This window comes from Rhinopithecus roxellana, chromosome 5 (assembly GCF_007565055.1).
Source record: "Rhinopithecus roxellana isolate Shanxi Qingling chromosome 5, ASM756505v1, whole genome shotgun sequence".
Lineage (NCBI taxonomy): Eukaryota > Metazoa > Chordata > Mammalia > Primates > Cercopithecidae > Rhinopithecus > Rhinopithecus roxellana.
The window spans coordinates 82,809,279-83,097,636 of NC_044553.1; the positions used below are offsets into that span (position 1 = coordinate 82,809,279).

Below are 288,358 nucleotides of genomic sequence, written 5' to 3' on the forward strand. Positions count from 1 at the left end.
TCAGGCTCCTCCCAGTGCCAACACTCACTGATGATAAAAAGGAGGAGGAGGAGGAGGAAGATGACTGACAGATAGTGAGCTGCAGCTTTGTACCAGGCACGGCGCTGAGTACATTACCCTCATCTCACTGCTGTGTTGCAGCAGTGAGAAAAACACCTTTCTGATTTGAGCCAGAGGTTGGGAAGGGTGTATTTACTGTGGCTTATACTGGTCTCTCCTGACTGAGTCTTATAAGCAGTTGAGCAACGTGTCCATCATCGTGTGGAGAGACCACATCCAAGTATGCAGTGTATGTGACCATCAAGTGTGTGAATTCTCAGGGTTGCCCTGAACTTGTAGACAGGTCTGGTCTGGGGTGCCACATACAGGACCATCGACCAGTAGCTAGAGTTAGTGCTCTGGCTAGGAGGATACGGGCAAGACAGCCTTCACAGAGTGCATCCTGACAGAGGAAAAAGGGACAGTGCAGAGCGGGAGAGGGAGCAGCCATCTACAGGTGGCGTAGAAGAATAGAAGGACTTGGCCAGAGCGCCCCACCAAGACTTGACAAAAAATGACAAGAGAGACTTGTGTCCCATAAGTAGCACAGACACTTGCAGGAGTAGGCAGGCATGGAACCAAGGTAATGGCCCTTATCCTTATCAACTCATGAAAGGCACACAAAGTGGAATGTTGATCCAGATCCTAGGGTTGAGAGCTTGATTCGGCAGAGCTGCATGAAAAGATCAAGCTTCACCTATTTCCACCTGTGTAGTAGAAAAAGGCCTAACGCCACAGACCAGAAGGTCAGGGTGCCTGGGAAGTCTTCAGCCTCCTCGGTGGGCACAACCGTGGCCTTGCAGGTCATTCAGGAACTTGGGAGTAAATGGCCAGATGAACAGCCTGGCGATCTAGGTATTTTTTTGTTTTAGTTTTTGTTTGGTTTTTTAGTTTTTGGTTTTGTTGTTGTTTTGCTTTTTTTATTTTTTGGTGTTTTGTTGTTGTTGTTAATCTACAAGGAGGTTGGTGCTACCAGCTTCCCATCCCACTTGGATCCTTTTGGGGACCAGGAATAAGGATGGGCCTGGGGCCCCTTTTTTGTTGGCATCACAGCACCCCTGAAAAGATGCCCGGCCCCAGCGGAAATTACTTCTCAGCATCCTGACTAAAAATGTCCCCAGTCTTCCCCACCCCACAGAGGCTAAGCATAGCTCACGAATCTCCAGGTGGAGGAAGAAACAGGATAGATCTATTTTGCACTTTTCCTTGACTCTTGGTCCTACTGTCCTTGTGAATGCAGGGGAAGGCAGAAGGGGCCTGCAGCTTGCCCTGCAGTCAAGTGTGAGCTCAGACCTGCCCCTTCCCATGCCAGGCTGGTGATCTCTGCTGGAGGCAAGGTCAACCCCAAAGCTCCCAGTGAGGGATAAGTACCTCCCTGCAGGAACAAGTGCCTGCCTTATTTCTCTTCCCCAAATCCCCAAAGCCTGTACAGGCTTCAGCAAAGTGGTGGCTTTTAATAAGACCTTAACTGTTCTGGGGAAAAAATGCACTTACTGCTGGATGGAACTCCCACCAGGGCCCAAGCTGGACAGGAAGGAGACGGTTGCAGTTCTAACCCTTCAAGGAAGGTAGCCGAGGAGTAGGCAGAGCTCCAGGCCTGGAGTCAGAAAATCTAAGCATAATTCCCGCTCCGCCTTTCCAGTTGGGTGACCCCAGCAAGTCACTGAACTCTTGAGTCTGGGTCCACACTTGAGAAACAGGAACAAGAGTCACTGGGTTGTGGTATTACACACATATGACAGGGCCTGTATATGCAGCAGGCAATGTCTGGCACATGGTAAGCGTGCCGTGAACCACCTGTCCTCTTTTCTGAGCTGCAACAAAGGACCAGCCCTGGACGAGGAGGGGCCTGTGTGACCACATTCAGGGCGTAGACTCTGTCCCAAGAAAGCTTAACTAGAGAAAAGGCTGGAGGAGAGTTTTACAAGGGGAATTGTCTTCTGTTCACCTGCAAAGACAAGGGGGCAGAGTGTGGCACAAGGTATCTGGAGAAGGTTCTCAAAGGGGTGGTTAAGGAGGTCATTTCCAGGGACAACTGTGTGTCCAGAGAGGGAAAAAGGCAAAGAGGCTGGTCATGCAGGAGAAAACCTAGAGCCTCCACCCCTGCTGCCAATCCTTGTTCGGGAGTTCTCCAGCTCTGCAAACCAGACCTGCAGCCTCAGCCAGAACAGATACCCCACAAAACTGGGGCACAGACTGAAAAACTCCACTGGGAGTCTGCTCGCCATCTATGGCTACCTCTCAGTCTGGGGTCTTGTCTTCTGAATGATGGCAATGCACTCACTTTCAACAGCCTGAAGCCATGGAATAGGCTCCTCCCCCAGCCCTGCCCCCAAAGTTCTGCCAGCAACATTCCCTACATTCCAGTGAGAAGAAGGGAATGGCAGTCAGAGAGGGGCATCCCATGAGGGTGGAGGTAAGAGGAACAATTACAGAGAGTGCACAAACACTGTCAGCAAGGGAGTCCCCTCTCTAAGTGCAGTACCGCCCAGTGGCCACTTCCGGGTCCCCTCCTAGGTTCATCATTGGCAGCACCTCACTCAGATGTCCTTGGATGGAAGTGGAGAGCACCCAGGCCAGGGAAATGAACTCAGCTTTCTAGGAAGTAAAACCTTTTCATTAAAGGAAGCCACCCAAAGAAAGAGGCAACAGCCACCAAGGTTTATCCATTTTTATTTTTTATAAAACAAGCTACAAATAGTTTCCCTCTCTCCTTCACAAAGGAAAACCACACAACACTGCCTACACACATGATCCTGTGGGAGACAAGATGCCTGGGGAGATCTCGAAGATCCAAACATCTACAGGCAGGCACCGTCTCCACGTGCACATGCTTCCTCCAGGCCTGAAAGTGGGGCCAGGGTCTCATGCAAGGCCCACTCAGCTCCAGCAGGTTGAGTTCTCTCACTGGGGCTAACGGGAGAAGACTTCCTTCCCACCTTTCCACATTGGGATGGGGCCACCAGTCATTCCTGAGACAACCTCTAGGACTGTCTCCAGGACAGCAGGGACCTCCTTTAGCCCAAGACCCCATCAGATCCTGTCCCGAGAAAGTTCCTCCCACAGGGACAGTGGCTTGTGGTGCCAATGCCTTCCAGACCTGGAACGGGATACACTGTCTGCCAAGGTGGAGGTACTTATAGGGATGTTGGGTTGAAATACAAGATGAGGCCAGATTTGCAAGGGTGATCCGAGGAGGGCACCAGTCCAGGGCTACCCAACCTTCCTCACTGCCACCACAGCTGCTTATGGGAAGGGGCACTAAGGGTCACTTGCTGCTCTGCCTGAAGGCCACACGAATAGGCACAGCACCTGGGCAGAGGGAGCTGCGCCTCGGACCAGAAGGCTGGGCAGCCCATCCTGCAATCCCGGGAAGATGCCTGCGATGCCTGTGGAAAGCTGGGCCAGGATTTCCCCGTAGCCGGGTTATCACCCCGGCCCTTCTGAGGGAGGCAGAATAGGACACCCAACATCAGTTTTACTTCTGGAATTAGCTTAAAGCCTGGAAGCCCGTAAGAAAACTTGAAGGAACAGGAAGAACCTCAGTACTGGGTTTTTAAAAAACCAACAAAACAACTTTAGTGTTACCAACAAGGTGACTGGCACCTCCCCCAACCCACCCACCCAGGCCTGTGACAGTCACTGGGACAACAGCAGGAGATGGAGGAGAGGAGAGGTCATACCCAATCTGCCCCTAGCACTGAGACAGCTGCGTCTCTGGGAGCCTCACTGGTAGGTCTGCAGGGAGGTGAAGAGTTTCCCTGTTGGTGCCACATCCCTCAGTGTAGGCATTCTGTCCTGTCCCCTCCCCTGCTTAGATATTAAACACTTACTTTTTAAAAGGTCCTGTTGTGTGTCTTTTTCTTCTTTGCCTCCCCTCTTATGCTTTATACAGAGTAGATGCTAAGCATGGATGAAAACGTTTTGAGTGGCGTAATGCCAATTCTTTGTGGATAATTTGCTCAGAGGGTCAGTAAGATACTGGTGTATCCACCAACGCTGGGCCCTCTGGGGATCTGGAGAGCAGGAACGTATGGACTCTGTGAGAGTCGGTACCTGTGTGGGCTATCCATGGGATCTGGACTCCCTTCCTCTCCAAGGGCAGTTTCCATCTCTCCTTAGCCCAACCTCCCTGGACAAGGCCCAGAGACAAGTGACTTGTCAATTTTGACAACTAATGGCACGGGGCAATATAGTCCTCCCACCAGAAGAGAACTCGTGGAGTCCACAGTACGATTGCAGGACTCCCGTCTTTATACACAAAGGTCAGTCTCCAAACAGAAGTTTAGTAGGCCCAGGATAGATTCCTGGGTTTTAGAAAGCTGGACTATGTGTCCAGAGCGCCCACCACCCCCAGCAGGGAGAGGAAGAGAAATAAACAAACAGCAATGCCAATGCCTGTACAAAAGAACTGTACAATTTACATATATATTTATATACAGCACATAAATCTCTTTCTTCTCAGCCCCAACACCACCCTCCCCCACCCCCCCAAAACCCCTAAAAGTTGTCAGTAGCAGATCCAAAAACTTACAATAAGAGAGAGAATAAAGTCTTTCTTCCCTTTCCTTTTCCCACTGTGGTATTAGATATTGGTGTTTTAAAATGAAACCAAAAACACAACACGCAAATAAGAGTTATTAAAAGTGCAAACATGGTGGGCACCACTTATGTTACATGGGATGTGGCCAGGCCATGGGCAATGCTGAAGGTTAGGTGTCTGGTGGTCCATCCTGCCTCCCTGGACTCTCCACCTGCTCTTGGGCTTTCTGCTCCTTAGACCAGGCGTCCTACTGAGAGGAGGAAGGAGAATGCAAAAAACAAAAACATTGTGAGAAATCCAACTATGTCCATCAATTTCCCCACAAGTGCAGCTTCTCCACCTGCTGTCAGCTCTGAGGCTAGGTAGGGCACAGGTCACCTGGACTTGCAGATGAGCATCTTTTACCAGCCTGTCCTTTGCCACTTTGAGGTACCACCATGGCAACCGAAATAAGTCTGGCATTGGAGAGAACGAGGCTTTGTCTAGGAAGTGTGGGTTGCAGGGTGTGCACTCTGTTCAAATCACACTACTCTCACATGCCAGACTTTCAGCCTGGGGCTGGGGTGGAAACGGCAGGGGTTTGTTTACAGGTGGGGATGGCAGAATCCCCTGGGCACTGACCCAATATTTCTCCCGTGTCCTCAGCAAACAACTTGAAAATGGGAGCCTAAATCACCTGGCCAATCCCTCCACCCCTGGCGAGCCCAGAAAGGGGCAACTTACTGAGCGGGTTCATGCCTGCTCGTTCTCCCTGGGGGAAACTGTACCAAGGCTACCATCTGCAACAAACCAGGAACATGTGACACTGAGTGGCCTTGACCCAGAGAACTGGCACCTTCTCCCGTATCCTGGCTCCCTGTCCCCTCTGGCCCCCAGAATAAAGAGCAAACTTGGGAAAGAGCAAAGAGTTTGTTTGGCCCTGCTTTTTGCTCTGTGGGTGTCTATGGCCCAGGTGAACTTATTACTGGCCAACGCCTTCAGGCAATGTCCCTTTCCCATAAGGCCTGGCTCCTGCTGGGCACCTCTTTGCAATCCCTCAGCTATCCACTAAGAAGGGCTCTGGTGCTGATGCACCTGGGCAGAACCGTCCCAGGTCTTGGTTCCCCAAGTCACAGAATGTCGGAGGTAGAAGGAATCCAGCATTGGCTCGGAGCAGATGAGTGACTTACACAAAGTCCCAGGCTCATTCTGCTGACACCCACCTCTCCCCACGGGGGGCTGAGCCATTGTGGAAACTTCCATGCCTGCTCCAGCAGGACCTGGTTTCCTGTAGAGGAGCAGGGAGATGGGGCAAGCACATCAAGAGCTGGGCCCGCCCTGAGATGCTTAGGGCCACGTGACTCTGTGTACGCCCCTAAACCTCTCTGGATTGGTCTAGAACTTGGGAGCTAGAACCACAGCTGCACGGCTTCTGCTCTGCCTCCCTCACAGAATTGCCTGGAGGATCCACTGAATTCATGGAGGAGGAGAAAGGACTTTGAGGAGTGTACAGTGCTGCAGAACCCAAGCCCACCCACTGGTCATGTGAGCCACAGCTCCACATCCCCTGGGTTACGCCAATATTCCTTACAACTAGAGAAAGAGAGCGTGGACATGGGGTGGAGTGGGCGTGGGGTAGATACCGGGGTGGATAGCGGTTTATCCAATTTTACAGAGGAGGACACAAACTCTGAAAGAAGGTGACAGCCCCAAGGCAGGCAGGTTGGAAGTGGCAGAACCAGGCTGCTGACTTCAAATCCCACCTTTCCTCCGCTCCCTCCAGCAGCCGCTTCTCTCCTTGCTGAGTAGAAAAGTCAGCACATCTAAAAAGGAAGTGCACAGCACTCCTGCTCACCAGGCTGAGACGTGTGAAGCAAAATGGACAGCTAGCTGTAACCAGCTCTTCTTCATGGAGGCTCACGTGCTAATCCTGTTACTTAAGTCCTATCAGTTAATCCTCAGAACGACTTTATTTGAGAGTGATACAATTATCTCCATCTTAGGATGATGAAACTGAGGCTTGGAGATATGAAGCAACCCACCCAGGATGGCACAGCTTCCACGTGGCAAAGCGAATTCCAACCTAGCTAGCCACCTCCAGAATGATGCTCTGAGCCACCAGGGAGGATGAGAGAGAAGAAGCCTGAGCCCCAGGCAGGTGGCATCCTCAGACAAGGCAAAAGAAGAACTGATAGTTCTGAGAAAAGGAGGCACTAGACCCCACCCCACCTGCCTCACAGGGCGGTGACAATGATCCCAGTGAAGGTGCTTTATAAATTGGGAAAGTGAAGAAAGAGGCATGTTATCAGAGAATTCAGCTCTCAGCGAGGAGTCTGGTTGGTAAAATATCTGTGTTCAAGTGGAATTTCCAAAAATTCAGTCCCTTGGACCCAAAACTCTAGTGGTCCTCAAACTCTGCATCCTTCCCCCAGCCAGCTTCTGCCCTCACCTAGCATGCAAGCCCCTCAGAGCCCACCAGAGGGCACCGCACAACACGGGATGGATGACCAATGCATAGGCTCTGCTCCTGAGCCGCTGCACACCATCGACCACAGGGGCTTTTCTGCCACCCAACGGAGCAGAGGGATGGAGGGGGCAGTTCTGAAAGTCACGTCTTCACTCCCTGGACATGTTCCTCTACCGCTACCAATTTCTTTTGTGCCTTCGCTATGTACCAGGTATCGCGCTAAGTTCTTCACACGCATTATCTGGTTACATCCTCACCAAATCGTTGTGGTAGGTACTATCATCTCCACTTTGCAAATGGGGAAAAGGAGGCTTAGAGAGTTTAGGTAACTTGCCAAGGATTACAGATCCGGTAAGTGGCAGAGCTGGGATTAAAATCAAGCCAGGCCCATCTGACTTCAGGGCCTCTGCTCTTACTCCAGCCCCAACTTGTGCCAGTCATGGTATCCCACACGGCTCCTGGGCCTCTCAGTAGTGTCATCCCACAGGCACTGCCTGCCTGGAAACTGGGCTTCCCAGCTCAGGTTGTTGGTGGCACCCTCATCCCCTGCAACACCTCTACTCCTGCCCACACTGCCCCCAGGCTGGTCTGCTCCCCCACTTCCCCAGACTCCCCCACTGGCCACTCCCTTGGCTTCACCAGGCAACCAAGACTGGCCTGCTAACACAAGGCAACATCTTCAAACACACTGGGGTCCTTCTCCTGGAGGGGACAGCAGTCTGGCCCAGGAATCCTGAGGATGGACTAAGCTCCAGCAGTGGTGGTACCTCACATGTACCCTTGAGCAAACTGCTACCCCTCTCTGGGCTAACCTTAACTCCTAGACTGAAAAATTGACTAGAGGACCCATAGAGCCTTCTAGCTCTGGGCTACATGACTCCAGAGCAGTGTGTCCTGTGGTGTGTGTTGAAATGGAGAGTGGGGACACAGGAATCCTTTCTGCCTCTGCATAGGCTTTAAGTCTACTCAGCCTCCACTTCACCCCACCCCATTGATTAATCCTACATACCCTCTTCCTCTTATCTCAATGTTCTACTCTCCCTCACTCCATCACACACAAACACACACATATGCAGACACATGCACATACACAGACATATACACAATGCATGCACACATATGTACAGACATACACACATAGCCATACTTAAAGACATAAGTGTAGACCTCGTACAGACACGGACATGCACACTCAGGCCTACCCACGGAGACATGCACAAAGAGGCATGTGCATATACATGCAGAGACATGTCACAGACACGGGCTTTCTGGCCAGACTTTCAATCAGGCAGTGTGTTTAGGGGTGAACAGTAATTCCAAAGCTCTCTGGTCTCCACAGTCCTACCTTTGCAGTGGGGGGTTCAAGAGGGTGCATTGGGCCAAGAAGAATGACAGTTGCACTCCAAAGCACCGTAGGGGCCTCTGTGGGCAAAGCTATGAGAATAACTGAAACTAACACTTGTCCGCAGCTGAGTCTGGGTTGAGGAGGAACATCCAGGTGATCAGGGATCCCTAAATCTATATTTTACTTCACAGTGTTCTCTGGATACTTCTGTCAGGTCCTGTATGTCAGCTGGAAAGGCTTCAGAGGAAGGCTAGGAGGGGTCCCTGAGCTCAGTGAACCTGAGCTCACCACACTCAGCCATTGCTTGGCTTCTGTGTGCTGTGCAGACCAGAACTACCAGCCCAGGAAGGGGGCCGAAGGCAGGGTCAGTACAGAGCATCATCGCTCAGCCCAGGAGTGCCCCTGGTATATCTGGGGTCTACATTAACACTGGATGATCTTTTCCTAATATTGGCCATCTGCCTGTGCTCTGCGAAAGGACCACAAACTCCAAGTGTGTCAGAGCATAATGTCACTGGAAGGGGTAACCCCCTCATCCATTCATTCCTTCACTTATTCATTCATTTAACAAGGACTTAATGAACTACCAGGTGCCATGTACTGTGCTAGAGGTTAGGAATTGAGAGAGAGAATCCTTTGGCTTCAAGGGGTAATCGGAAGAGTAAACTGCAACACAGTGTGGTAAGTGCTACTGAGAGAGGCAATCATCTTATGAAGAAGAATAGTAATATTGAACTTCTATTGAGTTATACTTCAATTTCTCAGGCACTATAGGAAATGCTTTCACTCACTGTCCATTTTATCAGCACAACAGTCCTACGAGATAGACTCTAGCATTATTCCCATTAAGCAGGTGAAGAAACTGAAATGCAGAATGGTTCAGTAATTTGTACTGAACTGAAATCCAAAATGCTCCAAAATCCAAAACCTTTTAAGTGCTGACATGATGTTCAAAGGAAATGCTCACTGGAGCATATCGTACTTCAAATTTTGTGGATTTGGGATGCTCAACCAGTAAGTGCAATGCAAATTTTACAAAATCTCAAAAAGTTCTAAACACTTCTGGTCCCAAGCATTTCGGATAAGGGACACTCAAGCCGCATGTGGTGAAAGAGCGAGACCGGGGCAGAGGCAGGGTTTGAACCATAACATTGCTGAGTCCTGGAGACTCAGAGTACTATGGGAACAGAGAAGCATCCGTATCAGACAGCCATGCCCAGAGTGATGAAGTCACACACCAGTAAGCCTCAGAACCAAGGCCAGAAACCGGCCATGGAGAAGGTGGGTCCCAAGCCCTGGTTCCTATAGGAACCCATCCATTTCCCATGCTACTCTTTGGGTTTACTCTGACAACTGAGGAACAAGGAAAATGCCTTTTTGTCTTCTGCTAAACTCTTTCCCTAGGAAATCTCAGCTTTTCCAAAGCTTCCATTTCAGATAAGTCAGCATCACCTAAATCTGCATCTTCAAACCCTTCACAGGCATTACAGAGTCACTCATCCTTCACATGCATCCAACTCAACGTGTCCAAACCATACTTGGGCTCCCTCTACATCCCTCTACACCTAACCTGCTCTTCCTTCCATGTTGCCCATCTCAGTAAGCAGCCCTGCCTGCAGCTGAACAAACCTACCTCTGCCCCATAAACCAGCTTGATCTCCAATCACCCACTTCTCTCCATCCCCCTTACCCTGCTGCATTTTCATAACTTGGCCCTCCATCACACTAGCCTGGACTGTGCCACGCCTCCTATTGGGTGACCCTGTCTTGCTCATTTCCAATACATGTCCCACCCTGAAACCAGAATAATTTTTTAAGAAAAACCAATACTATCAATTATCTGATTGAACCCCTTCAACAGCTTTCCACTACCCTTATAAAGTCTAAACTCTTTCACCTGAATTTAAAAACTCTCCAACTTCACCTTGCTTCTTGTCACCATCCCTGCTCTTCCTATCACTGTTAAAATATTCATTTCGGTCACACAAACATCCTTCAGCTCATTGAAAACTGTTTCCTTGCCTCCAGAGCTTCACTCCTCGTTTGCCTCGGCTTAGAACACTCTTCCCACTCCTGACTTCTCTGCTTGGCCATCTCCTACTCATGTTTCCAGTAATGGGTTAGACCATGGGTTGGCAAATTTATCTGCAAGAGACTAGATAGTAAATATTTTAGGCTTTGTGGGCCATGTACAGTCCCTGTTATATATTCTTCTTTCAAAAAAACGTATAGCTCTTTACAAATGCAAAAATCATTCTTAGTTCACAGGCTGTACAAAAACAGGCCACAGACTAGATTGAGCATTTAGGCCATTGTTTGCTGAGCCCTGGTTTAGGCATTGCTTCCTTCACAAATTTTTCCAAGGCTGTCTGTCCCTTAGTGTCTTGGGTGCTCCTATATATGTTGCTACAATGCTCTGCACTTGCCCTGCTGTGACAGAGCTTATTAGTGCTCACTAGAATTCACGCTGTCCTCTTCCTGGGTTCCCTTCCCTAGTGACTGAGTTCCGGCCAACGAATTATGAACAGGAATGTGTGTCATTTCCAGGGCTGGCCCATACAACTCCCTCACACGCACCGCTTCACGTCTACTCCATCTGGTTGACTGAGGATGGAGATGATCCCCAGAGTAACCTCGGAAACCACATGATGAAGACGGCAGAGTCACTCTCAGCCTGGATGCCAGAGTGAGTGCACAGAGCAATCCCTGCCCCACTCCTTCCCCTACACACACACACACACACACACACACACACACACACACTACAACCTGCGACCATGCTGAACTATTACATGGGAAAGAAAAATTTTCCACTGTGTCGGACAATGATGTATGGATCTACTTGTGACTGTAGCCTGGCCCACCCTAGCACACTCTCACAGCACTTAATCACACAATCACAGCTCATGTGAGTGCTTATTTAAGCTCTGTTTTCTGTGCAAGAATAGGGACCTTATCAGTCAATTCCACCATTGTCTCAAACATCTAGCATGAAGCATAGCACACTCCCAGCAAATAATTGTTGAACAGAGGAGTACCTGGGATCTCATTTATCAGAGAGCCCTTGGTCCCATGCCTGGGTGGGGGCAAGTATTGAAAGGCCAGGAGCACAGGGGAGAGCACTCACCTTCTTTGCTAACACCCAGGCAGCCCTTCAGCTCGGGCAGTGAAATGACCTTGTCTTTGTTCAGGTCACAGTAGTCGGTGAAACGCCGGGCACATTTCTTGGGCTTGGCTTTCTTCTTCACATAGCGCTTGAAGGGCTTCATCTCCCGCTTGTTAATGTCGTTGCTGCTATTGCTGTCCAGCTGGCTGAAATACCAGTGCACCACCCGCTCCTCCAGGGTGTGGCTGGGGTCGGGCTCTGAGAACCTGGGCCATGGACAAACACCCCCACCCCAGAGACCACCACTCAGGATCTTGCAGGAAGCATCAGCCCTGGTACGACTGCCCCCGAGAAAGTCAGGTAGAAATGGCTCCTCCAAGCCGAAGTCCACCCAGAGCGGCTCAGCCTGTGATGGTATCAAGCCATCCTCTCCGACTCAAATCCCAAGATAGGACCATTCTTTTCTCAGGGCTCCCCAAGTAGGTAATCCTTATTACACAAACATGCCTCACCTTCTACCAAAGCCAAAAATGTTCTTGTACACAATGGGTGCTCAAGACAAATTGGCTTGATCTAATTCGCTGAATAAACCAGAGCTGGAATCCAAACTGTCCTTCCCCTTGCCTAGCACTCACTGCAGACCAGCTGCTCATCACACGTAAACATGTGCCCTGGGGTGGATGTAACTGTAGGGAAGGGGCTGTGAGCACCCACTGTACACCCAGTGCCAGTCCAGGGCCTGGAGGGTGCACCCCTGGCCTCAGGTGGCTCACTGTCTCTAGTAGACAGAGCCAAAAAGGTGAAAACAGTCATGACAACTAAATGTGGGGTGTGAGGTTCATGGGATCCTCATGGTCCATCACTGCTGGACACCCCGTGCAGTGGGAACTGAGAGAAGAAAGCAACTGGGACAGACACAAACAAAAGTTCTAAAACTGGAAAAGCCTGGACCTACTGGGGATGAGTCTCTCTAGCTGCAAGTTTTAGTCAGGGGGTCTGGGGTGGACCCAGGAAACCACATATTCACCAGCATCACCAGGTGATTCTGCTGAGAAACGCTGGACTGGAGTCACCAAGAACACTTCCTGGTGTCCAGATGCAGAGTCACAAGCACGTCTAACACAGCCCCTCATCAGGTTACAAGACCAACATCTACATCTACATGTGTAACTGCATGCAATGGCCTACCTATCTATGTTATTTACTTAACTGTGTCCTATTTTCTCCCCAAAAGGAGTCAGGGTGATAACTACTATTTACAATTTTTAAAGCCAACAATGGGTCTATGATAGAGGGGCTTCCTGGGATCACTAACCAGGAGAATGGAAGCCCATGAGCCCCATGGCTCCTGTTCCCAGAGTTTGACATTGAGTGTATGTGATCTAGTGTATGTGATCAGATGCAGCTTCCCTGGGGAAGGAGAATAAGGCTGAGGTCGGGAGTCCCACACATTCACATCCTCAGTGTGCAGGGCACTGGGACAGAGTGCATGACTACCAGAGGTCAAAAGACGGGCAGAGGGCTCACTGTTCCACACGGATCCTAGACCAGGGTCCAAGGCCTGTCTGCACATTCTGAAGCTGTTCCTGGTGGGAAAGCTATCAAGGCACTTGTCATGCCACCCTCTCTTCTCTGGGCTTTGCTGAGTTTTCCAGAAGGGAGATCATCTCTGACCCCTCCCCTGTGAACAAGCCAGCAAACTCCCTCCTCTTCCATCCCCCCAAGTAACCTCCAAGTTCAGCGAAAAAGAAGTTCCATTATTGGGGGGGGAAGCCAGTCATCCATCCTTGTTAGATGCCTATTCCTAATTAGGTGAATTTCAGTCTTGGGCAGGTACTCCGGGCATCCTGGACTGATTCCAGGAGGACGCAATTAGTGGATCTGCCAAGGGGACCTCATCCTGATAGATTTAACTCAGAGAGTACCTGGCGGAAGGTGTGAGGGAGCCATGGAGAGCTGCCAGCTGCCTCTAACTCTTAGGAAATCTGCTTAGTCTGTCATGGAAACCAGGCTCAGGAGGTCTTTGAAACAGACATGAAGTTATTCACTGCAAAACTCAGATTTTGTCTCCACCAGCATACACAGTATTCTGGGGTTTTCCATCTTTCCCTATTTTACCTGCAATATTCACTCTTAAGATGGCCCCTGCAGTGTATACCAGTTGCAAAGGCAGAAAATTCTGTTGGAATGCTGTTGGTGCAGGCAGGGGAGTGACCTGCCTGTCTCTGCCTTTCCCCAAATAGCAGGGAAGACACAGGCTGCGGGGAAGAGACAGAAGGCCCCTAAGGAAGGAACTCAGTTCTCTCAGGCAATAGGGGAGGCAGTCAGGGACCTTCCTGCTCAGCCCCTCGCCAGGAGCCATGAGAGTTCCAAGGCAAAGGCAGCTCTTCCTCTAACCTTTAGGCTCAGTATAGCGTAATGTCTACCTAGAGGCTGGAATAATAAAGCCTCAGTCACTGAGACGGGAAGGGATGAGGTCATCCCACCCAGAGGCCCTGCCAGGGGAGGCGCGCTCCCTCCAACACGTGTTTCTGGGGCTCCCGCCTGTCCAGCTTTCAGCAACTCCACTGATAGAGCTCTGCCACCCTCCTTTGCGCTGTTTTGCAGCAAGAAGCAGTTCTTCTTCTGACTTTACAACCTCCAAGAGTTTCCTTACATGCTTGAGAGTGACCATCATCTGGCTCCTGCCACTTTCCCTGCCTTTCTTCTGATTTTCCCTTCTTGACATCTCCTTGCCAGAAGAACAACATTTTGACTCTCTTCACTCCCACCAAGACCTCCCAGTGCAGGGCAGCCACAACTTCTGATTGCTGCCCCCCACCCTGCCTGGCTCCCAGCCAGGGTGGAGATGTGCAGCGTTCACTTCCTCAGGAGAGATCCTCTGAGCCCCTCCAAGGAGTGCCTCTGGGCTCCATCTAACACTGCCGTGACCCACAGCCTGCCCTGTGAGGCCCAAGAGTCCTGCTGCCTTCCTCCCTCCTTCCCAGCTAGCATGATATTCTCTGCTTCTGAACTCCTTTGGCTGCCAAAACAACCCCCAAACTCCCAAGTAAAGAGAGCCCTACCTCTACCTGTAAGCTGGGTAGCCCTAGGGTCATCTTTGGAATTCAACACTTTGGCCAGGCCAAACTCCAAGTACAGTAATAGCAGAAATTTTCAGCTTTGAGTCCATGAGGGATTGTGAACCGTCTGAGAGCCTACACGAAGATACAAGCTCTCTCTCTAGAGAAATGGACATACACAGAGAAGTCTGCAGATTTTAGATTAATGGACTCCCTAAATCCCATTCAAAGTCCATGGATTCAGGTTAAAAAAAAAAAAAAAGACAACAAACAAACAAAACCCTTGATCTAGAGGAATGGAGGCTCTAGCCATGGCCCAAGAAGAAGATGCTTAAAGAAGATGGAGTGAGACAAAAGACAGCAGCTGGAGAGATTTGGGGATAGTTTCCCTACTTCCAACAAAACTATTGAAGGCAATGGATTTAAAAACTCTGTAAATCAAGTTTCTGACCTGGCAGCAGCCTTCAGTCACAGATGAGGTTGACAGCAGGTACCCCCTATGCTTTGTACAAGCTCTTGGCTAAGACTGAGATCCAGCAGGAGTCCTAACATAGCAGTAAGTGTGTGCAAAAGAAGATCCAAGAGGCCTCTGTTAACTGAACAGAATCTGAGATTTTTCCTGGGGGAGTGCTGGATAGACACGGAGCAGGGAGGCCTCCCCCAGAGCTTCAGGAATCTCTCAAGCAGTCTTTGCTGGAGACTTTCCATCACAGTTAGACCCCCTCAACCACAAAGCCATAGCCCAAGAAAGCCCAAAGCCTTGCCCCTTCCCCTCCCAGCTCCAGGCTTACACTGGCCTCAGGCTCCCAACCTGTCTCACGTGAGCACACATATATTCCTGGAGGTTAGGACTGCTGGATTCAAAGCTGCTCATCAGGCAAAGGCTGGGGACCTAAGTGAGAGGGAGCAAGGGCTCCGCAGGATCAGCGTAACAGCATTCACTTGTCCACATTGCAGACTTCTCCACGGGTAAAGTTCTACTTCTACTAAAAGGGCTCACTGGGTAGGTGAAATATCCAAGTTTCCTTGCATATGGTATGAAAAGACACACCCAAATGATACCAAATTCCAGATTTTAGAAGAATATGGTTCAGACAACATGAGCCAGACAATGCTAGTGTCTGCCCTACCTCTGGGCTGTTTTTGTGGCTGTCCTGTTGACTTCTGCCTCCAGGATGAGGAAATCCACTAGAGCCAAGTTCCTCCCCAAACTGGCCCCACGGAGCGTTCTCCCAGTTTCAGAGGTGACATAGGCCACCCTTCTCCCACAGCACTTTCAGTTTTGCTTCTGCAGCCTCAGCCACGCCAGGCCTTGGCTGCAACGCACAGCTGGAGAGCCAGCTCTGCTTACCACAAGGAAACCTGCTTTGGCCAAGATCTCGGGCCCAGTTCTGCTGTCCTAAGCAGTTTTAGAGAAGGTAAGGCGGGACTGCCTGGAGGCACTAGCCAAGCCAAGCAGACCAACTGAGCCCTGTCTGGAGTTGGGTCCAGGCCCCGCCAGCTGTGCGGGTGCGGCTGGGAAATGCCAAGTCAGCCACATTCCAGCCTCTTCCTTGCAAAGCCATCAACGGGCAACCACACTGGGCAGGAAGGAGGAAGCCACAGTACGGTCTCCCCTCGGGGGACCACGTGAAGGGCCAAGAGGCTCACACAGCCCTTTCCACCTCCCCTCAAAGTTGACTTTCCCTAGGGGAGGGTGGAGCCAGGAGAGGGTTCCCCTGCTCTAGAAGACTCTGCTGGCTGAGATCTCAAAAATCTTCCTTTGGGACTGATAAATGCTAATGGGTGCCGTGGGAAGGCTGATCTAACGGGAGCACTGCCTCCTGGAGCCCTGGCCAGAGGGGCCAAAGGGATAACTCAGTCACCCAGAAAACATTCACCGTGAGGGACTATCATCCAATGATATTTGCAAGGCACCCCCTCCCATGCACCTGCCATAGAATTTTCGCAGACACCCCATTCTACTCTGCCTATTTTTAGATATTTGTGGCACTGCTTTTTGCTACTAAATCAGGCCAGAAAAGGGAGTAGATGCTTCCCACTCTTCCACTCCCCACATCTAGCAAGTCTTGAAATCCTATTGATTTCTTTATAAAAGCTTCAGCAAATAATCCTTTTCCCATGGTCCATGCCCTCATCACCTTTCACGTTGGCACTTGCTATCATCTTCCTGCCTACCTTGCTCCCCTTCAATCCCGCTTCCATAGTGCCATCAGGATGACTCTGCAAAAATGTCCACCTAACCCTGCAGCTCCCTTCTGCCCTGCATCTTGAATCCCAGGGCCTGGCACCAGCTGGGCTCTGCCCAGCTCTGCAGCCTCATCTCCCCAACCCGACTTCCAAATGTAAACCATACTACTTCTTACAATTCCCTCCACACTCCCTACCCTGTTCAATGTTCACACCTCACTACCCACATGGTCCCCTCTGCTGGAAAGCCCTTACCTCTGGTCCATCTAGGTCAGGCATTTTCCCATTCATAAGTGAAGATGGGGCTCCACGGTCGCTCCCATGGAAAGCCTTTCCTCGCACGCCCTGGCTTCCCAGGGTCCCTAAAACAATTTCTCAGCCTCTGTTATCCCACTGACTTTGTACTGCAGTCACGTGATTGTTCTGTATCTCCCCTCCAGGCCAGAAACTATCCCCTTTTCTTCAGATGCCCCAGAACCTAGCATGGAGCTCATACCAGGGGCAGGTTGAAATGTGAGAGTTGATGCAAAGCCAACATCTCCATGCCTGACAGGAAGTAGACTGGAAGGAAGACACCTTTTTTCTGTACTGTCCAAACATCTTCTATCCCTTTTTCCCACTGTCCCCAAGTGGGACTATTTCCCTGGCCTCAGCTGATGTCCAGCTTTAACTACTAGAGTCTGAGAGGATAAAGGAGGGATCAGATGTGGCTTCCTTAACCTCATGCCTGCAGCCCCAACTCTGCCTGAACTCCACAGTCAAAGCCAAAACCCAGGATGCCTGGATTTCCTCATTGTCTTCGTCAGTCCTGTTCCAGACATGCTACCTGACCTCTAGCTGCCCCATGCCTCTGCTCCTCCATCAAACAAGAGGGACAACTGGCCAAGGTCTGTCTGCATGGCGCTCCAAGTCCCTGGGTCCTGGCCAGGGTGCCCTCAGGCCCTGGTTACAAAATAGCACCACAGTAAACTTGACAGCTGGTTCCAGCCTTATACTTGGTCTTGTGGTGGTCGGTAGACCCTCTGATGTGTGCCAGAAAGAGGTCTTACCAAAACAGGGATCCATCCATCTATCCCTGTCCCTCTAGCTATTTATTCATTTAACATATTTTATTGGGCACCTACTATGTTCCAGGCACTAGTCTAAGCTCTGGGAATACAGGAGGGAAGAAGACAGAAAATATTTCTTCTCTCATAGAACTTAAATTCTCACTGGGTTTGGGGAGACAGATAATAGATCAACAAGCCAGCAAAATATCAGACCGTTATATATGCTAGGCTGAGAGTTAAAAAGGGGTGCTGAGGTATAGGGTAAACAGGCAGTTCTTGCAGATTGAGTGGTCCTGGAGAAGGTGACATTTAAATAGATAAGCAGGGGCCAGTCATTGGAAGATGGGGAACTGAATTCTAGGAGCAACTGACATAGAGGTCCTGGAACAGGCAAGAGCTTGACTTGTTCGAGGAACCAGAACTGAGGAGAACCAGGAGAACCAATGCCTGGAACACAATGGTGGGAAGGAAAGGAATATGTGAGGAGAGGTGGGGCCAGCTAGGTTGTCCTGAAGGGGCAGCCCAGGTCAGAGTTAGGGCTTATGCTGAATACAGTGGGAAGATCTGGGACGGCCTTAAACCCTGTTACTACGCTGGTGACCCTGGCAGCTACCTTCCTGGATAGCAGTTTCTCTCTTTCTTCTCCCTTTCCCCACCCACTTCCTTGATTTCTAAACTATTTCTTGGAGCATCTGGTCTGTCTTTTGACTAAAGTCCAGCCTCTAGGTAACATAACTACCAAAGGCAGTTCAAATCTTTCATTCCCATCAAAACCAAGTATGGTCAAGCTAATATGAGCTTAAAATGAAAAACATGTTTTGAAAACAATTATTTTTTTGAAAAATCTCTTCCAACTCTAAATTACACCTAAAATAGAATGGAAAAAATATCCTCTTCCCTAAGGACACACTGATATTAAAATATCATAAATTTCTTAGCTTTCATTGCCTATAAAAATCCCTTCTGTCTGTCATTTGAGGATAAGGCACAAACCTACCTTCCCCTGGCAGCAGGGCCCATCTGCGTCCCCCACCTGCAGCGGAGACCACGCAGTGCTCTTGGGAAAGCAGCCAGGGGGAGCTTGAAGTCCTGCCTCCTTAGGACTCAGGCAGAACTGCAGGTGGGCCCCCTGAGCTGGGGGGCAGTGCCAGGAGCCTGCAGGAAGGTGTAAGTGGGAAGCCCCCAGACCAGAAATTTTTAAGCCCATGGACCTCCTTTTTTTTCTTTTTCCCTCTCTTCTAAACATAATTATAAACATAAAATATAAATCTTTCATGCCTGTTTTTGCATGAAACAACAGGTTTTTTTTCATATTCTAAACACAAATAACATAAAGGCCAACAATACTGAACGTGCCTTTTCAAAATTCACCTCTTCCCTCTTCTTGGAGATCTGAATGCCATCCTCTCTATCTTGGAGACTGAGCAGCAGAGTGCCACGGGCCGCCTCCAGCAGCTGTGTGTCTGTTGCCTCCCGTCTGTGTGTCTGTTGAACTCTGTCTTCATCTTTCTCAGGCATAGTGCTGTGCTCCTCTTGGAGGAAGCCGGACCCCCACCCACAGGTTGGCAGAAACAGAGCCATAGCCAGAAACTAGCCTCAGAGCTCAGAGGACCATGGGGATGCTCAGGGCAAGCTCCCCAACAAGCAGTTTCCAAGATGGGCAACCACTGCATTCACTTTTTTTCTCCTTTCATTTTTTTGTTGTTGCTGTTGATGATTTTATGTGGTAAGAACACTAGACAGGAGATCTAGCCTGTTAACAAACATCTAAGTGTATAGCACCGTACTGTTAACCATAAGGACAATGTTGGATAGCACATCCCTGGGAATCATTCATCTTGCTTTGCTGAAACTTGACACCCATTGGTTAGCAACTCCCCACACCCCTGGCAACTGCCATTCTACTCTCTGCTTCTATGCATCTGACTGTTTCAGATACCTCATGTACGTGGAATCATGCAGCTTTTGTGCTTGTGACTGGCTCATTTCACTTAGCATAATGTCCCCAATAAAACAGGATTTCTCTCTCTTTTAAGACTGAATATTACCCCACTGTATACATATACCACATGTTCTTTATTCATCCATTGATGGGCACTGAGGTTGTTTCCATATCTCGGCTATTGTGTGCACTCACTTTGTTTTGATATAAAATTGGATTTTCAAAATGGCTGCCTTTGTCTGCCTCAGGATGCAGAACTGTCAACAGCTCTGCTTGGGGCCCTAAATTCCTACCCTAAACACATACCACACAGTCCTGCCAATCACCACTGAGGGAGCCATGCTGGGGTCCTTCCGAGGCCTAGGCTTTTTCTCTTGGTTGCATTTCCTGCCTTATGGATAACAGCTCTGCCTCTGGGCAGATGCCGGGGAACTAGTGCTCCCTCCTCAGTGAGCCATATAGGTTCAGAGGCAGGCTTCCCATCTCTGCCAAGCCTAGGGTACCTCCCTTGCTGCTGTAAGGAGCCTAAACACTCCCCCGCTTGTCTCCGCCAGCCCCTGCTGTGCTTCCCCAACTGGCTTCATAAGCAGAAGTCTTACTCAGCATGTCTCACAGGCCTTTTGGGATCTGAGTCCTGCCCATCTCTTCCATCTCACAATTACCACTCTTACCTCCTCCGCTTCCTCCTCCTCTGCCTATCCATCCCAGCCCAACCTAACGGAACCACAGACATGCACTTTCTTGGATCCACAATATCCTTTCATTCTCTCTGGAATGGCTTTCTCTTTTCTTTGACCGGCTAAGTCCTACCTATCCTTCAAAACTCAGCTCAGATACCACCTCCTCCAGGAAGCCTTTTCTGACTCCTTCAGACTGAGTTAGACAACCATTCTCCATTCTTCCACCTCTGTCCTAGCACTCACCTCAGATTTTGTAAGTATCTATCTATGGTGTAGTATCCCCACTAAGCTGCATCCTTTGAAGGTGGGACATGCCTCTATCCCCAGATACCTTGTCCTTAGCCCCGTATTTGCTGTGTCTTCCATGTTCAAAAGGTGGTAAGCAGATGGAGGAATGCACGCATGCATCTTCAACTGACCGGCCTAAGGGGCCAAACTCACGAGTGCCAGCAATGCTGGTTACTGGGGAGCATGTTCATTTCAGTCTCATGTCAAGACTGCCTCAGCTACCACCTCAATTCCTGACCTAAGCTGGATTTGGCTATATGAGTGTCCAATTCCATTGCCAAGAGCTCCTTGGAATTCTCAGGATGCCAAAAAGGCATTTGGTTCCTGCCCTCTAGGAGAGAAGAAAATCACAAAGTGCTTTGTGCTTCCTCTCTGTCCTCCCTGTCCCCATGATATGCCCATCACCGTTCTTGCCATTCAGAACTCTCACTCCAACCATCCCCTTCTGAGATTAAACAGCTGGAAGTCCCAGACAGCCCTGGACTTTCCTATAAAGCAGGTAACTAAAAGCTAGGGACAAGCAGCTCCCAAAGAATAGGGAAGGTAGACGGGCAGGAAGATTTTTGGCAGAAGGCAGGTCAAAGCTATGGGGACATGGTTTCAGGAAAAAGATCACCTTCTAGCCCTTGCCCTCCGCAAACCCTGCCCACTCTCCCACCCTCCCTCAGCATCTGAAAAGTCAGGGGCCCCACATTTTTCTCCTGGGCCTGATTCCTGCTCACATTCTCACCTCCCACCTCCAGTGGGCGCTGCTGAGTTAATGGCCTGAACCATGTCAGTGGTGAGAGCATCCAGTAGGCTGGTGATAAACTCCATTTTCTTCCCTTCTGGACAGCCTAAAAGATAAAATGAGATTTGAAGGTAGATGCCAGGTTATAATCAAGTCAACAGCTTTCTCAACTACCACCCTTTCCTGAACTTCTCAAAGCCCTTCTTGTCCAGTCAAATCCACTTTAGGGATTTGTTTACTGATCAAATGAGTCTCATAAACTTCCATAGTTCCTTTACCCATACCCCACAAAGGACCATCAGACCAAATAATGCTTTCAATTTTCTTCCATTCCACACATTTTTGCTAGACATCAACTCAGGCACCATGTTAAATGCTAGAGATACAGCAGTGAACAATACAGAAGGTCCTTATCCTCGTAAAGTTCACATCTACAGGGGAACCCAAGCTAATAGCCAAGCAGTCATCCTAAAGCGAGAAAAATACTGTGTTATGGGTAAGAACTAGGGGCTGTGGGAGCACAAGACAGGGAGATAACCCCCAGTGGTCAAAGTTGACTTAAGTACACCTTACCACCAGATCCACCCAAGAGTGTCCTCCTTTTTTCACTTCCCTCCTCATCCATCTTAGATTATAACTACAGCATCTCTCTTGCCAGTACTCTCAAGTCCTTTGTTCCTTTTTTCTCCTTGTACTATTCCAGCAAAACACAGTAAAGCACAGATGAACCTTCTATAGATACGCCTTTTCCATGTCTACACCACATAGCTGGGGAAAACACCACACAATTGGATAGATGGGTGTTCTATAAAGCCACAATCACCAGCACCAGATGGGCCTTCTACACTACTCCCAATGCTCCTCTCCACAGTAACTCCACACAGAAATGAGCAACTAGCTCATTCTCTTCTGTCCCCAAATCCTCCAGGTTTCAGGTTCAACACTTGCTTCTCAGAGAAGCTGTGGAATCTAAAGCAAGTTCTCCCTGCCATTCTCACAGCACATTCTGCTTTTCCTTCAGAGTACCCACCATGACTATCTATAAATGCCCAGTATTCATTTATTCGTATCCTATCTGTCTCCTTCACTCTGTCTCATGTCAACTTTGACCACTAGATTATACCCAGTGCCTGGCACATAGTAGAATCTCAATTCACATTTGTTGAGGGGTTGGCTAAAAGGGATACCCTGGCCACCATGACTCCATTCTTGTGATGGGGTGATTTCTGCAAACCTCGTGGAAACTCCCTGACTTTTGGAACTTTCTGCTTTCAGTTCTCACTTGGAGTCCTGATATGTCATGGAAAGGTGGCCCATTTCCCACCAGCACTAATCTGACTTCGTGCTGTGTAAGGAACTAATCTGACTTTGTGCTGTGTAAAGAAAACAAGATTCCAAGACACTAACATTTAGTAATTTTACTGTAACCTGCAGGCAGAGATCACTATAAATAAGGGGAAACCCACAAAGCATCCGTCTGGAGGTCCCAGGGCCCTGCCTATGTGTCTTGTGTCACACTCCATGATGGTCCTGTGTCACCAGAGGTCATCTGCCTCTTCAAAGCAGGCAACAGACACTGTCTGCATCGCTCAGGACAGCCCCTCCCTGTAAGCTATCTTATCCTCACAGCCCTGGAAAAAATAACTCACAGTGCTCAACACATTGTCCTCATGGACCTCAGATGGACAACGCATTGTGGAATTGCAGACACAGGATTTTAACCCGATGACTACATTATAAAGACGAAGAGGCACAAGGAAGAGAAGCAACGTGCACAAGAGCACAGAGCTAATTAGGGATAAATCCCCGACCGGGATGCAGATCCCACGGCTCCTGGCTCCATCTTACATATGGGGAAACAGACAAAGAGGAAGCAGCTTCTTCTGCATGATGAGAGGGTAGAGGAACAGAAGGAGGTGACGGTGCCAGCAGGGCCAGCATCGTCTCCCACCTGGTAGCTCCCTGTCCTTGAAGGGGTCATCCACCTCTGTACTCTTGGCCCTGGCGTCGCTCTCACAACTGGGCATCACGTAGCTGGGAAAAGAGAGATATGGGGGGGTTGGGAGGGGCTGGCAACCGAGCCTTCTTCAGTCACTACTGCCCAGCAACGATCTATGTTGTCACCAAGCCTAAACCACTGAAGGTGGGCAGCACGATATCCCTTGTACTGTCTGGCAGCTGCAAGGCAATCTTAGCATCAATGTTCCCATTGCGACATGTTCAGGCATGTCATTTCAACTACTCAAGCATAATAACAATGATACTTGAGCTGCACGCAGTATCTTTTTTGATCCATGGAACCTAGTGGCTTAGAAAGGGCAATCATCTCATCAGGAAACTGACGTTCAGAGAGGTTAAGTACCGTTCCAAGGTCTTAAGTTAGAAAGAGACAGGCCTGTGACCAGAATCCAGGTCCCAGAGTCTTTCTACCTGAAAGTCTTCTACTCGTTGAAAACATTGCTCTCCCAGGCACTCCCACCAAACCAGGGCAGGAACGCTGGGAGATGCCAGCATGCCTAACAGCCAGCAGGTCCCTTTTCCCAGGACCCCGCCTGGGGGGCTTACCGTGTGGAGGTCCCAGGCAGCGGGCGCCCTGTGTCCACCAGCACACACCAGCAGTAGCCAGTGGACTGGTGGCACTGCACTGGCTTATAGAGTCCCCCAGGGGCACACTCAGGGATGACAATACCCTCACGGGGATTTTGCCGGGCCTCTTCCAGGGCACTCTGCCTCTCCTGGTCACACGAGTAGACCTTCTCTGCAAGAGAACACACAGCCTGTGGTGACTATCACTCCTGTGATTTAACATTCCTGGCTTCTGTGTCCATCACCCAAAGTAAGTAGCAAGGACCAGGCCTGGACCCAAGGAACTGATGAGCTGCCCCATTGATGAATTACCACGGAGAGCTGTCTCCCATGTCAGCACACGCTGAGGGGGCTGGAGGTTCAGAAACTCCCTGTGGCCATCTCTGCTGCCAGCATTCATTAGCATTCCCACCAAATAGGTTCAACTGCAGCAACAAGCCAGCCAGGGACTCCAGGGATGCCCCTTCTCAGAGTGGCAGCTTGTACGGAAGGTGGAATATCTTACTGTTTTCAGAGTGGCTCCTACGGATGCTGTCTATGGGCTGCAGGAGAGGTGGGTGCAGGAGCCTGGCTACCCTGCAAGCTGATACAGGAATGCCTGTGCACGTAGACCCTTCCAAGCCCAGACACAGCAGGATGGAGCCATCGCCATCAGCCTCATGTGGAGTGATGCTCGGCACCCAGGAGGAGCAGAAACAAGGTCCAGCCTTGGCTCCTCCCTACCCTCCAACGCTGCTGGGCAAAGCAGGCCAAGTGAATTTCAGTGAATTACACAAAGCTGCTTCCATCCAATGGGAGAGAAAACAGGCCCAGCCAGATGGCGTCTGCACTCAGCAGCCTCAGGAACACATGAGCATGTCTGAACAGTCAAACCTGGTTTCCCCCGAGCCAGTCCCCGGCTGAGACAGTGCATGGTACCCTGTGTCCAGCATGGCCAGCTCCAGGGCGTCTCACATCTGCACAGCCGCTTACCTGAAAATTCTTCCCAATCAACCACTTAGCCTGCCTGGCTTCCCTTTTTTTTTTTTTTTCTGGTTTTGTTTTTGTTTTAATTATTAAAATAAATAGTGTTGAGTTTCTTATTATAAAGAAGTTTAAAAAAAGAAACTTGGGAAAAACCTATAATCTTGCCAAAGTTAAACACTGTACCTTCCCTAGATTTTATGTACATACACACATGGAAATACAGGTGCACACATCTTCTTTTTTGGTAACAAAAGAATCACATCATAAACCTGTACTATTACTTTATTTTTCATTTAGTTGTTTATTTACCCACTGTATTTTTTTTTCATACCACTATTCTACAACTCTTCTCCTGAAGAAGTTGACAGGAATGTAGTCTTGGGCATCCCACTGAATATTTACAGATTGTTACAAAAATACCCTTCTTAAGAGCAAGGAACTTGGTATCAGCAACCTGGAGAACCATGCTGTGCACTGAACAACAGCACAAACAATCAAAAACAGACACTCAACTCCACTCGAAAGAAGCCAAGTTCCTTGAAATAATGGCTCTGTTAATGACACACATATAGGTAAAGCGTGCATGTTTAAACAAACCATGGGAGTACACAGAGACACAAAGTAGCTCAATGCAGTTTTACAGATAAGTCAGATGATAGAAAAACAATGCTATGTCTCACTGCTAGGAAAATGCTCGAAAATAATAGCCTGGTGATTCTCGTTGCAGGGTAAAAATATTTCCTTAGGGGCATAAAAATATCTAAGGGCCAGGAGGCAGGCACATATAGCATATTCACTATTAAAATAGAAAATGTAATTTTGAATTTGGGAAGTGAAAAAAAAAAAACTACTGTTTTCATAATGCAAATATAGAAAAGCTAAACAGAATCTCCTTGGCTAGAGGAAGAGGAGTTTAAAACAGCTGACAGACATCAGACTTGGGATTCTGCCTCCAACTATGACTACCACCAGAACAGCATCTAGAAGCAGGAAAGAGAGAGAAACTGAGCAGGGAGGGAGGCCTTGGGAAACCTGGCTTAAAGACCCAGCATTTTGACTTCAGCCCCTGGCTGGGAAGGTGCCATGGCAACTTCAAGAGGATTATGCAAGAATTTTTCAATAGCTCCCCCAACCCCAATTTGGTAGCCTTATTTTCCTACGTCGTATTTCATGCCATGAAAGAGGCAACAGAGGAGCAAAACCAAAGGAAAACAGCTTTTTACTGGCACCACGTTCATGTAACAACCTCTGACAGAGGCTTTAAATTAAGACTCTCCAGGCCAACCTTCTAAAGCCATAAATCAGACTGAAAGCAAGAGGCAAAGAGAGAAGGGGGATCTTCCCCAGGGGCAGAGCAAATAATGAACCTGACTTCACACCACTGGGGGTCCCAAGACCCTAGGAAATGTGGACAGGAGCCATCTAAGAATAGGCACAGATCCGTAATTAGGGCCCTGTTGATGGATTTCTGGAAGTCCTTGAAGGCTGTTCTGAGCTGTTTATAGTCAGTGTCTATGAAGTTCCATGGAGAATAAAATCATTAAAATGCCAGGCTCAGTGGCTCATACTTATAATCCCAGTATTTGGGAAGGCTGAGGCAGGCAGACTGCTTACCCCAGGAGTTTGAGACCAGCCTGGGTAACATAGCAAGATTCTGTCTCTACAAAAAAAAAAAAAAAAAAAAATACAAAAAGTGGCCAGTGTGGTGGCGCATGCTTGTAGTCCCAGCTACCCAGGAGGCTGAGGTGGGAGGGTCACCTGAGTCCAGGAGGTTGAGGCTGCAGTGAGCCATGATCATGCCACTGCACTACAGCCTGGGCCACAGAGTAAAACCCTGTCTCAATAAAACAAAATAATAAAAATGATAAAGCTCACTAATTTGGAAAAATGGGGTATGGCAAAGAAGTTTTTAAAAAGCCTGAATGCAGGCTTTATTTTATTATTTTTATTATTGATTTATTACTTCATTACAGTATCTGCAAGTCCAGGTGCCTCTAAGAAAGAGACAGGAGTGATATAATAGCACTAACCCTCTGTGAAGAATACACAGAGAGTTTGTCTCACAGCAAAGAGAAAATCTCCCTTAAAATCATCTTTACAATAATAACAATAGAAACAAACATTCATTGAGTGATACGTGCCAGGCAATAGACTAAGGGCTTTACCTGATTAATCCTTTGCCCATATGAGGTAGGCACTATTATTATGCCCATTTTGTAGACAAGGAAACTGAACGTTGGAGAGATTAATGGATTTTCCCAAGTTCACTCAGCCAGGAGAGAGAAGGGCCAGGGATCCTGACAGTCAGGCTTGACTTGCTAACCTCTAGACAGTGTTGCCTCTAACCATTTGCTCTAGGAAACAAATTTATTTTTACAGTGAGCTCTTCTATGTCAGTGTCTTTGCAGACTATCCCAAATCCGCTGCATTCAAAACCAAATGTGCTGGACACAGCACAGCTTCTTCTGACCAATGATGTCTTCTCGACCTATGCACACTACAGATCTTGTACCTGGATATTTTTCTCTCTTTGCCTCAGAAGCAGAAAACTTAATACCAAATTTAACTCACCCACCATTGCAGAACTATAAAATGAATAACAATAGCTAACATCTGTTTGAGTATTTACCATGGGCCAGACTTGGTATTAGGTGCATTATTTGTATTAACTCACTTCAAATTCATTACAAACCTTTAAAGTCAGTGTTGTTATTCTCATTGAACAGAAAAGGATGCAGAAACACAGACTGGCTGAGAAACTGGATCAAGATCATAGAACTAGGAAGTGGTAGAGCTGACATTTTAACACTGGCTAGGTGCTTCACCTCTCTGCAAGATCATCTTGACACAGGATAATCTGATTTTTATTCTAACCTATGTTTTTCTTTTACTCAGTATAGTTCATCTCATTACAAAACAGTCCCCACTGAACTGTGCCTCCCTGTGATCATGCCCTTATGTGGACCCCTCACGTGGACTCTGGTTTGCTTTGGCCAATAGAATGTTGGAGGCAATGCTGACGCTGTGTGTCAGGCCGAGGCCTCAAGAAGACTTGCAGCTCTGGCTTTCACTTTTGTGAAAGCTGCCCTGAGATCACCACGAGGAAGCTGGTCTCGCCTACTGGAGAACAAGAGGCCACAGAGAGGAAAGGGAAGCAACTCAGCGAGTAGATGTGAGAGGGAGGTCACCTTGTACATTCCAGCCCAGCTGATCCTCCCCTACCTGGATGAGTCTGGGAGTAAATTCAGATAAAACAAGCACCCGGCCAACCCACAGACACATTAGAAAGAATAAATTATTTTTATGGTAAGCCAGTACATTTTGGAGCAGTCTGTTACACAACAACAGATAACTGAAACATCTAGACCTCCTCAACTATTCATCAACTTACCTTATACATATTTTTGTAGCCCTGTAAGTCCTTCAATCAACCAATCAATTATTCTTGAAGGGCTTCTCTAGAGGTTATGGGTCATGCAGACGCTAATCAATAAGTACCACAGGTCATAAGCTTATTCCATATCTGAGGACCCAAATTTGTAACTCACCCACCTTTGCAGAACTCTAAAATGAATAACAATAGCTAACATTTATTTGAGTATTTGCCATGCGCCAGACTTGGTACTGGGCAGTTTGCTTGTATTAACTCACTTCAAACTCAAACAAGCCTCTAAAATAGTGTTCTTCTTATCCTCACTGAATAGAGGAAGATGCAGAAACACAGACTGGCAGAGTCACTGGATCAAGATCACAGAACTAGGAAGTGGCAGACCCAAAAAGCCAGCCCACCCATGGGGCCACTGCCATCCTCTGTCCTTCTCGTTACCTGGATCCCAAATGCATCTTAAAATTCACATCTATCAGTTTTCTTAGGTACCAAGAAGTCCCCTTCCAGAATGCAAGACAGGGGACCAATTTCATGGGCCTCTTTGTGATCCTGAGTTCAGAGAGGGAGCTCCCCAGAAGTAGACACACACTGTTCTAAAATAATCTCTGCTCAGGAACATTCAGGGAGAGATGATAAGATTAGGAGGTCTGGCCAGGTATCTATGAGAATGGGCCAGGACCATCTGTAAACATCTGGAAGCCATAAACAGCAGGGGAAAGGGAAAAATCAGGGCTGGGGGGCATGGAAACACATAACCACACATGCACACTCACATGCCTGCCCCTATAATCCTGTCCCTCAGATGGTGCAGAGAAGTGAGAGTCAGGTCATTCCGCACTTGGCAATGAGTGGTTAAAACGTCAGTGACAAACCTCTGACTGCCTAGGAGAAGAAACACAAGAGAAAAAACATCCAAGCAAACTGCCCAGTACCAAGTCTGGCACATGGTAAATACTCAAATAGAAGTGAAACCATGTCCACTCCTTGTCACCAGAAAGCACACAACCCTGTCCACCACTAATTGCACATAGCGAAGAAGGACCAAAGTCCAGCAGGAGTGGGCAGGGCAGGAGACAGGAGAGGAAAAAAGAGGTTGGACCAGATAAACATGAACCCTGTCTCCAGGCTCAGGACACGGGTTCTTTCACATCCCACCAAGATGGGATAAGCCTAGAGCACAGCTCTATCAGCCCTATCAGCTAGGATCAGCCCAGGCCTCTGTGCCTCTCAATTACTCGTGGTGATTGGGAACAAAGGAAAGCATGGATAACCTAAATCCCCACTCTTGATTTTAGCCCAGAGTTTAGTCTTTTATCCCGGAAATCTTTTCTTCTTCATCGTCTTTTTCCTTTCTCTTCTTTTTTTGTTTAAACCAAAAATGGCCAAAAAACATAAACATTACAAGATTTGAGTTTCAGCTCTTTGGGCTGGCCTTTCTTTGTAGACACTGCCTTCCAGAGGAGGAACTGCTGAAGAAAGCAGCAGACAGAAAAGCTGAGATCCAACACCAAAGCACCGTCTGCACATGTAGTCAGTAGTTATTGGCTGGCCAGTTATGCTATAAACATTTTGGAGAAAGAACATGGGAACCTCATGGTGATGGAGGAAGGTGGGGGTAAAGGGGGAGATGGGTGGAGAGAGAAGATGGTAGGCAGAGAAAGTCTGTGTCACTCAGGGTTCTGAAGAGAAAGAGAACCAATGGAAAATAGAGACAGGTGTGTATGTGTGTGTGTGTGTGTATCTATGTATCTATTTGTTTTGGAAGGGCTAGCACAGGGACAAGCGCTTGATATCTATAGATTATAGATACACACATATATACATAAAGAGAGAGAGAGTGATATTTTAAGGAATTGGCTATGTAATTATAGGGGCTGGCAAGTCTAAAATGTGTTGGGCAGGCCAGTAGGCTAGAAATTCAGGTAAGAGTGATGGGGCAGTCTTGAGTCCAAAATCAATAGGTCAGGTTAGCAGACTGGAAACTCAAGCAGGATTTCCATGTTACAGTCTGGAGGCAGAATTCCTTCTTTTTGGGGGAAACCTCAGTCTTTGCTCTTAAGCCCTTCCACTGATTGGATGGGACCCACCCACATTATGAAGGGGAATCTGTTTTATTTGAAGTCAATTGACTGTAAATGTTGACCACATCCACAAAATACCTTCACACCAATATCTAGGTAAGTGTTTGACCAAACAACTGGGCAGGATGGCCTAGCCAAATTGACCTATGACATGAAGCATCGTAAAGTCCATCTGAAAAATGAGTGCAAGAAAAAAGGCTAATCTTACAGAGAACCATATGCAGAAGAACTGAAGAAGAGTCACAAGCCACAAAAACGTGGACTGGGAAGATGCCTTGTTGAATGATGCGGTCCTCCCAGAAAAAGAACCAGAGGCTCTCCCAGTGGAGGCTCGATTGATAACCAAGGTACCTACTCTGGCCATCCAGACAGGGAGTTCCTTAGACTACAGAAAGAGTAAACTGACATTGTCCTGAGAGAGGAGGACCTAAAGCAGGATCCTGAGTAGCAAATAAGATTAGGGCCCAGGAAGAGGACACAAAAAAGGACTGGGACCTTGTAGACCCAGGTTATCACCCAGGATGTTACTGGTTGTATATGTACTGGGTGCTGGCATCATGTCAGGTGCTGGAGAGGCCAGAAAAATGCTCTAAGGCATAGCAAGCAGAAAGAATAAACCATGAGATCTTAGCCTACCCTCATTCAAGGCCATCCTCCGTCCCCGAAGCTTTCCCTGAGGCCCCGCCCAGAACAAGGCTAGAAGCAGTGTGGCCTTTGTGCAGGATCTGCCCTCATGGGCCCCTTGTCCTCGGTGCCCTGATTTCACTGGATGCAAGTTCCTGGAAACTAGGACTCTGCACATCCTTCCTGAGCCTTCACCACACCCACCTCTGGTAGCTATAGGAGAGCCAAGGAACCTCTGGTGTACAAAATTCATAAAGGGTACTTGGTCCAAGAACCCTTCTATTGCTTGAGTCCCCATTATGTCACCCCTCCCACAGAATTCTAGTCTGACACTTCAGAGACAAGGCTGCCCACTGTTGAATAAACCACGGGGATGAGCCCACAGAGGCTGCAAAAAGAACATTTATCCCTTTGACACATCCTGGGAAATGCAACACACAACCCTCAGACCATCAAGCACTGGATTTTCTTAGGGGAAAAATAAATTAAAATGTTACCCAGACTGAAAAATGAGAGGCACTTACTCAGGTTTCATTGCAAAAGGAGTTGTCCCACTGAGCCAAGAATATTAAAGAAAAAATTAGCATTGTGTCACCTACAGTGACCCTGAAACCCCTTCAAACACTTCACACCCACCTAGTCTCTTATCAAAAATGAATGAAATGCTGAAAGATAACCCAAAATATCAAACTGTGGGTTGAAAACAACCTTTCTAAATTACAATATGAAATTCCAGAGGCATAAGAAACCGCATGGCTCCAGTCTCAGGATTCTCTAGGTCAGCATGTGAGCATGTGAGAGTGTGGTGTCGGGAGCATTCCAGAACTGTCGGGTGGCTGAGAATTTGGCAGAGGAAGGCATTGCAGGAGTAAAAGAGAGAAAGATAGGACCAGGTTGTAAGGAACTGACTTTGCTGTTTCAGAAGGGCTAGCACACGGACGAGATGCGGTGCCCCGGGGAAGGGCTGCTGGACTCAGTGATTTATGGGACATCACTGAGCAGGCCCTTGCTGTTTATTTAGCCACATGGGGTTTTAGCACCTATGGTTTCAAGCCAACTATGTGAACAGGTTATTTTTCTTACTTGTGGACTTTGCACTTTTTCACAGGATGGGCTAAGTGGCCCCCAGAGGATCATTTTTCCAAGTACCATTTGCTGGGCCGACTCTGCCCTGCTACCTTGGCTTTCCATCACGCACACCACTCTGTGGCACTTGGTCATTGCCAATTCCCAATTTCTCAACATTTATGTGACTTAGAGTTATGCAGGGGCTCTGGGAGCCCCTGAAGAAGGGGGGAGCCCACAGAACCATTGCTCAGGGCTCCTTTCCAAACACAGGGCAGACAACTGACCCAGAAAAGGAAAGGCCCTACCAGGTCAAGAAAAAGCAAATGTCACTGGCAAACAGAACAGTCAGCCTCTGAAATTGTGCTCAGGTTTGTATCAGGTAGAGGGTGGGTATGGAGAGAATAGAAACAGAATTTGCACAAATTAAAGTCACACTTCTGTTGACATGAGTTTTTCCATCTCCTTTAAGCTAAAAAGTCCTTTCCCCCACAGAATAGGCAGCAAAAGAAAGCAAAAAACATAACATCATCCCTCAATTGTAACCTACAAAGGGACCTGGGAGAACCCCCTGGAGGGAGCACCCTTCTGATTAACTCACTGGCCAAAAGAACTGTCTGCAGCTCCAGCCCAAATGGAGATGTGAGAATGGTCTAAAAGCTCAATTGGAGGACTGCTCCCACATGCCAGAGAGACTTCAGGGCAGTCAGAGGGAACTAGAGATAGTGAGGGAATACTTGGGCTTCCTTGGCAAGGCTGAAAGCAGTAGTAAGTGCCTATCACTCCTCCTGCACACTCCTATCCAAGGGTCTGGCATGTCAGAAGGTTCTGAAGTCAGCAACAGTTGGAATAGAGGCAAAATAGGCAGTCAAGAGCATGGGCTTTGTGGTCAGTGATTCAGGCTCTACCCCTTGTTCGCTCTGCGACCTTGGCCAGTTAAAGTTCTCAAAATTCCAGGTTCCTTACATGTAAAAGTAAGGTAACTCTTGCACATGTCTCATATGGTCATTGTGAAGATTAAATGCAATCATATGTGAAAAACATTAAACCTGGTGGCATAGTAAGTTGCTAAATGGTAGCTACTATTCCTATTAGCTGGTCTAAGGTAGCAGTGTGGGGTAAACATGGTCTTCCTGCCTTATCCCTATGAATGACCAGTCTCCTTAACAGGACTCCAGTAGCTGACCAAGGGCAAAGGTAATGGAGCAGTATGCTCCAGGGGCAGGCAATAAAGGGGTATTAGGTCTGCCGGTAAATTAAAAAAAAAAAAAAAATGCACATATAGCTTACAGTTTATCTGCTTTTTATAATCACTATGCCAGCAATTTGAAACAATGTCAGTGATAAAATACTCCTCCCCACTGGGGTGGACCTCACCATCACCCCCCATCCCTTTGGTGCACCACTGCCCAATGGTCAGCTCCTGCCTTAAATGTTCCTTGTATTTCATCCTTTGACCCCTCAGAGTCAAACAGAGGCCTCAGCACATGATAGTTCTTGATGGATCTATGACCTTGAACAAGGCCCTTAGCAAGTCTGGGCTCCTGTTTTCTCATTTAAAATTAAGTGGCAATGCTAGATGATTCTCAGGCCCTTCTCACTCTAATGGCCCACAGTCTTACAATTAGACAAAATCATGTGCACTTCCCCATGACTCAGGGGCCAGATCCAAACTTAGCTTCCCAAGTCCCAGTGGAACTCTGAGCACCAGGAAGGGGCTGGATTAAAGGGAAGGCCGTTCGGTGCTCTCAGGTTCTCCCTTGTACCTCATACCTCTTTCCACAACCCTGCTATGTAGCCTGTGAGCCACACCTAACCTGCTGTGTCTTGGAGATCCCATCTTCAGCACAAAAGTAACACCATCCACCCCATATCCCCGACATTGGCCGAGGGCACCTCGTCACAGGGATGTTTACAGTTGGCACTGTAAGTAGGGCGTGCTGCTGGGATGAAGTGTCATGGGTGAGGAGGTGTAAGGGAAAATTACAAACCAACCAGCCTGTCTAAATAGTTTCTCTCTGTGTAACCCAAAATGGTCATGCATGTCTCACCATGGTCTGAAGTGGTGACCGCTTCCTTCCCACACAGAGACTGAGTTCCTACGGGGCAGGGAAGAACAAGATCGAAATTCTACAGAGGATATTTCATCCAGGATGGATTGTCCCAATATAGCATGCAGGCATTTTTCTTTTTAACTTTTCCCCCAAGGCATCACTGACTCGCATCCGCTCAAATTTTAGAAAAGTTCCCATCTCTATTGACTCATAGCATTGAGTGAGCAGACGTGACCCTTCCACCAAAAAGAATATGAAATACCTCACAGTATTTTTGCAGTGACAAGTACTGAGAGATAGCAAGCTGCCTTTTTTCCAGTTTTTCTCAGTAACTCCATTGGCCTTAACCTGACAGTCTCTGTACTTTCATTGGCCTTAACCTGACAGTCTCTGTACTTTCAAGAGCAAGTTCTAGCAAATAAAAATTTAGACAGAAAGGGAGGAGAAGGCACAGACAAAGATGGAAGATGAAAGAGCTATTTAAGTTTATCAAAATAAAGTATCACAACTTCACTCTCTGCAAAACATGAGTGTTGCATGTGTGAGTGTGTTTATGAGATGTAGACCCCATCTACTTCCAAAGCCACTTTACAAATAAACACAGAACAAGGACCCTCAGATCTAAGCAGAGACTGAGGTTGACTTCCAGAAAATTGGAATGAGCCAATGACAATACCTGGGCAAGATCTTTCATTTCAGTGTCTTAGCAGCAGAGGCCAAAAGAAAATACCAGGGCACGTAGTCTTGCTATCAAACATTAAAAAGCAGACACACTCACCTCCAGAAACAGAAACAGAACCCTTGCTGGTGCAGCACGTCATCCCAGTGCTGGGTCCTGCAGCACATCCCTTCACCCTCCCACACCTTTGTGTTCCAAGCAGACAACATGGGGCGAAGGAGCAAGGCAACCAGGAAAGCTAATTTTAAAACAAGGTAAAAATCGACTGTGCGGCTAGGCTCCCTGGGGCCTCCAAGTGTGTTTATTGCTTCTCTCTGCAAAGGGAAATTTTAAGAAAGAACAAGGCCTTTGTTGCCATGGAGAAAGCCATAGGGATGACCACCCATCCCCTATCCCCAGCTCAATTCTACTGGCCATGATTGACCAAGGCACCTGCATCAGAGAGATGGGCAGACATCCAGAAGGCCAGTTATGGAAATAAATATCCAGTGTGTGTTTTTATATAGATATTTTAAATGCACACAAGCCCAGACCCATCCTCGGCTGCTAACGTTAGTGGATTACTCATTCTTCCTTCCAATCACGTCATGTGCGAGATTCCAGGTGGCCGTGGGGTATTTGCTTACAATGGCTACCGCTGGTTTCCCTGTGAGCTGTTTATTTTTCCAGGCCTCAAGTCATTACATCAGTCAGTGGTTTCTAGGCGGGCCAAGAGTGCTGGCTTGGGGGGTGGAGGAATCCAGCCAGGGGGTGCAGATGCCTCAGTGACCCCAAGTCCCAGTCATAGCAGCTATCCCAGCAGGAACTTCCTGGGTGAGGAAGGAGCAATCCAAGACATGGTCAAGGGGCCTGAAGCAGGCCTAGAAGAGCAGCACTCTGACACTGTGAACAGCTTACCTGTGACAGGTAAGGTGACTTGAGCAAACACAGTCACAGTCATGCACGAGGAGGCCAGGGTGTCACTTTCATGGTAAAACTTAAAAGAAATGCATTTCCACCTTGTGTCTGTGCTGATGGCTGTGTCTCCAGGCAGCAGAGTCACCATGAGCTGCTCCCTTCAATGATGTAGAAAAGGAAGCGCTGTGGGTCTAAGAGGCAGGGGAGGAAAGGCATGGCCCTTTTGGATTTAACTCACAGGGCCAGGGTCTAGGGCCTCCTTGAAGTGCTTGATCAGATCATGGAAGAAGTTAACTGGAAAAAAACAGGGACAAAGGAAAGAAAGAGATGACAAAACAAAGAGGGAAGTCACACCACTCCACTCCACTTGAGGCCACAGAGTCAAGCCCCCAGGGCAGAAGGAAATGAGTGGTGGGCCTTGGAAACATTACTATGCTGCACAGAGAAGAGCTGCATGACCATATTTCCTGGGAGATTATACTTGCCCAGAGGAGAAAGGGTGGAAGTTTTTCATATAGAAACAAAGATGTAAATCAGAGCCATAGGAAAGTGCCTGCACATAGTCAAATTAGAAACATGAGAAGATGAGATGAAGAATTAGATGAAACCTAATTCTTGTCACTTATTTCATATCTTTATCATCTGTAACACGTAGATGGTAAAAAAATATTTTAAACACCAGGTATATTAAGAAATGCCTTGGTAACCAACCCCTGATTTAAAAAAAAAAAACTTAGCAAGAGTTCATATTTCCTTATAAAAGCAGAATAGAGGCTCCATCCAACATTCATTTATGGGAAGATGCGGCTCTCGAGTTCTAGGTTATTAGCTGACCAGGTACATTGTCTTCCTGAATGCGAAAGGAATTCCTGGTGCGCTGGAGATGCAATGGAGGAGAGGTTCAATGGAGGTGAGAACTGAAGAGAAGAGCAAAGAAGCAAATCTGTCAATGCTGAACCTGCCAAGTACTCAAAAGGTGACACGGACCATAGTGAACACATGACAAAGCCTTAAAAACAAGAGCCAACACTTCCAGGAGCAGAGAAGGAGACTAAGAGAGTCTGCAGGCATATGTGTCATGTTATTGCAAAACTTCAGCTGCCCAGTGGAACCTTTCCAATGTCAACAGTCCCCAGGCCAGAAAACAAACCTGGCGTCACAGGGTCTGAATGTGAAAAAAGGATGTGTGGGGTGTAAAAGAAACTGGGATAGCCTTTTTGCCTCTGAGAGACAGCTGAGAAGAAGAGCTCTCAACCCAATGGGCTTTACGGAGTCCCATGGCAACCTCCCCGGGGGAATGCAGGCTGAAGCACACCTGAACCCAGGATAGTCCATCAAACTCAATGAAAAACTTTCTCAGGTGTTTGGCCAAGAGGTTCAGTTCCTACTAGAGCCAAATATCCAGATATAAGTTATCATTAAGGTATATTTGACTTCTCATTAAACCAAATATGATAACATGTGACAAGTGGCTAGCAGAAGACATAAAGATATTCCACCAAGAGTCACCAGTGTTTTGTCGGGTTTAAAAAATCATTTATGGTGTACCTACTATGTGTCAGGCATTATACAGATGCTCTTGAGTCCTCACAAAAAAAATCCTGCAAGGCACTAAAACTTTGTTTTACATATAAGGAAATCAAGACTCAGGGAAGTTAATTAACTTTCCCAAGCTCACGAAGCCTCTCAGTGGGAAGCTAGCAGTGGAAACCAGGTTATAGGTTTGTCTGACACCAAAGTCCATGATTTTGCCATTACATGGTTTATCTCCACTACACGCAAAACTTTAGCTGCCCAGTGGAACCAGTTGTGTAGCAGAGATAAACCATGCCTAAGAAAGCCAAACCTCAAGGTGCTTTTTTGGCAACCCGTTCGTGGCAGCATACACCAGACCTGGACATTAAAGCTTGGAAAAGGTTTGTGTGAGATGGTGAAGAGCCTTGTGAGCTGCCTCAGAGCTCCTGTGCTGATGCAGGCTTACCTGGGCATGTCAGGAAGCATCCTCCTGCCTGGTCTATGAGAGGGGCCAGAAAACTTAAGTAAGACATCCCCAGACATCCCCATACACACGCTCCCATCCAAATGCTTCTATTTCAATCATATATGCCAGAAGCCAGAAAGCTTTTCTATAAAGGTTCAGATGATAAATATTTTAGGCTTTGCAGGCCATACAGGGTCTGTCACAACTATTCCACTCTACTATTTAGATGAAAATGTTCACAGACACTACACAAATATATGGCTGTGGCTGTGATCCAACCCAACTTTATTTTCAAAAACAGGCAAGTGACCATTTGACAACCCCTGTTACAGGTCTTTGTGGCACCATATATTTAATATATAATTATATCAAAGAGATTGATAGGCATTCAGTTAATATTACCAGTTGATCATGATGGAAAAAGTCCCAGTTTAGTAGGAGATTCTTAAGTCATCAATCTCTAACAGTTATCCCTGATCTCAGTTTCTCCCAGGGAACTGTTAGGCCTCTCCCAACTATCCTATCATATACACTAACCTTACAGATATAACTGGGGTCAGCCAGAGAAAAATAAAGGTGGCCAGGCCACCCCAGCAAAAGGAAGGTGGATGGACCTGCCCAGAATCCTTTTCTCAACATGACCCTATTCTCATCCAAATGGAGAGTAGGAATGAAAGCAGAAGAACTTCAGCAGAAGTAAAGATTATCAACTGACTTCGACCTCACCAGTTTACTACATGCATAGAATACAACCAAAGAAGACAGACATTCTATTTCCAAGGATAACTAGTTTTCTCCAGCCCAACCACTCCCTAGCTGTGACTCAGGACAAGTTACTTCCTCTGTCTCAGCCTCTGACTCTTCATCTGCAAGATGAAGACAAGAATAATAGCTATCTCAAAGGGTTATGGTGAAGCTCAAGTGAGATGACAAATGTAAAGTTCCACAGGATCTGACACAAAGTAGTTATTATGGCAGTGCTATTCTAATTTTACTGATAATGATGATGATCTTTTCTCCTCCATCATTCCCCAAAGCAATCAAATGCATGGGTAAGTGAAAAAGAAATTCAAAGAAGCAACTATTAAATGCCAAATGAGTGTTTCAGGTAAAAAAAAAGTGCTGTATATTACAACTCAGAGAGCTCACCTTCACATCTTCCATTTGGTCACAGAATGAGAATTAACTCATGGGGGCCTTGCAGACCTTTCAGGGCCTCAGGGACTACGAGACCAGTTGCAAATGTTACTTCCACCTTCAGGCACTACAGGCACCAAAGTCACTTCTATTTGATTTATATTTGCCTAACAGGGAAAGGGGAATGGAGGGGGTCCTAAGAAGAAGCCTAATAGATGCCTTTGCTTAAGGTGACAATCATAAATTCTTTCTGATTGAAGAATTTTCAAAATAAGCACCATCATTACTATTCCCATTATTCATACCAATAACAATGATAATAATAAATACATGTACTTACAATTTATCAGTTAACCAGGCATCAATTGAGTGCCATATAGACACTAACTTAGTCAACTTTTAACCATAGTCCTTTGAGGGAGAGATTGTGATCCCATTTTACAAATGAGAATTGAGGCTCAAAGAAATTATATAACTTGACTGGGGTCACTAAATGTTGGAGCTAGAATATGAACCCAGGTTTCACTAATTTCAAAGCCTGTGCTTTAACCACTGCACTCTTCCGTCAAAGACTGACTCAAGGGAGTTCACAGTCTGCTTTCACTCCACCATCCCATATCTCCAACTTTTATGAGTGAACAGACACATGAAAAGGCACTGACAAGCCCAAGTCACAGAGGAACTCAACTGATGGCATTTGAATTCACCTCGTGGTCTATATCATTCCTTGCATTCTAATGCCACATTGCCACCATTAGGACAGAGCTGGTGAACAGGTCAACTTAAAGGGGACCAATGACAGGACACTCATTAATTGATGGTCATGTAAAATTCTGCCTGCTGGTTCAAAGTCATATATCTTTTATCCATAGTCTTGCCACCTATAAGGAAAAGATGATATGGCTAAATTCAACAACCAGGCATAAATTACACAGAATGGTATTTCTCATAATGAAGTATTTGGTTGAAAAGATGATCCTCCTTGATAGAGATACAGATTTGGCTTGTGAACACATTTTCCTGTTGATGAACATTTAGTCTTTATTGATAGTAAATGGACTTTACTGACTCTGGTCTTTACTGATATTAAATAGAGTCTACAAAATAATCCTACAAATATGATCACCCTTCAAAAATTATCACCTTTCTACAACGGGTTTGGCCAGTGCTCAAACTTGACCACTCACAAGACCCCCTAAAAGATCAGACCAGAGAAGATCAGACCAGAGAAGACATGACTGTAAGCAGCTATTTAGAGCCTAAAACACACAGAATCGACTCCCTCCAGGCTTGAAGTCCAACTTCTTTATGTCCAGTCATTCTTCTTTCAAATTCCTCTGCATGGCATATGGAAAGTTAATCAAAATATTACAATATATAGTCAAAAAAATTGTTAAGAGGATCGACAACCTAAGAAAGATGATCCCTGAGATGATAACTGAATAAAATTAAAGTTGGAAGGGATTAACACATCCAATCTCTTTATTTTATAGCTATAGAAATTGACAACCAGGCAGATTAAATGACTTTCCCAAATCCACACAATAAGAAGTCACAGAACCATGGGGCAAAGAAGGATGGATTGGGTACGTATATAATCCAAGGAAGGTTATTTACCTGAATTTCTTATGTTGGTGTTGTTCAGTTTGGAGTCCTTGATCACCAAGTGTTTAATCCATAGAGTTGGAGCTGTGATTTCTAGGGGTGGGGAAAAAGAGAGAGAAAAAGTCTGGGCAAAGAGACCATGTGAGTGGAAGTGTAACCTCAGACTTCTTAATAGCCATTTTTCAAAGTCTGAGGCATTGAGGCTTCAGCTGTCTCCCACATCCACTCCTCCCAGTTCCCCTTCCTTCCTCACAACGGAAGCTCCTCTCCCCAACAGCTCATAAGAGCTGATCAGGGCATCCTGTGCTGGGAAGCAGAGTGGTCAGAATGCAGAGGTGCTGAGCACTCCATCCAGGAATAAAAATATTATCCCAGGAGGTAAGGAACATGGGCCAAGCCAAGTCCCTCTCAGCTGCTTCCCTGGGAGAAGATTTAAAGGGGATAAATCAACAAACGAACGCCAAACAAACCACAGAGACCATTCTAGAGGAAACGGCTGAGCCGAGACTGCTCCAGATGGGGAAGAAAGGAGTGCATCTCATGTATGCTTCAATCCCCTTTCTAATGGCTTCTCATGCACAGAGGCTGGATTCCTCCATCCAGAGAGTGCCAGGGTGCCTCCAGGCTCTCCAGGACTTGGTCACTCAGTGGACAGCTGGGAATCTTAAGTGACCCTGAGTATACTGTGGAGTGACCTTCAATGAGGGTACTGGGGAGGTCTCCCAAGATGAGACAGTCTCTATCCCTCACCTGAACCCCCAGGGTCCCAGACTTGTCAATGATCCGGGACCTTTGTGGATCACAGAGACATCTACATCTAAACTTTTAGACATGAGCATACAAACCTTCCCATAAGTGAGCTGATTGTAAAGGATATTGTACATTTCAATCCTCCTCAGAGCTGAGCTTGTGCTAGGGACATCCATAGCCACAGTGTGAACCCGTGGCATGATTTATTTTTATTCTTCTGTCTCTCTGTCCAGTCTCATGATCCAGGACTGGATACGCTTAGATAGGAGCTGCTCAAAGTTTGCTACATATTGCACTAAAATCCCAATCTTATTGTCATATTTTAGAGACTTTACTCTGCCAAACTTCCAGTTCCTCATCAGGGGAATATGGAGTACTCAGTACAGTACACTGAAGAGTACAGGCCCTGAGCACCTCCAACTTAAACTTTCTGCACCCCGCACTCCTATCCTCTCTCTATGCCTCCAGAGACTTCCAGCCTCTCTTTTGCCACCAGCCACAATTTCTCTTGACCTAGAATTTCTCTTCTCCAAAATGTCCTGCCTCAACTCTCAACGTCCCTACAACCTACACAAATCAGTCCCACTGGCCAATCTCCTTCCTGCGACTTTCCTCACTGTATCCCATCCCTACCTCATTCCCCTCTTGTCCATGCCAGCCCCTTGCTTGGAACACCCAGACTCCTCCCCTCCACTTTCAAGATCCAGCTCAAGTCCTGGCTCTTCACGAAAGCTTTTCACAGACCATGGTGATCTCTTTCTTCTGTAAATGTCTATGACGATAAGAACGGAGACCACGTAATTTAACACATAAAGCACTCTAAGAGTTGCAGCTGTCTTGAGAGCAAAGGTTTACATCTCCAAACCTCCTTTTCATCCCCCAGAGGGGCTCACACAGTGCCAGACACAGAGTGGACACTTGTAAGTGCCAATTAATTTACTGAAGGGACACTGCCGGCCTATCTTTCTCAGCTGTGATTCCTGGGTCTTGGCAGCTCCAAGGGTCTGTCCAGGCTGTATTATTGTTGGACACCAGGAGACAGGCAGGAAGCCTGAGAGAACAGAGGGCCCTTCCAGAAGTGGAGAGTGTACCAGCTCCTGGGAGGATTTGCATTTTTTAAAAAGGTTAAAACAACCCAGCTTACACTGGGAAAAATTGAAATTAAAAAAGAAAATAATAATAATAAAACTTAAACAAACATCCAGCATTAAGACCTTTCCCAAACCTGAAAATGAGTGGGAGAATGAACATCCAAAGTAATGCAAGAGCTTACCATCTCCATCGAACACCGGCTGGGTCTCCATCGTGGGTGTCGGCTTAGATCCGTCATCTGAATTGAGGGTTAAAAAGAATCGAAAGGAGACTACCATTATTGAGGTAAATACTATCTACTCTCCAGCACTGTTGAATGGTTGGGGTTTGTACAAGGCCCGGCCAAGTCCCAGTGAAGAGACCAAAGATAAAGAAACAAAAGAAGAAAAGGGCAAGAAGGAAAAGAGAACCACAGAGAGACAAAAGAGCAAAACAAATCCAGGTTTGTGTTCACCACCCCACGGCATGGACGAGAGGCGCTAAAGCTTCATGGCTTTGGGGAACCGTTTCTCACAAATCTGAGGATACCAGTATGACTCTGCTGGCCCTTGTTCCCACAGGAAAACTGGGAGGCAGTATCTCTCCCTCAGCCCTGAGTTATGGCCAAGCATGTTAGGATAAGGTTGGCAATCCTTATGGCATCAAATTCTGGTGTCCCCAGCTCCTTTCCTGCCCTAAAGCTACCAGCTCAGTGGCCCTGATTAAAGAGTTCAAGGAAAACAAGAGACCTGTGTGCTACTCCCTTCCAATCTCCTCGCTGTTTCTCCACTCTCACCTAAAAAAGATAAGAAGGCAGGAAGAACCACTCTCTCTCCAGCACACTGAATTGAAGAGAATCAGGAATCATTAGAATACTTCTAACTGTGAAAGAGCAAACACCCCAATTCCCAATAAGAGGAAGGGCAAGCAAAATGGGAGAGGACATAAGACTTTGCAGAAATCACCCTACGCTTGCTTTGAAATTTCTAACATAGATGATTGGAGCAGGGAGCTCCCAGTAACAAAGTCCTAATGCTTATCATTCTAATAGTGTTGGCAGTCCTCTCTGCACAGCAAGAACCTCTGCAGGTCAGGAGTTAGTGCAGACTTTGTTTATTTACCTTCCAGGACTCTGAGTTCTTTCATCAGGGCCCCGAAAACCTTAACTTAGAGCCATGTTTCTCAACCTTTTTTCCATTATCACTCATCTAAGGAGCATTTTTAGGTAATTTTTTCCGAATCATCTCCCTAATGAAATTTTAGTAATGCAAATAAACTGTATATGTATTTTTACTTCATATGTAAAATAAGTAAGTGTTTTTCAACCCCTAAGAAATAATTTTACCCTCTTAGAGAAGGCTGGGAGAGGGTATCTTTGTCCCTCTTAAGGATACATAGTTTAAGAGATTTCTCTCCATGTGGGGAGGGAAGGAGAGCACTGTTGTCTCAGGTGGTTTGATGGTTACACCATCCCTCTCTTCTCAAGGCCCCTTAGAGGTCTTTTAGGATGGAACACTATATTCTCTGAGCATTAACTATTTATGCAGAATGCACATTCTTAGATAGTCTCTGTGACGCCAGTCAGATCATCAATAATAACAACCCTCTACCATTTGGAGCTCTCAGTACCTTTGGCTGACTTTCCTGCATCTTATTGGGGGAAGGAGAGAGAATACAGAATCCTGATCTCTTTTTTCCATCAACATCTCACCCTTGGGAGCTTAAGATTCAAGAGCTATGGAGACTCTAACCCTTGCTAGAGGCTGAGGCCAGCAGCTGAGCTGACAGTCGTGTGACACTTAACCCTGCTATTATTCTCATATACTGACACCAAGACCCAACTCTTGCAGGGGCCAAAGTGATCCTGAATTATCTGACAATCATCCCAAGAAATAAGATGTAGCAGGAAGAGAAGAGTATCTATGCTGGATATGTTATTTGCCTCAAACTGGAGTCCAAAACAGGCATCTTTTGATGCCAAACTGTGTGAGTTTGATCTGGAAGTCATTGAGGGAGAATAAACACAGAACAGAGCCATACAATGTCATTTTTTTAATAGCATCACTTCCCCTGACTCTATTAACACCTCTTTCCATTGAATTCAATGAGCCACTGAATTGAGTCTTTTGGCAGCTGCAGTGCACATTTGGTTGTGCCTGCCGGATACAGAGTTCATAGTCTAAATAGTCCAGCACAGTGTGCTCAGCCCTTCCACACAGGGTGGCTTCATTTTAGGAGTCTTACAGGCTAACAAAGGGAAAGTGAAAAATCAAACATTCCAAGAGGGATGATAGTGAGAACTCAAGTGTATATGGCTTATGTAATATTTTAATACTCAATGTAGGTATTAAAATCCTCCCATATCACAAGAGCTGTATCTCTTCTCTGGAGCAAGATAACTGAAAACATTCTGTTTATTTCTCCCATCATCCAGATGAAAATCTTGGACTGCCTATCCGGCCCAGCCATCAGCAAAGAAGGTCTGCACTCAAGGAGGGCAAAGAAAGTTTTCTGGGGAAGCTTTGCCCTTTTGCAGGTCAAGGAGTTCCACAGATTTCCCAGATGCAGTCAGAGAAGCCCATGAGGTGTAAAGCCACGTGCAGGGAAGGAATCTTCCTGCAGGGTAGGGTCACTGAGGGTGAAAAGATACAGCTGGTCTGCCACAGGGAGGTCCTAAATGGAAATCTTTATGAAGTGAGAAAAGACAAGGTGTTCTGCTGCCAGGAACCACCTGTGAAATCCAGCATTCTCAAAGGCTGGGAAGCCAAGCCAAAGCGAACAGCACCCTCTAACCATCATCTCCGGGCACCTGGGCTCCTGGCTTCTGACCCAGCAAATAAGAGCACCTCTCCTACCAAACACAAGTCCAAGGCCTAGATCCAAGGTCTACATCAGTTCTGCTTCCAGGCAAGCCCTGGAGCAACACCAGGCCTCACACTGGGTCCTGGGGAGAGAGCAAAGTTTCTATGTGTGCTCCTGCCTCCCAGTCTCAAGGGGAGTCACACTCCAATTCCCCCTTTATATTTAACAGTTTACATTGAATACATCTAATACTCTGGATAAGTTGAGCCCCTCCTTCTACTTCTCTGGATAGCAATATCCTCTTCTGAAACTGAAGGATACTTGCCCACAAAAGGGACACTTTTTTGTGTAGGTATAAAACACTTTAAAGGCCTACTAAAGGGTATCTATAATTCCATGAGTGCAAACCATCTTATTCAACTGCTTACTTTTAAAATTGGGTTTACAAAATTAAAATCCTATCAAAGTTTTCAAATTGAAAATAAGGTAAACTTGACAACTCAATAACAAGCAACCTTATTTAAATATGGACAATATACTTTAACAGACATTTCACCAAAGAAGAGATACAGATGGCTAATAAATGCATGAGAAGATACCCAACATCATTAATCATTAGGAAGGCACAAATTAAAACCATAACAAGATACTTCTAAACAGCCACTAGAATGGCTAAAATAAAAAGATAGACAATACTAAGTGTTGGTAAGGATGTGGAGGAAATGGAACCCTTGTTCATTACTGGTGAAAATGTACAACTGGGCATCCACTTTGGAAAGGAGTTTGACAGTCTCTTTAAAAAGCTAAACATAAACTTTTCAACCCCAAAATTCCACTCCTAAAACCCATCTGGGAGAATAAAAACATGTCCACACAAAGACATGTATAGAAATAGTCACTGCAGCATTATTCATTAAATCTTCAAAATGAAGGCCGGGCACGGTGGCTCAAGTCTGTAATCCCAGCACTTTGGGAGGCTGAGATGGGCAGATCACGAGGTCAGGAGATCGAGACCATCCTGGCTAACATGGTGAAACCCCGTCTCTACCAAAAAATACAAAAAACTAGCCCGGTGAGGTGGCGGGCATCTGTAGTCCCGGCTACTCGGGAGGCTGAGGCAGGAGAATGGTGTGAACCCGGGAGGCGGAGCTTGCAGTGAGCTGAGATTCGGCCACTGCACTCCAGCCTGGGCGACAGAGCGAGACTCCGTCTCAAAAAACAAACAAACAAAAAAAGCTTCAAAATGAAAACAATCCAAATGTCTGTTAACTGGTGAATAGATAAATTGTGATATATCCATATGGTAGAATACTATTCAGCAATTAAAAAGGAATGAATAAGTAATACATGTGACAATATACATGAAGAATCTCAAAGACATTATGCTAAGTGTAAAACTCCAGATGTAAATACCACATGATTCCATTTATATGAAATATCTAGTAAGGCTAAATCTATAGACACAGAAAACAGACCCGGGGGTGCCTAGGGCTACAGGTAGGAGTAGAAAATACCTGTGAATGGGTTCAAGGTTGCTTTTGGGGGTGATGGAGATGTTCTCTGGTGACAGTTGTGCAACACTATGAATTTATTAAACTCATTGGGTTGTACATTTACAATGAGTGAATTTTATGGTACGTAAACTATACTTCAAAAAAGCTGTTAAAACAAAAAGGGACGGGGGCGGAGCAAGATGGCCGAATAGGAACAGCTCCAGTCTCCAACTCCCAGCGCAAGCGACACAGAAGACCGGTGATTTCTGCATTTTCAACTGAGGTACTGGGGTGATCTCACTAGGGAGTGCCGGACAATCGGTGCTGGTCAGCTGCTGCAGCCCGATCAGCGAGAGCTGAAGCAGGGCGAGGCATCGCCTCACCTGGGAAGCGCAAGCGGGAAGGGAATCCCTTTTCCTAGCCAGGGGAACTGAGACACACAACACCTGGAAAATTGGGTAACTCCCACCCCAATACTGCGCTTTAAGCAAACGGGCACACCAGGAGATTATGCCCACACCTGGCCGGGAGGGTCCCACGGCCACGGAGCCTCCCTCATTGCTAGCACAGCAGTTTGCGATCTAACCGCCAGGCAGCAGCAAGGCTGGGGGAGGGGCGCCCACCATTGCTGAGGCTTAAGTAGGTAAACAAAGCCGCTGGGAAGCTCGAGCTAGGTGGAGCTCACAGCAACTCAAGGAAACCTGCCTGTCTCTGTAGACTCCACCTCTGGGGACAGGGCACAGCTAAACAACAACAACAAAAAAAAGCAGCAGAACCCTGTGCAGACACAAACGACTCTGTCTGACAGCTTTGAAGAGAGCAGTGGATCTCCCAACACAGAGGTTGAGAGCTGAGAACGGACAGACTGCCTGCTCAAGTGGGTCCCTGACCCCTGAGTAGCCTAACTGGGAGACATCCCCTACTAGGGGCAGTCTGACACCCCACACCTCACAGGGTGGAGTACACCCCTGAGAGGAAGCTTCCAAAGTAAGAATCAGACAGGTACACTCGCTGTTCAGCAATATTCTATCTTCTGCAACCTCTGCTGCTGATACCCAGGCAAACAGGGTCTGGAGTGGACCTCGAGCAATCTCCAACAGACCTACAGCTGAGGGTCCTGACTATTAGAAGGAAAACTATCAAACAGGAAGGACACCTATACCAAAACCCCATCAGTATGTCACCATCATCAAAGACCAGAGGCAGATAAAACCACAAAGATGGGGAAAAAGCAGGGCAGACAAGCTGGAAATTCAAAAAATAAGAGCGCATCTCCCCCTGCAAAGGAACGCAGCCCATCGCCAGCAACGGATCAAAGCTGGTCAGAGAATGACTTTGACGAGATGAGAGAAGAAGGCTTCAGTCCATCAAACTTCTCAGAGCTAAAGGAGGAATTACGTACCCAGCACAAAGAAACTGAAAATCTTGAAAAAAGGGTGGAAGAATTGACAGCTAGACTAATTAATGCAGAGAAGGTCATAAACGAAATGACAGAGATGAAAACCATGACACGAGAAATACGTGACAAATGCACAAGCTTCAGTAACCGACTCGATCAACTGGAAGAAAGAGTATCAGCGATTGAGGATCAAATGAATGAAATGAAGTGAGAAGAGAAACCAAAAGAAAAAAGAAGAAAAAGAAATGAACAAAGCCTGCAAGAAGTATGGGATTATGTAAAAAGACCAAATCTACCTCTGATTGGGGTGCCTGAAAGTGAGGGGGAAAATGGAACCAAGTTGGAAAACACTCTTCAGGATATCATCCAGGAGAACTTCCCCAACCTAGTAGGGCAGGCCAACATTCAAATTCAGGAAATACAGAGAATGCCACAAAGATACTCCTTGAGAAGAGCAACTCCAAGACACATAATTGCCAGATTCACCAAACTTGAAATGAAGGAAAGAATCTTAAGGGCAGCCAGAGAGAAAGGTCGGGTTACCCACAAAGGGAAGCCCATCAGACTAACAGCAGATCTCTCGGCAGAAACTCTACAAGCCAGAAGAGAATGGGGGCCAATATTCAACGTTCTTAAAGAAAAGAATTTTAAACCCAGAATTTCAGATCCAGCCAAACTAAGTTTCATAAGTGAAGGAGAAATAAAATCCTTTACAGATAAGCAAATGCTTAGAGATTTTGTCACCACTAGGCCTGCCTTACAAGAGACCCTGAAGGAAGTCCTAAACATGGAAAGGAACAACCAGTACCAGCCATTGCAAAAACATGCCAAAATGTTAAGACCATCGATGCTAGGAAGAAACTGCATCAACTAACGAGCAAAGTAACCAGTTAATATCATAATGGCAGGATCAAGTTCACACATAACAATATTAACCTTAAATGTAAATGGACTAAATGCTCCAATTAAAAGACACAGACTGGCAAACTGGATAAAGAGTCAAGACCCATCAGTCTGCTGTATTCAGGAGACCCATCTCACATGCAGAGACATCCATAGGCTCAAAATAAAGGGATGGAGGAAGATCTACCAAGCAAATGGAGAACCAAAAAAAGCAGGGGTTGCAATCCTAGTCTCTGATAAAATAGACTTTAAACCATCAAAGATCAAAAGAGACAAAGAAGGCCATTACATAATGGTAAAGGGATCAATTCAACAGGAAGAGCTAACTATCCTAAATATATACGCACCCAATACAGGAGCCCCCAAATTCATAAAGCAAGTCCTTAGAGACTTACAAAGAGACTTAGACTCCCATACAATAATAATGGAAGACTTCAACACTCCACTGTCAACATTAGACAGATCAACGAGACAGAAAGTTAACAAGGATATCCAGGAATTGAACTCATCTCTGCACCAAGCAGACCTAATAGACATCTATAGAACTCTCCACCCCAAATCAACAGAATATACATTCTTCTCAGCACCACATCGCACTTATTCCAAAATTGACCACATAATTGGAAGTAAAGCATTCCTTAGCAAATGTAAAAGAACAGAAATTATAACAAACTGTCTCTCTGACCACAGTGCAATCAAACTAGAACTCAGGACTAAGAAACTCAATCAAAACCGCTCAACTACATGGAAACTGAACAACCTGCTCCTGAATGACTACTGGGTACATAACAAAATGAAGGCAGAAATAAAGATGTTCTTTGAAACCAATGAGAACAAAGATACAACATACCAGAATCTCTGGGACACATTTAAAGCAGTGTGTAGAGGGAAATTTATAGCACTAAATGCCCACAAGAGAAAGCTGGAAAGGTCTAAAATTGACACTCTAACATCACAATTAAAAGAACTGGAGAAGCAAGAGCAAACACACTCAAAAGCTAGCAGAAGGCAAGAAATGACTAAGATCAGAGAAGAACTGAAGGAGATAGAGACACAAAAAACCCTCCAAAAAATCAATGAATCCAGGAGTTGGTTTTTTGAAAAGATCAACAAAATTGACAGACGGCTAGCAAGACTAATAAAGAAGAAAAGAGAGAAGAATCAAATAGACGCAATAAAAAATGATAAAGGGGATATCACCACGGACCCCACAGAAATACAAACTACCATCAGAGAATACTATAAACACCTCTACGCAAATCAACTAGAAAATCTAGAAGAAATGGATAATTTCCTGGACACTTACACTCTCCCAAGACTAAACCAGGAAGAAGTTGGATCCCTGAATAGACCAATAGCAGGCTCTGAAATTGAGGCAATAATTAATAGCCTACCAACCAAAAAAAGTCCAGGACCAGATGGATTCACAGCTGAATTCTACCAGAGGTACAAGGAGGAGCTGGTGCTATTCCTTCTGAAACTATTCCAATCAATAGAAAAAGAGGGAATCCTCCCTAACTCATTTTATGAGGCCAACATCATCCTGATACCAAAGCCTGGCAGAGACACAACAAAAAAAGAAAATTTTAGACCAATATCCCTGATGAACATCGATGCAAAACTCCTCAATAAAATACTGGCAAACCGGATTCAGCAGCACATCAAAAAGCTTATCCACCATGATCAAGTGGGCTTCATCCCTAGGATGCAAGGCTGGTTCAACATTTGCAAACCAATAAACGTAATCCAGCATATAAACAGAATCAAAGACAAGAACCACATGATTATCTCAATAGATGTAGAAAAGGCTTTTGACAAAATTCAACAGCCCTTCATGCTAAAAATGCTCAATAAATTCGGTATTGATGGAACGTACCTCAAAATAATAAGAGCTATTTATGACAAACCCACAGCCAATATCATACTGAATGGGCAAAAACTGGAAAAATTCCCTTTGAAAACTGGCACAAGACTGGGATGCCCTCTCTCACCACTCCTATTCAACATAGTGTTGGAAGTTCTGGCTAGGGCAATCAGGCAAGAGAAAGAAATCAAGGGTATTCAGTTAGGAAAATAAGAAGTCAAATTGTCCCTGTTTGCAGATGACATGATTGTCTATTTAGAAAACCCCATTGACTCAGCCCAAAACCTCCTTAAGCTGATAAGCAACTTCAGCAAAGTCTCAGGATACAAAATTAATGTGCAAAAATCACAAGCATTCTTATACACCAGTAGCAGACAAACAGAGAGCCAAATCATGAATGAACTTCCATTCACAATTGCTTCAAAGAGAATAAAATACCTAGGAATCCAACTTACAAGGGATGTAAAGGACCTCTTCAAGGAGAACTACAAACCACTGCTCAGTGAAATAAAAGAGGACACAAACAAATGGAAGAACATACCATGCTCATGGATAGGAAGAATCAATATTGTGAAAATGGCCATACTGCCCAAGGTTATTTATAGATTCAATGCCATCCCCATCAAGCTAGCAATGAGTTTCTTCACAGAATTGGAAAAAACTGCTTTAAAGTTCATATGGAACCAAAAAAGAGCCCGCATTGCCAAGACAATCGTATGTCAAAAGAACAAAGCTGGAGGCATCACGCTACCTGACTTCAAACTATACTACAAGGCTACAGTAACCAAAACAGCATGGTATTGGTACCAAAACAGAGATATAGACCAATGGAACAGAACAGAGTCCTCAGAAATAATACCACACATCTACAGCCATCTGATCTTTGACAAACCTGAGAGGAACAAGAAATGGGGAAAGGATTCCCTATTTAATAAATGGTGCTGGGAAAATTAGCTAGCCATAAGTAGAAAGCTGAAACTGGATCCTTTCCTTACTCCTTATATGAAAATTAATTCAAGATGTATTAGAGACTTAAATGTTAGATCTAATACCATAAAAACCCTAGAAGAAAACCTAGGTAGTACCATTCAGGACATAGGCATGGGCAAGGACTTCATGTCTAAAACACCAAAAGCAACGGCAGCAAAAGCCAAAATTGACAAATGGGATCAAATTAAACTAAAGAGCTTCTGCACAGCAAAAGAAACTACCATCAGAGTGATCAGGCAACCTACAGAATGGGAGAAAATTTTTGCAATCTACTCATCTGACAAAGGGCTAATATCCAGAACCTACAAAGAACTCAAACACATTTACAAGAAAAAAACAAACAACCCCATCAAAAAGTGGGCAAAGGATATGAACAGACATTTCTCAAAAGAAGACATTCATACAGCCAACAGACACATGAAAAAATGCTCATCATCACTCGCCATCAGAGAAATGCAAATCAAAACCACAATGAGATACCATCTCACACCAGTTAGAATGGCAATCATTAAAAAGTCAGGAAACAACAGGTGCTGGAGAGGATGTGGAGAAATAGGAACACTTGTACACTGTTGGTGGGATTGTAAACTAGTTCAACCATTATGGAAAACAGTATGGCAATTCCTCAAGGATCTAGAACTAGATGTACCATATGACCCAGCCATCCCACTACTGGGTATATACCCAAAGGATTATAAATCATGCTGCTATAAAGACACATGCACACGTATGTTTATTGCGGCACTATTCACAATAGCAAAGACTTGGAATCAACCCAAATGTCCATCTGTGACAGACTGGATTAAGAAAATGTGGCACATATATACCATGGAATATTATGCAGCCATAAAAAAGGATGAGTTTGCATCCTTTGTAGGGACATGGATGCAGCTGGAAACCATCATTCTTAGCAAACTATCACAAGAACAGAAAACCAAACACCGCATGTTCTCACTCATAGGTGGGAACTGAACAATGAGATCACTTGGACTCGGGAAGGGGAACATCACACATCGGGGCCTATCATGGGGAGGGGGGAGGGGGGAGGGATTGCATTGGGAGTTATACCTGATATAAATGACGAATTGATGGGTGCTGACGAGATGATGGGTGCAGCACACCAACATGGCACAAGTATACATATGTAACAAACCTGCACGTTATGCACATGTACCCTAGAACTTAAAGTATAATAATAATAAAAAAAAAAAAAAAAAAAGGGAGGTGTGCCCAAGTCATCACAAATAAATCATCAGGCAGCAGCAGCTAGATTGAGTGGTCCTTAATTTGGGGGAAGATTCTTCCATCTGTTTTAAAGAAAAATATATCTGAATCTGTATATGCATGTGATGATGTTTGGTGCATATTCTTCGCGATTCTTTTGGACCTCAGAGAGTATTTCTCTTTAATACTATAATAATTTTTCAGATTTAGAAGAAGAGGATAAACACTGAAAAAAAAAAAAAAGCCAATTCAAAGATTATCCTTTTTCTTACAGGGAGGGAGAAAAAAGGCAAATTTGGAAACATGAAAACAAACAAATAAATAAGGCAAACTGAAAGAATTCTCATGGAGGATGTCAAGAGCAACAGTAATAATAGTATTACCACATTTTGCAACACTCAGTTCCTGGCAGGTAGCTTTCCTCATCTATTCTTACCACTAGCCAGGGCGGAGGGAGAAGCCAGGCAGATAAAATGAGAATTGAGTAATAATGCAAGTAAGTGATTTGATCAAGGTCCCAGAGGCAGCAAGCAGCTTTGGAAACTGTCTGGTCCCAGAGCCCTGGCATTTGGCCTCTGGAGACTCCCCAACCCCCAGTCACGCCTTGTCCTTGCAGGTGCAGCCCCAGAAAGTTGCAGCCCCCGCATGGGCTCTGTGAGCCTATACAGACAGTGGGTTTGTGTGACAGCACAATTCCTTGCCCTGGGAGAAGGCCTGGCCCACGCACAGACAGCTGGAAGTCACTTCAACCCCCGATGACACCGTTCAAAGCCTCCTCTGTTTGGCTTTTTGATTCCTGATTGACATTCGCTGGCGAGGAGAGATAAATGCGGGCTGAGGACAATGTTGATCCGCTCGGACTATTCTCAGGGAAAGACTTTTCAGAATAACAAACAAAATAAAACAAAAACCCAAAAACATTGGTGTGCTTAAGGGACTGAATAGAGCCCAAGAGGTCCAGGGACGCAGGGCCAGGCCTTTCAAGGGGCTGGCAAGTCCATTGAGAAGTTAATTGTTTGGGTGTACAATGAGTTTATTCTGGCCACATACAAAGAGCTTTCTCTTCCAGGTCCTTCAAAAGCAAATGTCTCAAAGGGGCCAGAGGAGGAATCTGTATTAATGGCATCTCTTGGGGTCTCTGAGACTGAGAAGCCTTGGAGAATGAGGAAAAAAGAAACCACTTCCCCCATCCTGAGATGTGGAAGGACTCTTAACAATCCCAAGTCCCCTTCAATTCTTGGGCTCTCCCCAAACCATGTCCATCACTGGTGACCCTCCCTCATATTCTTTCAGGCTGCCATTGTCCATCTTTGAAAAATACATGGAGATAAACTTCAGCTTGGTAGAAGTGCTGGAAGGTTCTTGCTTTGAAGGGACCACATTTATGCCAGAGCCACCATCCCTCTCCTCATGTGAGTCTGAGGCTCAGTGTGGAAGTGGAGACGACTCATTCTGGGCATCGTAAGGAGACAACCATATCTGTTTGCAAAAGTCCCTCAAGAGCCTGCCCTGAATCAGACCCGGAGGAGGATGGAATGCTAGGCCACCTCAACATTTCCTGAGATGCATGCGCCATGACCAGCGAGGCTCAGAAATGGATGGTGAACTTTCCTGATTCTGAACTGTAAGAGCAGAAGTGGTGGGGCATGTCAGGTTCTTTCCAAAGCAGGAGGTCATTGTTTTATATTCCATGTACCTACCTGCATGTTCCCTCCCAAAAGAAGTGAAAACAAGCTGAAAGCTGCCTTTTTGCAGGCAGTTCCCACATCCTCGAGCTCTATAGTCCCCTGAATAAGAGCAAAAACAGAAGGCTGGGGAAAAGGCAAACCAGGGATGGAAGAGGAAGAGGAAGCACCGGCAGCAGAGGAGTCTGATCAGGGCTGGGTTCACACAGAAGACTCGGCTAATGTTTTTTTAACTTTTTATTTTTAAATGATTATAGATTCACAAGAAGTTGCAAAGATAATACAGAGAGGTCCTGTGTACCCCTCGCCCAGTTTTCCCCAATGGTAACAGCTTTACAGTTAACATGATGATATGGGTAAGCCCTTTAATTATCTACGTGGCATAATTAGTACAAAATCAAAATCAGGACACTGGTATTTGTATAATCCATGGGCCTCACTCAGATTCTACCAGTTTTAAATGTACTCATTTGTGTGTATTGTTCTCTGCAATTGTATCCATGTGTAGACTCGGGTAACCACCACCACCATCAGCCTAGAACTATTCCATCAGCACAAAGATCTCCTTTGTGCCACCTTTACTGTTACGCTTTCCCTCCTCCACCCCATTCCTCACACCTGGCAACCACTAATCTGCTCTCCATCTCTATAATGCTGCCATTTCTAGACTGTTATATAAATGGAATCATGCAATATATGACCTTTTGAAACGGGCTTTTTTCATGTGCATAATGCCCTTGAGATCCATTCAAGTTGTGGTTGCATATATCAACAATTCATTCCTTTTTATTGATGAGTATTTTTCCATGGTATAGATGGATAGGGGATCCCACCTTACTCACAGCAGTTACCTTCCAAGACCCCCAGTGGATGCCTTCAACTGTGGATAGTACCGAACCCTACACATTCTGTTTTTTCCCATACATACTTATGATAAAGATTTATTTGTAAATTAGGCACAGTATAGATAAACAATAATAATATAATAAAACAGAACAATTATAACAACATACTTTCATAAGTTATATGAATACTGTCTCTCACTCAGGATATCTGATTGTATTGTACTCATCCTTCTTCATTTTGCAATCTATCCACTTGGTAACAGAGCCAGCCCCAAGTGACAAGGATGGTACACAGCATGGGTATGTTGGACAAAGTCATGATTCATATCCCAGGTGGGAGGGAGCAGGACAGTGTGAGATTGCATCACACTATTCAGAACAGCTCACAACTTAAAACTTACAAATTGTTTATTTCTGAAATTTTCCATTGAATATTTTCAGCCCATGATTGACCATGGGTAGGGCAGTACTACTGTGCCACAGTTTGTTTCACCCACTGAAGGACATTTGGGTTTTTTTTTTTTCTACTTTCAGCTATTACAGATAAAGTTGCTTCTTGTTCGTGTATAGGTTTTCTTGTGTGGCCATACATTTTCATTTCTCTGGAATAAATGCTCAGGAGTGCAACTGCTGGATTATATGGTAAATGTATGTTTAGTTATTTTTCAGAAACTTCCAAAGTATTTTTGCAGTGTGGCTATACCATGTTACATTCTTGCCAGTGATGTATGAAAGGTCCAGTTTCTCGGCAGCCTCACTATCATTTGGTGTTGGCACTACTTTTTCTTTCAGCTGTTCTAATAGATATGTAGTGACATCCTGCCATGGACTTATTTTGCATTTCCTGTGGCTAATGATGCTGAGCCTCTTCTTTTGTGTGTATTTGCCCTCTGTTTGTCTGCCTTGGTGAAATGTCTATTTGTGCATTTGGCCAATTTTTACTTTTTCTTTTTGAGACAGGGTCTCACTCTGTCACCAAGGCTGGAGGGATGATCTCGCTCGCTGCAACCTCCACCTCCTGGGTTCCAGGGATTCTTCTGCCTCAGCCCCCTGAGTAGCTGGGATTACAGGCGCATTCCACCATGCCTGGCTAATTTTTTGTTTTGTTTGTTTGTTTGTTTGTTTGTTTGAGACGGAGTCTCGCTCTGTTGTCCAGGCTGGAGTGCCGTGGCGCGATCTTGGCTCACTGCAACCTCTACCCCCTGGGTTCAAGCGATTCTCCTGCCTTGGCCTCCTGAGTAGCTGGGATTACAGGCACGTGCCACCATGCCTGGCTAATTTTTGTGTGTTTGTTTGTTTTTTTTTTTTTTTTTAGTAGAGATAGGGTTTCACCATGTTGAGTAGGCTGGTCTTAAACTCCTGGCCTCAAGTGACTCGTCCACCTTAGCCTCCCGAAGTGCTGGGATTACAGGTGTGAGCCACCATGCCAGGCCACCATTTTCTAATTAAACTGTTTTTTAACTGCTGAGCTTTAAGAGTTGTTTATATATTCTAGATATGAGTCCTATGTTAGATAAACGGTTTGTAAATATTTTTTCCCAGGCTGTAGTTTTTTGTTGTTGTTGTTGCTCTTGTTAATTATCTAACAGCACTTTTTGCAGAGCAAATTTTAAAGTTCAATTTATATACACTATTTTATCATGCTTTTGGTGGTGAAGATTTTCTCTTGTTTTTTCTAAAAGTTTTAATAGCTTCACATTTTACATTTAAATTGGTGATCCATTTTGAATTAATTTTCGTATCAGGCCTGAGGTTTAGGTTGAGGCTTTGGGGCTGATTTGTTGATTTCATTTGTTTGGTGGATGTCCAACTGCTACAGCACCGTTTGTTTGTGGGTCTGTTTCCGGGTCCTCTATTCTGTTTCATTGATTTATGCATCTGTTCCTCCACAAATACCACACTATCTTTAGAACTCTAGCTTTATTCATCTTAAAATCAGGTAAAATGATTCCTCCCACTTTATTTTTCTTTTTAAAAATGTTTCAGCTATTCTAGTTCCATTGCCTTTCCAAAGAAACTTGAGAATAAACAGCCCTTGAAACTCACATGTTTCTGTAAGCACAGGATCACTGCAATGGAACCTGAGAGCGACAGACAGTCCCTCGGCCTTTACCACACGCACTCTGTGGCCCTCCGAGCTGGAGACCAGGGGTCAGAAGCAGGCCCAAGGCCTGTCCACCTGTGTGCCCATATCCCTGCCTCTCTGCAAGCTGCTGTGCCACACTGGAACTTACGCAGGGAGCAGGGAGCAAACGAACATATTCTCATTGGCCTGACAAGCTCTGAGCCCTCTCACCTGGACTTCAGAGGCCCCACAAAGGCACTAGTCAGAGGGCTCAGGAACCTGGCAGAGGGCTTTGCTCAGCTCAGGCCACCCCCTCCAAGGGGCTTTCCTTAGAGGCTCTGGCTACAGGAGCTACCACACAGGGCTGTTTGGAGGGGCCACCTGCCTTCCCTCCCCTGCAGAGGTGGCAACTTCCCCGAGCTTAGAGAAGCCTGGTGCTCCCCTGGGAGGATTTTCCTACACCTGAAGATGAATAACCTCCATCATAAAAGGCTAAGAACCATTAGAATGAGAGCTCCAGGAGGTGAGGCCTGGACTCGTACTGTTATACTCATCCCTGGGTCCTTAGTGACGATAACAAGCCTGACATTTAGTAAATTCTCCATAAATATTTGCTGAGTAAGAGCACCAAGCATAAAATATCAATGGTTACTAATACCACCAGGGATTCAAAGGAATCTATTCTAAGAGGCTTTTTCCAGATCCCTAAATCTTATTTTCTCTCAATCCTTGGAGATGAGGATATGGCAGGAAATCAAACTCTCAGTCTAGTGCTGTTCATGCATAAACTTTTCTTCAGAGACCCTGGAATATGGGCCAAAATGGAGGGGGTTGAGTAGCTGGAGCCAAGCTGGCGGAGCAGTTAGCTGTGGGAAGGAGGGAGACATGGTACATGTGTGAGCATGCAAGCACACCCCTTCTGAAACTGACCTCTGCGAAGCTGGTATATGAACATTCCAGGCTTGGTGGAGGCAGCTCAGAGAACGAGAAAGCAAAAGAGCTGCCTCTCTCTGGCTTGGAGCTGCTCAGGCGCAGTTCTGTTTCAGTAGGCAAAGAATCAGAGTGAATCCTTCTTCAGGAAAAGCCATGTGAGCAGAAGCCAACAGCATGGAGGTCGTCAGCTGCCCATCTCCATCCAAACCCAGCCCAGCCCAGCCCATCTGATGGCAATGCTAAGAGATCAGCTACAGATTCAGCCTCCCACACCCCCGTGGGTGCTAGGGGAAGAGAAAAAAGAGGTAGTAGGGAAGAGATTTAAGTCACGTGAGCAGGAGTGATGTTTCACATGTGGAATGTCCCTCGACAGCCAGCCCAACACAGCTCTGCGAGGCTCAGGGCAATGAAGCTCCCCTCCTTCAGGTGTGCTAACACCTCATGAGGGCTGAGGCTGGGGGCCACCCAGTGCCCTGCGTCTGGGATGTTTGCCAGCCATTGTCCCTGTCCTAAGCCTGCCCCTCAGAGCTGCTCCATCCATTGCTTGAGTGACAAGTTCTCCAAGTTGGCAACAACCTGTAGACCCAGCTCCAAAAATAGAGACACAGACAGGGACCTTGGAGAAATAAATATGACTCACTCTTTACTTGGAGCATATACTATGGAACAGCCAGTGGGAGATTTTCTTTTTAAGCTCTGCAAATTAAAGGTGGTTTGGATTTTTGAAGTTCTGCCCCTCTCCAAGACTAGCTTGACAAATACAGAAGCCCATGCAGAAAAGTTTAGCAGAGTTTATTAGTATTTTTATTTTTCTCTTACTTTCCTTAAACAACTAACTCCCAGACTTCTTAGGGGAAAAATGCAAACTGCAGAAAATTCCTAGTGACCCTAAATTTTCACTTGCCATTTATCACAGCATCACCCCATGGCCTCTGATGTTTTGGGCACTCAGAAGTCAAAAGCTCGCAGAGAACTGCCAGAAATCATTTCACAAGTGCTTTTCCATATCCTTTCATTTAATCACTCTTCATCACTGCCCCCCTTCATCCCACCAGAGGCTAAGAACTTCCTTCCCTCCTTGCACTTCACAAGCAATGAAGAGCAGGGCCAGCCCCTGAACATGTGTTCAGTTATCCTGGAAGCTCCTCAAATTACCTATGGTAATTAGCATTGAGACCCCAAAAAGAGTCCCATCAGAAAAATCCACAGGCCTTGGTACAGCCAGGTAAAGCTGCTGCAGGATAAGTTTTTGATCTCTGAAACCATTCTGCTTCCTATCTACTTTCCTTTGGATGACTCCAGTGAAAACCAAAACTTTACCTCTGTCTCTACTTCTTCAGCCTTCAACTGTTTTAGCAGCGCATTTTCAGAGCTAAAGGGGCTGTTTGGGGCCCTCTTCCTCTCTTCTGATATTCCTCTGTAGCATCCATAAAACACATGTGAATGCACGTGTGCACCGTCCCCCTCTCCCATACACACACACACACACGTCTCTCTTTAAGGGCCAGGACCAAAGGATAGAAGGGGAGGGGGCAGCCAGGATGGGATTGCCCCAGATCAATGGATATTTGAAACTCAAACACATGGTCCAGGACCTACACTGCACGTGTTAATTACCACACATGTGCCCATAAAGGAGTCCGTTAAACACAAGGGGCCCAAAGAACAGAGTGAGGAAAGGACATTCCAAGGGATTAAGTAAATAGTCTGAAGTTTTGACCCTCCTCCCCTCCTGGAGCACGTGCATCTGGGTAAGATAACAGTGCCTCCCCCTCCTTCCCCCACTTCTTCCCTGGGGCCCCACACCTGTGGATCCAGGAGCCACAGCCACCCAGGCCTCCTGTCTCGGACCAAATGTCTGTGACCTGTTACAGCCCAGCCTCTCTCCCTCCTCCCTTCCTTCTGCTATCTCTCTGGGCCTCCTCCCCCAGCCTCCTTCTGCTCTGCCTTTCTCCTCCTCTCCTTCAGAGTACTAATTCCTGGCTGGTGACCAGACTCTCCGTGGTCACACAATACATCTTTTCATTCCTTCCAGTCTGGGAGGGACAGCCGATCCCTCCCAGCCCAGTCAGTGGAGGATATTTAAAAAGGCAAGAAGCTAGGGAAAGAGAAGTCTGGGTCCCGTCCTTGCCCTGCCGTTCCCTACCACTCACACCTCCAGACCTCTGCCCTACCTCTTTTCTGGCCATACCCCTCACCCTGCACAAGGGTGCAGACCCAGCACCTCTTTGCAGCAGGCCTCAGGGAAATAGATGCCTCCTAGGAGAACCCGTGTGTGGGCACAAGTTTAGACAAGGGGCCTTTGTGTCTTCCCACCTGCTGCCTTCCAGAGCACATTCCATTCTTAAGTGGCAGCTGAAAGAGGAACCTTGGCTGGTCCACACAGGATATTACTAATGCCCTCTCGCACCCTGTCCCCATTCAAACCCCAGCTTCCTGGACAGGTGTGGCTTCAGGTGTGGCGTCCTACAGGTGGCCCGAACCTGCTCTTCACTGCACTGCCCACAGGAGACAAAGAGAAGAGGATCCAACACCTAATCGGATCTTTCAAAGTACAGGGAAAGAGAGGCCACTAAATAGAATTTAAGACTCCAGGGGAGAATGAGTCCTAGCATTCCCCACCAGGGCCTTGTCCTGACCTTTGCACCAAAGAGGAAGCCTCTGCAGAGCCACCTTGGAGGAAGGGACCCATCCAGGGCAAGGGAGTAAAGAGCTGGGAACTGAGAACAGCTTATCCCTCTGAGATAAAGGCTTCAGATTCTATCCCCCATTTCCTGCATCACCCCTGGAGGAATCAGGCTCCTCTACCCTCTTTTGGCTCTGGAAGCTGACCCTAGAGCTAAAAAGGAACAAAGGGTGCTCACTGCTCCACTGTAAAAGGGAACAAAGGGTGCTCACTGTTGACTGTAAACTGACATCCCCAGCCCCCACCCTCCCCGCCGCCTCTTCTAGCTGGACCAGTGAGAGCCTGAGATGACCATGGGTCTGTCTCTCATTGTTGTCCACAGGGTGCAAAGCCACATCCCCCTGGAAAGCACTTCTCTGTCCAGTTTGAGAACCAGAATCCCATGGCTGGGAGTTGTTTAGTGTGTGTGCACTTTATTCAGCATCATATACTCAGCTCCTTTAGGAGGAGGGGAATCTGGGTGGTCAGTTTGGCATGATTGCCAATTTTTCTTTCCTACCACCAGGACCTCATGCCCAGGAATAAAGGTGATGTTCCTGAAGATTCCCATTACAACAAGCAAAACTAAAAGCAATGCATGCCTGTAGTCCCAGCGACCTGGGAGGCTGAGGTGGGAGGATTGCTTGAGCCCAGGAGTTCGAGGCAAGCCTAGGCAACATAGTGAGATCTTGTCTTTAAAATACAAAAATTAAAAATGCTATGCTAGAAACACACACACACACACACACACACATACACACACACACATATGCAACAGAACACCTGAAGGCATCTTCCTTTTCCAATCCCAGTAAACACACACTACTCACAGCATTGGTGATTTCAGGTCTTTGTAGATTCTCTCCCCACTTCCCCACCTAGGAGGGAACCACCGACACTTATGGCAGTCTCCTCATGCCCTGGGAAGGACCTAAAGAAGCACTTCTCCCCTTTTCCAACCACTTTCTCATTTCTGCCCAGGGACCCATTGGTCCCTGTTTTCTGGTGGGTGGTGGTATCACCTGTTCCACTTCCACATCTTCTTGGAGCACCTGCATTTGGGGGCAGCAGGTTCTCCAGATTCTTATCTCCTACATTCAGAGTGGGTGACTTCTCCCCTTCTTCCTATCCCATGGCATAAGCACTGGAGGCAGGGCCCAGGGCTTTACCTTGGTCTCCCTGCAATTGTGTGTGCGCAGGACAAGCCTGTGAACTTCACAATGACCCTCAGTAAGGCCAAGGCTCCACGTGGGCCCTGATGAGCATGTAGTTTCCAAGGCCTAGATGCAGGTGGGAAGGCTCAAACTCAGCCTGAGATGGGAGTCCTGGAGAGGCGGCACACAAGATGAAATGCACACCTGCTTTCCATTCAACTACCAGATCTGCATGTATGCTGTCCTGGAGGTCAGTGGCAGTGACTCTTAAGCCTCCAACTGTCTTCCATCCTAAAAACTATGATCAGCATATTTCCAGGGACCTATTGCTCATATTGGCTGGTCCAATAAACAGCCCTCAGACAGATACCAGCTATGTAATTTGTGGGGCCCAGTGTAAAGTAAAAATGCAGGGCCTCTCCTTCAAAAAGCAGGGAAAAGTGCCATTCAAGGCACTAAAATACAAAGCTTTGTCTTTTATTCTATAGTCTCTCTCTCTTACCTTGTCATGGTGTTATTTTAATTTGCTACTTAGTATTATCCTAGATAAAGAAAAATTAAAATTTTAAGCATGTTGTGGAAGACACATAGTACACCTCACAAAAGCTTTGTGCTAATGGGGTGACAAGGTTCAGCAGACACTCATATGATGTGTCTCTCCTCCACTCACTTGCATGTTCACTGTCCCATGGAACTCAAAGACAGAATTATTCAGAATTTCAGGATAACAACTGCACAGGTCGCACACCCACAAAGCCAGCCTCACCCTAGTGAACAGAATCTGGATGTGCTGGGACAATTATGAAGGAGGATTAGTGAAGGGGGAAAAATGCCCAAATGTGCTTACACAACAAGAGAGTCAAGGGCAGACTTGGGCACCCTACCTTCCTCATCCTCTCTGGTTTAACGCTGGCTACACTGGTAGTTGATTGACTGAGCTCCCCACGGAACCAAGACTCCCAGGGCTCACATTCTAAAGGTCCTTCTCAGCTTTGGGCTCTATACTCACTGACCTCCCTCGGGAATGCTGGGAGCTTGGTGTCCATCACTGTATGAGCCTTACTTACCTTAGGTGCTTCAGAGAGGAAACATGGAATAAGAATGGAGAAGATGTTCTGCAGGACACATTAGGCTTTCACCCCAGGCTCCTTCTATCTCATCTAAGAAATCCTGCTTGGACCATCTTTGGAAGCAAACATTTAGATAAAGCATAAAACTCCACTCACCTTTCCTTCCTGAGTTACCCTGGCTTAAGGGCTTGTCGGTGACTGAACCTTGGGTGAGAAGGGAAACAAAAACATAGCCACTCAGAATGCATTGCAGTTGGTTTCTTTCAAAGAGTTGGCAAAACCTGATATTATGAGTATATGGTCATGTATATATGTATTGTATACACATCTAAGGATATTATACACAATGTCAGTACATATACACATGTTGAGTGGGGTTTGTTTAACATCAATGTCACTGATAACCCAGCACTGTTGAGATGAACTATGATTTCTAGGTTCCCTGGTAACAGTCTTGACCACATTTTTACAAAAGTCCACACTCATACAACTCTCCCGTTGAACATTCCAATATCTGCCCCTCACGTTTACACCCCCATCTCCCCAGCTTCTCACCAGTTCCATGTTCGGAGCCATATTCAGTCAGCAAGGCCAACTGAAAAGAAACTCCCTTTTACTGCAAAGGCAATGATTGACATCCCTTGCTGGTTAGGACAGGAAATCAGCGATTTTCCATCTGCATTAAGTAGAAAATTGTTGGCCCAATTGTACTGAATGGGCCAAAACAGTCTAAGGCATGGAAACAATTTTCTAGACACAGCCTGTTCCTCCAGGAGCGGGTAGCAGGTATGTTTGCCCAAGCATTTGCCCTGCATATACTAGGGTGCTCTGTGCACCCCCTCCTCCAGTCCTGACCCTGTGGCACCTGTCTTCTGCTGAGGTCCAGTCTCACACAGGCAGGGTACAACCGATGCACCCACAGAAAGGCATCTGTGGAGTCCCGCCAAAAGAAAAGAATCTCTATTTCCCTAATCCATGTCATACTCCTTCTCCATGTACCAGTTTTGTGAGAACTCCAACATACTATCCTGCATGGCTTGTTTCTAGTCGTTTGTTTGCTTTAAATGAAACTTTCCAGGTCATTTAAAAGGAGGGCTAATTCCTGTACCTCCCTACCCCAACCCCAATTAAGGTTTCTAGTTTCCATGTAAACCACAAATAAAGTAAACTTCCCTTTTCGACCTGTAAATTTGGGTTTCCTGATGTAGATTCTAATAGCCCTTTCCGCTTTCTTTTTCCTTCATGTAACAGAGCAAGTAGAAAAAGCTATGATAGCAAGACTGTCAGCCTTTGGAATTTCCCATAGGTTTTAGCATAATGTTTTATACTTTGTTTGCACTTAAAATGAAAAATAAGAAAATCAATAAAACCCTATGCACACAGATATGAAGAAATATGAATCAGCTGATGGGTGGGACAGGCTTTTTTGAGAGAGCTGAGCCACACGGTGAATTAAGGGAGTGACTCAGAGTCTTTTACCATCTCAACAAAGGTGGACACGGTGGGGCTTGTAAAAATCCCTAATCCACAATCCCATGAAATGGACCTAAAAGCACAATTTCTCTGCTTATTAAGTTGGGAATAGAATGGACTTAATTTTTGCTATGGACTAACCCAATGGCTCACTATAAAGCAATAGTTTGCTAACTTGTTTAATCATCAGAATCACCTGAGAGACTTCATAAAAACAAGGACCTCAGGTCTCCCTCCAGGCCTCCTGGATCAGAATGTACAAGGGGAAGCCTCAATATCTGGGTTCTCTTTAATTTCCCAGATACTGCTGGTGATCAGTCAGATTTAAGGGCCACTGTTAGGAAGATTTTCCATTTCTCTACATTACATTCTTCAGGGGTGGTGAGTATATGACACAGAAGCCACCATTCTCCTCTCCTGCTCCCATGACAGGTTATCACTAATGGATAACCACAGCCTTTGATGCTGAGCTCCCAGTTGGTCTCAAAATCCATCTCAATAAAGCACTTCAAGAGCCACTAGCAATCAGAATCAGCACACAAGCTAGTAACTTACACGCCACCACAGCTCTATGAGGTTACAGCCAGTGCTTAGCATTGAACCAAAAATCTAAACTCAAAATCCGTAAATACACACACATGGCATACATTGCCATACCTTATCATTTGCTGACTTCTGAGCAAGCATGTTAGAGTAGAATCCTCCCTGACCTAGAAAAAGGTTCATCACCACCACCAACCTTCTAAAGGTTCTCCCACAAGCTGCAGGAGACCAACCAACGGGTCTCTCTCCAACCCTTTTCATTCTTCCCACCCCTCCCTACGGTACCTGAACATACAGGAGTTTTATTCTGCACAGAAGAGCCACTGATGGGCTTCCCATCGGGAGTGACACACCAGCAGTACCCAGTGTAAGTATGGCACTGCACCTGTTCAGGGAAGTGAAAACAGAAGAAAACCATAAGTCTCTGTCACAATATGAAGACTCATCTCCAACCCCTTTCAAAGCATCACCCATATGGTAAAAGAGCACCTTCCACCTCTCATCCCCACATCTGTCTCCAGAGTGTCTCTCGTGGGTGGTCCAGTCAGTGAACAGCAGGTACATGTTTGCTGTGGGATGCCCATGCAAACCACAGCAATTCACCCACTTCTTTCTTACTCCTCTTCACACTTAATACCTGCATCATACTGTGTTTTTCCTGAGATGATTCTCACCAATACCTGTACATTTGTTTTCTCTAGCACTGGCATACGCTCCTATCCAATTATAAAAAATTCTAACCCACCCTATTTTTGAGACACAGTTTCACTCTGTCACCCAGGCTGGAGTGCAGTGGCATGATCTCGGCTCACTGCAACCTCTGCCTCCTGGGTTCAAGCGATTCTCCTGCCTCAGCCTCCCAAGTAGCTGGATTACAAGCGTGTACCACCATTCCTGGCTAATTTTTGTATTTTTAGTAGAAACGGGTTTTGCCATGTTAGCCAGGGTAGTCTTGAACTCCTCACCTCAAGTGATTTACGTGCCTCGGCCTCCCAAAGTGCTGGGATTACAGGCGTGAGCCACCGCACCCAGTCAAAAATTCTAACCCTTGAACTAATTTGGCAAGTAAAAGTTGGAATGTCACCATTGCAGATTGATATGACATTTCTTTAACAAGCAGAGACCAGTTGTCTTTGTCTAGCTTTTCCCAGCATCCATTCATAGATCAGCTCGCCTATTGATCCTGTGGCTCTCTTGAGATGAGGGCACACATGATGAGGTTAAGGCAAGGGGGTAAAACCTGCAGGTTTATTTCTAGATGCCCCGCTGCACCACTGTATGATCTTCCTTAAGCCTCCAAGATCAGGTCTGCCTGCCTGGGAAGAGCAAAAAGGAATAAGGCTTTTTGCATCCTTCAGGGTAGCTCTTCTTTCTCTTCCAGTAGCTGTCGCCCTACCCACCACCTCCTGCCCCACCCCACTATCCTGCTTTCAATCTGGAGTTCCTAAACACACAATGAGGCCTACTTCCCTGCTTAGAATCCTTCAGTGATTCCTGTCGGGATCTAGGATAGAGATGAAACTCATTGGCATGCACTCAAGGTCCTCCGTGATCTGCCTCCATCTATTCCCGCAGCCTCATTTCATGCCCATGTCCTGGCACACACCCTCCACGCTGGTCACAGAACCCTTTGATGCTCCTAAACAAGTTCTAGTTTCTCCTGATTCTGAGTCTTTGTTTGCTCCAACCATTCCATTTGTCTGGAATGCCCTTCCCCAACCCATCTCCCACCTACTCCTAATCCCTCGTATTCCCCTCCTCCTTTGTGATACACCTCCTCAAAGCAGTCCCAGCCTCCCCTGCCTCCTTCCTCTGATCCTCCCACACACCCTGGGGCCCCCCAAATCAGAGCCCTTATCACTGTGAGCTCTAGCTGTTGATTTATCCAGTCCATTCCCCCTCTCAAGATTGCGACCTCAGGGACTGCATGCTAGTTATTTCTACATTCCCAGAATCTAACATAATGCCTGACATTCATTGTAGGTGATTGATGGGTTGAATAAAGGCATCCATTATCATATTTCCTCAATTCTTGGTCTCCATCAATTATAAAAATGCAATGTCAATTTAAACAGCCCCACTATATTAAATGTAGATCTCAATTATAAGATGTGTGCCAATTGCAAAGATATTAAAGTGTGAAGAAAATGTGCCTCTTGAAATCAAGGACATATTGGAATCAAAGCTAGACAGTAATAGCATACAAATTGAGTGGTAAGGGATGGAAGGGAGCAGTGAGAGGAGAGATCTGACAGCCTGGGTGAAATCCAAAAGTTATCACAAAGGCAGAAAGGCTATAGAAAGGCTTCTGCTCTTGTGTGGGCACCAAACACTGTCATTTCCCCCAAGACGAGTTGTTTCACCATGGACCTATCAACAAAAATCAAGGATAAGACAAGATAGGAGGACCCTTGTTCCTACCACGAAGGTGCATGTTGTATAAATGAGGCATTTCCCGCAGCTCCTGCATCTGAGATGCTGCTCAGGTCTTCTGATCAATGCCTTTACCCCAGTATCATGCTCCACGCCCACTTCTTCTCATGGCCATGGTTGCTACCCCAAATGTTCATCCAAGAGCAGTATCTTCAGGTCAGGTCAACGCTACTTTCTGAGGAGCCTTAATGGTGGAATGGAAACAAATCCAGACAGACCTGAATTTGAATCCTGGTCCAGCCAGTTACGAACTGGACACATCACTCAGCTCTTTAAGCCCCATCTATAAAATGGGGATAACAATGTCAAACCTGAAGGTAAGGAAATCCATTGTTTGGCACCAAGTGAAGGCTGGATATGGAGTGGCAGTGGTAAGGATTGTTCTCAGCTGTGCCAGAAATGCCTGGCAAGCCGCCCTTTTCAAAGGCCAGATCTCCTCTAGTAACCTCCACAGACTTGGGTGGGAAATGCTGCTGGAAATGTGGAGTTGATCCCTTCAGACTCCATCCACCCTACAGGGGATATTTCCTAGAGACAGTTCCTCGCCAGTGGCAGCAATTTAATGGAGCCTGGCAGGCTGCTTTCTCCTCCTTGGCCAATAATCACCTCTGGGGAAACCTGTCCCAGGAGCTGAATGGCTAGGCTGACTCACTCCCAGGGACCTTAACTCCCATGGCCAAGGCAGGCCTCTGTCTCCATGAGGAGTGTGCCCTCAAGTCCATCGCCCAAGGCTGTGTCTCTGGCCCGGTGCTGTGCTGCAGGAGCCGGGCACTGCAGTCAAGCAGACAGCAGAGAACGGGCTGGTTCGAAAGCCGCCTCCTCTCAAGCATGCACAGAGTCCCAGCCAAGGCTACTGGGGACAGAAGCAAATTCATGAGTAAGAGGCTAAGCCCAAAGCTTTGTTTCTGGGGATATAACCTGACCTCTGGGCTCAGAGGGTCCCAAGGGCCACATTCTCACTGAGTGTGCCCATTGTATCCCAGTGGGCACATGAACACTGTCTCCCAGCCCCTAGCTGGCCCAGAGGCCCAAACACAGCTCCTTTCTCCCCAGAGCCCTCAGCATTTTTCTCAGTCCAGGCTCCAAAGAAGAGAGCCCAGATCACAAAATCCCAGTCTGGGAGCTCCTTCCAAGTCCTATAAAACTGAAATCCAATAAGGAATTGTTGCCACGTGCTTGTGAGGGCTGGGGTATACAATAATGGGCACACCTGCCCCAGGTATGCCACAGGAGTGGGGACAGCTATGGGCAGAAGGTGGCACAGAAGACCCGAGCAAGGTCTCAGATCCAGTAGCTGAGGGAAGTGGCTGAGCACAAGCTCTTAACTGAAGGAGCCCGGAGTGAATCAGCCCATGATTCCACAATGAGAGGTTGTTTCTAAGTTGTCTAGGGAGTTTTCAAAGTGACTTCTTGCAGAAAAAGAAGTTACATGGAGACAGTCTGCAGCCAGCCTTCCAGCACTTCCCAGCTCCACCACTTAACTCCTTCTGCAGCCTTGAAAAGCTTTTTAATCACACTAAGCCTTGGCCTGTCTATCTTTTTAAAAAGGGAAGATAATCATGACAATAATACCTATCTTAGTTGTTAACAGAATTAAATTTGATAATGTAAATAAAGCACTTAGCTCACAGGGTAAGTGCCCAGTTAACTTTCAGCTATTTATTTTTATTATCATTGTGTTATATTTTAGCAAACTATCTGTACACTCAAAAATGCCAGAGCCAGATTATCTGATGAGGACAAAAGAACATCCTATTCTGAGCAGCCTGAGGGGAAGGGGCAGTCTAAAGTCAGCAAAACGTTTGAAAAGGTTTGGGTGGAAGAAGAAGATGCTTGTTTTCACATAGAAATAGTTCTGTTGCCAGCAGAGGAGAGAAACGTTTCTTGCAGAAAAGCAATCAGGATGTAAATTCTTTGAATTGATGGTTTCTATATAAATGATCAAGATGTAAACTCTGCCTGGCTTAGCTTCCTCCCTTGCAGATTTATCCTTTTAAATTAATAAGTAATACCCTTCCTTTTTCCCTAAGAGCCTCAAGTTGGTCAACTTTCAGACTTAATCTCTGAGAAAAGCCCAGGCCAAGAGGATCCATGAGGCAATTGGCCATTTCAAATATCTCCCTGTGCAGTTCGCAAAACTCAGGGTTGTTCTTGCCCAAAAGGTACAGATACAAACAGTGAAATCTGCTCCTGTCCCACTCCGAAGCAGCTTAGGAAAGCTGAAGTGTCAACAGATGGCTCTTCCTTAAGGGACAAAACATGTTTACTCATCAACCTAAGTGAGGTTACCTTCTGCTTATATTGTAACTGTACCTTAGAACGTAACTGGGGGGGTGGGGCCGGGTGCGGTGGCTCATGTCTATAACCCCAGCACTTTGGGAGGCCGAGGCAGGCAGATTACTGGAGGTCAGTAGTTCGAGACCAGCCTGGCCAACATGGTGAAACCCCGTCTCTACTAAAAATACAAAAATTAGCAGGCGTGGTGGCAGATGCCTGTAATCCCAGCTACTCGGGAGGCTGAGGCAGGTTGGAAACCAGGAGGTGGAGCTTCCAGTGAGCCGAGATCACACCACTGCACTCTAGCCTGGGTAACAAAGTGAGATTCCATCTCAATAAAAAGATGTAACTAGGGATCCCAAAGGTCCTTTAAGGCAGTGTGTTCCTAGATAAGTAAGTTTCATCTCTTGACTCACACACTTTAATATTTTTGGCAAGAAGCCCTTTACATAAACAGCCTAGTGGTATATTTCAGGCCAACCTGCATCCAAATAAAGACAGGCCTGAATTATTTTAATCCTGCTAATCTTCAACATTAGCCCAAATTCCGAACACCTGGAAGGATGCAGAAAGCTAGCACTCCCAACAAGGCAGGTGAGCAACTGATGAGCAGAGAAACGTCAGCTCCTGGGGGTAAAGCAAGTCAGGGAGCAAAGGGGAAGAAAGCACAGACAGAAATGGGGCCGACAGATGAACAACGCGTATAGACAACTATCACCTGCAGGTGCCGTGTCCAACGCAAAAAATACCACCTTCCACTTTCATGATGGCTTCTCAGTCACCATCGAAGATCTATGCCTTATCTCACATGGGCCTCAAAGCCACCCTTTGTGCAAATCTTTTATAGGAGAGGTACAGAGAGCAGAAGTTATTTGTTCAAAGGTCACAGCTAGTTAATAACAGCACAGGACATTGGAATCCCAATATCCAAGCAATCATAAAATTTCAGAACTGATGGACTAGAAAAAGCCTGAGAGGTCACCAGTCTAACCCAAACACTTCACAAATGAGGAAACTGAGGCCCAGAGACAGAGTAGTAGTTGGCTCCCAGTACCTTGTCCCAGCAGATGGAAAGCTCTCAGACCTTGAGGAAGGAGGAAGAGACAGGAAGTGGCCACAAGCACTGATGTCCGAGGAAACTGACTGAGTATCTTTGGGCCTTGTAATTTTCTGGAAAATAGAACTCTTTGGGGTCATGTAAATATGCCCACCAGGGAGGCAGCTGGAAGAGAGTCTTTTGCTCCCATTTTAATGAGAGGCCTTTTCTGGAGTAGCATTGGGGCCTCCACCTGCTGTGGGCTGCCCTGCTTCCCCTGGGATGTTCTCTGGGGGTTTCTATGGCAGGTGTCAGGCCTCACCTCCCAGAGTCACTTCTTTGTTGCTTGTTCTTTCACTCTCCTACCAATCACCCCTGCTTTTCTAGGAAACCAGAGAGGAAACCAGTCTCTCTGCAGGTGCCCACTTTCTTCTCTTTTCTCCAGAAATGTGAGGCTGCTGTTCTCTCCACTTTGATACACTGATGAATGAATGCAGCTTGTGTTCTGTGAGGTGTGAATAGACATAATGAGGGATAAAAGTATCCTCTGGCCAAATAACTTTCAAAACATTGGGTTAAACAAACTTAAAAGATTTCTTTACTGCAGAACTTCTTCTAGTTTTACATCAATTAATGATTTATCCCTAAGAGGAAGATACCATTTGCAGCAATTCCTAAACTTATTAAACTAGGGGACTGATATAGTTTGGATGCATGTCCCCAAATCTCATGATGAAATGTAATCCCCAATGTTGGAACTGGGGCTTGGGGGGAGGTGACTGGATCATAGGGCTGGGTTTCTCATGAATGTTTAGCACCACCCCCTTGGTTTTCATGATAGTGAGTGAGTTCTCGTGAGATCTGGTCATTTAAAAGTGTGTGGCACCTCCCCTCCCTCTCTCCTGCTCCTGCTCTTGCTCTGGCTATGTGATTTGCCTGCTTCCCCTTCCCCTTACGCCATGATTGTAAGTTTCCTGAGGCCTTTCCAGAAGCAGAGCAGATGCCAGCATCATGCTTCCTGTACAGCCTGCAGAACCATGAGCCAATTAAACCTCTTTTCTTTATAAATTACCCAGTCTCTGGTATTTCTTTGCAAGAATGGACAAATGCAGGGACCCTCCCCTAATTTTTACACAAGGAGCATTGGACAGAACTAGTGTTCGCTGAAACATGCTCGAGGTCAGGGGAAAAAGCAGTATAATGAACTACAAGGCCTTGCTGTATTTTTTCACTTTGCCCCTTCCTACTTTTCTGCAGTCTAGGTATCAGGCTTTCAGTTCGCTATGCTTGAAATAATTTCCTTCTGGTGACAACCCCTCCTCTCTTTTTGTAATGCTTTGTCAAGCTATGTATTTGCTAAGGAATCCATCCTGAATTGCCTCGGAACTTCAAGGACAACTGGGATCCCATGGAAGGCACAGTGCCTTCTCACCCTGTGGCTTCATTTCTCCCCATCTATCTCTTTGTGCTTCTTTCGCAAAATAGAAATCATGAACCATATGCAATGGGACAGGCTTGATTCAGCATGCCTGGTAGCAACTACAAAACATGTCATGAAAGGACTGCTGTCATGTATATGAACATTTCCTAGTGGGAAAAGATTCAACTACAAGTAAAAGGAATGTGAGTATTTTTCTAACTCTCTTTTGGCAGTGAGAGTATGAGACTGTTTTTTCTTTTTAATCTGCCCATTACTCCAAATCGGTTAGCAGGGTTTTTGGATTAAGCTAATCCACAGTGAAATTTAAACATCTTGCTGTTGGTCCTACTGATGGCTTCATGTCAGAGCAGTATTTTCAGCTGATCTGTTTTCCTTTTGGCTGCATTCCCTACAGGATGTCTGAGCAGTTGTGGTTTTCCATGGGTGCCATGGGCTCTGGGGGAAAGAAGGAAGGGATGGTGTAATTCTTTTGGTCTGTCTAGCATGAGCTGTCCTTTCCTCAGTTTGGAACATGTTATCGCACAAATCTTCTCCTCATCTTTAGTCAGATTTGACTGAGAAGCAACAGGAATAGAAAGGAAAACATGGTTTTGGAGACAAAAAGACCTGAGTGTAAATACCATCTCCACTGCTAGCTGTGTAACTTCAGCAAAGTCACTTAACTTCTCTGAGCCTATTTATGAAATAGGGTTCATGGTACCGCCTTGAAGATTATTAAGAAGACAAAACGAGATATATAAAGCATCTAAAACAGTGTAGATATAGGATATGCACTCAGCACATGCTGATTTTATCCTTTCCCCCTGCCCTTTTGCAGATGATCTAGGCCAGGGGTGTCCAATCTTTTGGCTTCCCTGGGCCACAATGGAAGAAGAAGAACTATCTTGGGCTACATATAAAATACACTAACACTAACAACAGCTGATGAACTTTAAAAAAATCTCATAATGTTTTAAGAAGGTTTATGAATTTGTGTTGGGCCTCATTCAAAGCCATCTTGGGCTGCATGTGGCCTGTGGGCCATGAGATGGACAAGCTTAGTCTAGGCCATAGCCTGAAAGCACTTCTATTCTTGTTGGCTGTAGACATTGTCTCCCACTCTATGCCAAGTCTAGGGAGGATTGCCTATTGGGGAATGAATAATTTTTCCTTTAAGAATATTTACCTCATCTGCCAGAATTTAAGAGGAGATGCAGGAAAGGAAGCTAATCCTTCAATTTCAAATCCTCCTAAATATGGGAGTCTTTGTCAACTGTATTTTTTATGAGTTGATGGCGTAACATGGCTGCCAACATGGCATGAGTTAGGAGTGGTGTGTTTAGAACAAGAGACGGCCTTGTTCTTCCCCAGCCTGCTCACGACCACGTCTGAAATCTTGTGTCCAGTGTAAGGAAGGATGCTATAAGGAAGGCCCTATAAGAAGGGCCTTGGCAAATTAGACTCAGAAGAAGGAGGCCAAGAGGAAAAATATATAAATCCCTATGATATGGGAATGAGTGCTAGAACTAAGGATTTCTGCCAAGGGAAATAAATTGTTGGCTGAAAGAGAAGATTTCACAAGGATATAATGGTGTCCATCTTCAATCCATCTTTCTGTAGATTCTGTAATTCCCATAGCTAGAACTGAAGTCATCTGTTGGAAGTTATAGGAAGACAGCTCTCAAGTCAAGGTAAAGAGGACTTTCCAACAAAATTGTCCCAAAATGCATTATGGATTTTGTCATTGTGGGAATAAGCTTCCTGTCTCTGAGAGTAATTGAGCAGAAAGTGGAAGACTACCTGGGGAGAGACTGTAAGTGGAACCTGAGCCTGGGATTGGAGTGGGGTAGGGAGAGGAAGGAGAAGATAAACCAGATGTCTCTGAAGTTCCCTTTAGTCCAGAAGGTCCGTAATTCTACAACCCTTCTGTAAGATGAACTTTTGCTCCTGAAGAGTAGGGTGGAGATTTATAAACTAGTACCTAATTGTCAGTGTTAAGACCACCATTCCAATTATATGGTGAAGAATATTTTTTGTATTTTCCAAAAAGTTTGAACAGCATCCCCCACAATGGACATATAAAGACATTTGGAACACCTGAGTGTTAGGGGTCCGGGGACCCAAAGAACTTCACTGTCTTCACTCCTGTTCCTCTGTGTGGTGCCTAGAATGATCTGGGTTTTGTAAACAGCAAATATGATACCTCTTGTTCCCTTAATTTTATTTCTATCTTGGAGGGTAGGTATCAAATATATTTTTATGTTTAAAAAATATCTAATAAGAAAGTCCCTCATAAATAGGAGCTTTTATGCCTATGAGAACTGTGAGAAAGCTGGCTGGTGGGGAGCACAAAGGTGGCCTGCAGGAGTTGAGCCTTTCCTTGTGTCTCCTGTCTGACTTCACTTTTAATAAAACTTTCCTGTCTTCACACCTCCCACCTGAGTTCCTATTATTCTTCCCTATTTTGAAATGGAAAAAAATTTTGATCCCTTCAATTTTGCAGAAGAGTTTAGTTGACTGACCTGCTGGGTCACCTCCCAGCATGTTACGTGCACTCAGTGCAGTGGCAAAAGCCCTAAATGTGTCTTAATGGCTCTGCCTGAAAGTTTCCTGAGTAAATGTCTGTTGTGGACCTACTGTGTGCCCAGCCACCTGATTGGACATTAGCTCTTGTCTCATAAAATCCTAAAAAGTGGCATTTTCCTCCTCAGAGATCAATTGAGCCCCCTTCCCAATGTAGGAACACTCCCTCCCACCCCCATGGCACGGCTGATGGATGTCCACTTGGTCTCTGCTTGCCCACTTTCCGGGATGGGAAGTTAAGTCCTCTTTGAGTCAGACCTTCTGTCTGTGAGCTACTCTACTTGTCAAAAGTTCTTCCCTATTTCAAGTCAGAATCCTACTTTTACATACTATACTTGGTGATCCCAGGTCAGCGTTGTGGGACCACACATAAAAGACTATTATCATTCACAGACAAAGGTTTGGATCTGGCTCTCAGGTATCCCTTTGGTCATCTTTTTACTATTATTATTATTATTATTATTATTATTGAGATGGAGTCTTGCTCTGTCAGTCAGGCTGGAGGGCACTGGCACCATCTCGGCTCACTGCAACCTCCACCTCCTGGTTCAAGCGATTCGCCTGCCTCAGCCTCCCAAGTAGCTGGGACTACAGGCACACGCCACCACACCTGGCTAATTTTTTGTGTGTTTTTAGTAGAGATGGGGTTTTGCCATGTTGGCCAGGCTGGTCTTGATCTCCTGACTTCAGGTGATTCACCCACCTTGGCCTCCCAGACGGCTGGGATTACAGGCGTGAGCTACTGTGCCTGGCCTGGTCATCTTTTTATCCATCCTTTGGTTGTTATCTCCGGCTCCATTGGATATTCCTCACATCATTTCCCAACTTTACTCACCTGAGTCACCCTCCTGGATATGCCCTAGTTTGGCAACACCACTTTAAGAGATGGCAATGTCTCTTAGAGGGGCAGTGTAGAATCATGGTTAGAATCAAGAACTCTGGAGCCAGGGTACTTGGGTTTGAATCCTGGGTACTTGGGTTTGACTCTGCCACTTGCACACTGTGAGACCCTGGGCAAGCTACGCAGCTTCTCTGTGGTTCAGTTTCTGCATCAATAAAATGGGAATGCAATAGTGCTTATAGTGAGGACCAAATAACTTAACATGTGTCAGGCAAATATAAAACAGCCTGGAACCTTGTATATAGGTTAAGAAAGTGGTATTGTTGATGACAATGATTATTATCTAAAAAAGAATAGCAGAGCCTATAATTCCAGCACTTTGGGAGGCTGAGGCGGGTGGATCTCAAGGTCAGCAGATCGAGACCATTCTGGCTAACACAGTGAAACCTGTCTCTACTAAAAATACAAAAAATTAGCCAGGTGTGGTGGCGGGTGCCTGCAGTCCCAGCTACTTGGGAGGCTAAGGCAGGAGAATGGTGTGAACTTGGGAGATGGAGCTTGCAGTGAGCCGAGATCACGCCACTGCACTCCAGCCTGGGCAAGAGAGTGAGACTCTGTCACAAAAAAAAAAAAAGAATAGCAGAGAGAGTGACTGAAGCCTCCCACTACTGAGCCTCTCCTCTCCCACAGACAGCAGGAAAGCCAGAGCACGAGGCTTCCGTCTTTCCCTCCCTCCCAAGTACACTGCATTGCAGAAGAGCAGCTGCAGATACTACCCAGAGCTCACTCCTTTCATTTCCACAATAGACAAATTGTAGGGACAGAATCATCAAGGGCTATGGGGAGCTCAGATGCCCAGCTGGGAGCACCCAAACCTTGCATACTTACTCCAAAGCAAATGATGCCAGCCAATCTGAGAGAGGACTCACAGTGGCCATTCAGTTAGAAAACAGCCATTGAAGAGCAGGACAGAGCAGACAGTAGGATAGGCGAGTCCCCAGAGAACACAATGGAGACAGTGTTCTGAGCACAAAGCATGCTCCATCCACCCGCATCTTATCACACGTCCTTGCACCTGATGGGTGATGGGGGCATGGGGACCAGTTCTCCCATTGAAAAGATGATAGTAGAGGCTCCCAACACATGCAAGAGATTAGACCGGTCACTTCCTAGACAAGTCCTTCCTGCACATGAATTGGTCAGACCCTGCTCTTGCCGTCATTGACAAAATTAAACATTAAATTTCATAACTGCATAACTGAGATTGTTTACACACTGCAAATTATATGCTACCTGGACCTCCCACAGGAAGGCAAAAGTAGGGTTCCCTTGGGAAGCTGGCGGCTGGCTGCTGCTCACTGGGGCTCCAGCTTCTACCTCTCCCAGATCTTGATGTGCTGAGAACCTTAATGCCCACAGAGGATACGCCAGTGGGGGAGGGGCGGGGCGGACCAGCACAAGCCCATCGCTCTACTCAGACAGGCAGCAGCATTTCTCCTCTACAACTTCAAGGCTCCCTGTAATCCAGAGTTTCTAATTTGAAAAGGAATTCCCTTTCCTGCTTGTAGATTCAAAGAAGTATTAGTCTGTCAGAGACTGAGAGCTCTTAGAGATATACAAGGCTCATTTGATGGTTCTAAAAAGTTTCCTACCCCCAGTTGGCACCGTTCTCTCCCAACCTTTCCCTTTTCTTACAAATATCATGCCAAGGGTACTGACATTGTCCCAAAACCTAGGACCACAGCACACGGTACAGGTTCCTGTGCATTCCCCCTACTAAATCTCTGTCTTGGTGAGTAGAGCCAGCACCAACTCCATACATGAGTGTAGAACAACACTTATCTCACTGTCCAATTAAAAAGAAAAAATAAGATTTCAAAACTTACTACAAGGTTATAGTGATCAGGAGAGTGTGGTACTGGCATAGGACTAGACATATAGATTAATGGAATCGAATTGAGAATCCAGAAATAAGCTGATTTCTGACGAGAGGACCAAGACAATTCAAGATGGAAAAATAGTCTTCTCAACAAGTAGTCCTCAGATAACCAAATATACGCATGAAAAGGAATGAAGTCATAACAAATAAAAGAGAAAAAAGATAAATTGAACTTCAAAACTAAAGCTTTTTGTCCAGGTGCAGTGGCTCACGCCTGTAATCCCAGCACTTTGGGAGGCCAAGACAGGCAGATTGCTTGAGCTCAGGAGTTCAAGATCAGCCTGGGCAACATGGCAAAATATCGTCTCTACAAAAAAACACAAAAATTAGCCCCGCATAGTGGCATGCACCTGTAGTCCCAGCTACTCAAGAGGCTGGGGTGGGAGGATCGCTTGAGCCCAAGAGGCTGAAGTTGCAGTGAGCCAAGATGGTGCCACCGCACTCCAGCCTAGGTGACAGAGTGAGACTCTCTCTCAAAAAAAGAAAAGAAAAGAAAAGAAAAGAAAACAAAAACCAAGCTTTTGTGCTTCAAAGGAAATTATTGAGAAAGTCAAAAGACAACCCACAGGATGGGAGAAAATATTTGTGAACCACATATCTGATGAGCCTTGTATCTAATGTGCAGTGGCCCACGCCTGTAATCCCAGCACTGTGGGAGGCTAAGGCAGGCAGATTACTGAGGTCAGGAGTTTCAGACCAGCCTGGCCAACATGATGAAACTCCATCTCTACTATAAAAATACAAAAATTAGCCAGGCTTGGTGGCACATGCTTATAATCCCAGCAATTCCAGAGGCTGAGGCAGAAGAATCACTTTAACCCAGGAGGCAGAGGTTGCAGTGAGCCAAGATGGTGCCACTGCACTCCAGCCTGGGTGACAGAGTGAGTGAGACTCTGTCTCAAATAAAAATAAAAAAAAAAAGAAAGGGAGAGTCTTATACCTAGAATACATAAAGAGCTCTTGTAACTCAATAATGAAAAGGTAACTGAATTAAGAAATGGGAAAAGGATCTGAATAGACATTTCTCCAAAGATATAGAAATGGCCAAAAAGCACATGACAAGATGCTTGACATCATTAGTCATTAGGGAAATGCAAATCAAAACCACAATGAGATACCACTTCACATCCACTAGAAAAGATACTAATAAGAAAGATGGAAAATAACAAGTGTTGATAAGGATGTGGAGAAATTGGAACCTTCATACATTGCTGGTGGGAATGTAAAATGGTTCAGCTACCTTGGAAAACAGTCTGTCAGTTCCTCAAAAGCATAAACCATATGCTTTTACCATATGGTAAAAAAAAAAAGCTTTTACCATACGCTTTTACCATAGTTACCATATGACCTAGCGATTCTACTCCTAGGTATACGCCAAGAGAATTGAAAATAGATACCCCCCCAAAAAATGTATGTAAATGTTCACAATAGTACTATTTATAACAGCCAAAAAATTGGAAACAGGCCAGGCATGGTGGCTCACACCTGTAATCCTTTGAGAGGCTGAGGTGGGCATATTACTTGAGCTCAGGAGTTCAAGAACAACTTGGGTAACATGGCAAAACCCCAACTCTACCAAAAGTACAAAAATTTAACCAAGTGCGATGTTGCACACCTGTGGTCCCAGCTATTCAGGAGGCTGAAGTAGGAGGATTGATTGAGCCCGGGAGGTGGAGGTTGTAGTGAGTCCAGATCATGTCACTGCACTCCAGCCTGGGCAATAGAGCAAGACCCCATCTCAAAAAATAATAAAAATATAAAAATACAAACAACACAAATGTCCATCAGCTGATGAATGAATAAATAAAATGGGATATATCTACACAATGGAATATTGTTTGACAATAAAAAGGGATGAAGTACTGATTCATGCTACAACAAGGCTGAGCCTTGAAAACCTTATGCTGATTAAAATAAGCCAGGCAGAAGGACCACATATTATTATTCCAATTGTATGAAATGTCCAGAATAAGCAAATCATAGAAATAGAAAGTAGACTAGTAGTTGCCAGGGACTGAGGAGAGATGTAATGGGAAGTGAATGCTAATGGGTACAGGATTTCTTCTTGGGTGATAAAAATGTTCTGGCATTAGATAATGATGATGGTTGCACAGCTCTGTGAATTTACTAAGAACCACTCCATTGCATATTTTTAAATGGTAATTTTTATGGTGCACAAATTATATGTCAATACAGTTATTATTTAAAAGAATAAATAAAAACAGGTGGCCAGTCCACAGACCACAGTTTGCCAATCTCTGAAGGAGTTCAACTCTCCAGTTTACAGTTGAGCAAATCAAGAACCTAAAGAGGAAGAAAACTAACATCTGCTAAGCAACAATTATGTGCTAAATAGAAGACATTTTGTATAAATTTTCATTGTACATTAACTGGTTGTTTGGAACAAAAGCAATTCACTGAAAAACACATGTAAAACAAGTAGTAAGACGCTCAGGACACAGTAGATGTTCACACTGTAACAATAATATGTTTTTTGAGCATGTAACAAAAAAGGAAAAAGAAAAGCAGTAAGTGCCCAACAGTGAGGTCCATTTACCATTTATGCCATCTGTACATAAAGGATGGGCTTGAATTTTTAGCTTTAACTGCTTTTGACTGCTTTAAAAAAAAAAAAAAAAAAAAAAAGCTAGCATTGTCCACAGACCAAAAGGCAGGAGGTCTTTATAAAGCAGGGCACCATCCACTAAACACACACAGAACACACTTTTTCTGCAGCATCCAAAGGGGCCAACTGTGGCTGAAGAAGCTCAGAAACATTCCAGCTCACAGATGCACCCCAGGTCTCAGTACTTCAGCCAGAGAGTCCTCTACACTGTCTGAGAGAGCCACACTGTTGCTCTAGGCAAGATCTTTCCACATGAAGACAAAAAGGTCCATGGCCCCTGAACTCCTGTTAGACCTCCAGGCTCATGAGGTCTATGAGGATGTCCAGCCTGCCAACGTTTCATCAGTCCAGGCCAACAAAGGTTCACAGTTCATGTCAAGCATCCAGACCTTCAGTACTTGCTGGGAATGTGAAAGAAGAAAGACCAGACAGTAAACAAGGTGTTCCCAGGGCAAGCTAGTCACACGACTCGAGTCTACAGGGGCGACGTCAGGAAGATGCGGTTCTATACTGTGGAGTTAGGGAGCTAAAACGGAACAATAAGATCTGCTTCATAGCTCAACCCCAGGCACTTAGGAAACAAGTGTATATTTCCCTAGGTTTTAGGAAATACAATAGTAAGAATTACAGAAATGACAATAGAGCCTACTGCCTTTGTCAAAAAGTCACAGAACATTTTTTAAGCTTCCAACTTCAGAACAAAGCATCATCAAGAAGAAATTACATCTCCCCAGATCCCTATACACAAGGGATCCACGCACATAGAACCCTATATGCAATGACCTCAGGAAATTAAAAAAGCAGGTACGTGTGTGCACTGTTGGAGGGAAGTAGTGGTTACAATGAGAAAATGGGAAAAGTGGTGATGCCCATACAGCTATATCAAGAAAAATTGTTCCTGGACCATGGAGCTCAAAGACAGGAAACATAACACATTTTTTTCCACACAGATATAACATAATGAATAGAGTTTTATATTCTATATTATTAGAACTATAATCCATCTACACAAAAAATTAAGATGTCTTGGGAATGAGTCTGATAACAAACCAATAATCAACCACATGGTTTCTCAACATTTATGGAAAGCGACGTGGTAGTATGCATTAAATGCCTTAAAAAGTGCACGGCCTTTTGATACAATAGACAGTTGCTGGAAAGTTAATCCCCAAATTTTCAGGATTCATGATACATTCATACAATGAAATACAATGCAGACACTTTTTAAATGAGATAGTGCTGTATGTAACTTACTGGGAAATAAGCCCATAATATAATTAGCTAAGAAAATATTATAAAACAATATATGACATTACACCATTCTTGTCCTATATAATGACAATAAGTACACACAAGGAAAAAAAATCTAGAGGGTTAGACTTAACTGTTGCTATTTCAGGGGGATGAAATCACTGGCTTAATCTTTCTACCTTATATACTTATTGTCAGAATTTTTTTAACAGAATGTCTATAGCTTTTCTATTTAGAAGAAAATGAAAACATTTATTGTCTTAATTATCTGGTTAATTAAATCCCTAATACACAGACATACACAAATACATAAAATAAGCCTCTACAACACATGCCTTTAGAGAGTGCATAGTGTGGCTATGTCATTTGTTTAAGCAATTTTCTAGTATTGGATATTTAGGTTGTTTCCAAATTTTTGCCACTATAAACAGACCTTGGATTGTAATCCTTGTGGCTAAATAGTTTCACATATTTTTAGTTACTTCCTTAGAATAAATTCCTAGAATTGGAATTGCAGGCCCAAAATATGGACACGATTGAGGACTTTTGACCCATATTGCAAAATTATCCCATTAAAAAGCCAGTGCCAATTTACTTTCCAAACTGCAATGGAAGGGTACCCTTTTCCCTTTATCTGACCCTGAATATCATCATCTTTTCCCAGTTTTTCCTACTTTAGTAAGCAAAAGCATTCATCATCATTTTTATTTGTATTTCTAAAATGACAAAAGAAGGTAACATCATTCAGATTCACTTATTGACTATTTATTATTATCATATGATCGGTTTATTGCTATCTCTTGCCCACATTTTTACTAGGATCTTTTTTCTTTCTGAATTGTAAGAGTTCTTTACATAAGATTAGCTCTTTGTTGTTAAGGCTAATGTGTGTTGTTTGCTTTTAGTTTAATTTTTCTCTTTTCAGAAATGAGGTCTTTCTATGTTGTCCAGGCTGGAGTGGAGTGGCTATTCACAGATGCAATCATAGAGTAATACAGCCTTGAACTCCTGGGCTCAAGCAGTCCTCCTGCCTCAGCTTCCCAAGTAGCTGGGACTACAGGCTTGTGCCACCATGCTCAATTCTGCTTTTAGTTTTGTTTAAAGTGTTTGTGTCCAAAAACTTAAAATTTGTATATATTTTCCTAACAATAAAAGATATTCAGAATTCTAAATAACTGACTTATAAATGAGCTTTTGAAATATTATTATTTGAATGTTGTCTTTTATATAGTTACTTTATCATATGTCTTAATCTCTTTTCTGCATGTAAACTCCTTGAAGGCAGAGGTCATGACATTTTTTTGAATCCTCCCTAGCAACCAGCACACAGCCCACAATATAGCAGAGCTCAAAAATGTCTGGGATGAAAAGATATTGTGCCTGGGGATTTGCTTTGAAGCAATCCAGTTTGGGGGCAGGAGATGGAAATGAGGTAAAAATGAAACAGAAGTGGCCATTTGTTAATCATTGCTGAAGGTGGGTGATGGGTGTATGTTCATTATATTATTATTTCTACCTTTTTGTATTTTTTTTAATTTCCATAATCAAAAGATTGTGTTTTTTAAAATGTTTGTTTCATCGATTGGTCAATAGCATTAGAAAGAGAACTTCTGCAACAACAATGGTGATAGAAATGGAATACATATGTATCAAGGCCACTTCTATAGCCCAAAAAAGTTAAGAGCACAGCCTTCGATATTAGGCAGGCTTGAGTACAAATTGTCTTAGGCCCTCCATATTAGGCAGGCTTGAGTACAAACTGTCTTAGGCCCTCGATAGTAGGCAGGCTTGAGTACAAACTGTCTTAGGCCCTCGATAGTAGGCAGGCTTGAGTACAAACTGTCTTAGGCCCTCGATAGTAGGCAGGCTTGAGTACAAACTGTCTTAGGCCCTCGATAGTAGGCAGGCTTGAGTACAAACTGTCTTAGGCCCTCGATAGTAGGCAGGCTTGAGTACAACTTGTCTTAGGCCCTCGATATTAGTCAGGCTTGAGTACAAATTGTCTTAAGCTTAGGGACCTCAAGTCAGCTATTCAACACCACTGAAACTCCATTTTTCTTTATAAATAAGGGCATTAATAACTATCTCAAAAGGTTGTAGTAAAGATTAATGGGTGTAAAACACAGGGCCTAACACTTGATAGCACTCAATAAAAAGCAGGCATCATTGTCATTCAGTGATACACACACTTGTCAAGCTCCAGCCAACACAGCCTGATGGTGACAGCCCAACACCCTTCCACTGCAGCTGAGATTTCAGTTAATCAGCTTGGACACCAGACAACTGCTTGGCAGTGGACTTGATGGAACAGATGTCAAGAGTTGGGTTCCAGATACCCAGAACAGAAAACAGATAAGACCATAGCAAAGGACAAAGCCTATAGCTCCTGACCTTACTCAACAGGTCCCCAAAGAGGCTAAATTCCACATCTCAAGGAGGCAATCGAGAAACAAGAGTGATGAAGTCCTTACGAAAGTGGTTTGAAAGTTTGATCAAACATTGGCATCACCTGGGGAGCTCGAAAAAACACAATGTCTGTGTCCCACTCCCAGATTTTGATTTAACGGTCTGGGATATGGCCTAGGTTTCAAGACCTTTAAAAGTCTAACATGATCTAAGGTACAGCTTTAGTGTCACTGCTGTAGAAGAAAGCTGAGCCACTCCTGTGTGTGAGTTGGGGTTGGAGGTAGGGAGGGAAGAGGACAAGGGAAAACAAAGGGAAAGAACAGAGGCCAGCGAGTCCCACATGAAGCCCATTAAAGCCAAGTCAGTCATGTGGTCTCAAGCTGTGTCCCATGCCAGACAAATCCAATCCCATTAGAGTCCCATCACTCCCCACATAAGCTTCAAGAGAGGGTTACTGTGTAATCATTCACAGGGCTAAAATATGTGACTAATACAGGGATGCATGCATATCAGTATTCTAAAGAATATTAAAGCAATGTAGTTTATCTCTGGGTTTTGGTCTTGGGGGGAAAAACAAACTCCCAGCTAAGGGATGGAGGTTGGAGAAAGGAGAAAACATCCATCTCCCGGCATTTTGGCAGCCTGTCAATGTGACTGAAGCACACTCAAAGAGGCAGCCTTATTTTGTGACGTTATTGCAGCGTCTTTGATCAGCGGGAAAAGCACATCCATTTCAATCACTGTAGCTGGGATGGACCCGCTGTCTGGCTGGCTGGCTGCCCACCAGGGTGAGCTAGCCTTCAGCCTATAGACACATGGCAGTGCTTAGCATGTCAAACAAATGAGGGGGTTCTTGACTATCTACACAACTCTTGCTGAACATCAGGGACTCTCCCGTTTAGCAATTTAGCCTGGACTAATCTGGAAGTTCCTTTCCCCCAGTAAACACCACCTGGTCTGGCCTGGCCTCATCAAAACAAAAGCTGACCAGTGGGCTGTCTGTCATGAGGTAGCCATCACTTCAGAATCAGGAGGGCAGGGGTCAACTGTTCCTATAAGCAACACACCCAGGATTACACAAGCCTGGAGAAAGAAAAAGCCAATGGCAACAAACTCCACTCTCCTCCTTTACCTTCACCCTGTCTCAGCCCCAAACTGATCTGAGAGAAGTCTGATTCCTCCATGCAGACATGAATTCTTAGCAATGCAGTTTTAAATATATACAAAGATCACCCACATTCTTTTTACCAGAATAAACAGTTTTTTAAAAATTGATGGAAGAGTTCATCCATTTTCCAACTTGGGGATTTTCAACAGAAGCTTTGGTGGGTTTTTTTCTTTTTTCTTTTTTTTTTTGCTCTGCCTCCCGGGTTCACACCATTCTTCTGCCTCAGCCTCCCGAGTAGCTGGGACTACAGGCATCCGCCACCACGCCTGGCTAATTTTTTTGTATTTTTTAGTAGAGACGGGGTTTTACCGTGTTAGCCAGGATGGTCTCGATCTCCTGACCTCGTGATCCACCCACCTTGACCTCCCAAAGTGCTGAGATTACAGGCGTGAGCCACCACACCCGGCTGGGTTTTTTTTCTTAAGTGGCATAGTGGTATCGACACGATAGAAAGATATGAGTAGTAGAACTACAGTAGAGATGGGAATAATGATGATGATAATGACAAAACTTTATACATTATTTATGTGTTCCAAGTGTTTCATGTATGTTAACTGATTTTATCTTCATTACAACCTAATGAAGGAAGTTATAATAATGATCATTAACAATAGTAATTATAGGAATATATAATATATAACAATTATTATGACATATAGTAATAATGAACAACAACAGAAAAGCAATCATAATAATCAATCTCCACTTTTCAGACAAGACACCCAGAGAAGCTCGGGGACTTACCTGAAGGGTGGGGGCTGAGCTTCGTGCCAGGTGTCCGGCTCCAGGAACAGCACTCTAACCCGAGCACCAGACTGTCTCCTTCCAGAGCACACCTCAGAGCCTCCTTTAAAGCTGCCAGCTCAGAGAGCCAGCAGAGTATAGAGGGCTCCGGACTCAGGAATTCGTGAGTCTGAACTCCAGCTCTGCCACTCCACATCCCACACCTGTTGCATCCTCTATAAATGGGGTTAATGACACCTACCTCACAGGCCTGTGGTAAGGTTTAAATGACAAAATGAATTAAAAGCACCTCTCCCAGGGTCAGCAATGAAAGTCGGTTTAACCCGGTAACTATCAAGCCTGGCTGCCCATTTGAATCAACCAGAAAACTTTTTAAATGCTGATATCCAATCCCCAACCTCCTTATCCCTCTACATTTCTACCTCAACAGAAAGTTAGTCTCCAATCAGTAATCCACTGTGTCCCACCTGGATATGAAACCTGAAGCCCCTCAGACCAAAGACCAGCCTATATACTCTTTGCCACATTGATCGAGAATTACAGGGAAGCTTTTAAATCCCTGAAGCCTCTGCCCCTGCCTCTAAGACAGCAGGAATCCCCCCACATGTTGTCTGATGGGACAAAGGAAGTTGCAGGGGCCAGGACCATTCCCAACAACTTGGCTAAGCTCACCCTTGTCCGGTGACCTTCCCCACATTCATCAGGACAGCACCTTCACCCAGCTAGCACCATATCTGACTCTCACAGAAGCTGCCCACCTCCCACCTCAGCCACAAGCCCCTGCATAGGAGGAAGCAGCCCAGAAGCTTTCCTGAGAAGCACCTTTCTGTCCCACCATTGCCTGTGTTTTAGAAATAGTCTGTGCCAAGGCCAGGGGTGATGGCTCACACTATAATCCTAGCACTTTTGGAGGCTGAAGCAGGAGGATCACTTGAGGGCAAGACCTCAAGACCAATCTGGGCAATGCAGCAAGATCCCTGTCTCTAAAAAATGTTTTTAAAATAAGCTGGGTGTGGTGGCATGTGCCTATAGTCCCAGCTATTCAGGAGGCCTGGGTGGAAGGATTGCTTGATCCCAGGAATTCAAGGCTGCAATGAGCTATGATTGTGCCACTGCACTCCAGCCTGGAGTGAGACCCTATTTGCAACACAGTGAGACCCTGTCTTGAAAAAAAGAAAAGAAAAACGAAATAGTCTGTGCCAAGATCAACACAGTCAGCATTACTTTGACAATACACTAACCAGAAGACCATCCAAGATGAGAGGTAGGACTGCCTGACTTAGGTTTTAAAATCTTAGTATGTGCACACCTGTATGTGTATATACACACACACACTCACACACTCCAAGAACCATAGTACACTTTGTGCTCAAAAAGGACTCTGCTTCGTTCAAGGACTGGGTATAGAAAGTAGGGAAGGCAGGGGGTAGCAATAAACAGGGAAGGGAATACTGGGGTTGCCCATGGAAACTGGCAGGAATAAGAAAAATAATAAGCCCACATTTGACAGAAGAGAAAAGCACAGCTCTGGCCCTCAAAGGAGACAGCCAGCAGGGAGGATGGGGACCAAGCAATGCCAGTTTCCTGGCTCAGGCGTCCATGCATCTTTTCAGGACCTACTGCCAGTTGGCAAGAGGTGGCATGGGGGGCCGTAGAGGGTTGGGGAGGGGGAAGGCAGCACGAAGGAGAGTTGAAGAGCCACTCACTCGACTGTTTCCCAGAAAGTGAAGGCGCCAAGCAACCCTCGCACTCTCAGGACACCTCCCCTCTGCTTCCGTCCAGGAAAGAGCCCAAGAGGATTGTCCAAGGCCTCACCTGGGTAAAGGAGCCGTCCTCGCCACACTCTGGGACAAACACAGCTTCCTGAGGCTTCTTGGCTTGCTCCAGGGCTTGAGCCCGCTCCAAGCGACACTTGCTCTGGCCAGCATCTGAAAGGGGAGAGGAGCGGATTTCATATTTCACTTGGATTCGACACTGGGGCCGAGGGACAAAATGGCTGAGAAAACCACTCCACCTGTGCGGGAGCCCACACACAACCAACTGGCTTCTCCAAGCCTGAAAGGGCTGTGGCTAGGGGCTGCTGCAGAGCCCCCCTTCCCTGTATGCCAGTCATAGAAAAGCGGAGGAGTCATGTTTTTCCCAAGTTCTGCCTGTCTTTTCTCCCAAGTACCTCTACCCGCGCCCCATAGAAAATAAAAAATATTTTACTTCCATGATTTTTCACTGGGTTTATTCTAAAAGTAGTAAGCCCAATGGGGGTTCAACCATGTCTTATGGTTCAAGAATTGCAAGTATTTTCTTTAGAAAATCAGAGGCTCTAGCGCAGCCTGCTTAGCCACCTACAATTCCTGGGATGGCTCTAAGCAGTCCGGGACTACAAATTCAAATATGTACAGGATTCAGGAAAAAGATACAAATTAGAGAAACCAGCTGGATATGAGAAGAATGACACTCAGTTCTGAGAGGCTATAGGGAGTGCTATAAGACTGTGGCAAACTGGAGAAAAGGCTCCCCTTTAAAGGGATAGCTGTTATACAGGTCTAGTCATGTGCTGCTTTGTAGGAACACAGACCTAATGTTATCAGACTTTCCAATTTTGGAACAGAAGGACAAAAAGTCAGATTTTTTTTCACTGAATCTCCCAATTTTTAAATGTTATCCCAAATGTTTTTTGCTGTTTTTAAACAGGCAAGGAGACCAAACAAAACATATCTGTTGGCCAACAATTTGGAATCACTATTCAGGAGCCAGCAATAATGTCTTGCCGTTTTAAGCATCTCCATAAAAAGAAAAAGGAAAGCACTCGCCCTTTAAGCCCTAGCTTGGGGGCAGTGTGTGAAAGACAGAAAAATGCTCATTCCTTCAGGGAGACCAGGCCTTCTTCCTTCCACCCTGGTGGAAGGGGTGGAGAGACAGGAAAGCAAAGTGAGTAGACAGATTTATTCCAAGCTCCCCTGCTGCAAATGCACAGTGAGGGAGCTGGGGTGCCCAGGAAACTCTCCTTGACTGGGCAGGGGGTGCACACACTCACCTTTGCATCTACCTCGATGCACCACGCCCAGGGTCTGGTCTCGGCACTTGGCTCGCTGGTACTCACACATGGACTCGTAGGACCTGCCGTCAGAGGCACAGATGGGTTTGGGTTGAGTCCTGGAGCAGTGGAGGTTGCACTGAGGGTCACGGTCACTTATTAGAAACTAGGTTGGAAAAAAAGTGAAAGGGTACAGAGGTTACTTTTGCAAGAAAAGTAGGGGCGAGTCCATGACTTACAGTACTTGTTTGCCTTTAGAAAGTAAGTCCCGAATAAACCCAGATAAAATCCTGAAAGTGAAGGGAACGGAGCAGCCACAAAGTCTAACCAAGGAAGGCATCACCTATGCCTCATACAAACAATAATGTCTAACAATTACTGACCATTAACAGGCACTGTGCCAGGTAATTCACATCCAGGACCTCAGTCCTCACAACAACCCTATGATATAGGAACTCTATTCTGTAGACAAGGAAACTGAAGCCTGGAGACATAACTTGCCCAGTGTCACACAGCTATAAGAAGTGGAGGCTGAATTAGAATCTAAATCTGTCAGAAGTAAAATCAAAGCTTTACCCTCTAGGATGTCCAGCCTCTCTATCCATGCAGACAGCCATGCAGCCTCTATTTGGGTGCATCCTCAAATCAGGAACATACCCTCAATCTCCAAATTCCATCTCGGGAAAGTTTTATGTATTAGATGGTATTGAGCTCCAAATCTATCCTCCCTCCAATTTTTGCCCACCTCTCTCTGGCAGAATACAAGTTAAATAATTTTCGGTGAGAAACAGATTTCCTGATTTTTAAAATAAAAATAATCAGCTTGGAAAATGTTGAGTTAAGCAGATTTTCTTGGTGAAGGGCTTCTCAGGTGACTCTAATACATTCTTATGCGTTGTGAACCTCCAAGACGCACAGTAAATTAAAGATAGCTACAAATTATTTGCTACTCCTCCCATTGAGCTATGGAGTCTAATTTCCTCTCTCTTGAATCTGGACTGGCCTCAGGAACTTGCTTGACCAAGAAAATGCTATGGGAGTGGTGTCTGGGGACTTCAAAGTTAGGTTACACGAAGCCTTGCAGCTCCTTCCTGGGCCTCTTGTCTCACTCTTGAGGAAACCAGCTGCCGTGTAAGAAGCCTAACAACCCTGAGACCATCATACTATGAGGAAGCCCAAGTTTACATATGTCAAAACTATGCAGAGAGAGAAACGCCCAACCAGCCCAGGCACAGAGACATGTTGAGTGAAGAAACCTTCAGGTGAGTCTAATCCCAGCTAATTGCAACTAACAGAGATGAAAATAAACAATTGCATGAGAGACCCCAAAGTCAGAACCACCCAGTTGAGCCCAGTTAACCCACAGAACTGAGAGAGATTATAATAATAAATTGTTTTAAGCCGTTATGTTTTGTGGTAGTTTGTCACACAACAATCAACCAGATCAAGGGGCATATACAATGAAGGATCTTCCAAAGTTACTTAACCATGAACCCCTATATCAGGGAACCCCCTGTTAACAACAGAATACAGTTGGAAAACAATAATTGGGCTATTACAATCCATGAGCTTCTGTTCAATGACTCACGGTTAGACTGTATGGGCCTTGAGACCTGGGTCCACTCTTATCTACTCCCATATAGCAGAGTCCTGGGCACACAGAATGAGGCTCTTCATCAGACTGGGTTGAGGGAATGAACCACAATAATGAATGGCAATGTCATGAGCACACATCAGGCTATCGGTAATGGTAGAGATGACTATGTAATCAAACCAAGCTCGTAGAGGTTTTGGGAAGGCGTGAATATAAGCTGTGTCTCAGATGTATTTGTGGGCCCTTTGTGTGAAGCAAACAGATGAGAACTTGTTGACCCTTTTCCAGAACAGCAGAGAAAGTTTCAGAGGCAGTACCACACCCTTCAAGGGAGTACCGGAAACACACACCCCACACTGGCCAAAATCAAAGAGGACCTGAACCTGTCCATAAACACACAGACTACATCCCAGCTATAAAACTAGTCCCTCCTTGGGACTGGACCTCATGCCTGGGTGCTGGCTGCCTAGCACAGGGACAGAGCAGCTAAGGGCTGAAACCACTGCACAGGGCTTGTCCAAATGGACAGTGAAATTGCGCTTTCTCCTCAGACGCCTTTGGCTCCCACGCACTCACAGGTCACACCTGAATCTTGCCCAGGGCCCAAAGGGAAATATCCAGATAGTGTCCCATGAGCACAGCATTTGATAGAGTCCGGTGTTCAGGGGTAAAAAATAAATAACTCAGATCATCGTCTCCAGAGGAAGCCCACCGCCTCCAAGGTTGCCCCACAGAAGAGGGGTGAGCTGACAGGGGGAAGTGGAAGAGTACAGCATTGCTCAGTCAAGCCCTGCACATGACCCCCAGCCTCAACCCCCTTTGAGTTGCCCCTGCTTTAAACCTGCGAGCCGTGTCCCACTGCTCGGGGACCCTTATATCGTCTCCTGGGCCTGGTGAGACCCAAGGGCCCCTCTCTAGCCCTCTGCTCTCTCTTCCTTGCTCTCCCTTGCTCCCTGCTGGTGGGGCACACGGGCCTTCCCATTTCTCAGATGAGCTACCTCTGCTGCTACCTCCAGGCCTTCAGGCACACTGTTCCTTCTCCATTCCCTCCCACCCTGCTTCGGATTTTAGCTCAGGCGGTCTCTTCCTGGAGGCCCTGCCTGACTCTCCCAGGTGAGGGTGATATCCTGTAATACTCTCTCACACTTCATTTTTCCTTCATGGCTCTTCACAGTTTGTAATGAAGAATTCATTTGTGCGATTTGGTTACCAGTGGAATCCCCAACTCTGAGCTCTATGAAGATGAGAACGATGTCTGCTTTGCCTGTGAACACCTCCCCCGAGCATCTAGCACAATCCTGGGGCCCTCCATCATGTGTGGGAGGAGTGCAGCCCTGTAGCAGCATCTCCCACATGCCATTCCTTCAACACCACTGCCAATGGGACGTCACGGGCCTGGCTTTCTGGGCTCCTGCTTCCCCTGGGGATCACCAGGGCTACTCCTCATGCTCCGGTGCTTTGAGCCTTGCCGTCCTCAGCCATGTTCTCCCATCCCACTTCTGCACTGCACGTGGGCAGAAGTGGCCCAGAGCCTGCCATCTTTACTCCACCTCAGAACAAGAACTCTCATCAGGAGCATCTCGTGCTGGGCCTGCCCTGCCTGGAGGGCAGGGCTGTCTCACCTGGATGTTCAGCATCTGGTGTCTGGCACACAGAATAGGCGCTTGGTCAACAGCTTTTGACTTTGTGAAGTCCTTTTTGCAAGTGGGCCAGTGTTTCTGTTTGTTATAATGAAAGGCAGTGGGACCTAGTGATTAGAAGCTCAGCTCTGGAGCCCAGCAGTCGGTGTCAGTACCAGCAACAGCACCCACATGCTGTTTAACCTCAGGAACATTGCCTTGCTTCTCTGGGCTTTTAGTTTTCTCATCCATAAAATGAGAGTAGTAACAAGCCTTGCCTCATAGGGTGGTGCGAAGATTCAATTATTAACATATCCTAAGTCACGTATAAGTTCTTGTTCATCTTCTTTCTTTGGAATTTAAGAGAAGCGGGGCATGGTTTAAGAGAACACACAGAAAAAAGAGGGAGAGGAAGACAAAGTTTCCTTTCAAACCCAGTGAGGCTGCCTAGTTGCCTATGCTGCAGCTCATGGGACAGGAGAGCTGCCAGCGTCCCCATGAATTTGAACTACAGGCCAAAAAAATCAGTTTGAAAATGGATTACTCTACGCCAAGAGAGAGGCCACAGCAGCTGTGCCGGAGACCAGCTTCCTAACAAGGGGAACACTCTTGTCTGCAAACAGGTTAAAGAACTTCAGAGGCCCCACCCATGCCAACACACAGAGATCATTCTCAGCTTCAGAAGAGCACCCAAAATATTCCTGTCTAGAAATTACTGGTCCCTAAGCCCAAATAAAAAGTTCAGAGATAGCACGGGGTCATTGACAATCTTCAATCAACTATAGTGTCATATTTTCATCTGTTTTAGGAACTGTGTATATTTGTGATTGTTTTCACACACACGAAAAAAATGAGCTCTATAAAATGGAGCTTTAACCGGATGACTAAGCCCTAATAAGATCACCCAAACCTCCGGGGCCCCAAAGGGATTATTCTGTGTCCACAAACACTGAGGATGAGGTAACACTCCGGTTCATTCCTTTATCCATTCAACTGCTCTTTACTCAATAAGTGATCACCAACAGTGAGCCCAACACTGTACCAGCATAGGAAGCAACACATAACCAACATGGTACCCACCCTCCGTGAGCTTACCATTTAGGGTGGAGGCAAGGAGCATGTTAACAGGACACCATGGAGCTATTAAGATAGAGGCAATAAAAGAAGGCTTAATCCTAGAGACTCTGGAATGCTCCAAAGCCACACAGTCCAACAGAACTTCTCACTGTGATGGACATGTTCTATATCTGTGCCATCCAATACAGCAGCCACAAACCACATGTGGCTATTAAGCACTGCAATGTAGCTAATGCAACTGGGAAATCAAATATTTAGTTACATTTAATTTTAGTTAATTTAAGTTTAAATGACCACATGTGGCTAGTGGCTACCGTATGCAACAGCCCAGTTATAAAGTAAACAAATCAAGAGGAGAAGAGAGAGGAGGGAGCATAGTCTCCAACTGAATTTTTCTCAGTTGAGCCAGGTGAAGACTGATTGAGAGAAAAAGAGAAAAAAGAAAAAGAAAAAAGAAGCTGGTCTGGAGAATAATTTCTGCATTTTGAAATTAGATAGTATATTAGGCCATTCTTGCATTGCTATGAAGAAATACCTGAGGCCGGGCATGGTGGCTCTAACCTGTAATCCCAGCACTTTGGGAGGTCAAGGAGGGAGGACTGCTTGAGCCCAGGAGTTCAAGACCAACTTGGGCAACATAGAGAGACCCTGTCTCTATAAAAAATTTAAAAATTACCCAGGCATAGTAATGCATGTCCATGGCCCTAGTTACTTGGGAGGCTAAGATGGGAGGATCACTTGAGCTGGGAGGTGAAGGCTGCACAGAGCCATGATGGTACCACTGTACTCCAGTCTGGGTGACAGAATAAGAATGAAAGAAAGGAAAAGAAAAGAAAAGAGGGAGGGAAGGAAGGGAAAGAAGGAAGGAAGGAAGGAAGGAAGGAAGGAAGGAAGGAAGGAAGGAAGGAAGGAAGGAAGGAAGGAAGGAAGGCCGGCCAACCTGAGACTGGGTAATTTATAAAGAAAAGAGATTTAATTGCTCACGGTTCTGTAGGCTGCACAGGAAGCATAACATTGGCATTTGCTCTGCTTCTGGGGAGGCCTCAGGGAACTTTTACTCAGGGCAGAAGGTGAAGCAGGAGCTTGCATGTCACATGGCAAAAGCAGAAGCAAGAGGGATGGGGGGCAGGTCACACACTTAACCAGATCTCACAAGTACTCACTATTGCAAGGACAGCACCAAGCCATGAGGCATGCACCCCAATGACCAAAGCACCTCCCACCAGGCCCCACCTCCAACATTGCGGATTACATTTCAACATGAGATTTGGCTGGGGACAAATTTCCAAACTATGTCAGATAGAAAATCAGTTCACTATTTATGGGTCAAAACTAGGATATTCCAGGAGTTTGGAGTTGCTCAGGAGCAATCATGGTTGGTGGAAATTTGGGGACTTGGGCAGGGTCAAGTCATCTCTCCAACAAGTCAAACACTGAGCCATTTCCTTCTAGAGGGGAATAGCAGTTTTACAGAAATATTCACATATATTCCTTTCCTTCTTCCTAACCAAAAGACAGTAAAAACAAAATAATAATGTTAATTATGATTGCATAATACAGAAACCAAACAAAAGGAGCTGGGATAATTATATATCTGCAGTTGTCTCTCCCACCCATTCTCCTTGTGGGGTGGATGACTCCGAACATACTGTGTTTTGTTCACATTTGTAAAGTAGGACAGATACTTGATATACAAATAAACAAGTCATTTTTCCTATTGGAAAAGTAAGCTACTGACTGGGGGCTGCCTTTGCCATGGAGGAGATCAGGGTAGATGAAATCAATTTTGGACTAATCATCCCCTCCATCTGAAATGCACACGTGCTGATTCTTCCCCTTCAGTCTCCAGCAGAGTAGAATGCAAGCCCTGCCACAGCTTTTGCTCAAGGAGACCACCCCAATACCACAAGCTGTGTTAGGTTTGACTGACTGCCAAGTTTCCATGACAATATAGAGAATAAAAGAGCCAGCCTAAGGTTCCATCTGGGAGGAGATGTTTAATTCTTTATAATATAGAGCTGTTCTCACACTCTTAACTTCAACCTGTTAGTATCATGCTGACTTAACCAATATCTAAAATCTAAACAGGTTATTTTTCTGGTAATATGCATACCCCTATATTTTTCCTGGGTGTAGAGGAGGAGACAATAGCTATACTAAACAACCAGGCTGGTGGTCTATCCACTGGATTTAGGAGAATGAAGTCCACAATTTGGAGCAGCAAGTGACATTTCTCTGAGATATTATACTCAAAACTCACAGGCCAAAATCAAATTAATTTTAGGATTTTCTTTAATAAATTCATATGTAACACAGCTTCAAGTACTCACTGTCAACCTTTTTGCTTCACTTACCTATGGGAGCAAAACAAATCACCCCTAAACCTAGCAGCTTCAAACAACAATTTATCATTTCTCATAATTCTGTGGGTTGGCTGGGCTCAGCTAGGAGGTTCTTCTGCTCCACATGGTATCACCTGAGGTAACAGATTTGACTTCATTTAGTTGAGAGCTTGGCTGGGGCTCTGTCTCCAACAGGCTTTCCTGTCTTATCCATGATGACTTCATTTAGTCCTTTATCTCTTGCCTGGGTGTTTGACTCTTTGGCACCAACTTCCTCCCCCATCCCTACCCCTAATTCAAATTCAAATTCCACATTGCCACTGAGGTTATCATCCTAAAAAGCAAATACTTTCATATGTTAAACACCACCATTAGCTTCCTTGGCACTCCTGCTGCACTGTGTTTATACTCCCATCAAAATCCTCAATATACTGCATTATCATTTATCTATTTACATGTCTATAAAAGATTGTGTCTTATTCCTCTTTATATACATAAGGCTTAACACAGCACCCTACCAAAAAAGTTTATTCAGCACATATTTGAGGAATGAATGAATGAATATCAAACCTTACCTAAAATATACCATGAAGAAGTACCTCCTTTTTCTGTCACTTACTGTGAAAAGAAATATTCTTCGTCCAACAACCAACAACAGCTTAAAGCTCTCAAATGTATAGTAATTAAAGGTATTTGTTCCTTTCTTTTCTTTAAAGGAATATCTATCTCTTAGATAATAAAAGCCACATATTAAACTTGGTAATTTTTCCTTGGATTAATGGAAAGGAAAAAAATCTCTAATTTAAGAGAATGTACCAGTATGGCTGAGATAGTACCCATATATCATTAAATCATCATGGAATTCATTCCCAATGAGCCTGGCCTTAGCCCCCAGGAAGCCTTTCCACCACCCCAGAGATGTCATCTCACATAACTCAGGCAGTATCTGAGACCCTAGACTGATGAGTCTGAAATGAATTATAAGTCAAGGTAGAAAACTCTGACAATTTAACAGCCAATGTGATTAGCACTCTAGTTTTTCGAGCAGCTACCATATGCATGCACTTGAGTGAGAACAATAGTCAGATGGGAAAAAAAATCATTTATAAGTCAACTTTTTGACACCGCAAATTCATTTTTCTACAGGCTCAACATTGTAAATAATGGTGAATTTTCTCCACCTGCAAATGTCCAATCTCCAAATGCCTATTTAGAAGGAAAGAGAAGGAGAACAATCCCTACATGTACACCTGCTAGGTGGTAACAGGCAGGGCAGAAACCACAGCCCAGTTCTGCAGCTCCATCCTGCCTCTGGACTGTGCACACACTGGCCCCTTTCCCTGGAATGTTCTTCCACCTGATGAACTCCAGTTCAGGGGTAAATGCTGCTGCCTTGGGGCATCTGACTTCCAAAACAGGTTGGGATCCCTGTGATGAGCCCCAGAACACCCACTATGGTCCACTGTGGCCTGTTCCATAATTGTGATTAAAATGGCCCATCATTTAATTTTACATTGCTTGCCCATGCCCCTCCTCCAGGCTGTAAGCTCCCTGAGGGCAGAAACCAAGATCTGAGTGTGACACTGCTGCATCCCCAGTGCCCAAAGGAGGCATTTAATAAATATGTATGGCTTGAATGAATGAGGAGAAAACCGAGGCTGAGCAAGGTTGTCAGTAAGTGGTAGAGCACTCCCGTAAGTCTGATCCTCACAGCCCAGATTCTTTCTCCCACACCACACTGCCTTCCTCTATGGAGGGATATCAGACACCATGCCCCAGATGTCACTGAGGGGCAGAAAGGGCTTTGCTGTCAGCTCTGGCAACAGTGGTTTGGGTCTATAGTAGTGACCCACAGGAGAACAGAAGAGGAGAAGGGCACCAGAAGCAAAAAGAGCTCTCCCAAGAGAGGGGATACTTTTCTGTCTTGTTTGTAAATCACAGTCCAGCTAAAGTTTTTAGAACTCAAGTACCAAAAAGCATTTCTGGGAGGTAAACCTGCAATTGAAATGGGGGAAAAGTCACTCTTGGAGCCAACGCCTGGAACAAAAAGCGGAGAATCACATTCCAGACGTCTAGCTGCGGCTTAGCCGCTTGCTCTCCAACAAAGGACTGTGCGCCTCTCACCACATCCTTCACCATCTGCAAAACTGGACTTTGGCTTTTTTCTCTGGGGCCTGCATCTTTGGGAATGGAAAGTGGTTTCCCATTAAAACATCACTCACCCACCCACTATCAAATTCGTCATCTGCATTAAAAATCCACATCCCTATATCTGCCAGCTCACTCTCACCCTTCCCTGACCCCATGACCACTGCATTTACACAGGTGCAAAGAAGGGCCTCGACCCGCTGCCTTCAGAGTGGGGCTCGGTGAAGATGGAGGAGGGAAGATAAGGGAGGTCAAAGGGAATGAGAGCCCTGCCAGCAATGGCAGCATCTGCTCTTCCTCCGCACACCTCTGCGACAGAGCCTGACAGCAGCATGCCCGATTAAAGGGCTTTTCACGCTGTTGAGGGAAAGCAGACACCCCCTCCAGCTGTTGGGCAGCTGGAGCCACTTCTGTTGTTTTAGTCAGGAGAGGCCTGACCTTCGTCACCCCACCACCACCCCCTCCCCAAGGGAGGAATTTAGCGGTCACTTCACCCTACTCACCCGACTTCCCTCCTCCACTGTGCCCCCCACCCCCAGCAGCCACAGGGATGATGGGCCAGGGCCCAGGGGAGAAGGCTGTCTTACACCAGGTGCCACTGTGTGGGAGGGCAGGAGAGAGGAGGACCCGTGGGTTTGACAAAGCAGCTGAGACCCTGGATCTAAAGAGACCCTAACAAAAATGCAAAGAGGGCTGAGTTAACTTACATGCTCCCAAACCACGCAGACTCTGTCTGCAGCCCCAAACCCATGCTTCTTGTCAATCTTTCAGAAAGGCAGGTGCACATAAAGTGAGAGTTAGGGCCCAAGTCATCAAATTTCCAAAAAAATAAAAATAAAGCTTTATTCTAAGTGAAAGAAGCCAGACTCGAAAAGTTACATACTATATAATTCCCTTATGTGACATCCTAGAAAAGGCCAAACCAAAGTGACAGAAATTGGATTAATGATTACCAGGGACTGGAGATAAGGAGAGAAGCAGGAGAAAATGTTTGTGGGTGATGGAAATATTCCAGATCTTGATTATGGTAGTGGTTATACAACTATATACATTTGTTAAAATTCATAAAAGTATATACCTAAAAGGGGTCAATGGTACCCCATGTAAATTACAACTCAGTAAACAAACAAGATAAAAACAACAAACACAAAACAAACAAACAAAAAATCCAAAGAATGTTTGCTTTGAAGGGCACATCAGACCCCCATAGGCACTCAGAGAAGTTTCTGGCTATTTCTCCGCCCACCCCCTTTAATACAAGCCACCATGCTAGGTGCATTGAGGATTATGAAAATAAACAAGAACACAGGCCCTGCCCCTAGAAGCTGATCTAGTTGCAAAGACTGACATCTGGACACATCTCCACTGGGGCTGCATTTTTGAAACCAGGAAGCAAAGCCGAAGTCACAAACAGATAGGATATGGGAAAATGGGATGCCAGAAAATCCAAGATGTGAGATGGTCACAGCAAACTCATAGAAAGGAAAAGAGAGGGGAGGAAAGGCAGGGAAGAAGGAAAAAGAAGCATCCATTCGGCAAAGACTCACTGAGCACCTATTATGCTCCAGGGCTCCGCTGAGTGCTGGACAGAACAGCTGAACCTGTGTTCTGTGGGGCTAGAAGGAGAAGTAAGTTCAGACTGAAAGGATCCAGGAGAATTTCTCAGGGAAGGGGCCATAAACCGGATCTTAAAAGATTTTCACAAGTAGGAAAGGATGTCGAAAGGACACTCTAAGAGAATCACAACAGGTACACCTAAGTAGACAAGCAAAGTAATTTCAAGATAGAGTTTAGAAATGACCATTCATAGAAGAAATCAGGCCCTAGGGCCAGGTTGGGGAGAGATCATAGAGGATCCTAAAAATTCCCAGCTGTCTTTGGTGTTTTTTTTGTTTTTTAAAAAAACTGAAAGCCAGTGAAGGAAGTAAAACACAAAATCAGACCCGAGGTTTGGAAATATTTGGCAAGGGCATGACAGACAACAGAGAAGACACTTAGGAGGTTACTATGCTTGAACAAGGCAGCAGTGGGATGGAAAAGAAGGGGCATATTTGGGCCAATGAAGTCGTTGGGTGTTCTGAGTAATAAGTGTGGCCGCACTGTAGATGATGAGCTTAGCAAACCCATCAGCAGCCCCCAAGAACTACAGCCTAGTCACAGGCAAATGTGAGTTTCTGAGTCTGACACTAGGCATCTATATGCACGCTGCCTCCCCTGAGAGGTGGTTATCCCAGGCTGACAAGCAAATGCACCAGGTATATGGACCAACTGGATAAAATAAGAGCACCAATAACCAGATCCTATCACTGCACTGTCTTATGGAAGAGGATTGCTGTCCATGGAGAAGATCAGTGGGCTTCGTAACTGCCCTACAGGACTTCCACGAGGCTAGGAAGGGCAGGGCAGGATGCCATAAGCATGCATCCTGGTGAGAAAGAAGGACAAGTTGAGATCAAAATACCTCTTTGCATGAGTGGCGTCCTACAACTTAAAAACCCTTTAGGTTTTAGTCCTCCTTGGTCACCGACAGGACATCAAATCTTTTACTCAGAGGTGAAGGCATTTATTTTTATTTTCTGCTTGTGCACACACACCCTTCTCCTGTCACTAAATACTAGGGAAGCAGAGGCTGGAGAAAGTCACATGCCCGTTCCTTCTCCTTATCCCTCAAAGTCTGCCACCAGCACAAATAAAAACTCCTCTCGCTCCAAATCAAATAAACAGAGAGCTCTCCAGGACCCAGGATCCAGATTTTTTTAATCCTCTCAGCCCACTAGCATTGAGGGAAAAAAAATAGAGATTAAGCTGATGGTATTAACAAAGAGCCACAAAATGGTCTTATACTTGAGGTGCATCCAAGAGATCATGGATTATAAGGGAGGACTGAGACTTGTGGGGGTGCAAAGGCAAAGAGGACAAAGAAGGAGTTTCCTCATGACCGTTTGGTTCGAAGAGTACTGCCCTTCCTCCCAATGACACACACATCTGATAGGCAGGGTTTGTTAAATTAGCACCATCTCTCCACCTGGCAGGAGCAATTTTTTCAGTCAAGGCTAGTAACTCCTTACAAAGCTATCCTGAACACTCCTGTGAGCTCTGACCAGCAATATGCTCTAAGTTTTCATTGAGCATTACTAAGAACACAAATATCTAACATGTCACTGAGCCTGCTGGCTTGTGGCAGCGAGCCCCGGATACTTCTGTGCCACCTGACCCTAGGCCACCATCCTCAGCTCATCATCACTGGTAGCATTTTGCACCCAGTGATATGTGAGATGTGTTTTACCACTGGGGGACTGAGGGAGAAGTTTGGTGGGGTGTGGGGAAGATGGCTGGGGTTGATCTCAATACAACTGGGTGCTGGGCAGCAACTGAACCCCTCTGGCTGGAAAAACCGATCCCAAAACAGACAGAACTGTTTTTGCAAGAGACTTGTGGAGATTCTGGGCAAAGTGGGAGATGCAGAAGCTGAAAGCGCCATCCGGAAGATTCAAGTTCCCCTTGAGAGATTCTGGGTACTCACAAAGCTAAATGACAAAGAGAAACAGAAATGAGGCAGGTCCTTCTCCCCACCTCTGCATGAAGCCCATCCCTGCTCTGGCACCTGAATCAACAGCTTTGGCAGCAGTGGGAGATAGTCCCACTCACCTGAACCTGGCTCTCACCATGGGCACAGCCAGCAATAAGCATCCGTTGGGCAAAGGGGAAATTACAACTTATTTGTGGAAGTATCCAAGGCACCACAAAGTGGGGACTAAGGGGACTTACTGTTTGAGCAGATGAGGGTCTTAGAGTCTTTGTAATTTAGGAGTAAATATGAATGTGGCACCATTGTGTAATCACAGACAGAAGAGACCTGGAAATATCAGTTATAAGAATAGAAGCTAAGGGGAGACTGGGTCCCTTTAGCAGACTGTGGGATTCCAACAGGCAGCCCCAAACTCAGGAAGAACTGGCAAAGGCCAGTGGGGGATCCAGAGATTGATTTTCCATAAAGATGACACTGGAACTGGCTGTGAGACAAAATGCCTTAGTGATATGGTTTGGCTATTTCCCCACCCAAATCTCATCTTCAATTGTAGCTCCCATAATCCCCACACGTGGTAGGAGGGACCCGGTAGGAAGTTATTGAATCATGGGGGTGGGTTTTTTCCCTAGCTTTTCTCATGATAGTGAATAAATCTCACGAGATCTGATGGTTTTATAAAGGGCAGTTCCCCTGCACACGCTGTCTTGCCTGCTGCCATGTAAGATATGTCTTTGTTCTTCCTTTGCCTTCCACCATGATTATGAGGCCTCCCCAGCCCTACTGAACTGTGAGTCTATTAAACCTCTTTCCTTTGTAAATGACCCAGTCTTGGGTATGTCTTTATTAGCAGCGTGAGAATAGACTAATACCCTCAGTAACTCACAACATGTCTGAAACGAAGCTAACCTGGCCCAGAGTCCGGCAGAGAGTTTGAAAGGGGTGGAAATTGGATAGTGCTTTAAATAAAAGGGCTGATCAGTTGAACCTGTTCATGAGCTGAGGCATGTGTGCGTCCATCAGATGGACACAGGGACATGCGTGCACACACCCTCACACTCAGAAAAGCCCTTAGGAAGTCATCATTTGGAGGGCACAATCATGAGCTCTTGTTCAAGAGTCTAGGACCAAGAATGTGGAAGAAGAAAGCTGCCAGCTAAGTTACTTGCAAAAACAATAGCACTGGAAGTCTTTGTTTTCCTCCCCTCTGGATCTGCTCTGTACCACCAGACATAAGCCCTCCAATATCACAATATGTTCCCCAAAGGAGGTGAATGGAGACCCTATCAGTGTCCTATAAGAGACCCTCATGCCACCAACAGAAGTCATGGACACTCCTTGTTCCTCCTTCAATGGGCCAAATGGGCCAGGTGAGCCCCACCCAGTGTGCTTCCTGCTCCATCCCCAATACAGCAACAGCCCAACAGCATCTTAAAGGGTAAGAAGCCCAAAAGCCACCCTCCAGGCCTGAGCCACTGAACCTGTAAGACAGACTCTCCTCTTGTCTGGGTCTCCTTTCTCATCCTGCTGCAGAGCTGCCGTTAGCCCTCACGACGCCACTACATGGGATTCTTGGTGTTGCTGTTGTTCATTTTCTAACCTTAGAAAACATTTATCCACTCACATATTGTGCTTTTACCACCTACTGTTCCCCTTAGCAATATAAAAGGGCCCAAAACAGCCTCACCATAGCCCACCCACGATAAAAGACTTCCACAAATTCTAAACATAGCAGGAAGAAGAGGCAGAGTATTATACTCTCCCAGACCCTGGGGAGTATGTCATAGCTCTGTAATAACTAAATGGAGAACTGGTATATTTCAGTGTCATAGGATTATCATGAAGGAAAATGTCATTTAAGTGCCTGTTTAATGTGGGTGAAATCCTATGGCATACACACAGGCTTCTTCATTTCCACTTACACAGTGGAGAGATTTACACTGACAAGGGAGATAACAGAGGAAGAAATGCTTTATCCACAGCACTTGAGGAAATCCACTCCCTTACAGCACTAAGCCCTGGGAATGAAGCTGAGCAAGTGCAGACTAAAACAAACAAAAGAGGAAATCCCAGTCTTGCTATATCATCGAATTCTGTTGGGGCTGTGTGTGTTTAACTCGTGTGCTTCCTTTCATTGCTATTTCCACTGTCATTTGAGATCCTGCTGTACTGATTGATGCCTGGCTTCAGATCACCAAACACACAAGCACATACATGCACATGTGTGAGCATGCATGTGTGCACACCCCCAAATACACACACAAAATGCTTTCAAAGTCACAGGCAAAAGAAGAGAAGAAATAGCTTGGCCCATGTGGGACTGGCGCTGTCAGACCATCTCGAGCTGAAAATCCCCACTGCATCGCTCGGACAAGGATTGATGACTACTGCCCAGGCCCCAGGCTCACATGTGACTTCGCACAACTGTGAGGCTGTTCTGAGCAGGAGAGAAATCATGTTGACCCAAACTGGGCCAAGGAAAAGTAAATAAAACCATGTCAAATTCTACAGGCAGGAACGGGAGATCAGTGGAAAACCAAAGCAAACCCACTCCTGAGGAAGAGAAAGAATGGTTCTTCCACGTACTAACCCTTTTATTTCCAGGGCAGAGCAAAGATCTTTCTTTTAAAGATAAAAACCTGTATTTGACTACAAGGATCTTTTTCTGTTAGTCCAGACATTTAAAACCCTTAAGGTCAGATTTCCCTCAAACAAGGGATTAGCCAAACTGATTGAGAGGACCCTTGCCTTTGCACTTAGCAGATCCCATCTGTTAAGCAGTCCTGTAGAAACAAGACAGCAAGGGGTGGGTGGATCTACTCCCAGAGAGCATGCAGGGCACACCAAGCAAAGCCTGCACACTCTTAAAGAGCAGGAACTCCACAGGCTTTCTGATGCGAAGGATAGCACCCAAAAGACTCAGTACTAAAGACTTTTCACCCAGCCTTCAAAGCAGTTCTCAAGACTTTTTATTGGCCAGGGAAATGTTCACAATATAAAATTAACTAAAACTAAAGCAGAATAGCAAACATATATATATAAATATATATAATATAATACTTATGTGTGTATATATATAAGTAATCTTTCTGCCACTTCAGAGAGAAAAAGAGAAAGACAGAAGATAGAAAATATACCAAAATGTTAATAGTAGCTGTCTCTGAATGGTAGGAATACACATGGGTTATAGATGGGTTTGGCTTTTTTCTTGGCACTTTTCTTTGGTTTCCAAGTTTCCTACAAAACACCTGTTTTAAAGAGATGAGAGTGAGGCACATACAGAATCCAAACAGATTGACCCTAACCTGCCTTTAGCCAAGTTGCACCCAAAGTTCTACCCCAAATTCTGCTGTCACCTCAAATGCATCCAACACTGGCCAGCAATGGCCCACACAAGGCCAGGGACTGAGCGAAGCTTGCCCAGACTTGCAGTGGAAGGGGAAGGGGAAAGGATGCCTTCTCGGCTTCTTGATCTCTGGAAGTCTGATGGGGTTACCTGTTCCTCTGCATCAAACCTACAGTTCTCAGAAGCTCAGCACAGAACAACTCAGTGTCCTTTCTCAACAGTGTCATTAGCATTGCAGGCCCAGATGCCCTCTTGGGTAGTGTCTACCCAGGCAACAGCGTCCTTACCACATAGTCTCCCTCTTCAGCTCAGATGACATGGACAGGCAGTCTTCAGCCTTCCCTGTGATGCTGCTTTGAATCTCACCAGTTGGGATGAACTCTAATGTCCCAAGCCAAAATGGTGCTGTGATAGGGCCTGCCAGCAGCACTCAGCAGCCTCTCTAGGGCACACATGTAACCTATATGGGCCCTCAGACTAGAAGGTGATAAAGGGTGGCGATATGTCATCAACTGGGAGAATGGGGGAGAAATGAAAATCACAGGGCCAAAAATATGACCTCATAAGACATGCAGCTGTAGCTTCAGGTAGAGGAGGGATGTGGAGGGATATCGGCTCTCCCATCATTGCTGAAAGATGCCCTTAGAACAAAACTCTCCCAGCATTCATTTCCTTGCAAAACAATTCAAAACCTGAAGGTAGTTTCATACGCTAGCTCCACAACTTGCCACATTCATTTGTTCCATAAATATTTACTAACCCCCCTCTAAGGTCAGCCACTGTACTAGGCACAGGATCTGCAGGGAGGGGCACACTGCCATAGTTCCTGCCCCTCATAGTCTTATGAATGCAATCCTCACTGTTTCTGTTTCACATCCTTCTAGGGTCTTGGTACCCTTGAGCTACAGTCAGGTCCCAGGCACAGACTTCAGAGTGGGGATACACCAAAGCCCAACCACCATTGTGTTGCCACCCACATGTAGCAAGCTCCTTGGAGGAGGTTCTTCTTGGTCTGGCTCACAACACAGATGCCTCTCGAAAAGGCAATTCCATTTCTGACCTAATCCACAAAAACATATCAACTCTAAAGAGACCCCAGCAAACTAGCTGTGGGAGGGGCTCAGGAGGCCGCAGACCAACTTCAGAAGTTACTCAAGCTAATCAGAGTACTTAGACTAGGTTAAGACACAGGGCTGACTGCCTCCTGAGCGGCCTTTGAAAAGACAGGGCTAAGGGTGACTTGTGCTAGTGTGTATGGTCTTGTATAAGAACCTACTTCTTCTAGGGAAAGCAGAAAAAGACAATTTTGAATTTCTCCTTTTTACCTCAATAGAGTATACCTCCCCAACTTTTAGTGCATTTAAAAGCATCTCTGAAGGGGACACTTAAAGTAGAGGTTGCTCTACTTTAAACAGAGTCCCCATGCCAGATCTAAATCTATTTGGGGTCCTTGTCTCCACCAGAAAACTGCCTTAAAATTTTTATTTTAGTGCAGAAGTTGCAAGAAAGAAGACTACATTTATCTAAAACCTAGACTATAAAACACCCAATTGCACTGCTGAAATTTTACAGCATTCTGAGAGGGAATTAAAGAGGAAGGTCATAGCAGAATAGAAGTAAGTTTCCAGGGGATTCTCATGTATTGTATGCCTTCTATGTGCCAGGCGTGGGGCTAAGAATTTTAAATAAATTATTTTCATTGATCCTGACAACCATCCAAGAGATGATCTTCTGCATCCCACTGTGCAGATGGAAAAACTGAGACTCAGAAAAGTTGAGCAATTGATCAAGGCCATACAGTCAGAATTCAAACCCAGACCTATGGCTCCATTATATGACAGCCAACAAGGACCAAGGAACTGTGTGAAGACCCAAACGAGCTAAACCCCCAACCCAGTCTTGGACTACGTAAAGGCTCAGCAACTTAAAAAATTAAGTCCAAAGTTGTGATGTTTTTGCATAATTTAGTAAAGAAGATGTAGATTTCTAAGATCCTACCACCACATTCTTACCTCCTCCCATCTATTACCTTAAAAAGGAGAGGAGTAGGACTAAACAAAGATGCTGAGTCCTTCAAAGGCCATAACACCTGGACCTCAGCAGCAATTTTTCCGGGACCCAACACTTCTCCCCTATGGCTCAGCCCCACCCCATCCTTCCTGCCCCACTTGGCTAGATTGGAGATTGCTCTGTCTCTCTCCTGGGGAGCTGCTCTGTAACACAGCAGGACGAAAATATGAGGGACAAAATTCAGAATCAATGCTGTTCTGTTTCTGACATGGGGGGAAGGGGCTGTCCTCATGTATGCCTTGGTAGGTGGAGATGGATGCCAGACTAACTCAATGTCAAAGCCCTGGGCCAATAACAATACCCCAGTCATCAATTAGGTGTGATGCTTCTAACAGAAACGAGATGTGAGCCTTCAACGGGACACAGCAAAGAAGGGGGTGCTGCTTGGGAAGGTCCTCCGTACTGGGCAGAAAATGCAAGGCAGGAGGTAAAAACATGGACTTTCAGTGAGACACACCTGGGATCCAGTCCTTGGTCCTTGGACCTTGATCAAGATACTTACCTCTATGAGCCTCAGTTTCCTCATCTGTTAAGGCAGGGAAATATGGCAGTTACAGTATCAAAGATGTTCTGAGGATAAAAGAGTGGGTTGGCACACAAAAACCATTTGATAAATCTTAGATGTTACTACATTAATACTTCCATTATTGACTAAATCAGGTTTTTAAACTGCATTCCATGGTTTCAACATATTTTCACTGAAGTTGGCAAGGATTCTAGATATTGGTTTGCAAACAAAGTCAAAGTTTGTATATTTTGTGAAATAGCCAATTTTCTGGCCAGGCGCGGTGGCTCATGCCTGTAATTCCAGCACTATGGGAGGCTGAGGCAGGCAGATCACTTGAGGTCAGGAGTTCGAGACCAGTCTGGCCAACATAGTGACACCCTGTCTCTACTAAAAATACGAAAATAAGCCAGGCGTGGTGGTGCGCACCTGTAGTCCCAGCCACTCGGGAGGCTGAGACATGAGAATCGCTTAAACCCCGGAGGCGGAGGTTGCAGTGAGCCAAGATCATTCCACTGCACCCCAGCCTGGGCAACAGAGCAGGACTCTGTCTAAAAAACAAAAACAAAAAAAAGTCCTTTACATTTGTGTGAGCTCATTTCTTTCTAATTTTATATTACGGTGATTTTCAACACATAGCTTTGTAAAGAACCATGACAAAAAGAGGTGGAAGATATTTCAAGTTTTAAATTCAGAAACAGTGGACGTGTTACTAACTGTAGTGAGAAAAATGTCTTTCATTTTTCAGAAACAGGCATAATGAATTTTTAAAAATAATGAACATTTTAAATGGGAGAACGATGTTATTACAAGTCTATAACTCTCATCCTGTTTCTGAAAATAAGTAAAATACTAGTACACTAAACATCTACTTTTTATTTAGACCTTTCCTAGAAGGGTCACTGTGTTGAAGTAAAAGAGTAAGATAAAAACTATATTGTAAAGATGTATTTTATAAGAAAACTTTACCCTTTCTCGCCTGTGCTTGCTATAGATAAAACTCAGAGAACTGATCAGTTTAAACTTTTGCTCTGCACCCCATAATGTATGTCACCCTACGTATACTCATCATTAAAACTCTCTCAATGGTCTGGCTTCCGAGGATACTGTCTGATTTGATGTAAGAAGAGTTCCATGTCTTCAAGAAATTTTAAAACTGCTGCCCTAGGCTGGTGTAGTCTTGCACAGCTTATGTCAAAATTGCTCAGAATGTCTCATGGGTTTACAGAAGGTGACAGAAGAACTGCTGCCACCATCCCCAAAATACTTTCAGCCCTGCCAGAGCTGCCTTTGCTCTGCACCCCCCACCCGCCCCATCACAGCTCCTGTAAGTGGTCACCAGGGAAAAGCCACACTGCCCTGCCAGCGTCTCTCCATCTTCCGGCACAGGGGCTCCCAAAGCACAAGGGTTGGTCCCCAGGACCACAAAGCTGACTTTGAATGAATAGAGCAGAGGCCGGCTGTGATATCAGAACAAAGACTGAATGTGCCTAATCCGGCCTTTGAGAGCGGGAGGAGAGGGCTGCACCTGTATGAACAATGCTGCATCTGAAGCCCAAAAGGCACTGAAAGGTTCCTCCAGCTCCCACTGCCCCCATTCCTCCTGGTGCCTTTGTGGCGGCTTTGTTCCTCACTTCCACCACTCCTTTCACTCAGCACACCCCCAGCCCCAGGGACAGGAAGAGGTATGTGGGGCTGAGGGCGGCATGGTAGTAAAATCCCAGAAGGCCCCACGCAGCAGAGGAAGCTCATCACCTGTAACTTAGCAGTACTCATGCATTCTACAGCAAAATGGCAAGTTTACCATAAAGCCACTGTCCCCCTCCTGAGCCCTTCAGGAAGCTGTTCCTGTTCAGGGGCTGTGCCTGTGGCTTCACACATCTGCAGGCAAACCAAAGCACCCCACTGGTGGACTCATGCTTTGCGAAACACGGAGGGTAGTGGTGAAGAAGGGTGTTTCCGTTCCCTTGAGCACGCCTTCACCATACAACCCACCGCGCACCTGGTGGAGGGTTGAGGAAGAGCTCGGGTTCCGAGCAACAGGACGGCAAAGCCACTCCTTGGACTTTCAAAACAGGCGGAGGCTCTGTGACTTGGGCCCTGGTGAGGTTGGTGCCCCGCTCCCTGTGTGACGCCTGCTCCACTTCTCATCGCATGCCTTGAGGTATAGCTTGGCTCAAGCTGTGTCACAGGAGGGAAAAGTGAAGAAAGCCCTCAGCCAATGACAAGAATCAGAAGTAGAAAGGCAGATTCCAGCCACAAATCTGTAGTCCTTTAACCAGACACTAAAGCGTGGCCATTTCTCCTTCCCCACCTTTCTCCATGTAAATCTTGACCGCTGCCACCGCCACATCCCCTGATTTTCAGGAGAATCCTCTCTTATTTTTCATAATTGTGTTAAGACCTGGTACTGCCACAGTCTCCCTTAGACATCCTTTCTAAACATATAATGGCTCTCTAGAAATCCTTCCTTAAATCTAACCTAAATCCTTTATGCTGCAATCTAAGCTTATTTCCTGTTGATCAATCCAACAATTATTTCTTGAGTGCTCATTAGAGGTTTGACCCAGGGCTCCCAAAGAACATGATCTGGCTCCTTCCTCCAAAAGCCAATGCTCTGGGTGAAGAGAAAAGACCAGCAAACAAGGAAGAGCTCTACACTACCCGCCTGCCATGGAATTGTCTAGAGGACTCACAGTGAGTGGAGCTGAAGGTCTTGGAGAAGGAGGAGTTGGGGCAGCTGGGAAGACTGCACAGAGGGAGCGGGACTCAGGCTGCCCCTTGAAGGATAAATAACATCTGGCCTCATGGCTGAGACAAGGAAAGACATGTCAGGCAGGGGAGACCACCCCACCCTGAATAAAATGGCCATGCATGCGCAGGGGACAGAGAAAAAGCCCATTTGGCTGCTGCCAGATGTCTGTGTGAAGGTGGGATGGCTCCCTCAAGACAGCCGGGCCTCAGTTCTGTGGCCCAGAAAGAACCCATGGAAGCTTGGGTAAGAAAGTCACTCCATAAAACTGATGTTTTCAGCTGCTTGGTCTGGCCACAGAGGGCAGAACAAAATGAAGGGGAAAGAGAATAAATGCAAAATGGACAGTTAAGAGGCACTGGCACAAATGCAAGCATGAGGTGTTGACAGCAGCCTGGGCTATGCTGTGGCAGTGGGGATGGAAAAGAAGAATCAATACAGGAGATGGTTTAGAGGAAGATTCTGGAAGCAGCTGTCACCGTCTCTGGTTCCAGCCTACTTCAGTAAATGCAATGGAATTAGGTCACCCCCTGCATTCCCACCTCCAGGCCAAGAGCAGCGTCAGGCACTGGGAGGCAAGTGTCCTTGCCTGGGGAGCTGGCTTCAGAAGCCACTAGCTGACCAGGCTCTCAAGGTCCTCCCTTGACAGAGCTTTTCTGAGGCCTAAGCCCTGAGGCCCAGGAACTCCCATTTCCTGACCCTTTCTCTTGCATACCCGGGGCCCTTCCTCAGACCTCCTACTCCCGAAACGGGCAGTGTAGTGGGACAGACAGCGAGGTCCCTCAGTAACTGGCCGGAGAGGTGCAGAGGTGGGAAGGGTGCTGTCAGCGGGGTGGGAAGGGTGCTGTCAGGTGGGGGGAAGGGTTCTGTCAGGGTTACAGTCACCGGGAACAATAAGAGTGAGAGCAGAGGTGGGAACAGAATCAGGAAAGATCCAGAAGCCAAGCAGCAGAAGCACGTGTGGATTCCACAGCCCATCTCTGAAGTGGATATGGGGATTGGGGCTGCTCCCCCAGCCACGTCTCTGCCTCCCTAGGGGAGGGTCACCAGAGATGTGGGGGCCGAACTCTCAAGTCCTATACCAGATCCTACTTGCATCTCCAGAAAAGAGACTGATCCCAGCTTGGCCCAGACGCCAGGAAGAGGTTTCTGAGTAAGAAGGCTTCTCTTTTCCTTGGTCAGCCTGACGCCTCTGGGACTGCCTCCTTCCATGTCCGACCAAGAAACAAGCCCCAAAATCTGGCCAAACTCCCAATTACCACTAAGAAGCAGTTCCACCTGTGTTTAATCCAGAGCCAAGAAGCTCTTTATTGAGTTGTACTTTTCCCCGGGAGATCATATCCCTCCCTTCTTCTCCGGGGGCTTGGATTCCCAAAGAAGGCTCCAAGATTCAATACTTTGGCTTCCCTGAGCCCCAGGCTTCCCTCTCACACAGCTTCCAGGACGTGTCTCTAAAACACCCCAATGTCTTAGAAAACACTTGGTTTCTCAGGCATCTCTGTGGCCAGCGTAGCACAGTAGTTAAGAGTATGGCCTTTAGAATCAGACAGACCAGGATTTCAAATCCCAGCTCTACCACTCACTTGCTGTGTGACCTTAAGCAAGTCACTTAATCTCTCTGAGCCTCAGCTTCTTCATCTGTAAAATAAGAATGCTCATTCCATGGATTGGTCATGAGGAATAGTGAGATGGTGCATATAAAGCTCGTAGCCTAGCACACTGTAAATGCTCCATAAATGGTAGCTATGTTTATTAGGACTATTCTATAGCCCTCAGACTGAAATTGTTTGGGAGAGGCAGATGGAGTAGGGAATGGAAGGGAAAGGCTTCAGCAAGAAGGAGGAAGGAAGCCTCCTTCCTCTTCCTTCCATAACGGGTGAGCATAGAGCCTCCAGGGATCTCTGATGTGGCAGACGCTGGACAGTCACTATAAAGACACGAGATGTCACCTCAAGAAGGTCTCTTCCTATGCAACTTGCAAGCTTGCCATCCCTGGGGAGGCTCCCAGCTCCTGGAAGAGACCTTCCTGAGAGATCAGGGCCCACCACAGAGTTTCACTCCAGTGTACAGAGACTTCCAGATGGCCATTCCTTCTCCAGAAAGGTATCTTTCCCTGTCCAATATCCCAGCATCAACACCACCTAACAGTTGGGGACCTGACCCCAACTGTTAAATTTATGACAAATGTAGAAAATAAGAACACGCATAAGCAGAGGAAGCATTATATTTAATATATGCATGTTTTAACTATTCAGGCTTTGAAGATATATAATATTAATAACTCTACTCAGATGGGGACATTAATTAGGCAAAATGAAGTTCAAAGAATTCTCCATTAATCTAGACTTTCCTCCCAAATTAATATGTGAAGCAGGCTCTTGTTTCACTTGCACTCTGAAATAAAGTCCTGGGAAGCAGAAAAGGGCCCCTCCAAAGAGCACCTCTAAAGTAGTGCACATAGCAACCCCAAGGCATCCAGCCACACCACACCAAGGATCAGGAAGATCCAGAGCTGGAACCTCGCTGGAGTTTGCAAATCCAGCTATAAAGCTGTCTGGGCTGGGCCGGACCCTCACCCCTGGCTGGCTCTGGCTCTAGCCTCAAACACACTGAGCCTGGATAAACAAACAGGGGATTACGCTGACCCAGACTACGAGGAGACTGCATTTTTGCCTTCTGAAAAAGTTGCAATTTGCCAAGAAAAACCATCTCTGATTCAGACAAGGAAAATCTCAAAATAAATCAGAGCTGCACATAGGCCCAGCACAGCCAAGGAAGCCTGTCTGCTTCCTGGAGGAGGAGGGCTGACTCAAGGTAAGCCCAACCTCCTGCTTCCCAGCCTGGCAAGCCAGTGACCAGCACCAGCCATCTGGGTGCCAGCCTGAAGCATTCAGATACACAGATCGTCCTCCACGCCTGGCCTTGGGCAAGTCCCTTCTCCTTGCTGGGCCTCAGATCTGAAGCTTCCTGGACTTCATTCAAGGCATCTTTTCTCTTTGGCAGGAATCACACTGCATCGAGGCCAGCATCCCTCCTTTCCCTACTTGCCCATTTCCCCACTGCCTTCTCTTCCCTGCACTGACCCCTTCACCCCTCTATTTATTCCCCTTCTAATTTCCTCAAGGGGTCCCTCTTAGCTTCACGTTACAGAACACAAAGACCACAAACTCGGATCCATTACCCCTGGAGGAGGTGACCGAAAGTCCCGGTGGGATGCTCAGTCCTGCCAAGTACTTGGTTCAGAAGTGAGCAGTCAAGTACCAGCATCCAGCCCTGCTAACCTCCCTTCGGAAAACCAGAGCAACGGCTAGAGAAGTGTCTCCAGCCCCAAGCAATCCTGCCCCTCCTCAGAGGTTTCCCTCCTACCATCTTTTTGTTGTTGTGGTTGAGGTGGAACCTGACTCTGTCGTCCAAGCTGGAGTGCAGTGGTGCAATCTTGGCTCACCACAACCTCTGCCTCTGGGGCTCAAGAAATCTTCCCACCTCAGCCCCCCAAGTATCAGGGACCACAGGTACTCACCACCACACCCAGCTAATTTTTTGTATTAACCAGAGACAGGTTTTCACCACGTGCCCAGGCTGGTCTCAAACTCCTGAGCTCAAGCAATCCACCCACCTCGGCCCCTCAAAGTGCTGGGATTACAGGTGGGAGCCACCACGCCCAGTTTCTCCTACCATATTATTTAGCCCTACTCCCTATCGTCCATCCCCTCACATTCTAAAGCAATTGTAAAGCCTTTCCTGTCCAGCACTCATAGGCCCCAGCACAGACACACAGCCAATGCTCAGAAGTTGATGACCTGCAAAACCAAACCTAAAGCCCGGACCTATTGAAGCCTCCTTGCATGCTGGAACAACTGGAAGTCAGTCAGCATGACATGAAGCATGTTCCACATATGTTACCTCAATAAATCCTTAGCTCTAGTTTTTGCCCTTGGGCATGTTGTTTAGCTTATCTGTGCCTCAGTTCCCACATCTGTAAAATGGCATGATAATGGAACCACCACATGAGGACATTCTAAGCAAAGTGAAGTGCAAGTGAAGACACATGAAAAATTTAGAATTGGGCCTGGCACAGGTTGAGTACTCAGTTAATGTGAGTCATTGTCGCTGTCATCATCATCATCATCATCATCACCACGTTCAGGTCTTCACAGCAACCTATAAGCAATCCTGGGCAAACTAACTGAGGTTCAGAGAGGTCAAGTGACTTCCTCAAGGTCACCATGTAAAGAAGTGCTAAAACATGGCTTTCAAGAAGGTCTGCTGACTCCAGCGTACTTTCCACCATTCCACACCCAATTATGGCTCTTTGGAGCCTATGTGCCATTTGGCTACAACAGGGAGCCAGGCAAGCTTCATCCCTGATGGGGCCCCAGTGAGGAGCAGAGAGTGAGAGGAACATGGTTTCTCAGCAATTTGATAGGACTGGTCAGAGGAGCTGGCCACAGGACAGAAAGTGGGGTTCTGCTGCCACTGAACAAAAGACCACTTGATCCTCTGCAGAGCCCCAAGGACCTGAGGCCACAAGAGAGAAGCGCTTTAGCAGGAGAAGGAATACAAACCTCTCCCGCATCTGCAGCCTGGCCCCTTAAGCCCTAATTTTTCCACTTTCCCTACCCCAGCTCTGACAGTTTACAGGACTGGCTGTCTGTCCTGCCCCATGGCCTAACCCAAAGCTTGAAGCAGAGAGGATGGCTTACTCCTCCCTGGTCTCTTGGTACCAAATTAAATGCAAAAATCCAATCTAGCTGGCGGCAGCTGATTGATTGGCCCTGGTATTCAGCCTTCTCCTTGCAAAATTTGCCAAAATCAGAACACAATTCAGAGATCTGAGTGGCTTAACTTCATCACTGCCCTCAGAATCTCCAATCAGGAAAATCCTGCTTCTTGTTCTTCAAACAAAGTCATCGTCCAGGAGAGAACATAATTTGTGTCTGTTCCCTGGACATGCAACTCCCAGACTTTGTCAGGATTTTGGTAATACCAAGTCAGGAGCCAGTTCAGGAGACTGGAAAAAAAAAAAATAAAGGCATCTGATATTAACCAGCTCCTTGGGCCTCGGTGGCACAGAGTTCCTGGGGGGAGCTGAGTAAGTCTCTGGGGGGGTCAGGAAGAGCTAAGACTCCTCTCTAGAGTGTGCACAGCCTTTTTCCAAATGTGTCTGTCTTTCATAGTGGTCTCAGGTATAAGCAGGAGACAGGGCTTGATTTCCTGCTCTGCTCATTCTGATAAGAAAATTGGAAAAAGAACAACCTCTAACCTACAATGAACTTTGTGGACGGAGACTACCTGGTCTACAGTGAACCCCTCCAGGTTCCAGAGAGCCAGCAGCCCTGATTCACATCTCTCTGTTCACTTCCTCCAGTGTTCAGTCTTTCAGCCAACAAATATTTGAACCTACTATGTGCCCAGCGCTGTTCTTAGTACCAGAGACGGAGACACGGGGAGTAAGACACACAAGCCCCGGCCCCATGGGCTTTACATTTAAGGGGGTCAGGACAAGCACACACATAAATGGACAAAACAATGTCGGGTGGTAATCTGTGCTCTGAAGAAAATAAAACGGGGTGACAGCACAGCAAGGGACTGGATCTTATGGTTGCAAAGAGACTCTAGGGGAGGAAGTGATACTTGAGCACACACTTGAATGTCAACCTTGGGTGCTGCCCACACAAAATCTAGGGACAATCATGGTTCCTCCCCTCAAGAGCCCCCCAGTCTACTAAAGGAGAAAAGATGGACACACATGTAAGAGTCACATCCTACCTCCCCTAGCTCCTCTACCTCCCCTCCTCCCCTGCCTCCACTGCCTCCCCCTCCTCCCCTACCTCCCCTCCTCCTCTAGCTCCCCTTCTCCCCCAGGTCCCCTACCTCCCCTATCTCTCCTCCTCCCCTACCTCCCCTACCTCTCCTAGCTCCCCTCGTCCCCCTCCTCCCCTACCTCCCCTGCCTCCCCTCCTCACCTAACTTCCCTCCTCGCCTAGTTCCCCTACCTCCCCTACCTTTTCTCCTCCCCTACCCCGCTCCTCCTCTACCTCTCCTAGCTCCCCCTCCCCCTCCCCACCTCCCCTTCCCCTACCTCCCCTACCTCCCCTATCTCTCCTCCTCCTCTACGTCCCCTAGCTCCCCTCTTCCCCCACCTCTCCTCCTCCCCTACCTCCCCTCTTCCCCTGCCTCCCCTACCTCCCCTACCTCTCCTCCTCTTCTACCTCCCCTCTTCCCCTGCCTCCCCCACCTCCGCTACCTCTCCTCCTCCCCTACCTTCCCTCCTCCCCTGCCTCCCCTAGTTCCCCTACCTGCCTTACCTCTCTTCGCTCCCTAGCTTTCCTCCTCCCCTACCTCTCCGCCTCCCCTTCCTCCCCTAGCTCTCCTACCTCCCCTGCCTCCCTAACCTCTCCCAGCTCCCCAGCTCTCCTCCTCCCCTACCTCCCCTAGCTCCCTTACCTCCCCTCTCCCTTACCTTCCCTAGCTCCCCTACCTTCCTAGCTCCTCTACTTCCCCTGTACAAGGCAGGCAGGACAATGTGGGGGAGGGGAGAGGGGCAGAGGTCAGATCATGTAGGATTCAACCCAGGCCATGGTGAGGAGTCTGAATTTCATTTTCGGGTGCCATGAGAGGACACTGGAGGGTTTCCCATTAGGGAATGTGGGATTCGATATCCACTTCATAAAGAGGTTCACCCCAGCTGCTGTGTGAAGAAGGATCACAAAAGGAATGGGAAGTGTAGACCAGTGATTTCCAGGGCTGAGTAGATTGTAAATGTTCTCACCACAAAAAATGACAAGTATGTGAGGTCATGCGTATGTTAATTAGCTTGCTGAAGAGACAGTGTGCAGACAGTGTGCATGCAGCCAGTGCATTTGGGAGGTGAGCTCAACAGGGTCTGCCGATGGACCAGATGCAGGGGCTGAGGGAAGGAAGGACTAAGAGTGATCTCTAGGCTGGGGCCTGAGTGCATGGGTGAGGGGGAGTTGCCATTCTCTGAGAAAGGAGGTCTGTGGGAGGACTCAGTTTGTGAGGGAAGAGCAAGCAGAGGCATATTAAATTCTGGAGACTTCTTGGATATCTGTAGCAGATGCTGTTGACACCCCACCGAGATCCCCTTTTTCTGGTTGGAGCAGTTCAGTTGCTGAAAGGACCATGAATCTTCTCTCTATAGAACTGCCTTGCTGAAGGCAGCCCGACCAGGGGACCCTGGGGAGGTTACACTGCCAACTGCCCACCCCACCAGTGGCTCAGGCCAAGGCAGGACACTGCCAGGCACCACAACTTTACTTAGCCTCTTCTCCTGCCCTATTCTGCCTCCCTCTCGCATGGGATTCATTGAGGGCATGCTCTCAGGAGAAAGGGCAGGATAAGTATGTCCCTGCCTTGGGTACCGTCTGCAGCTAGAAAACCAAACTGAGACCACAGCTAAATGAAGATGTCAAATCGACAGCAGGTCATAGGAGTCTAGAGTAAGGGCTAGAGATACAGTGAGAGTCACCAAGGTATGGATCTAAAGCCAAGGGACTCGATGAAATTATCTGGGGAAAGAGCACAGCTGGCATCAGAGGATCCAGGATGAAGGCATGGGGTTGTCCCGCACTGGGAGAGAACGGAGCAGGGTGAGGCAGGAGAGGAGATTGAGAAGGAAAACCCAGTGAGATAAAGGGAACCAAACAGGTGTCTCTCTCCTTCTGGCCCATGCTGTTACTCTTTGTGCTCCCACCACCCCAACTCCTACATGTGCCTGGGTTTCAGAATCAATGAGAGGGAACTCACATTTACGTAGAAATAATTAAATAATTTAACTAATTTTGCTGCGTTTACTCAAACATGTATTCAGTCTTGTGAGCCAGGGAGGGAGCTGGTGTGGAGCGTGTACAGTAAAGAAGGCTGAGACTCTGCCCTAGGAGCACCCCTGGGAGAAGGGAAGTCAACAGGTGATAAGAGGCGATGTGACAACTGATGGGATGCACAAAGTCACAGGTTAACTTCTGTTGGTTTTCAGTTATCTCATCTGTTCATCCTTCCCCTCCTTTTTCCTACACACACCATATACACCCAACACAAGGGCTCTATCCCCATAAGCTGATTCAATGTCGAGGCACTTCTCAAAGTTTGGGTGCATATGATCACCTAGACATCTTGGCAGCATACAGGTTATCATTCACTAGTCTGGAGGGGGCCCAGGATGCTGCATGTCTAGGAAGGATGCTGGAGGCTGCACTTCTATGTGATGTCAACAATGCTAGGCAGTGGCCCACACTTTGAGCACCCACGGCAAAGAGGACACATTACACCAGACAGCAATAGTCAAGGTCAACCTGATCCACGACTTTCCCCAGGAAAGCCAGTTCTTGTAGCAGAAAGAGTTCAGCTAGCCGTGGGCCACATTCCAACACATCAAGCAGCAGCACGTACTGTGCCCAAGCATTTAATAAGGCACAAGACCTTTACGCCTGAAGCATGATGAAGAGAGACAAAAAAAGCAGATAACAACATCACCACTGTTTATTGGGCTCGCTGACTTTATGCCAGGCACTGTGCTAAGAACATTAAGTGCATTTTTCAGTCTATCCTCCCAGCCTGCAGTATTTGCACTTTTATTTTACCAATGAGAAAGCTCCAGAGGTTACATTACTAGCCCAGGAGGGCACAGCCAAAACCCAGGCAGTCCTACTTTGAAGCCCGAGCTCTGTATCATGACCACTGAGCTGCCTCTTCAGTGAGCTAATGGAGTCTGAAGCCCACTCACTCTGACCTGGGGCACTGCCTGATTCTCAACAGATGGCTGGATCCCGGAGAAGGAGGAGGTTGGGCAGGCAGGAGCAGTGCACCCAGGTGAGGCATCCCAAAATCACAGCCAGCCAAATTCATCCAGAGCACTTCAGGGGTCCAGGGATGGAAAGGGGGCTCCTTCCCTCGGGTACCTTTCTCCAACTTGATTCCTAACCTGCTATTTCTGGTTCCCATTGCAAAGCACCAGTTACTTCCAGACCCTCTGAGCCATTTTATAGAAGGAAAGAAACACATAAGAAGCATCGGTTTGTTCTCCAACTGAACGATGCAGTGAGACCACCCAAGTTAGGGCCCAGCGCAAGCCTTCGGAATTCTCTTATGTTAAAAATGGAAGACTAATAAGATTCTCCTAGGGTTTATGTCAGCCCTCACCCTCCCCAGAATACAAAGTCCTGCACAGACCAGGGATTTCTTTCAACCCTCTTGCAGACTAGTCCACTCACCTGTGAGGCCCCAGGACCCACAGCCCAGGGACTCAGCATATGACACATCAGGAATGTGCAACAACTGTTTGTTGAATGAATTGATGTCCCCTTCTGCCCTACTGAAAAACTTGACCAAGAATAGGGAAGAATTCAACACTCAATTTCATAGTGAGTCAGTGGAAATGAAAACCAATGCAGTCTGTGATCCTCGTGTCCCAACAGCCTCCCCTGAGAAGGTCCAGGCCTACTGCGTGAGACACGAGGGGCTGGTCAGGACTTCCCCAGGCACTCTCTCTCTCCACCAGCCTGCAAGATCTTGCCCATGATGTAATGACCAAGGCGGAAGTCTGCAGCGCTGGGGGCTATGGAGTCAAGCTAACTCCAGCCATGGCCTCCCTGGGCTGTGAGTCATAGCCAAGGTGATGTTCAGGAGGCATCTGGCCAGCCCTGCAGCAGGAAGTCTGTGTGAGAGAAGGCTCGCAGCCCAAGTGCTCTGAAAAGCTCTCAGGACACCCAGGAGGACTATGGGCTTTGGGCAACCAACTAGGGGTCCTCACCCCAAGGAATGGAGTGAGGGACCAGGGAGTTTTTGCACCCTAGGAAATGCAGGACTAAGGAGCACAGAGCAGAGTTCCCCATCTAATGGTGACTGTGAACTAGGTTAAACAGTGAGAAGAATTTCACCTCCAGCCACCAGGCCTCTCACTGTGCTGTGCCCTCTGCCTAGAACGCCTCCCTCCATCTTCACTGGGCAAGTCCTCTTCCTCCAGACCATACCTCAGGCATGGAATCCTCAAGCCAGCCCTCTCTGACCTTCCAGACAAAGCCCCAGGCAAAGCAAAGCAGATCTCCTTTGTAGCTCTCATCCCAGGTGAAGTTTTATTTTATTTGCATGATCCTTTTATTGCCTCCCCCCACTAGACTGTAAACTCCATGATGGCAGCAACTGTTTTTGCGGTTGTCATTGTATCCTCATCTGGCGCTGTGTCTGGCACAGAACAGAAGCTTAAAGTAAGTGTTCTGAAGGAATGTTGCATTGGGGTGGGAGGACAGAGCCATGACAACTCGGGAGGACACAGCCATCTGAATATGACAGGAAGCTGTTGAGATGTATGAGCACATAAAATATGATTCTAAGTCCTAGTTCTGGCAATAGCCCCTAAATAATAATATGAGGGCTGTCTGCTGCCAGAGAGAGCCCCACATCTCATCTGCACTGCCTAAGTTACATATCCATAAAACCTACAGAGGTAAGTAGCAGTAACATAGCCAGCACTGGCACTAATCATATCTAGGATCAACATTTTGGGGTTCACTCATTCTTACAAGGTCAGCCATAGCAAAGACCTAGAGATCACAGAAGGAGTTTTCTATAGCCAAATAGAAGGGGCTCTAGGCTTTTGGGCTTCACTGGCTTTTGTCCCCAGTTCAGGGGCACATGCTGTCCTTCTGTCTACAGATCCAGTTTCTGATAGGGGCTCCGGGCCTCGCTCTGAAGACATCTCTTAAACTACATCCAGTCCATAGCAACAGCCTAGGCAACTGCCAAGGAGAGAGAGCACGCATCCATGCCTCCCAGGAGACTAATGGATGATGGCAGGCACCCACCTCCATGTTAAGATACAATGCATGTGCCTTTTATCCCTACTCCAGGGGAGAAAAAGGGGTGGGGGTATTTGTGTTCATAGGATGATTTAGTCCAGATGGTTGCATTAATTTCATATTGGATAATCCTTACCCAGTATAAGTTATTCAAAATTATGTTGAATAATTGTATAGTTAAAATACATTTTTTTGAAAAGTCTACCTCTGGAAAGTTTCCACTGATTTCATCACAGCCAGGAGAGTGAATGAGGCAGGATTCCCTGTAGATCTTAGGCCCACCCAAATCCCATTGCAGCTCTGGTGACTGTGAGTTGAGTGCATGAGATCTGAGTCCCACTGGGCCAAGCTTGAGGCCCAGCTTCACATTCACAAGGCTAGCAATTATGGATTTTGTCAAGTTTAATACCCCTATTTCTTCTGCAGGTCCATAACTTGCAAAATCATCACAGATGTGTTACGATATTACATGTACCTGCTACGTTCTAGGTCTTGGTAAATACTAGTAGTGATAATTGAAGGGGTTAAAATTATAACTATTATTTTTTAAGTACAGAAGTGAAAAGGTCCAGGGTATATGTGGGAAACAGAATAACTTCTCCCTTGGCTGCAACACAGGCTGAACAAGACACAGGGCTGGAGAGGTAGAGTCTAAATTGAGGGAAAGGGGCTGTGAGAGCGGCCCAGAGCTTTATTTTTCATCTCCCTGGGGAATACCTGTTTCTGAGCATGCTCTCTGTCCCAGAATATGAGAGGGTTGCTTGGTGCAGCTCTTTTATGGGCTTGACCTGGCTATATAAGGCAGCAACAGGAATTCCCAATGTGAAACACCAGCCGCATGGGAAAGAAGACTCTACCCTCTTCTGCAAAAAGTAACCCTAAGTCAGAACTTCTCAACAAACCCACCTCAAGTGTGTGCATTCTCAGAGACAGCAGCAAAGAAAACACACAGCTAAAACTCCAGAGAAGAAGGAATCAAAACAAACAATAACAGAAAACAAAAAACACCATCACCACTCCTCCATTATCCACATAAATAGAAAGAGGCTATTTCCTTCTGCCTGCACCATTTGCCTGGGTTGTATGTGATCTTATGAGGGCTACCTGAAGCACTTCAGGACACTACAAGTCAGAAGGGACAGAGAAGCTTTGTTCTTGGCTCAATATTCTGTGGCAGCTGGGCAGCTATGAAAAGTGTTACCTCTCAGAATAATAACAATAATAATAATGGCAAGTTTTTTGCCAGGTTCTAGGTGTCTAACATGTTAATTCATTTAAACCTTAAAACAGTCCTGTGAAATAAGTGCCTTCTACAGATTTCAAAGATGAAGAAACCAAGGCACACAGAAGTTCTGTTACTTGGCCATGGTCACCAACCGGTAAGTGATGGAGCCAGGAATTGATTCCAGCCAGTTTGACCCTTGGATTCATGGTCAAAATAGAAAGGATCAGTCAAGCATGGTGGCTCACACCTGTAATCCCAGCACTTGGGGAGGCCAAGGTGGGAGGATTGCTTGAATCCAGGAGTTCAAGACCAGTCTGGGCAACACGGTGAAACCCTGTCTCTACAAAAAAATAGAAAAATTAGCTAAGCATGGTGGTGTACACCTATAGTCCCAGCAGCTCAGGAGGCAGAGGCAGGAGGATCACCTGAGCCCAGGAGGTCAAGGGTACAGTGAGCCGTGATTGCACCACTGTACTCCAGCCTGGGCAACAGAGTGAGACCCTGTCTCAAAAAAAAAAAAAAAAAATAGGATAAGTTCTGGGGACCTATTGTATAGTACGGCAACTCTAGTTCATTATAATGTCTTCTATACTTGAAAGTTACTAAGAGAGTAGATCCTAAGTATTCTCACCACAAAAAGATGATAGCATGTGAGATGACAGATATGTTAATTAACTTGATTTAAGCATTTCACGATGTGTACATAGATCACTGCATATATACATTTTTGTTAATTAGACCTTAATAAGGCCAGGGATGGAGAACTGGGGACCACATTACTAGAGGCAGGAAGGGAGGTGAAGCACGTTGTATTTTTTTTTTAAAGAGGACACTGTGTGTTGCCTCCCATTCTGCCTGCTGCTGTGTTCATTCAGCATTCAACATTCATTAATGGTGGGTCCACTATGTGACTAGAAACTGTCTTTGGAATCATCCCTAAAGGCCCTTTGGAAAGAAGCAAAGATCACGGGCCTGCTGCAAGCCCCTCAACAGATTTTGTCCATGTAGAAACCTGAAAAACAATGTTTGTCATTTTTGAAAAAGTGAAGAAAGAGAAAAAGAACAGCATAACTATTTTTAAAACCAGTTTTAAATGAACAACCGATGTGTTATCATCCAAAGTGTAACCCGCTGAAGACCGCCAGCACACACAATGTCTTGTGTTCTCAAGGTATTTACACAACACTCAGTAACAAAGCTTCTCCCAGGCCCTCACACTGTATGTTTATTTAAATGTTTTCTAAATGTGTCATTCATTGATGAAGAAGCTGTAGCTCTACATGTTTTGTTTTTAATGCAAGCTACACATATCTGTTCATGTGAAATTCTAGAAGCAAGTAAAGTTCACCACAACGGCCCATGTGCACTATAGGCAAACGCTGGGCAGGGCTCAGGCACACGTGCTCCGTGAGCATTGCCAGCGAGGTGTTGGGGCCAACTGTCTAAGAACCCATGAATGTTCCACTTTGAAATAAAATTATCTTACTACCCTTCCTTCAAAGTTCCGGCCCTGTTTAACTGAAGAACATTCTGCTATTGCAAAGTGAGCTATTACCTTTTGCAGTGTAAATCAGGACTTTGTCACACTTTGTGAAAATACAACAAAAACAAGATGGAATTAGGTACATTCGAGCTAATCAAATATCATTATCTGTCCTAAAATTGAGGCTCCTTCTGAATTTGTTTAGAAAAAGAGTTGTCCTGCTGTTTAAAAGTATGAAAACCACCACCGTATTATAATGCATGGTCGGTTTGAGAAGTGAGAATTCATTCACTCAACATGCTTCCAGCATGTTCTAAATCTCAGGCACTGTTCTAGGCACTGGGCTTCTGGCTCTCATGAAGTTTTCATTCCAGCAGGAGGACAGAACCAATTGACAAGTACGTGATAATCTAGCAGGTGGTGATGTGCCCTGCTGAGAAAAATAAGGCAAGACAAAGGGAATGTAAAGGGTGTAAGGAGGGTGGAGATAGCAGTTCTTACCCATAGGTTGGCCAGCAAAGAGTCTCTGAGAAGGTGACATTTGACTAAAAGCTGAAGGAAGTAAACAAGCGAGACATGCAGTTTTCTAGGGAGAGAACATTCCACACAGAGGGAACAGCAAGGGCAAAGGCCCTAAGGAGGAAATGTACCCAAGTGCTCAGGGAACAGCAAAGAGGTGGAGCAACTGGGGCAAAGAGGGCAGCTTCAGGAGGTCAGATCAGAGAGGCAGCCAAGGAGCAAATTACATGGGGCCTGGAAGCCACTGTACAATGGGCAGCAGAGGAGTGAGTGATCTGATCTACATTTGAGAAAGCTCACTCTGCTGCCATGCTGCTCATAAAGGGTAGGGCCCAAAAGCTGAAGAGAGGAGACCAGTGTGGCAGCTACTGCAGTAATCCTGACGAGAGGGCCTAATGGCTTGGACCAGGCTATAGCAGCAGAAGTGGCAAGAAGCAGGTAGATTCTGGATACATTTTTAGAGTAGAATCACTTGGATGTGCTGATGGATATGATTTGGGATGTGACAGAAAAAGGAGGGTCAATGATGACTTTGAAGGTTTTGTCGCACCTCTGAAGATGGAGTTATCATTTATTGAGTTGGGGAATGGGTAAATGGGTTTGGTAGGTTTGGTGGGGAAAATCTGGGGTTTTTGGTTTCATGTTGGTTTCAGATGCCTATTAGATGTCCACATAGAGATGTTGAGCAAGAAGGCAGATATGTTGGTATGGCTATATCCAGACTAGAGACATAGATTTGAGATATGTCTGCATAGAGATGCTATTTAAACCATAAAATTACACAAGATCAGCAAAGGAATGAGAATAGAGAGTGTTCCTAGGGCTGAGCCCTGAGGAACTATACCATTTACAGGTGAGAGAGATGACGGGGAGCCAGGAGATGAGACTAACTGGGAGCATCTAGGCAAGTAGGAAGATAACTGGGTAATGTCCCAGAAACTGAGGAAAGTGTCCCATGACGGAGGTGATTAACTGTGTCAAGAGCTACAGTACAGTACAATGAGGTCTGAACATTGCCTGTATCTGAACATTAGCCAGCTTGGAGGTCATTGGTGACACTGACAAGTTGTTTCAGGGATGTAGTGGAGACTCATACCTGACAGGTGTTAAGTTCAAGAGAAGACAGAAGCGAGGGATCAGGGAAAGCATGTATAGACCATTACAGAGAGTTTTGCTGCCAAGGACAGCAGAGAAATGGGATGCTAACAAAAAGGTGACAAGGTAGAAATTATAATAGGTTTGACAACAAGGAAATGATCTAGTGGGAAGTGGTGGATAGTGACACAGGACACAGGAGACTGTGGCTACAATAATGACCTTGAGTAAGTACGAGATATGACCTAGCACCAAAGTGGAGGGGTTTGCCCCGTACAGATGCAACAGCAGTTCATCCACAGTGACAGGAGGTTCAGGGCACAGACATAGGTAGGTTCAGAGATACAGTAATGGTAACCTGAAGAAACTATCTTCCATTGCCTGAATTTTCTCAGTGAAAGAAGAAGAAAGGCTGAGATTGAAGAAGGAGGACCAATGTGTTGGAAGTTTGAGGACAGAATGTATAAACTGGCCGGGCGCAGTGGCTCACACCTGCAATACTAGCACTTTGGGAGGCCAAGGTGGGTGGATCACCTGAGATCAGGAGTTTGAGACCAGCCTGGTCAACATGGTGAAAACCCATCTTTACTAAAAATACAAAAAATTAGCTGGGCGTGGTGGTAGACTCCTGTAATCCCAGCTACTTGGGAGGCTTAGGCAGGAGAATCACTTGAACTCAGGAGGCGGAGGTTGCAGTGAGCCAAGATCACGCAGTTGCATCCAGCCTGGGTGACAGAATGAATGAATGAATGAATGAATGAATTAAATTAGAAAAAAGAATACGTAAACTAGTCTTCCAGCACACCAGAAGCATGAATGGACTAGAGAAGGAGAACAGAACTGTCAGGCAGTACTTGGGATAAGAACAAATTTCTAGTGAGAACAGTCAGAATGGTCTCATTAATAAGCATTACAGTTGGAAACTGGGTAAGACTTAGAGAGGGACAGATACTTCCGGTCACTGGGCATCTTCTCGTATGATAATGGCTATTTCACCAGACCTAGGCAGCTTTGGGTTTGTTTTTTCCCTTCCTGCTGGTGTCTCTCACTTTTGATCGTGTGGGTGTTAAGGAGCATTTTGAATGTATCACTGAATAGAAGAGGCAAGTAACCAGCAAGTCTGACTACTCTGAAGATGCCTTTTAGTTTTTTCAGGGGTCTGTAAACTACTGTGGGGAAAGGGGTGCACAAATCTGGCCCAGTTCCCCATTTTTGTAAATATAAGGCTTTATTTATGACTTAGCTATGCCCATTCTTTTACATATTATCTGTGGCTGCTTTTGTACTATAGTGGCAGAGTTTAGTATTTGCAACAGAAACCCTATAGCCCACAAAGCCTAAAATATTTACCATCTGGTCCTTTACAGAAAAAGTTTACAGACCCCTAATTTACAGCAGTGGTTCTCAAACTTTAGGAGCATCAGAATCACACTGAGGGCTTGTTAATGACAGACTGCTGGGCCCCACACCTAGACTTTCTGATTCAAGAGGTCTTTGCTAGGGCCCAAATTTGCACATCTTCAAAATTCCTTTGTGATACTGTTGCTGCTGGTCTAGCGACCATACTTTGAGAACCACTGGTTTAGGAAAGCCCATTATACCCACATGATCAGGATCTTATTCATGACTCTGTAGTGAACTTGAGCTTTTCCACTCTAACTCTAGGTTCCAATGTATAAACAGACAGAAGACATACACTCTAAAAAGCTTCTCTGAACAGGCAAGGAATGAGCCAAGGAGATAAGGGAACACAAAGCTCATGTCATTCCTAGGACTCTTAAAACCCTAGCCAGGATTTCTCTCAGGGCTGCTGTATTGAACTGGCTTGTTAGCAGCCATAAAAAGAAACTTATTTCCTCTTGTTTCGGAAGAGCATCAGAAGTCCCACACTCAAGAGCAAAATCGGATCAACAAATACTTCCACCATTGTGCCAAGGCTATTTCATTTAAATCAGTTATCCCCACCAACTTCAGGGACTTCTCCTGACACTCGTGTATTCCAAATAGGTTGGTCAGATTTAGCAAATAAAAATGCACAATGACTAGTTACTCTGAATTTCAGAAAAGCAAGGAATATATTGTTTAGTATAAGTATTTCCCATGTACTCTTTGGAACACACACACACACACACACACGCCAATTCATTTTTTATCTGAAATTCAAATTTAACTAGGTGCCCTGTATTTTATCTGGCAGCCCTAATGCTAAGGTTCCTTGAAACACCCAATCATATTTTGCTTATTTTGTCTGCCTAGGAAGCTGGTAAGGAGTACACAATTCACATTTATAAGAGTACATAGAACACTGGATATCAGTGGAAAATGTACCATGTTCCCACCCACAGGAGAGGACATACAGTCTAGCAGAGCGGACAGAGATAGAGGAAAGATTTTGTTACCCAGCAAGACAACCCTACAGACAGAACCACAAAATCAAGGTGCCAAAGACTCTAAAGCCATGCAGAGCTGTTTGCCCCACACTCGCTGGCCTTAAGCTATCATCTGGGTTTTTTCTACCCTTCTTCAATGTCAAACTGTGCATGATCTGTATCTCCACATGCCAGCCATTAGCCATCATTCCTCCCACTTTCTAATTTGATGCTTCCAGTTTTCAAAGGAACTTAAAGTAATAGGCTTATTCAAATTGTGTTTAAAGTGAAAATAAACAGGCCTGGATATTTCCTAGTGAAGTAAGGGAAAGCCTGACAATTTCTCCTAAGCAGAAAGTAGCCACACAAACTGAAGGTTAAAGACAAACTGCAGCCTGAGGAGGGACGCAACCAGGAGGGTGAAAGAATGCAAGGCTCTTCTATCACGAGGGGAAAAAAACTGAGAGGGCCTTTTCCTTTTCCCTCTCTCCTGCCTGGAAAGCAAGGGTTATGGCTGGAGCTCCAGCAACCATCTTGTGACCTTGAGAAAGCAAGCCACAACCAAAGGATGATGACACAGACAGTCAGAACCTGGGTCCCTGTGACCACCTATCACCTCTGAATAGTCTAGAGCTGGAATTCCTTTGTGTGAATAATGTATAATTATGCCTTGGCTGGGTACAGTGACTCATATCTGTAATCCCAGCACTTTAGGAGGCTGAAACGGGAGGACCGCATGAGGCCAGTAGTTAGAGACTGGCCCAGGCAACATAGCAAAACGCCAGCTCTACAAAAAAAACTTTTAATTAGCTGGGTGTAGTGGTGCATGCCTGTAGTCCCAGCTACTCAGGAGGCTGAGACAGGAAGATTGCTTGAAGCCAGGAGTTCAAGGTTGCAGTGAGCTATGATCATGCAATTACACTCCAGCCTGAGTGATAGAGCAAGACCGTGCCTAAAATTTAAAAAAAAAAAGGAAATTGTGCCTCAACTATGATTGAGCATCTGTTAATAGCAGTCAAAAATACAATTCAATATACTTGTGCTATTTACTTCTTTCAATCCTGACAATAGTAACTATACACATGATCTCATTTGAAAACAACATCCAAAACATTTAAATAGAAATGCAAATTAAAACCATAATGAGACACCACATACTATTAGAATGCTAAAACTAAATATAAATACATTAAAAATATTGACAATACCAAGTGCTGGCAAGGATACAGAGCAACCAGACCCCTCATACGTTGATGGCGGGGATGCAAAATGGTACAGTCACTCCAGAAAACAGTGTGGCAGTTTCTCATAAAGTTAGCCATACACTTACCATATGACCCAGCAATTCCACTCAAAGTGTCTACTCAACAGAAGTGAACACTTATGTTCATACAAAAACCTATACATTAATGTTTCTAACAGCTTTATTCATAATTGCCAAAAACTGGAAACAACCCAGATGTCCTTCAACTGGTGAATGCATGAACAAACCATGATACATTCACATCATGGAATACTACTCAGCCAATAAAAAGGAACTACCAATATACGCAATAACATGGATGAATGGCAAATGCATTATAGTACATGAAAGCAGCCAGACTCAAAGTACTACATAATTCCACTTATGTAACATCCTTCTAGAAAAGGTGAAACTATAGAGAAAGAAAACAGACCACTGGTTGTCAGGGGTTAAGGTAGAGGGTGTCAATGAAAAGGAGCAAACAAGAGAATTGGGGTGGGAAGCAGGGATGGAACTGCTCTGTGTCTTGATTGTGGTGGTTACACAACTGTATGCATTGTCAAAATTCATGGAACTGTTCACCAAAAACTGTGTTGCAATTACTGTATATGAATTTTGAAATAAACTTTAAAAGTTTAAATGTGTGATCCCTGAGCCACATGGCTCTCCTGGGCCTTCTACCGTGGGCCCAGTCTCAGTATCTGCCCTAATCTATTCCATCTCCAGCCTTTACCCCCAGGCACAGCCTGGATATTCCTCCAAAATCTAATACAGCGGTAGACAGAGAGGATTCTCCATCCAAATCCTGGACACATTTTAACACCAGCCACTAACTGGCACTCCTGAAACACAGAACAATAGCTATATTGTATGCTGCGCCATACAGGCCACTGCATAAACATTAGCAACAAGTTCCATGGTGACTCCCTGCTACTGGCCTTTGCAGCTGCCCAACTCCCAGGACTTGAGGATCTGCCCAGGGTAACATGGAGTCTGGATACAGTTCAATGTGTCAGTCTTAAATCTATAGCTTATAACAGTCTCAGTCCTTGGAAACTCCCTGGTAATAACACAGGCAACAGACCTGCTCCCACCGAAGTCTCCAGTCTCAGGCTTCCAAACAGCTTTCCTTGATGACCTCCCAGAGGACAGCGTACCCTCAAGTCCTGAATATCCAGGGTTAATCCCTACAAGTCAGGCCATGGAAAATCCGTCTGCTCAGGAGGGATCCTGACCAGGGGTGCATTTGACTTGACACTTCCTCAGCATAAACACAGTCTGTCTCTCTTGACCTTACGCAGCTGCTGAGCCCAGTTTATTAAAAATTGAGTATCCAAGGCTTATTGCAATAGGGGCATTTTTGTCAACCAAAAAAAAAAAAAAATCTTCAAACATAAATCACTTAAGCCACCCTCCACATTTGCTGGCATGAAATAAACAGAGGCTGTCTTGTAGGCAGAAGGTGCCAGAGTGGCTTTGCCAGCTTCATGCCTCCTGCCTGGCCATCGTATACTCCACCCTAGATGTTCAAAATATAATAAAAACCTGCACAGAAAGCTTTCTTCCCAACTGTTTCTTTCCACCCACCTGTGGGGTAACCTGAATCTTGCTGTACTGTGCTATTAAGGCAGCATGGTACATTGGAAAGCACAGGACTCTGCAACTAGACAGACTCGGATTCAAATCCAGACTCTTCCCAGGGGCCTAAGTACTTTTCTTGACTTCTCTGCACCTCGGTTTGCTCAATCATAAGTGGGAATGAAAATCGGTTCCTTTTGCAGAACCAGTTGACAGAAATAAAGGAGAGTCTATGTAAAACACCTAACATGGGACTTGATCCATAAAACATGTTCATTATATTAAATCTTTTTTCCCCTAAGTAATTTCCTCTATCTAAAATTGTTCCTCATAAACCTGAAAACATAAGCTAACACAGAAAGCAGAGGCAGATGATCTGTCACCAGGAGGAAACCATCTGCTCCAGGCTAGGAAACATGGTTCAAAGGAGTGAATGACATGTGAGCAAAGAAAAAGAAATTTGGTCTCCAATCATGTCCTCTTGACTAGTAATCAATGGAGTCCTGTTCTGGGGAGTGCTAGACCCAAAAACCTCTGCTCTCTCACTCCCCGATCCTCATTCTCACCCAGTTAGAATTATTTTTGGCCCAAGAATCAATGATAAACAAATTAAATGGCCAATACCCAATAGAATACAGATTTTTAAAGTGTTTTTACTGCTTCTACCTCCTAGGGTACCTTTGGAAAATACCCTGACATTTTCTGGAAACTTTTTACACAGCATAACTTAAAATCTAAGGTTGTTCTCCATTGGAAAATAGCTCTTTACAAAAATAAGAAACTGAATATTCATTTAAGATATAGTCACAGTTTTGAAAAGCTTTTACATAAATCCTTGCCAGAAATCATCCTTTCCCAATGCTACCCTCTGAGCTTAAAGCTGTCTGCCTCCCATGCCAAACCTTCTACCACCTAGACACTGCAGTGGAAACTTTGGAGGTCAGCATTGGATGTACCTGCCTGTAAACTCAAAGTGAAGTCCATCAGAGGAAATATATTTGCTTAGAGAAGTCTACCACAGAAAAGGAAGAGTTCAGCCAATTCCTGCTATCAGACACAGTGTATTACATGTTCAGATCATACGGCAACATTTCACATGCTAAAGTAAAATAACAAAGCATATAGAGTGAATATGCACCATGATTCAGGGACACCAAAAACTCACATATTTATGATGATATGCTGTTTGATGCCATCACCAATAGATAATTTTTCAGTACTTGATACAGTGCTGAGCCCTGGGAGTATGGAGATTTAAGACGGGTCTTCTGAGTTCTTTCGGTATGGTTGGAAATATGGAGTCCCTGCCCTGAAGGAGTCCATCCATAGTCTAGTGGAGCAAAGAAATAAATCTACCGTGAACAAGCCAATCCATCACCATAGAGGGCTTTAGGAGAGGTGAATATAAAGTGATGGGAGGCAGAGAAGAAGAAGAGAGGGACATTTCAAAGAAACAATTGGGAGAATACAATTCTTCCAAATAAATTTGTCACACACACACAAACACACACACACGCATACACACACACACATCAATACCTAAGATTAAAAGAAAAGAGGCAAAGAAAGAGAAACAAAACTGAAAAACAACTCCCCTGCCCTGTTTTGAGCCCAGCCTGCCCCAGCTCCTAATTGTACCTAAGGAGGTTACCACAATAAACCGGAGTGGTCTCCTAATCCAGCCTCCAACACTAACAGAAAGACCTGTTACAGAGCACTGGAAGGCCAGCACAGCACCCACAGAACCAAGGCACTGTTGGAAGGCCAGATGAGGAAAGCAAAGAGGATGCTGAGGTCCAGGCCCTCCCAGACCTGGCTAGCAGATTACAGGGGTCTACTGTGTTCTTTCCTTTTCTTCGTCTAAACACAGGCTGTCCTGCGGCCAGAGTCTGTCTATGTTCCCACTACCCTCTAGCGCAGCAGCCACCAAGAAGATGCAAGACCTCATCCAAGGGTGTGAAACATCAGGAAAGGGACACCAACAGGCTCACTTACCTGCATACAGGTAACTGTGCAATACTATAGTCAGCTTTCACATTTGAAATGAACACACACGCAGATTCAGTGGTTGCTTTGGTTTTACTAATTCTTTATTTTTTTTATTTTTTGAGACGGAGTCTCGCTCTGTCGCCCAGGCTGGAGTGCAGTGGCCGGATCTCAGCTCACTGCAAGCTCCGCCTCCCGGGTTTATGCCATTCTCCTGCCTCAGCCTCCCGAGTAGCTAGGACTACAGGCGCCCGCCACCTCGCCCGGTTAGATTTTTGTATTTTTAGTAGAGACGGGGTTTCACCGTGTTAGCCAGGATGGTCTCGATCTCCTGACCTCGTGATCCGCCCGTCTTGGCCTCCCAAAGTGGGTTTTACTAATTCTATTTATACACACAAGAAATACATGTTCCTTTCACACAAGGGAAATGAAAATCTCCATAATACTGTCACCCAGAGAAAACACCCAAATCAATGTTGTGGTGTGTACTCTTTTTTCTGTGCATATTGGTCATTTACAAAATGGGTGTCTACAATATGATGTTTTACAACCTACTTTTTTCCCCACACTGAATCCATTGTGAACTTATCCATGTCAAAAACACATCACCATTTTTATAGATTTTTGTGCCATAGATCTGTGCCACAATTGAGTCATCTATTGCTGTGGTCTGAAAGTGTATGTCCCTCCAAAACTCCTATGTCGAAATCCCCACCCCCAATAGTATTAGGAGGCAGAGCCTTTGGGAGGTGATTAGTTAATAGGGGAAGAGCCCTCATGAATGGCATTAGTGCCTTTATCAAGGAGGCCAGAAAAAGACCCCTCACCCCTTCTGTCATGTAAGATTAGAGTGAGAAGATGGTTATCTATAAAGAAGCTAAGGAACCTTATAGATAAGGAACCTCACCAGACACTTGTTGGCACCTGGATCTTGGACTTCCGGCCTCCAAAACTGTGAGAAATAAATTTCTGCTGTTTATAAGCTTACCCAATCTATAGAGCCGCTCAAATGGACTAAGACACCTACTCTACTTGGGTTCATTCTTAATACTTCTCTTTTGTTTTCTGTTGGCGAATGAGAGGCACATTACCCTTAGAGCTAAAATAGAAGTTACCTTAAATTCTGGGCCCACACCTTTGCTCTCTCTACCCTTGATTCATTACAAGATAAAATGGGATCTGAAATTCTTCTCTTTTGGGTAACTCCAAAGGGAGAATCAATGGGTAGAAGACTCAAAAAGGTAAAATTATATTTAATAGATAAAGAAATCACTATATATTTAAGAAAATAGATAATTAAGCATGTTACAGAAAGAATTTCTCAGAGTAGAGGCAAAAAGATGATATCTAAGATTCCATGTGGTAGGTTTTACCTTTTATAAATAGACAGTGAACTAATTTTTGCTATCAAAATAATAATTCCTCCATGATAAGACATTAAATGTCATAGTGCTGTTTCCTGTGGTTGTTAATCCCTAGACTCTAAGGCAATGCCTGTTCCACGTGGCAGCCCAGAATTTAAAACAGTCATGGCCCCCAGTCTCAGAAATTGTCTCCTCCACCACCCATTAAACCTCCTTCCCTCTACACCAGAGGTTGTTCAAGAACATTTTCTCAGAAATATGACTGTTTCCATCTAACTCCTCCTATTTCCCTCAAGACATTCCTCCAGTAATTTTTTCTTTCTGCGTCTCCAACTTCTTTCTCTTCTCAAATCTCTCTCTAACATCTTTTAAAGAAAAATTTTGACCTTGCATCTCCACCTAATTTCCACTGTTTCTGTCTTTTGTTTCATGGCCAAGCTTATGGAAAAAGTGGCCCACACTCCATTTCCATTCCTCTCTTTCATGGCAATCTTTGGCCTTCATGATGCATTGAAGATGTTCCTGTTGAAGTCACTAATGGCTTCCTAGTGGGTAAATTCACTAGATGCCTCTTAGGTGTTCACTGTCCTGACCACCTCAAGCCTTCCCTCTCCCTCAGTTGGCTTCCAACTTCTCTTGACTCCGCCTTTTTGTCCTTGTTCTGGTTATCTATTTGTATAGCAAATTTTCCCAAAACTTAGCAACTTAAAGTAACAATTTTATACTGCCCATAGATTCTACAGGTCAGGAATTCGGAAAGCACACAGAGGGCATAGTTTGTCTCTGATCCACAGAGGGCTCAAAGGCTGGGGTTGAATTTATGACTGGGGGCAGGAATCATCTGCTGGTATTGTCACTCACACCTGGCAGTTGATGCTGGCTGTCAGTGGGACATCAGCTGAGGCTGTCGGCCAGAAGACCTCCACATGGCTTCTCCCTGTAACCTGAGTCCTTCAAATCATGGCAGCCTCTGATTCTTACATAGTGGCTCAGGGCTCTGAAGGTGAATGTCCTACGAAAACCAGCAAAAGCTGTATCTTCTTTTATTAGCTAGCCTTGGAAGTCTCCCAGCAGCAACTCCACTGGAGTCAAGCTTTCCCAGATCATGGGAAAGGAACATAGGCCTTGTCTCTCTGGGAGGAGTGTCAAAATCCCACAGTAGGAAGGGCATGTGGGACAGAGGAGATTGCTGTAGCCATCTTTGGAAAATGCAATCTGCTACAATCCTCTTCCATGATTTTTCTTCCTATGCCCAACTTAATGGTAGCATCATCTGGAGTTTGATCACTGACTGATGTAACACTTTTCCCTGGTCAATTTTATCCACACCAACTCTCATCTACACACTGGTGACTGCTTGGTCTACATCTGATCTGGAATATGCACAAATATCTTCACCTAGATTTCTTAAGGTGGCTCAAATTTAACACACCCAAAACAATCCTTCTTGGCCCCTCAACAAGTCTGTTTCTCTTTCTGTACTACCCATGTGATTCATGATACCACCTAATTTCTGAAGTCATCTAAGTAAGAAAACAAGTAGTTATCTGTGTTTCTCCCTTTCACCTTCACCCTTCCACATCCAACTGTTGCCATCTTTTAACAATACTGCCTGCTTGATATTTTCAGTCCTTCTTTTCTTCAACCCCACTATCATCTCATTGACCTTAACTCAGATGCTCATCATCTCTAGGTGGGTTTTTGTAATTAATTCATAACTGGTCTCCCAGACTGGAGTCTTGCAACCCCTCCAAACTACTCACTGCTTGATCTTTCTAAAACATTATTCATATTACTCCCCTGCTTAAAATTCTGTAATGATGCCAACTGCCTACAGCACCCAAGTCGACATTCCTTTGGGTGTAGATGCCTTGTTCTTCATGATGGGTCACCACCTCCCTTTCCAGCTACCCTCCTTCTATTCCCTCACAATCAACCTACATCACAGCATCCTGAACTTCTTGCAGTCTCTAGAACATACTTTCTCATACTTGTATGCCTTTGCATATGCATTCCCTCTGCTTGGAAGTTCCTCTCCAACTCCTGCCTTAGAAATTCCTACTCATCGTCAAATACCTACATTAGGCAGGACTGCTTTGACTCTGCCTTCAGAAGACTGTCAGCCCCTATGTCCTATGTGTTGCCATAGCACTTCTTCCCAACATCATCATATTGTTCTTACACATAACATTTTCACATGATGTTATCATTTGTTTGTGTTATCATTCACCATTCTGACCACCATGACCATATGAGTCTGTATTTGAAAGGAATGCTATCAGTAAAGACCTCTTCATTACAGGCAACCCATTACAAACTTAACAACAAATCGAACAAGACATGATTCTGTCTAGTGTTAAGAATGATATAAACATGGTGGGCAGTGGTGGGGTGGTGCTCTGTGATATCCTGCCGCCTTCAAGAGGAACAATGTTGAAGGATTGCTGCTAAATCTGGGCTACCAACACTGCGTGGGAGGCATCTCCTCATGTTTTGGTCACAACCCCATGAAGAAAGTATGATTACCTCCTATTTCACCTATAAGACCGCGTTTCAGACAGGCTCCATGATGGGCACAAGGCCCTCAGCAGCAGATGGCAGAGCCAGCCTTTGAGCCCACAAAGGTCCGACTCCAGGGCCCATGCTATTTCACTGCGTCTACTACTTTCCTGATTCTTAAGTAGCTGATGCTTCACCTCTCCTGCGCATTTTCAGGACAGATCAGTAACCCCAGAAGTCACATGCGTGAGAGCCTGTGAAAAGGAGCCACCGACAAGGCTGAGGAATGCCAAACGTTAAACCCCATAAGTGACCAGTAGAGAAGGAGCTGTTGAAAGGTCTTCCCTTAGGGGCATGTGCTGGAGAAATCCACCCCTTCAGAGACAGTGGCACCATTGTTCAGATAAGTTACACAAACATGAGCAAGAACTAGATCCTACCAGCAAGAGAATTCACACATGCATTCTTGGCAAGTGAAGCTCCAGATCGAGGCAGCTGGTTTCACTCACAGGTGGGGAGAAGTTCCACAGAGGTGCATTTCTGATAAGGTTTAGTTCATTACAGAAGTATATCAGTCCTAACTCTCTACTGTGAATGACAGAAAATAAAATCAAACTGACTCAAGTAAATAAAAAAAAAGTATCAGCTAATTTATTGATGTATAACAAGCCACTCCCAAGACCTTGTGGTTTAAAATAACAACTCTGATTCTGTGGGTTGATGGGCCCACCCACCTGCTGGTTTCACTTGGGGCCCCCAGTGCAGCTGCATTCAGCTGGAAGATCAGCAAGGCTGAGATCTGAGATGACCTTACTGACATGTGGGGCGGCTAGGGGACTTCCGTTCTACTCCACGTGACCTCTCCTCTTTCAGTAGGTCAGATGGCTTTCTTAAAGGGTGGTCTCAGGACAGAGGTCCCAGAGGGTGAAGGCAGAAACTGCAAGGTCCCCAACGCTAGTCTCCACAACTCACACAGTGTCACTCCCACCACCTTCAAGAGTCCAAGCAAGTCACAAGGCCAGCCAAAATTCAAAAGGTGTGGAAATAGACCCCATCTCTTAATGAAAGGAGCCATAAAGAAATTGTGGCCATATTTAATCTACCGTAGGAAGCTACTGGCTCATATAAACAAGAGATTCAAGGAAGCTTTTAGCAGAGTGAGATCCAGGTGTTTGCAATATATTGTAAGAAACCTGTCTCTTTCTTCCCTCAGCTTTCTTTTGCTCTGTGTTGGATTTATTTTGAAGCAAGCTTTTCCTTCATAGTAACCAAATAACTGCCAACCACTACAGGCCTACATCTTTAGAGCATACCAACCCCAGGGCCTCTCTTTCTCCAGAGTTTCAATAAAAAGTCTCCAAATTGAATCCACTGGTCCAGCATAAGTCACATGACCATTCTTAAACCAGAGGAGAGCATACACTGATCAGGCCTGGGTCATGTATTCACCCTAGAACTGGGAGATGGGATCAGTCCACTCGAGTTATGAAGAGTAAGAGTGAGGGACCAGTGTTCCCCAAAGGAAAGTAGAGATTCTATCGCCAGAAAAGACAGAGTAGAGGCTGGGCAGACGAAAACAACAGATGTTTCCTACAATAGGCTTCTAAAGATGGTGACAAGGCAAAGAGCCACCACAGAATGCACTGAATTTCCCTCTCCCAATGCATCATGGAATTCTGCCAGCTGACAAGTCCCCGTTTCCCAGTGGGGTGGTGTGTGCACCACTGAACAGCTTCTTGTGCATTTGAAAAACAAAGACATAGGACAAAGCCTTTTGCAATATGCACTTGCACAGTTCTTCAATCTGGCAAAAGATATTCTTTCTCAGACATTTGTCAAATTCCTCCCTAAGATGTCCTACCCTAATAGGAATCAGAATATTTTAACTCAGACTTTTTCCTGGAACAGATGCAAACACAACTTCCCCCTTGCTTTCCACAGCTCCATCATAGGCCAACTCACAAAATCTTGGAAGCAACTGGGCCAGCACGACACGAAGGCTGAGGGACAATGTGAAGATGTGTGTCATCAGTAAATTAGTCATTCCACCTCAGATAGTTCCATCCCCAAGAATATTTACAGTATAAACTGCAGAAATTAGGATATCCACAAGTGAACGAATGAATGAGTCAAAGACTGAACAAAGGAGTAAGGAAATGAGTCAAAATGCACCTCCTGGTTAGAGCTGTGCTTCAGGCCCTGAGTAAAGATGGTCAGAGGGCAAATGTACCTTAGCAATCCAAGCAGCCCTTCTCTTTGGACTGTCTTGGACTATTACTAATTTATGTTGTAGCACTTCTCTTCCTCTTCCTGGACATCTCCTGAGTATGGGAGAAGGAGCTGAGAAAAGATATCTCTCATTTTAAATTTCATCACATGGTATAGCAGTCGCAAGTGACCCTTAAGACTTGGTCTTCCATGGAATTGGACATCATCTTTCTAGAACTGCAGCTGCCCAGTTGAGATTCCCAATTTCATGTCAATACAGGAGCAGCTCCAACACAAAAACAAGAAGAGGGTAAGAAAAATCTATCCTCGAAGAAGAGGATAATATTTTGCTAATAATGGCCATTACAGGCTAGCATGACTAACAGTCATGCTAGACCAGGCCATTGTGGCATGTGGTCATGAGTTTAATCAGCTGTGGCAAGAACGAGGATGGAGAAGTGCAATTCACCTTGTTTTAGCAATAGGGAATACCTGGTTATCAGGTTTTTCATAATTAACACAAGAGGAGAGCCTTTGGGTGTCAGGGACAGGCAAGAACATGTTCGTTTTCTTGACACCTTCCAGCACATTATTAAGCTATGAGTAAACACCCTGTTGCATGAAGTAAGCATCTCAGGTCAATGAACCTCTGTGTGTCTCAGTTTCCTCATCTGTAAAATGGAATAATAATAATATATTTGTCATCAGAATAAGATGGATTAGTATGTGCAAAGGGCTTAGAAAAGTACCTGGCACATAAGAAGAGCCAGATAAGTGTTATAAGTGTTGTCCATTATGTACTGCTCCATACATGAGGGACTATCTTGTTCCCTGTTGTATTTTGTTTCCCAGCACCTAGAACAGTAGCTGGCACATAGTAGTAGCTCAATAAATATTTGTAGAATGTGTTGATTTGAACAGCAGAAAACACTAGCTCTGTGCCAGGCTCTTTGCTAGGAGCTTCAACGTGAAAAAATAAATAAATGGCACATACACTCCCTACCCTCAGCCACATCCCATAAGGACTAGGTAGCTGGGTGGCTGCTTCCCACATGACTAGCTCTAGGAGGCACAGGGGGGCCTTCCTCCTCTCTTCCTAGGCCTCCCTTCGCATTGACAGCTTTCGCAAAGCACAGCCACCTGAGCAGGGAACTGTGAAGAAGTATCCATAATCCACCACTGAGCACACTCTGTGTGTGTCTGGAGTGAATAGAAATGAGTATGGCGAGTATGTTAGAAGCTTGGTAGCCTCCACTCCATCCTAACAACAAGTAAAAAGCTGAACAAACTGAAAATCAACAACTCTCATTTCACAGGGCAAACCACTGCCCCCAAAATTGGAGAGACTGGCAGATACAGAGAATCACAGCTTACCAGGGCAGAAACCTCCACAGGAACCAGTGTGGTAAGAAAACCTAAACCGGTATCTAAACCTCAAAAGTTTAGGTAGGAAAGCCTAAACTGTAACTGACAACCTGCCAGCGGCTCAGTAGGAACAAGTCTAAGAGTCAAAAACTGCAAGGGCACCTAGACTTGGGGGGACCTCCACATTTTAGTGAGTTTTACCTCCAGGAGCCCTACCTGGTTCTCACAGTGAATATCAGAGAAAAATCTCTTTGCCCTTTGTATTAGTCTATTCTCACATTGCTATAAAGAAATGCCTGGGGATTGGACAATTCATGAAGAAAAATGTTTAGTTGGCTCATAGTTCTACAGGAAGCACAGTGGCATTTACTTCTTGGGAGGCCTCAGGAAACTTACAATCATGGCGGAAAGCAAAAGGCAAGCAGGCACATCTTACAAAGTTGGAACAGAAGGAAGAGAGTCAGAGAGGGGAGGTGCCACACACTTTTAAACAACCAGATCTCATGAGAACTCTGTCACAAGAATAGTACCAAAGGGATGATGCTAAATCATTCATGAAGGATCCAACCCCATGATCCAATCACCTCCCACCAGGCCCCACTTCCAACACTGGGGATTATAATTGAACATGAAACTTGGGTAGAGACACAGATCCCAACCCTTCCAGCAGAAGACGGGGGAGGCAGTCATTTTGAAATATAGCAGAGCATTCTGTTCCCCTTAACAAGGCCTTTGCCATCAGGAGAAACTATTTTATCAGAGCCTAACCTGTTGGGATTTTATCAGAGCCTAAACTACCTGGGAGAAGGGAAATAAACTCTAGCCCACCCTAGCCGTCATGTTCCACCTAAGGTAGGGGGAAACACTAAGAAGCACTTATGAAGTTCACAGTCCAAGGGCACAGGCTCACCAAAAAACTAAGACCTAATCATGGGACTACAGAATGCTTCTCCTCCCCCTACATCTTACCACCACATCACTAAAGGCCTATTTACCACGAGTCGTTTTGCCCAATACATCATGGCTGACTTTCAACAAAAAATTACAAGGGATACTAGAAGGCAAAAACAAACAAACAAAAAAACACAGTTTGAAGAGATAGAGCAAGCATCAGTACCAGACAAATATGGCTGTGACGTTGGAATTATTAGATCAGGAATTTTTTTTAAACTATGATTAATACGCTAAGGGCTCTAATGGAAAAAGTAAACAACATACAAGAACAGATGGGTAATATAAACAGTGAAATGGAAATTCTGATAAATAATCAAAAAGAAATGCAAGAGATCAAAAACACTATAACAGAAATGAAGAATTCCTTTCTTTGATGGTCTCATTAGTAAACTGGACATGGCAGAGGAAAGAATCTCTGAGCTTGAGGATATGGCAATAGAAACTTCCAAAACTGAAAAGCAAAGAGAAAAAAGACTGGAAAAAAAAAAAACAGAATCAAATATACAAGAACTTTGGGACAAGCATGAGAGGTATAACATGTATAATGGAAATACTAAAAGGAGAAGAAAGAAAGAAACAGAAGAATTATTTGAAGCAATAGTAACTGAGAATTTCCCCAAAATTCATGCCAGACACCAGACCACAGATCCAGAAAGCTCAGAGAGAACACCAAGCCAGGAAATTGAAAAAAAAAAAAAAAAAAAAAAAAAAAAAAAGCCCTAGTCATATCATATTCAAACTGCAAAAAAAAAAAAAAAAAAAAAAAAAAATCAAAGATAAAGAAAAAAGTATTGCAAGAAGCCAAAGGAAAATACACCTTATGTATAGAGGAGCAAAGATAAGAATTATATCCAACTTATCCTCAGAAACCATGTAAGGAAGAATAGAGTGTGATGAAATACTTTAAATGTTGAGAGAAAAAATTACCCTCCTAGAATTCTGTATTTTGCAAAATTATCCTTTAAAAGTGATAGAGAAACAGACTCTGAGGCAAATAAAAACTGAGGGAACTTGTTGCCAGTAGACCTGCCTTGTAAGAAACATTAAAAGAAGTTATTCAGAGAGAAGGAAAAAACATAGCTCAGAAACTCAGATCTACATAAAGAAAGAGCATTAGAGAAAGAATAAGTGGAGGCAAATTAAAACTTTTATTTATTATATTATCAATTAATTTAACAGATAATAGTTTTTTCAAAATAATAATATTAGCAACAATGTAGTCCATGAGTACAGCTTACATATAAGTTAAATAAATGACAGCATGATACAAGGGACAGGAGAGAGGAATTAGAAATACTTTATTATGGCTGGGCGCAGTGGCTCAAGCCTGTAATCCCAGCACTTTGGGAGGCCGAGACGGGCCGATCACGAGGTCAGGAGATCGAGACCATCCTGGCTAACACAGTGAAACCCCGTCTCTACTAAAAAATACAAAAAACTAGCCGGGCAAGGTGACGGGCGCCTGTAGTCCCAGCTACTCGGGAGGCTGAGGCAGGAGAATGGCGTAAACCCGGGAGGCGGAGCTTGCAGTGAGCTGAGATCCTGCCACTGCACTCCAGCCTGGGCGACAGAGCGAGACTCCGTCCCAAAAAAAAAAAAAAAGAAATACTTTATTATAAGGTATTTGCACTACCCATGAAGTAGCATAGTGTTACTTGAAAGAAGACTTGGATTAGTTTTAAATGTTTATTGCAAACTCTGGGGCAACCATTTTGAAAAGTTCTTTTTAAGTATAATTGCTACACTAAGAAAAGAGAAAATGAAATCATTAAAAATGCTCAACTAAAAACACAACTGGCAGAAAAATGAGTTGAAGACAAAAATAGGCACAAAGAACAAGAGCAATAAGTAGAAAACAGTAGCAAATATGGTAGATATTAATTCAACTACATCAATTATCACTTTAAATATAAATGGTCCAAATATACAAATTAAAAGTACTTAGAAGAAAAAAAAAGTAGGTGTGGCTGGTCCAAGCCACGTTATCTGGAAATATCCCTCCAGGAAGTCATGCTAACAGCAAGGAGTTATTGTTTCTGAACTGCAGTTCTGAGAAAGACCCGGAACGATGGTGTGTAGGGACACAATGGGCTCTGCCCTTATTGGCCTTCTAACACCCAGACAAGGGGAAGGCTCATATGAGTTTAGAGGAGGAGGGGGCCAGAAAAGCCAGGCACTGCCCCTCCAGCTCCATGGAATGTTCCTGAATCACATCTGGGAACACATCGGACAGTCACTAGCCTGACTCCCAACCCCAAAAATCGTGAGGAGGGTACATCAATCAGCAAGACCTTCCACTTACCTCCTAATGGCAAAACTGTTTCTCACAGTCTTACAGACTTCCTATGATTTCTCACAGTCTTAGAGAAATATGGAGAAGGTGATCAGGACTACTCGAGCTTCCTTTAGATGCTATAGTCAGGAAAACAGCCTACTATGCCAGGAAAAGGGAAAAACGAAACAAGACTTCAAGAAAGAAAGAGCATCCAGTTGCCTGGAAGAGAAGCCATAGCCACATGGCACATGGAGGAAGACCATGCCAAGAAGCATCCTCCCTCCACTGACTTACATTTAAGAGGATCCTCCTGACCTATATCAGATTGGGAAAGTGAAGGAATTTTATATATTGCACATAAAATGAACTTTATTTTTAAACAAAAGGGAATAAAACCATGGATTATAAATCTTTACTGTATTGATGGGACTCTTTTAGCTTTAATTCCAAGGGGGAAATCTAATTTTGGGTTCTTACATGGATCTCTCATATTTTCTTGTTACAACTATTATTTTTGTGAATAGTCAACATTTATTGAGCTTCCTGCCATCACTTCATTTAAGCTTCTCAATTACCCAACGAGTTAAATAATATCTTTCTTTTCTTGAAGAGGAAGCTGAAGCATGGAGCTTAGTTCATTTGCCTGAGGACATACAGCTAGAAAGTGGCTTTTCTGAGAAAGAGACCTAATCTCAGGTCTCTTTGACCCAAAACCACTATGCTACACTGCCCTCTAGGTAGGCAAGAAAGCAGGCAGCTAGTCAAATGGTATCAGCTCAGACTTCTATCATCCAGCATTGAGATGAGAGGTGAATTTCATTCTCAAAGTAGATGCAGCTTTAGGAAAAGAAAGGTACACACCGGGGGCCAAGTACCCTGGCTCACATCTATAATTCCAGCCCTTTGGGAGGGTGAAGTAGGAAGATTGCTTGAGCCCAAGAGTTCAAGACCAGCCTAGACAATATAGCAAGACTGTGTCTCTTCAAAAATTTAAAAATTAGCCAGGTGTGGAGGCACACCTTAGTTCAAGCTACTCAGGAGCCTAAGGCATTGGGATCATCTGAGCCCCAAGAGTTCAATTGCACCACTGCACTCTAGCCTAGGTGACAGAAGAAGACCTGTCTCAAAAAAAAAAAAAGAAAAAAGAAAAGAAAAGAAAGAAGGGAGGGAGGAAGGAAGGAAGGAAGGAAGGAAGGAAGGAAGGAAGGAAGGAAGGAAGGAAGGAAGGAAGGAAGGAAGAAAGGAAGGAAGGAAGGAAGGAAGGAAGGAGGGAAAAAAGGGTACAAACTGGGAATCAGCAATATTGGGACCAAGTCTGTGAGCCCAGTCTTTTCCAAAGGCTCTACCTTGATGGGGGGAAAGAAAGTATGATGCCATACCACCAAGAAAAGTTATATGGTCCTCAAAGCCAGGAAGAAGACTAGAAGGATGGAATGATGCATCCTGACCTCTGTTCGTTCAGGCTGTCAATCTTCCCTAAGGCTTTCTGAAGTCACTGGCAGAGAGACAGAGAGAAAGTATCCAAAGAAGGAGGGCCCTGGCTACTTTCAGACCCTCCTCAACAAAAACAAAGGGTTTCTACTTCTACTCTCAAGAAGGGTATTGATTTTAAAACCCACCTAGGAAACTATCATGCCGACCATCAAACATGCTCTCACTGCTCCAGATCACTTGCCATTCAGTTGGGTGGATGTTTACATTGATCTCATTCCTATTAACCAGCATCAACAGTCCTACACCGAGATCTACCTTTACTTCTTCAAACAGAATCACTGGCTACTTGTTCTATCAGCTCTACTTCACATTTCCTAACTGAAACCTTCAACACTGGCGGAAACCAGAAACTCACCCCTTTTCAGGAGATGGGAATGCTATGAAATGCATGCACAGTCAGGTGGCAAGGACGGGGAAGATTCCAAATGTCCTGAGGTTTTAGTCACCTTTCCCAACCGCTGGAAATTGGTGAACTGGCCAAAGCCAACTTAGAAACACAATCCTCTACAAAAATTCAAGCTCTTCCCCTCCCCCACACCTGGAATTGTGCCACTTTTCCAAATGTTCCAGGGCATCTTTGAAAGGAAAAGGCATGCACAGAGCCATAAAGGGACATATCTAGAACCTGGCCCTGGCTCTGCCATTAGCTGGCCAAGTGCACTGGGGACAGTCCTTAAATATCTGTAAAACGAAGGCATCTATGGGAATCTTTCAACTGTAGGCCTATTATCCTCATTTTGGGCTCTCGGGAATCATCTTCACATGGCCTATCTATTCTATTCTGAAATTTTCTGAACTCTTTCTATGTTCCCTTTTTCCTGTCAGCTCCAACTCTTGGAACATCTGCACTGGGAGGACCCTGGAAAATCATTTAATTTCCTTAACAAATGAAGCAACTGATCACCCAGTAAGAGGAAAGCCCCGCTCTGAGCTCTGACCATCCATGTCCAGCACCCTTCTCACCACACAGCCCACCCTACCATTCCACTTGTCTCCAAATGTCACAGATCCCAACACAAATCCTGTGGTTGTTGCTCCAGCATTCCTTCTACTCTCCTACCTTGTCCAGTAGCCATGTGGTCAGGAAAAGCTAACATGATTAACCTGACTCCTTGTCCCAGAAATGGGTAATCCTATCACCCACCCCTGCCACAGTGATTGGTCTAAGAAACCTGGGCCCAAGTCAAGCATGGCATTCTCCTGGCCAAAGGGATTGGTTAAAAGAATGGCTAAGTTTCCTGATACCATCTAGGAATGAAGACTCTGCACCTTCTGAGAGAGCTATTGAAAGTCAATTCTCTTTTCCCTCTTCTAGAAAGGATGATGTTTAGCTAGGAAGGATGGAACCACTGCAGCCATTTGCCCCCATGACAAAAGCTGGACTTGGGATAAAACATGCATCACACAAGGCAGAGGGGAGCTACATAAAGGCACTGTATATTTGATGATGATGCTGAGCCACTGAATCAAACCACTTCTGAAAATCACTGTATTAGTTTGCTAGAGCTGCCATAACAAAATACCACAGACTGAGTAGCGTAAACCACAGAAATTTATTTTCTCACAATTCTGGAGGCTGGAAGTTCAAGACCAAGGTGCTGGCAGGGTTGGTCTCCTCTGAGGCCTCTCTCCTTAGCTTGCAGATGGCTAACCTCTCACTGCCCCGTCACAGGGCAATCATGTCCCTAGTTTTTCTCTGTGTGTTCTAATCTCCTCTTCTTACATGGGCACCAGTCAGACTGGATTAGGGCCCACCCTAACAGACTCATTTTAACCTAATTGCTTCATCAAGGCCCTAGCTCCAAATTCAATCACATTCTGGGGTACTAGGGGTAAAGACTTCATATGAATTTGGAGGAGATAGAATTCAGCCCATGGTACCTGTCTTACCTCTGTACCTTCTGCTACTTGAGCCAATGAATCTCCTTCACTGTATAAGCCAGTTCAAAATGCATTATTTGTTTCTTGTAATATAAATACCCAACTGATATAAATATACCAAAGATCACACAAAAAGCAAATCTATCTTTACATCCGAAAAACCTCCCAATTAACACTAAAAAATAGAACCAGCTCCCTTATGCTCTTACCACTTCAACCAGAAACCACCAAGGTGGTTCCCCTCCCAAGGCCACCAACCAAAAACTCAGGGCATAGTTTCCCCCTCAGAGCTTTGCAGTCGCATGCAGCCTTCCCACTGAGAGAGGCTTCAGAAGGGAATTTTAGCACAAAACCCCCTTCTCTATCCCTCCACAGCAACATCAGAGACAAGGAAAATAATGGCAATACCTCCCAAAAGTTAGAATCTCTTTTCAGTACAGCCTGTTACTTGTTTAAAAATCAGTGAATTAGCAGGTCCAGCAATGATCATCAATGGATGCTCACATCATAGATGTTGTATGTCTCCTGAAGGAAGTACACACCAACTCCCATGAAATATACTTGCAAAAATATATCTATCAAACCAATACCTGATCAAACCTATAGATTTAACTACCATTTTACAAGAAACATAAAGGATAGAGGGACATGTTACAAAATGCAACAGAAATGCAGGCAGCAAAATCTAGTGTGGAAACCCCAGAAGACCCGTTTACTCAACAAATAAATTACAAAGTAAAAAAGAGGTAGAGGAGAAACTCATAGATTAAAACAGACTTAGGAGACAAATCAACCAATTGCAATATGTGGACCTTATTTGGGCCTTGATTTGAAGAAACAGAATAGCATATTTAAGGGATCATCAAGGAAATTTGAATGTTGATTATTTGATTGTATTATATTACAGAATTATTGCTAATACATTTTGGTAGTGGTTTGGTATCATGGTTAGGTTTTTTAATGAATCCTAAACTTTTAGAGATATACATGAAAATGTACAGATGATAAAACACAATGTCAGATTTGCTTCAAAATAATCTGAGCAGGGGAATAAGGAGACGTTTGCTTTAAAATAATCTGAGCAGGGCAATAGGGAGACTGGTAGAAGAAACAAGACTGGCCATGAGTGGTTCATGGTCGAATGTGGGTAAGGGATCCATGGTAATCCATTACACTATTCTCTCCTTTTGTGTATATTTGGAAGTTTTCATAACAACAAAAAAAATAATGACTAGATAGGACCCAAAGATGAAGGAGAGTCTAAGTCCTTTGCCAAAGCTCTAGTGTCATTTCCAATACAGCTTGCTTACCAACACATTTTACATAAATTTCCCCAATTACCTTCACAGAATCTTCCATTTGGCATATCTTCTTTCCAGATGTTACTGGAATTTCTGAAGCATGGAACAAGTATGCTCTCCAAAGGATTACATTAAGAAGTTTCATTCAGAACACACTACAGAAACTCACAGCAAACATTAATTGGTGACCTGTGTGTCACGCATTTGTTGCTGCCTGTGCAACCCAAGTCTTTAGAAATTTATTCAACCTAATTTCTACAATCTTAGTAGAAGGCCTTTCTCAGCCTGACACCAAAGACAGAAACCATAACAACAGATTAGCCACATAAACATGTAAAAGTTCAGTGGATTGAAACCCTCATCCTTTCATATAACATACTGAGAAAGGCATTTGCCAGACTTGACAGAAAAACAGATTAATATCTTTAGTATTTTTTTAAAAAAAAAAAAAACCTACCATCCCTATTTTTTAAATTAGCAGAAGCCCTGGGCAGGTAATTTACAAAAGAAAGGAACTAATTTAAGATTGGCAGATACAATACAAGATACTCCATTCAATTTCAATTTCAGATAAACAATGAATAATTTTTATGTGGGTCATACTTACACTAAAACATAATCTGTTGTTTATCTGAAATTCCAATTTACCTGGGCATTCTGTATTTTTACTTTCCAACATTGGAAATCTTAAACCGACGACAACTTAACTTGAAGAAGATGAAGAAGAACCTCATTCATGATCATCCAGGGAGGGCAGGGACGACAGGCAAGCAGAGGCCTGGGGAGGGCAGAGAGGAGCACTAACGCTGGCAAGCACAGGCCAGGAGAAGGGAGCAGCAGCCCCTCCTGGCCCTGAGGAGGGCAGGAGGGAGAGGCCAGCAGATGCAGTCCGGGGAGTAGGGAGAGAAGAGGAATTGCAACTTTGGTTAAACACCCCTGAGCCTGTCCTTCAGAGGAAAGGAAAGGCATGCTCAGCTTCATGCAGCTGAGAACCCCTCCCAGAAGCACCACTTTTAATATTTGTTCTTAAACAGTTTGTGATCTATCTAAATGCATGTTAATATCTTATGAAAAATGTATAATGTGTTACTTAATATATACAAAAAGGAATTTAATAATCTATGTATTCACCGCCCAATTTTAAGACAAACAATATTACCATTCAATCCAAGCCTTCCGTGTGTCCCCTCATGACATATTCCAGTTTGCCCTACTTTACCATTAACCTGAGCTCCACACAGCGTTCATCACTGCCCTTAATTTTATCTTACATTTTTTACATCTAAACAATATAGCTTTTGCATGCTGTCAATCTTTATGTAAATAACAGCATTATGTATTATTCTGCAATTTGCCTTTTTCATGCAACATTGTTGAAATTAATCTGCAATAATTAGTATAGGTTTAGATTAGTCATTTTCAGTGTTGTGTAAGAGTCCATTATTTGCATATACTTTAATTTATTTTTCTATTCTTCTGTTGGTGGTCATTTAGCTAATTTCCAATGTTTTACTACCACCAGAAAATGCTGCTATGAACAGTCTTGAACATATCTCTCCATATACACTAGATTTTCTCCAGGGTATGTACCAGAGCAGAATTACAAGGTCAAAGAGTGTGTACAACTTCAACTGTAATTCTACAAAGTTATACTAATTTATATTCCCACCAGTAGCAATAAATATATTTTTTACAGTTATGTCCTGCTGAGGTTAATTGAAAACTCTCCTTTAAAGCAGCCTGAGCTCAAAGCATGTTGAAAATGAGCAGTCCTGGTACTAATAGTTACTAGCCCTAAAAGTTAGCCCAACATGAATACAGGCCAATTGTGTCAGATGTAGATTGAATTCCAGGGTGACTCAGGAATCAGGCTGGACTGAGACAGGTTTAGGGGGCATTTTTCAATCATGCATGTTTTAATCTTTATTATTTTGCTCTAGAATTAAAAAATGCTCATTGTAAACAAAATTGTGTTAATAGTCACCAAAATGCATCTCTTGGAAATTGAACATCCCCATGATCACCACCACTAACAGCATGACAAATAATCTACATAATTTTTTAATATATAAACCAACTTTTTTACCTAAAAGGGATCATCTATTCCCTTTTTTGCATATTACTTCTTTTTACTATCCAATATAGCTTTACAAGGAAAGAAATCATCTACCTTTATTGAAAATTCTATTATTCAATAAACGTTTATTAAGCACCTGCTTTTGGGCAGGATGGAGTCTATAAAGAAAATTAAGCGACTTCATCATTAAGAGGCTCCTACCCTAAAGGAAAGAAACTAACAGATGCTGGTCATAATGATGGCCTCAATTGTAAAGCACTTTCTATGAGCCAGGCACTGTACCAGGCCCTTGATGAATGTGGTAGGCAGGATAATGCCCCCCACAAAGATGTCCATGTGCTAATCCTAATAATGCTATGTTACAGGGCAAGGAGGTTTGTTCTAATCAGCTACACTTAAAATAAGGAGATTACTTGGAATTATCTGGGTGGGCTCAGTGTAATCACAAGAGTCCTTAAATGGCAAAGAGGGACACAGAAAATTCAGAACCAGAGAGACCCTGGCAGCATGAGGAAAGATTTGGCCAATCATTGCTAACTTTGAAGGTGGAAGGGACCACAAACCAAGGAATGCAGGCAGATTCCAGAGGCTAGAAAAGGCAAGAAAAAAGATTCTCTCCTACAGCTCCAGAAAGGAACTCAGTCCTGTTGATTTTTTTAGCCCATTAAGAGCCGTCTCAGACTTCTGATCCCTAGAAATTTGTGTTGTTTAAGCCACTAGGTTTGTGTTCATTTGTCACAGCAGCAATAGGAAGCTAATACAAGGCACATCATCCATTTTCCCCACCGCCCTAGAAAAGAGGTGCTGTGACCTCCAATGGACAAATCAGGGAACAGAGGACCTAAGAGGCCAAATTACTAGCCCAGATGCCCAACAACAGAGCCAGACTCACACTTGAGTCTGTCTGCCTCTGAGCCTATGCTGAGGCTGCTCCTGGTTGGCTGGGATACAGGGAAGATGGTGACACATGCCATCATAGGGGTAAGCAAATGATTCCTTGCTTAAAGGAAACTGAGAGAATTCATCCTGGGACCAATCTAGAAGGACTGCATGGAGGTAGCATCTGAACCTTTTGAATGATGGGCAGGATTCTGACAGATAGAAATGGGGAAGGAAGGAGAGATCAGGAGGTACAGTGGTTCAGCCCTGCTGAGGTTTAGGGCACATAGGGGTATCCAGCAGGAGGTAAGGTTGGACATGCTGGTCAGAGTCCAGCACTGTCCAATATGATAGCCACCAACCACATGTGGCTATTAACATTCATATTTACATTAATTTAATTTAATTTAAAATTCAGGTCCTCAGTGTACTAACCACGTTTCAAATGTTCAATAGCCACATGTGGCTAATATTGGACAGTGCAGTTATAAACCATGTCCACCCTTGTGGAAAGTTCTATGGATGAAGGGAAGTCACTGGCATCATCGTTTTTAAGCAGGTCACTGGCACTTTGGAAGGAGGAAGTGAAGGAGTAAGGCATGTCCTTTTATAACACTCCCTATCTCATTATTTTATTTGTTACCTACAATGTGTCCTCTCCCCAGGGGCTTGGCAGAAGTTTCAAGAATAAATGCACAATGAACATCCATAAAAATTATTTAAAACTCCCAGCACTGCCTTAGAATGCATATCTAGTTCTAAAAATAAGCCACTCTGGGAAGTAGGTCCAATTTTTCTCCACTGTCAATACTTTAAAAAAAAAAAAAAGCCTTTCAGTCCTTATCTTATAGAATCCAACGAACACTGTAGTGTAAAATAGTTTTTAAGGAGGCGAGGCATAGTTGTTCAGATCTCTAGATAATTTGTCAGGTTTCAAAACACATTACGCCTGACCTCATGGAACTATGCTCAGTCCCAGTGCTCTCTGGTGGTGGGAAAGGCTCTGCTGAGATAAGAGCTACCTTCCCTGTCTTAGAGAGGCTGCCCCATTCTGACTCAAAAAAAGGATGCTGAAATCAACCAAGGCGATGTCCAGGAAGTATGCAGAGCCCCATACCTAACGAGCTTAGATGTGGCCAAAGGTAAGATTATTTTGTGATCTAGCAACTGAATTCTGAATGATGTTGGATGCAAAAGAAAACCCTATAGTCACCTGTGTTGCTTTGGGGTCTTCATGGGGACAGTTGGAAGTGATCCATGGCAATCCAATCTCTAGACCTCTCGGTGACTCATGGCTCATGCAGAGCATGTACTGTACAAATCTAACCCTGTTTGGTGGCCTCACAAGCAGCTCCAATTGATTTCTCATCTGCAACTCAACCTTTGTCCTCCCCAAACATGGAAGGAGGGGGCCCTCCACACTGACATCCTCCACCACTAGCAGCAATACTAGAACTTGGCAGCCTAAACAATAAATCTCTATGTGGCTCAGAGAGAAAGGGTGCCCTGTACCTGCTAAGCAGGATCATGCATCCCACCCCCAGCTCCTGAAAAAGGTGGTGAGGGGAGGTTGGAATGAAGACAGGCATCAAACAGGCCTTCCCCTAACCCAGACACTACCTCCACCCACAGGCCCCACTGGCCCCACTGGCAAATAAAGTTTCTAACCCAAGCATCAGCTCATGACCACTTCCACTCTGCAGGGTGAATCACCCTGAGCAAGGAAAAGGGAAGATTGCCCACTGCCAGCTTAGCTTTACAAATGAGCCCTTAAGCCACCTGATGCAGACGTTTATGCCAGGGTCTGGGTCTGCTCTGGGTCTAGAAGCCAAAATCACTCCCCAGTGGGGTTATTTTAGATAGAGACACATGCACATCTTGAAAGGGGGAGAAGGAAGCAGAAGGTGGAAAGAAAGGAGTCCCTTACTCTGGGAATTTTTGTTTGTTTGACCTCACATGCAAAGAATTGAATTAATTATAATCTTTGGCTCATGACACATTCAACATTGGTTTATGCAGGGCTCACTTTTTTTATCAGCTATTAGATCTTGAATAATGGACACATGCCTTTAGGCCCATCCTCCCTCTCCCCAAAAAGGTAGAGTATCAACACCAACCCACACCAACCATATGGTTTTACCCATTCTATCCCCCTGCCTCACCCTCACTTCACCCTGAATCTGTATCCATCATTACTTTACTTTGCTTTTCATCGCGTTTTCTTGTAGCTGTACGTATTCCTAAAAAGGTTTTTTTTTATTATTTTACTTATTTATAAGTTTATTTTTTAAATGTCATGCTGTATCTTTTGGTAATTTTCTTTCACTTAATATCATATTGCCAAGACTTATCCATATTTTTGCATGTCACTGTTGCTCACTTGTTTTGGCTGAGTATAATTTTACACTGTGAATTCATCACAGTTTACTCATCTGCCCTCCCACTGATGAGCATCTGGGCTCTTTCCAGGTATGTGACTTTGTAAACATACTTGCACAGGACATGAGTTTCTCCTGGGCACATATAGCCGGAGTGGAATTGCTGGGCCACAGAAATGTGAATGCTCAACTTCAGAAGATAATTAGATCATATCAATTCTTTTCTATTTTGATTGCATTTCCTAGAGATTCTAAAAGGATTGTTTCCTCTTCCTGTCCTCCTCAATTTTGTTTCTATAAATTTCACATGTCAGCTCCACCAAAATGTTTAAATCTGGTCCTTGGCCTAACACTTGAGTAGCACTTCAGCTAAATCCCCCCATATGAAAGAGAAGGATTCTTGTCAGGGGCACAGATAATAGGAAAAGCATCTAAGCAGACACAAGGACCTACCCTGGACCAGATGCTGGGGTGGGCTAGTCAAATGGAAGGAAACAGTTTAGAAGCTGTTTCACTCTTGGCAAATGCAAGACACAAAAAACGACTGGGGAGAAGCTATAAAGCCAGTTTCCCTATTCAAAGTTGCATGTTCAGTCTCTCTTCCCCCACCTTCCTGTAACTACCAAGCACACTTATTTTTAAACAAAGAACAAAAACCCAAAAATGGAAAAGCCAGTTTGTAAATAACCAATTTCACGTTTAAACAACAGCAGGGGTCCAGGTTGGACATCATTATGCAGTCCACTTCATTTCAATATATATTTACAGAATGCTTTACAACGTGACAAGTACCCTGATGAATGAGGTCTCTATTCTGCCCTCAAGGGGCTTGCAGATTTGTTCATTTAACAAAACAGATCATGCATGAAGTGCTAAAGGGGTCACTTAGTGCTAAGAAGAGGAAGATGCTGGCCTGATACTAAGATGCTTACTGCAAGAGGATTAATACAAGTTAGAATGCAAGTGGACCAGATACAGAAGTTGTTCAAAGGAGAGAGTAATCGTTCCTAAGCAAAAAGAATGCTCTGTAGAAAAGTTCCTAGAGAGTAATGTTGGATCTGGGTTTTGAAGAATGAATCAAGTGATCAAGAGGCGAGAGAAGCAATAACAAATACCTAAAACATGTAAGAAATCAGTTTCAGGTTGAAGAATACACAAATGAATGGAAAGAGACATCACGTTCATGAACTGGAATAGCAAATGTTGTGAAAATGTCTATACTTCCCAAAGCAATCTACAGATTCAGTGCAATCCCTATCAAAATACTAAGATGTTCTTCATAGAAATAGAAAAAAAAACCCTAAAATTTTGTATAACCACAAAAGACCCTGAACAGCCAAAGCAAAGTAAAAAGTAACAAGAACAAAGCTGGAGGCATCACATTATATGACTTCAAAATAAACTACAAAGCTATAGAACCAAGACAGCATGGTACTGGCATAAAAACAGACACATAGACCAATGGAACAGAATACAGAGCCCAAAAATAAATCCACACATTTACAGCCAACTGATTTCAACAAAGGTACCAAGAACACACAATGGGGAAAGGAAAATCTTCAATAAATGGTGTTAGGAAAACTGGATATCCACATGCAGAAGAATGAAATTAGACCCTCATATCTCACTATATACAAAAATCAACTCAAATGAATTAAAGACTTAAATGTAAGATCCAAAACTGTGACACTATTAAAAGAAAACATACGGGGAAAGCTCCATGACATTGGTTTGGGGACCTCAAAAGCACAAGCAACGAAAGCAAAATTAGACAAATGAAATTATACCAAACTAAAAAGCTTCTGCACAGGAAGGAAAACAGTTAACCAACTAAAGAGATCACCTAGAGAATGGGAGAACATATTCACAAACTATATATCTGATAAGGAGTTACTATGCACAGTACACAGAGAACTCAAATCACTCAATAGCAAAAAAAAACAAAAAACAATGCAATGAAAAAATGGGCAAAAGATCTGAATAGGCATTTCTCAAAAGAAGACATAGAAATGGCCAATAGGTATATTTAAAAATGCTCAACATCACTAATCATCAGGGAAATGCAGTTAAACCACAATGAGATACCACCTCACTCCAGTTAGAACGGCTATTATCAAAAAGACAAAAAACAACAAGTGCTGGCAAGGATATGAAGAAAAGGGGGTCCTTACACACTGTTGGTGGGAATGTAAATTAGCCATTATAAGACACAGTAAAAACATTCCTCAAAAAATTAAAAACAGAACTAGCACATGACCCAGCAATCTCACTGCTGGACATTTATCCAAAGGAAATGAAATCAATATGTTGAAGAAATACCTGTTCTCCCACGTTTATTGCAACATTGTTCATAATAGCCAAGATATGAAATCAACCTAACTGTCCATCAGTGGATGAATGGATAGAGAAAAAATGGTATATATACACAAGGAATACTCTTCAGCCATAGAAAAGAATGAAGTCCTGTCATTTGCAACAACATGGATAAACCTGGAGGACATTAAGTAAAGTCAGCCACCACAGAAGGACAGATACCACGTCATCTCACTCATACGTGGAATCTAAAAAAATTGGTCTCATAGAAGCAGAAAATAGAACAGTGGTTACCAGAGGCTGGGGAACGAAGAGGGGAGAGGGGAAGGAGAGAGGTTGGTCAAAGGGTACATAATTATAGTTAGAGAGGAGTAATATATCCAAGAGATCTATTGTGTAGCAAAGTGACTATAGTTAGTGACAAGTTATTGTATCCTTGAAAAATGCAAAGAGTGGATGTTAAGTGCTCTTGCCACAAAAATGATAATTATGTGAGGTAATGCCATCATTAATTAGCTAGATTTGACTGTTTCACAATGTATATACACTTCAAAACATCATGTTGTGCATGATAAATACATACAATACAATGCTATCTGTCAAATTTAAAAAATAAAAATCCATTTCTGACTCAGACCTCTTGATCTTCGCATCATCTCATATTTCTCACTTCTTAAATCTAGTTCCTGCCTCCAGACAAAGTGGAACCTGTGATCACTCTTTAACACACATTAACTGCATTTATTTGTTCATTCCACCAACACCAACGAAGTAAATCTTGACAGATGTCTGGTCCTTGCTGAGCTCCAGAGATAAATCCCTGGACAACACAGAAACAGTTCCTGCCTTCACCCAGCTTTCCGTCTTCAAGGGAGACACAGAATTTAACAAAGACAGGCAGTTGGCTGGACCATCTGCCAGACACCATCAGTCAGGGAGAGCCCCTCCCCCATCCCATCGTCCCCTGAAACATTTTCAGCAAATTGTGCAGGATTAAAGAAACAGTTCTGCCTCCTCAGTAATTAAAAGAATCCTGACCAACGTCCCAGGTAGCCAAGCGGCCACTCAGAGTTGAGAGACTCCAAAATCAGGTGCTTCCTACATAATAGCCTCCAATCTGATACTTGATAGCCGCTGGTTTCCAGAGTCAAACAAATGTCAGGAATTTTATGAAGGAAGGCAGGAAGCAAATAAGGGGGCAAGGACTGGGGTCTAGGCCTCGGGGGAGCTCAATTAGTGAGCCAGATAAAGTTAAACTGAAAGGGCATGCTCTTGGTTTCCTAGAAAGCCAGCTGGAAAAGATGCCAATCCTTAAGCCTCTGTCACTCAAAAGATTAACAGAAGAGACTTAGGAGCGCCCACAGGGAATAATGCAACAAGCCAGATGTTTCTGCTTCTCGGATGACGCTGCTCTCAACAACCAGAGCTACACTTTTGAGGCCACCAATAAGCCATAGAAAAGAACTGGAGTCTTTGGGGATAGGTTGAAATTCAGTCATTTCCCTTAAGTGATACAGATACCAAAAAAAAAAAAAAAAAAAGTTAATAATTTCTCTGCAAACTCCCCTGATGTATCCGGGTTCTGTATTTCTCATCAAGCCATCTCTTTCTTTAACAGAAATGGCATCACTCAGATGAACACTCGCTACAGCTGCATAGTGGTGGGAAAAGCACACAATCTTTCAATCCATATAAACTGGAAGCTCAGGCAAGCCGATTGGCCACCCTGAGTCTCACTTTGTCGTCTGCAAAATGACTTTTTAAAAGACCCACCCTCTTGTTCTTGTTCGAATAAGAGATCACGTAAAGTGCCCAGCCCAGATGTTCATAAGTGGTAGCTCTTGTTAACTATAAACACAACCAGGTAACCACATGCTCGAGACAGCACCTTCTCCTTGGTACTTTCTAAACACACCAAGATGTGTGTGTGCATGTGTGTGTGTTTGTGTGTGTATTTGAGTGAAAGAGAGAAAGAGGAAAAAAAAGAGGGGGAGAGAGAGAGAGAGAAGCAGCTTGGACATACACCAGCCTATTTACAATTCCTGCTTATGTTCCATCACTTCGATCAGATTAATAAACTAGAAGAGCTGGAAGGAACCTAACCATGGTGCCTGATTTCCCCCTCAAGTCCCTAGCTTTCCCCTAAAGGTTGCTTTCTCTGATTCCAGGAGGCCAGGAAGGAGAGCCATATGGCTTGAGACTCTAGACAAGCCCAGCAGCAAACAAATGAGCCCCCCACCATTTGTCTCAGGGCCTCTCTCCTTTCGACCCTCCTGTGGGCGGCCATCCAGATTTCAGTCGGGGGGCTCTGGTCTGCATCTCTGTCTTGACTGTTCCTAATTATTGGAGGGAACGCATGGCTCGCCTGACCTCAGAGTTTAAGAGCTCCGGGTCCTAATATCAAACCAAGCAGCTTCATTTAAAAGGCATCCTCATCTGCATCCATAAAAGTCACTCCCGGAGCCCTTACTTGCCCCAGCTTTGGGAATGCCTGCTGTCGAGGATTTATGACACGCCCTGGATCTAATCTGCCACACTTTAACTGCTGCTGTTGCACATCTGGTCATAAAAGCAAGGGCTGGCCCAACACGGGGACAAACACTTTTCTTTCCTAAGTGGCTGCAAATCTGATCTCACAGTGATAGCTGGGCTTGGATGTAATCAACCCAGCATCTGGGCAGTCTTTAAGACTTGTCAAGCATTACAAGACTTTTCCTCCACACGACAGCTATAAAAATGATTCTCATATAGCAAAAGCTATGAATAAACAACCTGCAATCTGAACAGGTGGTCAAGAGCTAGGCCCAAGGATGTTCAGGAAAGGAAGCACGAGTTGATTGAGCCAACCTTGTTTTCGCAAAGATCCTAGCTACTTTCACATGGACTCTCAGGCTACCAGTTAAGAAGCAATTGCCCTGACATAAACTGATGCTTGGCCAGAGATTGCCTGGATTAAGTTTGGTCGAAAGAACCACTAGGTGGTTTAATAGTACATGTTTTAAGGCAGTGAAATTCTTTATTAGACCAATTGGTAGGGAGTGTTGGGGGGATAATCTAGACCAGAAATGAACACAATGCTGTCGGTTCCAGGAGATTTTACAATGCCCTGGACAATCTGTCCTGTGCACAGAATTGGCAGGTTTCATGTCGTTCAGAAACTCCAATCAGACCAAGGTTCAACAAGTAATTCAACCTCCCAGCACTGAACCCAGGGGAAGAGACCCCTGAATATTGCGCAACTCTCCCCTCCCACCTCTTTACAGTACCCCACCTCTGACCCTCTTCCAGTGCCTGCCCAGCAGGAGGGGACATTAAAATTATCTGCTGTGGGTTTTACGAGCAGTGATCTCTTTTTAAAACAACAACACAAGGTCCTTGTATGGCTCGCGGGTAACCTAAAACTCTCCAGGCAGAGCTGCACCCACCCCCGCCAACCCCCGCCGCCTGCCAACAACGCCAGCGCGCTGGACCTGGCGCAGCGTGGGACCACAGGGAAGCCCTACATGAGCGGAGAGCGAGCTTCTCTCCGACGCAGGAGGCACCTCTGAGGGTCTTGAGCAAAATGCAGGGGAGAAGAGATTGGGAAAGAAAATCCACCAGTGACAGTTCGGGGGCAGGGGAGGGATGGTGCTGCAAGAAAGGGAGGGGTGGTGGCTCCAATGGGAGAAAAAAAAATTTCAGCAAATTCACCAACGAAGCCCGCAGGGGACCTGGTAGTAGACAGAAGACAACAGGTCTCTGACATCTCTCTTCCCCTTCCTGCCCCCAGGGATGAGTGGCGAAGCGACCTCGCCTCCCTCCGCAGGTGGGCGCAAAGCAAGGGGCGCACTTACCCTTGGGCCTGTGGTGCGGTGGCCACGAGCCGGGGACAGCTGCACTAACACCAGCAGCAAGTGGGGCGTGAGCAGGCGGGCGCAGCGCGCGGGCAGCATGGTGCCAGCCAGGCTGGGCAGCCGGCAGCGAGCGGGGTTCGCGGGCTCCGCGGGGTGCACAGCGCGTCTCGCTTCCTTCGTTCCTTCGCTCGGGGCCCTCGCGGCGGCGGGGAGCGGGCAACGGTCCTGCGGCGGGGTCTCGCAGAGGCTGCGGGCAGGGGACACAGTCATTAACCGCGCCGGAGGGGAGCTGGAGCGCGAGCGTGTGCTCTGCGCGCGTCGCTAGCTCCGCTCGGCGGGGCCCAGGCAGCAGCAGGTTGGACGCCTGAGCCCGGGCCATGGGAATTCCCGTTATAAACCCCCGGGAGGGGCGGGGCGGGGCACGGCGGGCCTGATTGACGGGCCAAGAGGCCTGTTGCAGCCGACCCTCTGGCAGGTGAAAGCCAATGGGAGAGGGGCAAGAGGAGCCGCTCGTGGTCAACCCCCAGCCGAGGAGCTCTGCCGGAGTGGGCCCCTGGAGAGACTGGGATAAAGAGTAACTTTCTTGTGGCACTTCTGCCAGAGGAAGCCTGAGAGAGCCCCAGCAGCCGACACCCACCAGAATGTTCATCTGGCTAATAATAATGCCTTAAGCATGTATATTTCTTAGCTTAAGTTCGTCACTGTCCCAACAGCCGGGTGAAGTAGGCAGGGAAAATACTCCTAGCCCCATTTATCAGATGAGAATGCTGTGTCACAAAGGCGCCAAGAGATCTGCCTCCCTGCTGCATCTGGGAAGAGCAACTGGGAAGTCGCCAGATGACCCGCCCAGGGTGGGCTGTGGCGTTGGAGTGGAGAATGGGAGCATTCACTTCTTTCAAAGACTCTCCCTGGGGGGTGACATCCTGAGTCTCACAGCGGCTGTCCCAGGAGAAGTCGCAAGGGACAAGGGGAAGCGTGTGCTGGGCACTGGCCGCTGGGGAGGGCCACACACAACCTCCCAGCCCTACGGTCTGTGTGATCCAGGATTGAAACTCAGGCATCCTAGCTTCCCACTCTGAACTGGAGGGCAAGGGGCAGCCTCTCTATAGCGCAGCAGCTCTGGGAGAGGCGGGCAGAGAGGCCCTGGTCCCCTGATGGCAGAGAAGGAGGAAAAGCATAGATGAGGAGGAGGTAGTCTGAGGATGCAGAGATCCCAGAGACGGGGTAGAAAAAGGAGAGATCTCTCCCGGGTGCCCGACCCACTTGGAGAGGACAGCTCAGCAGAGCTTCAGTCAGATGTTGGGGGGCTCTGCCAAGGGCCATCCCCGGAGGGCCAGCTTGGGAATGGTCACAGCTGCATCACACGGGCAGAGCAAGGTGCTCAGCTGCCTTCGATGAGACTGACATCTCCAGGAAATCACAGGGATTAGGGGGGCAAAATGAAACCCAGAGCGATCTCCTTATGTGGAGAACAACCTTCAGCGCTTACTTCCATCAGTGTGGGCTACTTCGCAGGAAGGGATTATTTTCTATGATTTGATTGTAAGCATCAGTGCCACACTCCTCTCTATCTGGTCTGAGAGGTCCTAAGATTAGCTCTGCTCCCTCAGAGTTTCTCTCCTGGATTCCATGAACCAGCTTCCCACCTGACTCCTGAATTCAGTTTTGCCCTCTCCTCACACTGGCCCCATCCAGCCTCCACACGGCAGCCAGTGTGTCTATTTGCTAGTTAGAAGCCAGCGATCCTTTTAAGCAGCAAACCGGAACTCAGCATTCCCTGCTTAAACGACTTCCCCTCTCCCCAGTGCCCTCAGACGAGAAAGCCCAGACTGGATGCTGGAACAATAACAAAGTACTTGTGGTTCTCCAAACAAAAATGAAGAGCACTTCTAAAAGAATGGTCTATCTTTTCCTCCACTGGGAATGAGTGCCTTGGTCAGACAGACTCTGGAGCTGGACAGCAGGGTTCAAATCCCGGGTCTGCCACCTAGTGGCATAGCCTTGAACAAGTCACTTGACTCATCCAGGGTCCCCTTTTTCTCTGTGTAAAATGGGGATAAAAATAGTATCCCCCTGCCGTGAGATGTTGTCAAGATTAAAGGAGATGGAGTCTTTAAAGCCTTTAAAATAATTAAGTGTAAAGTATCACAATATGGCATTTGAAGAGGACAGGACAAATGCCTCGTCTCATTTTATCCTCAGAACAATCCTCTGAAATAGGTCAGACATCTCTACTTTACAGGTAGATAAGTGAATACTCCATGAGATTGTGACTTGCCTGGCCTCATTTGGTTGGCAAAGGACAAAGCGGAGACTCAAGGCAAGGTTTTTGGAGTATAATTCTGCTTCCGTCATGTGATGGCTGCACTCTTCAGTCTCAAATCCCATAGGGTTGGACGTTCCTGTGTGCTAATTGGGAATTTCTTCAGTGGTCTACAAGGTAACTGAGGCTGGTGAGCTCCACTGAGCTTCAGGGGAAGAGGACATAAACAGCAGGGGTCAGCCTTTCCTGGAAACAGCCCTCGTGATCTGGCATCCTAGAGTTTGCCCAGCTGAACTTGTGACACTTGTCCAGTACTGTGCCCTGTGCAGCATTGACATCAATATCCATGTGTCCACCTAAGTATTCACCCTCCAGGGACTCAACAGGATGGAACTGTTACCATCAGGCTCAGCAGCGTGACAGGCTTTTCCTGACTCTACCACCTGGCTACATGCACCTATCAAGCTGGTCAACTCCTTCCTGTTGCTGGAACTATTGAGAAATCTGCTGGAGTAAGTAAATATGCTTCAGATGGCCCTGAGTATCTGGCAGCACAAAGCGCCCAGGGAAAAAGCATTGCAATAGCCCTTTCCATCCCTAACACCAAACGCTGCTTTCCAGCCAGAAAGCTTATTTCCAAGTGTTCACTGGTCCAAAAATCTACATTATTCTGGATTTCAATCATGTAGCTTAGTTCAAACTATGAGTAACTGCTTTCCAGTTACTTTGCTCAGCAAGTATTTTCTTTCCCTCTGGTTGGCATACGAGGCCTGTTGTAACCATGGCCATCATTCAGATGATGCATTTTCTTCTCCCAACTCCTCCCAAGCCCAGAGAAGGTTAGGAATTCCAGAGAACCACTAGTCCCAAATAATATCTCTCTGCCAGGCTTAATCTTCTGATCCAAGCAAAAAAGTGAAATTGACAAGTTTCTTCTCTCCCTGGAGCCCAGACTCATGGTCCAAAAATAAATCTAACTATCTTGGCATCTGGTTTGTCCAGTTTCAGTCATACTCCTTGTCTTGCGGGACTTCTATTTGCAATGGGATATTTCAGTAGATGAAAAGTAATACTTTATGTCACAGATTGAGGTCTGAAGGCCTCAAATATTTAGTACTAACTAGAAATGCCAGTTTCAAATATATCTGTGTTTCTGGCCAGGTGTGGTGGTTCACCCCTGTAATCCCAGCACTTTGAGAGTCCAATGTGGGAAGATCACTTGAGGCCAGGAGTTTGAGACCAGACTGGCCAACATGGCAGAACCTCATCTCTTTTAAAAATAGAAAAATTAGCTGGGTGCAGTGGTGTGCGCCTGTAATCCCAGCTACTTGGGAGGCTGAGGCAGGAGAATTACTTGGGAGATGGAGGTTACAATGAGTCAAGATCATACCACTACCCTCCAGCCTGGGCAACAGAGCAAGACTCCATCTAGAAAAAAAGAAAATATATTTATCTGTGTTTCTCTACAATCCAGAGGATTCTTTCCTCATCTCATATTCAGAATAGAACCTTTTCATTCATTTTTAATAAGCACTTTGATGCATCTCTTTCTATGCCTTGCACAATGTTCATTATTATGAGGGATCTTTGGATGCACACCCAGCCCTCTGAGAGGTTACCATCTAATTTAAGACACAGACCAGAGAGATACCTGAGGACCATATTTAAGAGTAAAGCCAGCCGGGTGTGGTGGTTCACGCCTGTAATCCTAGCACTTTGGGAGGCCGAGGTGGGCGGATCACGAGGTCAGGAGATCGAGACCATCCTGGCTAACACAGTGAAACCATATCTCTACTAAAAATACAAAAAATTAGCCGGGCATGGTGGCAGGTGCCTGTAGTCTCAGCTACTCGGGAGGCTGAGGCAGGAGAATGGTGTGAACCCAGGAGGCAGAGCTTGCAGTGAGCCGAGATTGAACTACTGCACTCCAGCCTGGGTGACAAAGCAACACTCTCTCTCAAAAAAAAAAAAGAGTAAAGCCTGCAGTGTGTTGTAGGGACTCAGAGTGAGATGACCCACTGTAGGCCTAATGGGCAGGAAGGTCTCATGATGGAGGTAGATCCTGAATGAGGCTCTGGAGCAGAGTGCTTCTATAATACAAACATATCCTGATTTCTATTTCTTCATTTGTTACAACAGCTACCAACAGAAAGAGGTACACTGTATCTAAGGTCCAAGACTTTTGTCAAAAACAATAGTGAACTTAGAAGCTTGAGACATTAAGATTCCTGGGTTCTGCTTTTAGATTTATGACTAACTTGCTGTAACCTTAGCATTAGGCTAAGGTAAGTATTATTAGTCCCACTGTGCAAATGAAGTTTGCCCGCAGACATTTAACCTTACCAAAGTCACTCCTTAAGCTTTAAATACACATGACAAAAATAATTCGAGTGACAAACAGTTTAGAAATTTAGTTCTCTGGTACACAAACTCCATTCAAAGCTTCAGGCAGCTTCCTCCAACCCAGGCTCCTTCTATTATTTCTCTGTCATAATAAGCAGCTCTACCTGGTGGTACAAGAAGATTGCTTAAGCCCCAGCCATCATATCTATTTTCCAGCCAGCAGGAAGGAAAAAGAGGAAAAAAGAGCATGCGCCTCTTTTTAAGGACACCTCCCAGAAGTCACGTTTCATTTTGTCTCATTGGCTAGAACTTGGTCATATGACCACATTCAGCAAAAAAGGGCCTTAAAAAATGTAATCCTAATTGGAGGTGACCACATGGGTACAGCTAAAATTCAAAGTTTGTGTTACTAAGAAAGGATACAAGTCTGGGACACAATTAGAAGTACAGGCCATCCTCATAAGTCGTCCTTGAGTTGCCAAACAAAAGGAGGCCACAGCATTTAAGCTGTGGTTTACCTCTAGTTCTGCAGACCCAGCTCCCTGGTACTCAAAAATATTAATGGCTCTTATGGACTGAATATGTCTCCCTGAAATTCATATGTTGAAGGTCTACCAGCTCCATGTGATGGCCTTAGGAGGTGAGTCGTTTGGGAGATGATTATGATTAGATGATGATGATATACAGTCAAAAAAAAAAGGATTAGGTGAGGTCATGAGGGTGAAACCCTCATGAATGAGATTAGTGCCCTTATAAAAGTCACAAGAGAGTTTGCTTTCCCTCTCTGCTCTCTGCCATGTGAAGATACAAAGAAAAGTTGGCCATCTGGCCTTACCAGAGCCCAACCATGCTAGCACCCCGATCTTGGACTTCCAGCCTCCAGAACTGTGATAAATACATTTCTATTGTTTGTAAGCCACCCAGTCTATGTTAAGGCAGCCCAAACTAAAACATTGGCCTTTAGTGCCAGACACCCAGACTCTTCATAGCCACAAAAATTTCCTTCTGGTATTTCCCTTAGGCACGTTCAAGTAGGAGGAACTGAGAACATACTGGAATGAAGCTCAAGCCATGTGGTGCCGGGCTGGCAAGAAATAAGCCCCTAAAGAGACCAGTGGTCAGTTATGGTCACTTGGAATAATGCACATCTTGTGAAAATATTTTTGGCAATTGTCTATATTCTTCTGTTTCTATTTATTTCCCCTCCCTCTTCCACCTATAAAGGGATCTTTCTCTTCACCGGGTTGTTTTTCTGTAACCTAGTTTCAAAATTAATAATAATAGTGGTAGTAACTATGAGGGCTTAACTAATGCCAGAAATGAAGACCTTAGTATACACTCTTGCATTTACGAGGTAGGAAGCTTTATTTTCTCCATTTCAGTAATGAAGACACTGAGACTGTGGGAGGTTAAATAATTTACATAGCCAGAAACAAAGGGCAGAATAAGAACCAAAACCCAATCCACCTTGTCATGAGGGTGGAAAGTACTAAAAGCTAACCTTTTGCTAAGCACTTTCCCTACTTTATCTCATATCCTCAGACCCAACTTATGAGGCCCTTATTATTGGTCCCATTGGATAGATGAGGAACTGAGGCTTAACCACAGAGGTCAAACTTACCAAGGGCAGTTCTTAAATTTTGCATTCACAACCAAAAATTTGGCATCCTCTTAATCCACTTATGCCTAGTGTTCCATTAGTGGAATGCTGAGCATGTGGGGGTTATTTATACCCTACTTCTCAAGGTCGTCGCCAAGGTCTGATTTTGCAATTCAAAAAATTGCAACCTCCAGCATAAATGGGTTAAATCTCTCACCCCTAAGAGTCAGAAGCACATGCTGTTTTTGTGCATGCTATTTTGTTCATTGCTGAAGGCTAACTTCAATATCCATGGGTATGAATTTTCCCCATTCACCTGCTTTAATGGTCTGTATTGTTTATACAAGAGTCCAGTTGGGAAGGGGCATTTCCCTTGTATTCAGGACCAGAACCGCCGTGTTTAGATGTTCCAGAGAAAGCATTACCTCAACGACCTCATTCAGCCTGTGGTTTAATACTCCATCATAAATCATCATAATTTGGTCCTAATCCATTGGCATAGAGGCAAACCAGTCAATCTAACAAATTTTACTGCATCCCTACTGTGTGCCAAGCACTGCACTAGGGGCTAGGTATGCAGTGTGAACAAAGACAAAAGGAAAATGACATCAAGGAACTTACAGTCTAGTAGGAAGACAGATATTAAGCAACTAATTATTAACAATTAATTCACAAGTTACAAGTATCCACAGTACTGCAAAGAGGCACAGTGTTTGGGGACTTTGTTTTAAAAGGTATGTAACCCAGTCTGGAGAGTCAGTAATAATTTTCCTCAGGAAGTGATGTTTTGGGTGGTGTTTTTTGAAATAGGGAATCTCATTCTGTTGCCCAGGCTGGATTGCAGTGGCGCAATCATGGCTCATTGAAGCCTCAACTTCCTGGGCTCAAGCAAGCTTCCCACCTCAGCTCACCAAGTAGTTGGGACCACAGGTGCACACAACCACACTTGGCTAACTTTTTATTTTGTAGAGACAGGATCTCCCTATGTTGCCCAAGCTGGTCTCGAATTCCTGGGCTCAAGCAATCCTCCCGCCTTGGCCTCCCAAAGTGCTGAGATTACAGGCATGAGCACTGTGCCCTGCCAAAGTGATGTTTAAGTCAAGACCTGAAGGCTGTCTGATTTAAGCTAGATAAAGCATGAGGGAAAGAGTATAGTAGGCATAGCAAACAGCATATGCAAAGGCATTGAAGTAGGCAAGAATGTGAAACTACATTTGTGACTAACTAAATCACTCATCCATTAAACCCTTAGTAGCCCAGGAAAAATAGTTATCACCATTTACCATCTGAGTATTTTTTAATTTTTTATTACATAATTGTTCTGAAATAATTATCTTTGACTATAGAGATCAGTAACAAAGATAACACCAGTTCAAGGTTAAACAGACAGTTACTGAACAGAAGTCCTCACAAAAATATGGCCTTTGCACAAGGTCATGCTTTTTATGGTCTTTTATTATAGCTTTTATGATCAGACACTCAAATACAAAAACCCACTCCTCGTGGCCTTCCTTGGCTCTATTTGTCAGGGTTTTCTTAACATTAGTGATTCCATTTTGATTCTGACAACTTTCACAATACAAAGAGAGGGTGCTTTGAGGTTTCATAGTCTCTTTCTCTTCAAAATGACTTTCTTTATATAGCTGTTCTCTTTTCATTTTCATGGTTACTGTATATAAAGAGAAGAATTAGGACATTGTAAAAGATTAGGAGGTGAATTGAATTCACCACTTTGAAAGGAGTTTCTGTCTACAGTCACAATATCCAAGAACAAACTGAAAATCCATTTATTAAATAGGACCCAGGAGAAAATGGGAAGTAAAGTTCCATCTTTCTTGGCATTTTTCTCTTTTTGATAAATCACATGTGCCCCTGGTGATCTGTGTGAGTAGAAAGTTTCTTATTGAGAACAGTTTTAAAATTCATCTCACCCTACGGGTATTTTAAAATACTTTTACAAATAATTTATAGAAGTAGTAATAAAGGGATAGTATATTAGTTACCTATTACTACATAGCAAATTACTCCCAAAACTTAGCATCTTAAAACAGCAAACATTTCTCATCTCATGGTATCTGTGGCAGGAATCTTGGAGTGGCTTAGTTTGGTGGTTTTGGCTTGGGGTCTCTCATGAGGTTGCAGTCATGGGCAGGCAAACTGTACAATCATAAAAGACCCCATACTTGGCTTAATACTCTGCATTGCTGTCTTGATTTTTTTTTAGGAATTTTTGAAAGAAGAGACCCCATTTTCATTTTGCCCTGGATCACAGTCTAAAATTATGTAGCCAGTCCTGGTTGCACTCAAGCTGTCAGCCAGGATTACTGTCATCTAGGGCTGGAGGATCCTCTTCCAAGCTCACTCACATGGTCATTAGCAGGCCTTGGTTCCTCACCAGCTGTTGGATGGCTACCTCCATTCCTCTCCACATGAGTCTCACAAAAGGATAGCTCACTTCCTATCCAGGGGTAGTGGTGAAAGAGAGAGTCCACCTGTCTTTTACAACCTAATCTCAAGAGTGATGTACCTTCATGTCTTAGCCTGTTCTTGCTGCTGTGACAGAATACCTGAGATTGGGTCATGTATAATGAGCAGAAACTTATTGGCTTACAGCTGTAGAGGCTGTGAATTCTGAGATCAATGGGCCAGCAACTAGTGGGAGCCTGCTGGATATGTCATCCCGTAGTGGAAGTAGGACGGGCAAGGTTAGAGGGAGACAAACTCACTCTTTCATAACTACACCAATCCCACGCATGAAGGGGGAATCCTAATAGCCTAATCACTTCTTAAAGGTCCCAACTCTTCATACTATTTCCATGGTGGTTAAATTTTGACATGACTCTTGAAGGAGGCAAACATTCAAACCATGGCACATTACTTCTGCCATATTCTGTTGGTCACACTGACCAACCCTGGTACAATGTAGAAGGGGACTGCACAAGATGTGAATAGCAGGAGGCTAGGATCATTTAGGGCCATCTTGGAGGCTGACTACCACAGACAATGAAAGCCAGCTTTGTTAGAACTGTTAATAAGAATTTAAATATAATAAACCCAAATTTCATTCATTTTCCTGTTTTTGAAGTACACCTGAGGCTGGGCATGGTGGTGGCTCACACCTGTAATCCCAGCACTTTGGGAGGCTGAGGCGGGAGGCCAGGAGTTCAAGACTAGCCTGGGCAACATAGTGAGACCCCCATCTCCACAAAAAATAAAATAAAATAATAATAATAAAGAATATAGCATACCTGAAATAGAAAGCAAACTTTGACTAAAATCATTCATTCATCCAGTATCATGAACCTGGAACATATTCATCTTATAAATACTGATTCCAGATTTCAAATGTATTGTTAGTTGGTTCTAACTTATTCCTTATGGTTCTTCTGTTTGTACTTGAATCATCAAGACACAATACTTTTGAAAGCTTTAGTGGCTCATAACTTTGTTGAGGAGAGAATGTTCATCTTCTTTCCCTAATGACTGCAAAACATTTTCATTTTCTTCTTTCTTAGGTCTACAAACACAATTTTAAATCTTCAATTCAATTAATATTTTCCTTTCTATACTATTTCCTCTTTATGTACATGCCTGCCTGCAGCATTTGTCCATTTCAAGTAAATTTTCCGCAAAATCCTAAAAAATTAAAGGGTATTACATCTTTTTAGCAAAATTGGAAGACCCAGGATTTTTTCTAAAATATTGTATAATTATGTTCATGATGTTGAGTGACTAACTGTATGAAAATACCATATTTCCTTTTAAAATGTGTTCCTTGACTTTTATTAAAAAGTCAAACAATAACAGATATTAGCAGGGCTGTGGAGAAAAAGGAATGCTTATACACTGTTGGTGAGAATGTAAATTCATTCAGCCACTGTGGAAGGCAGTTCAGAGATTTCTCAAAGAACTACAAAATAGAACTACCATTCAACCTGGCAATCCCACTACAGGGTATATACTCAAAGGAAAATAAATCCTTCTACCAAAAAAGACACATGTACCCATATGTTCATCACAGCACTATTCACAATAGCAAAAACAGAATCAACCCAGGTGCCCATCCGTGGTGGATTGGCTAAAGAAAATATGGCACATATACACCATGGAATACTATTCAGACATAAAAGTGAATGAAATCACGTCCTTTGCAGTAACATAGATGAAGTTGGAGGCCATTATCCTAAGCAAACTAATGCAGAAACAGAAAAGCAAATACTGCGTGTTCTCACTTATTTATAAGTGGGAGCTAAACCTTGGGTACACATGGACATAAAGACGGGAACAATTGACACTGGGAAATACACAAGTGGGGAGGTTGGGAGGGAGCCCAGGGTTGAAAAACAACCAATTGGGAACTGTGCTCACTACCTGGGTGACAGGTTCAATTGTACTCCAAATCTCAGCATCATGCAATACACCTTTGTAATAAACATTCACGTGTACCCCCTGAAACTTTTGAAAAAAGTATATATTTTTTAAATTCATTAACTCTCAAGTTTGAGAAAAATCTTCTAGGCTATTGTCATCTGAAGACTCATAGGCTAGGTTATGTCTCACATAATCAGTTTTGCCAGCATTTGTCTGAACTCTACTGTCTCTTTGAATTCATCTTCTGTTTATCTAGTAATTATGTAACCTCTTCCCTTATCACCTTTCCTCTCTGTTGTAATAGGCAGAAAGTGAAAAATCTGTACTTCTGAACTTTTTTTTTTATGTTTTAGCTATTTTTTTGTTTATTAGAAACTATGTACCACAATTCACTATGATTAAGCATGAATTTGCATTTTCTTCTTTTTTTTTTTATTATACTTTAAGTTCTAGGGTACATGTGCATAACGTGCAGGTTTGTTACATATGTATACTTGTGCCATGTTGGTGTACTGCACCCATCAACTCATCAGCACCCATCAATTCGTCATTTATATCAGGTATAACTCCCAATGCAATCCCTCCCCCCTCCCCCCTCCCCATGATAGGCCCCGATGTGTGATGTTCCCCTTCCCGAGTCCAAGTGATCTCATTGTTCAGTTCCCACCTATGAGTGAGAACATGCGGTGTTTGGTTTTCTGTTCTTGTGATAGTTTGCTAAGAATGATGGTTTCCAGCTGCATCCATGTCCCTACAAAGGATGCAAACTCATCCTTTTTTATGGCTGCATAATATTCCATGGTGTATATGTGCCACATTTTCTTAATCCAGTCTGTCACAGATGGACATTAGGGTTGATTCCAAGTCTTTGCTATTGTGAATAGTGCCGCAATAAACATACGTGTGCATGTGTCTTTATGCAGCATGATTTATAATCCTTTGGGTATATACCCAGTAGTGGGATGGCTGGGTCATATGGTACATCTAGTTCTAGATCCTTGAGGAATCGCCATACTGTTTTCCATAATGGTTGAACTAGTTTACAATCCCACCAACAGTGTAAAAGTGTTCCTATTTCTCCACATCCTCTCCAGCACCTGTTGTTTCCTGACTTTTTAATGATTGCCATTCTAACTGGTGTGAGATGGTATCTCATTGTGGTTTTGATTTGCATTTCTCTGATGGCGAGTGATGATGAGCATTTTTTCATGTGTCTGTTGGCTGTATGAATGTCTTCTTTTGAGAAATGTCTGTTCATATCCTTTGCCCACTTTTTGATGGGGTTGTTTGTTTTTTTCTTGTAAATTTGTTTGAGTTCTTTGTAGATTCTGGATATTAGCCCTTTGTCAGATGAGTAGATTGCAAAAATTTTCTCCCATTCTGTAGGTTGCCTGATCACTCTGATGGTAGTTTCTTTTGCTGTGCAGAAGCTCTTTAGTTTAATTAGATCCCATTTGTCAATTTTGGCTTTTGCTGCCATTGCTTTTGGTGTTTTAGACATGAAGTCCTTGCCCATGCCTATGTCCTGAATGGTACTACCTAGGTTTTCTTCTAGGGTTTTTATGGTATTAGGTCTAACATTTAAGTCTCTAATACATCTTGAATTAATTTTCGTATAAGGAGTAAGGAAAGGATCCAGTTTCAGCTTTCTACTTATGGCTAGCCAATTTTCCCAGCACCATTTATTAAATAGGGAATCCTTTCCCCATTTCTTGTTTCTCTCAGGTTTGTCAAAGATCAGATGGCTGTAGATGTGTGGTATTATTTCTGAGGACTCTGTTCTGTTCCATTGGTCTATACCTCTGTTTTGGTACCAGTACCATGCTGTTTTGGTTACTGTAGCATTGTAGTATAGTTTGAAGTCAGGTAGGGTGATGCCTCCAGCTTTGTTCTTATGACTTAGGATTGTCTTGGCAATGCGGGCTCTTTTTTGGTTCCATATGAACTTTAAAGCCGTTTTTTCCAATTCTGTGAAGAAACTCATTGGTAGCTTGATGGGGATGGCATTGAATCTATAAATAACCTTGGGCGGTATGGCCATTTTCACGATATTGATTCTTCCTATCCATGAGCATGGTATGTTCTTCCATTTGTTTGTGTCCTCTTTTATTTCACTGAGCAGTGGTTTGTAGTTCTCCTTGAAGAGGTCCTTTACATCCCTTGTAAGTTGGATTCCTAGGTATTTTATTCTCTTTGAAGCAATTGTGAATGGAAGTTCATTCATGATTTGACTCTCTGTTTGTCTGTTACTGGTGTATAAGAATGCTTGTGATTTTTGCACATTAATTTTGTATCCTGAGACTTTGCTGAAGTTGCTTATCAGCTTAAGGAGATTTTGGGCTGAGACAATGGGGTTTTCTAAATATACAATCATGTCATCTGCAAACAGGGACAATTTGACTTCTTCTTTTCCTAACTGGATACCCTTGATTTCTTTCTCTTGCCTGATTGCCCTAGCCAGAACTTCCAACACTATGTTGAATAGGAGTGGTGAGAGAGGGCATCCCTGTCTTGTGCCAGTTTTCAAAGGGAATTTTTCCAGTTTTTGCCCATTCAGTATGATATTGGCTGTGGGTTTGTCATAAATAGTTCTTGTTATTTTGAGGTATGTTCCATCAATACCGAATTTATTGAGCATTTTTAGCATGAAGGGCTGTTGAATTTTGTCAAAAGCCTTTTCTGCATCTATTGAGATAATCATGTGGTTCTTGTCTTTGGTTTGTTTATATGCTGGATTACGTTTATTGATTTGCGAATGTTGAACCAGCCTTGCATCCCAGGGATGAAGCACACTTGATCATGGTGGATAAGCTTTTTGATGTGCTGCTGAATCCGGTTTGCCAGTATTTTATTGAGGAGTTTTGCATCAATGTTCATCAGGGATATTGGTCTAAAATTTTCTTTTTTTGTTGTGTCTCTGCCAGGCTTTGGTATCAGGATGATGTTGGCCTCATAAAATGAGTTAGGGAGGATTCCCTCTTTTTCTATTGATTGGAATAGTTTCAGAAGGAATGGTACCAGCTCCTCCTTGTACCTCTGGTAGAATTCAGCTGTGAATACATCTGGTCCTGGACTTTTTTTGGTTGGTAGGCTATTAATTATTGCCTCAATTTCAGAGCCTGCTATTGGTCTATACAGGGATTCAACTTCTTCCTGGTTTAGTCTTGGAAGAGTGTAAGTGTCCAGGAAATTATCCATTTCTCCTAGATTTTCTAGTTGATTTGCATAGAGGTGTTTATAGTATTCTCTGATGGTAGTTTGTATTTCTGTGGGGTCCGTGATGATATCCCCTTTATCATTTTTTATTGCGTCTATTCGATTCCTCTCTCTTTTATTCTTTATTAGTCTTGCTAGCGGTCTGTCAATTTTGTTGATTTTTTCAAAAAACCAACTCCTGGATTCATTGATTTTTTGGAGGGTTTTTTGTGTCTCTATCTCTCAGTTCTGCTCTGATCTTAGTTATTTCTTGCCTTCTGCTAGCTTTTGAGTGTGTTTGCTCTTGCTTCTCCAGTTCTTTTAATTGTGATGTTAGAGTGTCAATTTTAGATCTTTCCAGCTTTCTCTTGTGGGCATTTAGTGCTATAAATTTCCCTCTACACACTGCTTTAAATGTGTCCCAGAGATTCTGGTATGTTGTATCTTTGTTCTCATTGGTTTCAAAGAACATCTTTATTTCTGCCTTCATTTCGTTATGTACCCAGTAGTCATTCAGGAGCAGGTTGTTCAGTTTCCATGTAGTTGAGCGGTTTTGATTGAGTTTCTTAGTCCTGAGTTCTAGTTTGATTGCACTGTGGTCAGAGAGACAGTTTGTTATAATTTCTGTTCTTTTACATTTGCTAAGGAATGCTTTACTTCCAATTATGTGGTCAATTTTGGAATAAGTGTGATGTGGTGCTGAGAAGAATGTATATTCTGTTGATTTGGGGTGGAGAGTTCTATAGATGTCTATTAGGTCTGCTTGGTGCAGAGATGAGTTCAATTCCTGGATATCCTTGTTAACTTTCTGTCTCGTTGATCTGTCTAAGGTTGACAGTGGAGTGTTGAAGTCTCCCATTATTATTGTATGGGAGTCTAAGTCTCTTTGTAAGTCTCTAAGGACTTGCTTTATGAATTTGGGTGCTCCTGTATTGGGTGCATATATATTTAGGATAGTTAGCTCTTCCTGTTGAATTGATCCCTTTACCATTATGTAATGGCCTTCTTTGTCTCTTTTGATCTTTGATGGTTTAAAGTCTATTTTATCAGAGACGAGGATTGCAACCCCTGCTTTTTTTTGTTCTCCATTTGCTTGGTAGATCTTCCTCCATCCCTTTATTTTGAGCCTATGGATGTCTCTGCATGTGAGATGGGTCTCCTGAATACAGCAGACTGATGGGTCTTGACTCTTTATCCAGTTTGCCAGTCTGTGTCTTTTAATTGGAGCATTTAGTCCATTAACATTTAAGGTTAATATTGTTATGTGTGAACTTGATCCTGCCATTATGATACTAACTGGTTATTTTGCTTGTTAGTTGATGCAGTTTCTTCCTAGCCTCGATGGTCTTTACATTTTGGCATGTTTTTGCAATGGCTGGTACTGGTTGTTCCTTTCCATGTTTAGGACTTCCTTCAGGGTCTCTTGTAAGGCAGGCCTGGTGGTGACAAAATCTCTAAGCATTTGCTTATCTGTAAAGGATTGCTGGGCGCGGTGGCTCAAGCCTGTAATCCCAGCACTTTGGGAGGCCAAGACGGGCGGATCACGAGGTCAGGAGATCGAGACCATCCTGGCTAACATGGTGAAACCCCGTCTCTACTAAAAAATACAAAAAACTAGCCGGGCGAGGTGGCAGGCGCCTGTAGTCCCAGCTACTCGGGAGGCTGAGGCAGGAGAATGGTGTAAACCCGGGAGGCGGAGCTTGCAGTGAGCAGAGATCCGGTCACTGCACTCCAGCCTGGGCGACAGAGCCAGACTCCGTCTCAAAAAAAAAAAAAAAAAAAAGGATTTTATTTCTCCTTCACTTATGAAACTTAGTTTGGCTGGATATGAAATTCTGGGTTTAAAATTCTTTTCTTTAAGAACGTTGAATATTGGCCCCCACTCTCTTCTGGCTTGTAGAGTTTCTGCCGAGAGGTCTGCTGTTAGTCTGATGGGCTTCCCTTTGTGGGTAACCCGATCTTTCTCTCTGGCTGCCCTTAAGATTTTTTCCTTCATTTCAACTTTGGTGAATCTGGCAATTATGTGTCTTGGAGTTGCTCTTCTCGAGGAGTATCTTTGTGGTGTTCTCTGTATTTCCTGAATTTGAATGTTGGCCTGCCCTACTAGGTTGGGGAAGTTCTCCTGGATGATATCCTGAAGAGTGTTTTCCAACTTGGTTCCATTTTCCCCCTCACTTTCAGGCACCCCAATCAGACGTAGATTTGGTCTTTTTACATAATCCCATACTTCTTGCAGGCTTTGTTCATTTCTTTTTCTTCTTTTTTCTTTTGGTTTCTCTTCTCACTTCATTTCATTCATTTGATCCTCAATCGCTGATACTCTTTCTTCCAGTTGATCGAGTCGGTTACTAAAGCTTGTGGATTTGTCACGTATTTCTCATGTCATGGTTTTCATCTCGGTCATTTCATTTATGACCTTCTCTGCATTAATTATTCTAGCTATCAATTCTTCCACTCTTTTTTCAAGATTTTTAGTTTCTTTGTGCTGGGTACGTAATTCCTCCTTTAGCTCTGAGAAGTTTGATGGACTGAAGCCTTCTTCTCTCATTTCGTCAAAGACATTCTCTGACCAGCTTTGATCTGTTGCTGGCGATGAGCTGCGCTCCTTTGCAGGGGGAGATGCACTCTTATTTCTTGAATTTCCAGCTTTTCTGCCCTGCTTCTTCCCCATCTTCGTGGTTTTATCTGCCTCTGGTCTTTGATGATGGTGACATACTGATGGGGTTTTGGTATAGGTGTTCTTCCTGTTTGATAGTTTTCCTTCTAATAGTCAGGACCCTCAGCTGTAGGTCTGTTGGAGATTGCTTGAGGTCCACTCCAGACCTTGTTTGCCTGGGTATCAGCAGCAGAGGTTGCAGAAGATAGAATATTGCTGAACAGCGAGTGTACCTGTCTGATTCTTACTTTGGAAGCTTCCTCTCAGGGGTGTACTCCACCCTGTGAGGTGTGGAGTGTCAGACTGCCCCTAGTGGGGGATGTCTCCCAGCTAGGCTACTCAGGGGTCAGGGACCCACTTGAGCAGGCAGTCTGTCCGTTCTCAGATCTCAACCTCCGTGTTGGGAGATTCACTGCTCTCTTCAAAGCTGTCAGACAGAGTCGTTCATGTCTGCACAGGCCTCTGCTGCTTCCCCTTTTGTTGTTTAGCTGTGCCCTGTCCCCAGAGGTGGAGTCTACAGAGACAGGCAGGTTTCCTTGAGCTGCTGTGAGCTCCACCCAGCTCGAGCTTCCCAGCGGCTTTGTTTACCTACTTAAGCCTCAGCAATGGCGGGTGCCCCTCCCCCAGCCTCCCTGCTGCCTTGCAGTTAGATTGCAGACTGCTGTGCTAGCAATGAGGGAGGCTCCGTGGCCGTGGGACCCTCCCGGCCAGGTGTGGGTATAATCTCCTGGTGTGCCCGTTTGCTTAAAGCGCAGTATTGGGGTGGGAATTACCCGATTTTCCAGGTGTTGTGTGTCTCAGTTCTCCTGGCTAGGAAAAGGGATTCCCTTCCCCCTTGCGCTTCCCAGGTGAGGCGATGCCTTGCCCTGCTTCAGCTCTCGCTGGTCAGGCTGCAGCAGCTGACCAGCACTGATTGTCCGGCACTCCCCAGTGAGATGACCCCAGTACCTCAGTTGAAAATGCAGAAATCACCGGTCTTCTGTGTCGCTCGCGCTGGGAGTTGGAGACTGGAGCTGTTCCTATTCGGCCATCTTGCTCCGCCCCCCACTTCTGAACTTCTTAATAAAAGCTAAAAGCAGATGACAAAGATAGTACTCCCAGTCTTATATGTTTTTAAAGATAATGTAACATTTCAAGCAATGAAGCAAGAAAACTGAAGGATGATGAAATTCTGATGATTTATTACACTACATTGCATCATCCTTCTTGATGATTCTATCCTTCTTCAGTGTTCTTATTTTAGTCTTTTCAGCACTTTGGGATTAATTGATAAGTAATGATGAAATGATTCCTAAGATGACAAAATAACTACATAATCACCCATGGGTTCTTCCTGCCCACTCCACAAACAAAACCAGTTCACTGAGACCACGGTATTGTAGTAAAGAAACAGTGTAATTGACATGAGGCTAGCCATGCAAGAGATGGAGTTATTACCCAAATCAGTCTCCCCAAAGACTTGGAGGCTAGAGTTTTCAAAGACAATTTGGTGGGCAGGGGACTAGGGAATGGGTGCCACTGATTGGTTGGGGATGCCATCATATGGGTGTGGAAAATGGTCCTCATTTGCTGAATCTGCCGCTTGATGGGGGTCCATAGGACCAGTTGTGTCATGAGTCATGACCCCCAATGAGGTCCATCAGTTGTCAGAATGCAAAACCCTGCAAAAACATCAAAAGGCTGATCTTAGGTTCTACAATAGTGGTGTTATCTATAGGATCAATTGGGGAAGTTACAAATCTTCTGACCTCCAGCACAATGGCTGGTTATCATTTAACTATGCTTACATTTTAGCAGAATTCAGGCGCCTCTCATAATCCTAACCTTGTGGGCTTTCATTAGTTTTCCAAAGGTGGTTTAGTTTTAAGAAGGACCATCATCATCCTTGCTTTAATTTTAAACTATAAACTAAATTCCTCCCAAAGTTAGCTTGGCCTATGCCCAGGGATGACTAAGGACAACTTGGATGTCAGAAGCAAGATAGAGTCCACCATGTCTGATTTCTCTTACTGTCATAATTTTTCAAAGGTGGTTTCTTTCAGTTAACTGTTTCAATATACAGGAAAGAATAAGATCACTAAAATCTCATAATGTATCTTACATTTATTAAAGGGTCCAATATCATAATTACAAGTTTGAATGAGTTTTATTCTGTCTTTTAAAAAAATAAGTAAATTTTACAGTCATACTTTTTGAAAGATATCTAAGAAAGAAAAAAGTCAAAAAATATTGTGAGAAATGCTTTTAAAAATTAACTAAAATTGGGTCCAAGGAATCGTAATGGTATTAACACAATTAGTCTAAGGATTTGGGAGAAATGATAGCACTTGCATGACCTGAAGGAGACTCAGATCCCTCAGACCAAAGTTCTCTAGTGGCTTCTAACCTCACATACCTCCCTCCTTCTGCCTGACAGCTTCATCTGGCCACTGGCACATGCTGACCATAAGCATGGGCAGACCAGAAGTGCCTCAAAGGTGATAACCTCAGAAACAACCTCAACCACTGGAGAACCAGAATTCACAGATAAATTCCCCAGCTTCCTCACTCCACTGCAAGGCATTTTTGAAGTGTATCTCACACAGTCTCTCAGTGGGTTCCCATCAGGATTGAGCCCCAGTTGCCCACAGATGTAGCCTTCTCATTAATGAACCACTCATCGGTTTTTCTCCCTTCCCTATTACACTTCCCCACTCCTTACTCTATTTCCTTGGGTCACCTCCAAATAAACTACCTGCACTAAAATTGCTTGTCTCAGAATTTGCTATTGGGAGAACCTAAACCAAGACACACAGTGAAAGCCCACATGATGAAAAAGCAGCAACAGCTTCAAACATCATTGGTAGGACTATCCTTGTTCATCTGGAGACCTCATCATAGTCACCATCAACTCAGAACAGAGCAAAGTAGGCAGATGCAAGCAAGCCAAACAGCAAATAGGGTAGATGGCAACTTAGAAAAAAGAATACTTTTCGGGAGGAGGGAGGGATTGCATTGGGGAGTTATACATGATATAAATGATGAATTGATGGGTGCCGACGAGTTGATGGGTGCAGCACACCAACATGGCATAAGTATACATATGTAACAAACCTGCACGTTATGCACATGTACCCTAGAACTTAAAGTATAATAAAAAAAAAAAGTAAAACTGAAAAAAAAAAAAAGAAAAAAGAATACTTTTCATGCTTTTAGAGGTCATTAGAATGAGGAGCTGTCAAATACCATCAGAAATCCTTTAGCCATTTGAAAACAAAAGTTGGAATGGACTTGGTGATGGGGAGACAGACAGTTTGACCTTATTAAAGAAACAGTCCAAGACACTGAAATAACCCTGGGCTTGCAGATGGAAGACTTGAATTCCAATCCAGGCCTCTGAAGTCAATTGCCACTTCTACCAAAGGGAGATAATAAAGACTTCCCAAAGTTACAGAGAGTACTAAATGAAATCAATCATGGGTTACAGTAGAATGCCCTATCCAAGTTTCAACTTGTGTTTTTAATCTTCAGCAAGATAATTTTCCAGCTACCTTAGGATATAGACAGAATAAAAATGCTCAAAGCAGGTCTTCTTTGTTTCAGAAGAATCCATCAGTTTGTAAGTGAAGGGTCAGTAAGCAGGCCTTAGTGTCCTGGGAGAAGGGTATAACAATTTTTTGTATAGTAAGCAGCTTTTTAAAACTGTCTGCCTCCTTTAGAAGAATTTGATCCCTGGAGAGGAAGAAGAACCCTGGTTCTGAGCCTGTGCAGTGGCCAAGCTGGGGACATTCTGACTTGCAGTCCTCCTGGAGCTGCTTGCACCCTGGGATTGGCTGTGTGATGGAACCAGAGCTTGGAGAGCTGGAATACCGGAACTCAGTTCTAAGGGTCAGCCCCACCACACTGTGCATGGCTGGGGAAGTAGACACCCTCCATGGAGGTGTTTCCATACACAGATCAGACTTGCCAGCACCCAGACCCTGCCTTCCATCTTAGAGGCCTCCTTCACCAGCTTACCTGGTATGTCCCTTCCCTCTGGCTGCCACAGAGAGGAAGCCATCGCCTTGTCCAGCAGCCACCTACTTCACCCACAAACAGCACTCTGGTGCCTTGCCATCCATCGCCAACAGCACCTGACCTTCCTGCTCCCAGGGCAGCATTTGGGGACTTGACCCATGAGAGCCCTAGGGTTACCCTCTTACCAGCGTTGGTCCTGGTCACCCTGGCCAGTTGATCACTGTCAGCCATGGATAAGCATAAGAGGCAAATGTGACTCCTCTCCAAGGGAAGGTCACAAGCACCAAGGGATCCCTGGGTGCACAGTAGGAAAGAAGAGGGAGGCCTGATCTGGAGTCTTACATCTATGTCCAGCAGGCGAGGGCTTGTGCATCACAGCCTCAAGCATGGAAGAGTTAATTTTATGTGTTAACTGGATTAGGCCATGGCATGCCCCAATATTTGGTCAAAGGTTGTTCTGAGTGTTTCTATGAAGGTGTTTTTGGATGCAATTAACATTTAAATTGGTAGACTGAGTAAAGCGGCTTGCCCTCCCTGATGTGAGTAGGTTTCATCCAATCTGTTGAAAACCTGAATAGAACATAAAGACTGACCCTCCTCAGAATAAAGAGACTCCTTTCTGCCTCAGGGCCTTAGAACTGGGACCTCAGCTTTTGGATATGAAATGAAACATTGGCTTTGCCTGGGTCTCAAACCTGCTAGCCTGAAGATGACTGAAACTACACCAGTGGCTCTCCTGGGTCTCCAGCTCTGGAGAACCCTGACTGATACAGTCTCTATACCCCAAACTGTACTAACACATCTCAGTAACCTGGTGAATCCCCACACTGTGCCTGGTCACTGTGTCTGGTCAGTTCCATCCATGTATTAGTTTCCTATTGCTGCTATAACAAATTACCCCAAACCTAATGTGTGTGGCTTAAAACAACACACATTTATTATATGAGATTTATGGAAGTTAGAAGTTCTCAATCTGTCTAAGTGGGCTAAAATCAAGCTATTGGCAGGGCTGCATTACTTCCATAGGTTCTAGGAAAGAGTCTATGTTCTTGCCTTTTCTCTGGAGATCTCCTGCATTCCTTGGCTTGCAGCCTCATCCTCCATTTTCAAAGCCAGCAACATAGCATCGTCCAATCTCTCTGTGACTCTGATCCTCTTGCCTCTCTCTTATAAGGCCCCTTATGATTACACTGGCACACCAGATAACCCAGGATAATCTCCCATCACAAGATTACTAATCTAATCACACACAAAAAGTCCCTTTTTGCCATATAAGGTAGCACATTCACAGACTTCAGAGATTAAAATGTGGACATCTTTAGTGGGGGTGTTATTAAGCCTGCTACTTTCCCTCACACCTCATTCCTTTCTGACTCCCTCTTGCTCTTTCTCCTTTCACTGGACTGTCACTAGCTCCTGGCCTTGCCCATCTCCCCCAACATGCAATCCCTTTACCTGGAGGCTCTACTGCTGTCACAGCCTCAGTGACTTCTTTTGCTTTGGTGATGCTCAAACTAATGCCTGAAGCCCACGCACCTCCCCCACTCTTCAATCCTATTCTTTTTATGGCCCCCTTTGGTTTCAGCTTGCACATGCAGAGAGTGCAGGATCTCCTCACCCCCTCAGAGTCTCACCTCACCCCCATGTCTGGACCACCACCCACAGTGCCTCCAGACACCTGTTCTTCCAGGCTCAGAAGCGCTCCCACTCCACCTCTTCCAAATCCTACCACTTTTCTCATATTTGCCGTTACCATGTTTGTGGTCCCCGCTCTGTCACATGGTTTTCCCAAGGTTCAATGGTTTCCTGGGGGAAAAAATCACCAAACATTCTCTCCATTGTATCATTTTCCTGTTCAAAGATCTCTAATTATCTATAATTTTTATTTTTTCTACAACATCCATACATTATATTTGTGATAAGTTGAGAAGTGTTATTTAAAATATAGGAAGCAATGATCAAATCCAGTCTCCTCTGCCTTCCCACTGCACACTGAGCCTTTAAATTCCATACTCCTCATTCTCATGGCTCCCCAATAGGAACCCCCCATTCCAACTGACATATTGATTCATCCAACAATATGAGTGAGCACCTGCTCTGAGCAAGGCACACACCTTGCAGAATTCAGCATCCATCCTTCCTAGGTCATCTTCTCTCCTGCTCAACAAGGAAACTGACCTTCTGCAGAGGTTAAGCATGATGATATAGCCAAATTGAAAAACTGCTCCACAAAGAGGAGAAATAAATACAAATCTAGTAGGTTTTCCTAAGAGTTTTTTTAAGCTACTACTAAAGAGAGAGACTGGCTTTTTAGTGGTAGCTTGAAAAAACTCATAGGAAAATGAGTTTTTAATAACTACCACTTATTGAGCACTTACTACATGCTAAGCACTTTATAAATATCTCCTTCGATCCTCATGACAACCATATTATCTCCTATATTATTGCCACACTTCAAATGAGGAAACTGAAGCTCAGAGAGGCTAAGAAACTTTCCTATGGTCACACAAGCCCCAGTGGCAGAGTTGTTTTCCAACCTGAACATGTCTGACACTAAGTCCACATTCTTTGCTGCCACCCTGTGTTAGAACAACTGGACAACCAGATTTTGGAGCTTATCCTAAGAATCAATGTAAAGGCTCAGCAGGCACCAGAGGCCAGAGCCAGGCCATTTCCATGGGATCATAGTTCAAAGTCAATGGCTCAATCTGAGGGCTCTGGCCTTGGGCAAAGTGGCACTCAGAAAGCAGATGGAGTCTAAGAGGTAGAGCAACACCATTTGCAGCCTCCTTCTCTAGATTGCACTTCATGGAGTCATGGCAGGCCTTGCACCCAGCCAAAGAGGCAGCATTGCCCTCAGCCAGGGGAACGCTCCACTAGCCACAAATGCACTGCAATTGCTGCTCTCTGACCTTTGGCCTCAGCCCCTCTGCTCATCCTTCTAGCAACCCAGTGTTTCCTGTGGTCCATGCAGCTGTGGCTGGATAATGCCTCTTAGATGGCCACATCTCTCTGGCCACTTAAACCTCAAACATGTTGAGATTAAAGTCCTTATCTTCTATCATCCAGCTTCTCTATCCTTCCACTCTCCAACAAGGTCAAAGGCCATACCCAATCCCACTTGCTAGGCCATTAAAATGGCCAGATGATATCAGGGTTAAAGATTACAGGGAGGCCAAATTGAATACATTATTCTTAAATAACTAGGATGAAATGCAAATTAAGGGGAAATTGTTATTGCTCTTTTCCCATGTGAGAGGTATAGTTTCAGTAAGAACATGTAAAAACTCCTTCAACATATTTTGTTCTTACGTTTGGGCCTTTACCAGATGTCTTGCACAATTAGACATGTATCCAAAGACAGAAAAATTTGCATTTGGATGCTTGTATCAGAGGCAGGAAATATAATAGTTAAGAGTCCTAGATTGGGAGTTAGACCTTGATTCAAATTCCACCCCTGTGACTTGCTGGCTGACCATGGACAAGTCTCTCTACCTCTCTGAGCCTCGGTTTTCAGTTTTCTCATTTGTGAAATAGTAATTAGAATTAAACGTGCCTTCCTTGCTTACACCCATTAGGATGGCTATTACATTTTTTTAAGTGCTGGCAAGGATGTGGAGACATTGGAACCCTGTGTGTAGCTGGTTGGAATGTAAAATGATACAGCTGCTATGGAAAACAGTATGGTAGTTCCTCAAAAAATTAAACAGAATTACCATATGACCCAGCAATTCCACTTCTGGGTATATACTCAAAAGAACTGAAAGCAGGGATTCAAGCAGATATTTGTACACTAAATCTTCATAGCAGCCTTATTCACAATAGCCAGAAGATGGAAGCAATCCAAGGGTTCATTGATGGATGAATGGATGAACTAAACATGGTGTCTACATACAAAGAATATGATTCAGCCTTTAAAAGGAAGAAGACTCTGACACGTGCTACAATGTGAATGAACCTTGAAGACATCACGCTGGGTGAAATAAGCCAGATTTCAAAGGAAAAATATTGTATGTTCCACTTATATGAGGCATCTAGGTAGTCGAATTCATAGACACAGAAAATAGAATAATGGTTGCCAGGGCCTGGAGGGAGAGGAGAATGGGTTTAATGGGTACAGGCTTTCAGTTTGGGAAGAAGAAAAAGTTCTGGAGATGGATTTTGGTGATGGTAGCACAACAATGTGAATATACTAAACACCCCCGAACTATACACCTAAAAATGGTTAAAGTGGTAAATTTTATGTTATGTATATTTCACCACAGTAAAAAAAAAAAAAAAAAAAAAAAAAAGTCTTCCTTATAGTTTTGTTGTAAGTGTTAAATGATTAACATTGGTAAAGCAACTAATAGTGCCTGGCACATGGGAAGCCAGGGAGTGACAAAACTGTGGACAAAATGTCACCACCACTATTCTTAGTCCTCAGACACAGTGGCTGAATCTTGACCAACCCAGGGCGGACAAGTAAGACTGGACCAGGAGAAAAGAGAGAGCAGATGAGGAGAGCTATCCCAGACTGAGAAGTGAGGGGATTATAACAAGATAGAAAGATGGAGTACAGGGCCCCAGGGAAACCTAAGTCCAGAAAGCACCCAGGAAGAAAAGAGGAGGGCCTAACAGAGATGAAGAGGGAACAAGATCTGCATGAAAAAGGGCTGGAGCAGGCCTGCCGGGTAAAATACAGGATGCCTTGTTAAATCTGAATGTCAGATAAACAACAAAATGTTTAGTGCAAGTACACCCCACATATTGTATAACTCTGCTTTTTTTTTTTTTTTTTGAGACAGAGTCTCGCTCTGTCTCCCAGGCTGGAGTGCAGTGGCCGGATCTCAGCTCACTGCAAGCTCCGCCTCCCGGGTTCCCGCCATTCTCCTGCCTCAGCCTCCCGAGTAGCTGGGACTACAGGCGCCCGCCACCGCGCCCGGCTAGTTTTTTTTGTATTTTTTTAGTAGAGACGGGGTTTCACCGTATTAGCCAGGATGGTCTCGATCTCCTGACCTCGTGGTCCGCCCGTCTCAGCCTCCCAAAGTGCTGGGATTACAGGCTTGAGCCACCGCGCCCGGCCAACTCTGCTTTATTACATGAGTGTATTTATTGTTTATCTGAAACTCAAATTCAGCTAGGCATCCTGTATGTGTATTTGCTAAATCTGGTGATCCTAGGCCAGAGGCGTGGCTCATCCTTCAGGACCTTATACTAAGTCATTTTAGGACGATGCAGACTCTAGAATAACCTGGTATTTAAAAATCTGGTCAGGGCAGTGGCTGGGAGCAGGAATAGGACAGTCAAAGCTCAAGGCAGGAGAGACCACATTCCCAAAAGCTATGGTTCTTCCAGCTTCCAAGAGCAGAAGAGGAGGGTAATAAATACCATTTCCACCTCAGAGGGGTCTGGCTAATAAAAACCAAGTCCCCACCCTGCGCCAAGAGGGTCCAGTCTCTTCCCCATGCCCTGCTGAACGACCCAGCGTCTCCAGCCCGGGGGCTTTGCAGCCATTTGCAGAAAGGGCAGTCACAGATTCCTCGGAAAGCAGAGACCTAAAAAGGGCTTTGTCTATGTCAAACCAAACACAATTCTCCTGTCCCTGCCCTACACTGATTAAAAGCTGGAGTTGTTCGTTTTGTTTTGAGAAGTGCCAGGGTTTTATGCTCGAGGTCCCCCTTCCCGCCTCACTATTTCCAGCTGCTGAGGCTCATGAGTGAGAAGGACCACACACCAGCAGCCCAGCGGTGCACAGGCCTGGCAGAGATTAAACACCAGGCAGCAGGGGAGGGCCCCCTCCTTGGGAATGGGCGGCCCAGGGAAACCCCGGTGCAGAAGAGGAGCTGAGCACGGAGAGGAGAGTTCAAGGAGAGAGCCGCCCTGAGCCCCTGATCCCCATCCACCCAGAGCCCAGCGTCTTGTCCATCCTACAGTCAGCCTAGCAAGCAGGTCAAAGACCAGGCTGTAGGGAGGAAGCAGCACACAATCTTGAATGCAGTGAAATGTGCCTTCCCCTTCTACTTTTTTAAAATCTAAACAAACGTATTGGCCACATAACAAATTTAATTTGCAGGGGAAGTCTGAAGGGGAGTGGGGGTGTCAGAAAGGAGGCATACTTTGGGTTTTCCTCCCAGGCCTACCAGCTAAACCGACGAGCTTAGCTGATTTTGCTGAGCCTCAGCTGGGCCGTCTGCCTTGCTTTCCAATCAGAGAGGCCACAGGCCAAGATGGGAAAAGGCAGAGACGATGTGTGATTGGGTTCTTTCCCTTGTCCTACTTAGAACAATCTGCAGGGAGCACGTTTATTTGCTGACTTGTTCATCGTCTGTTTCACCCACACCAGAATGTCAGACTGGATACCCAGCAGCTAGCACCAGATACCCAGCAGCTAGCACCAGGTACCCAGCAGCTAGCACCAGATACCCAGCAGCTAGCACAGAGCCAGGCATCCGCTCAGGGAGCCCTGAATACTGTTCCGATGAATGAGTTGAGCATGGACGATGAGCAGGAGGGAGGCAGGGAGGAAGCTCTGCTGGGAATGAGGCTGTCCTTCCCACCGCAACACACCTTTTCCGTCCCTGGCAACCCGTTTTCTCGGGGTCTGAAGGGGATACATTTTAGTGCTTGGGGTTCCTCAGTTTTTTTCTCACACCAGGTTTGGAGCAAACTTGGGGGTTAATTTCATGGCATTGGGCTCTGGCTTCTTACTCTTCTCCTTTGCCTTTGGATCCACTGTCCTCATGCTGAGGGGAGCCTGGGGACTATGGGGGTGTCTTTTCTGAGGCCACAGAAGGGGGCCTTCAAGGCACCCTCTTTCTGACCTCACCTGCCAAGCACTAAAGAATGGAGTTGTCAGGAGGTAAAGATAATAAAAATAAGTCAGAAGGTGCATGAGGAGGAAGCCCGAGCTTCTAGTCTTCTCGGCCCCAGAAGAGCAGGCCTGGGGCCAGCATCGTCACATCTGCACCTCTGTCCTGGGGAAGAATGGGAGACTTTTCCACCCCCACCTCATGACTCCCCGTGCCTCCTTGCTCCTCTTTTCCTCCTCCACCCCAAACCCCACATCCACCCCGATGCTGTAATGAAAAGTTCATGTTCAAAGCTTTACATGAGATCTGATTTTCAACACTTTAATTGAAGTGTTGAAATTATAGAAGCAGGGAGTGGAGAGCACCACAGCCCTTCTTCCTGGGATGCCCCTCCTCCCGCCTGCCCCCTTCACCTCCCTCGCTCAGCCTCTTCTCTCCTTTCTCCCTGCTATTCTCCAGTCCATCTCTCCCCTCTCGCCCTCCTGCCAGCAGCCTCCTCTTTATTCCAGGCACTTTCTGAGCACTAGTAAAATTCTCTGTCTTCCCTAACTGAAGGAAGAGCAGGCTAATTACTGAAAATCCTGATGAATGGAATAGTTCTAAAGAAATTCTATTTTCGGCTGAGTGCGGTGGCTCATGACTATAATCCCAGCACTTTGGGAGAACGAGGCAGGCGGATCACTTGAGATCAGGAGTTTGAGATCAGCCTAGCCAACATGGTGAAACTCCATCTCTATTAAAAATACAAAAATTACCTGGGTGTGGTTGCGCACACCTGTAGTCCCAGCTACTCAGGAGGCTGAGGCAGGAGAATCACTTGAACCGGGGAGGCGGAAGTTGTAGTGAGCCAAGATCATGCCACTGCACTCCAGCCTGGTGACAGAGTGAGACTCTATCTCAAAAAAAAAAAAAAAAAAAAAAGCAGTTCGATTTTCTTATTGGAAAATTATCTGGAAATACATACTACCTACTAAGAGAGGTAATGGATAACAGCATTGAAAGTCTTTAAAAGGTAGAAATCAAGTATAATTTATATATTGGTTATTAGTGGGCAAGTGTTACCATTAAAGGCCTTCATTCTTGAGGTGACTAACATTTCTCAGACATAATCCAGGCTTTGACACTCCCGCTCCATTTTTTTTTTACAGATACAACTAAAATACACACCCTCAGAGCTGTTCCCATGATCCAAAGTCAATGCTTTGGGGCAGGGAGATGCTGTATCCTTAATAACAACAACAAAATCCCATATCACTAAAAGCTCTGGACAGGCGGTCACCTGAGTCCTGGTGCCTGCTCTGTGCGCCAAGGCTAATTCACATTGAGACCCTGGACACATGGCTTATTTCTCTACCCTCACTTACTTCATCTATACAATTAGAAGGTTACTCTTAATCAGTGGGCTCCAACGTTTTTATTGTATGCCTCTAACAGCAAAAGGTTTTGAGCATTCACCCCTACTGTATGTATAACTAGTTATAGTGTGCTACCTGGGTGCATATAATATACACAATGTCTAGAAAATTTAAAGGCTAAAATAAACATTGGTTGGGTGCAATGGCCCACGCCTGTAATCCTAGTACTTTGGGAGGCCAAGGTGGAAGGATCATTAGAGCCTAGGAGTTCAAGACCAGCCTGGGCAACATAGCAAGATCCCATCTCAACAAATAATTTTTAAAATTAGCCAGATGCAGTGGTGCTTACCTGTAGTCCCAACCACTCAGGAGGCTGAGGTGGGAAAATTGCTTGAGCCCTGGCAGGTGAGGCTGCAGTGAGCCATGATCACACCACTGCACTCCAGCCTGGGTGACAGAGCTAGAGCCCATTTCAAAAAATAAAAAATAAATAAAAATAAAATAAACATGAAATAAATGATATTTTATGTTATTCATGGCAGTTTGAATTTATCACTCACTAACATCTCAAGGCAAAATATTTATGTAAAGCAAGACATAATTAATGATTGTTGCCATAAATCCACATGTCAGACCAGGCGCAGTGGCTCATGCCTGTAATCCCAACACCTTGGGAGGTCAAGGCGGGCAGATCACTTGAGGTCAGGAGTTTGAGACCCGCCTGGCCAACATGGTGAAACCCCATCTCTACTAAAAATACCAAAATTAGCCAGGTATGGTGGTGCATGCCTTATAGTCCCAGCTACTTAGACTGAGACAGGAGAATCGCTTGAATCCAGGAGGTGGAGGTTGCAGTGAGCCGAGATCTTACCACTGCACTCCAGCCTGGGCAACAGAGTGAGACTCCACCTCAAAACATAAATAAATAAATAAATCCGTATGTCTAGTAGACTTCAAAATCACTTCAATTTGCTTTAGTCGCTGATTTCTTGCCAGATCATTGTTGTTCCTCACAATGTGGGAAAAAGTTCATATAAGAAATTGGAGGTGGCAACTCAGCCATCATTGTTGTTTTAATATTTTGCAGTTTCAGTACTCTCTACAAAACAATTTTTTTGCTTTTAAAAGGAACTTTTTAGGCTGTCTATTTTGTGAGGCTAGGCATTCAACTAAACAATATACTAACAGGCGCAAATATACTGTTGTAATACATCACAACACGTTGAAAGCACAGGACAGAATGAGGGCGCCCCCCGACCCGTGATCCAGGGATCCCGCTCCTACGTCCGCTGTGGTGCATGCTGTCTGATGAATGGACTGAGTTGGGGAATAAAAGCCACTCTGTGAGTAGACATTAATAAGCACTTTTGTTTCTTGTTTTTAGTAGATTACAAACAGAAATGGATTCTAACCATTCTTTTGCCACCATCCAGAGGATTGCCCTGGGGCCGCCCTTTAGTGACTACTGCTCTAGGATCCCCCATCAGTCGTTCTTTGATTCTTCAGTGTCTCTATAGCTGGAATCTTTCCGGGCTCTTCATTTCACCTGCTACTGGTCAGCACTCCCGACTCGTGAACTAAGCAAAGTCAACATAAGCAACGCCTTGCACTGAGGTCTACAAACTGTGAAGGGTTGTGCATCTAGGGTGAGCAGCACTTAGTGCCCTTGGACATAGATGGGCCCCAGACTCCAGCCTCACACAGTGGGCCAGAGCTCATGGAGATCTCTTTCTCCACTGCTCTCTCACTGCACAACCACTCTCCATCCTTAATTGGCCCCTCCCTTCTCCAAAGCATGTGTCCCCTTCCCTTTCCCTACCAGGAACCCAGTCTTTGCCCAGCCAACCCTTATTCTCCTGCCTGGAGAAAGAAGAAGAAAGGCTTCTATTGGTGTGCATAGGGGTGTTCACATAGCGGGGACTACACTGGACCTGGTCACAAAGCAACTACAGGACAAAGCCAGAATTTAAAGCTGAGGTCTAGATGATTCGAAATCTCATACTGTTTCCAACTTTCCAAAGATATGGAATAAGTATGGTTTGTATGTGTATCATGTGTTCACATATGTGCATATAAACATACACATATGCAGTCATACAATATCGTTGAATATAGGGCACTTGAGTAGATAAACGACTGCAATAGGGTAAGGCTGATGGCCCCAGAAAAGTCCTAGGTCCAAACACGGGCAGACAAGTTGAGAGCCCCTGGAGCGGGCAGTCGCTCTGCCAACACCTAACACCAATTCTCGGTGACTAGAAAGAGAATGAGGGTGTGCCCACTCACAACATCCTAGCAACACTGAAAAAAGACTTGGATTTGTCTGCTTGTGACTCATCTGTTTGGTCTCTTTGAAGGGATGATATTTACTCTGGTCTTAGACAGAAACCTATTCTGGTTTGAAAAGAAATCAGATTCCTCGTCAAGGTGATAATGACCCAAATACCATTTGGGGACCTTCTGCACCAGCTGTCCAAGCTCGAGAAAATAAACTCAGTGAGGAATTTGTGGTCCTTCTGTATCTACAAGACTGTGTGGTGGGCAACCAAGTGCAAGTTTCAAAAGCAAGAGAGCAGAGGAATAAAAGCAGTAAAACAGGGCTTCGCTTCGCTCTCCCCTCCCTAAGTATGATTAGTTGGGGGAGGTTATTTCAAAATAAAAGTCTACGCTTGCCTCATGGCATTGCCAGTCCTTAGACCAGCCCCACTCTCAGTTAAGGGTGGGGGGTGATCTCAGCCTCAAGATCACGAGGATGACGATGACCACAACAGCAATGGCATCCACTTTTTGATGTACACATAGTTTGGGCCAAAAATCCCCATAAACACTTTTCAAACATTATCTCAATTCACTCAGGAGTCCTATGAGGTAACAATCACTGTTACCTTCAGATGAGGAAACTGCAGTTCAGAGGTGCTCAGTAATTATCCCCAGTTCCCCTTGCTGTGGGAGGGTACAGCCAAGGATATCTGGCTCCAAAGGCCATGACCGTAACTCCTCCTCTAGGAACCGCAGGTTGGAAATGAGAGAAGGGCCACTCTTTTACAACGTGTTTATTATGGAGTAACTTGACCTGTTAGGTGATGAGAAGGTGTTGCCATACCCAAACCCATTCATTCAGTAAATACTAATTGAGCATCTGCTATGTGTCAGGCACTGTTCTAAGAGCTGTGGATAAAACAATGAACAAAACAAGCTCCTGTTCTCATAAACTCAGAAGGTAATAAGGAAGATAGATAACCAACAAATCAACTCATATACAGTATGTTGGGGGGGTGACATGTGCCATAAGGAAAAATAAAACAGGTGAGATAGAGATGGGGAGGGGAGGTTGCTATTTTGGATAGCGTGCTCAAGGAAGCCCACTCTGATGAGGTGATATCTGAGCAGAGGCCTAAAGGAGTGAGGGACATGCAACAATGTGGGAGAAGAACGTTCCAGACAGAGGGAACAGCAAATACAAGGCGGTAAGCGTGAGAGCTGGCCTGGAACCCAGTCTCGTTCAGGCTTTTAGGTTCTCAAGCCTGCTTCTCCCTTTGCTAATTTGCAGAACTGTACTGTCCTTATTTTGCCATGAGGAAATCAGAAACTTATATTCTGAAAGTTATTCTCACTGGTTTCACAGAGAAAGGAAAAGGAAGTCACTTTTCTTGTGTTTACTTATATGAGTGCAATTATCCTTACGATGCTCTGAAAAGTCGGCATGTTAAAGTTACGGTCTGTGGGCCTCAAAGTCTATGCTTTTTCCACCACACCACGTGGAAGGGAACCATCTGATTTCATATTGAGGTAATTACTTCCTTTTTTAAGAGTTCAGAGCACCTGGACACCAGAACCTAAGGTCCTCAGCCATCCTCCGCATCAGAAATTAGCTGGGAGCCTCCCATGTGCCAGGCTCATGTTGGGTACTGTGAAGGAACAGAGATAGCAAAGCAGGCATGGCTCCTCCCAAGGATGGCTCTGCCCACTCAGCAGGGCCAGTGGTGGGGCAGCTTCCAAGGCAAGTTGCATGCGCTGTCATTCCCGCCCCCAGCCCTAGGCCAGGACCCAGAGGAATTTCTCCAGACTCAGCTCTGAGGGAAAATGAATCCTGAGTCCTGTGTCTTCAGCCCACTTTGAGCTGTCAGCTGGGGCTCAGAGTCTGCTACCCGCCCCCTGTCACCTTCCACTCTGCAAAGTCCTCCAGCCAATGGGCTGGTTTTCAAGCTGAATGCTCCAGGTCTTGCCCACTGACTGAGGTAGAGCGAATGAAGTAACTAAGATCCCATTACTTCCCAAGGAATGGAATTCAAGATACTCTCCAAGGTGGGCCAAGCTTTTGGAAGAATCCAAGATGGGTTTGGGGATTCAGGCAAAAGTCTAGCTAGTTCTCCTTTGATCCAAACAATAAGCCTGAAAAGAAGTCCACCCCACACCCTGCCTCCAGAGGAAATCAAACTTCATCGAGTGTTGCCAGGAACCCATCTCAAGTTCTCCCACAGTGGGACATAACTTCTAAACCCAGTAGAGTAACAGATCCAGGGACAGCCGAGAGATGAGACATAAGTCTGATTGAAAGCCGTCGAAGCTTATTCTGAAACCAGCCTATCAGCCTACCACTTCCTCCATTCCGGAAAACTAAGCAAGGTGGTTGGAAGTCAGACATGGAGAGATGGCAAAGGGAAAGAGTGGAAAATTGCAGCTGAAACCACCTCCCCCAACCTTAAAGGCTTCCCTTTCAGTGTCAACAAATATGCAACCAATTAATGTAATTGCAGAGTTATTTATGGTGCCCAGCAAAGTGCAGCTGGATCCTAAAAGACAAAGTTGGAAGCAGCGGAAAAACTCTGTCTCAGCTTTTGGTGTGTGGTTTTGCTGGTCGGGTTCTTGAGGGGGAGGGGAGGGGCTCCTTTTCTTTCAGATGTTTCAGTCAACTTGTGGTATCCATGTGTCTGGTGGTCATGGCCCCTTCCAGGCAGTTTGCAGGTGTTCCTGCCTGGGGCAGGGAGGGAAAAAAAAGGGGGGCAGCTAGAGGAAAAAAGCTAAAGGTCTTCCGATTTCAAACTGTGATCTGACATCGAAGACTTTTTCAAGGTTCCCCACTTTGACTGCACACCTGTCTTAATCCTCCTGCATTGACCCTTTCCATAACAACCACCACCAAAAATTGCAGAGACCCTTTTTCTCATAGCTGTTATGTGATTGTCTGGGATGACAGCTGTGTTGCCACTCAGCGCCTCGCACAAGACAGGTTTTAATTAGAGTTATTGAGGGGTTTGAATTGGCACAATTAGGGCCAGCCTTAATGGGGTCTCCATGTGTTCTTTTGAACAGTTTGGCCCTATTTTTTGTCCCAGGGCAGGAGGGGGTTGCAACTAATGAAGTTGGAGAGTGCAAATTATCTCAGCGAAAGGAGGGCAAATGTAAACCACCCAGGGGAGGGAGAGACACTCAAAGGAAAGAAATGAAAAGAAAGCAGTTACATATGGTGGAGGCACAAACACATTCACACACATGCTTAGTTTCACGCCTTCCTTTTCTTAAAATGGTCCTTTTAGAAAGAAGTTGTGACCACCAAATACGTATCATTGGCTAAGATGGAAAGCAGGAAAGATGCGTATGCTATACTGAACTAAACTGAGGATGTGTGCATGCACAGGTATGTTTCTGTGCTAACCCTGAAAAGCTTATGAGCATACTAAAGGAAAAGAGAGATGAGACAAACTTCAGTTATCAAAAGTCCTAATCCCTCATCCTCTTAGATGCTCATTGCTTTTTACTGTCCCAGTTTCCTATTTCCTTTCTTTCCAGATGTCTGTTCCTCTCTTTGAGCTCCTCAAGCCCTTATCCTCTATGTTCTTTTGAGAGAGCTCAATTAAAAAAGATAAGCCCCATCCCCAAGTCTCTGAGCCCCCCATCCATGAGCACGTTCAGTAAAGTGCAGCCCAGGATGGTGCCTCAAGTCCAGTAGGCCCTGATGCCTCTGACTTCCCTATGGACCTGACACTCTTCCAAGTGTAAAAGTCATTTCCAGTAAAAGTCAATCTGGGGAGTAAGAAGGCCAGAATTGAAGAAACAAATATGATGGAGCCCAGTTATAAATCAACTCTGTCTATATGAGAAGGAGGCAGTTGAACTGAAACAGGCCTCTGTTCAGTGTGGCCCCAGAGCCTGGGGCTGAATTTGGGTGGCCTCTGAACTTTGGGGACTGGGGAGTGGAACCATTTCATAAGCTAAAGCAGCAAAAGGCCACAGTACCCTGCAGAGGCAGAGGCAGGATCATGCACAAGTTGCAGCCAAAAATGAAAATCAGGTGAAGCCACCTCCCCAGCACTGTGGGCCAGTGGTGGGGCCAGCTGCCTGCAACAAAGTCCTCTCCCTACTCATTTCAAGATGAGGCTCCTGCTCCTTTTTTGCATAGGTGACATCCCCGTCCTTCACCAGCTGTTTTCCCTGATGTTTTAGCAATTCCAGTGGCCAAGGCTACTCTTGCTATCCGGCATAATGAATGCGGGGCGGGGGAACAGGGTGTTGGTTCACCCTCTGTGGGACAGTCTTGGTAGAGAGAAATGAGAAGCATAGTTGAAGGAACTAGAACCACTCCCAACCCAATGAGGCCCAAGAAATGTAGACAGACACCCAGTTTAAAATGCCTCAAGCACTCCACAGACCCTTAGGTGCTGGTACAGAGAGGTTGGCCTTGCCTGATGCAGCCAACTCTTCTCCTGCGGCACCCACATGAACCACGTGGGGCCGAACTTTAAGAATCCCACATGGCCAGTCAATTGGTTTTCCCAAAAGATGAAATTCCTGAGCCCAGCAAAGATAAGCATGCCAGCACATGTAGCATGACAGGGATGCTTTAAAACACTGGCTCCAACAGGGGCAAATTTGTTCCCCCGGGGACATTTGGCAATGTCTGGCCACGTTTTTGGTGATCCTATCTGGAGGATAGTGCCAGGGATGCTGCAAACATCCCACAAGGCACAGGACAGGCCCCACAACAAAGAATTCTCCAGGCTAAAATGTCCATAGGGCCAAGGCTGAAAAACCCTGCTTTAAAGTTAAACAAACCTGGGCTCAAATTCCAGCTCTACCACTTCCTAGCTGTGCGATTTTAGAGGGCCAGGAATCTCTCTAAGTCCTGGTTTCCACATCTGTAAACCAGGGATGGTAAACACCTAGCTCACAGTCAAAGCAGCTCACTGGAGGGGTTCAAGAAATAGTAATCTTTCCTTTTTTTTTTTTTTTAACTTAAAAGAATGTTCTGGGCTATCTTTACTAGAATCACTAAAAGAATGTGGCATTTGGGTAATAACTAATGAAGTCTTCCAGCCCTGAAATTGCCTTTTGCTCATGCTGCTGTCACCTGTCTTCTTCTCACACAGAAACTAGAAGCCTGCGCACGGAGCCTTTTTGGGAGAAGCCTTCAGGACACCTTCTATTCTGAGTCACAGCAGCCTCTGCGCCGCCTGCAGCCAGCTGCACTGTGGTCCTTGGCTGCGCCCCCAGACACCCAGCCATGGCAGGGCGGCAGGGGAGGGGCCGCCAGGTTTCCGGTGGAAGTGGACTTGAGTTAGGCCTTTTCTTTTGAACCACGCAGCGGCCAAACGTCAATTAGCCGAGCCCTGAAAAATGAGTGCACTCTGCGCTCTCCGGGAGGAGGGCAGGGCGTCCTCGGCCCGGCCTGGGGTTGCTGCCCTGTTCCCCCTATTGTGCCTCCAACAAGGGCGTTTTATTGAAAAGAGCTGAGTGCATCTAATGCAGTTATCCGTGTCCGCCTCATCGGGCCGTGGGCTGGGGGCGAGGCAGGCAGCTGCCGCCGCCTCACACGCTCGCAACAAAGGAGCGCGCCGTGGAGAATTTTCTCCTCTTTGAACGGCTCATCTGGTTTCCATTTTTGAAAGGTTCCCCAACCCTTCTCTTCCACCCAGCCCCCACCCACCTTCACCCCCTCCTTTCTCTGCTTTGCTCTAGCTATGCCCCTTGAGGGAGGGCGCCCCACGCCCCTCGCACAGTCACCCCCTTACGCGTGCTGGAGGTATGGGTGTCCCCCCCTACACCTGGCAAGGCCACATATCTGAGCCCAGGGCCCGCTGGGCAAACATACGTGGCTTCATGGCCAGGCTGAACGGCGTTCCCTGGCCTGGGCCTCAGTTTCCCCATCTTCAAAACACTATGATTGCATGCCACCTGATTAATGGTCTGTGAGGCAACAAACTGATTTGTAAAGCGTGTGGCAAGTACGTAATAGGATGATTCCGAAAATTTTAATTGCCTTTAATTTTGCTGGAGATAACCGCCATCAACTTTCTATTTTCTTCTGGTCGTTTTCTCTGTATAAGAAGTCATATACAAAATTACTGTTCAATTGGGATGCAGTTTTATCTATCTCCTGCTTTTGGTTATATCTGGAGGCATTATCCTATGCTAAGAGTCTCTGAAAATGTGAGATTCTTAAACAACTGCCAAATATGCCATCATGGGCTTGTACCATAATTGATTTAACTGGTTCCCCCACTGTTGGACATTCGAGTTGTTTTCCTGTTTGCTTGGGTGGTAGTGGTGGTTTTTACCCCACTCTTATAATTACAAGGCCATTTTAAAAAATAGAATCCTCGCGTGGCTTCCCAAGTTGACAGCTGGATCTAAACCCCTGCCCCAGTATAAATCAAAGGCATACGGCATGCACTTCCACCTCTTCTGAGGGCTGCCATGAGGGGAAAGGTCATCACTGGCCTCCTCCTCCCCTGCCTGACACCTCCAGGCACCTGAAAGTTGGAAATTCACGTTTGAATCATGGCCCCTGTAAATTATGGCCTTGGGCAAATTGTATAACCCTCAGTGCCCTCAGCTACACAATGAAGATACAATCACGCTGACCTCAGAAGGCTCTTGTGAGAACTAAATGAAACAAGATACACAATGTGCTGAGCGTGTGACTAGGACACAGCTGCCAGCCTGTCCCACTTACTCACTGTGCGACCTTGGGCAAGTTTCCTAGTCCCTCTGTGCCTCAATTTCCTCACCTATAAAGTGGGGAGTTGTGAGGATTAAATGAAGTAATACATTAAAAGTACAAAAAGCTATGCTGGTACGTACTAAGAACTCAGTAAATTTAGCTATCATTATTGTGCACCTGCCTGCCCTGCTTGTGAAGAGTAAGGTCAGCTCCCCAACCCCAACTACTTTTCTCTTTAATCTCCCACAACTAGCCCATTCCAAACCCTATCAGTACAGTTCTCCTTCCAACCTCAGGCCCAGCTCCACTTGAGGAATCCTAAGCCCTCAGAAAACAAGATCCCAGATGAGATACTGAGCTCAAGCAAAAAGCCCAGGCCCCAAAGAGATCCTCACAGAGCACCCCCAACCCCCTCCACACCCCCAGCCTCTGCTTTTGGCATTAGCAGTCTCCCTGGCTCAGAGAAGAGGATGGGGTGGGAGTGAGGGGGCTGCTTTGTCATGGCTTTCAATCTCCTCTCTCAGGACTTTCTGTTCATTTGTCCAAATAAGAGTAACATCAATAGCAGTGGCCATCATTGACTGAGTCCCAGATGTCAGACCCTGAAAAGTGTTATGATTGTGTCTGAATTATCAACCCATTGTACAACAGAGGATGGAGACTGACCTCAGAATGATCAAACAACTTTCCCAAAGCCGTGGAGCAGAGATTTGACCTCATGAGACTCTAACCACAGAGTCCTGTTCTTCCCAGGACACTACATGGCTCAGGTTCCTTTATCACTGAAATTGAAGTTGCAGAGTCACGTTTCCTGGAGTGTACGCCCTGAGAAACCTAAAAATGAGAGGGCATTTGGGGTAACATTCCCAGGTTTAGTAAATAAAAATACAGGACACCCAGTTAACTTTGAATTCCAGATAAACAACAATTTTTTAGTATAAGTATATCCCCATGTAATATTTGAGACATACTTATAATAAAAATTTTCATTAGTTATCTGAAATTCAAAGTTAACTGGGTGTCCTATATTTTACCTGGCAACCCTAATTTGGAGGCTTCATTACACTCCCCAGCAACTGGTTCAGCAGATCAGAGGTACAGTCTTGGCCTCTGGGTCACATCACAATGATGTGACGTCACCCCTCCCATCTCTGCACCCCTTTTATAGCTCAGAGGTTGAGTGACTTGTCTAAGATCACAAGATTGGCCCTTGAATCACACCCAGGCCCATGCTGTGCTCCCAAGTCTCCTGATAAGTGCCCAGCAAAGTGACCACCGCAGCCCCAGGGAGGATCTGTGCTTTCCAGGGTAAAATTCTCATTCAACTGCATTGACACAAGAAAAATGTGGACAACATCTGAAAGTTTCAACAGATAATGCAACCTAAAGACTCTCAAGATTTGTTGATAATCTTTTGGTTACACATGACAAAACCTTTGAACTAAACTAACTTAGACTAGAAAGAAATCAATAGCTCGTGTCAACCGAAACATCCAGATGACCACATTGATGGGGGTTTGTCAAAGGGACACAGGAGCCAACTGAAGGATCTCCCAGTGCTCAAAGATGGAACAAATTGAGCAACAAAATAAGGTAGTATTGGCTAATAACCCAAAGTATAAAATAAATAGCCAGGAGTCCACACTTAGACAAATAAACAATTGAATAAATAAATGTGAGAGGAAGAGACAAGTCTTCCATGCAGAAGAATTCCAAACAATTTATGTAGATACTGCATCCTCAGGGGGAGGGAACATAACTCCCACTCTTTAAGCATGGGGTCCACATAGTGACTTCCTTCCAGAAAGTACAGCATGGAGGCTGGGCATGGTGGCTCATGCCTGTAATCCCAGCATTTTGGGACGCTGAGGAGGACTTGGTGTCAGGAGTTTGAGACCAGCCTGGCCAACACAGTGAAACCCCTCTCTACTAAAAATACAAAAAAAAAAAAAAAAAAGTACAGCACAGAAAGGATGAAAAGAGCCATAGAAAGAACAAGTTCATGGTGGTGAAACCTGATATGCCCTGCCTTCCGCCAGGTGATCAAGGGCAACATCAACAGTGATAAGTCATGCGGACAAGAGGGACCCTCGATATGTCATGAGGGTGGCACTTTGTGGCCTTCCTCCAAAAACATATAACCCAGTCTAATTGTGAGAAAAACATCAGATAAATCCCAATTGAGGAGCATTCTACAAAATACCTGACCAGGACTCTTCAAAACTGTCAAGGTCACCAAAAACAAAAAAAGTCTGAGAAACCATCAGAGTCAAGAGGAGCCTATGGAGACATGAGGATGAAATGTCACGTGGTATCCTGGATGGGATCCTGAGTCAGAAAAGGGCATTAGGGGAAAACTAAGAAAGCCTGAATGAAATATGGACTTCATTTCACAATCATGTACCAATATCAGATTATTAATTGTGATGAATGTGCCATGCTGATATAAGATATTAATAATAGGGCTGACACAGTGGCTCATGTGTGTAATCCCAGCACTTTGGGAGGCTGAGGCAGGCACACTGCTTGAGCTCAGGGGTTCGAGACCAGCCTGGGCAACATAGCGAAACCCTTTCTCTACAAAACATATAAAATTTAGCCAGGTGTGGTGGCACACATCTTTAGTCCCAGTTACCCAGGAAGCTGAGGTGGGAGGATCGCTTGAGCCCAGGAGGCAGAGTTTGCAGTGAGCTGAGGTCACACCACTGTACTCCATCCTGGGTGACAGAGTGAGATGCTGTCTCAAAAAAAAAAAAAAAAATATATATATATATATATATATATATAATAGGAGAAAGTGGGTATGGAGTCTGGGAAGTCTAATATTTTCACAATTTTTTATAAATATAAAACTATTATAAAGCAGAGTTTATTTAAAAAAAAAAAAAAAAGGCCAGGGGCTTCAAGGGTGGTTGGACTTTGAGTTCAGATGACCTCATTGTTTGACTCTGCCTTCTTCCATGCTGGCCTTAGGCTCCGTGTGACAGCAGCCCGGCAGGAGCACCTCTACCACTACATCCTCTCTGGTTAGAGTTCAGCAGGAAGGAGCCGCCACGTCACCACGTCTTTCCCAGAATTTCTGCCAGACTCTGTGTGCTTCACTGCTTCTGGCTGAGCCACCTACTCAATTACTGGAGCCAGAGGAATGAGAAGCCCTGACTGGCTTCCACCTGCCACCTGATTCAGCTCTAAATTGGGGCCTGATTGTGAGGAAGCAATGGATGCACCAAAAAATTGGGGGCTGTCACCTGAAGCAGATGAATGGATGTCGGGTGGCAAAAAATAATCGACGTCCAATACCCGCTTCAACGCTTGTGGTACTGGTATGTCCATATATGAAATGCTGATGATGAGTCTTTCGTATCCTTACCTGCCAAAATAGTTAGCTACTCTATATCCATCAATTTTTAAATCTAATCCAAGAAATGGCAGGACAGAGGAACCACTGTTCAAGTCTGGCTCTGGAGCTAAAGCATGGCAGGTGAAAGAGCCAGAACAGTGAATCGCAAAACCATCCTGACCTCTCTTTAGGGCTTCATCGTGAGGGCCCAAGAAACTGATCTGACAGCCTAGACAAGAACCAATAGAGCAGAAAATCCAGAGGGCTCCCCCAAAGAGCCCCACAACTGAAGCAGGAAGGGTTAGGGAAACCCCTGTTGTCGTAATAATATATGGTCATGCTGGCTGTGAGCCAGACACTCTCCAAGGCAAGTGCACGCATGAACCCATCTGGTCCCCACCGTAGTGCTATGTTCTAGGTATTATTTTCCCCATTTCACAGGTGAGGAGACTGAGGCAGAGAGGGCTTAAGTAAATTTTCCCGAAGTCACACAGCTGGCAAATGATTGAGCTGGGATCTAATTCCAGGCTCTGGATCCAGAACTATACTAGAAACCATTATTAAGAACTAAAATAGGAAAATGACCCCAAAATACAGATAGTACTTAATACCCAGTTTCTCACCCCAGCTTTTTGTTGTTGTTGTTTTGTTTTGTTTTTAAGACAGAGTCTCGCTCTGTCACCCAGGCTGGAGTGCAGTGGTGCAATCTCAGCTCACTGCAACCTCTGTTTCCTGGGTTCAAGTGATTCTCCTGCCTCAGCCTCCCCAGTAGCTGGACTACAGGTGTGCCCCACAACATCTGGCTAATTTTTTTGTATTTTTAGTAGAGACAAAGTTTCACCATGTTGGCCAGGCTGGTCTCAAACTCCTGGCCTCAAGTAATCTACCTGCCTCAGCCTCCCAACGTGCTGATATTACAGGAGTGAGCCACTGGGCCTAGTCTCATCCCACTTTTTAAATCCAGGTTACCATTAACCTTCCTTTGATGGGAAAGTCACTTAAGCTTTTAACTTTACTTCAAGTGCCTAAACTCTGCAGGGAAAAAAGAAATAATCTGTCTCTCTAAACAGAAAATAAAAACAAGCCAACAGGAGAGACTGAACTGGTAGCTAAAGAAAACACAGATTCGAGGTAGTGGGTTCAATTTGCATCTGTATGTTATTTTTTCTTGGCTTATGCATGAGATTTTTTAGTGCCAGCTTGACTTTTTCCTCTTCTCAACCTGTCACCTGTTTGCATGGCCAGTTCACACTGCCTGCTCCCAGGGCTGAGCCACCACGGGTGTTCAGGATGAGCTTGACACTGCCGGGTGGGAGCACTCCCTGCAGGGGCACACAGCCTGGCCCAGGGCTCTTGGCCAACAGTAGATGTGGGGACCCAGCATCCTGACCCTCTTTCAGGAAATCCCTATAGGACTTTTTTTCTTTTTTTTTTTTTTTTGGCTCTCACTTCTTCAGCATTACAGCCTTGAGTTCACAGTAATCATCAGAAAGAAAGTCATTCCAAATCCAACTCATTATCCTCTACTGTGAAACTGCTCCTCCATCTGTGTTCCCCACTGGACACACAGACACTGCTGCCACCATCAAGTAGTTTGCTCAGACCAGAACCTTGTGCCTGCATACCCAGAGCCAACCAGTCCTGAAGTCCTGCAAATTCATCTCCTTGATGGCTCTCAAATGTGCCTTCTCTTCCCCAGCTCCACTGCCGGTCACAGGTCAGAATCTCCTCACCTGCAACTCCTTCGAACCCCTCTACCTCCCAGGCCTTGCTCCATACCTCAGCTGTCACCCTGTGGCCGGGATTATCCTTCTGAAACCCTGTGATGATCACCTGCCTAAAACAGTCCATGGGCTCCCATTGCCTGCAGGATAAATTCTGAACTCCTGGGATTCCTGAGGACCCAGCTCATTTTAGGGATCATGGGAAAGAGAAGAGAAACGGAGGGCATTACCCTTATCCTCAGAGAGTCACAACAGGACCGAAAAGACAAGAAATATAGGAAACAACTTTGGAAAGCAGCTTTGAGATCCTCAGATGAAAGATGTTCAGATATCTAGGCTTTTCTGGACTTGTCTCAGCACCCCTCCAATTCCTCACCACCCCCATCACCCTACCCTGACACCTCTCCCACTCAGATCAGGCTGGGGCCCCCGGGCTAGTTCAACAATGCCTGGCCTTCCCCAGGCACATCTTGGGGCTCTGTTGGGAGAGAGAAAACAAGGGCTCTGGAGCGTCTCTCAGTTTCCTCCCTATGACCTGGCTTTGCCCAGGTGGATGTCAAGCCGAAGCGCAGTCCCAAGCTGCACAGGTCTGACCCCCTTCATTGTTATTAAAAATCCAGCCTTCCTTTCCACAGAGTCAGTGGCTTGGCTGGGGTCTAGGCCGGATGCACCCCCCAGTTCATCTCCCAGGCTTCTGCCCTTCCAGTCCCTGCCCCTCTTCCACTCTGCTCTCGGCCACTTGCTCTATGCCAAGCTCCAACACCCTCAACGGTTTCCCAACTGTTTCCACTAATCCTCTTCTGGGGAGCAGGTCATTCAGCAGTGGAGGAGCCACAGCTCGTGTGAAAACAGCCCGAGCTGGCCCCAGCGCTCACACCTGCACACTCCATTCATCCCCACTGTTTACACATTGTCATCCGCAATTAAGGCTTTCCCAGGAACTGCAGCAGGCTGATTGCCCCACCGCTGCACAGGGACCCCATTCTGAGCCCTTGTGTCTGTTAAATTGAGCATGGGGCCCTATGATTAAATTAAGGTTTGTGGCTCTGGCACTCCGCTTACACTCCATCCCACTCTGCCTTGCTTCTGCCGCCACCGCCACCTCCTCCACTTCTTTCTCCTCCTCCTCCTCCCCACCTTCCGCTTTCCCCTCCCATTCATCACTGGGCCTCTTGGCAGCTTGATAGGAGGAGGTGGGCAAGGGGGAAATGGCCTGGCCTCTGGACAGGGAGGAAGAGTAGCTGTCTTCCATTTAAAACAAGGATGAAAGAGGATGCGTGACCCCTTGGTGAGAGGGGCTCTGGAGGGAGGGGACGGTGCTGGAACTAGAACAAAGAGGGTGGTGTGGGGCCTGTGCTAAATTCATTAATCAGCCGGTAGAACCAGCATGGCAGAGTGGTTAAGGGTACAGGCTCTGAGGTAAGGCCAGACCTACGTTTGATTCCTGGCTCTGCCACTTTTGGACTGTGGGATCTTACTCAAGAATAACCACCCTGAGTCTTGGTTTCTCTGAGCCGGTCAGAGGAATCAGAACAAGCAAGGAAACAGAGGCAGCAAAGGGAGGCATTTTTAGATGAAGGACGACCAGAAGGGCTAGACATTAATCTTTCCCAGGTGATACTTGGGTTTGATAAAATGGTGACCGTGGAGATCCATGAAGGTCATGTTGTCCGGAGACGGGGTAGAGGTAGGGGTAGAAAAGATTTAGGTGCCAGCTACAGGGCTTGGAGCCATAGTTTGCAAACATCACTATACATCAGGACCTACTGAGGAGCATATTCAAAAATACAGACTCCCATTTTCTGTTTTCTAATTTCATAGGTCTTCGGTTACCCCTGGAATCTGCAGTTTAACAAGCATCACAGGTGATTCCGATGCACAGGGCTAAAGAAGCCACGTGGAGAAGCGTAGCCAGTGAAAGGCCATTCTAGGATTTTCACAGTGGAAGATTATTAGATTTGCCTTCTAGAAAGAAAATTAGGAATGGCTGAATTAGGGAGTGGGAGAAACCAGAGACAAACAGAACAATTAGGAATCTAATGCTACAGTTCAGATGCCAGATGGCAAGGACCTGAACTAAAGCAGTGGCAGGGAGGTTGGGAAGTAAGAGCAACATCTCAGCGTCAGCAGGGCACAGTCACCAATGAATATGAGAGTGGGGGAAAAGCCAAACATGAGCCTTCTATTTAGCCTGAGTGGGCAGATGGAAATAGCCTTAGAGAGGGGAAGAGAGAAGGGTGAGGCTTGCAGCAAAGCAGAGGGATGGGGGAAACCTGAGTTCTACTTTGGCCCTGTTGATCCAGAGTTTCTGTGTGTGGCTTCCAGTAAGCAGATGGAAATATGCACGTGGAGCTCAGTGGAGAGACGCAAGTGGAGAGATCCCCTGGGGAATCATTAACACGGAAATTAAAGGTCTCCATCCTGACTGCTCACCAGAGCCTCTGTGGAGCTTTGATCAACAGAGACACCCAGATTGCATATTTAGGGAATCTGATTTAATGAGTTAAGGGAGGGGCCTGGAAGTCAATACTTTTTGGAAGCCCCCCAGGTGATTCTGATGCACAGCTGTGGAAGAGAACCACAAATGGGCAGGTGCTACATCTTGAAGGTTAACAGTATCCACCAGGTAGGAAGTGGAGGGTGAAGGGCAGGGAGAAAGAGGAGCCAGTGAAAGGAGGCAAGACGGAGCGGGGAGGGAGGAAGATGGAGAGCCAGGATAGAAGAGCATCCCTCCCTGAAGCCAGAGGAGCAGGAAAGGCCAAGAAGGAAGGAGAGAACTAAAGGGGAAATGCTGTCCTAAGACAGGTCAAATAGGACAGTGAAGAAGAAGAGACCACTGGATATGGTGATTCTTTCAGAGAAGAGTTGCGGGAAAGTGGCAGATAAGGCAGAAACAAGTTTGTGGGCACGAAGGAGGAAGGGCAGCCAGCAATACAGTTGTCAGAGTTGTCTTTCTCCAAAAGAGCGATGGAGAAAGGGAAGAGGAGAGAAGTGGTGAAACAGTGAAGGAGGCGGTCATGTAAAAAGCGGGGTGCCTGTGTTTAGGATGAGGGACATTTACACATGTTCATAGGCAGAGAGAAAAAAGCAGTGTTGAAGGGGCATTTCAAGACACACAAAATTAGATTACTGATGGAACCAAATTCTAGAGAAGATTAGAGGAAAGAGAAACCTCCTCCTGGTGATCTGAGCTAATGGAAAGACTGGCTTGGAAGGAAGGCAGGAAAAACACACATTCTCTGAGATGACAGAAGGAAGACAGAAAGGAAGGGAAAAACAAAAGGTGAGCAGGTGGGTATAAGAGTCAGCTAAGTTTGGAATTCTAGGGAGGGAAATTTAAGGTCTCAAACCCTATTGGTCTCCATTTTCGTGGTGAAGTAGGAGGCTATGGCCCTTGCTACCCATGCAGTAGGTAGGACGGAGCACAGGGCAGGGGCGGGGAACAGCCGTCTTAGAGAGTGCTAAGTTTGCCAAGCGACAGAGAGGTCCGCAGACCTCCCAGCACCTGACAACCTCAGGGCAAGACCAAAGTCAAGGTCCAAGATTGTGAATTGGGAGGGCAAGTACACTACATGGACAAGGGATGGTAGGATCGAGGGCAGCTCAGCCGTAGAATCCAGACAGGCGGCGAAGCAGGAAAGATGGGGCCCTGAGGGAATGGGGAGGCCCAGAAATAGAAGGCACCAGTATGGGTAAAAAGAGAGGGAAAGCATCCCTAGCACCCAGCTTTTAATTTCTAATACCATTCTCCAATCAAAGGAACCGGGGCTCCTTGGAAAAAATGGTTGGTTCAGGACTTGGGAAATGATGAGCCTGGAGCATCTTGTAATGCCAGAAAGTAAGGAAGTGCTCACACACACACACACACACGCACGCACATATACACACACAGAGACACACACACACATACACACACAGAGACACACACACATACACACACAGAGACACACATACACACACGGAGACACACACATACATAGATACATACACACACACCCAGACACATACACACACAGACACACAGAGAGACACACATACATAGGCACAGATACACAAACACAGACACACAGAGAGACACACACAGACGCACATGCATGCACACACATACACACAGAGACACACAGACACACAGACATAAACACAAAAAGACACGTGCACGCACAGACACATGCACATACACAGAGACACATACACACACACAGACACACACACAGACACAGACACAGAGAGAAATACACACACACGTACACACAGAGAGACACACACACACACAGACATACATACACATATACACAGAGACACACATGGACACACACACAGACACATATATACACACGGAGAGAGACACACAGACCCATAGACACACACATAGACACAATAATGGGGTATATCAAAGGGACACAGGAACCAGCTGAAAGAGCTCCAATGCCCTAAGCTGAAACAGTTTAAGCAACAAAATAAATAAAGCAGTATTGGATTAAAACCCCAAGTATAATAAATATTCAGGTTCCATTCTGACATTAATAAATGATGAAATAAATCATATAAATGGGATAGAGGAGACACATCTTCCATGCAGAATTTTCATAATGTACTTAGACACTCTACCCTCCAGGAGGTGGAGCATAACTAACCCCTCACTCTCCAAGTGCAGGCGATACACAGTGACTTCCCTCCTAGGTGGACAGAATGGAAAGGGAAGAAAGAGTAACTTCACATTGGAGAAACCTGACAAGCACTACTTCAGCCAGATGATTAAGGTCAACAGCAACTGGGATAAGTCATGCTGACAGGATGCACCCTTGATATAGGGAGATGAGAGTGGCACTTTACCTCTGTGGTCTTCCTCCCCAACTCCCACAGTTCCAGTCTCATCATGAGAAAAACATCAAATTTCAATTAAGGGACCTTAAGTGAAATACCTGACCAGTACTAATCAAACTGTCAAAGTCACCAGAAACAAGGGAAGTCTGAGACACTGTCGCAGCCAAGAGAAAGCTAAGGAAACATAATGACTAAATATAATGTAGGTCAGGCCCGGTGCCTCACACCTGTAATCCTAGAACTTTGGGAGGCCAAAGTGGGTGGATCGCTTGAGCCTAGGAGTTCGAGACTAGCCTGGGCAACATGGCGAAACCCCATCTCTACAAAAAATACAAAAATTAGCTGGGCACTGGTGGCATGTGCCTGTAGTCCCGTCTACTCAGGAGGCTGAGGTGGGAGGATCACTTGAGCCCAGGAGGTTGAGGCTGCAGTGAACTGAGATCACGTGACTGCACTCCAGTCTAAGTGACAGAGTGAGACTCTGTCTCAGAAATAAATAAATATAGTATCCTCAATGACATCTTAGAACAGAAAAATGACATTAGGTAAAAACTAAGGAAATATGAATAAAATGTGAACTTTAGTTCGTAATAGTGTATCAATATCATTTGTTAATTATACTGAATGTAGCATGCTAACGTAAAATTTAGTAATAGAGAAACCTAGGTGCAGAGTGTATAGGAACTCTATACTATCCTTGTAATTTTTCTGTAAGTTTAAAACTGTCTTTAAAAATAAAATTGGTTGGCCAGGTACAGTGGCTCAGGCCTGTAATTCCAGCAATTTGGGAGACCAAGACAGGAGGATCACTTGAGCCCAGGAGTTTGAGACCATCTTGGGCAACACAGTGAGACCTCGTCTCTACAAAAAATTTTAAAAATTGGCCAGGAGTGGTGGTGCAAGCCTGTAGTCCCAGCTACTCGGGAGGAAGAGGTGGGAGGATCACTTGGGCCCAGGAGGTCGAGGCTGCAGTGAGCCGTGATCACACCGCTGCTCTCCAGCCTGGGTGACAGAGTGAGACTCCTGTCTCAAAAAATAAATACAAATAAATAAATAAATAAATGATAAAGTTTATTAAAAAGTGGAGGTAAGCAAGTGGATTCCGTAAAGATGATGGCAACAGCATAGTTTTTTAATATCCCCCAAATACAGAGAGAGCAACCAAGATAGCAAAATCAAAGACCCACAGACAACATCGACAACAATATTAAGTGGCAAAGTCTCCCTAGAAACCACTAAGTTCATGTACATGGGAACAAGCCTTCAAAAACATGAGACTTACATGGTATTGGAATCTGCTGTTTGAGCAGAAGCAGAAGAAAGATTCTGAGAACAGAAAAACCCCAAATTCACCAGAAAATATGGTGAGTCAATCTAAGAAGAATAGCTGAAGTAGAATGGCACTTCTGTGAGATCCAATCTGTGGGTCAGGGCAAGAGGACCACCATGCAGTAACAACTCATGGTGCTGGCATAGCCTCAGCCCTATAAACTCTCAGAACTGAGAAGCATAAGCTCATTTCAAAAAAAAAAAAAAAAACAGCCCCACATTGAAGAGAAAGTACTGCAAATAGTACCCACATGGAGCTGGATTAGACAATAGGAGTAAAGGATAAAAAATGTAAAATAAGGCCGGGTGCTCATGCCTGTAATCCCAACACTTTGGGAGGCCGAGGCAGGCAGATCACCTGAGGTCAGGAGTTCGAGACCAGCCTGGCCAACATGCCAAAACCCTGTCTCTACTAAAAATACAAAAATTAGGTAGGTGTGGTGGTGCTAGTGTGTACCTATAGTCCCAGCTACTCAGGAGGCTGAGGCAGGAGAATTGCTTGAACCTGGGAGGCAGAGGTTGCAGTGAGCCGAGATTGCACCACTGCACTCCAGTCTAGGTGACAGAATGAGTGAGACTCCATCTCAAAAAAAGGAAATGTGAAATAAAAGTAAGAGTGGAACAGATGAAACAGATCTCAGAAAACACCAAACCATGTTTTTATCACCTTGCAAAAACAGAAGAGGAGGCTTTAGAACCAAGAAGCTAGAAAAGCTCTCCTGACTCAACCCTCTTCTCCAAAAATACTCAATTCACTTAAAAAAATCAGTAACAGAAAAGGATCGCTTGAATATCCAAGATCAAAGACCAAATCACTTATAAGAGGAAAAAACGAGATTCTCATCAGACTTTTCTACAGCAATGTTTTACACCAAAGCACATGGAATAACATATTAAAGATACTCAAAGGGAAAAAAAATGAGCTGTGGATTGTATATTAAGCCAAAGTGATCTTTAAGCACAAAGGCCACAGGCAAACTTTTTATTTTTTAATAGAGACGGGGGTTGGGGGTAGGGGGTTTCACCTGTTGCCCAGGCTCAGTCTCCCAAAGTGCTGGGATTACAGTCATGAACCACCGCACCAGGCCCACAGGCAAACTTTCAATAACATGCAAGAACTCAGGAACATGCTTGCCATAATCCCTTCCTGAGTAATCTACTAGAAAATTAGTTTCAGGAAACAAAAAATGACTGCAAGGATACCTATGTAAGTACTGATAGTAGACATTAAGAATGCACTTGCCTATACAAATAAGACCAAATAGGGATTAAAAGTGAGACAGGATAGCATGTGATGGTTATGTCCTCTAATAGTGTAAATACAACTCTCATAAAATGGGGAAGAATGGAGAGTGTGTATGAAAACTAGAAGGAGCTTACTGATTGCCTTATATGAAACATCTAGGAGAAAGAAAATATTACTTCAAATATTGGTGGGAAAGCAGGGGACGTGGAGAAGAGGTTACTATGTAAATTTGATATTGTTCATATTATGGCATCAAAGACAATAGTCCACCTCCATAAAGAAAGAGACAAAACACTAGCAAAATTATAAAATCCTAGCACTTTGGGAGGCTGAGGTGGGCAGATCACAAGGTCATGAGATCGAGACCATCCTGCCCAACATGGTGAAACCCCATCTCCACTAAAACTACAAAAATTAGCTGGGCATAGTGGTGCACACCTGTAGTCCCAGCTACTCAGGAGGCTGAAGCAGGAGAATCACTTGAACCCGGAAGGTAGAGGTTGCAGTGAGCCTAGATTGCACCAATGCACTCCAGCCTGGTGACAGAGCAAGACTCTGTCTCAAACAAACAAAAAAAAGAAAGATAACAATTAGAAAAAATTAAAATCTTCCTCAATACTGAAAGATATATCGAGAGAGAGAGAAAATGAAAAAAATCCACAAAGTGAAAGACATATAAGGTATTGCATGATAAAAGAGATGTATGATGTATATCATGACAATATGACAGAACTGAGCCAAACACATTGATCATATTAATAGTGTAAATATAAATAAATATATAATATATATATATATATTTATATATTTATATAATATATAAATATTATAAATAATATATAAATATATAATTTATATAATATATAAATATAATATATAAATATAATATATAAATATATTTATATAATATATAAATATATAAATATAGTTAACTCGCTCATTAAAAGGAAAAGATTTTTAGGTTGCCAACAAAGCAAAATGAAAATCTATGCTATATACAAGAGACATACCTAAAACAAAGAGATTAAGTTAGGTTAACAATGTTTATGTGGACAAAGATATATCAACTATATGTAAATCTAAAAAAACGCCAACAATAGGAGTCACAATTTTGCTATCTGATAAGACAGAACTTAGATCCAAAAACACAAAACAGTAAAAGAGATAAAGGCATTTTTTATTTTTTATTTTTTTATTTATTTATTTATTTTTTTTTTTTTTGAGACGGAGTCTTGCTCTGCCACCCAGGCTGGAGTACAGTGGCCGGATCTCAGCTCACTGCAAGCTCCGCCTCCTGGGTTTACGCCATTCTCCTGCCTCAGCCTCCTGAGTAGCTGGGACTACAGGCGCCGCCACCTCGCCCGGCTAGTTTTTTTTTGTATTTTTTAGTAGAGACGGGGTTTCACCATACTAGCCAGGATGGTCTCGATCTCCTGACCTCGTGATCCGCCCGTCTCGGCCTCCCTAAGTGCTGGGATTACAGGCTTGAGCCACCGCGCCCGGCCAAGGCATTTTATAATGATAAAACCTATCATTCACCATGAAGACATAAAGTTATTAACATACAGCAATCACTTTCATAAAGGAGAAACTATAGTATTTGCAAGGAAAAATAAATATAATAGGGGACTTTAACACATTTCTCTTGAATCCGGGAGGCGGAGATCCAACAGAACACACATAAAATAATACATTATGACCAAATGGAGTTTGGTCCATAAATGCAAGACAAAACATTAAGACCTTACAATAAGTCCTCCCACCACCCCCTCCCGAGTAGGTGGGATTACAGGCGCGCTACAACGCCCGCCTAATTTTTGTGTTTTTCGTAGAGACGGGGGTCTCGCCATGTTTCTCAGGCTGATCTCGAACTCCTGGACTCAAGCGATCCGTCCCCCTGGGCCTCCCAAAGTGCTGGGATTACAGGCATGAGTCATTGCGCCCCACCTAATTTTTAAAAAAACATTATCACCGAATGGACAAGACAGGGGTGATGCTGAAAATGTCAGACGCAAATTTGGATAGCAGCAAGAAGCATTTCTTTGAGGAGGAAGTAGATGATGAGGAAAGTGTGATTTTGACACTGGTGCCAGTTAAAGATGACGCAAATATGGAACAAATGGAACCAAGTGTTTCTTCAACTTCTGATGTCAAACTGGAGAAGCCTAAGAAATACACTCAAGGTCATCTACTTCAAACAAATGAACAATTTACAGCTCCACAAAAAGCTAGATGCAAAACACCAGCCCTCCCTTGCCAACCATTTTGCCTCCCAATAAGGTGTGTCGGGACACCTTGCGGGACTGGTGTCAACAACTCAGTTTGAGTACTAATGGCAAGAAAATCGAAGTTTATCTGAGGCTCCATAGGCATGCTTACCCTGAACAACAGCAAGATACGCCTGAGATGTCACGAGACCAGATTACAGCGATGTTCGAGGAAACGCAAGGCAGTGACCAAGAGAGCAAGGCTTCAGAAACGTTACGAGGTGAATGAGAGAGCAGAAGAGACTAATACAGTTGAAGTGATAACTTCAGCACCAGGAGCCATGTTGGCATCATGGGCAAGAATTGCTGCAAGAGCTGTTCAGCCTAAGGCTTTGAATTCATGTTCCATTCCTGTTTCTGTTGAGGCCTTTTTGATGCAAGCTTCTGGCGTCAGGTGGTGTGTGGTCCATGGCAGACTTCTCTCGGCAGACACAAAGGGTTGGGTACGCCTGCAGTTTCATACAGGTCAGGCCTGGGTGCCTACCACTCGCAGGAGGATGATTTCTCTCTTCTTGTTACCTGCCTGCATTTTCCCATCCCCAGGCGTAGAAGATAATATGTTATGCCCCGACTGTGCTAAGAGGAATAAGAAGATGATGAGAAGATTAATGACAGTAGAGAAGTAGCCGCAACCTGTTTGAATACAATGTACTAAAGGAGGGATGTACTTTCAGACCATGTAACCTATTATGAAGGAATGGAAGAGGAGACAATTTGAATGAATCCTCATCATCTACAAAACAAAATCATAGTGACTAGGACTCCACAGTGAAGATGGTTGACTAGTGACCCAGCCCCATCTAAAGAACCCCTTTCTGTAAGTCTGAAAACCCATTAAAATAAAGTCACTGCAATTGGAAAAAAAAAAAAAAAAAAAGACCTTACAATAGTGAGGTAGGTCTTATTAGTATGTATCCAATTCTGATCCCTAATAACAGAATACAGCTTTTTTTCATCTTCCTTTAAAACTTTACTTTAAATTAATAAATAATAATTATATATATTTATGGGGTACAATGTGATGTTTTGATATATGTATACTGTACATTATGGAATGATTAAATCAAGCTAATTAACATACCCCTCATCTCTCACTTACCTTTGTGTGTGTACGTCATGCAGACATTTAAATTTTGAAGTGTACATTATATCATTATTAACTATAGTCACCATTCTGTGCAACAGACCTCAAAAACGTATTCCTCCTAATTGAAACTACAGCTTCTTTTTAAGTGCACTTGAAACAGTCACCAGATTGACCATATCTTTGGTCGCACACAAAAAAAACTCGGTTAAGTCCCAAAGAACACAAATAAAAACAAAAACATTCTCTCTATATAATTCTACAAAACTAGAAATTAATAATAAGATTTTAAAACCAAAAGGTTTTTCTATCTAGGAACTAAAAATCACATTATTAAACAATCCTTGAATCAAATGAATAAATACCAGAAGAAGTTACAGAATTTCGTGAAAGTAGTCATGAAGAAAACATGACATATCGTAATCTGTGGTATTCAACAAATACAACAAAAGCAGTTAGTGGGAAATTTATTGTATTAAATATCTATATCTATGTGAATCAAAATAAAGGAATAAGCACCAACTCAAAAAGCTAGAAAAAAAAATCAACAAGGTAAACAAAAAAAAGTCAGAAAATAAACAAATAAAGATTAAAACAAATTAATGAGTTAGAAAACAAAAAACAATAAATACATTTTAAAAGTTGGTTCTTTTTTTAAAAAAAATCAAAAACAAAATAAACACAAAATCTAGGTAATGTAACCAAGAAAAAATGAGAATGGAAGGAAATACAAATGTTCAAAATTAGAAATGAAGAAAAATAGCTAAGAAAACAAAAATGTTTCCCAAAAATAAGATTACCTTGCATGACAATAGGCAAATAACTTTCAAACCTATATAAGTGGATATTTTTAAGAAAAATATAATTTGCCAAAATAGACAGTAATAGAAGTTTTTCTAAGAAAATTTAAGCAGATCAATTGTCATGGAAGAAATAGAGAAAATACTTAGAGACCTCCTCCATAAACCAGAAAAAGGACCAGGCCCACATGGTTTTACAGAGGAATCTTACCAAACTTTTAAAGATCAGATAATCCTTATGCAATTTAAACTATTACAGAGTATAGAAAAAGAAGGAAAACTTCTAATTTTGTTTTATGAAGTGAGTGTAATACTGATACCAAATTTGGCAAAGATTACACACAAAAAATCAGTCTTGCTTATGAATACTGTTACAAAAATCTTTAACAAAATAACAAACAGAATCCAACAGAACACACATAAAATAATACATTATGACCAAATGGAATTTGGTCCATAAATACAAGGGCAACTTAATATTAGGAAATCCATTAATAGGCTGGGTGCAGTGGCCCATGCTTATAATCCCAGCACTTTGGGAGGCTGAGGCAGGTGGATCACATGAGATCAGGAGTATGAGACCAGCCTGACCAACATGGTGAAACCCTATCTCTACTAAAAATACACGGATTAACCAGACGTAGTGGTGGGTGCCTGTAATCCCGCTACTCGGGAGGCTAAGGCAGGAGAATTGCTTGAACCCAGGAGGGGGAGGTTGCAGTGAGCAGAGATTGTGCCACTGCATTCCAGCCTGGGCAACAAAGTAAGACTCCATCTATAAATAAATAAATAAATAAATAAATAAATAAATAAATAACAGAATCCAACAGAACACATAAAATAATACATTATGACCAAATGGAGTTTGGTCCATAAATACAAGGGCAACACAATATTAAGAAATCCACTAATAGGCTGGACAATTGGCTCATGTCTGTAATCCCAGCACTGGACAGTGGCTCATGTCTGTAATCCCAGCACTTTGGGAGGCCAAGGCAGGTGGATCACCTGAGGTGAGGAGTTCAAGACCAGCCCAGCCAACATGGTAAAACCCTGCCTTCCCTAAAAATACAAAAATTAGCCAGGCGTGGTGGTGGATGCCTGTAATCCCAGCTACTCAGGAGGCTGAGGCAGGAGAATCACTTGAACCCAGGAGGTGGTGGATGCAGTGAGCCAAGATGGTGCCACTGCTCTCCAGCTTGAGTGACATTCTGTCTCAAAAAATAAGAAAAAAGAGAAATTTACTAGTAAAATCCATTCTATTAATAAAGCTAAAGGAAAAATCTTATGATCACCTCCATATTTACAAAAAATATAGATTTTTTTCTAATATTCAGTGTCCGTTCATTTTAAAAATACTCAGTAGAATAGAAGCCAATGGATACTTTCTTGATATAATTATACAGAGAAAAAGATATACTGCATAGTCATAAGGGAGAAAAAATGGAAATAATGCTTACATCGTAAATCAGGAAGAATTCCAAAAATATCAGAGATTTCAGTGTTTAAAAGAAGACACTACAAAATACTAGAAGAAAATATGGATAAATTCTTCTGTGATCTTGGGTAGGAAAAACTTTCCTATGACTCAAAATCAGAACAAGAGGAAGTTTAACATAATTACATAAAACACAAAAAGTACTGCATGGCAAAAAGAACTATACACAAAGTAAAATGACAAATAATAAACTGAAAAAAAGATTTCAAATTTATACCACAAAAGGGTTAAAATCCCTAAAATGCAAAAATCTTCTAAAAATAGAGAAGAAAATGCCAAAAGCTCTATAGAAAAATGAGCTAGAGGACAGGCATGGTGGCTCATTCCTGTAGCCTCAGCTACTTAGAGGGCTGAGGCAGGAAGACAGCTTGAGTCCAAGAATTTGAGACTTTAGTGCATTGTGATTGCACCTGTACTTCAGACTAAACAACATAGTGAGATCCTATCTCTTAAAAATAATAACAAAATTATATACACACATACACACACACACACACACACACACACACAGAGTATGCTACCATGTTTTCAAAGAATAGTAGACTATGAATATATATATTTGTATTTTTATGGAAGGATCAACCATAACACTTTTTAAAATAATTACCTCTGAGGGATGGAGGAAATGGGGTTGAGAATACAGGGATTTAAGACAAACTCCTTTGAATACAACTTCATTTAAAATATTTGACTGTGGAATTATACAATTTATTTATAAATTATACAACAAAAATACACTTACAGAGTAATACCTAGAAATAAAAGTAAAATGTAACAGGTGACTCCAACTATATGTTCAATTTGTAGCATTAACCATCCCAAATAATAGTACAAAAATGTGTACATCCCTAATGAGATATACCCTAGGACCAAAAACCCTACAAAAACCACAACCTCTTGAGTGTTTTTCAGTATTCTTTTTTTTTTTTTTGACACGGAGTCTGGCTTTGTCGCCCAGGCTGGAGTGCAGTGGCTGGATCTCAGCTCACTGCAAGCTCCACCTCCCGGGTTCACGCTGTTCTCCTGCCTCAGCCTCCGGAGTAGCTGGGACTACAGGCGCCCGCCACCTCGCCCGGCTAGTTTTTTGTATTTTTTAGTAGAGACGGGGTTTCACCGTGTTAGCCAGGATGGTCTCGATCTCCTGACCTCGTGATCCGCCCGTCTTGGCCTCCCAAAGTGCTGGGATTACAGGCTTGAGCCACCGCGCCCGGCCGGTTTTCAGTATTCTTAATGCTGGTATGTGTATTGGTATTCATATTCTAAAATTGCTGTGTGTGACGTATGAAATAAGTCAAATAATCAATTTGACAGTGACACTGAAAACCAAAATATTAGGTGTGGTCAAAGGTGCTATTAATGTAAAATTAATGAGGTTGTGTTTTTCTTTTTTAATATACAATCTTGGCCAGACACAGTGGTTCACGCCTGTAATTCTAGCACTTTGGGCGGCTGAGGTGGGTGGATCACCTGAGGTCAGGAGTTTGAGACCAGCCTGGCCAACATAGTGAAACCTCATCACTACTAAAAATACAAAAGTTAGCCAGGTGTGGTGGCAGGTGGCTGTAGTCCAGCTACTTGGGAGGCTGGGGCAACAGAATAACTTGAACCCAGGAGGCAGAGGTTGCAGTGAGCCAAGATTGTGCCACTGTGCTCCAGCCTGGATGACAGATGAGACTCCATTTTTTGAAAGAAATCTACAATCTTGAATTTGAACTAGAAATATCAATATGAACTCATGATTAATTTTATCCTAAATATCTACATATGTACACTCATCTTTTCTAGTTCTGTCCATACAAAAGGCCCAGCTATACTAACGAACTAAATAGTAATGAGTACTCAAGCACATAGATTATGGTCTCTAAATATCATTCCCATTAAAAGGAGTTGTAAGTCTTGACAAATGGATAATTCTGAGGCAGGAAATGTACAAGATAAATCTGAAATATCTTACGGTATCAGACAGCAAGGAAACTGCCAAAGACTACTAAGATTGTGTCAAAAAGACTCAGGAGTCAAACCAAGTAAATCCTCACTGGCTGAAAATGGGACAATTTTATCATTGATAAAGATAATAATTGTAGGATTGAAACACATCAAGTATATCTAATTCATTAGCTCATATCAATACTAAAAGAAATCATTGGTAACCTTTGGAAGATGCTAGAGAACCAACTTACTACCTTCAAAACTGGTAAATAAGTAAAAAGAAAGAATAAAGGTTTCATCCTACTTTTTCTACAATATTTGTTATAATTAATAAACTAGTTAGTGTTAGTTGATTAAGACCAATTCTCTTTATAAGATTACTCTAGCTAAACAACAAAGAAATGTTGGCAGAATATAATCATTTTTCCAACCCATAATGAGTCAATCTATTAAGCAATGACCATCAATGACTGGCAATATGATTTTACTTATTTATTTATTTATTTATTTATTTATTTTTGAGACAAAGTTTCACTCTTGTTGAGGCTGGAGTGCAATGGCATGATCTCAGCTCACCGCAACCTCTGACTCCCAGGTTCAAGTGATTCTCCTGCCTCAGCCTCCCCAAGTAGCTGGGATTACAGGCATGGGCCACCATGCCCAGCTAATTTTGTATTTTTTTTTTAGTAGAGAAGGGGTTTCTCGCCGGGCGTGGTGGCTCAAGCCTGTAATCCCAGCACTTTGGGAGGCCGAGACGGGCGGATCACAAGGTCAGGAGATCGAGACCATCCTGGCTAATACGGTGAAACCCCGTCTCTACTAAAAAAAATACAAAAAAACTAGCCGGGCGAGGTGGCGGGCGCCTGTAGTCCCAGCTACTCGGGAGGCTGAGACAGGAGAATGGCGTAAACCCAGGGGGCGGAGCTTGCAGTGAGCTGAGATCCGGCCACTGCACTCCAGCCTGGGCGACAGAGCGAGACTCCGTCTCAAAAAAAAAAAAAAAAAAAAAAAAGAGAAGGGGTTTCTCTATGTTGGTCAGTCTGGTCTCAAACTCCCTACCTCAGGTGATCCACCAGCCTCCACCTCCCAAAGTGCTGGGATTATAGGCATGAGCCAACATGCCCTGCCAGCAATATGATTTTAAAAACAAAAACAAGCAGAGACATTACCTCCCAATGGAGGTACACACCACCACCTATGAGGTAGTCTTACAAAACCAAAAAACAAAAGAGAAATAAAACATCTTTGAAATGGACCTAACTTCAAATCTAATTTCCAAGATCCAACATATGAGAAACACAGGTGACAGAGGAACATGTTAAACAACACCACAGTTAAAAATCAGCAAAAAGGAGGAAACTTACAGGGCAAAGAACTAGTTTCTCCAACAACAACAACAAAATTACTAGAAAAATAATGGCAGAGGCATCTGCAGATTAAAAGAGACGTAAGAGCCATACCGACCAACTGCAATGTATGGGCCTTTCTGGATCCTGACCTGAACAAACTTGGAAAAACTGTAAGACAGTTAGGGAACTATGTACACTGATAATTTGAAGGGGTGGCCTGTCCCTCCACACCTGTGGGCGTTTCTCGTTGGGTGGAATGAGAGACTTGAGAAAAGAAATGAAACACAAAGGCAAAGTATAGAGAAAGAAAAAGTGGGCCCAGGGGACCGGCGCTCAGCATACAGAGGACCCACGCCAGCACCGGTCTCTGAGTTCCCTCAGTATTTATTGATCATTATCTTTACCATCTTAGAAAAAGGGAAGTGGCAGGATAATAGGATCATCATAGGGAGAAGGTCAGCAGTAAGACATTTGAATAAAGATCTCTGTGACATAAGTTTAAGGAAAAATGCTGTGCCTTGATATGCATATGCAAACATCTCCATAAACCTTTTTAGTGCATAAAGAGCAGCATTGCCTTTAGCATGTCCCACCTTTCACCCTAAGACAGTTTTCTCCTTTCTCAGTAAACAGAACATACAATCGGGTTTTACACCGAGATGTTCCATTGCCCAGGCACCAGCAGGAGACAGATGCTTTTCTCTATCTCAACTGCCAAGAGGCCTTCTTTCCTCTAATACTAGTCCTCTTCAGCACAGACCCTTCACGGGTGTCAGGCTGGGGGACGATTAGGTCTTTCTCTTCCTACGAGGCCATATTTCAGACTATCACACGGGGAGAAACCTTGGACAATACCTAGCTTTCCTAGGCAGAGGTCCCTGCGAACTTTGGCAGTGTATGTGTCCCTGGGTACTGGAGATTAAGAGAATGGTGATGACTTTTCACAAGCATACTGCCTTCAGGCACTTGTTTAACAAAGCACACCCTGCACAGCCCAAAATCCTTTAAACCTTGAGTCACCACAGCACATGTCTCTTGCAAGGACAAGGTTGGGGGTAGGGTCACAGATTAACAGCATCTCAAATACAGAACAAGATGGAGTCTCTTAGTCTACTTCTTTCTATATAGACACAGTAACAGTCTGATCTCTTTCTTTTCCCCACAATAATTGAGGATAATTAAAGGGTTGTTAATTCCTTTAGATATAAAAATGGTATTGGATTATGTTTTTTTTAAGAGTCTTTAAATTTTAGTGACACACAACCAAATGTTTACGGATAATATAATACAACAACTTGTATTTGCTATAATCTCAGCACTTTGGGAGGCCAAGGTGGGTGTATCATCTGAGGTCAGGAGTTCCAGACCAGCCTAGCCAACATGGCAAAACCACATCTCTACTAAAAATATATATATATATATAAAATTTACATATATATAAAGTATATATTTATATATATTATATATTATATATATATATTAGAGAACTTGGATTTGCTTGAAAATAAAGTGGTAGGGAGAGTGAATGAGGTAGACATGAAAAAATGTTTGTGGAAGTTGCATAATGGGTACAGCAAGTGATATGGGTTGGCTGTGTCCCCATCCAAATCTCACCTTGAATTGTAATAATCCCCATGTATCAAGGGTGGGGCCAGGTGGAAATAATTGAATCATGGGGGTAGTTTCCCCTATACTATTCTCGTGGTAGTGAATAGGTCTCATGAGATCTGACGGTTTTATAAAGGGGAGTTCCACTGCACACACTATCTTCCCTGCCACCATACAAGATGTGACTTTGCTCCTCCTTCGCCTTCTGCCATGATTGTGAGGCCTCCCCAGCCATGGGGAACTGTGAGTCAATTAAACCTCTTTCCTTTATCAGTTACCCAGTCTTGGGTATGTCTTTATTAGCAGCTGGAGAGCAGACTAATACAGCAAGTTTAATGAACAATTGTTTTACCTTTGTATATGTTTAAAGCAAAAAATGTAAAATGAAAGAAAGAGTGGGGTAGGGGGAGAATGTTGATCTGCTGAGATCTCTGACAATCACACTTCTATGAAATGAGGTAGGCCGGGCGCGGTGGCTCAAGCCTGTAATCCCAGCACTTTGGGAGGCCAAGACAGGTAGATCACGAGGTCAGGAGATCGAGACCATCCTGGCTAACACGGTGAAACCTCGTCTCTACTAAAAAATACAAAAAACTAGCCGGGCGAGGTGGTGGGCGCCTATAGTCCCAGCTACTTGGGAGGCTGAGGCAGGAGAATGGCGTAAACCCGGGAGGCGGAGCTTACGGTGAGCTGAGATCCGACCACTGCAGTCCAGCCTGGGTGACAGAGTGAGACTCCGTCTCAAAAAAAAAAAAAGAAAGAAAGAAAGAAATGAGGTAATTATTCGTCTATTCCAGTTAAAATCAGTCAAAGGTGCTCCCAGAATTTCTCTGTTGGCTTACACATAGGTAGAGCTCCAGATAGAACATAGGGAAATGAGGTATAGGGGGGTAACTGAGATCTCATCACCTGGGCTCTGGGTTCCATTCTTCGCTTCTGTGGATCATTTTGCCTGTATGGCAGCTTACTGTTGCTTGATTCAGCTTTAAATTTTGATTTAACTCTATTTTCTATGACCAGACATTTTGCTGTTCATGTTTACTTCCAAAATACAGCACCAACTATGGCAAACTGTTGAATCTTAGTTTAATTAACACGTTAATTCTTTCAGAAATGTCTATGTAAATGTCAATAAAGAAAATAAACAATTGAAAAAGAGAGTAGGTAAGAGGACAGGAGAAGTAAGGTAGGAACTGTGAGGCCAGCAGGCTGGAAGGGTCCTTAATGTGGATTATAAGGTTGCTCTGGGAGTGCAACAAAAGGGAAACCCAAATCAAGTGGTGCAGGCATCATCTCCAGTGTCGTCCAGGATCAGCCTCCCACCCTACCTGAGCGGGACCCAGATCCAAGTGCATGGTACGCTTGGGACACCAACATTAGATACTCAGGGGACCTGAGTACAAAAGCCCAAGGCAGGGGCTCAGAGGGTTCAGGGTTACCACCCACCAGGAGTCACAAGTGTCCTGGCACAGTGACCCACTGAGAGCTGACTCTGTGAGCCTACTTCACCCCACACCTGGTCTCTGCTAGATACAACTAATCCACAACCTCAGCTCTGCCTGCATGTGAAGAAAGAAAAGCAAGAAGCCACATGGTATAGAGGTGGAGAGCCATGGCTTAGAGTCAAGAAAGTTGATCGGAGCTCACTGAAGGCTGGGCCTAGATAATTACTGTATTTATGTCTTCAGTGCCTAGCACAGGACATGGCGCCCAGATCTAAATACACACACACACACACACACACACACACACATACACATACACACATACACATACCTATACACACATACATATACATACACACACACACAAATACACACACACACGTACACACACACACAGCAACCCTAGCAATAGACAAACAGAAAATGAGATTAAAAGGTGGAGTTCTGATAACAGTAAAAAAATAAAAAAAGGTGGGGGGGGTCATGTATTATTTTAAACATAAAATTTTTTAAAGAATGTCAGAAATTTAAGGATAAGTTTCAGTTTATACAAATAATATGCAGATCTTATGCAAATGTAGGTCCCTGTGTGTTGACCTGACAAACCAGACTGGCTTCCCAGGCTTGTTTGCCCACACTCCCACTCCTCCACCAATTCCAAGCACCCAGGGCTTCTTGGCCAGCCCTGGCAGCACATAGCTCGGCTCCAGCCATGCGGAAGCACCAGTTAGCCTTGGCAGCAAGGCCCAGGCTTGTGACCAGCCAGAGGAGGTCTGGGGTCATTTCACTGTGCATTTCTTGAACTATTTAGTTCCTAGCAGACTGAGTATGGGGGTAGGGATATGTCTGAGATTTGGGGAAAACATACACGTGTTTCATTTCCCTACCTGGCAATGCTACATGGCTCAATGGTACCCATGGAGTCCACAGACCTGGTTTCCAAAAAATCAGTTCAGAGAAGTAAGATGGTTCATGGGGTAGAACACCTTCATGGGCACAGGGTTCTATTTTGGGATGATTAAATATTTTGGAACTAGACAGAGATGGTGGGTGCACAACATTGTGAATGTACTAAATTCACACTGAATTTTTCACTTTAAAAAGGTTAAATTCCTGTCATATGAATTTCACCAAAATAAAAAAATAAGGTGGTTCAATACAGTGGCTGAGTAGAAAATTTTCACCCAAGAATCAAATATCATGACATAAAAAGGAAAATCCAGTTAGAAAAGAAAACTGAGGGGAGGGGTTCCACATTGAAGAAGTAAACAAAGCTAAAGCTATGAAATACCAAAGATTAAATTTAACAAGAAATAGGTGAGATGTATGCACTTAAAAGTATTTAAAACTGGGCTGGGCATGGTAGCTCACACCTGTAATCCCAACACTTTGTGAGGATGAGATGAGTTCGAGATCAGCCTGGCCAACATGGTGAACCCCATATGTGATGGTTAATACTGAGTGTCAACTTGATTGGATTGAAGGATGCAAAGTATTAATCCTGGGTGTGTCTGTGAGGGTGTTGCCAAAGGAGATTAACATTAGTCATGGGCTGGGGAAGGCAGACCCACCCTTGATCTGGTGGGCACTATCTAATCAGCTTCCATTGAATATACAGCAGGCAGAAGAATGTGAAAAGGTGAGACTGGTCTAGGCTCCCAGCCTACATCTTTTTCCCATGCTGGATACTTCCTGCCCTCAAACATCGGACTCCAAGTTCTTCAGTTTTCAGACTCAGACAGGCTCTCCTTGCCCCTCAGCTTGCAGACAGCCTATTGTGGAACCTTGTGATCATGTAATAAACTCCTATATAAATACATATACACACATATATATATACACACACACATATGTATACACACACACGTATATATACACACACATACACACATATATATATTCTATTAGGTCTGTCCCTCTAGAGAACATTGACTAATACAGATTTTGGTACCAGGAGTGGTTCTAGAGGAACAGAATATTAAGGATGGAGTTCTTTCACTGGTTTTGTGGTTTCTGGAGTTGGCTGCTTAATATGATTAGACCCAACAATGCTAAGGACTCTACTTCTAATAGTATGCAGAACACTGATAGTCCTTGGTGTAAACCATTTAAAGAGTTTTGCCAAATAAATGCATTTGACTCTCTTGATTCACCACTCATGAGAGGTAAGGAGTTTAGTGACTCTATACATATACCTTTGACCATATATGGAGAACAAAGGAACATAATGAAGCTAGTTGGTTGCTCCTAAGTTCAGTGGACAAAGTGATTAAAGAAAATGATGAACTCAGGGATTCTGTCTCCTGGCTTCACAAACAGATACCAAGTCTCAAATCTGCTAAGATTGCCCGGAATGAGAGTCTTATCTGCTGTAGAACTGAAATTGTGGAAAAAGAGACAAGCTCTTATCATGCAAATGGCTGACCTGCAATGAAAGGTGCATACACAGCCTCGTCAGCTGTCTACTGTTAAAGTGAGGGCATTGATTAGAAAAGAATGGGACCCTGCAACTCAGAATGGGGACGTGCAGGAGGACCCTGATGAAGGTGGGGACACCGAGTTTGTGAACTCTGAGGAAACTTTTTTGCCAGAAGCAACAGCTTCCCCATCCCCAGTAGTGGCAACATCCTCACCCGGACCCATGCTGCCATCAGCCTTTCCACCTTTGTCTGAAGAGAGAAACCCTGCACTGCCTGAGGCAACAGTCATGGCCTCCCCTGAGGCAGTTGCCAGGAAAAATAATGTTGATTCTCCTCAGGAGCCACCCCCAACACCCCTGTTTGCTTCTAGACCTATAACTAAAGTCCTGGCAGGCCCCTAGAGGTGAGGTTGAGAGTGTGACCCATGAGGGGGTGTGCTACACCTGAAAAGTTGAGTTTTCTAATTTATATAAACAGAAATCTGGAGAACAGGCATGGGAATGGATATTAAGGGCATAGGATAATGGTGGAAGGAACATAGAGTTGGATCAGGCTGAATTTATTGATTTGGGCCCACTAAGTAGGGACTCACTTTTAATGCTGCAGCTCAGGGAGTTAAAAAAAAAAAAAGTTCTAATAGTTTATTTGCTTGGTTAGCTAAAATATGGATTAAAAGATGGCCCACTGTGAATGAGCTGGAAATACCTGATCTCTCTTGGTTTGATGTAGAGGAAGGGATCCAAAGGCTTAGGGAGATTGGAATGATGGAGTGGATTAGTCCCTTTAGACCCGCTCATCCCAGCTGGGAAGGTCTAGAAGATATACCCTAGACCAATGCATTGTGAAATAGATTTGTGAGGGCAGCACCTGCATCTTGGAAGAGCCCTGTAATTGCTCTTCTCTGTATGTCAGATGTAACAGTGGGAACTGCAGTCACTCAACTATGAAATTTAAATACAATGGGAATAATTGGATCCTGAGGTGGCAGGGGCCAAGTGGCAGCACTCAACCAACAAAGGCAAGGTGGGCATAGCTACTGTAATGGACACCAGAGACAAAGCAGCAATCAGAATAGTCTGACTCATGTAGAGCTCTGGCATAGGCTAATTAATCACAGTGTTCCTAGAAGTGAAATTGATAGGAAGCCTACTGAATTCCTACCTAATTTATATAAGGAGAAAATTTCTAGGTTGAATGGACAAAAGACCAATTTGAATTCTAGAAACACAGAATCACAGCCCCTCAATCCATTTCCAGACCCGAGCCAGTTTACAAACCCAGAACCCCTTGAATGAAGGGTCCCCTTGAGGAAGGACCCCACTATTACCAACAATTTATGCAGTGAATCTTTCTCCCATTCTTCCCCAAGGAGGCCTCTGAATCCAGCCTTTTACCAGGGTAACTGTGCATTGGAGAAAGGGAAATGATCAGACATTTCGGGGAGTACTGGACACTGGCTCTGAGCTGATATTGATTCCAGGAGACCCAAAGCATCATTGTGGTCCTCCAATTAAGCTAGGGGCTTATGGAGGTCAGATAATTAATGGAGTTTTAGCTCAGGTCCAACTTACAGTGGGTCCAATGGGTCCCCAGACTCATCCTGTGGTCATTTCCCCAGTGCCAGAATGCGTAATTGGCATAGACATACTTAGGAGCTGGTAGGACCCCCACATTGGCTCCCTGAGTGGTAGGGTGAGAGCTATTATGGTGGGAAGGGCCAAATGGAAGCCATTAGAGCTGCCTCTACCTATGAAAATAGTAAATCAAAAATAATATCATATGCCTGGAGGGACTGCAGAGATTAGTGCCACCATCAAGGACTTGAAAGATGCAGGGGTGGTGATTCCCACCACATCCCCATTCAACTCTCCCATTTGGCCTATGCAGAAGACAGATGGATCTTGGAGAATGACAGTGGATTGTCATAAGCTAAGCCAAGTGGTGACTCCAATTGCAGCTGCTGAACCAGATGTGGTTTCATTGCTTGAGCAAATTAACACATCTCCTGGTACCTGGTGTGCAGCCATGGACTTGGCAAATGCCTTTTTCTCTATGCCTGTCCATAAGGCCCACCAGAAGCAATTTGCCTTCAGTTGGCAAGGCCAGCAATATACCTTTACTGTCCTACCTCAGGGGTATATCAACCCTTTGGCTTTGTGTCATAATCTTATTTGGAGAGACCTTGATTACTTTTTGCTTCTGCAAGATATCACACTGGTCTGTTACATTAATGACATTATGCTGATTGGATCCAGTGAACAAGAAGTAGCAAACACACTGGGCTTATTGGTGAGACATTTATGTGCCAGAGGATGGGAAATAAATCTGACTAAAATTCAGGGGCCTTCTACCTCAGAAAAATTTCTAGGGGTCCAGTGGTGTGGAGCCTGTCAAGATATTCCTTCTAAGGTGAAGGATAAGTTGCTGCATTTGGCTCCTCCTACAACCAAGAAGAGGCACAATGCCTAGTGGGACTATTTGAATTTTGGAAGCAAGTCATTCTCATTTGCGTGTGTTACTCTGGCCCATTTATCGAGTGACCCAAAAGGCTGCCAGTTTTGATTGGGGTCCAGAACAGGAGAAGGCTCTGCAACCAGTCCAGGCTACTGTGCAAGCTGCTCTGCCACTTGGACTATATGACCCAGCAGATCCAATAGTGCTTAAGGTGGATGCTGTTTGGAGCCTTTAGCAGGCCCTCATAGGTGAATCACAGTGGAGCCCTCCAGGATTTTGGAGCAAGGCTCTGCCATCTTCTGCAAATAACTACTCTCCTTTTGAGATACAGCTGTTGGTCTGTTACTGGGCTTTAGTGGAAACTGAACGTTTGACTGTGAGTCAAGTCACCACACAACCTGAACTGCCTATCATGAACTGGGTGCTTTCTGTCCCATCTAGACATAAAGTGGGTTATGCACAGCAGCATCCTGTCATCAAATGAAAGTGGCATATACTTGATCAGGCTCAAACAGGTCCTGAAGGCACAAGTAAGTCACAGGAGGAAGTGGCTCAAAAGTCCATGGTCTCCACTCCTGCCACCCTGGCTTCTCTCCCCCAGCCTGCACCCATGGCCTAATGGGGAGTTCCCTATGATCAGTTGACAGAGAAACAGAAGACTAGGGCCTGGTTCACAGATGGTTCAATACAATATACAGGTACCACCCGAAAATGGACAGCTGCAGCACTACAGCCCCTTTCTAGGACATCCCTGAAGGACAGCAGTGAAGGGGAATCGTCCCAGTGGGCAGAACTTCAAGCACTGCACCTGGTTGTGCACTTTGCATGGAAGGAGAAATGGCCAGATGCATAATTATATACTGATTCATGGGCTGTAGCCAATGGTTTTGCTGGATGGTCAGGGACTTGGAAGAAGCATGATTGGAAAATTAGTGACAAAGAAATTTGGGAAAGAGGTATGTGGACGGACCTCTCTGTGTGGTCAAAAATTGAAGATATTTGTATCCCATGTGAGTGCTCACCGATGGGTGACCTCAACAGAGAGAGGATTTTAATAATCAAGTGAATAGGATGACCTGTTCTGTGGACACAACTCAGCCTCTTTCCCCAGCCAACCCTGTCATCGCCCAATGGTCCCATGAACAAAGTGGCCATGGTGGCAGGGATGGATATTACACATGGGGTCAACAACATGGACTTCCACTCACCAAGGCTGTCCTGGCTACAGCCACTGCTGAGTGCCTAATTTGCCAGCAGCAGAGACCAACACTGAGCCCTCAATATGGCACCACTCCTCGGGGTGATCAGCCAGCTACCTGGTGGCAGGTTAATTATATTGGACCTCTTCCATCATGGAAAGGGCAGAGGTGTGTCCTCACTGGATGGCTGGGGATATTGACCTGGACTACTAAGGTGTCTACAAATTAGTCTACTGCTCCATAATGGAGGCAAGGAAGGGTATGCATGGAATACAGACGATCCATTAGAGCATCTGTTAGTATTACCACACCCTGTGATTAAGGTCAATGGGAAACTACAACAGCCCAATCCAGGAAGGACTACAAATGACCTAGACCCTTCAGGAATGAAGGTTTGGGTCACTCCACCAGGGAAAAAAACCATGACCTGCTGAGGTGCTTGCTGAAGGCAAAGGGAATACAGAATGGGTAGTAGAAGAAGGTAATTATCAATACCAGCTACGACCATGTGATCAGCTATAGAAATGAGGACCGTAATTGTCATGAATAGTTCCTCCTTCTTTTGTTAAAAACATGTTTGTGCGTGTATACACTTCTACTAAGAAAATATCTTCATTTTATTTCTTTTTTCCTTTATCATGTGACATAAGATTTATTGACTTCATATCAGTGTTTAAGTATTGTTAACTTTTTTTTTTTTTTGAGACAGTTTCGCTCTGTCGCCCAGGCTGGAGTGCAGTGGCCGGATCTCAGCTCACTGCAAGCTCCGCCTCCCAGGTTTACACCATTCTCCTGCCTCAGCCTCTCGAGTAGCTGGGACTACAGGCGCCCGCCACCTCACCCGCTAGTTTTTTGTATTTTTTAGTAGAGACGGGGTTTCACCATGTTAGCCAGGATGGTCTTGATCTCCTGACCTCGTGATCCGCCCGTCTCGGCCTCCCAAAGTGCTGGGATTACAGGCTTGAGCCACTGCGCCCGGCCAGTATTGTTAACTTTATGTAACAGTATTTGGGTCGGGGATCGGTGCGTTTTCAGTTGTATGAAGGATAGTTGTATTATGTTAGGCATAATTATGACCTTAATGTTGTCTTTATTTGAAAATTATGCATGATCTCAGGAGATGTGTATGTGTTCATGTTGACAAGGGGTGAACTTGTGATGTTAATACTGAGAGTCAACTTGATTGGATTGAAGGATGCAAAGTAGTAATCCTGGGTGTATCTGTGAAGGTGTTGCCAAAGGAGATTAACATCTGAGTCAGTGGGCTGGGGAAGGCAGGCCCACCCTTAATCTGGTGGGCACTATCTAATCGGCTGCCTGCGAATGTAAAGCAGGCAGAAACACGTGAAAAGGCGAGACTGGCCTAGCCTCCCAGCCTACATCTTTCTCCCATGCTGGACGCTTCCTGCCTTTGAACGTCGGACTCCAGGTTCTTCAGTTTTGAGACTCAGACTGGCTCTCCTTGCCCCTCAACTTGCAGACAGTCTATTGTGGAACCTTGTGATCATGTAAGTTAATACTTAATAAACTCATATACACACACACACACATTATATATATATACATATATAATGTGTATATATATGTGTGTGTATATATATTCTATTAGTTCCATCCCTCTAGAAAACCCTGACTAATACAAATACTGTGACATAGAAAGGAAAATTCAGTTAGAAAAGAAAACTGAGGGGAGAGGTTCCACTTTGAAGCAGCAAACAAAGCTAAAGCTATGAAACACCAAAGATTAAATTTAGCAAGACATAAGTGAGATATATGCACTTAAAAGTATTTAAAACTGTGCCGGGCACAGTGGCTCACACCTGTAATCCTAGCACTTTGGGAGGTCGAGATGGGCAGATCACTTGAGGTCAAGAGTTCAAGACCAGCCTGCCCAACATGGTGAAACCCTACCTCTACTACAAATACAAAAATCAGCCAGGTTTGGTGTTGGTGCCTGTAATCCCAGCAACTAGGGAGGCTGAGGCAGGAGAATTAATTGAACCCAGGAGGCAGAGTTTGCAGTGAGCCAAGATGGGGCCACTGCATTCCAACCTGCGCAACAGAGCAAGACTCCATCTCAGAGAAAAAAAAAAACAAAAAGACCTACCTGTACATGTGAAGATTAAATAAAATTATCATGCATGCATGCTTAGCCTAATATTCGGTGCACAGTGTAGCATTCAGTAAGTGATTACTATTACCTCTGTATAAATATATGATAGCATATATGTGATTGTATTATGTATGCTGTGATCTTGTTTTTTAAAGTTAATATTCTATGATGGACATCTTTGCAAGTCAAAGCATGTTTTTATTATCCAGGGCTTTACCTGGCACCAACACATACCATATGCTCAGAATATATTTGTCATATGAATAGATTAATGTTGGCTCATCTTTTTTTTTTTTTTTTGATTCAGGGTCTTGCTATATTGCCCAGACTGGACTTGAACTCCTGGGCTCAAGGATCCTCCATCTCAGCCTCTCTAGTACCTGAGACAGAGGTGTGCATCACCATACCCGGCTTGCCTCATCTTTTTAAGTTTGCTACTGTTTGTAATGGTTGCCTTGGGTTCCAGCATGCGGATGGGCTATAAATTTATAACCAGTCCTCTGTTGAAAGATATGTATTACTTATTGTGTTTAAAATATTGAAAGCAACATTATAAATACCCATTAATGAGAATTATGAGTAGATTTTGTATTTCAAGTAATTGCAAATGAGTTAAAACATTTCCACACCTCTATTACTTGTAATCAAGTATGCCTATAAGTCATTTCAATGATTTCCTCTAATAAAAATAGTAAAACTATTTCCATTTGGGGGACTACAAGCCATGATTTCGACTGCTTCTCCACTGGGAGGCTGTCATGAGTGAGGGTCCCTCAGCGGGTAAGAGAGCCTGGCTGAGCCCCTCTTCTCCATGTGCCTTTGTTGCTTTGACTCCTGTCTGCTTTTCCAAGAGAAAAAGAGTGACTTTTGTAGGTAGGAAATGACCACCAAGTGAACAGTAAACATGGTGAAAACTTCCCTAAAGAAACGTAATTCAGGAGACAGCCTGCAGCCCTAACAGCCTTTCTGTGTTGGCAAACACAGTGATTCTGAGGTCTTCAAACTGGGGTGTCACAAATGAATCACCTACAAGCACATCTCCCAAAACTACTCCAGCCGCAGAGGTCTGGAGCACGCCCACCCTGAACTGGTCAAGACACAGCTGGAGGCCCTGGGCCACAGCCCATCACCCTTCTCTTCCCACCTCTGACAGCATCCTCCAGTAGAAGGGCCTTGCACGCACTTCTGTATCCAGATCACCTAGCTCCCACGTCCAGCTCTGTCCACCGCCCTCCCCGCTGGCTAGACACCCTGGGCACACTCCAGGGGTAGAAGTGCACACTCCAGTAGCCAGGAGAACCAGCAAAAAGCCCCGGGAGGCTCTGAAAAATAGAATATGGTGCAGAAAAGTGGAAGTGCAGCAGGTAGGTACTGTGGATGCCTCACTCTAAGAGGGCAGCAGCTGGAAGACAGCCAGAGCAGGACACTTGGAAGGCCAGTCCCTGGACAGAGCCCTGGCTTCCTGCTGTAAGGCAACACTGGTCTGCGGCATCTGGAAGTCCAGCCAAGGCTTTTCCACATCAGCAGTTCTCCCCGATGAGGGTTTGCTACCCAGGGGCCATGTGGCAATGTCTAGAGACATTTTTGGTTGTTGCAACTAGGGGAAAGAGCCTGGTGTCGAGTGGGTAGAAGCTGATAATGCTGCTAAACATCCTGCAATACACAGCCCACAGTCCTTGCCCCCAAAAAAGAACTATCCAGCCCAAAGCAGCAATAGGGCTGAGATCAAGAAAAATTGGGATACGTGCATGAGTGGGCAGGCCAGTGGATTTGGGTTCACATCCTCACTCTGCCACTGGCTTGTTCTGGGACCAGTGATTTTATCTCTCTGTGCCTCTGTTTTCCCATTTGTAAGATGGGGTTAATGGTAACTGTTTCACAGGGTTGTTTTGATGAATAAAAAGGACTTGATATGTAAAGTGCCTGGCACATAGCAGGGCTTCAGTAAGTTTTATAGGTGTTCCTTTATTAAATGAGGAAGAAAGTGGACTTTGTACTCTTCAATGTTGCTTTATGAACCAATTAGAAGTCTTGGAGATGGAAAGAGAAGATTTGAGCCACATAAGCAAGAGAAGTGTCTATTATTTCAGAACTACTGTGTTTCAAAGATCAAGGAGAAATATGGATGTACAGATAAGTCAATACGAAAGTTGTGTTTATACACAGGGCTTTAAAAAGCTGTGGATCATGCCAAGCTGCCTTATCCCTCTGGCAGGTTTTTCCCTCTTCCACAAAGGATTATCCATATGAAAACATCTTCCCTATGTCTTCCTTCCCCTGCATCTGCACTCCGCACCCCACGCCCACCAGCCCCCAAATACCGCTGATGGGATTGCCCTGCACCTGAGGGAACTGCAGGGCAATCTCATCAGTGGTGACTTACTGCCTCCTGGTGGTAGATTTGCTAAGTGCAGCTGAGACTTTGTCCCTTAGTTTGATTCAGGTGAACACAGAAAGTGCCCTACCACGTGTACAGCATCACTTACTTAACAGCGTTCTAGGAGTTAAAGGAAATGCCAAGACTGACCAACCCACACTCCTTTATAGAATCAGATGGAGACATGAGGGCTTCTGGGCAGCCGATGATAACTTGGGACCCCTTCAAATCTGTTTAACATTTGTTTGGCTGGAGAAGGGAATTCTCTAACAAAACAAAAATCATGTAATCCTTTGTGCTTAAATAAGGAACTTCCTACATGTACCCATGTAAAGCTTTAATCATTCACACTTAACCAAAGAAGCTCATTTACAAGCATGTAGATAAAAAACAATGTCCAAAAGTTCTCAAATTTTTTTCTTTGTCAGCAAAATGTTTCCAACTTTCTTGTATTTTTTCTTCTCTCTTCTGTTTTCTTTTGCAATCTTTTAAATTGGGCGATTTTTTGAGAGGCAAATTTAAGAATTTTAAATGTGGATAATAAATCGCCCCTTATTGATAACACTGCCCAAACTAGTCCAAAACCTGAAAGTTGTCGCTGTAACTGGGTGCCCAGAGAGCTGCCCGGCCAATCCACCTACCCGCGTCTCTGCTCCTGTCTTCCAGAAGCTTATCCTCTGGTGGGAAAGCCATGGCAGGGAAACAAGGAACGTAAGAGCCTATGGAACTTGTCCTGAGAGGTTTCCGGAGGTTTATCAGGCGCCTTCATGGAGCACACACAAATGTGGCAAGCCTTCAAGGAGGAAGAGAATGCTCCCCTCCAAGGAGAGGTGGCCCCCAGGACAGGAAGGATTCTGACTGGGGTCAGATCAGGGAAGCCCTTGGACATCTTGCTAAAGAAGTTGGATTTTAGGCCGGGCGCACTGGCTCACGCCTGTAATCCCAGCACTTTGGGAGGTGGAGACGGGCGCATCACGAGGTTAGGAGATCGAGACCATTCTAGCTAACTCGTAAAAATACAAAAAATTAGCCGGGCTTGTTGGTGGGAGCCTGTAATCCCAGCTACTCAGGAGGCTGAGGCAGGAGAATGGCGTGAAACCGGGAGGTGGAGGTTGCAGTGAGCCAAGATCACGCCACTGCGCTCCAGCCTGGGGGACAGAGGGAAATTCCGTCTCAAAAAAAAAAAGAAGAATTTGGATTTTAATCCCATTTCACATTGATGGCTGCTAAATGGGGTGTGGCGTGTGTGCGCGCACGCGCGCGCGCGTGTGTGTGTGTGTGTGTAAGAGAGAGAGAGACAGAGAGAGAGACAAGGAGGCAGAGAGACAGAGAAGGGCAGAGCTGGACTTTGAGAGATTCCATGCGCCATTCTGTGTAGTAGAACAGACCAGAGAGAGTAAGACTCAAGTGCAGGAGAATTATCGGTTATGAGGGTTGAACCAATTCAGCCACTGTTTTGATTCTCGGAAAAGAAAGGCGAAGGCAGGTATGTGGGGGCCATCTCTGTGCTCCTGGCTTCAGGAGAACTCTCCAGGCCCAGGCCCCTCCTCTCCGCTGCTGTGTAGTGACTGATGGGAAGGGTGAGCTCGGAATAAGGAACTGAGCATTGCAGTGCAGCCCTTCCCTGCCCCCTAACCACGGGGTACCTGCTTCCAGGGTGCAGCAGTCACTTAGGTCCAGTCCTCCAGGTGGTTTTTCAGGGCATTTTGACACCACACTCTTCTGGGTTTCTGTGGCCTCACTAGTCATTCTTTACCAGTCTTCTTTGCATCTTCTTCCTTTTCCCCAACTCTAAATGCTGAAGCGCCTCAGGGTTCTGACTTCAGTCCCCTTCTCTTCTGTCTTATATTCACTTCCGGGTCATCTCCTACAGTCCCAGTGCTACAAATGCCACCCAAACGCTGATGACTTCCAGTGTGCATCCTGACTGCCTCTAAAGTCCAGCCCCATACTCCACATCTCCACCTGGATGATGAAGGCACCACTCAACATTTCCACATTTTATTAATGAATGACCTCTCCCCAGACGTGTTTCTTTCCCAGGATCCCTCATTCCTGGAAAACCGATAAACCCATGGCTCAGCTCTCCCTCCTTTACCCCTCATACTCTCCTCAGCTCTGTTTCAGGATCAACACAGATCCAAGCATCTCTTGCCATGCACTGCTAGTGCTCTAGTCCAGTGTTGTCCACTGGAAATATCACACAAGCCACAAATACAAGCCACATATCTAACTTTAGATTTTCTAGATGACAGATTTTAAAGTAAAATGAAGCAAGCAAGATGAATTTTAATAAAATATTTTAACCCCATACAGCATGGTCAAAATACAGTGTTATTTCCATGTGTAATCAATAGTTTAAAAAATTATTCCTGTGATATTTGATGTTCTTATTTCTGTACTAAGCCTTTAAAATTCAGTATTTTACACTTACAGCACATCTCCATTCAGACCAGCCACATTCCAAATGCTCATAGCTAATGTGGCCAGTGGCCTCCACGTGGGATAGCACAGCCGTGGCCAAGCCACCTTCATCTCTGGTCTGGATTATTGTTGTCTTCCTGCTTCCACTCTTAATCCCTGGAAGGCATTTCCCACAAAGCAGCCAGAATGAAGCCATCAGATTATGTTGGTGCCCTCTTTAAAATGTTCAATGGACCCCACCACTCTGAGAATACAATCACAATTAGCAGTCCCCACCACACCCTACATCAACCAGCATGCCCCTTTCTCTTTGCCTTTTCCTGTGTCCCTTCAGCCAAAAAAGCCCCAAACCAGACCCGCTCCGCTTGTTCCCTCTGCCCAGAACACTCCCCTAATCCCAGTCCTGACTCCTGCACTATGCTTCTTCTTATCCCAGTCCTGACTCCTGCACTATGCTTCTTCTTATCCCAGTCCTGACTCCTGCACTATGCTTCTTCTTATCCCAGTCCTGACTCCTCCACTATGCTTCTTCTTATCCCAGTCCTGACTCCTGCACTATGCTTCTTCTTATCCCAGTCCTGAAGTCCCTTCCAAACCAGCCAGTTGCATGCCCATTTCTAACCGGCATGGACCTAGGGGGACTGAACAAAGGAGGCAAATGTGGGAATAAAAGACAAAGACAAAAGACTATATTTGGAAGAAGGGGTCAGGAAGCACCTTGCCTCTAGTGGACAAGGGCCCTGACCTTTACACAATCCTCCGTATTTATTAGGCAAAAGAGATCGTGTGAAGGGAAGTGGAAGAGGGGGTCAGCTGCTTGGTCCAGAGTAGGCTTGCAAGACTGCATTCTCTAGATGTCCCAGTAGATAACCTCAAGGAGCTTGGTCAGGAAGTGATTGCCCTCAGCAAACCTTCTGGGGCAGCCACAGTCATGAGTTTGCCCATATTCTGTACTCATGATAAACAGTTTGTTGTTTGATCATATAGCCTCAGTGGAATGTCGAGTTGGTCACGTCCCACGGGCCTTTGGCTCCCTGCATATCCTCCTTTCTGTTCATGTATTAATTGAAGGAGTGTAAGGCCAGGCTGGGCAGCGCTCATTTTCCGACTGGCAGTCCATCCGATTTTACAGACTGTCCCTGGCACTCCAGTAGTTTCTCAGCTTCCTGCGTGGTTTTCTTGAGTTGTCCCCAGGTTGATGTCATGACTACGGTCAGCCTTCTCTCCGTCTTTGCACTCAGGCTCAGCTGGCTTATGGCTCACACCAGAGGGACCGGGCCCATGGTTGGCCACCCTGGGTTCCTCCAGTTTCCTATTCCATGGTTGCACGCACCTTGAGGGCACTGACATGGCTTGTCCATCTCCTGTAAAAACACAAGCATACCCTCTTCCCCATGTCAGTAAATCCATCAGACCTTTCCATTGTCCTTCTTCCAGGGATTTCCATAATACTTTCAGATAAACTTTCCTCTTTTCCTCTAACACTTGCCAATGTCTTTCTGCTGGAGTCTTACCATCTGTACCAGGAGTCAAAAAATTTAAAGTAAATAAGGCTAAATGTAGTTTTGATGGAGGTGGTAGTTGGCCTCCTATATCCCCTTTTTGTCTTTTCAACGTGCGTTGTAATGTTTGATGTGCCTGCTCTATAATGCCTTGTCCTCTAGGATTATAAGGAATTCCTGTTTCATGGGTTATAGCCCAAAGCTGTAAGAAATTTTGAAAAGCACAACTAGTATAAGTGGGTCCGTTGTCAGTTTTTAATTTTTTAAGTATCCCTATATGAGCAAATGACAGACAGTGTTGCCGTACATGACCAGCTGTCTCACCTGTTTGGCACGTAGCATGCAGCATATGAGAATAAGTAAAACAAATTAAGCAGTTCTGGGTCTAGTGTACTTTTAACTGTAAGTTTCCATGTGACTGGCTACATTCACAACATAAGCTGAATCACAGAGAATGTTGATAGGATCTGAAGCTGTGAGCTGTAAAACCTGAATGACTGCAATTAGCTCTGAGCATTGAGCTGAAGCACCAGAGGTATCTAGCCTCTCCTGTGTTAGGGGCCATTGATCCACCCACACAGGTTTGTCACTAAGCCATTCTAGTGGTAAGGCAGTGGGCGGAGGAGAAATATCAATGACCCCTGTCAGAAATCTTGATGTCCTAGCCTTTTTCTGTCTGTTTTTCCAGTTACTGATATCGGGTTAGGATTTTCTTGTAGGAATTTCCCTAAACCTTTTTTTTCACTCTGATATCCCATGTCCTTCAACATTTTAAATCCTGGGTTATCAAAGTTTTCATTTGTAAGTCTCATATTCCTTGCTGTAAGTAAGTCTCAACCCCATAAACTGATAGCTGTATTTGCAACATAAGGCTGAAAAGTACCTGACTGTCCATCCAGACCAAGACAAGGTAAAATCTCAGCACTCTATTGAACACTCTGAGCTGTTCCTACTTCTACGAGGGACACAGAAGTTAATTGCAAGGGCCAGGATGGGGGCCAATGGTCTTTAGATATTACTGATACCTCAGCGTCCATATCCATAAGCCCATAAAATTTCTTTCCTTTTATTTGTACTACACAGGTGGGTCTATTAGCGGCTATGGGTTGGGATAGATAGATTTCCCGTGTAGTTGTGCTCCCAAACCCTTTATTTCCTTGTTTCTCCTTTCGTGGAGAAGGGTGTAATTTGCAGGGAACAAGCAATAATTGAGCAATATATTCTCCTGATTCAAAAACCCAAAGATCTTGTGACATTAAAACTACTTGAATTTCTCCTTCATAATCAGTCAACAACTCCTGGGGCTACAGTGATGCCTTGCAAGTTAAGGTGACTTTTGCCTAAAATTAGTCCCATGTATCTTGCTGGTAAAAGTCCCCAAATACCAGTGGGAACTTTGATAGGTTTGTCTCCCGCAGCTAATGTAATTCTTTCTCTGGCAGGTAGATCTAATCCTGTACTTCCTGGTGTTCCTGGGGGGAGGGAATCAATATGCCTCTGGGAACCCATGCCTGAAACTGGTTGAGGTCTGGACTGGGAATGCCCTCACTGTTTGTGGGGCCTGAGTTCAGGCCCCCATCTCATTTCCCAACAGGGGGGTGCCATTCTGAGGAAATTTTGAGTGGCACTGATTAGCCCAATGATTTCCTTTGTTACAGCGAGGACAAAGTCCTGGCATTTTTTCTGCTGGTGGGGGAACTTTCTGTCCTGAGATCTGGCAGCATTCCTTTTTAAAATGCCCAGTTTTCCCACAATTATAACATTTTCCCATTTTAGGGTTTGACCCTTGGCTCCTTCTAGATTTATCATCCACTAAATTAGCCATTGCTTCAGCTAACATTGAGGAGCGATGAAGCTCAGTTCCTCCATCTTGACAAAGATGAGAAAATTTTCCAAGATTTTTGTACATCTCACAGGAGCCAGTGCACTTTTACAATCCATATTTGCATTCTCAAAAGCTAGAGTTAAGGTTAGCATTTCAGCAGCCGTGGTATGAGGAATCTGACGCTTCATTTCCTCTTGTAATCTCGCAAGAAATTGTGCATAGGGTTCCTGTGACCCTTGCATGATATGTAAAAAGGATTGTACTGAGACTCCCTCTTCAGGAATTGTGGCCTAGGCACATTTAGCGGCCTGTGCACACTGCTGATAAGCAGTGTCTGGGAGTGCCATTTGAGGTTCCAGGTCTAAATGAGGGCCATTGCCCAATAGCATATCCTCTGTAATGTCTCCGTTTCCAGCACACAGTTCTGTCTAGCCTGGTCTGCACACATTTCTTGCCAATTTAACTTCCATGTCGGATATGCACTCGCAGACAAGCAAGTTCGCTTACACATCAAAGGGTAAAAGATGCATGGCAACAAACACAGACTGTAGCAATCCTAAAGTGAATGGGCTCTGTACCCCATTATTTACCACACTCGCTTTTAATTCCTTTAACAACTTAAACTCTAGTGGAGTGTGTTCATGAATAACCTGCCGTGGATTATTTGGATCAGACCTTATGGAAATAGGAAAAGTGCAAGATCCTAAGGGCTCTCCAGCTATGACAGCAGAGCATAAAATTCTCTGTATTGGGGTCTCCATTTTTGCCACCAAAGGAGGCGATACACATGTTTCTGCAACTGGAGGAGGTGGTATAGGCCAATTTTTATCCTCCCTCTCCTGTTTTTTATTTTCAATTGGATCTGTGGGTGGGTCAACAGATTCTTTCAGATTTTTAGATTCAGCCTGCTGCCCCGCAGAAAAACAAGGAGATAATGGCAGAAGTACAGTACAAACTGAACTCCAAGTGAAAAAACTGAAGAATCAACTTTAAAACCTTTTGGATGAGCCTGTTTTAACCCTTCTCCTGTTGTATCCCAATTTTCCACATCAAGAGTGCCTGCCTGTGGAAACCATGGGTTATGGTAATATCCTCCTGCAGCATCGTGATGTCTGAGAACTAACCTGAGCACCAATTTGCTTCAACAAAACTTTAAGCAACTGCACATAATGTTTTTCTCCAACAGACAAATTCTGCCCCGTGTTACCCTGATTCAGAAAACTTCCCATTCCCAGTACTTCTTTAAAGCACTGTTTCCAGTACCTCTTTAGGTCACCGACCTTATATCCGCTGCGGGCAGACCAGTCCCGGGGTCCCCGTTCGCCCTGTCAATTTCAGTTCCTCTGCTCCAGCAGACCTTCTTCCTTCACCTCCTGGAAGTCCCTGTTCTGGGGCGCCACTATGTAACGCGCATGGACCTAGGAGAATTGAACAAAGGGAGCAAACACGGGAATAAAAGACAAAAACAATAGCATATATTTGGAAGAAGGAGTCAGGGGGCAGCTTGCCTCTAGTGGACAAGGGCCCTGACCTTTACACAGCCCTCCCTATTTATTAGGCAAAAGAGATAGTGAGAAGGTGAGTGGAAGAAGGGGTCAGCTGCTCGGTCCAGAGTAGGCTTGCAAGACTGCATTCTCTAGATGTCCCAGTAGATAACCTCAAGGAGATTGGCATCAGGAAGCGACTGCCCTCAGCAAACCTTCTGGGGCAGGCACAGTCATGAGTTTGCCCATATTCTGTATTCATAATAAACAGTTTGCTTTTGATCATACAGCCTCAGTGGAATGTTGAATTGGTCACGTCCCATGGGCCTTCGGCTCCCTGCACCCCTTGAGCCACGGGAGACTCAAGGAGGAGGACTTTGCCGACTTGCGGCCTCTCTGCCCCAATGCGCCATCCAGCGGTCGTCAGACACAATGGCAGCTGACCAGACGAGTACCCTAGGATCTCAGTCAATTTCCCCAGGCCGTGCTTGCGAAGGAGTGCAGGTCTTCCCTGGCCTCAGTGTCCCCGCATTTATTCTGGTGACTGTCTCCAACCCGGGATTGTGACCCGGGGTGGGATAGCGGGTCAGGATGCAGGAATTTTTTTTCTCTCCGGCTTTCCCTCTGATTCTCTTCCCTTCCCCCACCCAGATCTTCTTTTGCTGTTTAGACACCTGTTTAGATTCTGGTCTTTGTTTTCTTGTTGTTGTTCCTGTTTTGAGACAGAGTCTCACTCTGTTGCCAAGGATGGAGTGTAGTGGTGCCATCGTGGCTCACTGCAGCCCCTACCTCCTGGGCTCAAGGGATTCTCCTGCCTCAGCCTCCCAAGTAGCTGGAACAATAGGCACATGCCACCAAGTCCAGCTAATTTTTCATTGTTTTGTAAAGACGGGGTCTCCTTATGTTGCCCAGGCTGATCTCAAACTCCTGAGCTCAAGCAGTCCTCCCACCTCAGCCTCCCAAAGTGCTGGGATTGCAGGCATGAGCCACCACACCCAGCCTAGATTCTGGTCTTGAAAGTTATCAATACTCCCCTCTGTTTTCAGTTTCAGTGAAAAAGCTGAGTATCCTCATGCTTCTCTCTCTCTCTGCATTTCTAAATTCCTCCTCTAAAGGAATGAGGGAACTTCCCAACCAGGTAGCTGAGGGGCCACAGGTTACACGACATTGTGGGCTTGGAGTGGGGAAGGTTAGTACTCAGCATTCTATATCCTGCCACTTACTGAAAGGTATTTCTATTAAGAGGTATTTGCCATACCTCAATAATAAAAATAAAAGATAGGTGCTACAGTGATCCATAATACAATGGAATCACACCATGATGTGTTATGAATTCACTTCTTTTTTTTTTTTTTTTTTTTTTTTTTTTTTTTTTTTTTATTGAGACGGAGTCTCACTCTGTCACCCAGGCTGGAGTGCAGTGGCCGGATCTCAGCTCACTGCAAGCTCCGCCTCCCGGGTTCACGCCATTCTCCTGCCTCAGCCTCCCAAGTAGCTGGGACTACAGGCGCCGCCACCTCGCCCGGCTAGTTTTTTGTATTTTTAGTAGAGACGGGGTTTCACCATATTAGCCAGGAGGGTCTCGATCTCCTGACCTCGTGATCCGCCCGTCTCGGCCTCCCAAAGTGCTGAGATTACAGGCTTGAGCCACCGCGCCCGGCCATGAATTCACTTCTTACACACCCCACGATTTCCTCATGAGTTGAACATACAGAAGATAAGGCTCTGAGCCCTCTGATAGGCCTGTGGGTCTGCAGGGCTCCAGCCTTCCAACCAAGGCACATTCATGACAAGTGCAAATAACCAGCCAGGGACAGCAGGAGGAGCTGGGCTGAGGCTGGCAGAGACACACATGATCATGTGCTGATGGTCTCCATGAGACTGCTGTTTGCCCCAAGCTTGCCATTATTTTTTTGTTTATTGTCATTTTTCTGTGGTCAAAATATTTTCTACTTCTTTTTTTTTTTTTTTTTTTCTTTTTTTTTTTTGAGACGGAGTTTTGCTCTGTCGCCCAGGCTGGAGTGCAGTGGCCGGATCTCAGTTCACTGCAAGCTCCGCCTCCCGGGTTTACGCCATTCTCCTGCCTCAGCCTCCGGAGTAGCTGGGACTACAGGCGCCCGCAACCTCGCCCGGCTAGTTTTCTGTATTTTTTAGTAGAGACGGGGTTTCACCGTGTTAGCCAGGATGGTCTCGATCTCCTGACCTCGTGATCCGCCCGTCTCGGCCTCCCAAAGTGCTGGGATTACAGGCTTGAGCCACCGCGCCCGGCCAATATTTTCTACTTCTTTGATTAAATTTTTTTTTTTGATGGAGTCTTGCTCTATCACCCAGGCTGGAGTGCAGTGGCGTGATCTCGGCTCACTGCAACCTCCACCTCCTGGGTTCATGCCATTCTCCTGTCTCAGCCTTCCGAGTGGCTGGGACTACAGGTGCCCACTACCACACCCGGCTAATTTTTTTTTGGTAGAGACGGGGTTTCACCGTATTAGCCAGGATGGTCTCGATCTCCTGATCTCATGATCTGCCCGCCTCAGCATCCCAAAGTGCTGGGATTACAGGCGTGAGCCACTGCACCTTGCCCCTTTTGTGTGTGTGTGTGTGTGTGTGTGCGTGTGTGTGTGTGTGTGTATTTATAGTAGAGACGGGGTTTCACCATGTTGGCTAGGCTGGTCTCGAATTTCTGGCCTCAGGTGATCCACCCACCTCGGCCTCCCAAAGTGCTGATTACAGGCATGAGCTACTGTACCCAGACATCCTTTGGTTAAATTCTAAGCATCTTAGAAGCACCTCCATAGAACCCTGGGACATCTAGGAACCCAGTTGGAAACCATCAGACTAAACCATGAATAGCACTTATCTCTGGGTGGTGAAATTTTTGTTTTCTTTTTTGTGCTTATCTTCATTTTCTGCCTCCTCCATAATGCAACTCGTGTTGTTTTGTTCAAGCTGAAGAGAAATCAATGTTTTAAAGGACTTCTGACCTGGTGAGTCCTGCTGCTCTCTGCCCTCCCACAGACTTTGCTCCCTTCTGGCCATGGAATGTTTGCTTAAAGTTACAAGGGGGAAAGAAGTGCTTCAGAGGGTAGCTGACCTCCCCTCCACCAGCCTCACCATTTTCCAGGCTGAGTGGTGGAACCATAGAGAGTGTGGCAGTATCACAACTGGAGTGATTCTAGGAAGATGATTGAAAGAACTCCCTCAGCAAAAGTAATCAAACACTGATAGTTGTTCCCAACAAGGCAGAGTGAGTCCTTTGGAAGTTTTAAAAAGCAGTAAAGCAACCCAACAGGGGTCAGGAAACCCAAGCACCCAGTAAGCCTCACTGACACTTGACAGGCAGCAGCAACCAGCAGCAATGAGCGCCCTTCCCCATTCCCTAGTCCTTACTCATCATCAAATCAGCCAATTATGGCCCAACAGAGGCCTAATGCCCTCCACTTGCCACCGCCTTTTCTCACCAGCATCCATCTGACCTATCAGCTCTCAGAAATGGGCCAAGCTCTCTATTGTCAGTATTCACTGAGCACCTGAACCTGCTGTGGCCCCCAGCTGTGCAGCACCAAATTCCGAAATTTACAAATGTGGTTGGTGGCACAGAAAGAGTTCAGAAGTACTCTCTGAGTGGTATTGCTGCTCCAGCCATAGGAAGCAAGGGGACAAGCTAGCTATCCCTTCAAAGCCCCACTTGCTACCCCACCTTTCAGCCTTTTTTTTTTTTTTTTTTTTTTTTTTTTTTTTTGAGATGGGTTTTGCTCTTGTTGCCCAGGCTGAAGTGCAATAGCATAATCTCAGCTCACTGCAACCTCCACGTCCCAGGTTCAAGCGATTCTCCTGCCTCAGCCTCCCAAATAGTTGGTATTACAGGCATGCACCACCACACCTAGCTAATTTTTGTATGTTTAGCAGAGACAGGGTTTCACCATGTTGGCCAGGCTCGTCTCGAACTCCTGACCTCAGGTGATCCACCCACCTCAGCCTCCCAAAGTGCTGAGATTATAGGCATGAGCCACCTCACCCAACCACTTTTCAGCATGTTTTATACCTACTTTGGAATGGTATCTGTCCTCTAAGAGCTTGTAAAAAGCAACTCGTATGCTATCTTCACTGAGTTAGTAGCCTATATACACATTTCCCAACCACTTGTTAGAACCTTGGATCAGTACCATTTTGCTTTAATTTCAACAGATACCTAAGAGACAATGCATAGGATTGTATGAACCCATTCTCTTCATCCCCCTTCTCTAACCCACCACCCCCCAGCTAGTCTAACCCTGGAATCCCAGGTTAGAAAATAACTTGGTAGTCTCCTTGTCCGGCTCTCTTCTTGGTATTTGAATCGCCTGAAAACTGAATCACCTGAAAAAATGGTCATCTCTTCTTGAACGTCTCCCATCCACCTGAGCCCCAGTGGCAGGTACTCCCAAGGGGCTTCATTCCCTTTTTAGACAGTTCTAGGTCGAAATTTTTCCTTATGTGGAGCCCAACAAAAAGTCACCTTCCCAACTCTGAAATATCCTAAATCCAAAATGTTCTGATTTCTAAACTTTTTTTTGTAACTCCTTTAACAGCAAACTCTGTTCTAAACTGATGTGAGACTAGTTATGGTTTTTGCTTCCCACATCATATGGTCACTGCAGAAATATCAATGTGTTTCATTATGAACCCCAATTAAGATATGACATAATATTCAGTATATGTACTACATCAGCTTTCCAAATTTTGAAAAACTATAGAGAGTTTTGGAAAAGATATTATAAACCTGTATCTGCTTTTCTAAATATGATATTTAGGTTTTCTATATCCTAATTTTTTTTTCAGTTGATCTATCATTGACTGTGATGGGTGAATTAAAGTCTCCTGCCATTTGTTTGTCTGTTCTTACCCCCTGTATCTCTTATAATTTTAGCTTTATGAATGTTGTGCTTTGTTATTTGGTACATAGATATTCAGAACTGTTATATTCATTGTGGATTCCATCCTTAAGTATCATAAAGTGACTTTCTTTATTTTCTTTTTTTTTTTTTTTTTTTTTGAGACAGAGTCTGACTCTATCACCCAGGTTAGAGTATAGTAGCTCTATCACGGCTCACTGCAGCCTCAGTCTCCCAGGTTCAGGTGATCCTCCCAGCTCAGCCTCCCAAATAGCTGGAACTACAGTCATGCAACACCACGCCTGGCTAATTTTTTTTTTTTTTTTTTTTTTTTTTTTTTTTAGTGTTTTGTAGAAACAGGGTCTCTCTATGTTGCCTAGGCTGGTCTCGAACTCCTGAGCTGGAGTGATCCTCCCACATCAGCCTTCCAAAGCACTGGGATTACAAGCATGAGCCACAGCACCCCACCTTAAAGTGACTTTCTTCATCTCCATCTAGTGTCATGTTAAAATTATGACCTGGACTTTCATTTTTTTTCTTTGTCTTTTGTTTTGTTTTACCTTTGCCTCACCTATCTTTGTATGTACTGTTATTTTCAACCTTTCTTTTTTTTTTTTTTTTTAAATGAAGTCTTGCTCTGTCACCCAGGCTGAAGTGCAACAGCGCAATCCCAGCTCACTGCAACCTCTGCCTCCCAGGTTCAAGCGATTATTCTGCTTCAGCCTCCTAAGTAGCTGGGATTACAAGCATGTGTCATCATGCCTGGATAATTTTTATATTTTTAGTAGAGATGGGGTTTCACCATATTGGCCAGGCTGGTCTCAAACTCCTGACCTCAAGTGATCCACTTACCTTGGCCTCCCAAAGTGCTGGGATTACACGCGTGAGCCACTGCACCTGGCCTATTTTCAACCTTTCTGAAAACATTTATTGTGGGTGGTCACTTGCTTGAGCTCAGCATGAAGGTGAATGTTGCCTAAGAATACTCTGAAATATTATTTCTTTTAATAGGTGAGTTAAGCCTATTTCAACATCTATTCATATGTCAAATAGATTAGCATTAGTTCTAACATAGTAACATTATGTTCTATTTTTGTTTTTATAGTTTTTTAAAAACAGTCACTATGTAGTCTGTTGTCTTTGTTGCTGTGAATAATTCTTTTCAAATGTCAATAGGTTTTCATTTTTGCTCTGTTACTTTTATAATAAAACTTTAAAAAATACCTCTAGTTTTCTATTATTCAATAAATGTTGATTAGTGCCTAGGAACAATGAAAAAATGAGCACACTTCCTCTTCCTCTCTTCCTCCTCTCTCCTACCAAAGAGAACATCTTTCTCTGAGTTTAATTTTGTATTATTAAAAATGCGTATGCTTCTATTATTTGGTTTGTCAGTCTTGAGTAACATTTTTTGACTCCCACTCACTACAGATGTAGCAATCAGTAACCTTAATCTTCCTCTCGCCTACTTTCCCCCTTCCTCCACCAGTATCTGTTCAGTGCATTTATTCATATATTGTCAGGACATGTCATTTTTATATTCTTTTCAATCACTCTAAAGTGTGGAGTTATTTTTGCTTTAGTCTACATTACATATATTCAAAGTTTGCTTCCAGTCTTTTTTCTATAATGTCCTCAGTTATCTCTTAGTTGGCTGGCATCCATTCTCTGATTGTTTCTTCAAGAAAGATTCAAAGAATCAACATCCCCTGAATTATTTTGTGATCAAGGCAATCTGTAGTCCTTATGGATGAAGGATAATTTGGCTGGATTTGAATTCCATGTGTAACACTTTTTGTTCCCTTGGACATCTTTTTTAAGTATTGCATGACCATCTTCTGACATTGAATATTGCTGCACAGAACTCTGAAATAATCCTGCTTCCCCCGCCCCTCAGTGACTTGATCATTTTGCTTAGTTATCTTTGAAGTTTAATAACTTTACTAGGACACATCTCCAGGTTGGCTCTCCTGCATCAATTTTCTCTGATACATGATATAAATTAATGTCTGTATTTCAAAAATTATATTTTTGTCCCTTGCTGTGGTTTTGTTAATTGCCTATTCTTTGTACCCCTTCCATTTCATCTTTATTTCTCTGATACTTTGATCTGAGTTCTGCCCGCTCATGTTTCATCCCATTCTGTTATCTCACAATCTCATCCCTATGTTCTTTTTCCCTTCAATCTTTCATTTTGAAAAATTGCAGAGCTACAGACATGTTGAAAGAATAATGTAATGAGTAGTTAGTCATATACTATATACTTCACATAGATTCACCAATTATTATTATTTTGCTATGTGTTTCACTGTCTCTATACTCACAAACAATACATATATGCATTTTTCCAAATCATTTTTAAATAGATTGTAGACATCAGAACACTTCAACCATAAAAACTTTAGTCTGCATCTCCTAAAATAAAAACATTCCACTATATAACCCCTGTCTTAGACCATTTGGTTTGCTAGAATAAATTGCCATAGACAGTGTAGCTTGTAAACAACAGAAAATTATTTCTCACAGTTCCAGAGGCTGGGAATTCCAAAATCAAGACACCCACAGATTCAGTGTCTGGTGAAGGCCTACTTTCTGGTTCATAGATGGCACCTTCTTGCTGTGCCCTTAGATGGTGGAGGGGGCAAGGCAGCTCTATGGGTCCTTTTTTATAAGGCCACAAAACCCATTCATGAGAGTTCTGCCCCCATGACCTCATTACCTCCCAACACCCCCACCTCCCATCACATTGGTGATTAGGTTTCAACATATGAATCTCAGGGGGGCACAAGCAGTCAGACCATAGCAACCATAACACTAATTTAACAATAATTTTAGTGTCATCTAATATATAATCTATACTCAAATTTCCCCAATTACCTCCAAAAATGTTTTTAAATACTATTCCAACCCAGTATCCAATTATACATTGCATTTGCTTGTTATGTCTCTTTATTCTCTCTCTTTTTTTTTCTTTTCTTTTCTTTTTTTTTTTTTTTTTTTTTTTTTTTGAGATGGAGTCTTGCTCTGTGGCCAGGCTGGAGTGCAGTGGTGAGATCTCAGCTCACTTCAACCTCCACCTCCCAGGTTCAAGCAATTCTCCTGCCTCAGCCTGCCAAGTAGCTGGGACTACAGACACACGCCAGAACACGCAGCTAATTTTTGTATTTTTAGTAGAGACGGTGTTTCACTATGTTGGCCAGGATGGTCTCGATTTCTTGACCTTATGATCCATCAGCCTCGGCCTCCCAAAGTGCTGGGATTACAGGCGTGAGCCACGGCGCCCAGCCTTTATTCTCTTTTAATCTAAACTAGATCTCCAACTTTTGTTATGACATTTACTTCTTTAAGAGTACATGCCAGGGTTTGCTTAGAGCAGGGCGGTTGAAGAGTGGCTCCTCTGTTTACAATACACCAAACAGGAATCTGGGGTCATTGTGACAAGGGGCACAAAACTTGTGTCCTCCCTACATGTGGAAAAAAAAAGAGAGAGAGAGAGAATGCATGCCGGTTGTTTTATAAAATATCCCATAGACTAGATTTGTCAGGTTGTTTCTTTATTTCATTTCTTTATCTAGCACTTGTATTTCTGATAAATTGCCAGCTAGGTCCAAAGACTTAATAAGATTCAGATTAAACATTGCCTATAATGACGTTGTGAATTTCATATTGCATTCCATCAGGAGGCATACGAGTTTAGGCTGTCTTGATATCAGTAATTCCAAGTTTGATCACTTGGTTAAAATGGGTAACTGCCAGGTTTCTCCAATGTAAAGGTACATATCTTCCCTCTATAATTACTCCATGTGGTGATACTTTAGCACCATGAATATGCTATTCCCTAATTGCCTTTTACTCAAGGGTTTTCACATCTATTGATGATCCCTACCTAAACCAATTGCTATGTTAGGGATTGCAAAATGGTAACTTAAAAAAATCTGTTAATATATTTCTGTTTTGTGGTCTTTCTTCATAAAAGCAATTACTGCCTTCACTTTTTAAAATTGAATTGCCTAATGTTTGAACAGTTTTCAGCTGCTCTATGTCAATGTTTTTCTGGTAAGTATTCTTCAGTTGTTGGAAATGTTTGCCACTCTTTTCCTCCTTCACCTTATAGTGGATTTAATTTGATGCCATGTGTCACTCATTATTGAGTGGACAAGTGATTTGCATGAAGCTCCATTGGGGGGCAGGGCAAGGTATCCTTTTAGGATAGCTGGCTTCCTTCCACCACCATCAGCCATAGACACAGACTGCTTCATACAACTACTGCTCATCCATTTGACTTTTTGTGCAGCCCCATGTGGACAGTTAATGATGGTCGTAAATTATTTGCTACTCTTCCCATTTAGAGGTGGAGTCTATTTCTCCCATCCCTCAAATCTGGGACACTCTTAGTAAATTGCTTGACAAAATATAATGTGCTGAAAGTGACATTGTAGGGCTTCCATACTAGGTCATAAGATGCCTTGCAGCTTTGACTCAAGCCTCGTGGAACAATTGCTCTGGGGTCATCAGCTACCAGATAAGAAGTCTGACTACTCTGAGATCACGATGCAGATGACTAATCCTCAGCAACCATATGAGGACCCCAAGCACAAGCCATCCGCTGAACCTGTCATATCCCAGAACTATGAAAGAGAATAACAAATAGATGTTTAAAATCACCAAGTTTGGAGGTGGTTTGTTATACAGCAATGGATAGCTAAAACATCCACTTCTACGGGCCGTGTGAACCTGAGCGGGGTGTAAGATGGCTTCTGCTGTCAGCCTTGCTCACCCAGTTCTCATAGCTGTTGTTTCAAAGGAAGGAGATCTCTTTTGCATTTGAGGTTGCATCCTCCACCTGCAGGAGGTGTACATATTCCTAGAGCTTCCCGACATCCACCCCCTCTGCATCCTCTCTTTCTCCCTAGTGAGTGCTGGTTAATGGTGACACCGGCAGCCTTCTCACATATTCTGGAGTCTACAAATGATATGCGTCCCCTAGTTCCTTTTTTTTTTTTTTTTTTTTTTTTTTTGAAATGGAGTCTCGCTCTGTCGCCCGGGCTGGAGTGCAGTGGCCGGATCTCAGCTCACTGCAAGCTCCACCTCCCGGGTTTAAGCCATTCTCCTGCTTCAGCCTCCCGAGTAGCTGGGACTACAGGCGCCCGCCACCTCGCCCGGCTAGTTTTTTGTATTTTTTAGTAGAGACGGGGTTTCACCGTGTTAGTCAGGATGGTCTCGATCTCCTGACCTCGTGATCCGCCCGTCTCGGCCTCCCAAAGTCCTGGGATTACAGGCTTGAGCCACCGCGCCCGGCCGCGTCCCCTAGTTTCACCAAAAAATTATTGTCTGTGAAGTTTTCCCCATTTTCCTTGTTGCTTTTGAATGGTTTCCAGAAAAGGAAGGGAGAAATAGCCTCTTTCTTTCTTTCTGATTTGTTTTAGACAGGGTCTTGCTCCGTTACCCAGGCTGGATGCAGTGGTGCAATCACAGTTCACTGCAGCCTCCACCTCCTGGGCTCAAGCAATCCTCCCACCTCAGCCTGCCAAGTAGCTAGGACTACAAGCATGCACCACCACACAGCTAATATTTAAAATTATTTTTTGTAGGGACAAGCCCTCACTATGTTGACCAGGCTGGTTTCAAACTCCTGAGCTTGCGTGATCCTCCCACCTCAGCCTCTCAAAGTGCTGGAATTACAGGCATGAGCGCCTGAGCCCAGCCATCCAGTCCTTTTTTTCTTGTTCTTTTTAGCATCAAGTTTCACTCTCACCCAGCCTAGAGTGCAGTGGCGCAATCATAGCTCAATGCAGCCCTGACCTCTCAAATTCCTGGGCTCAAGCAATCCTCTTGCCTCAGGCTTTTAAGTAGCTGGGGATATAGGTGCATGCCACCACACCTGGCTAATTTTTTTATTCTGTGTAGAGACTAGGTCTTATTATGTTGCCCAGGCTGGTTTGGAACTCCTGGACTCAAGCAATCCTCCTGCCTCAGCCACCCAAAGTGCTGGGATTACAGGCATGAGCCACCATGTCCAGCCTCTACAGCCGCATTTATACCATAAGTCATGACCATATTTTTTTAATGGCTACATTCTTTTAAATGGGCCATAACCAATCACCTACTAATAGATACTTAGGTTATTTCCAATAGTTAACTATTACAAAGCAATGCTGCAGTGAAAATCTTTACATAGATCCTCAAGCAATTATTTCTATAGGATAATTTTCTACAAGTAGAATTCTGGTGTCAGAGCAATGGTTGATTGAAGGCTTTTTATGCCACTTCAGAATCTGGGAAAATAGCTCACTTTTGCCAGAGGTGACATCAAAATGTCCCTTAAGTAAATTTACTCAGCCACCACTACCCCCATGATTGTTTGGATGTTATGTTTGTTGTGTTGCTTGGTACATCCAGCCTGTGAAAGAACGAGTCTAGGCCAGTTTGGAAAAAATATGCAATCACAGGAGCTTTTCCAGTCAAAGCTTTCAGGTCTCCAAAAGCAGGTTAACTCGGGAGACAGGATGAGGCAAAAGAAGGAGCAGGTCCGAAGAGCAGCTGGGGCGCGGAACCAGGCTGGGCGAGAATACCAATCGTACCCCTCACTAGCCACGTGAATTGAGCGGATTATTTAACCACTCTAAGCCTTTTCCTAACCTATAAAATAAAGATAGAAATAGCATCTTATCTCATAAGGCTATTATGAAGACTAAATAAGAAACGTGGGCATTTAGTGCTATAAATTTCCCTCTTAACACTGGCTTCGCTGTGTCCCAGAGATTCTGGTACATTGTATCTTTTTCTCATTAGTTTCACATAACTTCTTGATTTCTCCCTTAATTTAATTATTTGCCCAAGAGTCATTCAGGAGGATGTTGTTTAATTTCCATGTAAATGTATGGTTTTGAGCAATTTTCTTTGTATTCAATTCTATTTTTGTTGCATTGTTGTCCAAGAGTGTGATTGGTATAATTTTTTTTTTGTTTTTTTTGTTTGTTTGTTTGTTTATTTGTTTTTGCATTGGCTAAGAACTGCTTTATGTCCAATTCTTTGGTTGATTGTAGTGAATGTGCCATGTGGCGATGAGAAGAATGTATACTCTGTTGTTTTGGGGTGGAGAGTTCTATAGATGTCTACTAGGTCCGTTCAGTCAAGTGTTGAGTTCAGGTCCTAAGTATCTTTGCTTCTGATTCGTCTTGCCTTGGCGATCTGTCTAATACTGTCAGTGGGGTGTGGGAGTCTAAGTCTCTTCATGGGTCTCTCAGAACTTGCTTTATGCATTCATCCCCTCTGGAGGATGCAGCAACAAGGCATTATTTGCAGAGAGCAGCCCTCATCAGTCACTGAATCTGCCAGCACCTTGATCTTAAGACTTTCCAGCCTCCAGAATTACAAAAAATAAATTTCTATGATTTAATTTAAAAAAGAACTTGCTTTATGAATCTGGGTACTCCTGTGTTTGGTGCACCTATATTTAGGATAGGTAGGCCTTTTTGTTGATTTGAACTCTTTGCCATGATGTCATGCCCTTCTTTGTCTGTTTTCATCTTTGTTGGCTTATAGTCTGCTTTGTCTAAAATTAGGATTGCAACCCGTGCTTTTTTCTGATTTCCATTTGCTTGGTAGATTTTTCTCCATCACTTTATTTTAAGCCTGTGGGTGCCATTGCATGTTAAATGGGTCTCTTGAAGACAGCATGCTGTTCGGCCTTGCTTCTTTATCCAGCTTGCCACTCTGTGCCTTTTACTTGGGGCATTTAGCCCATTTACATTCAAGGTAACGGGGACGCTTATACACTGCTGGTGGAAGTATAAATTAGTTAAACCATTGTGGAAAATAGTGTGGCAATTTCTCAAAGAACTAAAAACAGAACTACTGTTCAACTCAGCAATCTCATTACTGGGTATATATCCAAAGGAATATAAGTCATTCTACCCTACAGACACATGCACACGTGTGTTCACTGCAGCACTATTCACAATAGCAAAGACATAGAATCAACCTAAATGCCCATCAGCAGTATGCTGGATACAGAAAATGTGGTACATATACACCATGGAATCTATGCAGCCATAAAAAAGAATGAGATCATGTTCTCTGCAGGAACCTAGATGGAGCTGGAGGCCAATATTCTTAGCAAGCTAATGCAGGAACAGAAAACCAAATACTGCATGTTCCCACTGATAAGTGGGAGCTAAATAATGAGAACTAATGGGCACGAAGAGGGAACAACAGACACTGAGGCCTACTTGAGGGAGGCGGGTGGAAAAAGGGAGAGAATCAGGAAAAATAACTATCAGAACTATCAGGTACTATACTTAGTACCTGGGTGACAAAGTGGTTCATGCACCAAACCCCCATAACACAAGTTGGCCTGTAACAACAAACCTGTACATGTACCCCTAAATTTAAAATACAAGTTAAAAAGAAATGTGATTTAAATCACAGCATCCATCACACAGCATGGGCCCAACTCCCAGGTATCATTAACATAATACCAAAAGATCTTCCTGTCCCCAAAATTGTATGAAATTAGAGTAGATTCAGAGGGGATATGGGGAAAAGAATGGAGGGTGTCAGGTTCCTAGAAGAGATTTTTCCATTCTCTGCAAAGGCACATTGCTAGGAACAGAGCGAATGGGGAGGAGTGGGAGGAGGGGTAGCCAGGGCAAGAAACTGTGTTTTCTCAAAGGGAAAAACTCACAGTAGGGTTTCTGAGAAGAGGTGAGGAGGGAGAGTTGATAGAGACTACATGATTTAGAATCCAGATTATGAATGTGTTCATGGGAACTCTTCTCTTTGGATGTGCACAATCGGATCAATAGACACATGCCCAGACCCTACTCTTTAACAGATATTGGTCAATTCCTCATCACCCCTTGGCATCAGGCAAATGTGTAAAAAGCTAACTTCTTCCTTTGACTTCAAGGCCTCATGTACAGTTGCACAAGACATCTGTAGAGTGGCGTCCCTGGCATTGTGCAGTGCCCAACCTGAACAGGTGTACTTGGCAGCCCTGCATGGCCTCCACCCTCACGAGCTTCCATATTGCATTGTGTACCATCTGGCCACCTGTGGTCTTGTACAGACCATCAGGTCCCTGAGAACAGGAACGTGAATTATATCATTTTTGGTTTTTGGTGTTTTTTTTTTTTTTTTTTTTTTTTTTTTGCCTCCCATGGTGACTGGTACTCAGTGATCAATATTTCTCCCCTAGCAACTCTGTTCCCTTCTGATTAGCCCCAGAGAGAGGAAGCAGACTCCTTTGAGACTCAACCCTACCCTGTGGGAACACTCAGTCCAGACATCACATCCAGTGCCCAGTCCTCTGCCTGCCCTCCCTTTGATACCAGCCCAACTCAAGCACCTGAAAATCATTAGCAGAGACTCTCAAAGGAAAAGGGGCTTCAAGTTCATGTCACCCAGGGCCACAGTATACGGCCCTGCAAGTTGTCCACTGCGCAAGCCCAGGGAGCAGCCTTTTCTTGGATACGATGCAATATGTATGGATCCTGCCATCCAACCCTTATCCAAGCAGGATTCCAGAGACCTCAAGGCCATCCTTGGAGAGCTCTCATTTTCAGGTAGTTCCTTGCACCAAGCCAAAATCTGTCCCCACATCCACCCAACAGTGGTTCCCTATTCTGCCCTCTGGAGTCCTACATACAAAGCCTAATCACCTGTTTCAGACCCCACCCAGGCCTCCTGGGTTCCAACCAAGCCAAGAGGCAATTGTGTTTCTGAAGGAGACCCCTCCCGTGTCCCACCTCTGCAGTGGGGATAGATGGAAAGAGCAAGGCTTAGGATAACCTCACACACTAGGTGGCCCTGCCCCTGGCATGCCCACCTCTCTCTGCTGCTGCTGCACACCTCAAGCCTGTCTCCCAGCCTGAAACACACAGGCCCAGTGCAAAAGTAAAGCAGTCAGGAAGTCAGGTAGAAAAGACTGCATTCCTCCTTCCTTCTCAGCAAGTTTCCCAAGCAGTGGGCCTCCTTGGGCACAAAGCAACCTCCACGGCCAGGGTTCCCTCAGGATGCTCTTTGGGGAAAGAGCCTCCAAGCTTCCTGAGAGCCCACCCACCATCCCAGCTGGTTATTCCCTCTGACGGTAAGCATTCCAGGGAGTGTGGAGCAGCCACCACCAGTATTCCTCCTTGGGACTCATACAGTCCCAGTTTGGGGATAAGATAAAAGTTTCCCCGGGAGGATGCCAGGGAGGACACTGGCATCCTCTCAGCTCCCAGGAAAAGGGTCATGGACACATCCCCTCCTGGAGGCCAGTGACATTGCCTGTCCCACACCCCCTTGGGCTATGCTACCTATATCCAGGAACCAAAGGCAACACCCAGCTCCTTTCACTCTCATGGGTTCTGGGGACAAATGATAACCCACTGGACACGGGGAGGACGCCTTTCCCCAACCAAGAAATTAAGGAATCAAGGGCTGAGCTGGGAACAGGAGCTGCAGGGAAGGAGATGGACTGGACCTGGATTCAGGTGGGCCCTGGGCAGGTCCCCAGGAACCGAATGCCTATGAGGCACACTCAGTGGAGGGCAAAGGGGAGAAATAAGCCCAGAAGCAGCAAAGTGACAAGGGAGGACTACGAGTAGCATCCAGGAATTCAGCAGAGGTCAGCGAGCTTGGGAGAGCTAGGGCAGGCAGATAAGGTTCTGGGCTGTTCCTCTTTGGGGCAACAGCCAGATAAATAGCTCAGCTAGTTGCATAACCCTTCTATTTGCCCAGAGCTTTTGTCCAGAAACTCTCTGTCCTGAGAGGTGATTAAAGAAGGCATCCAGCAAGAACTGCACAAGAAACGGAGTCAGCTGGAGAACAAAGAGTGGTCTTCCACTGCCTCACAGGAGGATGGAGGCCCACAACACATCTGCCCCTTTCAACTTCACCCTGCCACCCAACTTTGGCAAGCGCCCCACAGACCTGGCACTGAGCATCATCCTGGTGTTCATGTTGTTCTTCGTTATGCTCTCGCTGGGCTGCACCATGGAGTTCAGCAAGATCAAGGCTCACTTATGGAAGCCTAAAGGACTGGCCATCGCCCTGGTGGCACAGTATGGCATCATGCCCCTTACAGCCTTTGTGCTGGGCAAGGTCTTCCAGTTGAACAACATTGAGGCGCTGGCCATCCTGGTCTGTGGCTGCTCACCTGGAGGGAACCTGTCCAATGTCTTCAGTCTGGCCATGAAGGGGGACATGAACCTCAGGTAGGCCTGGGGGTGAGGAGGGAACAGCCTGGGACAGGAGCTACATTAGAGATGTCACAATTGAGGGGAAGAGCTGGGCTAAAGCCAGGAAGGAGTGAATGCAGCCTGGGTGGAGGCTAGGGCAGGGGGAGGCTGGCATTTATTGCCAAGAGCTTATGCTGGGATGGGGACAGGAGTTGGGGTATGTCTGGTTTAAGCACCAAGCCAAAGGGACCATACTGGTCCAGGAAGCTCGTGGTGATCTCCTTGCTTCCAGAGGTGTCTCAAGGATTGTCTTAAAGGAGCATTGATTTAAGCCAAAGGAACCTCTGGAGAACTGCATCCACCTACAACAGTGGACAGGTTGCCTGCTTTGAGCCCAGAGATTTAAAAGGCAGTGTGAGGCCGGGCGCGGTGGCTCAAGCCTGTAATCCCAGCACTTTGGGAGGCCGAGACGGGCGGATCGCGAGGTCGGGAGATCAAGACCATCCTGGCTAACACGGTGAAACCCCGTTTCTACTAAAAAATACAAAAAAAACTAGCCGGACGAGGTGGCGGGCGCCTGTAGTCCCAGCTACTGGGAGGCTGAGGCAGGAGAATGGCGTAAACCCGGGAGGCGGAGCTTGCAGTGAGCTGAGAACCGGCCACTGCACTCCAACCCCGGGCGACAGAGGGAGACTCTGTCTAAAAAAAAAAAAAAGGCAGTGTGATTCATTCCAAACATCACCAGGAAGATCAAGGTGACTTGGAACCAAATGAGCACCTCAAATTCCTGCAAAGCAGGCAAGAATTTCCAAAAGGTCCTCCCAATTACCTAGTCATCTGAGATGTTTTCTCTTTAAAGTCCCTCATTCCCCATCAGATGCAGTGACATTTCCATGCAAAGGCACAACCAGGGAGATCGCAGCGTTTCCCAGCACCCACTCAGGATATGCCAGCCCCATCTCGGCCACCCTGGCAAGGGGAAGACAGCAGCACCCCCTAACGCCCTGCCCAAAGCATTATAAGCAGAAATCAGCAAGGGCTCGCTCCTGCAGACGCAGCACGCAGGGGCTGGTTGATGCTCATCCTTGCAAACAGGGGGGACTCTAGTCTAGAACATCTGCCAGAGGAGCTACTTCAGACCCGTTCCAGCTCCAGCTCCAGCAGCCTGTGCTGAAGCTAAAGAAGACTCACTCGCAGAAGCTCTTGCTTTTAGCGAAACCTCAGTCTCAAGCCACTCCCTCTAACTTTTTACCATTAAGTTTAGTGTTTAATATACTTTTCTAATAGATTTCAAGTTAAGGAATTTTCATTCCGTTGCTAGGAATTTTCATTCCATTCATTCAAAATCATACTATTTATTATGTAAGAACATTAAATTTTGTTGAATGACTTTTCTGTATCTACAAAATTATACCATTTCTTTAATCTAATAATATAGTAGTATGTATTAATAGATTATCTAATGTTAAATCATTCTTATTCATCTTGTTCAATTGTATTACTTTTTTAAAGCACTGCTTGATTTATTTGCTAATATTTTATTATTTTTGCTTCTATGTTCATAAATAAGAGTGGCCCCCTATTTTCTTTTCTCATATCATTCTCCAGCGTTAGTTCCAAGATCATATCAACCTTATACAATAAATGGGGGCATGTTTCCACTTTTTATATTATCTGGATAGATTTGCATAATATTGCAGCAATCTGCACTTTGCATGTTTAGTAGAACACTACCGTAGGACAGTATAAATCATGTGGGGTACTAGAAGATAGGTTTTGAACTGCTTATTAAATGTCTTTTTTTTTTTTTTTTTTTTGAGACGGAGTCTCGCTCTGTCACCCAGGCTGGAGTGCTGTGGCCAGATCTCAGCTCACTGCAAGCTCTGCCTCCCAGGTTCACACCATTCTCCTGCCTCAGCCTCACGGGTAGCTGGGACTACAGGCGCTGCCACCTCGCCCGGCTAGTTTTTTGTAGTTTTTTTTAGTAGAGACGGGGTTTCACCGTGTTAGCCAGGATGGTCTCGATCTCCTGACCTCGTGATCCGCCCGTCTCGGCCTCCCAAAGTGCTGGGATTACAGGCTTGAGCCACCGCACCCGGCTAAATGTCTTAAATAATTATAAGTTGAATCAGGTTTTTGGCTTCATATTGACTTGCTTTTGTAGGTTATATTTCCCATGAAATTGTCCATTTAAGTTAAAAATGAAAGTTTGAAAATGTCTGTAGTTTATGACTTTTTAAAATCTTCATTGTCTCTGTAATTACGTTCCCTTTTTCACACTAACATCATCAGTTAGTGCTATCTCTCTTTTCCCTGGTCTGTCTTGCCAGAGGTGTCTATTTAACTGACCTTTAAGAAAAAAAAGAAAAACAAACAAAAAAACCCTACTTTTGGTTTTACTGATCCTAACAATTTACAAAACTTAAAAAATTTCTTCCTTTTCTTTGTATTGGGTTTTTCTCTTTCTAACCTCTTGAGTAAGGTGCTTAACTCATTAATTTTTAGTCTTTCTTCTTTTTCGATATAAATATGTAAGGCTATAAATTGCCCTTTAATAATTGCTTTATTTACTCCTGGCATGGTTTTTAAATTACTTTTTATTGAGATATAATTCACATACCATAAAATCCATTCTTTAAAAAGTACAATGCCTTGGTTTTTAGCATATTTCCAAGGCTGTGAAACTATCACCATTATCTAATTTCAGAACATTTTCAATACCCCAAAAAGGAACTCCATCCCATTTAGCAGGAGTCCCCATTTCTCTCTCCCTTTCTAACCCTTGACAACCACTAATCTACTTTGTGTCTCTATGGATTTCACATAAATGGAAGCATTCAACATGTGACCTTTTGTATCTATACTTCTTTCACTTAGCATAATATTTTCAAGGTCCATTCATGTGACAGCATGTCACAATACTTCATTTGTTTTTGTAATTGAATAATATCCCATTGTATGGGTATAATACATTTTGCTCATCCATTCATTCAGCTGATGGACATATGGGTTGTTTCTACTTGTTGCCTAGTATGAATAATGTCTACGGAAGCTCATAGGCAAGTTTTTGTGTGAACATGCTTTCTGTTCCCTTGGAATAGATACCTAAGAGTAGAATTGCTGGGTTATATGGTGACTCTGTGTTTACATTTTTGAGAAACTGCCAAACTATTTTCCAAAGCACCATTTTACATTCCCACCAGCAGTGTATGAGGATTCCAAATTTTCCACATACCCTGCAACACTTGTTATTGTCCATCTTTTTAATTATAGCCATGCTAGTAGATATTAAGTGGTATCTCATAGTGGTTTTGATTTGCATTTTCCTAATAAGTAATGATGTTGAGCATCTTTTCATGTGCTCATTGGCCATTTGTATATCTTCTTTGGGAAAACATCTCATTCAAATCTTTCGCCCATTTTTTACTTTATTATTATTGCATTATAAGAGTTTTTCATATATTCTGAATACTAGACCCTTATCAGATATATGACTTGCAAATATTTTCTCCCATTCTCTGGTTGGCTTTTCACTTTCTTGATGGTGTCCTTTGAATCACAAGGTTTTAATATTAATAAAGTCTGATTCATCTGTTTTTTCTTTGGCTGTTTGTGCTTTAGATGTCATATATAAGAAACCATTGCCTAATCCAAAGTCCCCTCACTATGTTTTTTAAATATGCATTTTACTATTTTTATGTTCTAAATACTTTTTCCACCATGATTTCATATTTGATTGATGATATAATTAGAAAGTTCCCTTCCCCCCACCCCATGATCCTTTTATTATTGGTTGCTCAGTTTCAATGCTCCTCCCATCTCAGGTCTAAGACCTCAATTCTGGTCCCTCCCTCGGGCATGAAAGAGTGCCAAGACTAACACTCCACTCCCCTCCATAACCCCTTTATACAGTGAAGCTGTTTGTTCATTTGTTTGTATGTAGACACAGGGGTCTTACTTTGTTGCCCAGGCTGGTCTCAAACTCCTGGCTTCAAGCAATCCTCCCTCCTTGGCCCCCCAAAATGCTGGGATTATAAGCATAAGCCACTATGCCACACTTAAAATAAATGTTAATTTCTTACAAGCTCAAGTGTGTATTTAAGTGTTCAGGGGGGTTGGGGAGTTCCTATTATCTAGTTCACAATTTTCTTTGAGGGACTCTCCTCACCTCTAACAGCTCTTATCCTTATGACATGTCTACCTATTGTTCTTGATAGCTACGCTCTTGATGCATATTTAAGTCATATTCCATCTTTATGGAAATAATGAAAGAAGTGTAGATGGAGGGTGGGGCTGTGGGGAGGAGGAGGGACACACTGAGTGTGGTTTTCCTAGGGTCTTGCCAAGCCCTCACCTCCCAACCACCTTCCCACTGGAATAAAAATCAGAGCCATATATTTTTAATGTGAATGTCCATAAATCCAAGGAGATGCCCTATCAGCTTCCTTCTCAGTTGACCTTTCCAGAGGGCCTCTCCCTAGACAGGGTCCTGGGACTAACATATATAAGATTCCAAATGGAAAAGGAAATTGGACAAGTAGAGCTGGAAGGATATATTATTCAGGCTCTGAGTATCACACTCAATTTATTTTAAATAATATCAGGAGGAACCAGAAAGTAAAGAGCATAAGAACACCAGAGTTGGGGACTGGAATACTATCCAAGACGCAAAGCAAGTCTGACCAAGTTATCTTGTCACTTACTCAACATGGGTATCTATTACTGCCTTCTCTACTACCCCACCATTATGGCCCTTCAATTATTCTGTTTCTTACTGCTTCACTATTTCTTTTACAGTCCTTTTAATCATGATATCTGTTTACTGATTTTTCTTAGTAGGGTTTTTGGCTTCTGCCTGACCATCACTCCCATGCCACCTATCCCCAAAGACCAAGTGCCCTGTCACTGTGTCTCACACTCAGACTCCCCACAAGGTAAAATGTGCTGATATAGCTAATCGTTATTGTCTCCATTGGACAAAGCCACTACAACCAGCCATTCCCTAGGCTCTAAACCAGACATTCAGTAACTGTGGGTCAGGTGCTATTCCCTGGTCCAGTGGGCTAATGACCAGAGTAATGGGATCACACAGTTAGCTTTCTACAAAATGGGCTTGGCATGGGGAAGGTGCTCAATGCAAAAAGGGTTCTATTACAGAGGAGATCAGAATGGCTCCTTCCACAATGAAGCACACAGGGATTGAAGCAGTTGAACCAGCCTAAGTTCAAATCCTGCTTTGGCCACTTACTACCTTGTGTGATTTCGAGCAGGACACAACTCTTCTAGTCTCCAGCTTCCTTGTCAGCGAAAAGATAGTATGCTTACTGCCTAATGATATGGGGGAAAGGAACTGAAGTCATATATGTCAAGCACTTAGCACAGTGACTGCCACTTAGCAGGCGCTCAACAAAATAGTCTGTATTTATGGGCTCTCTCTCTCCCCTCTTCCCATGTCTCCCACCAGCATTGTGATGACCACCTGCTCCACCTTCTGTGCCCTTGGCATGATGCCTCTCCTCCTGTACCTCTACTCCAGGGGGATCTATGATGGGGACCTGAAAGACAAGGTGCCCTATGGACGCATCATATTATCACTGGTCCCGGTTCTCATTCCTTGCACCATAGGGATCGTCCTCAAATCCAAACGGCCACAATACATGCGCTATGTCATCAAGGTAAGAACCTGGGGGCTTGACAAATTATGGCAAAAGAATAAAAACACCATATACAACTACACAGTATAATCACCATATTACTAATAAACAAATATATGCTCCTACTAGATGCTAAGTTTTATGCTATGCACTCTGAGGATTCAATGTCACCAGAGTCTGATCTTTGCACAAAGTGAAGTAACACATGAGGCCGGTGTAGTGGCTCATGCCTGTAATCCCAACACTTTAGGAAGCTGAGGCGGGTGGATCACCTGAGGTCAGAAGTTTGAGACCAGCCTGACCAACATGGCAAAACCCCATCTCTACTAAAAATACAAAAAAAAAAAATTAAAAAATTAGCCCGGCATAGTACCAAGTGCCTGTAATCCCAGCTACTCAGGAGGCTGAGGCAGCAGAATCGCTTGAACCAGGGAGGCGGGGGTTGCAGTGAGCTGAGATCGCGCCACTGCACTCCAGCCTGGGCCACAAAGCAAGACTCCATTTCTAAAAAGGAAAAAAAAAAAAAGAGAGAGAGAGAAGATCCAATTCCAGTGTACACACAAGTAGTATTTGCAGAAGGCAAGGAGATGGGAACAGTGAGGGCTGGAGTGGTAAAGGAGGCTTCTTAAAAAGGAAGGGCTTGAGGCATTTAGGTAAACCTGGGGAGAAGCCTGAATAGAGGAGTTGAGAGGGCACCAAGGGCAAATTTGGCTGATGTGGCAAGAAGCTAGAGGAGAGAGGTAGTATACCCATTCCCAGCATTTCAGGAGAGGGACAGGGTGGGAAGCAGGTGAATTAAGGCCACAAAGGTTTTGAGGAGCACCGTGGTCATAGACAGGGCATCATGCCACTGCCTTGTGTGCAGAAAAATCCCAGACTCTTAGAGTGCAGCTATGGTCTCTCCACCAACATTTTCAACCTTGGAGTTCAGTCTCTGCCAGCCTCCCCCTTGGCTCACTGTTCATCCCACAGAGCCAGGGGGTCATCCTGGTCCTCAGGAAGGACTTGATCTTCTGACATCCTGTACTATCTCTGCCCTTGCATCAATGCCTCTGGCCTGGTCTGTAAGGCGTGCTGCTGAGAACCCCAAAGTTTGGCAGCAGCTTTGAGCCTGGAACAAAGAAGTCAAGAGTCCAGTTTTCAGGGGGGTTTTATTTTCACACTACTATTGTCTCAAGAGTAGTTTTGCCCTTTCCCTGTCCCAGTGCCATGGCCACTTTCCGCCTGCTGGAGGGCATGGAGGAATCATCCCTCCTCCTTTCCCTGGCCAGTCACCCCACCTCAGCATCATTCTCTCCACCCTTGTACTCATAGACCTCCTTTTAGTGATTATGCCCCTGGTCCAGCAGCCTCCCCTCTCTCACTCTCATTTCTAAAACATCTCTGTATTGGTTCTTCACAGTCAGCTTGGACACAGACTCGCATATCTCTTATTTTCAAAAAAACAGAACAAAAACTATCTCTCACTGGGATTTCTTGTGGAATCCACCTCCCATTCCACCTAATACCTCCCCCTTTGCTCCCCTTCCTAGCCAGGCTTCATGAAAAATCACCCTCACTCCTCTCTCTCTATCGCTGCCTCTCAGACACCTTCCATTTCCCCCATGCCACCGCCAGAGCTCTCTCACAGTGACCAGGCCCTCAGCAATTCGTTTCCATTATTTGAATCCCTCTCTTCTCTCCTCCTTGGTCTCCCATCCACCCAGCATCTTGATGACCACCTGCTCTACTTTCTCTGCTAAATCCAATGGACATTTCTCAATCCTTCCTTGACCTTCCAGCAGCATTGGACATAATTGACCACTGCCTCCTCCTCAAAAGCCTTCTCTGTCAGCTTTAGTGACTCTAGGCTCTGTTGCTTTCCTCCTGCCTCTCATGACCTCCTTCGGACTCCCTTATGAGTTCCTCTGGTCAAAGGCACTTCTCTGCATTCAGACCAAGCTTTCTGCCTTTCTCACCACACCTCTCCTAGCCCAGGATCTGATCCCTCTCAGGTCTGCAACTACCATCTGCAAGCTGAGACTTTCAGAACAGCAACATCCGACCTCAACTCTCTCCTGACTCCAGAATCCATTTATTATCTACTGATCTTTCTATCTGAATATACCTCGGGCATTTAAAACTCAATATATGTTAAATAAGTCATCTCCTCCTGCTGTGTGGTTATCTCGGTCAGTGGCACTCTGTGTGTGCCCAATTGCCTCAACCGGAAACTGGAAGTCATTCTCAATGTTCCCTTCTCCCTCACCACTCACACCTATCTAATTAATGACCGTCGATTCCACTTTCTGTTGCTGGAATCCATTCATTCCTCTCCATCCTTACCTCTCACTAGACAACTCAAATGGCCTTCTCATCCAACCTCCTCACCCAGTTTTAACCTGAGGGTGAAGATATAAAGTACAAACTCTATCATGTCTCTCCACTGCTTAAAGCCTGTCATTGGTTCCTTCCCCCAGGATAGAGATTAAACTTCTTAATGTGGCACTTTTTTTTTTTTTTTTTTTTTTTTTTGAGACGGAGTCTGGCTCTGTCGCCCAGGCTGGCGTGCGGTGGCCGGATCTCAGCTCACTGCAAGCTCCGCCTCCCAGGTTCACACCATTCTCCTGCCTCCGCCTCCCAAGTAGCTGGGACTACAGGCGCCCGCCTCGTCGCCCGGCTAGTTTTTTGTATTCTTTAGTAGAGACGGGGTTTCACCGTATTAGCCAGGATGGTCTCGATCTCCTGACCTTGTGATCCGCCCGTCTCGGCCTCCCAAAGTGCTGGGATTACAGGCTTGAGCCTCCGCGCCCGGCCAATGTGGCACTTCTTGATTTGGTCTCAATTGACCTTACCAGTCTCAGCTCTTTTCTCTTTGCACATGCCCTTCCCTTCACCTGAAACACTCTTCCTCCCAATTCTCACCCCACTCACCATCTTTCACTGGGTCACTCTCACTCATCCTTTAAGTCGCAACACAAAGAGCGCCTCCTCCAGGAAGCCTTCCTTAAACCTCTTAAGCCTGAGTAGGATGCTTGTCCTATTCATTCCCATAGCACCCAACACTCCAGCCAACCCCTGTAGAAATTATTATACTGCATTAAAAATACCTGTTCATGTTTATTCCCCACTTATTTCTCAAGAAGCAAAACCATAAGGCTATGTCTTAATTAACACTGAATCCACAGCACCTATCACAGTGCCCCCATAGCCAATGCCTGAGAATAAATAAAGGAATGAAGGGCAAGTCCTGTCTGCTGCCCTTCCACACACCAGTAGAAAAACAACATACACAGAGAAACATGTTTGTGTGCATCATTTCATTTCTTTAAGGTAGTTTGTGAGGTGCATCAGATTGCTTTAATTTTTAAAAAATCCTATACACCCACAAACGATCTTAAAGAAATGCATATAAAATATAAAGAATATTAAAATGTGAAGTGACCACTGCTATCATTTAATGCTACTCTACCCTCCCCTGTTTTATAGGTGGGAAACTGGGGACCAGAACACCAAATCACAGTGCTAATGACAACTGATGCAACAGCATGTCTCCTTTCTACCTCAGAGTAGCTTTAGAAGCGTTTCTCTGAGGTTGCAAAAAGTAGAATCTCAAATTTTAAAGCTGGAGAAGCCTTTAAGATGAAGTTCAGTCTCCTGCCTTATTCTCAATTTGCAGATAGAGTAACTGAGGCCCGGAAAAGTTACTTGGCAGAGCCAGGATTGTCTCAACCAGTCTCTGTTCCTGTTGTGTTGCACATCCACTACTCAATGCCAAAGAGGAAATGAAGTCAAAATGAAGCCAGAGAACATTAAAAGGGCTAATACCTTGGCTAGAAAGACAGAGACTAGTAATAAGGGACTACATAAAAGGTGATCTAAAAAACCTAGGCATGCCCTGGACCCATTTTGTCCCTGGTTAAACCTCCAGGGTTAACCACAAAGTCAACAGCTACAGTGATTTTCCTATTTTCCAAAACTGGAATCACTCCTGTGAGGATGCAGAGACGAACATGTGGGTCAAGTTGCAAAGGCTGAGGTTCCCTTATTTCTATGGCTCTTTGAGGACTATGCTCATCCTTTGTCACCCTGTCCCATAAATAATATAGTGAGTGCCAAACTGGAAAATGAACAAATGATTGTCCTGGCCTCTTTGCACACTTAACCCTCCTAGGACCTTGCAAATCAAAATAACCCAACTTTCAATAACTAGCTCTGGCAGCAGGTATCTGCTCACACTGAGTTCAACCAGTTGCATTCGCTGGTAGAAGGTCATATTTAGATATACCAAGATACAATTTCAGGGATGCTCATTTTGAAAGGCAATTCAAGAATTTTTTTTTTTTTTTTGAGACGGAGTCTCGCTCTGTCGCCCAGGCTGGAGTGCGGTGGCCGGATCCAGCTCACTGCAAGCTCCGCCTCCCAGGTTCACGCCATTCTCCTGCCTCAGCCTCACGGGTAGCTGGGACTACAGGCGCCACCACCTCGCCCGGCTAGTTTTTTGTATTCTTTAGTAGAGACGGGGTTTCACCGTATTAGCCAGGATGGTCTCGATCTCCTGACCTTGTGATCTGCCCGTCTCGGCCTCCCAAAGTGCTGGGATTACAGGCTTGAGCCACCGCGCCCAGCCAAGAAATTTTTAACTTACCCATGCAAGGGTTTATCCAAAGGCTATGTGGTTAGAAGGCTGATGAATCTGAGAACGACATGGTCCAGGAGCCACTTTCACCATAAGCCATCCACCATTCTTTAATAAGGATCCCACCATTTCATTGACTTAACACTCTACCCATGCATTTCCCACACCTGCTGCTACTGATGAACTGACCCCTAACTCTCCTTTGTCTTATAGTTTCTGCCAACTTGTGGCTTCTGTTGCTCCCAGGCCTCTGTGTGTTTTGACACTTGTCCCTTCTATTGCTTCCCTCTCTGTAATCCTGCAAACTTCCTAAGTGAGAGAAACTGATTATTTCTACCACTCACCAGCCTGTGCAGGCCACCTTTGTGGGTAGCATGTGGACATGTCATCTCATGTGTCACTGGTAAGCCAATGGATTGGCTGCTCACTAATGGACACTCATCCCAGTTGTGGGCAGGGCAATGAAGTCAGGTGGTACCAAACATGGTGGCCTATGGAGAAGCAACTACCGAGGGCCACTTGTCTCAGCAGAGGTTGTAGACAGGATAAATTTCCAGAGATGGCAGCGGTGAGAGTGACGAAACTCTAGAATGTTACATTCCTCCCCTTTGAGTAATAATAGGAGTTACAGTTTAGTGAATGCTTCTTATATGCCAGGTCCTATGCTGTCAACCTCACTCAGGTTGAGTGACTCCCCAAAGCTTACACACCTGGAGACTAGCAAAGCCAGCTTTCCCACCTGGATCATATCCAAGTCTGTGCTCATAACCACAACTGTGCAGCCCCCAAGAGTCAGAGAACATGAGTGAGAGAATAAGAGTGAATGCCGATACAGAGGAATAGGGCTTCTGGATTCGTGGACAATTCCTGCAGCCCAGTGCCTCCTAAATTATCCACTACACTCTTGATGGAGATAAAAACTATTTGACTGTTGGGTGGAGGACAAACTCGAAAGACAGAAATCCAAAAGGTGAAATCAACTAAAAATGCAAAGGTAAACTGAGAAGCTCATTAGCTAATAAGACTTTTAATAAAACTTGAAGCACATGGTTATTGAAGAGATGTGTGAAAGTCCTTCCTATGCTGGGATAGGACCACTAATTGGTATAGGTGATGTTTTATATGATCATATCAGTTGCAACAAGCATTAAAAACAGAAACACAAAGCTGTGCAGCTGAAATGTGAGCAACACAAATGTTAAAATGTCGTTAGGACATTATGAATGTACTTAATGCCACTGAACTGTGCACTCAAAAGTGATTAAAATGGCAAACTTCGCTATGCATATTTTACCACATTTTTTAAAATGTTACTAGGAAATATAAAATGCAACACGTGAATGAACCAAAAAGTGAACCAACACATAATAACTATTACAAAATAACATGGTAAGTTTGAGAAACATTTGCAAAGGAGGTAAAAGGGACAGTCTTAAATTTACACATACCTGTTTATCATTTTGGAGCATGCAATTCTCTAAAATGCACACTGGAAAGCACAAAGTGCACGGACGTGCACTTTGAAAGGTTGCATCCTGTGTTGCACAGTGAAAAATCCTATAATTTCATTCAGAGTAGACCCGCGTAGTGTGCAATGATGTTGTTATCACCCAAGACATTTCTGAAAGTTATTTTGGGAACTTCCTTCATATTCAATTTGCAGGTCACTCAAGAAAGTAGGTTTGTCCCCTTATTATTAGACATCATTTTGGGTTTAAAACCGTATTTACGGGCTTGATCATCCACCTTGACCAGCTTTGTTCCAAATGACTCTTGGCAATTTCCAGAAGTCAAATTGATCCTAAAATGGATAAAATCCCTATCTGTAATAAAGGTATTTGAGACAAATATGCATGACAAGTTCTAATGAGTTTCAAAGTATGTGGAACAATCACAGTATTGTAGCAATGTGTATATAAGTTCCAAAAATACTGACTTTGAAACTTTTAATACATGCATTTTGCAGGAGGCCTGAACAGCCTCATATAACACTTCATTCAGTTTGCTATGTAGAGACGTGTCAAAAGCAGAAACTGTGCTTGGTTGAGTTTGTAATAATCAAAGTGTTAATCAGCTGTCCCCAGGCTTCCTAGCTACTGATAAGAAATCTAAAAAGATGGGCTTGGTGCAGTGGCTCACACCTCTAATCTCAGCACTTTGGGAGGCCAAGGCAGGAGGACCACCAGAGTCTGGGAGTTTAATACAAGCCTGGGCAACATAGTGAGACCCTGTCTCTAATATTAATAATTTTAAAAAAGAAAAGAAATCCAAAAAGAAAATAAAGATCTTTCATATTCCCTTCCACTTTGTGTTTTATTGCAATGTTTCCCACCTCCAATTTCTACCTGTGCTTCCCTCCTCACTGTTCCTTTCTATCCCCAACTCTTCTAATTGCCTTTTCTTCTTGTCTTCATTTCCAGGGAGGGACGATCATCATTCTCTTGTGCAGTGTGGCTGTCACAGTTCTCTCTGCCATCAATGTGGGCAAGAGCATCATGTTTGCCATGACACCAGTCTTGATTGCCACCTCCTCCCTGATGCCTTTTATTGGCTTTCTGCTGGGTTATGTTCTCTCCGCTCTCTTCTGCCTCAATGCACGGTAGGTATTATTTTTTTTTAAGAAAGGGTCCATTTCCCAGGCTGGAGGGCAGTAGCACATTCTCGGTTCGCTGTAGCCTCAACCTCCTGGACTTAAATGATCCTCCTGCCTCAGTCCCCCAAGTAACTGGGACTACAGGAACAAGCCACCATGCCCAGCTGATTTATCTTTTCTAGCGATGGGGTTTTACCATGTTGCCCAGACTAGTTTTGAACTAATGAGCTCAACTAATCCGACTGCCTCAGCCTTCCAAAGTGCTAGGATTACAGGCATAAGCCACCACACGCCTAGAGATAGTATTATTTTAGGTCCCACTGTCCCATGGGCTTCATTCTTGTCCTAGTCTTTCAGGAAAAGAGTAACAAGCTAGGAACCTGAAATCTGGGCAAGGCATTTTCCTGGCAATATGTTCAGATGCACTAACTGGACAAGAGACTTAACTGGACAAGAGACTTGAAAAAAACTGAGGAAAGATATTTGAATGGATTAAAAAGCCAGACACCAAAGGTATCCAAACACCTATAATAGCAACAGCAAAGTACCCCTGTCCAGGGTCTAGATTCCATCTGCTGACAAACTCCTTGGTAGCGGCACTGGGACAAAGTTGCTCCCTCCAGTTCGTTCTGAGTGTATGTGGAGTTTTCTTCACCGACAACAGGTGCCGACGCACTGTCAGCATGGAGACCGGATGCCAAAATGTCCAACTCTGTTCCACCATCCTCAATGTGGCCTTTCCCCCTGAAGTCATTGGACCACTTTTCTTCTTTCCTCTCCTCTACATGATTTTCCAGCTTGGAGAAGGGCTTTTCCTCATTGCCATTTTTCGGTGCTATGAGAAATTCAAGACTCCCAAGGGTGAGTACTGAATGATGCCTACTTCAAGTTCTGCTCCAGTATTGGACCTGAGCCTGCCAACAAGCAAGTTTCTAGCAGGGACTTTTTGGATAGGGCTTTAGCTTTTATCAAACCACTAAGAACCAGGTAGCCCCAAGCAGCATCCGAGAAGCTTTAAAGATCCAAGGCTACTTCCATCAACTGCACTCCATTTCTTCCTTCTAGCTGGGAGAATGAAATTGTGGATGCAGTTTACCTCATAAAACTGAAGGAATTTGGGCTGCTTTGTCTCAGTAGGGAAGACATCATAGGACAGAACTGCCTTGGACAACTGAGATTATTAGTTGTGTGAAAGACCTCTACTCACAAGAGTTGGGGAAGTTTCCATTTCTCAGGACTAGATTCTCATTTCCTGGAACCAGATCAGAGCCACAGCACCACTGGCACCCCCATGTGAGGAAAAACATACAAAAGCACTGCAGCCTAATATAACCCAGAATAAAGAAAAAAAAAGATTTCTCAACTCCAGTTACACAGTAAAGGAAACTTAAGCATAAGATTGTTAAAACAGTGACTACCTCCATAATAAACTTGATTAATTAATGATTTATACTTTACTCTGATCACTATGGAGTTAACATAGCAGCTCTTCTCTAAAATGCTCAGAGCACTACCTTTCAAAATAAAATTGAACCTCAAGACAGACCAGAGACCAGAGTGTCTTCCTCAAAGTGTACTTTAACAATGAAAAAAAAAAAAAAACAGGACATTCAAACATCCAAACCTACTTTATAACACATTTCATTATAACTAACTCTAAACATTAGTATATTCTTCCTAAGTACTTTCCAAATCCTTCAACTGTCCCTTCAAATCCATGAATTGAAGTCCCCTTCAAAACCTTGTCTAGAACCTAGGGACTGTGATTTACACCCTAGGAGAAATACACAACTTTCCCTGTTGGAATTTGTTACATTATACTAGCAAATGCTGATTCTCTTTCCCTTTGCAATTAGCTAAGATGTAATTAGGTTGCCAAGCAGCCAACAGGAAACAAGTACAGGCTGACCACACTCTAGAACCATTTTTGAAGCTCTGGTTCAAAGCTACAGTGGAGTTGTGAGAATCTAGTCTGATGCTTACCTGAGAGGAACACAAGAGATTTGCTGCCCTCTTACAAAAAGTGCACAGAAGTTTCTAGACCAACCAAGTTCCCAGATTTGAGGTTTTAGTGCCACAAAGGCCTGGACTGACCGCAAAGGACAATACTCTATGGATCTTTAGCTCTCAAGACTTATAAAGAACTTTCCTCACAATGTATCTCGGAAGACCCCAGTGGAAACATTAAATCAAAGCAACTTATTTCTTTGGACCTAATGGCCCCAAGAAGCTATTCTCAGGGGAAAGAATCTGTCAAGTTTTTATACTTTTGATTCCTGCACCTTTCTATACAGATGGAAGCACTCTGTATAGAGAACTCTCCCATATGTATAGAAAGGTGCAGGAATCAAAGCTATCTTCAAATTTGCACCACCACCTACACGATGGGCATGAAAAGAGGCAGAACAATTGGGTGTTGGGGTGAACTGGAAACTCTCTTGGTTAGACTTTCTCAGAAAGATCTTTCCTCCCTGCCTCCTCATTCCCTGAATGCGACACAGTCCTTGCATACATAAACTCATCTCCCCTGTTGTTTTACTGTATGTACAGAGAAGTTAGAGGTGAAGTGATGATGAAGACTCAACAGTCTAATTCATTAAGACTTTTATGGCCGGGCGCGGTGGCTCAAGCCTGTAATCCCAGCACTTTGGGAGGCCGAGACGGGCGGATCACGAGGTCAGGAGATCGAGACCATCCTGGCTAACATGGTGAAACCCCGTCTCTACTAAAAATACAAAAAAACTAGCCGGGCGAGGTGGCGGGCGCCTGTAGTCCCAGCTACTCGGGAGGCTGAGGCAGGAGAATGGCGTGAACCCGGGAGGCGGAGCTTGCAGTGAGCTGAGATCCGGCCACTGCACTCCAGCCTGGGCGACAGAGCGAGACTCCGCCTCAAAAAAAAAAAAAAAAAAAAAAAAAAAGACTTTTATTACTAGTACTACCGTTAGGAAGATTGAGGGGAAAGTCAGTTTAAAGAGTAAACCATGGGAGAGATAATAGAGATGGAAAATATATACAACACCCTAGGGCTGAGTTGGTATTCTTGTACTTTCCAAATTAAACAAGCTTCATTGTTCACTCCGCTTGTTCTCTCTCTACACCTATGACCCCTTAACTTTACAGATAAAACAAAAATGATCTACACAGCTGCCACAACTGAAGAAACAATTCCAGGAGCTCTGGGAAATGGCACCTACAAAGGGGAGGACTGCTCCCCTTGCACAGCCTAGCCCTTCCCCTGGTGGCCTGAATTCTGGTCCCAAAGCAATTCTGAAAGCCAGTCTGGTCAACTACAGAGAGCAGCAAAAACACCAGTCTTGTCTGAGTCTCTCTCCAGCATTTCCGGTACATCTATCAGAATCATCAAGCCTTGGCTGGGAACACAGACAGGGTGTCTGCCCAAGAAGCCTCACCCATCCCCAACTTAGAATTTGCTACTTATTTCAAAGACTTGTTCAGTGACTGGAAACTCGATGAAACCAGAAACTAAATCTGCCTCTTGCCAGGATCTCTAAAATAGTGCCTGATAAGCATCTTAAGTCACTCAATTCCTGAACTAATCAATATATATGTTTAACCCATTACTCAAATACCCAAATCCCATTCCAAGTTTTGTGACCCAAAAGAGAAATAAATGCTCAAGAATGCTGCAGAATTAGACTTCAGAAGTTCTAATCTAAAAAATCCAGATCCCATTCCTTCCCTTTTGACATGACTGGGATGATGCTCCCGAAAAGTCAAATTTGACATTAAGTATGCAAAAGTGAACACAGTAAGATGCAATTAGGCAAAACAAACTCAAAAATAGCTAATGAAATGAAACAACTGGGCAAATGCATCACGTTAGTAGAGAAAAACTTTTGACAAGGAAAAACCAGGAACACGGTAACACAATGTTACCTAAGAATCTCTTTTTTAAGTTCAGTAGATACCTGGTTTTAACACAAAGCACCCCCAAAACTGGGTACAGCAAACTAAAGGAGTGGTTTCCCAATTCAAAGAAAAATGTTCAAATACCTAGAATTCACAAATTTCAAATTGTCTCTAATAAAACTTAAACATTTTGCATATCACATGCAAATAAAGATCAAGTAAATGATTAACAACGAATATTAACACTTACAAAAAGTCAATCATGCTTATACTTGGGATTTTTATCACTTTGTATGGTCCGGTACAAATGAAACCAAGACAATATAGTTTTCGGCTATCAGTTTGGCAAATGTGCAGGACTAACAAATACTCCCAACACCAAAATGAGAATCACAGATTTGGGTCACTAACATCCTCTTAAAAAAGCAGATTTTTGAAAACACTATCATTTTTACTAATTATATCCATATATACCTAACTGTTCAAATTGTTTTCTCTATTATCTAACCAACATCATCTGCTAGGAGACTTGGTTACATACAAGTTCTATAAGAACATATTTGTTTAGCTTTTGAAGAAGATAGGGTTGGCCTCAAACTGCCCTTAGAAAGGAATAAACATGGCCGGATGCAGTAGTTCACACCTGTAATCCCAGCATTTTGGGAGGCTGAGGCGGGCAGATCATGAGGTCAAGAGATGGAGACCATCCTGGCCAACATGGTGAAACCCCATCTCTACCAAAAACACAAAAATTAGCCAAGCATGGTGACACACGCCTGTAGTCCCAGCTACTCAGGAGGCTGAGGCAGAAGAATCACTTGAACCCGAGACAGAGGTTGCAGTGAGCCAACATAGAGGCACTGCGCTCTATCCAGCCTAGCGACAGAGCAAGACCCCGTCTCAAAAAAAAAAAAAAAAAAAAAAAAGTAAGGAATGAAGATGAAAGAAATATAAACATAGAAAACAAAGGTTAAACCATGCCCTACAAAGGCAGGTCCTAAACCTTTCCTCAGGATTACATCCACTCTCCTCATGATATCTCAAGCCTGGTTTTTTGAGAGTCCCTTTTTAAGACATAACCGATCTCCCTGCCATTTTTTCAAAGGAAGGAATTTATTGTATTCCCTAACACAAGATTAAAAGTAGCTTAAGTCTTGGCTGGGCACAGTGGCTCACTCCTGTAATCCCAACACTTGGGAGGCCAAGGCAGGCAGATAGATAATTTGAAGTCAGGAGTTCGAGACCAGCTTGGCCAAAATGGTCAAACCTCGCCTCTACTAAAAATACAAAAATTAGCCAGATGTGGTGGTGGGAGCCTGTAATTCCAGTTACTGGGAGGCTGAGACATGAGAATCACTTGAGACTGGGAAGTACAGGTTGCAGGGAGTCAAGACGACACCACTGCACTCTAGCCTGGGTGACCAAGCAAAACTCTGTCTCAAGAAAAAAAAAAAATTAAAAAAATAAGACTTGACAGAGTGGCTCACGCCTGTAAACCTAGCACTTTGGGACGCTGAGATGGGTTTATCATTTGAGGTCAGTTTGAGACCAGCCCGGCCAACAGGGTAAAACCCCGTCTCTACTAAAAATACAAAAAAAAAAAAAAAAGTTGGGCATGGGGGTGAGTGCCTGTAATCCCAGCTACCCAGGAGGCTGAGGCAAGAGAATCGCTTGAACCCAGGAGGCAGAGGCTGCAGTGAGCCAAGACCGCCCAAACTGGGCAACAGAGCAAGACTCCACCTCAAAAAAAAAAAAAAAAGTTTGTCTGATTATCTAGAGGTAGACGGGAAAAACATCAACATACCACACTGCCCCGAGAAGCATGTTTTGCAACGTTCAGGCTAACCAAGTACTGCCTTCAGAGACACTAAGAAAATCTAGAATTCACCGTTTATTAAAATAAACCTGGTTCCCTCAACTAATTCAACAGGTATATACCAACTCCTAAACTCAGCTTATTTGGGTATCAAAAACCTTTCAATTGTCCCAAATGGAGATTCCCACTTCCCAATCCCCACGCTTTCGGGAAGCTAAAAGCTACGTTTTTCTAGTGCTTCTAATTCTGCCGTCTTCCAAATCCCTGGAAGGCTAGAGGCAAAAATCTTTATGTCAACAGTGAGTGTGGTGTGGGGGTCTTGGAATCAGACTTCCTGCATTTTAATACCAATCCATCCCCGTTCTTTGAATAATTCCTGAATTCCCACCAGTAAAATGGTATTAGATTCAGTCAACACAGATACGGCACTTAAAACAGTGCCTATTACCATCAGAAGCTACATAGATGTTATTCACCGTTTCCCAGTATTTATGTAGTCTAGCCCCCACAGAACTAATATATCTAAGTGTCTTGAGATTCCTGTATCGATACAGCTCCTTTTCTACACATGTAAGGCAGGGCTTGAAAGCTCAAATATAGAAGTCTAAGATTAATGTGGATATAGGACCTTAGGCATTTTACACTATTGTTTTCCTTTAAGCATGTACTATCCCATACATATCTCAAGACAATAAGTACCATGTCAAAGTCCCTTAAGCATTCATGTTACCTGACCACCAAATCTGCATCACAACTGGACACAGCAGTTCACACCTATAATCCCAACACTTTGGGAGGCCAAGTTAGAAGAATCACTTCAGTCCAGTTCAAGACCAGCAAGAGCAACATAGCAAGACCCTGTCTCTAGAAAAATATTAGCCACACGCAGTGGTGCACACCTGTAGCCCTTACTCAAGATACAAGAGCAGGACGATTGCCTGAGCCCAGGAGGTCAAGGATGTAGTGACCAGTGATCACACCCCCACCTTTCTGCCTAGACAACAGAACAAGCTCCTGCCTCAAAAAAACAAAAACAAGGCTGGGCACAGTGGATCATGTCTGTAATTCCAGCACTTTGAGAGGCCAGGCAGGTGGATCACCTGAGGTAAGTAGTTCAAAACCAGCCTGGCCAACAGGGTGAAACCCCCGTCTCTACTAAAAACACCAAATTAGCTGGGCATTGTGGCACATGTCTGTCATCTCTGCTACCTGGGAGCCTGAAGCAGAAGAATCACTTGAACCTTGGAGGCAGAGGTTGCAGTGAGCTGAGATCGCGCCATTGCACTCCAGCCTGGGTAGCAAGAGCAAAATTCCATCTCAAAAACAAAAAAACCTGTCATAACCTTTAAGGTAGTCAAGAAACACTGTTTTCCACACTATCCTCCTCTTAAGTAACCTGATGCCAATAAAGTCAGGAGATAAAAGGAAAAACATGGGGGGTTTGGGGGGGCCACGGACACAAAGAAAACTCAATTGTGATTTTAGCATTCGCTTACATCTTTATCTTTTTAATAGCCTGAGAGACATCAAAAACACTATTTTTAAAAAGAGACCATAACGACTCCAGGATTCTGGATGTGGTCAGTGTTTTAAATGTACTGTACGATGATAAGGATGAGAAGTAAACAGCATAGGACTTCTTCAGACAAACCAACAAAAGGAGTTTTATAGTATTTTATTATCAATAACAAACAGCTGCTTTAATGTGTCTGTCCCGCAGCTGTTAAGAGTGAAGGACACCCTTGACCCTAACAAGGAAAACAAATTAAGCCTTTATGTACAAGCAAATTTAGAGCTCTTTTATGTGTCCAAAGCTATTAATTAGTTTAATTGAGGCATTAAACTAATTCTGAATTAACATATTTTAATAACCAGGAACTAAAATGTTCAAATTTTTTCTAGTACAAAAAAATTAAATTTGCTTTAGTTATAAAAGAGCTCTGTCAATATACACAAACTATATACTTCAGACATTCACAAAAATGTGAGCAGAAGGCTTATCAAAAGACATTTAATACAATTAGTTTTCAACAACCCCTTGGTGGTCCACATCTACAAAGATATCCAGCCCAACCCAACCCCCCTTCCAAATCCCACCCCCACAGAAAAGCACATACTTACCAGAATTTTTAGCAAGTATGGTTTGGGAATTTTTGTGGTTTTTGTTTTTTAAAAAAAGGCCCCCAGGGCAAGTTATTTACAGTTTAATTGCCACTGTCAACTGATCTGGACCTTGATCGGGACCGGGACCTCTGACGATCCACAGATGCTGGAGACTTAGATCTACTTGAAGAACCACGTTTCTGGCTCTTCTCAGGCACGGGAGACCTACTAACAGAACGGGACTTGCTCCGGCTCCGGCTCCTGCTCCTGCTTCTTGACCGGCTGTAAGATTTGCGACTACGGGAACGGGATCGGCTACGAGACCTAGAGGAACTTCTGGTCCGGGATCGAGACCTGCTTCTTGACCTACTATGAAAAATGAGAAGAAATCAGCCTAGGTAAGACTCTACAACAAACCCATTAAATACAACTTTTGACTTAAAAATTAGAAATACCTGTGCCTTTTGCTGCCTTCAATTAATTTTATTTTTCTCCCATTTATTTCCTTTCCAGAAAGTTTTTCAATAGCATTCTTTAAGTCACCATAAGAGGCAAACTCAACCACCCTAAAATGGAAAAAAGCCACTTTTAAAGTATACATATCTTGTAGTCGCACATATTGCACATAGCAGTCTAGGTTAACTCGTTTCTATGTTCATTTTTGCTATTGTTACTGAGTCTCATTTCTGGATAACACAGTATTAAAAGAGCAAAGTTTTGGCACTGTTATACTTCGAGCCAATTAATTGTTGGGGAGGGTTCCCTATGCATTGTGGGATGCTTAGCGGGATGCCTAGCCCCTAGCGACTAGATGCCAACAGCATCCTACCTCAACCAGTTGTGACAACCAAACATGTCTCCAGACACTGCCAAAGGTGTAGGGGGGAGGGGAGGCGGCAAAATTGTCCCTGGAGAAATCTCTACGTTATAACATATTCAAATTTTAAGTCCTCAACACTAAGTTCACAGTAAAATTTTCAGGGTATTTTTAAAGACTTTCACAATTTCCAGTACATACCCTTCATTTAATTTAGGTCGGTGTGCATCCGCAAACGTTACTTCCCCAGCTTGTCTCATGAAATCTTTGAGATCCTTAACACAAGATAATTGTGTTAAGCAAAGAAGAGGAAAGGGGACACACAAACAATCACATGATATAAAAAAAACAAGACTACTGAAAGAGAAGATGTTAGATAAAGTACAAACATGGCATTTACCACACTTGTATTCTATCAGAATTCAAAAATTATCTATGTCAGGGCACGGAATAAGGAAATAGCATATTGCTTTTAAGCAAAATGCTAAAGGAAATTCAGATTTTAACATTAAGGTAGTATTAGTCTATGCTGAGCTCAGTACAAAAGAAAAAAAAACAAACAAAAAAAAACAAAAAAGGAAACAGTACATATTTTTAAAGTAAAGACTAAAGTAGAGAAGTTGTATTTAAAAAAAAAAAAAAAGAACATTTACAAGACACCAGTTATTTTGTGCCCCATATGTCATTAAAAAAGTTTACTTTACCTTTATTATTATTTCCCTAGGCTAGTCAAGCAGCAAACCATTAATCGGTCGGAGAAACCTTCATGACATATGCCCGACTGGCTCTTCGCCACCCACTTGAAGGACACTACCCAATCGATGGAAGCCTTTAATCGCACAGCCCTCCCTATTAGCAGACTATTGGCGGATGCAGACATGTTCTACTCGAGCAGTTACCAAGGACCACTTTACTGCGATCAGGATTCCAACGACCACCTAATTTCGTATCTTTCAACTCTTTTCGACCGGACCTCTTATTCGGAAGCGTTACAGGAAGACAGGTCTCAACTTAGGGATCAGATCACGTTATCAACGCTCTGGGATCGCTGCAACCTGGCACTTCAAGGAAGTGCACCGATAACGTCTAGACCGGCAAACACAGATCTAGAGGTGGCCAACTGATCACTGTAGGAGCTGACTGGCAAAGTCAACCAGGCCCAACCAAGAGTGACCAAGACAACGATTAGGATAACCCACAGGCACTCCTCGTCATAAGGCCAACGACACAGACAGGCTGGCAAATAAAGGGTTTAATATTTGGTTAAAAATTGATTTTAAAAAACAAGAAAAATATCCTCAAAACATTTACATTTGATCACTAATATTAAAGTTCAAAATATCCCCCAAATTACATTTAATTAAATGTTTAAAATTACAATTCCATTAAATCCATTAATTTAAAACTACTTTTAATAAAATAAAACATTAGCTACCCATTAACTTTTTTTAAAAACCACATTAAAATAACTCAGAACTGTATTTCAACAAACCTGCCAGCTGACTCTTGAGGATAAATTCTCAACTATAAGCCGATTTTCTGTTCTTACAGGTGGAGCATTTCTGAGGAAGAAAATTCGTATTCACAATGGAAGAAATGCAATGACAGCACTTGTGTTCAACTGTGGGCAAGTTCAAGCCATCAGATATGACAAGCCATCTTAATGACTTCCGTCAACAAATTCTGTGTTCTACGACTCATATAGATTCATCAAGAACAATGGGCTAACGTAGGAATAGAAAAACATTATATGGCAGGACCCCGAATCATCACTGCTAATGTCTCCTGAACCTTAAATGCTACCCCTACAATAATAGTTCAACGCAGCCGTCCCACCTTCACATACCGTCTATCATTTCGAGGTCTGCGACTACTAAAACGGTCAGAGTATCGTCCTCTACCTCTTCCACCTCGTGACCGAGCCCTAGCATGTTCAATAGTAACCCTACAAAACAGGAAGAAGAGTCTCCGTTACACACTTAAGTTATATAGATCTACTTAGAAAAATATGCCAGCAGACCCAGTCGGCTCTATGTCCCAAGGCTAACTAGTTATACAGGAGTCTCACCTTTCACTACAGAGTTCTTTTCCATCAAGCTCATACACAGCATCATCTGCATCCCTTGGATCCTCAAATTCCTAAAATGTAAGTATAAACATGGGCTTTAGAAGAGTATTCTACAACATAATAAGCATTGAAATCAGGCGACAGAATAGGAAAAGAAGTATCTTAACAACATTGCCACATAGTCAAACCTAATCAAGAAGCCACTAGGAGTGGCTTCCAGTGAGCCGGCAAGTTAAAGTTGTTTTCAGCCTCAATAAAACTCACACACAAGCCTGGGGAACATTTTCTGAACGCAAATATTCTACCTGGACTCAAGATCGAAAACAACTGCTTATCAAACCTCTACCTACTTAGATAATTCACCCAGTTCTAAATACTTACCACAAAACCAAAGCCTCTTTTCAGATCAATATCTCTTATCCGTCCATATCCCTTGAAGAATCTTTCCACGTCCTTCTCCCTGGCCGCTGGATTTAGTCTCCCGATGAATACTCGACAGCCACTCATGATGTCCGGCTAGTACTTCCTATTAGAAAGTAATTCAATCGAGATAACAGCAATGACTGTCACAGAGAAACGCCTGATCAAAGAATCAAAAACAAACAGCATAAAATGTTTACCCAGTGATGTTATGAACGGGATTTCCAAGAGTGCCTCTAATGAAGCCAAGTTAACTTACAGACAAAATTAAAAACCAGCTCCCTCCCAACACGGTCGGTTACTGGGCCCAGACCGCAGCAACCGCAACGCCCACTGCCACCTCTCCAACTGCGCAGCCGCACACTCTCCAGGGCTCTCCGGCCCCCTCCCATCTGCCGCAGTTAGGAAAGGCCGAGAAGTGCGGGCGGAGCCGCCCTCGCCCTCCGCAAAGCCAGCCCAATGGCGGCCTCGCGGGCGCGTCACAGCGTGTGGAAGCCGGATTCTCGCGACGCCACGACCGCGCCTGCGCCAACAGGGGCGGGCGCTCTGCGGCCACAAAATGGCGGCGGTGAAATCAGCAGCAGCAGAGTCGCGCGTGCCAAATTCCCTTTTCCCTCTGCCTCCCAACTCCACTGTTCTTGGGGTCACTGCGGCCGCCCTCCAAAAGGCCCAGCCGCATCGCCAGCAAAGTCAGGGAGATCCCGGCCCACTACTCTACGGGTCCGGGAGATGAAGACGTTATGACCGGCAGGGAGGGGCGCACAACCGCTGTGTAAAAACGACCCTAACAGTGACCGCCCTTCCACCTCAGTACCCCCCAAACAGTATGCCAAAAGGGAGACGTGCCCCAGCGCCCACCTCGAATCAACTGCGCTCATTAGACGCCGTCCTCCGCAAAAAGAGCAGCCCCAGCCGCTCACGAATTGAGCGGCCATGAAGAAGCCTCGATCCGAGAAGGCTTGCCCTCAAAGTGAGCCACTCACCTACCGGACGGGGTCTTTAGCGGCTGAGACCCAGACAGGTCCGTAGTCTGCGACGGAGTCGTCGGCCTCCACGCAGACCAGGACTTAACTCGTCTACGCCTCTCCACAACTGACGCACTTAGCAGCTCTGGCGCTCCACAAAATGGAGGCCGCGTCTCTGCGTCACTTCCGGGGACGCCCCTGGGCCTTGGGTCCACCCTGTTGGACCCAGGGAAGACGGAAGTTTTGGGAGGGCCGGAAATTTCGGGGAACGTGGGCCTCCTTACCTTGACACTGCGAGTGACCGACCCTCCGCCCGCGGTGGGTGGGGCCGGGGGCGGGAACTCGCTTGGGCACTGCGGGCAGGTGCCGGAGTCTGGAGGGACATAGGTTGAAGTTGTTCGCCCCTTCTAAGTCCTTGGCGTTCGGTTCATCATCATCTCTCCCAGAAGAGTCTCCTGAGACAAGTATCAACCCTTCTTGTATCTAAAGTTTTTCTTAGACACCTACAAGATTACTAATTAGAAGAAACTTAGCTTTGCAGAAATACCTGGCCTTTCCTTATCTCTCGCCTTCAAAGCAGAGAGCTCCTAGATGTTCGAGTTCTTTTTTCAGCCATGCCACAGCTGTATGGTTTTGTTGTAGTGAGAAGACTAAGGAACTGAAGTATTTTTTTAAATGAAAGGGTTTTGACTGATGAAATGTTGAAAATGGTACTGCAACTAGAAGGCCGTCTTGAATTGAGGCTGGAATACAGATTTCTGCATTTCCATCACTCTGGGAGAGTGGCTGGAAGAGGTTTCAAGCTGCTGGGGTTTTTTGGTTTTTTTTTTTTTTGTTTTTTGTTTTTTTTTTTTTTTTGAGACGGAGTCTTGCTCAGTCACCCAGGCTGGAGTGCAGTGGCGCGATCTCGGCTCACTGCAAGCTCCGACTCCGGGTTCACACCATTCTCCTACCTCAGCCTCCCTAGTAGCTGGAACTACGCCGGCTAATTTTTTTGTATTTTTAGTAGAGATGGGGTTTCACCGTGTTAGCCAGGATGCTCTGGATCTCCTGACCTCGTGATCCGCCCGTCTCGGCCTCCCAAAGTGCTGGGATTACAAGCGTGAGCCACCGCGCCCGGCCTCAAGCTGCTTTTAAGTCGAAATGGTATTTGGTTAATCCTCCCCGTTCAGATTTTTGTAATGTAACACATGAAAGTTTGCAATTCTTTAGAAACAGAGAATGCCGTGCTTTCAAAGTGGATGTGAAACACAGTCCTCCATATTAACTCCCGCGAGGTCCCGATAAGGTTGGTAGACCTAGAAACTTAGGCGTAAAGAGATTGGTTAACTTTGCTTCAATGCTTTTATGTAGAACCCAGTGCACCCCATTTTTGAGAAGTGCCTGGAATGTGGAGTTGCATGCTTGCAACTAGAGTTAAACAGAAAAAGTAGTTCAGGAAGAAGGAGACAACTGATACTTAACTCTGACCTCAGGGGCCCTTAGGCACTCAGAACTGAAACTTGAATAGTTTGTATCGGATAAGCTTGTCCGTTCATAGTTATATGTGCAAATAAAAAGAGTCTCAGTGGGTACATGACAAAATTGTAAAGTTAGTTACCTATGATGTGGGAGTTAAGGATGGGTTTATAACACAATATGTATTCAATGTATTTGTTCAATCAAAAGAAAAAAATGTTATCTAGTTGTTGGCCTGATGAACATTGGCATTTTATAATGCACAAATTGTCCCAAACCAATTTGTGTTTAATTACATTTGTTTGGTTTCTGCATAATAAACAAGTCTTCCGATTACTTTCTACATTTTATGTTTACTATGAAAGCAACTCTTTTTATTTCACTCACTACCACTTTTTTTGTTTTGTTTTTAAGGCTAGTAAAGTAAAGCAGTGGGACTGGAGAAGGAACTAACAACTACACTTTATTTTGGCTGCAATAAGAAAAAGTAATCTGGAAAAGGTTTTCTGGGGGTGAAAAGTAAAAAAGATGGTGCTGTACACCATGGAAGAAGTTGCTACCTTCAGCTCATGTTGATTTTCTTCAGGACCAATTATTTAATGAACACTTTTCTCTGATTTATTTATTATTTAAAAGTTTATGAGCTTCACAAAAGTAATTTTTCCTTAGTAGTGCCTAGAGACAATATTTTAAAACTTGTCTTCTGCAATGTTGGCTTTTGCCATGACAACCATCTAATCTCAAGTCTCCCTATTTGTATTAGTCCATTCCCACACTGCTATTAAAAAACTATCTGAAGGCCGGGCGCGGTGGCTCAAGCCTGTAATCCCAGCACTTTGGGAGGCCGAGGCGGGTGGATCACGAGGTCAGGAGATCGAGACCATCCTGGCTAACACGGTGAAACCCCGTCTCTACTAAAAACTACAAAAAACTAGCCGGGCGAGGTGGCAGCGCCTGTAGTCCCAGCTACTTGGGAGGCTGAGGCAGGAGAATGGCATGAACCCGGGAGGTGGAGCTTGCAATGAGCTGAGATCCGGCCACAGCACTCCAGCCTGGGTGACAGAGTGAGACTCCGTCTCAAAAAAAAAAAAAAAAAACTATCTGAAACTGGGTAATTTATGAAGAAAGGAGGTTTAATTGACTCACAGTTCCATAGGCTATACAGGAAGCATCACTGGGAGGCCTGAGGAAACTTAACAATCATGGCAGAAGGCAAATGGGAAGCAAGCACCCTCTTCATGCAGGTGATGGCAGGAGAGAGAGAGAAAGCAAGGGATTGGAGAGGGCCTCACACTTTTTTTTTTTTGAGACCAAGTCTTGCTCTTGTCCAGGTCGGAGTGCATGGCGTGATCTTGGCTCACTGCAAGCTGCACCTCCCGGGTTCACATCATTCTCCTGCCTCAGCCTCCCGAGTAGCTGGGACCACAGGCGCCCACCACCAAGCCTGGCTAATTTTTTGTATTTTTAGTAGAGACAGGGTTTCACCGTGTTAGCCAAGATGGTCTCGATCTCCTGACCTCGTGATCCACCCACCTTGACCTCCCAAAGTGCTGGGATTACAGGCGTGGGCCACTGCACCCAGCCGTGCCTCACACTTTTAAAAACCATCAGATCTTGTGAGAACTCACTATCACAAGAACCGAATGGGGGAAATCTGCCCCATGAGCCAATCCCCTCCCACCAAGCTCCTCCCCGAACACTGGGTATTACAACTCAACATGAGATTTGGGTGGGGAGACAGAGCCAAACCATATCACTATTGGACTGTTTCTTACCAATTTCTCTAATAAATACAAAGTCATCTTCCATGATCAGAATTAACTCTTCCTCCTATGTGATCTTACAATATTCTGGATTTTTTTGTTTTTTGTTTTTTGTTTTTTGAGACAGAGTCTCGCTCTGTCACCCAGGCTAGAGTGTAGTCGCACGATCTCTGCTCACTGCAAGCTCCGCCTCCCAGGTTCTCGCCATTCTCCTGCCTCAGCCTCCCCAGCAGCTGGGACTATAGGCGCCCGCCACACCCAGCTAATTTTTGTGTTTTTAGTAGAGATGGGGTTTCACCATGTTAGCCAGGATGGTCTCAATCTCCTAACCTTGTGATCCGCCTGCCTCAGCCTCCCAAAGTGCTGGGATTACAGACGTGAGCCACCACACCCAGCCTACAATACTCTGTTTATACCCCTGTAATACAGTCATCACTGATTCATGTATGTTATTCGTGTTTTCTAGAAATGCATAGCACCAAAAAGACTCAATATTTATAGACCTGGATTTGCATGAGCATTTTTTTCAGGTCATCCTATTCCTATATTAATGTTTCAACAAAATGGCTTGGCATCCTTTTCCTTAGACATCCAAATTAGAAGCAATTTTTTTTTTTTTTTTTTTTTTTTGACGGAGTCTCTCTCTGTCGCCCAGGCTGGAGTGCAGTGGTGTGATCTTGGCTCTCTGCAACCTCCACCTCCCGTCTCAGCCCCCCGAGTAGCTGGGACTACAGGCACACGCCACCATGCCTGGCTAATTTTTTGTATGTTAGTGGAGACAGGATTTCACCATGTTGTCCAGGCTGCTCCCTTGATCTCCTGACCTCATGATCCACCCGCCTCAGCCTCCCGAAGTGCTAGGATTACAGGCGTGAGCCACCGGGCCCAGCCTAGAAGCAAATCTTTAAAGGAAAAAAGATGCAAAGAAATCACAGATTGAAATAAACAAAATTTACTGGCATCTCTCTTGGAGACTTTCAGTGTAGCTGTGGTATGTTTCATTCATTGCCATCCTGATTTCATCTAATTCGGAAATGAGCAAATTATGGCCTAAGGGCCTAATCCAGCCTCTCATCTGTTTTTATATAGCAAATGAGTAATTTTACATTTTTAAATGGTTGTGGGGGAACAGAAGAAGAAGAATATCTGAGCACATGAAAATTATATGAAATTTAAAGGTCAGTATCCATAAATAAATAAATTTTTGGAACATAGCCACTCCTGTTCATTTACTTATTGCCTATATCTGTTGTGCTACAAAGGTAGGGCTGAGTAGCTATGGTAGAGGCCATATGGCCTGAAAGCCTAAAATATTTACTGTCTGGTCCTTTACAGAAAACATTTGCTGATGGGGTGGGGGAGATAAGAGATTGATTAATAGGTACAAACATACAGTTAGATAGGAGGAGTAAGATCTAATGTTCAATCACAGAGTAGGGTGACTATATAGTTAACAACAATGTATTTTAGATTTTAGAACAGCTAGAAGAGAGGACTTAAAATGTTCCCAACACATAGAAGTGATAAATACACAAAGTAATGAATATCCTAAATACTCTGATTTGATCATTACACATCCTATGCACGTAATAAAATATTTCATATGCCCCCTATGTATAGATAATATGTTTCAACAGAAAAATTTTTAATTATTTTTAAAAATCATTTTCTGACCCTTGAAATGATTCTTAGATTTTCAACTGCTCTATGAATGCTCCACCCAACCCCCTTTGTCAGATAATAAAACTGTAAACAAAGAAAAACTGAAAACAAACATGATTTGATCTTTATTTTTAAAGTTTGATGAAAAAGAAGTATACATATATGCTTACTATAGGAAAATGTTCAACAGGAAAATATTGAAAGAGGAAAACACAATCCTGTCTCACCAACTCAACCTCTGATTGTAGTTTGCTGTATTTCCCTCTTGTGGGTTTTTTTTTTTTTTTCTGTTTAATGTTTTTCAGTACAAAAGTAGTACCTCATCTTTTTTTTTTTTTTTTAAGACGGAGTCTCGCTCTGTCACCCAGCTGGAGTGCAGTGGCATGATCTTGGCTCACTGCAACCTCCACATCCCCGGTTCAAGCAATTCTCCTGCCTCAGTCTCCCCAGTAGCTGGGACTACAGGCGCCCACTACCACGCCCCGCTAATTTTTTGTATTTTTCAGTAGAGACGGGGTTTTACCGTATTGGCCAAGCTGGTCTCGAACTCCTGACCTCGTGATCCACCCACCTCGGCCTCCCAAAGGGCTGCGATTATAGGCGTGAGCTATGGTGCCCGGTCGAAAATACTGAAAGAGGAAAACACAACCCTGTCTCAGCAACTCAACTTCTGATTGTAGTTTGCTGTATTTCCTTCTTGTGGGTCTTTTTTTTTTTTTTACTGTTTAATGTTTTTCAATACAAAAGTAGTGCCTCATCATTTTATAAAACACAGATATGAGATTTTTAAAAGTCATCCCTATTCCCAGCCCTTAAGGGAAAACTACTTAGCATTATTGAACTTTCCCTTTCGTGTTTTTCTATAAGAACAATTGTATTTTCAAAATATGAATCATCATCATATATACTTGGTTTTATGAGGGCTTCCTAATTCCTAAAACTTAATCATGTGCATTTTCCATGTTTCTTTGTCTTAATAGTTTATGATCATGAGTGTATATTCAAATTTTTACCATTATTTTCACTTAACATTACACAACTACATGCTTGGGGAAAATATTCATTCTGACCAACTTTCTGTTTTTCGAAAATGTCCTAAATATCACCAGATGCTTAAAAATTGCTATCCAAAAAAATTCCAACACGAAGAAAAAGTGTTACTTCCTTGCCTCCACCTTATAATTCTAAAGATTTTTCAAAAGAATAACTATACTTAAGTAATTTCTCTTAGAAATATATGGGGTTTTTTAATGTCCAGTTTTTTTACTCAGGTTCACCTTTATATACCTATCTGACTTCCTTAGGTTGTTACATTCTGATTTTTGCTGTTGTTTAACTTAGTGTACAATATTTAAAATACCTATGAACTTACTAATTTGAGTGCCTAGATCAGAAGGCATCCCATAGCAAGAGAGTGTGTAACAGAGCAGGAGAAGGCTGAACTCACTTTCATGAGAAACCCACTCTCTCGATAACAAACCCATTCCCTTTATAATGGCATTAATTCATTCATGAGGGCAGAGCCTTCATGACCTAATCCCCTGGTAAAGGTCCTACCTCTCAACACTGTTACATTGGGGATAAAGTTTCCAATACACAAACTTTAGGGAACACATTCAAACCATAGCATTCAAGGCATTTATGAAAAAGGGAAATAATCAGACAAGGGCCATATCTACCCAAGAACTACCCCCTAATGCCTACCCTCTAAACCCCCTCCACCCCCACAAACTCTCAGGAACTGGAAACTGACTAATTACTGGGCTATTTCCTTTTTTGATATCAAGAAGGAGGCCTCAAAAGCATGAACTCCCTAAAGCAATTCGTAACAGTGCCATTGTAGTGACCCTGCCAAATCAGCCCCAATCCTGGAAATTATTCCTTCCCTGATATAATTATTAGGGGCAAGGTACACAGAATTAATCCAAAGAAGAACTTTTTTTTTTTTTTTTTTTTTTTTTTTGAGACGGAGTCTCGCTCTCCCCCAGGCTGGAATGCAAGTAGCGCGATCTCCGCTCACTGCAAGCTCCGCCTCCCGGGTTCACGCCATTCTCCTGCCTCAGCCTCCCGAATAGCTGGGACTACAGGCGACCGCCACCACGCTTGGCTAATTTTTTGTATTTTTAGTAGAGACGGGGTTTTACCGTGTTAGCCAGGATGGTCTCGATCTCCTGACCTTATGATCCGCCCGCCTCGGCCTCCCAAAGTGTTGGGATTACAGGCGTGAGCCACTGCGCCCGGCCAAGAACATTTGATATCTTATCTGTTCTATAAATCAGACCACCCACAAGTGGGCCATGTTTAGTCCAGAAAAAAGTGGCTTACTCTTGCACAAAAAGTGTGGAAGAGAATGGGAAGCTCTACCATATTTTTCTTCCTGGCTACTGTACCTAAAACAAACGGTCTCCTCTTTTAAGAGCTTGGATATTAGGGCTGGGCGCAGTGGCTCAAGCCTGTAATCCCAGCACTTTGGGAGGCCGAGACGGGCAGATCACGAGGTCAGGAGATCGAGACCATCCTGGCTAACACGGTGAAACCCTGCCTCTACTAAAAAATACAAAAAACTAGCCGGGCGAGGCGGCGGGCTCCTGTAGTCCCAGCTACTCGGGAGGCTGAGGCAGGAGAATGGCATCAACCCGGGAGGCGGAGCTTGCAGTGAACTGAGATCCGGCCACTGCACCCCAGCCTGAGTGACAGAGCGAGACTCCATCTCAAAAAAAAAAAAAAAAAAGAGCTTGGATATTGAGTACTCATCCAAATGGGCCATGGCTTGGGTTAAGGAGAACTGAACTAAGATATCCCACTGCTGAAGCAATTAGACCATCCTATTGAGCTCTGTAGAGAATTTGTTGAATTCACAGCAAAATACCCTTAGGAATACAAGGCTACAGAAACTTGGAGCCTGACTAAAAGCCAGCATCTTAGTCCTGCCATAACAGAATACCACAGACTGAGTAATTTATAAAGAGCAGAAATGTATTTCTCACAGTTCTGGAGGCAGGGAGTCCAAACCCAAGGTGCCAGCATCTGATGAGGGCTACTCTCTGTTTCCAAGATGGCACCTTGAATGCTGCACCTTCTAGAGGAGAGGAAAGCTGTGACCCCACAAGGCAGAAGACAAAAAGGCAAGAGGAGTAAGTTCCCTCCCACAACCTCCTTTATAACATCATTAATTCATTCATGAGGGTGGAGCTCTTATGACCTAAACCCTCCCAAAAGGCCCCACCTCTCAACATTGTTGAATTGGGAATTGCATTTCTAACACATTAATTTTGGGAGATACTTCAGACCATAGGTGCCAGTGACCTGGAAAGGCCCAGTGTCTCCATCATTAGCACATAAAACTAAGACAGCTTCTGGGTCTAGGTCTGGGGCATATAGCTACCTTGATCAGGCTGGGTGTAGTTCACTCTCATGGCTTCTACTGTGCTAATTCCTGATTAAGCCTCAAGAGCTCCCAGCCAAAGGCTCTATTTCTAATATC

At 44.6% G+C, this 288,358-nt stretch overlaps 3 protein-coding genes, 1 non-coding gene and 1 pseudogene across 15 annotated transcripts; 3 read left to right on the forward strand and 2 right to left on the reverse strand.

The window, feature by feature from the left end:
- Positions 1-2,695: 2,695 nt before the first annotated feature.
- Positions 2,696-159,673, reverse strand: SMOC1 (SPARC related modular calcium binding 1). 7 transcript variants are annotated; one of them, XM_010359750.2, is made up of 13 exons: positions 159,280-159,673; positions 89,168-89,333; positions 87,952-88,064; positions 65,698-65,797; positions 63,553-63,600; positions 42,507-42,563; positions 40,496-40,576; positions 23,986-24,178; positions 23,372-23,454; positions 21,421-21,526; positions 11,501-11,745; positions 5,306-5,361; positions 2,696-4,832 (listed from the first exon to the last, which is right to left on the reverse strand). In XM_010359750.2, the coding sequence occupies exons 1-12, from the start codon at positions 159,547-159,549 to the stop codon at positions 5,315-5,317; spliced, it is 1,509 nt and encodes a 502-aa protein (XP_010358052.1). In that variant the 5' UTR covers positions 159,550-159,673; the 3' UTR covers positions 2,696-4,832; positions 5,306-5,314. The 7 variants fall into 7 exon arrangements, with proteins under 7 accessions (XP_010358052.1, XP_030787079.1, XP_010358050.1 ...); XM_030931219.1 differs by having other exon boundaries at positions 2,696-4,829; positions 42,507-42,596; XM_010359748.2 differs by having other exon boundaries at positions 42,507-42,596.
- Positions 159,674-211,255: 51,582 nt separating this feature from the next.
- On the forward strand, positions 211,256-212,346 carry LOC104659646 (annotated as a pseudogene).
- Positions 212,347-247,260: 34,914 nt separating this feature from the next.
- On the forward strand, positions 247,261-247,387 carry LOC115898037. Its single transcript, XR_004057799.1, has one exon. It is a non-coding gene; the product is annotated as a small nucleolar RNA SNORA11 (small nucleolar RNA).
- A 7,226-nt stretch (positions 247,388-254,613) lies between these two features.
- On the forward strand, positions 254,614-271,589 carry SLC10A1 (solute carrier family 10 member 1). The gene is made up of 5 exons (XM_010359747.2): positions 254,614-255,103; positions 260,532-260,742; positions 267,760-267,938; positions 268,597-268,793; positions 271,053-271,589. The coding sequence occupies exons 1-5, from the start codon at positions 254,748-254,750 to the stop codon at positions 271,157-271,159; spliced, it is 1,050 nt and encodes a 349-aa protein (XP_010358049.1). The 5' UTR covers positions 254,614-254,747; the 3' UTR covers positions 271,160-271,589.
- A 3,690-nt stretch (positions 271,590-275,279) lies between these two features.
- Positions 275,280-280,175, reverse strand: SRSF5 (serine and arginine rich splicing factor 5). 6 transcript variants are annotated; one of them, XM_010359746.2, is made up of 8 exons: positions 280,014-280,175; positions 278,988-279,132; positions 278,607-278,677; positions 278,385-278,483; positions 278,031-278,100; positions 276,740-276,813; positions 276,177-276,287; positions 275,280-276,087 (listed from the first exon to the last, which is right to left on the reverse strand). In XM_010359746.2, the coding sequence occupies exons 2-8, from the start codon at positions 279,111-279,113 to the stop codon at positions 275,823-275,825; spliced, it is 816 nt and encodes a 271-aa protein (XP_010358048.1). In that variant the 5' UTR covers positions 279,114-279,132; positions 280,014-280,175; the 3' UTR covers positions 275,280-275,822. The 6 variants fall into 6 exon arrangements, with proteins under 6 accessions (XP_010358048.1, XP_010358044.1, XP_010358045.1 ...); XM_010359742.2 differs by having other exon boundaries at positions 275,280-276,090; XM_010359743.2 differs by having other exon boundaries at positions 280,010-280,174.
- Between the last annotated feature and the right edge of the window lie 8,183 nt (positions 280,176-288,358).

Excerpts from the sequence above, each read along its gene's own strand:
- SLC10A1 (XM_010359747.2), top strand. The coding sequence starts at position 254,748 with ATGGAGGCCCACAACACATCTGCCCCTTTCAACTTCACCCTGCCACCC. Across the intron at positions 260,743-267,759 it reads ACATGCGCTATGTCATCAAG|GGAGGGACGATCATCATTCT; the intron begins GTAAGAACCTGG and ends CTTCATTTCCAG. Across the intron at positions 267,939-268,596 it reads CTCTTCTGCCTCAATGCACG|GTGCCGACGCACTGTCAGCA; the intron begins GTAGGTATTATT and ends CACCGACAACAG.
- SRSF5 (XM_010359742.2), bottom strand. The coding sequence starts at position 279,113 with ATGAGTGGCTGTCGAGTATTCATCGGGAGACTAAATCCAGCGGCCAGG. Across the intron at positions 278,101-278,384 it reads AGACCTCGAAATGATAGACG|AAATGCTCCACCTGTAAGAA; the intron begins GTATGTGAAGGT and ends TTTCTTCCTCAG. Across the intron at positions 276,814-278,030 it reads CCTCAAGAGTCAGCTGGCAG|GATCTCAAAGATTTCATGAG; the intron begins GTTTGTTGAAAT and ends TCTTGTGTTAAG.
- SMOC1 (XM_030931219.1), bottom strand. The coding sequence starts at position 159,549 with ATGACTGTGTCCCCTGCCCGCAGCCTCTGCGAGACCCCGCCGCAGGAC. Across the intron at positions 23,455-23,985 it reads CTGCCTGGGACCTCCACACG|CTACGTGATGCCCAGTTGTG; the intron begins GTAAGCCCCCCA and ends CTCTTTTCCCAG. Across the intron at positions 11,746-21,420 it reads GCGCCCACTGGAGGTGGGAG|GTTCTCAGAGCCCGACCCCA; the intron begins GTGAGAATGTGA and ends TCCATGGCCCAG.